A 231,431-nucleotide genomic window follows, 5' to 3' on the forward strand; every position below is an offset into this window, starting at 1 on the left:
GCCCAGTGAGGTCACCTGAACAAGGCTGTGCTCCTGTACTGCCCAGGACTGTCACAGACCCTTCCAGAACACACAGACTCACTCGAGTACAATTTGAACAGCACGACATGGCAAGAGGAGCCCAAAACAAAAACTGAAACTACAGAAACAGAAAACCCAAGCAATCCCCATGAGGGTCTCAACACAGAACAAGAAACTCCTGCCTGCTGTCAGGTACTGCTTCCTGCCTCTTCCTCAGATGATCCATGAAAGAAAGGGAGGCAGAATGAAATGGTCTCCACAGATGGACAGCTCACCAGTGAAGGTGTCCTGGCACTTCATTACCTCTGTGTGGGATGCCAGTATGAGATTTCTTTCCTATCAATCACGTGGCTTTCCTTAGCTGAACTAGGTTGTATTTGTCTGTGGAACCAACTATGTCCTGTCAGGTCCAAAGTTTCAAAAAAAGTGTTCTAGTCATCTGTGCCAAAATACTTCCAAGGAAAATAGCCAAAAAGGGTGGAAAATGGCAGTCACTACTGTCTGTTTGTTAGGGATTTTGTCTTACGTGGGCCTTCACAGCCCAGGAACTCCTGTAACACACTGTGCAGTGAAGAACACCTGGAGAACAGACAGGGGCACCCAGGGACTGTGGGGAGGGGAGCAGGGGGATCCCAGTGCTCATGGCATGGGAAAGAGACAACTGCAGGGAAAGAGCCTCCCTGCTCTGCAAACATCCAGTTCTCTTGGTTTGTACAGACTGTCTCAGTGTCAGGAATTTACTCTGGCAAGAGAGGAGGCAGAAGATAAAGGGTCACTTTATCCCTCACTAACTCCATCACATGGCTGGAAATTACAGAATCTTGGGACTGAATGTGGGTTGTGGATTGGAACAGGGCAAAATTAAGGACTCATGGCTAAAAGATAAGGCACCACATACACCAGGACAGTCTCTCTGTGTGTTCACCATCCAGGATATGAGATAATTCCAACCCTCTTGGAATGCACTCAGAGTAAAGTCACACCATCAGATGCCTCACACATACAATTTTAAACAAATGCACAAACAGATGAAATCTGACTGTAACAAGCTACATATATTCAGATATCACATAAATATCAGCTGTTATTTTCTTATAAATGCAATTGCCAACACGTAATAAATAAAAGAACAAACCAACACTCTACCCTGCCAGGCAAGAAAGAGCCAAGGCAAGAACTCATCAGTTTTATCCTGCTGCCACTGATGAGCTTCACTCAAAATTTGCCAGGCATAAGCTTCAGGTTTAAAGTAACAGTGACTGCAAGATGGAATTTAAAGCAAAGCCAAGAACCTCTCATCCCTGCAAAGTAACTGCACTGAGTTTGAAGCACTCACATAGGGCAGAGCTTGGGTGTTATTTTAAACAGATTTTTAGTTTTCAGTCTAGAAATAAAAGATAAAGTTGGGTGTTTGCTTTTGTTTCAGTTTTGGCTACATCTGTTTTTCAGCTTTCCTGCTCTCAGGGCTAAATGTACACAACAAAATATTCTCCTGGTTTCCTCGATAAGGAAAAATATAGAATCATTCAAAGCATCATTTCTTACAGTAAAGTACCTCCTTGAAAACCCAGACCCTGCCTCCAAAAAGTAGCTGCAAATGGGAGCAATCCCTAGGATGAAATTCCAAATATTGAACTAACTTGGCTGCTAAGTTGGAGGATTGTTAAAAGATGGAGCTATCCTGTGATTTTCCCTTCTGCAAAACAGAAAGAAGGGCTGGGTCAGGGGGAAGTCTATAAAAACCACTTGTTGAGTTGTTGGTTTGTTGTTTTTTGGGGGTTTTTTAATTAGAGTTCTTAAGCTATTAGTGGCTGATCACTTGAAGGAAGTATGCAGCTGTCTTGATTAATGATTGAATTTTAAATATTTATGATGGATGAAGTGTGTCTCTGGAAATGATTGGGGTGCTGCTGTTTGTCGTGTGCTTCTCACCAGGACTCTACTGAAAATGAGATAATATCACAATTGGGTTTAATTCCAGCATAAAATATTGTAAGAAATTTTACAGACAGAAATACTCCCTGTGTGTGTGTGTGTGTGTAATCTAAGTAGTTAAAAGCTGATTCAAGACTATTTTCAGCATATTTTGAAATTAGCTTTTTTCCTTAAAAACAATGTTTTGATGACTTGGTATTTAATGCACTCTCCAATCCCAACTTTTCAAAAGCCTTTCAGCATTCAGTAGGACTTTGCATCACCTGTGTTCCACCTGAGCTGTTTCAGGCAAGGATAAACCAAAACTGGGTGTTATCAGTGGCCACTCTGGTACCTGCAGAGAAATGATGGCAAGATTGGCTCTGATTAAATTGCCAAAGCTGGGTTTTCCTACCCAGACTGATACCACAGGGATGGACCTTGCTAGAAGGCACAGCTTGGGGATCTGGGATTTTCAGTCTTCTTTTCTCAGCAAGAATAGGGGAGGGGAAGATCCCAAGCAGACCAACTCCACACTCTTCCTCTCTATTTCCTTTTCCCCCCCAGGCAGTTCAGGAGCAGAGAGGAAAATATCCTGCTCATCTCCTCTCCTTCTGAGCTGCCACAAGGAAAAACACCCACTCCAATTCTTTAATCTTCCACGCAGCATTCGGGAGAAGTTCACACTGCCCCAGTGTGGGGGGTTTTAGAATGGTTGGGAGCTTTGAGAAGATCCATCACCTGGCAGATGTGGGCATGGGAAGAGGGCACAGCTTCCCTGGGGACTGTCCTGGACAGTGAGACAGACCCTGGTACTTAAGGCAGTTCCCAGCTCGGTTCGTGCCTCCTGCTGGCAGAGGCACAGTGCCAGGCTGGCTCTGAACAGCCCCAAATGATAAAACCCAAACAAAAGAAAACCCCAGACCTGAATGATACTGTTGTATCCACAGTTTTGAGATGTCTGATTGGATTGATGCATAGTGGAAAGGAAAAAAAAATACCAAAAACTGGCCTATGTACAGATACAATTCATAAAGGATGTGAAACACCCACACCTCCTATTTTTATTGTACTTTGGGAAAAATCCTACAAATGCCTAAGAATTTCACAGAAAATGCTATATATAGTCCATACACATTTTCCTCTAATGTAACATGAGGAATATTTTTTTTTGATCAAAAATATGAGCCCAGGATTTTTCACCATCCTTTGTGCATTGTTAAATACTTCTGAAGTAATCTAAAGAACTGACCTGTAGCTTTCTGCAGCAACATTTTCACACCAAATGAGCACACTTTGTTTCAGTCTCTTCAGACAAATCTCTAGTTGTATTGGTAGGCAAGGATATTTCAGATTATGGTATCCTGTATTATTGATCCAGTGCAAACCTTTTGTGAGTGGCATTGAAATTCTAAAATGGTTCAACCACATCTTTTTTATTGTAGACATCTTCACCAGGCCTGAAATTGTTTATCATATACTTCAGCCTGAGGTAAAATTAAAATCCACGTTGGTAATGCAGGGCTGGACACCCCAAAGAACAAGATGCCACTGCAGCCAGAATATTTCTCTATGCACAGTGACAACTACCAAAATCCTTCAGATATTCACCATCTCCTGATGCTTACTTCTTGAAAAATCTCAATAACTACTTCCTGTACTTGGCAATATTCAGGAATTATTTTCTGCTACCATAAGAAATATGTTTAGGATGAAAATATTCTCCCATTGGCACCTTTCTGTGTGGTATTAAGACTAGGAATGTATTTATATTTAGGTTTCACCCACGAGAAAAGGATTGTTGTATAATTCAGTACTACACTTAGAGAGGAAAAAACCTCTAGGCCACAATATGTAGTTAATATTCAGAATTAAGTCAGTTTATTATGCATCAACTGGTAGGTCAAACTCAGCTTTGTGTGCTGTAATTTATAATACAGCTTTATGCCCAAAGCAATATGGAAGCCCTGAAGCAACACTGTGAATTATTACAACTGAATCTGAACACTACCTTCAAAAATATATAGGATTTCTTCTATTTCTCCTGCATACAGGCTATAAACATGATGTCAGACAGCTCTGTGCAGCAAGGACATCTCAATAAAAGAGCAGTTGCATGACCAGTGTCAGCATTTGCCACTCTGCTTCCTGCAGCCTTAGTAAGTGCTGGTCCAGCTGCTTCAGCTGATTTCACTAATTCAGTAAAAATTATATGAGGAGCTTTAGAACTCGCTAAGAACCAACAGATATTTCCCTCCTAATGACACAGCAAATAAAATGACACAGCAATTTGGTAACATAACAGTTCTGCCCAAGCTCAGACTCTTTATATTTAGTGATCTACAAGGAAATATGTTTCTGGAAATGCTCAGGAGCCAGAGCTGAACTACCCTTCTCCTGCTTCCACACCTGACTCCTTCCTGCTCCGAGGTGCACAGACATCCCACTGCAGAGGGGCAGAGCTGGGCTGCCCTGGCACTGCCATCTCTGAGGAGGGTTTGCTTCTCAGTGGTTGGAATTATCCTACACATGGCAAAGGAGAAGACTGGCAATGGACATCATGGAACCAGTCAAACCAGTTACAGCCTCCTGAAACGCTGGAGAAATGAGCTCCTTCCCTCACATTTATCCAGACAGTCATCCAGAGGCAGGATAAGAGAACTCTAAAACACGTGGTGCCTTTGACACCTCTGAAAACCAGGCATGTTTTTGTCTCTATCATTTTAAAAGTGAGCTTAAGATCTGGCATCTTTAGGCCAAATGTGCATCAGGAGTATTGCTCTGAAGGGTGTTTTCAGCCAAGGTGAGTGGCCTGAGTGGGGATGGAACGAAGTTTCCATGTCAAAAACATGTTCCAGGTTTTTTCCTTCCTCGCTGTGAGCTCTGCCCACAACAGGTGCATTAGCAGGAAGTTTGCCAGCTCAGGCTTGGTAGTCCCTTTTTGTACATTCCCACTGATGCTCTTCAAGTAACATGTCACCCTGTGAAGAAATATATTTTAAAAATAACCAAACTCTACAATCAAGCCCCATCAACATGGGCTAATTAATTCTTGAGCATTTTGATGTTGCTTCTCGCCACTGCACAGCATCTCTCTCTGAACTCACAAAGAGCCTTATTTATACATTCCTTGGAGCAGTTCTTCACTGCTGCATCCCTATGACTCCATTAGAATGGATTTATACATCCTCCTGACTTACACCTCTTTGAGAGATCAGAACTAGTCCCAGGAGGTTTACGCCTCACCTAAATTAGTTCCCAATGTGAAAGAATCTGCAAATAAACTAATTAGAGATTAATTGGCTAATACATATAGATAAGTTAATTAGAGATTAATTAGTGTTTATATAGTATGGTCCTTAGAAGATGTAAATTGCTCTTAAAGTACCAAGTAATACACGTCAGTTCTATGGCTGCTGGCAGCTCTTAGCTGGTGTCGTATCTTCCACTCACACATCTCCACACGATTCCTTCTGTAGAGTTTGTCCTTATGAATTTGACCTGCTCATCTGCAAAAGAATTAGCTGGAGAAAACAACAAAACCCATCAAACCAAATCACGGGGCACTGTTGAAATGCATCCACCTCCTGAGAAGAAAAGGAAATGTCCCCTTCTGGTGTGCAGAAAGAAAACCTGGGAGCTCATGTCATGTGGTTTCACAAATCCCCAGGTGACCCTGGAGCAAACAAGGTCTCTCCAGAATTTGGAAGAGTTCGTACTTGTTCATGAATTCTTCTCCTTTAACCCATCAGTCTTCCTGAGATACAGGGAGGATTTACATGAGCAAGAATGTGCCAGTACAACCTCACAACACGAACCACCTTCCTATTCTGCTTACCTATAACTTCCCACCTGGTTTCAACTGCTACAGATTTTATTCTCCTGGATCAATCCAACTTCATCCAAGAGCTGCTGTATTTTGTCAAACACTGTATTCTATGGGCTATGGAAAATTTCTTATGTTGTTAATATACTTCTATTTATGAAATGTATTGTGAACTTTCTTTTATCAAAGTTTTCCATCCCAAGCATATATATTCCTAGATACTGTTGCCAATTCTGAAATTGTTACTAAGATGTACTTTGACAAATGAGGGGCTATAAATGAGCCTTAAGTCAGCCCTAGAGAGAGCAAAGTTTGAACTGCAAGCTTTCCATGCTATAGTTTTCAGGTCCTGTACGTGAATCTGACTCTACACCTGGTACTTGTCTTACATGTATCATTACAGGCTGAACACAAAGGTAGTGAAAATTAGCCAAGTAATGCAAAACTCCCAACACAAGTGACATTTAGGACAAGTGTTCAGTTTTACAGATCACTCTGCTGATGTGCACACTGGAAGAGCCTTGGTGACAGAGCAAAGCCATAAGTTTCAAGTCAGTAAAGCCAAGCAGACTCCAGACACACAAACCCTACAGAAACATTCACCAAAGCTGATACTTGAGGGCCACAAAGGATAGAATCAGAAACAATCTGTTAAGAAAAAGGGAAAAAAACTGGTGGTGAATTTGTGCCCTGAGAAGGAAAACTTTAACATCTTGTCTCTAATTGGTACTGGCAGAGTCAGTAACCCAAAAACGAACAAGTCTTCAAAGTGAATATTTGAGAAGGCCAATTATTGCAGGACTAAACATCAGCCAGGAAAGCCTCTTCTTGCACAAGAATCCACCCAGCACCAGGTAAATGAGATGTCTATGAAATCCCCTGCTGTTTCCAGCTACATGCACACACCCCTCATGGCAGCAAAGTCATCAGAAAACACCTTTCACATAACTCACCTAAATGGAGCTGCTCAGTCCTGCTCCTGGACCTTCTCCTGGCTGTAAGGGAGAGCTCCTGCCACAGATGCTGCTTGTAAGCACCTCTGGGAAGGATGAATTGGACCAATAATTCTCTTCAGGTAGTTTCAGCTCAACAGATTTAAATAGAGTTTTACTCTCCTGGCACATGATGGCCCTTGTTATGGTACTGCCCACAAGACTCCCTGAACAACTACAGCAATGATGCATTTTTCTTTTTTCTGAAGGTTTGACTGCACAAGCCAAACAATTTTATTAGCAGGCAAATTCACTAACTGGGAAGAGGTTTTTCAATGCGATATACAATGCTCTCAATTTATTTTTTTCTTTGGTCTATATAAGAAGAATTCTACCTTATATTGCCCTACTGGGACAGATAACAGGAACTTGCAAGCAAAACCTTCATAGGCCTAGGTTTGCTAGAAAAATCTATATTCATCTAACAGAGTTCAAGACAGCACAATAAACCTGGTCAGCTAAACAAGTTTGTTGAATCCTCAAGTACGTACTAAACAAAAATAAGAGAATTGAGAAGAGTCCAGTGTTATTTTGGATACCAAGGGTTAACAACCCCCCCCAGTTTAGTCCATACAGGATTTCAAAACCAGAAAGGAACACAAATGAACTCCAGGAGAGCAAGACCACCCCAATACCACTTACACACATACTGAGCAACAGCATTTCCCAGCAGTTTAAGACCAAGCCTCAGTTGTTCTCTGCTGACATGCAGAATATATCATTCATACAAGTTTTCAATTAGTTTAAATGTACTTCCAACAATATATTTTTTTGAACCTACAAGCACCTGATCTGCTTCATCATGAAACTGCTCCAGTAGAGAATTGGCTGTAGGGTTGAAACTTCATTTCATTTCAAATTCCTTGCCATGTAATTTGTAAGCTTTATACCTCTTCTGCTGTAGTTTCTACCACCTTTAACAAGGAGTTGACACAAATTTCAGAGCGTCAGCAGTTGTTCAACTATCTACAAAGCCTCAACTCATCTTGCCATTCGCCCATAAGTCTTTTTCTTCTTTTCCCACCACCTGTGCTCCTGTCCCTCCATCATCATCATGGCCGGGCTTCGTGAACGAAGATTTGGGAAGGGCTCTACCCACGTTTGTTACAAGCGCGCTGGTGGCTAAAAAGGCCAATACGAGACAGGCATGTCCAGTTGCAAAAGGCACAGCAGAAAGACTCCTTAGGTGGTAAATTCTGCAAGGCTTGATTCTTTCTGCGTTGTCTTTTCTCCTCAAGAGTGATCCTGCGTGCCTTCTCAAAAGCATCAGCAGCGTTATAGATGGTGTGTCTCCAGGCCTCCCGATTGGAGGCCAGAGTAGACCAGTTATGGTGATCAATATGCCCGAGGCTGAGATGTTGTTTCAGGGAGTCCTTGTATCTTCTCTCTGGGTCTCCTCTCTTGCGGCAGCCGGTGGCAAGTTCACCATAAAGCAGGATCTTAGGGAGGGGGTGGTTGGTCCTTCATCCTGGAGACGTGCCCTGCCCAGCACAGCTGTGTTCTCAGCAACATGGTCTCAATACTTGTGATTGCTGCCTGTTCAAGAACAGATGTGTTGGTCACATAATCTGACCAGAGGATGTTTAGGATTGTACGGAGGCAGCGTTGATGGAAGCGTTCTAGGAGACGCAGGTGGTGGCGATAAATGACCCATGATTCAGATCCGTATAAGAGAGCAGACAGCACAATGGCTCTGTAAACACTGATCTTTGTGCTTTTCTTCAGGTGTTTATTTCACCAAACTCTTGTATGGAGTTTTCCAAAAGCTCTGTATGCCTTTGCTAACTGTTTATCTCTCCTGTCCCCCCACTCTGCTGACAAAGGATGTTGGCAGCAAGGGGCTGCCTCACTATGGAGCCCAATTAGCATCAAACACAGGGAACAACAAATCACACTCAGCACTGGTTCTGGAGCTGGGCTTGGCCTTCAGCCCCATAACCAAGTCATCTGTGAGGTCAGGACAATCTGCATTTGCCTACAAGCACGAGAGAGAGCCGTGTGCTGAAGCAGGGTCAGGGTGCTGGGAGGTGTGCAGGAGGTGTGTTGGGTGGGAACAGAGTTGCCTGCAGTAGGTACTGCTGGGCTGTACCATCACTGCTGGAGTGCAATCAGATGGGGTCTAACTTTGGGCAGAAAGGGGTAGATTCTCACAGCCAAAAACTCACTGCCTGGGCACTGAGACTGAACAATTTTGCAAAGGGAAGCAACAACTAAAAGGCTGAATGCAAAGTTTCCAGAGTGCACACTTTAAAAAGCCTGATTTGCTCCCAGCCTGCCTTCCCACCCTTCCCCCTTTCTCCTCCCAAACAGAAAGCCCTGCAGACACACACAGTAAAGAGTCTGTGCTGTTTCTAGCCAAGGTCAGTAAAAACCTTTTCTGTATTTTTGCCTTTAAAGAATAATTTTAAAAAGCCATTATTACCCTTACTTGGCTGGTCTTTCTCAACACGAAGCCATGATTGTGAATCACCTTCCTGCTCGTAGATGCAACTCTGGCAGCTGAGGCAAACAATCCGCCTGATGGAAGAATGTATTTCCCTGGCAGGGCTGTGGATGGTGCATGGGCATTACTGGTACCTTGGCACATGAGAGAATTATTCCTGGACCATTCGGATTTTTTCATTATTTCATTTAATTGTAAAAGTCTTCAAATCATGTTCCCATCTGGACTGTTCCAGGTTTTTCCAGGACACTGGTAAATGTTTTCCTTTCCCCTCAGTGAGTAGAGCCATCTTTTCCAGTGTAGCCTTTTCCCTGCAAGCGGGCATGACTTCCACACCCAGAGATTGGAGCATGAAGGAGCAAATGTGCAAAGCTAGTGCAGGATGAGTAAAAGCTCTTAAGTGTATGTTGCTCATTAATTAGTCAACACAGTCTCCAGCTGCCTCTCTCATTCAAAGCTCTTTTCCTTTGCTTTTCCTTTTTTTCCTCCCCACTCCCACCCCCAGGAAAACCAGTTTCATACATGCAGTTGCTTTATAGAGATTTCTGCTGTGTCTCTGATATCACCTACATCCAATGCTCCATATAAAACCAGGGAGCACATGCTGACTCCTTTTCCTTGGAATCATTTATAATTTTTTTACTTTTTTTTCCCCCCTCCCCACTGTTAAATTTACTGGTATTGCACAGGGATGTACTTTAATATGGACAAAACCTCATAAATCCCATAACATTTATATGTGCAAGGAGCAGTGTGCTACACACATGAGCAGAAAACAGAATCAAGGCACTTTATATAATAAAAAGATGTTATCCACCCAGAAACATGGGGAGACAGTATTGTTATTTGTTTTACAAGAGAGCTCAGGGCTGATGATCAGCTTTAGGAGCTCTACACACTATGCTAAAATATTAATAGTTTGACCCCCAAAACTCACCACAGGTGCTCATGTATAGATAAAGTGTATAAATGTGCAAAGTGAGTTTTTCCAGAGCCAAGAAAATAATTGTGATGCAGCCCAGAAAAGGAACTTGTCCCTCTGGAGTAGAGTCTAGGGCTGTGACTTCCTCACCTGTAACTCTTCAGCAGGGCTCTGTACCAATTAATAACATTTCTCACAAGGAAGCAAGACCCAAAATATTGCCATTTCTCTGAGCATAAAGGCTTGTGTTCTGACATGAATGCCCCTGGATGTATAAATATATACTGCACAGGAAAACTTCTCCTCCCTTTAAATAAAAGCTGAGGTTATTTTAAAGGTAGGTGAAGGCTGAAATGTTTCTGGATTACTCAATTTACCTTGCCCCTCAGTTTAAACAACATATTAGGCAGAAGATAATTTGGAAGTTCATGTAGAACATTTTGCTGGGGTGTCAAATGCTAACACATGAGGGAAGTTTAATTGCTCTGCTTTTAAACCTAGCTCTGATAAAGGCCTAGCCAGCCTGTGAGTGTCCCATTCAGAAATGCTTTTGGATTGTTTATGTCTTCTTTCACCAAATTTCTATGAAGGACAATCTTGAGCCATCTGGTGCCTATTTAATTTTTAACCACCTCTCACTTGGAATATTTCTTTCTTTATACTTATTTTGTCTTAACAAATTGGCCATAAGCTAAACTGCACCATCTGTGACTTCCAGTAAATACAACTGTTGCTAATGAAATTACCCAGCTTCATCATTTTGATTTAAATGCATTGCCTGCTTTTTCTATGACCTTTCATTGCTTGCCATCAAATCACAGCTTTCACACATTTAGATACACACTCATGTAGGTCAGGCTTCAGGAATAAATCTTATCTGTGAATCTCAAGAAGCCTGGCCAAGCTTGCTCAGCAGGCTGGCATGAGCTACCACAGCCAGGGCCATGCTAAGAAATCATTATGGCATTTGTGACCATCCAGCTCAGGGGCTGAACTCAGTGTGTCTCATGCTCCAGGGCAGATCCCCTGCCATGTGACCAATTGGTCACTGTTTCTTCTTCTCTTGCCTCCCATTTGTTTGACTGACTGAATTAATGATTCTGGATGCACTAGCCCAGTCTTTTGGCTACCCTGTCTCTTACTCAATCACAGGACAAAACCGACCAGATTGAACTGGAGGAGGAGACTGGGACCTCATCTTAGAGGAAAATAGCAGGAAATGGAGGGAATCATGGAAGATTAGTGGTGGAGGATAGGGGTATATCATCACACAAATTATTTATACAGCATTTGATGTCTCAAAGTAACCTGGTGTGATTAATTTGAGCCGAGGGGATTCCATTCCCTCACCCTCACTGGTAGGAGCCAGGCATGCCAGAATGCACCTCAATTTACAGCAGAAGGAGAAGATACAGGTGAAATGTCTTTAGCCAGGATGTGATTTACTCCAGCAGGGATTCATCCAGTCAGACACAGACTATTTCAGTGGCCATTTACACAGCTCTTGCAAGAGTTTTCATTTGGAGCACAGCCTGTCCGATACCAGCAGAGCCTCAGAGATGTGGCCCTGGTGAGCTGGCAAAAGAAGGAGCTCTTTCACAGCTACAAGCTCCTATTTCAGAGGTCCCTTAGATGCTCTTCTAAGGCTTTGGTTCAATAGGGATACCCAAGTACCATCCTGAAATGGCTGTCCTGATGAGACTGGGCTAAAGGCAGACTTTCCAACCCTACATCCAGAGACACACACAGTGTTATGGTATCAGTTACTGAAAACACCAGCAGTCAAGTGTAAGAACAGATCTGAGCTCAGCACACACCTCCTGTACCCTTCCCCGACCTTCTCCTTATAAAACCAGTAACGTGTATCATAAAAATAATTTTTCATTATTTTACAGTGTGGCAAGACCATGAAGAGGTGAAACAAGAACGCTGGAAGGATTAAGGAATGAGCAGCCAGGTTCCCAGGTCACAGGAACTATTGGCTTGCTGCCAAGCCACATATCTGCACTGGTTTGTGATGCCTCTGCCATGGGTGAGGCATAACCTCATAACCCTGGTGCAATCTGCATTCTAAAATGAACCCTTATTTCCAGCTACTGTGGTCAAGAATAAAGTGAATCAACTTAATACTTAAAAACAAAATATGAAACTGAGTAGCTTAGACTCACTTCCTTTAAGCAAGAGGAAAAGCCAACAGAAACTTGCAGAGCTAAAACCAGAGTTCATGTTGAATCATTTCTCAGAAATCCAACCACTAGTCAGCATTAAAACACAATGGCCCAAGGAGAAGCTCCTCTGTACATTTATGCTGCCCACAGCAGAGGCTGGTCAGGATCATGACAGGAGGCCAAGGCAGGCATGGGAACAGTTTTGGATATGGAAACCCCTTTCCTCAAACCATTCCCCGCAGCCTTTCTAAAGGGACACACCTTTGTTTGACTCCCACCCCAGGCCTGCTCAGCAGGTCCTTCTGGCTGGAGCACCCACTGAGGGGTCACAGCCCAGCCCTGAGCCAGCAAGGACAGGGCTACAGCACACCAGGGGGGCTGGAGGGCTGAGGAGCTGCTACGTGGGTTGTGTTTATACAGAGAGGCGTGTTTGGTTCAGATGGAAAAGGCAAACAGAATAAAAGCAGGTGGCAATTGCACTTTTATTATAGATTTCTAACATTTTGTTAGAAAAAGACAGGGCTTTTGCAGATATGCCTTATCCTTCCTTCCTGTCAAGGAAGGGAAATCACCCTTGCAAACACACTTACTCGTTTTATTTAAACTTCTAAGAAGCCTGGTAGTGTCAGCCAGTCTTTGCTACTCCTATTTCCTATTTTCAGCACAAAATACATTGTTCTATTGCTCCCAAAACAGCTGTCAGTGCAAACTACAGGTGAACACACTTTATTTGCTTACTCCACTAGCACAATCCCAAAAGATGCTCATAAAAAATTAGAAAGCTTAATAATTCATTAAACAAAAAGCACTTTTTGCTGTAGATTCGATGCAGTACTTTAAGGAGACCAGTGAAGGAAAAGCATTCATACTTTATGTTGGGAATGAGGTATTTTATATTGGGGTTGGGCAAGATGGTCTCCAGAGCTCCCTTCCAACCCCAACAATTCTGTGATTTTGGCAGTGCAATAATTTTCATGAAGTCTGGCAACACGAAAGCTTCTGTAGCATCAAGCTGATATGCAGAAACAAGTCTGTAAAAGGAAACAGTAAAAGAACAGAAAAGAAAATCTGTAAGAGAACAGCATTGTTCTTTGGGGAAGACTTCCAGAAGCTGGCAGATACTTTAGTGTACATCCCAGAGAAACTGTTAAAATCTCCAAAATACAAGATGCTATATGGCTACCAGTAGATAAGATGACTTCCTATGTATTTAAAGTAAGAACTGAGCTTAAAAAAAAAAAAAGTGTAGACTCCAGCCAAAACTCAACGTAAATTAAATAGGCTCAGCTTTAATGAGAGATAAGGTATTAAAAAAAAAAAAGGAGCCAAATCCTTATTGCAAACACTAAGAGAGATAGTTCCTCAAGTTGTCTTCTGCAACCCCCTTCTGCATGTGGGTGCAATATTCAAGAGATAATCACAAAAAGCCAAGCCAGGATTATAAACCAAGACTTTATAGAGGGAAATGGTACATTGGGAAGAAATACAGCAACAGGAATTTACTGCCACAACTGCCTTGCAATGAACAGACACAAAGACATCAGAAACCCTTAACAGTTTGGGTTACACATGTTCTAATCTCTATCAGCATGTCAACAACTGATAACAGCAAACCAGGATGTGATTCGATATCCTTTGTTTGATGGGACTGGGTTTCCTGCAGCAGATAAGGTTCTGAGAACCCCTTCCCACAGTGCAGGCACAGCTAAACCTGCCTGATACAACCACCCTGCAGGCAGGTGTGTTCTACAACATCCTCGTGTTCTAAGGCTGCAACATTTGAACTCTGCCAGCTCCTGGGTATTATGGATTTCTTCAGAACTGTAAATTATTTTTTTTATTAGAAAAAAATACTAATCTCTTCCAATAATTCCCTAAGAGATCCAAAGCTGCCTTGTCCTGCAGCCACAAGAGTGATATGCATCCAGCTGAACAACAAAGTACTGTGTAATCAATTGTATTTTATCTGCACGTTGGAGTATCAAACTGTTTATCACCATGCCCCAAGGAAAGAAAAAAAAAAAAAGCTCTCCAAAAAGTACCTCGAGTAATTAGAATGATGCAAGAAGAATCAGAAGCTCAAATATCCCAAGAGCAATTATGAACAGCTATTTTTATGGCAAAAGTTATTTTATGAAAATCATTATGCAACTGTTATCACAGTTTATCAACCTCTGATGTTCTGTGTGCCTTTGTATGTTCAGACAAGGGAGCTGCATCCAGAGGAATAATACAGGAGAGGAAATGTTCTGTGTGTTTTGTAACACACAGCTCTCTGCTGCCAACAGTATCAGTTCCAGTCCATCAGGATATCAGGGCCAGCACAGCTTCCCAGAGCAGCATTAACTCCTTCTACAGCTGCAGTCAAGAGAGAGCTACAAACGTGTTTTATTCCAAGTGGAAGGCAAAGCTGGATCTTGGTGGAATTCAGATCCGGGAAATTTCTGTATAATAACTTAAAATGAGGAAGTGGTTTAAGAGGAAAGTGTAGGGGAGGATTAAGCAACGTCTTGTTATTTGAGGAATTCTTTGAAAAATCCTAAAGGCAGTTGCCCCATGGTCTCTCATACAGAGGTTTCTGGGGAAGGCAAGTTTATCTCTGAGTTTAGTAGCACACACAAGACCAAATACTGCTTTGGCTTTACTAAGATGACAGTTTTTAAACAGTTTTTGGATTTCATCCCATCCTTTTCCATGACCTCCACCCTATGATTGTAACATGTACAGACAGGATAACTAATTACCCCCAGAAACAAATTTGTTCAAGGCAACACAGACTGCAGGTCTAAGTTTCAGAAGTATATTTGCTAGTACCTTTCCTCTTTAACTTTCACTTCTGTTATAAGTTCTAAATTGGAACTGGAAGTCTTCCTAAATGGTACAACAGTGCCAGAGCACTCTGACAAGGATGCACTTCTCAATTCAGAAGAAAAATCTTTCTCTCAAAAAACTCAGAACATGCATTATTCTATTAACATCAATTATTTTTAATAGTTCACAACACTAATTTTACAAGTTTGGTGTCCTGGTTTTATTAGTCTTCTTCTAATTCCCATTTATATTCATCAGCATTTCAAGCTTCCATTACTTCAGATGTAAAAGTTTTCCTTCTTAACTCTTACCTCAACCTTATGCCAATGTACTGATACAGTATAGATGCAATACAAGAGAGATTTAAATTCCCACTGCAAAGTTAAACCACGTAAACAAATCCATTTTGATCCAAACACTAACTCAGAATTTGCCTATTTCCTCTTTCAAGGAAGAGCTGCACTTTGAAAAAACAAAGTTGGCTCAGTGTTTGTCAGGGTCTGTACAATTCTAGTCCATGTGCCTACACTAGGAGTGTGTTGAAACCAGGAGTTGTAGACACCTGGGCTACAATGCACCTTTGTGCATCATCTTTGACTTGGCAATTTACCATGTTTATCAAAAATAAGCAAATTTGTTCCTTCTTCCACGTGCATATATGCAATTAATCACCCTATTCACTGTATGTCTTCCAGAAATTCTGAAGGATAGATACTGTGTGAATTCCAGATCTTCTGCTCAGAACCCAAAGGCAAATTCAGCTTTTCTTCCCCAGTTTTCTCTGCAAAAAGTGAGTTTTTTTCCTCAAGAGAAATTAATAAACAAACTGCATTTATATCACAAATTTGCATAAACCCCCTCAGTTTTACAACTCTCTTACACTCCTGGTAAACATTTCTGCTTTCAAAGAGAAGATCATCTGTGGGTAGGATACACTTGTAGCCAGTTAGATTTTAGCTAAAGGTGGCTGATCCACACAATTCCTCAGGAGCAGCTTCTCCCTCTTTTAAAGCTACTATCTTATAGATCTTCAACTTGCCATGCAATATTCCTATTTTGGGAATACGTATTTTTACTTGTGATAGAGAATTAGACCTAGTAAAACACTGTCTCTACTTTGAAAATAAAAGCCACAGAACCTAATCAGAAGTGTGTCTGGTGATGCGTTTTCAAAGCATCATTTACTCATTATTTTGTATGGAATGTGTGCGGGGAGACAGTTTGATGTTGAAGTGGGACTTGACTCAGCTTTCAGAAAAATAGGCTTACAGCACTTCATCAAGTCTTTTTAGGGATTAGTTTGTTTCAAATATATCCTTATTTGCATTTCAAGTTACCTAAAAGGAACTGCTATCAGCGTTTCAAAGTGGATGAAGGCAGACACTTGGTTGTGAATCAAGGCATTTGATTGAGGGAGAAAAATATCCATGTAATCAAAGAAAGACACAGAGTCACAACAACAACAGAAATCTGCTGTGCTACAAGTTACTCGGTTATGCCATGGCAGGATTCTTCTTCCCTGCTGAAGGGGGGGATAACAGGGATGTCTCCATGGGACTGAAACCTAAAAAACCAGACTGAAAGGTTCAGATCCACTGTGCAACTTCAGCAGGTTCTCTTTGCCTGTGTGCATTATCTCAAGTCCCTGAATTATGTCCCAGGAGCTCTGTCACATTGAAAGGAGAGCAGGAGGAAGAAAGCTGGTGCCTCTAGTGTCCCCTTGCCCCATCTTCCCTTCTGACAGGATCTGGAAAGCTTGAGGAGAAAAATATCATATGCAACATAATAAACTTCATGTCATGTTTTGAACTCTGGGTTTTGCTGCTGGCTCTGTCCCCAGGAATCCGGGATTCAGTGCAAATTACTCAAGGCAGAAACTCTCTGGTTTCTGGTTTTTTTCATTTTATGGAGGTTTGATTTGCAGAATCTGAGCACTGCTAATCACTACAAGAGTTGTCCCTGCAGATAGAAAAAATGCAAGATGGGTGAGGTTCTGGAAATGTCATCATGCAGTAAAGTATGCACCAGACTTCCATCTGCCCCAGCTGTCCATTCCAAAAGTGAAAGGAATGCCTCTACCTTGTCTAAAAGTGGCATTCCCAAAAGAAATTCTTAAATGTGAATGAGGAATTTGCTCATGGAAATCATTATTTCCATATTCAGCATGGTGTGGGTACTGCACAGTAAACAGGACATGAGCCTGTGCAAGAAGGATAAAATGAAACACTGGAAAACTGCTCATTTGTTGAGTTCTGAGAATCCTGCACAGAGAATGAAATGAGGTCCTGCAGAAAAGGTATGTAATTACAGAATTAAAAATCACCTTCTAAGTGCCTTTTCCCATAAGGAGGCCAAACTGAGGTTGGATGGGAACATCTTAATTTTGACATGTTCTAATTTGAATATTTGCCTTTGCAGTATCAGAGACAAAATGAACTCCACTGGTTTAAAAGAAGTGCTTTGCACAGCTAAAAACCTGCAGGATGTGGTTAACACCCAGAGCCTGGTGCCAATCAATGGATGGGCTGAGTCCCCCAAAACAGAGCAAGCAGATTAAATTCACCCCCTGAGCACTCACAGAGCGACCATCTCAGAAGTGGATGGACTCTTTCTATCTATTCATCATCGCTGCAAAAAAAAGTTTAGTTTCAAAAGAATTTATCTAGAAAAAGGGAAGTGGATCTGGCAAGAGTTTGACATTGCTTAAGGCATGCACAGGTGGATGAAACTGCAGGCCAGGTCAAAGGAAAGAAGAGATTTATGTTGTGTGCAAAGAAAAGGGCAGAAGAAAAATAGCCGCTCGGGCTGGGCTGCACTGAAGTGAATGAAACAGCTGTTCATACAGGGAAGGGATGGTCAGGTAAGACAGGTTGGAAATAATAATCATAGGGCCATCTGCTGCCCTGGGACTTTGCACCCTCAAGGTATGAAACAAATTTTGTCTTCTAGGAGCTCAAGCAGTGTAGCTGTTACAAGCCTGTCAAGTAAACAGTGCCTGAACAGGGCATTAAAGTTCTCGGAGTTTCAGGCAAAAGTTGCTAAACTAGTTTAACTTGCAATGGTGAGTCAAGAGTAAACGGTGTCCTTTTAACCAGATTTTCTACTTTAACCAAACACTCTGTGGACACAGAGGAAATACAATGCATGAGGTGCCACTACCCTTTCCAGATTATATGGAAGAATTAACAGCCTTTTTTTTTGTCACTTCCTGAGAAAGATCCATTCTCATCTTGATGCTACCTTTGCATTTTTACCAGGACTTTTATTGACAAATGGATTTGACCAAGACCTTGAGATAGCTGGTGCAGGTATTTCCTTGACCTCTACCACTTTGTTTCAGACTTCAGAATGCAGTACAGAAATTATGCTATGAGATAAAAACATTTTGAATTAATTATTGCTTCCATCCAAATCATACAATATTTGCCACTGCCTTGAGAAGAATGGGAATGTATCCTTCCACCTCCAGAGGTCTGTGTAGCTGTGTAAGCTGTTTTTGACACCATTATTCATGATCACTTCACTGGTCAGCCTGTATTCACTGCAGGGAAAGCACAGCAGACACTTCAGACCTGCAGTGATGCCTTGGATGGTTTACAACTGGCCAACTGGTCTTCTGCAATAAAGCCTGTCCCAGGTTGGAGGCAACAGAGCTCTGAGCCCCCTCTCTTGCTTAACTAGTACAACAAAGCATCAGGAGGCTGGGTAACAGCTGACAGTCCAAGGGCTTCAGCTCTGGTTTTAAAAGTCCTGGTTTTACCTCTTTCTCATACTCTAATCAACTGGAAAGGTTAAGAGCATAGAGATTCATGGAATTCTTTAGGTTGGAAAAGCACTCTAAGATCATCGAGTTCAACCTTTAACCCAGCACTGCCAAGCCCACCACTAAACCATGTCCCAAGTCCCACATCTACACGTCTTTTAGATCCCTCCAGGGATGGGGACTCCTCCACTTCCCTGGGCAGCCTCTTCCAATGTTCAACAACCCTTTCCCTGAAGAAATTCTTCCTAACATCCAGTTTAAACCTCCTCTGGTGCAAATTGAGGCCATTTCCTCTCATTCTGTCTCCTGTTACTTGGGAGAAGAGACCAACCCCCAACTCATTGCAACCTTCTGTCAGGGAGTTGCAGAGCCAGAAGGTCCCCCCTGAGCCTCCTTTTCCCCAGGCTGAGCCCCCCCAGCTCCCTCAGCTGCTCCTCATCAAACCCGTGCTCCAGATCCTTCCCCAGCTCCGTTCCCTTCCCTGGACCTGCTCCAGCCCCTCAATGTCCTTCCTGAACTGAGGGGCCCAGAACTGCCCCAGCACTGGAGGTGCAGCCCCAGCAGTGCCAGCACAGGGACAGTCACTGCCCTTGTCCTGCTGCCACAGCAGCGCTGGCACAGCCCAGGTACCTTTGGCCTCCTTTGGCACACCCAGCTCGTGTCCAGCCACTGTCACCAGCACCTCCAGGGCCTTTTCCAGCTTTCCAGCCCTTCTGCCCCAGCCTGGAGCTGCAGGGTGTTGCTGTGACCCAAGGGCAGGACCTGGCACTTGGCCTTGTTGAACCTCATACAACTGCCCTCAGCCCATGGATCCAGCCTGTCCAGATCCCTCTGCAGAACCTTCCTGCCTTCCAACAGACCCTCAGTGTCAGCTGTGAACTTACTGAGGGTGCCCTCGATCCCCTCCTCCTGATCACTGATAAAGATATGAAACAGATACTAAACCCCAAAATATCTGGCATCAGACTGAAATGGCAATTAGAAGAGAAAGGCCAAGAGGTACCTTGGTATTAATTTGAAGAGAGACAACAACTGCACTGGCAGGGAAATGGCCCTCTTGGATACCACTATTTTAAAATCTGGATATCGTGCTATTTTTTGGCTGCTCCTGGAGAGCAGCTGTTGAAGCCAGGCTGGCTTTTTTGTCTAATCTCCCTGGAAAGGAGCAGATATTTTGATGCTGTTACTACTGTTATTAAAATGAGCCTGCCCCTGTATTCCTCAAAGAGGGCTGGAGGAGTATTTTACCATGAACACAACTGATCATAGCAGTGCAGGCACCAAATATCTTTGCATTGGCTCAATGGAAACCAGATTTGTGAGCCTGAAGGACACACTGCAAGAGGCACAGCCATTCTCCAGCTTCCCTGGAAAGGAGCCTTTGGCTGGGACACTGTAAGGGAACAGACTCCAGGACAGGGGGTTTTAAAAGAAATGTGGGCAGAGATGACCTTGCATTTGGATCCCCTTCTGTTTGCAGCCATCATTCAGAAATGGCACTTGTAAAATTATGTGGCATTGTGGCACATTAAGTGCAGCTGAAAAGGAAAGATCACTTATTTAATTTAGTTTATTTATTTAAGTTGACCTGCTGGGATGGGGAGAAATGAAAGAAGGAAATGGGAATGACCTTGCATTAGTGAAGATCACACTCTACTGGAAAAACAGCCAGGGACTCTGCTCTAAGGAAACCTGCAGCTGCTGAGTCCTGCCAATACTAATGACTGTCATTATGCCCATTTGTGAAAAGAAGCCAAATTTTAGATAAATAGAAGTAGTTGGGACAGAGAGATTCATGATGAAACCATAATATGCCAAAGTTAAGACCAAATGTCCCCTCAGTATGTCACTCAGCAGGCAGTGCTGAGGCACTGTGGGACACAGCCCAGACCCTGGGACTGGGGCAGCTCCCAGCTGACCCCACACACCAAACCCCACAGCACAGCCCAGGCCAGGGAACCACTGCTGGCTCGGGGCTTTTCTGGGGAGGGGGAGCTGGATTTTGGGTTGGCTTCTTTTAGTCAACATCACTGGCCAATATCTCCTAAGTGACCTTTCCCCAGATTAGCTCTGGCTACTCAGCTGACAGAGTTAAAATATCCTAAATCAGAAATAACTATGGTAAGGACACACTAGTCAGGCCTTATAGGAACTGGGAGACCCATCTCAGCATTACTAGGAAAATTCACTGTTTGGGATAGTCACACACAACTGTAGTTTATCATAAACCCAAAACACAGTGTATATTAATGTTTTAGCATTAACATGGCAAAGCCCTTGGACAGCAGGTTCCTTGAGTAACATCAAATTTTGGACAGTCTTCAAGCTAGAGGCTAAGCCCAAGGCAAAAACATTTGCTGTGGGCATCATTTAATACAGATTTTCAGCTTTTCTTAAAAACAGAGTATAGCAGATGTTTAATTTATTGCATCTGAAAATTTGGAATATATGTGGGAAAGAACTGCAAAGTAATAAATACAAAATAGTGACTGAAGTTACCAGGAGTATTTTTCCCCAAGATTCTCAATCATGAAGCATAAATCTTGGGTAAGCTTCTTCCCTTTTCCATGCAATTTAATCTACTGCCATCATACAGTAGAGAAAAGGCCTCTGGACAATCTACAAGAAACAACCGCTGAGATAAGAAATTAAAAGTTTTAAAACTCCTCACATATCCTGCACAATTCCACTTGTTAACAATATTTCTGGAGGCAAACCAGTGATAACTCTTGCTTACAAAGTTGGATACTTGCAAGTTAAAAATCTGAAGCCACATAAATTAATTTTTTCCCCATTTTACTCCATTTTTGCACTACTGGTCCCTCACAGTAAAGAATGACATTTAAGATATTAATCCAGTTTGAAACCAGGCCAGATCAAGGTTTTTAAGAACTGTAATTGCTGGGATTATAAAAATAATTGGTAAAATGAGGATTGAAGCTTCCTCAATTTTGATCTCTGATCATATTCACTTTTAAAATATAAATACAGGTTTATACAGAGAATTGTTGGTTTAACAAACACCCCAGAACTCCAAGTAATAGATTGCTAGATGGCAACAATATTAATGTATTACAGGGATTTTTTAATGTCAGAGATCTTTTCATAATAAAACATCCTACAGGTACTTTGCCTGTGAAGAGATTCTTTTAAGAATCACAGTAGCTGAGGGAACTCGCAGGGTCCATGTGACCAACAAACACAGGACCACATACACATAAACATTTCACCTACAGCACAAAGATGCATTTTAACTTACTGCTGAGCTTTTACAGCAGAAATTCTTAGTGCCACTTCTACACCAGAAATTTTTTATTTAAATTAACCAAGTAAGAATTTTTATTTAAATTGTCATAAAAGAAATAAATAGCAATATTGAGGGGCGATTCAGCCCAGCCCTCAATTCCTGAATTTTTTCATGTATTTTATATATACATATAATTGAAAACCAAATTCTGTACTAGGGACCTTCCCTGAAAGCAGGGATATTTTAGGACTTTTAAAAAATTACCTGATTGTTTAATTTTTGTACCTGTTGATAGAGCACACAGAGCTTACTGGATTGGATCCCTTTGCTCAGATATAATGTGCATCACATATGTTATTTCTAGACAAGACCAGAACAGAGAAATGCCTGACAACATTGCAAATTTGTCTTGCTCACCAGAAACACAAAAGGAGACTGTGCATTTGGCATTTCTCTCTCCTGTTAGGGGACAGAAAGAAGGAAAAGCCCCATGACACAGCCCAGATCCATGCAGAGCAGCCTCCCCCTCGTGCTCTGTGTCCCTGCTTCTCTGGGAAAAGGGAACGTTCTGTAAAGCTCCCTGGAGTACAAAAGCAAGGACGAGTCTGTTCCTGTCACTGCCCCCTCCATCACCAAGTCTGCTCCCTTCCCATGCCTGCAGAGACACAGAACTGAGTTTAGGCTCCAAGGATTAGCTTGTGGAATGAGCACTAAGACACCAGGAAAACTAATTTTTTTCAGCCTGTCTTGATTTTTCACTCCATTCCTATCAGCAGTGACTGAGAGCACGTGCACATAAGCAGACAAGAGGCTAAACCACTGCGTGGCTGCTTAAATCTCACCTTGGTGCTGCCTGGGACGTGTGATGGGACCAGTAGACAGTAAGACCACGAGCAGATTACCAGCTCTGTGCCACAGCAACGGATTTGCTCTCCCATTTTTAACACCCATCTTTATAAGGTTGTGCTCATGACTGTCCTCTCCAACAAGGTTTGCACCACCTAATTTACAGGGTATTGCCTGTGAAACAAGTCAATCCCCTCAATATCTTTTGGGAGGGATGGTTATTCCTCGTTCTTGACTGTGACTGTCTCTAGTCATCATGACAAATTCCCCTTCCCTGCGGGATAATAACTCCCCTGTGGGGGAGATAAGGTGGAGTGACTGAAACAGGAGCTCTGCCTCAGGTTCCTGTGTCAGCTCTGGTAACAAAATCAATTCTCATTCAATCAAGCAGCACTTCCCAACATCTCCCTTGGAAAACAGATTGTGTCAGTTTGTTTGCTTCCCCACCAACATCTAAACCACAGGCACCACCAGGACAGCTGGAAACAGCCCTTGTCAGCCTAACAGATACTTAGCATCTGACATACTGCAGTAGAACCCTATTAATAAAACAGCTTTTAAACAGAGCCAGTGAAGCCTGTTTACACTGTATCTGCAGGAGCATTTTTCGCTGTGCACGTTGACAAGCAGAAGAGGAGCAGAGGACAACTGATGGCAGTGACTGCTGCAGCCATCTGAGCTGGGCTTGCTGCTGAACACAAACAAAATCTTCAGACTTGCTTTCTCAGTGCAAAGCCAAAGGTGAATTATGGCACAGATGTGACCACGCTGCAAGTCAGCAAGGCTGGAAGTCGTTGGGATCACACCCCTGCACACCACCTTCACTACCTGCCTCAATTCTGCAGAACACAAACAGCTCCTCAAGCAGCTGCAGTGTGAGCTAAGGAATAAATTAGCACCACTACAAGTTATACTGTTTCCAAGTTATTCACCTCTATTGTCTTATCAGTCTCATTTATATTTCAAGCCTGTATATTGTTTTCATCAGAAATCAGATTGTCTCTTGCCAATTCCCATGTCAGAGCATGCAAACCACTCCTATAAATCATCTATGGACAGTTTCCCACAACAAATGGTGTGTTGGACAGGCAGCTGGGTGTGCTACAACCACAGCTGATTAGTCTTCATCCTACTCCCATCTTATGCTCCTCCAGCCCTGAAGCAGTGACATTTTCTCTTGGCTTACCATACAGACCATTAGGAGACACTCAGCTTTGGTGCTCCTCAGCTTTGGCTTATGGTGAGTCTGAACCTATTGGAACTGTCAGCACCACTGAATATGATATTTATGGCTTTATACTTCAGGCTTATGAAAAAAATATCAATTTAAGTCAAGTTCTGCCTATCTTATTATTTACATTAATGCATATTCATCTCAACTTGTACAGGAATGCATCAATTTACAGGGGCAAAATTTGTATTTCTTCGCCACAAAAGGTAGAGCATATTGCAAGCTTTCACACTGCAAAATGCAGGAATTTTTTGTGTATGTAGAATCATCATGGTTTGGATACCCTGGTGTGTCTGTATCTACTATGAGATTTTCAGTTCATGGAGTAGATCCTTGAATTTCCAGACATTTTTTAGCTCTGCTCTCCAGCTCCTTGCTTTAATTAATTTTGGGGTTCTTGCAGTCGGCTGCCACCAGGAGAAAACAAGAGGCAATCTGGTATTCCTCTGATATATGTCACCACTTATAAAGAATACACACAGTTCCTGTATCCCTAATCATGGCTGATTAGGAAAACAACTCATCACACACCAGACAGTGCCTGTGTTCACAAACCAAAACGTTTTAACTTGCCTTGCCCGGGACACGCTTCCAGACAGCACCTTCCCAATCCTCCTGACCTGAGGGGTTCCAGCTGGCTGCTTCCCCCTGCCCCAGGCTGCCCATGTGGTTGTGCCAACACAGTGTCTGCAGGGCCAGGCTGGGAGGTGGGCAAGGAGACTGAACCAGGTTAATGAGGATTTTTATAATATTTCTTTGCTCTGTTCACAAGCAGAGGTGCAGGGACAGTGGTGCTGCCACACCAGGACAAATGTGGGGAAACATTCAGCAGCAGCAGGGCCATCACTTACTGAAGCCATCATAGAATTCACACAATCACAGAATCAATCAGGTTGGAAAAGAGCTCGGAGATCATCGAGTTCAACCTGTGACCCAACACCACCTTGTCACTGGACCAGGACACTGATGCCACATCCAGGCTCTTCTCAAACACCTCCAGGGATGGTGACTCCACACCTCCCTGGGCAGCCCATTCCAATGGCTGATCACTCTCTCTGTGAAGAACTTCCTAATGTCCAACCTAAACCTCCCCTGGCACAGCTCAAGACTGTGCACTCATGTCCTGGGAGAAGAGACCAACCCCACCTGGCTCCCCCCTCCTGTCAGGGAGTTGTAGAGAGTGAGGAGGTCTCCCCTGAGCCTCCTCTTCTTCAAGCTGAACAGCCCCAGCTCCCTCAGCCTCTCCTCATAGGACTTGTGCTCCAGTCCCTTCACCAGCCTTGTTGTTCTTCTCTGGACCTGCTCCAGCCCCTCCATGTCCTTCCTGAGCTGAGGGCCCAGAGCTGGACACAGCACTCCAGGGGTGGCCTCACCAGCACTGAGTACAGGGCAAGAATCACTGCCCTGGACCTGCTGCCACACTGTTCCTGAGCCAGGTCAGGATCCATTGGCTTTTTTGGCCACCTGGGCACCCCTGGCTCATGCCCAGCTGCTGTTAATCAGCACCCTCAGGTCCCTTTCTCTCCAGCCACTCTGTCCCCAGCCCAGGGGGCTGCCTGGAGTTGTTGTGGCCAAAGTGCAGGACTCGGCACTTGGCGCCATTAAACTGCATCCCCTTGGAATCAGCCCATGGATCCAGCCTGTTCAGATCCCTCTGCAGGGCCCTCCTGCCTTCCAGCAGATCAACACTACTCCAAACTTGGTGTCTTCTGCAAATCTGCTAATTTGCTAATTGACTCCCCCGGCCCTGGGCATGGCAGGGCCTGGCACGTTTGTAACTGCACTGTCTGCTGGCAATCCAAACTGCAGGGCAAGGTAGCTGGGGGGGCTTCAGTACATCACTGCCCCTGACCACCAGCAAAGCAGCAAGTGGATATTGGGAATGCTGGGAATGAAGCCATGTCCAAAGTGGACAGTAGGAAGTAGAGAAGAGGCAAAAATTGGGAATAGAAAGCAGAAAAATTGTGCAGCAAAAGCAGCAGGAGCCTGTAAGGACCAAGGAAAGATGATTCTTTATAATTAAATAAGGTACAATGTACATGCTGACCCAACTCATATTGAACCACTACTGCTGGAATTCTGGGATTCAGGTTCAGGAAGGCCTCAGCTATAACAGAGCAATCAGACTCCAGTTCAGACATTAGGCCTGACTTAGGTTCTTCCTCTCTGCTGTGAGGACAACACTCAAACACAGCTTCGGATCTCCAACTTGGATCAGCTCAATTGCTGGGGGACAGTATGGTGGAAAACAGAAGTTTACCTTTAGTTCAACAACCTTCAAGGGCTTCAGCAGCACTGGGAGATGTTCAGGCTCAGTCAGCCATGGAGCAGATGGCTGCACATCCCCTCAGAATCCATGAGGTCCCTCTGAACCTGCACTGAAGTTCCAGCACTGCTTTGCACTCCAGCCCAAGCCCAACACCACCTTCCACATCAAGCCATAACCACACTGGGGGGAGCCCCAGCATGTCACGGACGTGGCACCTGGAATGTCTCCCATACCAGTTGTTTGGAGGTGAGAGATCAAGGAAAATTCTGACCACGCTTTTTTCCAGCTGCAACAGAGCAGAAAATTCAAAATTCTTTGTGAAACACAGAAAGCATCAGCTAATATTGAAACCTTTTGTGAAATTTAAGTAATGCATTTGCTTTACTGTGACAGTGCCACTGCTCTGATGTGCTCGGTGTGCATGCAGGACTTGCTGTCTGCACAGAAAGATATGAGGGTTTTAGGGTTTTTTGGTCAGTTTATCTTGATCACGAGAAACAGGGCAATTATTCACAAAGAAAAGTGCTTTTAAAGTTCACCTCCATTTTGAGTAATGAAATCTCCAAAAAAAGCGCAGTGTCCCTTTTATACAAAATTCACTGTAACATCCTTTGGAATAAGAAAAGCCATTATGGGTTTTCAAAAGCTCCTATTCCTATGAGCCCAGTCAGTGTGTGGTCCTGTTCTCACAGATTTGATAGAAAATTAACCAAGATCAAATTGCTACACTCTGCTAATTGGGCTTCATGAAAATTCAACAAAACCAAAACAAACAAATCAGATCTTAATTCCTTAATCCCTGGAAAAGGCACCTTATTGCTGGCTTCTGTCCCGAGGCTAATGCAGGATCCAGCCTGGAAAACCCTTTCTCCAAACTTTCTCCACAGAACATTGTCTCTCTCAGACACTTGCACTCTTGCTGCTTTATCTGGAGAAGATGGCTCAGATAAAGTCTCCAGAATAGGCAAGTTAATGTGTTTTTTTCCTAGAGAATTTTGCTATAAATTCAGGAACAGAGAAAGGAAATAAGGAGAAAAAAAGGTAGCACTCAACAAACCCCAATCTCCTCAACTCAGATAAATTTTATAAGAAGCTTAGTTGTGTTCCTCAGCTGGAAAGCTCCTGGGCAACCCTCTCTCCAACATTACTACAGGACAAAGCACTGCAGGAATTATTTATTGGGTTTATAAGCAGTAAGAAAATAGTCCTCCGAGTCAAAAAGAGGGATATTTAAATATTTTCTATGGTGTATTTACCAAGAAAATAAATGCAGGAGGGCCAACCTAAGTGTAAGCAGAGACCACCAATAATACAGCATTCCTAAAGAGTTTCCAGGAATTAATTCACATGAATTAAGATGGGATTCTTTACTGTACCTCCACTTAAAACCACGGCAGAGGACAGTGTCACTGACAGGTAGGATTGAGAAAATTAGTTCTGGAAAGGAAGCAGGAGAAGTCTCCTTCAACCCAACATTTATTTCACCAGAATATGGGCAATATTTACATATATATATATATATATATATATATATATATATATATGCATTAAATGCCCTTACTTGAACTCTTGCTCACAGAACTTCTTACAAGAAAAAGGTCAATGTAAGTTCTGCATCACCTTTTTCCAGAACATCCACTAGCAGAGTTCCTGGAGTGGCAGATAAACAGGAGAAGAATGGAAGAACAGCAGCTAAAATGGGCCACTGCAAAGCACCGAAAGGTATAGCTTCAATTTTTCATTGCAGTCTGGAAATAATATTTTCCAGGGAAAGAACCAGCTGTATGTTAAACAGAATTGTTATCTATCTCTTACTCCTTCAGGGGAGGCAGTTGGTGGGGGGTTTGAGGGTGTGGGGTTGTGTGTGGGTAGTTTGCTTTTTTTCTTTCTGAAAAAAGTTAACCAAACAAAAACCAAACCAAAATAAAACAAACAAAAAAACCCCAACAAAAAACTCCCCAAAACTGCCATATTATATTGGTAAAGATTATCTTGATGGCATCATTAGGCAGGAAAAGGGGGGAAAAAAGGAAGAAGAAATTGAAAATTACAAGGCCAAACCAAGGTATAATTAAGAAAGACATATAAATTAAGGGTTTAAGAAACAAGTAGTGAACATTCTTTTCAGATAAGAAATGGAAGCTTGCAAGTATTGGCACAGAGCTCTTATTTAGTTCTATAGACTCAAAAACCTTAGAGAAGGTTTCTAACTTGAGAGAGAGAGAAACATAAAGACTTAAAAACCTTAGAGAACACCTGATCTCTTGATGCAAATCTACCTATGTGTTTGTTCATCTGCAGAGCTGCTTTCCCAAATACACAGAATTTACATTCTAACAAACATATTTTCTCATCAGAATCACTATGACAAAATAACTACTCAGTAGTTGCCTCTCTAAGGCACTTAAATTTTAAATAAATATGACCAGAAGGAAAGACAACTTCGTGCTTTCTCAGTGTTTCTGGATTTCCTTAAATGAGCCACTGCCAAGACATTGTGGTCTAGCACAGAATATAAGTAGGAATTTATGTGTAGGAATTTAATACCAAACCAAGGAAAACTTGTTTTTTAAGGAATTTTATCATCAGGTTTCATTAACAGTATCAGCCCCCTCATAAGCTTGTTTTGAGCAACAAAGTTTGAATTTCTTGGGAGGCAGTTACAGTTTGGTATCACAACTTCTTTCTTAGCCCTGCCAATGCTGACACTTCCTGCTGAACAGGAACACCACTGAAAAACACCTTTCTAGGTGGTCAATAGGAAAAACAAACACTGTGTGCAAAACAAAGAGAAGCCAGGACTGATTGATCAGACTTCCCTGCACATAATGCTCTGTTTGGACAAACAATGGCAACTGGCAGGTCCCATCCATCACTTACATTATATTCAGAGTAAATCTTAAATCACTGTCTCTTTGGAAAGAAAGAAAATGGAGATAGATAAGGAGCTGTCCAAAGCAGAAGGGTCTGTAATTGAGGGTCTCCCATGAAAACTTTGGAACTGAAGTCAAGCAGTGGCAAGGGAAGCCATGGAGCTTCTGAACATCATGTTGGCTCAGTAATGAGCACATCTCTGTGAATCTCTGCACAAGAGAAGTGCTCCACGTTTCATTGTGAACCACAAATAAGTCTTGGGAAATCTATGCACAATCAGAGCAACAGCCAAATTTCTTACAGCATCTGTGAAATAAATGCCTTTTGAAGTGCATTTCAGCAGGTTGGACCAGATGAGAGGTATTATAAATGCTGCTCACTGGAGCACTGAAATAGTGAGGATGGAAATAAGTAAAACACACACACAGCTCAGTTTTACTTTTTAAAGTTTAAGGCCTTCTTTTTCACTTTGTGGAAAATCTTTGGAGGAATTTACTTATCATTATAGAGCTATGATCTTAACTAACTCAATGTAGACTTCAAAATGCACAAAATAAAGAGTTCTGATTTTAAATAAAACCTGAAAACATTCACTGCTTTTCTTTACAAGGCTTCTTGGGAAAATTCTCCAGATGAGCATCATATCTTTTGCAAAAAGGAACAGCAAGCCATCCCCACTTCCTCTGGAGATTAGAACTCTGGTTTAATTTCCAGACTGCTACAGAAATACCTCACAAAGAAGAAAACAAAGCTGAAGCAGTCTGCTGTCCCTACAGATGGCCAACTCAAATGCTCAAACACCCCCCCAGGAGAAATACAGCTCCAACCTCTCCAGAATACTGGTGCCTTGAGGAGGATTCAGCATTGTCTCCTGTTCTCCATTCCACAGGATCATGAGAAGACTGATACACTCAGAAGACAATTTTTTTTCCTAAAGCTTAATAGGAAAATGTGAGAGGAGCAGGTTGAATCTAAAATCCAGCTCAGATTCACAGCTATGAGAAAAATCTAATTTCCTGCTCCAGTAACACCTTTTGCACTTTTTCCTCCAGCACCCATTAGGGCAAACTTGCAAAGTTTTGGAGGCTTCAAGATACAACCAGAGAAAGAAAAGTTCCATCAGCCTATGGTTACCTGGACTGGGGAGACTGGTGCTGTAATCACTGGGTTACTGTTCTTTGCTGAGGGAAGAACAGGGAGAAAAGTCTCTTGCTTTGATTGCACTTTTTAACTGAACCGCAGCAATTCTTCTTCAAATCCATATGTATCAACATATTTATGCTTTTAATTCATCTGCTTTCCCTTCCATTAGTAAAATATTCCATTTATGAAAATTGAACCCTACCACTCTTTCCTAAACTTTTTTTGCATAATGGTATTTGGAAGGCTAACAAACCAGTGTGGGTAAGTTTTGAGCTGCTTCAGAGAGCTTTGGCTCATTGCATTGATTCATTCAACTTTGCAAGAGATTCTTAAGTTTTAAACATTTTTTTCATTAGGATTGAAAAAACACATTTCAAAAAGCTACAATTCCAAGGTTTGTGTGCTGCTGTAATAGGGAACTGGATCTCATCAAGCAATGAGTAAGAGGCTTGAGTAGCAAAGGATCAGATTGTCTTTAAACATATTTATTATTAAAAAAATTAAGTCAAGTTTGACATAATCCAGCTACTCTTAAGATTTCAGTGAATCCATATGTCTCGATTAAAATGTTGATCAGCAATTATTATTGTATTTTACAGTGTCCCACAAAAACTCTTCAAGCAATTGTGACAGAAGTGAGGGGCAAGGTGCACAAACACACATTTGGGATGTTTAGTTTACAAGGCTCAGCCAAAATGGATGTGTGTAAAGGGATTAATATTTCCTGCTGTTTATAAAACATCAAAGGACCAACAAACATCTGTCAGACTTTGTTACTGACACACTTGCACTGTCAATGCAATAACCTGAACAGAGATTTAACTTAACAGTATTTACATTAATTACATTTGATTACTTGACAATTTTAAGCATCAACCACCAGTCAGTTAGAAAAGCACTGCAATCCTGTTTGCCAGATGGGAAACCAGAGTGTTTAAGGGTGAGGCTTTAAAAAGCACACAAAAACTCTGCTGCAAGACACCCTCAAAGCTGGACAGTGTCAGCAACTGCACAACCCCAAACCAGAGTTGTGCTCCCCAGCTCTTCCTTTCTCCATGAAAACCAAATGCCCCAGTGGAGCAGCTGTGGAAGGCAGTATTTTGGGCAGTGGCTGCAGTACTGCTGATCAGGTGGCTGAGATCCCTCCAGATGACCATCACTGCCAGATGTTCTGCTGCAGCAGTCTGTACTCTCACAGCATTCCCATGTTCCAAGCTCACAGTCCTTTATGCTCCACAATACCCTATTCTTGTCAGCACTTCTTTGGAGGTCTCAGCTCCCTCACCTCCTATGGCATTTAGCTTGTACAGGCTGATAGGATTGTCAGGGACATAAAACCCTCCTAATTTCCTGTTCTAACACCATCTCCATATTCTAACACAGACCATTCAAAGCAGTGCCCACCAGCACACGGCACCTTCATCACTCACACAAATCTTTCAGCATTTACAAGTTTCAACATAGAATTTCCCCTTAACCCACCCTTACAACATTTACTGTAACTTTATGGAACAAATGCAAGACTAGATTGTGCTTCCCCCCCAATCCTGTTTTAGTCCAGAGTAAGTGCTAAAAATGGGGTTTTGCAATTGTCTTAATTACAAAAGGTTTTCCCCAAGCCCTTATCATCTCTAACAGAATAGGCCTGGTGGAACAGTTGAATAATATATTATCACTTATGCTGTGATCTCCACCTGGAAGCTTAAAGAGAAACATGTTTTCTCAAGAAAAGCTGGTATTAGACACATTCAGCTGTGTTGCAAGGGCAGTGCTGTTCCTCTGCCCTGTATTGCTTTGTATCTCCTGAACTGAAGCTATTTCAGGTTCCACTGAAAATGCACAATAAATCTCTTGACTGAAGTGCTGGAAATTCAGGTGGCCCCAGTTCAGCTCCACGCTGTGCCCTCACACCATTTCCTTTGTATATTTATAAACTTGAAACCTTCAGAGGTCTTTCTTCCCAGAAGTCCTCAGAAAGCATTATAATCTCTTGGCCGGTGGAGAGCTGCCCTGATCCCAAATGTGCAGGCACGCTCACACCTTTGATGGACTTCATCCTGCAAAGCTTTTGTATCACTTTACCTTCACTAGGTAACTGGTGACTGGGCCCTAAATCATGCCCTATTTACTGCACACTGGTATCTCTTTGACCAATGTCACTGCAAGGATTTGGAGCTTTACCTGCCCACTTGTTGCTCCTCTGGCACAGGCCTTTGAAAACATCCCCCACTTGTGGATGTGTTGGGGGTTAGTCCATGGCCTGCTTGCCAACGGCCTCTCTGCTAGAATTTCACACTCCCTGCTTTGCTTCCTGCTCTGCTTTTGGGGCATTTTATTGACTCCACTCTGCCCCGCCAGCATTATCCATCTGCCTCAGGAGCAGGACCCAGACAGCACACGGAAAAGAAGAGGCAATGAATCCATCTGAACAGTAACCCCTCATATCAGACAGCACTGGAACACTTCAAAACCAGACTATTTCAGCTTCCAGGTGAAATATTTTTTTAGTCCCTTTCCTAGTATTCAATTCTTCAGCGACAGCAAAAAAGGAAGTGCTGTGGAAAGCTGTCCTTTTCCAATGAAATCTCAGTTCAAATGAAACTCCCCCTCTTTAGCACCAAACTGGGGGTAAAAAATCTCTGCTAATGTTTCAGCATGTCTAACTTTTGGAATGAAACTGAGCCAACCTAAGAGCTTACCATCATCCAAAGGGAACATTAACTCCCCTTCTTTCCCTTTCCTTCCCCTCTCTGGGTCCTCAGCTCACTGTTAATCTGGCAGGAAATTACTCCACCATAGGAAATGTGAATTAAGCCTTTACTAAACTAATCCAATCTGGCCAATTATGTTGACTGTGTTAGGTGTTGGTATTGCAGGACTTGATATATAGGCAGGGGATAATATTTAAAGTGTACCTTTCCCAACCATTCCATTCCATTGTTTGTCTGAACTCAAAGTCATTGAGACAATGGGTGGTGCTTTAGTTTCTCCCCAGCATTAAATCAATGCCACTCATCTGAATTTACAAGCAGCCTGGATTTGAACAACCAACATCCATGTTCCCCCCAGAAGTGTTCCACAGCTGTCCTCTGCTTTAGCAGGCTGTGTCAGGCACACTGTGACCACCAGGGGTAGACACTGGACACATATTCCAGGCAGTGACACAGGAATTCTGGTGCAATTTGTGCCAAGGGGAGGAACAGAAGGCTGCCTTCTATTCTGCTGAACCAAGACAGAGAGAAACAATCATTTGGTGCAGAGATTCTTTGATTGCTTTGAATGCTGAAAACAGAGGCAGGTTGTTGATGTGTTGTTGACTTCCCAGTATTGCAGTAACCAAAATCCTAAAGTACATGGGTAACTGAGTAGTCTCCCCAAAATATGCAGCAGAATAGAGAAATTGTGTACACCTTGGGCTGAAGAACAGAAATAACCTGTAAAAACTCCAATTTCTCCTCCTGATGTACATAAGGATGGCACGTCAGGAGAGTCAGCCCAAAACAGGAGCTGCTTAAGGTAGGTCTTGTTTTGATGCTACAAATCACTTGGTGGCAGTCCCACCCCGAATTCCAACTGCTCAGTTCCACCACTGACACCTCTCACTGGTGTTAAGCCACAAAATTCCTGATCTCATTCAGAGTTTGGTTCGATGGACAGTTGGATTTAGCCAACTGTCAGTAGCCCTGTGAGTACTTGCATATATTGTTATATTTGTTTTCCCAGACATGCATAGGGTTCTGAAATAGATAAGCTGCAACAGCATATCTGCCCTATTTACAGGTACAATTCACATTTAAAATTGTAAAGGTGCAAATAGAAAGGAAACAACTATTAGAGGCAGAACATGTAAGACATCTACAGAGCAAACTTGAAGAATTCACCCAAGTACTTCTGTTTATGACAAAAAATCATGTTATCTAAGTCTAAGAGAAAGTTTTAAAGAAAATCCTATGAGTTAAATATAAATGTGTATGACAGATTAGGCTTTTAAACTTTGTGAGTACAGATCACAGAGAGCAAATACTGGAGTAGAACATGATTCTCAAGTCTCTTGGCCTATTCAGGTGTCTCCATTCCACTCCCCATTCTCCATTCTTCCTTTGTTCTAAGCTCCTAAATCATTCAAATGTCTCTAGATCAGTCAGGCAGGTACCACAGAAATTACTGGAAGGAAAAGAGAGGCCATCCAGAATTTGTTACTCAGATAATCTAGAGTGTGTCAGTGCTACCAAAGACAGCTCTGTTTGCCCTTCATGCCAGTGGAAGCCTTGAATGTTTTAAAACATTTAATTCCCCTACAATGAAAATTGTCTTTTCTCCTATACCACCTCCCAGGAAGATTTTGTCTCATTAATGCTTTTGACAGTAAAAATATGTGGTCAAATTATTAAATATTTCGGTAGCCTTGCTTCCTGTTTTAGGTACTTCTTTCCATAAGCTGGGAAGGGAATCTTTAGAAAGCAGAAGCAATAGCAGAATGAACACCTGAGGAAAAGCCAAACACACAGAAAGATTTTACTCTAAAACATCACTCACTAAAGAAATCTGAACACATGGAAATTCACACCAAGTCCTCCAACACTCTGTACAAGTAAGAACTAACATGTGAATGATCATCACAGGGTGTTTTTTCAGCACTTCTAAAATGTCAGGCTTGGATCTACAGTTTGCCAAGCCTCTGATTTCCAGCTCTCTGCTCTGCCCTGACCATGCGAAGGAGATGATTTTAAACGGAGTATCCAGGCAGGAGGAGGGTGGGCAGGGAAGACAACAGCAGTAAAATACAAAGATTCATTCCCCCACCTTGTGGGTAACCACTGAAACAACAATTTACAGGAGCATCTCTTCATTTGCAACATACACACATATTCATCTATCAAATGTCACACACATTTCTGCTGCACTACAGTGGGTCAAACCTAAAAAAACCTTTCCAATTAACTCAGAGATGATTCAAGTAATATGCTCTGGTTTATTTTTTTAATTCCACAACAATTTAGAGAATATCTGCTCTTTTGGTGTTTGTCAGTAATCAGTTACTCAAGGCTGGTGTGCTCTGGTAAAGTGTGAAGAAGGTCTTAACAGTGTAATAAAATAAAAAAGTTAGCTGTTAAACTGTTAAAAGTTTCTCATCATCTTAAACTTGCATTTTCTCTTGGTTTTTGATTATATACCTTTGTGCTGCTTTTACTGGTAATTAATTAACCTGCAACAATTCTATGGCATTAGCTGCAGAAACCTTTCTGGATTCCTCACAGTTGAATGTCACAGGTCTGGAAAAATCAAGGCTACATTTCTTTCCAGCAGGGAAAAGGAAAGCACAGCCAGAGCTGAGGATGACAAACGGCAGAGGAGGCTTTATAAGCACAACACAGTCCTCATGCATCAACCAAGCCAAGGGCAGATTCAGGGCCACATTTATCAGGACCTGCAGAGCTCAGTGATTTACCTATAAAGCTTTGATTACATGGGAGAGGAAAGCAAGTCTTACCTGCTGGGGCCATGTCTGGAGTCCCTGGGAGCTCACTGCATTACAGGATACAAGCAGTTTCCACATTTGTCAAGTCTTTGCTTTGGACAAGTGTTTTCCAGACTGAACATCTCTGCTGTGCTCATCTCTGAGCAGCAGCAGAGTCCAGGAGCAGTGTGGGCACACACAGAACAGGAACTGGAGGGGGGGCATTTTCCCAACACAGAGCATTCCCAGGGTTCCAGCTGCTGTCTCCAGGAAAGTGCCTGGGAAAGGCTCTGCCTCGCTGACTGAAATCCAAACAAAAATTTCTCTCCCTTGTTAAAATCCAACACGATTACTGTGTTCAAGTACTGCAAGTTGCCTTCAGAACCAGATGAGATATTTTCCCAGTTACTGATGTAAAGGGAATTTGTAGCAGGATACCAACTTAGCTTTTTACTCAGTTTTTTCTACCTCCTTTTTTGACCATTTTATAGATTTGTCACCATCTTGCTTTCACCTTCCTTCACTCCCAACCCACCATGGGAATATTAGAGGGTTCCTCCCCTCTCCCTTGCCTCCCCTGGCCCCAATGCAATCTGAAGATTAGATCAGAACAGATAATGAACAATCTCACTCCATAATAAATAACAAAGAATATAAAATATTTTCAAATATTTTTTGCTTGTTGACCTACAGGAAGGGTGAGGATACAATGAACTGAATCAAGTTTTAAATTCACACTTTCAACAGGTCAACTTTTTCCTTTCTAGAATTATTTCTCCTTTCATACTTCAGCTCTTGTCCCCCACACAGTTGAGGTGACTGGACTAAGCTTCCACCACAGCTGCTGACAAACATCTTGAAAAATTCCAAACAGGAACAAATGGCAGCACAGAGATAATAAATGCTGAAGTCTGGAGATCTGTGTATTTGCATCACTGTTACTTGGTGATTATGCAAATGAGATCCATAATCCAAGAGAGGGAATTGCATTAGGATCATTAGTTTACTAAAGAATATTCATTCACCTGGATTTTATTTTAAAATTTTATTTTAGAGCTAGATGTCTAATCAACTTCCCTCCCCTTCAACCTGGCACCACGTGTTTAAGTGGGAACTGCCCTCTCCCTCCAAAGCCTACCTTTGTCCAGGAAACTTTATTAAAGAGATTAAAGCTTTGATTTTTCCAATAGAACTTGAAGTTGTGTATGTTGATTCTCAAATCCCTCCACTTGTTGCTTATACTAAAACTCCTCTTGAAGTGGTCAGTCCACTGGCATCTATTCCAAATTAAGTCTTCACACTCAGGTTTCACTACATGTGACTTTATAAGCTGTTGAAAGAATTATTTTGTCAAACAGATACTGGTTTCAAAAGGTTTCACAAGTCAGTTTACACTTTTAAAATTCAATCCTTTTTATTTTATTTTTAAATACTCTGAGTGACCCGAGACACCCTTATATAAATAATCCTTATTGTCAACCCAAACCCAAAATTAGGATACACCTACTGTAATCACTGTGTTACTCCACTAAAACAAAGCTTATTTACTGCCAGCAATTAAATAAGAACACTGGTACCTTGATTGTTAAGCTGAATTACCTAATTGATCTCCTCCTTCAACTTCACAATTAAGCCCCTCTAAAACTATTTATTCTCTTACTACTAAAACACTCCCTATTCTGTGCCCACAATAAACCAAACAATCTTCCACACTCTGCAAATTGTGAGAAAATGGCTCAATGTGATGGTGAAAGGTGTGAAGTTGTTTTGATGCACAGACTTTTAAGTTGTCACAGGAAACACAGAATCTCATATTTCGGGTGTTCTCCTTTGGTTTTGGGGAGAGAGGGAGGCATTTGAGATTCCTCATTATGACAGAATCCCAGAAAAGCTGGGCTTGGAAGAGCTCTCCTGACACTGCACAGGTTCATGTTGCCTCAGGCTGCCAACATCTCCAAGGATGGATATTCCACAGTCTGAGGGGGTCTCAGGGTGTTGTGGAGGGGTGGTGACTGGTGATGGTACTTGTTTCCTTAACATTTCACTTCAGTAGTTTTAAGTGGGTAGCTGTTTGTAATTCTGTAGAAAATGACTGGTGGTAGTCAACAAACACAGGGCCATTTTAAGAGGAAAAAAGTCTAAATAAAATCCAATGATAATTCCCATTGAAGAGATCCTAAAAATCCCCTTAAACAGTTCACAGAGAAATGGACCAAGCTCATGTAAGGAATTAGTAAAGAAGTCGACTGCATTTTCAAAATACAACATTTCAGCATGTCAAGATTTATTTTTCTCCAGATTGGGCAGAAATCCAATGAAAATTATCAAAATAAAAAGCTCCTTAAAAAAAAGCCCACAGTAGAGTGGAATTGATAGCACCATCCTATGAAGAACCATATCCATTAACTATTTCCAAAGTTCTCATGTCATTGTCTTTATTTCAAAGCATTAAATGGTTCTAAAAACATAAGCAAAAGCATACTAACATGTTTTTCAATGAACAGTTTGATTTGATTACAATTTTTCTGCTAGTGTCCTTTTAAATGGTTACTGGGGATAGATCTACACTGAGGAAGGGCAGAACGTTCTTCACCCATGGAGCAAGGACTGGGAATGTTTCAGAAAGGAGGTTAAAATTTTCAGCTCAAGCAAGAGCCTGAGAAAACAGTCCCAAGGACTAAACATTCCTCCATGCCTTGTAAAAAGAAATGCTTCTCAAGAGCTGGAGAACCCTGTGATGATCCAGAAAGCAAGGGAGCAACTGAAGCAAAGAAAGGACCCAGCCTGACCTACATGCTTGGAGTTTAATCTAATTAACACTAATTTTACTGTGTTGATGTTCAGTAAAACAAGGCTTTTGAGACAGCAAAAACTTCTGGGAGCTCATGGTAAGGCAGGAAGATCTCAACAGTTTGGCCAACTTGGTGCGCTCAGTAATACCGAAAAACTCCAGAGCTTCATGGAAGCACAAAATCTCAAAGGTGTGGAAAAACACTTTGTTGCCAGACAGAAAAAAAAAGGAAAGAAAGAAAGAAAGAAGAAAAAAAAGGGTAAAATCTTTGAAAAAGCTCTTAACTTTGCATCATAGCACCTAGTTGAAATTCACCACTCAAGACTGACTGAAAATGTACTCTTATCCTCTTACCCCTACAGATCAGCTACACAGGATTTGATTCTGCAGTTGTTCTTATGCTGGACATCTAGCTAAGGAGTAGACAAGAGACCCTCCCTGTCCCTTAACTCCCTCAGCCAGCACTTCCAGAAAATATACCAGCTTAAGGAAAAGAATGGACAAGGAACAGGGAAAAAAGTTGCCCAAGTCAGAGAGCAAAGGCTCGGTAGAGTCACAAGTGCTTGCAGCTGGAGAGGAGGCAGCTGGGCCAAAAGCTGCTTCAAAACCAGAAGCAAAGGCAGAAAGACACGTGGTAAAATGGAATGGGACACTTGAGGAAAGCACTGGAAACCTACTGTCCCAAACATCCATCTTCATTTAAGCAAGAAATGGGATTGCCCTCTCATGTCCTCGTGAGTGCTTGATTCACATGGGAAAGGAGGTCAGTCCTCACTTCAGCTGGGGCTCACCCACCAGTTCAAGCTCAGGTAGCAACCCACACTGTAAAGAGTGAATTTCAAAATAAAACTACTGCTTCTTCAGACTGCTTTAAGTAGGAAGTGACTTCTTCATACCTAATCACAGAAAAGAAAATATCTACTGGTTACAATTCAAGTCAGAAAGTTGACCAAAAAAACTGAATTGAGCAGAAGACTGGAGTCAGAAACGTGTCTTCAGAACTGTTTTAAGCTCCAATTCTCCACCTAAAAATAGGCACGTGGTACTGTCTAGACATGCACAGACTAAAGTGAAATCTATTTTCAAGTGTGAGTTAAGAGGCAGCACACATCCAAGTGTCCCTGAGATGCCAGAAGACAAGATGCAAGAAATGCTGAGCTGTACAAAGCTCTCCTGCAGCACACTGGGACTCCAGCTATTATTTCATGGTGTCAGTGACATGTGGCAAACCAACAGCATTTAACACACTTGAGAAGCAACAACACTTCAAACTAGAGCACAAATACTTGCATATAAAAATTTATTGTCTTTCTTTTATACATGGGCTTAAAATACATACAACCCAGACAGGTAATTTATTTAATGTTTGAGCAGAGCTTTGTAGAAAACAGGTGATAGCACAGAATTAAAGGCTGTACCACATTTTTTCTCATGTAGCAAACTGGATTAATAGCCATGTGCATACAACAGCAATAAAATCATGTCTGCAGTGCTCCCTAAAACTTCTGTGTTTGGCAGCTGAAAAATGCCTTCAGCTTTCTAATTTTGGTGAGCTCACAGGTACAGGTTAAAAGTGCATTTATAGAATCCACCAGCCCTTAAGTATAAAGAGAGTTTGAAAATCCAGGCCTGGTTCTCCTGTTTACTCCACTTACTGAATAGATCTATGCAAAAATATTGTCATTTTTATTCATCAAGTTCATATATATATATAGCTATTATCTAGCACAAAATGAAATTAAAAAAAACAGAAATTATTCTTCCCAAGTGAAGAAAGGGTAAATTTTCATGAGTAAGTATTCACAAGGACACTGATTATCTTATTCAAGAGACTGACAGCAGGAGTTCTTAGTTCACTGATCACTGAACTCAAAACCTGCCTGACTCTGTTACTTCTGTTTGTGCCTCGTGTTAAGAGTGGAACTTGTCCCAGTGAAGCTCCTGGGATTATTCAGACCACTAAGAACCAGACATGTACTTGGTGTTTAAATATTGTGCTGAACTGAATGCTAACAGTCCTCAGGAAGAGAAACTGCAACAAAAATGTTGTGTCAGAAGTGGGTTTTAACTTAATGAGATCCTTTCTTCCAGTGGGGTGACCACACATCGGAATAGGGAAGTTAATTACTTTGATTTGAGCTTTGACATCCAATGGTAAACTCAGTGTGCTGCTCCTCCTGGAGAAGTCTGTAAGCTACAGTGATACAACCAAAGCCATGTACATGCACATGACAGGTGAAGAATATTTCCATTTTTAAAGTGCATATTTTCATTTACAGTGTGACAACATTCCCAAGTAAGCATTTCCAGACAACAAGAGCCTATTTCGTTCATATATACTCATTCTTATGTTCTCCCAATGCAGCATTTTCTAATACTAAACAGACAGGGATGAAATTATAGTGGGTATATTGTGCACACTTCTTTCTTAATTTAAGGAGAATGCTGCCTAAAATAGAAGGATTTTTTAATTAGTTTCAGTCATTAACAGAAGTACTTCATTTTGCAAAACACTAGAACCTCAAGCACTACAGCCTGTCTGTAAACCATAAACTTATAGTGCAAATAAGATAACCACTTTATTGCAGAATCCATTTCCCTGACATAAAAAAAGGGCAGAAAATAAAACTTCAGAGTGGAAAAACATTTTATCAAAAATCGTACATTTTGTACTTAAATGCACATTTTAGAATAAGGAAATCCACTGTTTCCCACAGAAACTGAAGTGTTAATGGTTGTTAACTCTGAAAGAAGACCTCAGGCATTTTATCTTTATTTTTTGCCCAGTGCTTCCATGTTGCTTCTAATCAATTTTAGGGAGACAACTGCACCCCAAAGGTCAGACCCTACAAATCCTACCATTATCAAGACACTTGTGGTTTCTTCAACTGCAACGATGCTCTTTTCACCAGCTTCTGCTGATTTCTTGTTGCCTGGGCTTCCTGAATGGCACCACAAATCCACTGTAAAACAACGAGAAACAGAAAATTAAAGCCCAATCTGCAGTTTTCTTCCATAAGATGCTACTAAAACAGTTAATTCAAGAAGCATTAAAATCTGCAAACACACAGGTTAGTTTAAGTTAGTTAAAAAGAAATAAATTAAGAAAAAGCTTCAGCGATATTGTCAATCCACTCTGGATTTTCTAGTAACATTAATGATGTTATTCACAATTAGGTAAACCCTGCTCAGGCAGCACCCCAAGACAAGTGATCTCCTTTCAAACAGGTACACAATTGACATTTCCAATAATTATCTGCTCTGGAGGCTTTCAAAGGCAGGTCATTAAAACAGCAGGCAGGAGCCCCTTGTCCAGTGAGCCCACTGGGAACTCCAGCCTGTCCCAGTAACACCCACACTGTGAACCAGCAGTCAACATTTTAACAGCCATTCCACCTCAGGAATATCCTCTAACACACACCTAAGGATGCATTCCTTCTGTCTTGGCTGAATTTTCAGTATTATGGGATCAAAGGGCTTTAATAAATATACTGGTCAATCACTGCAACCTACTGGACCCATTAATTGGCACAGGTCAGCTTTTGACATGCTCTGTTCCTCTTGCTACACATTATTTTTAGCAAAAGTTTGAATGCCATAAGAATAAGGCCTTTTGAGAAAAATATAATATCAGATCAAATGAATCAATGTTTTTTGGTTCTAAAATGGATAGAAAACTACTGAGAGCCTCCAACTATTACATTTAGTCTGAGGCAAAGAGCTCCAGAAGAGGACTCTGTTCAGGCCAAACAAGCATGAGGTTTGCATTATCTGTAAAGCTCAGAGAACACAACAATTAAAAGAAGTTATAAATGACAGGAGGCACTTTTGATAATATTTACAATGAAAAACACTTTCAATCTGGATAGTTAGTTGAAATTCAGAAAGGATGAATTAAAATAGAACCTAACAATAGTTCTATAATTAGAAACAACAAAGCAGTGCAACTAAACCAGCCATTTTTATTGAATTCCCAAATACAAACAGTTAGTTAAAAAACCCACATCTCAACTGCCTAACATTAAACACAATGTGCATTATGCATAAAATGTGTATACACAATATTAACATATCTCTAGTCTGAGAAAATTAATGTCAGTGTAACATGTAAATGCCAAGGGGGGGGAACTCAAACCAAACTACGCCCTGGGGTAGTTCAGATGGTCACTCTGATTTCAACTGAGTAATTCCAGAATTTACCAAAACCTGAAGTGTTTGAAAGGCTTGTGAGGGCTTTTTTTTAATCCATAATTTCAACAGAAGTAAAACTCATTTACACAACAAGGAATATTCAAGAATAAGTTAAGCTGGATGGACAAACAACACGCATCATTTCAAACAGTTATGGGTTCCTGATAACTCCTGGAGGCTGGGAAAAGATTCAGAGCACTGAAAAAGGACAAACATACACCCCTTGTCTGTTCTTTGGGGGAGACAGAACAAGAAGCTGCAGAGATGTTTAACATGATGTTAAAGACATTTATTTCATGTGCATATCAAGGACAGCGCTCTCCAGAGAAGGGACAGTTATTTCTGAAGCAAACTCTTCCTATCAATGGCATCAATGTTAAAAAAGGAGATGCAAGATCAAGGGTACTACTGATAAACTCAAGAAACAGAAATCCACAGAGGGACAATGGGTAGTGCTGCACTTGAGAACACAAAAATCCATTTTCAATGCACAGATACCATCATAAACATGAGAAAAGGAATGTGCAGTTAGAAAATAACACCAAAAAAGGTAATCAAAGACAAGGAAGTGTCCTTCTAGTGTGGCTCACGTGTTTTGTACAGTGTTCCAGCTCTGGCCAGGCCACTGAGACACAGACAAGCTAAAAGGATTTCAATTACTTAGCTCCATGTGTGATTTGGAAAACAGGCCGTAAGAAAAAGCTGAAGGAACTTTTTCAGACAAGACACAGTAAAGAAATAATATAGAGTCTTCCAGTAGATAAATTACCTCAAAATTACAGCAATTTTTTTCCTTCCCAGTCTAACCCCTCCTTTTAGAAGGCTTGATCAATTCAACAGCAGCGATCTGGCCCTGATTCTGATCCCAGCTGCTGACTTGCCCTTACTGGAGCTACAATTTCAGTTGTACTTCCAAGATACTGTGGATCCAACTGATCTCACTTCTGGTATCAAGGAGAATTCCTCTCCCATTACCTGATAAAATACCACAGTAGGACACAAGGTTTCCAAGGTAAATTTTTCTCTTGTTGAAGCACCCTGGAGTTCATATAAACTGATAGATCAGCTTGAATGAGTTACCTACGAGATCCAACACCCCCAGAACAAGAGCTCATGAACAGATCAGCCTCCCCAGCACCAACAGGAACAAACAGTTAGAGATAAAGGGGAGAAAAACCAGGTGTGGGGAGGGAGGAATCTAATTAAGCCTTTTCATACAAGGTCCATTTACTGGCTTAACCCAGTGACCTTGGAATAATGAGGACACAGCAGAACTGAGAGGTATGTTGAATCTTAGAGACAACAGGGAATCTAATACAACCTAGTACTTCAGATATTGGAAATATTTTCCTTTAATGAGCTTTAACATAAAAAACCTAAGACTGTGCAACTTCACTCTTAAATTATTACTGCATAATAATTGCATAATTGCACTATTTGGCCTATCTTGCCTCATCATTCTCCTGGTTTAACTCCTTTTTTCAACATGAAACTATGAGAAATGGTTCTATAAGGGGTCTCTGAACATTGCCATCTTTTTACATGCTGAGTTCAACAGCTGTTAACAACATCATAAGGAAAGAAGAAGAATGGGGGGGGAAAAAAAAGAATATACCCTTGCTGTCGTTTCGTCCTGAAGCTGAACTGTCTTTACACATTCATGACCTGTACTGTCCTTTCTGTGGAACATCCTTTGATCCTGCTGCAGAGGGGAACAAAAAAGTGCTTCAGATGACTCACAAAACAAGAATGCAGAATCTGATACTTAAATGGCTTGAATGTCAACTTCAGGTTAGATTTAAACGTGGTCTCTGTCCAACCCAATTTGTACTTTCAAGTAATTTTACATAAATCCTGTCATATAGTCCCTTAGAAGTTAGAACCATAAATAAGTTAAGAGCATGTTTGGATGTCTAACTAGTGTTAAATAGAAGGAAGTTTAAGTGCTTTTCTTACCAAAACAGTTAATTTTAAAATATTTCCTGCATAGGAAGGGCAGCGTGTGAATTCTTCAAATAAGTGATCCCACTCTATTGTTAAATGGCCCAGGATTTCCACTTCTTTCACATAAATCACTCTCCTGTTCAGAAAAACAAAAAAGTTAATACTCAATTTGTCCCTGGGACTAGAACTTCGCTGGAAAAGCAAAATAAAACATTTGTTTAAGAAGGCATTGTCTATGACAATTAAAAGTGGACCTCACAGTGGACCTGTATTTCCTTAATACATTCTCAGACAATCACTTTGTCTTTAGAACTTGATGATTCTTGTGGGGCCCTTCCAGCTCAGCATATTCTGTGATTCTGTGATATATCTGGAGGTGCAAATAACTAAATCACCCAACTCTCCTTCACTGACACTGCTGCAGCAGGAATTTTGAGGTGTCCTTGTAAAACACACATGGTCTTACTAGGGATGAGCCTATCTCATACATCCAGGGAAGGTGGAAATTGGTGACATATGAGATGTCGAGGTCAGAATCCTTTTCCATCATCCAAATGTATTTAGGAAGTTTTGAGTCCCCAAACTGTGCAGCCAAGACTGGCGACAGCCTGAATTTTAAAAATTGTCTGATGAGTGAAATATTGATTTTCATGCTGCTACAAAAGCTTAAAAGTTCATTTAGAATATCCTGTAATTAACAAGATTGTAAATATGTGCATTATCAAACTGTTGGCTTGACTGTTAACACTTACCACAAGGTAATTTGAAAAATTAAAAGCAAAGAGAAAAAAAAGAACATTTCCGTCCCAGTACGATGAAAGGATCACTGATCTCAGAGTAAACTGTTTTCCCAAATTAGTATCCAGCATTGACATCATAATTAAATTACATTTTCCATAAAGGAAACAGAATAAAATATTTTTAAAATCAAGAAAGAAGTAGATAAGGAAGGTACATATGCAGAGAACAGCAATCAATTTAGACTCAGCCAGATGTCTAATCCCCAAGCTGAACTCATGCCAAGCCCTTAGAAAGCCTTCAAAACTTAATACCTGTTGGTAACAATCAGATTTGCTCTTCTGCCCCTTGGAATTGCACAGTGGTATCGATACATCTCTTTTTCCAGCTTTTTGATGTGCAATTTCTGAAACAGAAACAATTTTGGGGTTGTACAAAGAAAATTCAAAGTGGTGCCTTCAATTCCAAAGCCTTTCAAAAAGCTACCTCACTGCAGCAGTAGTTTAAAGGCAGGCTCAGGGTGAGTCACTGAGAGGTCTGATCTGTTCCCCTCCCAGGTGGAACACTGACACTGCAGGGTCAGACTATTTCTTCAGCTTTAATTTCCTTTCTGTGCTAATAATTGTTTAGCAATGTTCATTCTGCTGCACCCCACACTGCAGACTTGATTCCAGAGGGAAAATCCTGCAACAGTACCTTTAAAAGGAGGCAGCACATGACCCAGATTCTTAGAAAGAAACTATCAAGATGCAAACTCTCCATGCACCTCAAGCTCAGGTTCTGAAGCACTGGACAGATGTGCCTATTCCACATCCAAAGTGTGAGGGTAGACAGAAATGCAGATTAAATTACTCATCATGTTTTGCTTAGGCAACTACAACTCAAGTGACAAACTGACTATAGAAAAAGGTTTGAAATAAAGTACTGAAGTACCCCTAGGATTTTTTTTGGCAGTTACTAAACTTTTTTTTTGTATTTCATCTTCTGTTCATGCAGTTTAACTGAAGTTTCTGAGCACATGTTTACATTCCATCAACACAGACCAGCACTGAACAGTCTCACAGTCATCCCTCCATCAGACTCACAATAATACTGGATTAAAGGCAACAAGATTCACACAGAGACACATGAATGTATTTGTGGGAAAGGAATATACATCAAAACATCACGTAGAGAAAGACAAAAGTCTGAAATTAATAATGATAAAACCCAGCCTCAAAGTGAGTATGAGAAGAAATCTGTGCCAACTACTGGTTCTCCTCAAGTGCAAAAAATCCTGACAAAACACACATTCCACTTGTAAATAATGTTTAATTAGTAAAAATTAGCAAGGTAGTTACATAGGTATAATACAATGCATGTTAGCTTTGTACCCTCCAAGTCAATACAACCACCTGTTTTATCATACAATATATTTTCATGAGAAATGTGAAGTTTCTTTGTAGGAAGATGAGGGCACACAAGGAAGAAAGCCTGGATGCAGAATGCTTGCACTTCAGATCAACATCTAGCAAGTGCCTGCAACTGGATGCCCCAAAATGGGTTTGATATTCTTCACAGCAAGGTAAGATGACTTTCAGTTCATTTTACAGCTGTTACTGTGGAATTCAGCCTCTGTATAACAGTAACATCCTCAAGTTGTTTCTGACAAACTAGGAAGAACAAACTGAAGAGGAAGGACTAAAAATTGAGTACGTTTTTAGCTATTTCTTGTAAACATAAATTTCCTTCTGTATTTCCACAGTTGGACCCATAAAACTGATAAGATGACAACAGGAGTTCCACTTGACTCCACATTTATCTAAGGTCAACCATACAGGCTAAGAACTCTACGTAGTTTAAGTAACCAAAATTGAAAGATCAGCTTACATAAGATTCAATTAAAAGAGGGTTCAACATTTCTTTATATCTGCATTTTATTTTCATATATTTACAAGTTCAACAAATGTCTTAAAGTATCATCATGTATCACAAACGATCCAAAAATCCTTTAAGACCAAAAGTGAATGAATATTCAAGACTGAGATCAACAGCACAGCTTTTTGCTGGACTAGCTCTCTAGTGATATGAAATTTTGAAATACATTTTAATACAGCATTTTTCAGCAATCAAAACCATAGGGTTGACACCTTCTATAAAAAAATATCCCTTTCTGACCATCTTAAAAATTTCTGAAACTGTACAATGTACATGAAAGGGACAAAAATATGCCAGCAAGACTCCTTATCTCAAAGTGGCTTCAAAACATTAGAACAAAGATGGCAGGACATTACTAAAACGAAAATATGAACTCCCATTTTACACCTGAACCACAGTTGTTTCAAAAACAAGCGAAAAATTTAAGAAATAGAAAACCCACCAGCATATGAAGACTGGAACTCAAAGGCTGCAATCTATATTCTAAACCCTTTTGTTGAACATGAAGAAATTAGACATGCCACATATTTAAACAGATTTATTCATAAGCATGTTTCTCTATTCAGGCTCAAAGCTTTGGAGAGAAAGCCTGTTTCTCATCACTTCAGAACCAATCCCGGTAGTATTTTTAGATTTTCCATGCAATATGTTACTAAAGGAAGAGTTCCCTCTGGGGGCTGTGCCTGCAAGATGCAGTATTTCCCAGAGCTATTCCCAATCCACCTGATAGATGCCAGCACAGTGGTGGGGCCATTATGGAAAAAGGGGGCTGCACTTGATGGAAATCACTCCAGGATCTGCACACTCTTAAAATTCAGACATCTTTCTCAAAAGCTGTTCTTTTTATGAGCACACCAGAGCACTTTGAAGAAGTTAAGTCATTCTTATTTTCCATGGCAGTGAAAGAACCAGTGCAGATTTCCCCAGCAGAACAGGGAGGCAACCAGAAATAGAATCTGCAGCTCCCTGCATAGGCTGTGCTCGCTCTCTGCCACACAACAGCCTCACCACCCTGCCTCAATTATTCATGAGGTGTTCTACATTCTTTATAAAGCTTTAACTGGGAAATGAAACTAAGTCCTGCCACAGGCAGTGAATAATGGATGAGTGCACCGTGTCAGCCCTGCAGAGCTGGGGAGCGCAGCCTCCTCCCGCAGCACGGCAAAGCCCACCAGGACAAAGGCCCTGTCACCCCTTCCAGCACATCCCCTCAGCTGCAAACACTCCTCACACAGGGATTAAAGCTCAGGAGAACTGGAGAACAGTTCTAGAGCTGCCCTGTTTGTCCTGTGAGTTCTGCAGCTCTGCTGTGCATCCATGTTTAACCAAACACAGCGTCCTGCCCGGTCCCTCTGCACGAGCCCGCAGGGTGTCCAGTGTGACCTGCCAGGTCCTGCATGGGCTGAGCACATCCCTCCACAGCCCACATCCATCAGATCAGCACTCCCGGGAAAAGGAGCTGTGGAAACAACTTTACCAATCTACTCCATCTGGATCCTGTCCTCATTCTGCACCTTAAAACCCACTTACCAGTGGAAAAAAGTAACTTGTCTTTTAAGAAGCTCCTCCCAAGACGAGCTCTAATGCCTACCAGTGTCTGTATTTCACACACAACTATTTAAATTACACATTTTTTTCATCCAAGCACTGGATTGAGGCATCCACTGCTTCAGGTAACCTTGCAAAGTTTCAGCCTTGGAAGCACATGTTTATTTTAAAGGGACATATGCGTTAGATGTAGTTAAAATAGATGAGAGGGTGGGGATTCTGGTTAAACTACTTGTTACATGGGATCAAAACTGCATCCAAAAATAAACAGCACTTGTACCTATTGTGATTAAACTCGTAAATGCACATAAAACTGACTCTCTGACCCATTTTTCTGTTAAATACCCTATTTCCTATGAAGACACTGTCCCCTCTTGCTTCTAATTTACATTAGAAAAAAAAACCTTCCCAACACTCACCTCTAGTATAATAACCAATTAAAATAATTTAATAATTTAAATAATTAAAATAATTGATTAAAAAAACTCCCTGTATTCAACTAAGTGACTTCCTGAAAGAAACAAACTATATCTAGTGAACTATACAGAGTTAGTTTCCTGGTTAGTATACAATTCCAATCTGCACCATTTAGATCTAAGAAAAATATAAATACCAGATGTGCAAGAACTGCATAATATCCAGTTTTCAGTGTTCATTGTGCCACCTTTTCCTTTTTTTCTAGATGTAAAAAATATAGTGAAAAAAATAAAAAAAACTCAAGAAGACAAAATGTGACCTGCTCAGTATATTACAACTTAATCACACTTAATCAGTTTAAAAAGAAAAAAAAAAAATCACTAAATGCTTTTTTAAACAATTTTGAATTGACCACTAAATACTAAAAAAGGCATTGGCGGCAGAGATGTTTCTGTTCAACATTTTTTCCCATCTGACAGGCAAAAAATTTGCTCTGACAACTTGTTAAGCTTGGCTTGCTCATTTCTAAGATGCTGTATTAGTAACAAAATTTATGGCACCACTTAATTTAGAAATAGATATACAGATATATATTTATTTTTTAAAATATATCTATGCGTTTGTGTGCGTTAAAGTTCATGTTAACAGCTGAAATTATGAAATTATTGAATAATAGTGAATAGCAAATCCCCAAAAGATTCCATGAATGAAATCCAGAGTCCACTAAGCTGCTGCATGTTTTAATTGAGAAATGTTCATAAAGAAGTAGCAATAATAATTTGAAGGCCTAGTGGGTGATAGGATGTAAAGCTGACAGGCCCACAGCATAGCACAGAAACCACAGGTACAAGTTTTCTCAGCATTTAAATGCAAACAGTATTTCTAGATCATGGAATCAGAAGCACTTTCACAGAAGTCAATTCCATTCGACGTCACTATTTTACATTTTGCACAAAATGTTGCTTTCTGCCTCATTCCACAGCCCTGGCTCTACCAGAATGCTAATAAATAAATAAATGAACTCAGGATCTAACCTACCATAGTTTTTTTCCCAAGTGCCTTCTGTTGTTGCCATTCATAAGGAGCTAAGCATCCTTAGAAAAACAAATATACGGGAAACAAACTCTCCCCGTTTCTCCCATCTTCTTCACTCATCTAATCTTACTAAAGATGGTCATTCAAGTTTGTTTTCTTAGCCTGGACAATATGAAACACTGTTTTATTCAACTGCTACACAGAAAAGATATGGATGAAGGGGAGAGGACATGTTAAATGCAATCATGCCCTTAATCTAAATATTTAAGGCAGATAAAAGACCATGACAGAAATAGAGAAGAAACATGTAAAATGTTTACTCCATTAGTCCAGTTCTTGCTGCGTGTGCCAGGAGAGAAGGAGAAAGAAAAGAAACATTAGAAATACAGCAGGAAATAAAGATTAAAAGACCACCTAGAAGCAAGAAGCAAATATGCAAGTTTTGGTCTTCATATGTTAATGTGGACAGTTATTTTACTCTTTTAGCAACAAAATAAGCATTTTAAGGTAAGTTTTAAGAGCATGAAGCCTGAAATACAAATTAACCAGATTCTGACTATCCAGGACTGGAAAACTAATGTTATTCCTGCTCCATATGTCAGCCCCATCCATCTGAGGGAGCAGGCTAAGAGTCCACACAATGCCTGTAGCTATGACAGATTGCTATTATGAACAGCATAAGGAAAAACCAAAAAAAGTGGTATTTTGAGAATTCATGCAGTTTTTTCAACTGCTGATACGACCAAACCATTCAAGCTCTATTAATCTTTTTTAAAAGTTGCTTAGTTTGTAAACCAACCTCAGCTCTGTTATTATGCCAAAAATTAGAACTGAGTATCAGAACGGTTTTGTTTCCAGATATTCAAATCTTAATCCTAATAATTCTTCATCCCACTACCCCCTTCCAGAGCATGAGATAAGTGATTGCAGACCATAAAACAGCAATGCTGCAGTTTCCTTTCTGCATTCAGCTTACTCCAAGCACTGGGCTTTCTCTGCTGTCCAGGTTTGCCTTATGGAACAGGTCGGGGCAAATTTTTCCTACAGTTAATGACTGCCACACATCCCTGGCAGCTTGTTTACAACTTCTCTTTATGGAACCTTGAGGGTTAGAGAGTTTTAGCTGTATTTACAAAGCAAGCCATACCTCAAATAAATCATAGCCCTCAGCTTCCACCCTGTTGTAGGGCCGGATGATGCCGTCCTCCCGGATGAGCCGTGGGGGACGGAGGTTGGACACTTCTTCAGTGGGTTCTGCCACCCTGCCATGGACAGTGCAACAGTATTCTGGTCAACTGAACACAGTTCTGAGTTTCCCCAATGTATCACTTGCCACATATCCCACTGACACTTCCTGGGCACCCTCCAGATGCAAAGACACACAGCTAATAATAAATCAAAAGTAGCATCAGCCAATTAAAGAGCTACAGAACAATTTGGAGAAGTTTACTCCCAACTGCAGATAATTTACTGAGGGTTCTCAAGTATATTAAACACACTACCTAAAGGCGCCCTCAAAACACAAGAAGTTCCTGCTGACCAAATTTCTAACTGGGAATTTTTACTCTGAAAATTTCAATGGTCTAATATTTTACAGTAAGTTTAAATGACATTTAGGTGTTTGCACTCAATAATACACAAAAGTAAAATTTACACAACATCTTTAAATTACTTTCCCATCAGGGGAGGGAGTAAAAGGAGAAAAGTGATTAGTTATTGTCTACCTGAACTACAACACTGAAGCAGCAATTTCCAGATCATTATAAAAGACATTCATTATGGGCTACAAGACATTTCTCAACCTCACAAATCTTCCTGCATATTGTACTTAACACAAGTAATTGTCTGGCACTACTGGACCAGTTTACCCCCCGGTACCCAACATAAGGGGAGTTTAACCCTGCCCCTTGCCCCTGTACCTCTGGATGCCCTGGAAGGTGCTGCTGGCCATGTCCACGATGCCTCCAGTCGGCCGGGCCACCACTCCCACCAGCCCCTTCCCAATCCCTTTGAAGAATCCAGCTGCTCCTTCTTTTTTAGCCCCTTTAAAAGAAAGGTAATAAAAAACCAAAATAGTTTTAGTGACCTTGAAGACATGAAGCACAGAATTAAGCCATTGCTGCTCCAGGCTGCACTAAGGAGTGGTTTGTATTTAAACAGCCCACAGCCACTGACTCCATACAATCCACCCGGACAAAAAGTTGTCCATGGAAAGTCACACATTGCTCCCTGGTCTGTTCAGACACATCACTGTTCACTAAACACCTCCCCAGGCTCCAAAGGCAGCAGAACTGAGATGTTCACAAGATTCTCCCTCTCACACTTTCAGCCTGGACTGTAGGCCCATAGATCAGTTCTTACAGGCTGACAGTAAAAAATATCCTGAGGATAGTCAGATGCACAAATATAATGGAAGATAACTACTTCTATATGAAAATTACATGTCTCTGGTGATACATAACTATGGAAGAGCCAAAAGAGGGTTTAGAAAACATGTGTGTTCATCCACCAATGAGACAAGGACTACACACCAAAGTATCACCCAAAAGCTGTAAAATACAACACTGACTCCCAACACTGAAATCTCTGTGACTTAGAGATTAGTAAGAGGCATTTTATCTTGGATAATTTTCATTATCTATCATACTGATAAATTAACAGGAATAAATACTGATTTCAGTCATAAAACCAAATTTCCTTTTTAAGATTTTTCCAACCTTTGGAGTCCCAAAAAATTTTAATTTATTTTATTATTTTTAGTATCTTTATTCTGGCTTTAAACAATAAATTGGGTACTACAGCACCCCTAACAAAATACATCATGAGCACAAACCATTCCTTAACTCATACAAAGGTTGAAAAGGTGGTAAGCCAATAATAAAGATATTTGAGGAAATCATCGTATAATTAGAAATATAAATCTTGCTATGCCTTAGCATCACCACACTTAGATTGATATTTCTTAAAATTACAAAATAAATTGTAAAGGACTGCAGTGCAGTGCAGCCCTAGTGCTTACCTTCCACTGGTTTAGTGATTATGCCTGTCACACCTCCAACAACACCCTAAAACAAAGAAGATAATGAAGTTCCCACTTAGGAACTGGAATGCTGTAAGTCCAACTGGCCAACCAGTTGTCTCACATCCTTCACTTTAAAACTTTATAAAGTAAAGTTCAGGATCAGAAATGCTGTCTGGTTGGGGTTTTGGTTTTGTTTCTCTCTTCGACTTTATATTTTTAAGAAAATTATAACTGAGGGAAAGTAGAGAGGGGGAAAATCTGAACCAGTTGAAGAAACATTTATGCTGGCAGGACTAATAAATCTGTTGTATGGTAATCAGCAGTCTTGCAACAATTAAGTAATTATTTCCCTTTCACTACTAAGAGGAAGCTGCCAGAATTCCCAGTCATGAGTAAGTGATACCAATTAGGGCAAGGTAAATTAACAGCAAATAACTCTCCACAAGACTGGAAAGGTCAAGTCGTTGAAAGACACTAAGGCAGATGAATGAAAATGCCCTGAGGTAACTTCCAATATCTTAGAAACAGTATCAGAATCAACTCCACAATGTTTACTATTTAATAACTACTTAGAGATAAGTCCACTGTTTTTATTTGGAATGGAGTGTGATGGAAATTATTAGAAGACTTAATCTGCAGTCATGAAATACAGACCTCTCAGTCATTGTTTATGTGAGGTTTTTCTCACAGAGAGAAATAGAGGTGATCTTTCAGCAACCAAAAAAGGCTCCCAATTTTAGATAACCAAAAAATAGTGGTTGCACAGCTTCTCTTTCAGAAAAAAAATATCTCCAACCTAATGTAGTACTTTTATACGTATTCTACTTGCTTCGTGCTCCCATTCCTTAAAGTCAAGAAAATGTAGCAGTTTTGTACGACCTCAGCATAGAGAAAGCCATTTCCACCACAGTTCACAGCCACCTGACCGGAATGACAGAATTGACTGCAAGGTCAGGTGAGGGCCCAGTTACTTTAATTACCTCACCCACTGGCTGAACATGAGTAACTGTTTATTTATACAACTCACAGGAGCAATCAGTGTCACTCCTACATTTTTCCTTTCCCAGACCCTAACATCAGTTCCCCTGACCAGAAACATGAGCTCAAACACTACCCTGAGGCTGCTCTAAACCACTGCCTGTTTGCCTCTCCTGTTCAGCTCCTGAGCTGACAAAGAAGGCATCAGACCTGCTTGCATGTAGTTTTCCAGCTTGGGTTACAGGCTGGCACATCACACACTCTCCAAGCTCATACCCGTAACAAGCCTTTTCCTCCCTTGGCCAGGCTCTCCCCAAAGTCCTTCGGCTGCCGACCCATTTCCTCTCTCCTTTTCTGCTGGAATTCTTCATCCAGAGTAATGGCAGCCAGGCCTTTTCCAACAGTGCCAGTGATCCTGGACACCACCCCTGCTGCACCACCTGAGGGAACAGGGCAGACAGAAAGAGTTCTTGTACAGCTTAACAGCAGACAACACAGGAGAAGTTCCCAGCAAATCCCCTTCATAGTCAGTTTAGATATGATGAATTCACATGAAATCCCACAGGTTGTTCATGAGAAGACTCCAGCATCTGCTCTGAAGTCCATACACACAGAAAAAGGGAACTCTTACATCACTTCACTACATGTTATACAGCATATTGAATGAAATAATATTTTCTCCAATTACTGTAAGACACAGCTGAATAAAAACCTAAGGTAATTGTAACAGTAGCTGGTCTTAATAACACTTCTCAGGCTCCTCCAGACATTTTAGGTCCATTAGAATTCTGTTTCTTATTCATCCACAGCATGTTGCTAACTCAGTTACATATTCAGTGTTTCTCAGTTTGGTTGCTCAGTCTACAAAGCAGACATTTAGACGGTCTCAGGTAAATTAGATGTGAATGATCCACATCACAAATACTGACAATGGTGTGACAAGCTTAAATACTCATCAGGGAAATACCATGGAGGTATTTATCAAAGCAGTAACATACCCACTGTGTGGCCAAGGAGACTCTTAACACCAATCACAAAGCCTTCAGCAAATTCTTCAGGGCCTTGAACAGCACCCTAAAAATGAAGTTTATTAGAAATAGCAAAAACTATGCCTTGATTCATCTGCTTCAAGAATAACTAGCCACTCCTTTACACTGATGCAAGTAAGGTCACATGATTATGTTATTTCTTTAAAATTAACATTAAAAAATTACTTTCATACCTGTTCAGGGTGTGGATTACAGTGACAACAAAACTACAACCCTACCAGTATATTCTATTAGCCTACTATAAATATACAGTTAAAGAATCAGGGAGTCATACCTGGAATGGCTCATAAAAGAAAGCTTCCACTCCCTCAGACAAGCCTCTGATTAAGCCAAATGGATTTCCAAGAACATCTAATCCAAGCACAAGGACATACATCTGTTTCAGGAACTAAATAACGAGGGGAAGAAAAAAGGCAAAACCCAAAAGCAGTGTTATGAGCTGTTGTTACACACAGTTCATGGCAGAACCCAAAGGTGGTACATTTTTTAATTTACCACCCAAGGAAGGTGTTGGAATACTCAAGTGTCCCTACTAGAATGAAGATAGGCTTAGGCAAATGATATATTATATGTATAGACAACTAATATTACTGAACTATTACATTTACTTTTACTATTACTATTACAACTATTACTGAAGAAAGATAAAAAGAACAGAAGGAATAATTTAAAAAATTTTAAAACACATTTAAGGACACTTCTGTGATCACATTTTCATAATTGTGTCACCAGATCCCTACTCCAGTACCATGAAACAAACAATTAGTAGCTTTCAGAGGTATTCACCTTTTCTTTCCTATTTTCTACATTCTCTAAAGCACATACTCAAAATTTTACAAAAGGCTTGACTAAATCAACTTACTTGTTCACTGTAATGTCTAACAACTCTCTTCATCAGCTGATCTCTCTTGTAGAACTGGTATTTAATTTCAAAGAAAGCGAGTCTGAAAGACAAGTAATCACATATTGGTTATAGATACCCTTCCTCCTTCAATTCCTTCAGATAATCCTGAAGCCCAATTCTCTTAAAAAGGACCCCAAACCCATTATCCCTCCATTCCTCCTTTCCCTTAAGGCTGTAAAAACTTACACCTGAGTCAGTCAGCAAAGTTTACCGTGGATCCAATCATTAAGTGTAGAGTAGCTTTAGTCAAAGTATTAAAAAAAATCCACCAATTTTATTATCTTACTTGAAAACAACATCATCCACATCTGTCAGAGTGGCTCCAATGCTTTTCAACAGCAAATTCAGGGAATGGATGGCTATCATGTCTTCCCCCTTATCTGATGCTTCTCCTCCAGAGGCCAGAGACAAACTCAAATGCAACTGTCAAGACAAAATTAGTAAAACAAAACAAATCAAGACCAAAACAAAAACCCCAAACCACAGCAGACAGATTGTGTGTGCATATGCAAAAAAATTAGCAGTGAAAGAGTGGTAAATGTATTTTGACTCTCTGACGAAATGTGCAATTTCAACAAACATGCTTGTGCTCACACTGGTATTAATTTGATAATATAGGTACCTATTTATATTTAACATAGGTATGTAGTCATGTTCGCATGCAGAGGAGTGTCCAATTGCCCTAGAAGTTTCATTTTACACAGTAAACCTCTGTGTAAACAATGAGTTAAAATTTAAATTGATTTACTTTACTAGCTTGTGTGTATTTTTCCAACTAGTCACTCTTTGGAGGAAATAAGAACTTTGATTTGTCTTTGACACTATAAAATAGAAAATTTTTTTAGTGTTTGTGAAACAAAAAAATTCACACACTTTTCTTAAGAGTGGAAAGGGCAACAGAAAACTATTTTTCTCTTTCCTTTTTCATCACCATAACCAATATTGTCCCTTCTAGTCACTCACGAGAGGGCACAGCAGTTCATCTGTATAATTTGACTGTTTCTACATTCCCAGTTTTCACAGTCTTCCCACTATCCAGTGGTTTCAAATATCAAGATAAGTCTCCTGAAGTTTGGTGAAAAAAAAACAGGAGAGGAAAAAGAAGTCCCTTCCTGTACTTAACAAGCAGCTTGTCTGACATTTCAAATAAAGATGCAAAAGAAACTTAAAAGTCCTTACTGTTTCTTCAACAGCTTTAGCCAGATTGGGCAGAGGATAATGTTTAAATATCACAAATGTCTTGTTGCTCCCAATGCTCTCCCTGGCTTCACCATTCTCTTCTAAGTTTATAAGCACAATCATATGAGAAAAAAAGTCCAAGAATCTAAGAGCACCCTAACAGACACCTAGTGAAATAACTAAAAACCTGAAGTAAGGGTTTATGTGAGAAAAGGAAAGGAAGTAAATTTTTTCCCTCTAAATTCTTATTCAATCTGATAGGCTGAGAGGAGAATTCTGCTAATTCAGCATAATGTCTAATTACTGATGATCTTTCTTATCTTCCTTCAAAAAATCCCACTGCTTCAAGAGAGACATGAAGACAAGCCCATGGAAGTGTATTTTATAACAATTTCTGATACATTACTTGGATACCTTCAGGCCAACATTTTATCTGGCTTTCATCATTATTACATTGACTCTCACTTTGTGATGATTAAGGGTCTGTTTGTACTCATGGGTGACAAAGCAAGTTTTCCAAAAAAGTATTATATTCCAGAGAACAAAACCCCCACCAGGGATGTATTTACTATAAGGAATTAAGAGATGACCAATATCAGGTGTTGTATTAACCAAAAATCTCTCTAGTGCATACCTTAATTGGAGAAATATGGAAATGTTCAAAGAAGCTGAGCATTGACAGGTCTGTCAGGGAAGACTCCATCAGCTCAGTGTTAAGTGCATCCACATCTTGCTGAATTAATTTAGACTGGTTTTGTCATTTAAAAATGAAAAGGAAAAAAAAAGGAAGTTAATCTCATCAGCATATACATAATATAATTAATCATATATCTAAATGTACGTCATATATATAAAGAGTAGAAATAACAATCATAGTCAAATACAGTTAATTACTTAAATATAACTGTATTAATTTATTTCTTGTATCCAGGGTAAACAAAAAAACCCCAAAACCAACAACACAAAAAAACCCCACACCACAAAAACAAAAAAACCCCTCCCCACATACACAACAATTCAACAATTTCCAGGTCGTCTTTTCATTTTATACTATACTGATATTCACTTAAATTTCTCAGTCATTTAAGGTATCACTTCCATAGGTTCTTTGTGGTATTTTTTATTTCCTCACAAAATTACAATTTTTATACAGAACATCTGAAAATATAATTCCTAAGAAAAAGAAACTTGTAAGAAAGACTCTTCTATGTCCAGCAGAACAAAAGGGGACCTGAGGGTCCACCTATGTAAGATTTTAGAGCTGTGAAAAATCTATTCCTTCTACTCTCTAAAGACAAGACACTGTAGACTAAGACAAATACAAGCCCACTCTGTAAAACCTGCCCTTATTTCTCATACACCCTTAACACTCTGTAGCCACAACTAAAACCTTTATGTCACCCATTAATGAAACATTGAAAGAGCAGAAAACAGCTACACATACCCAGGTATCAGTTACTCAAACTTGTCATTCAGTAATGGTCACAGCCAAGGTTTAACAGAAATACCAATACTAATTGAAAACCATTTTATTATGTCCCTTAATTCACATTTGTGAAATGCAATATTCACCTATTTAAATGGAAATTTTCAGGAAATTGCAACACTAAAACCATGAAGGCCTTGTTCCAGCAAAAATCAATTTTTCTCATACATTACCCTTTGTCTTTCAGCTTCTGGGTCTGTAGATGGAGTGAAAAGTTCACTAAGTGCTCCTAAAAATCCCTGATCAATTTTCAGAGCCATTTCCTGGATAAGAACCATGAAGTACCTAAAACAGGAAAACCAAACGTGTACTTGGAGAAGGTGAACTGAAATATCACCTGCTTGCCCTACAGAACTGAAGCTTTGCAAGATTCACAATCTACAGTATCAATTGTCAATGTACACTCAGAAATGCTTATTGACCACACAAACCTACATTACTGTAGGTTATTCAACCATAATACTTTCAAAATTTACCCAAAACCCATCACCAAATACTTTCTACATTCCCACATTACAGTTCCAGGCCCTTCAAGGATAACATAACCTGAACAACACATTTCTTCCTCTTATCCAAGTGCCTCTCTTCAAGTCACATTATTGAATATTTATTTTATTAAAATTCACCACTCTCAAATATTACACCCACACTAGTTGGGTAGAGATATTTGCATTAGAAACCATCAGTACAGTGTTTTTTGTCTCATTTTTAGTGCAAAAACTCCAGCCATAGACATATTCACTAAAGAACATTTTACACTGTTCTGGGCCACATTAAGTCATTTGTTGTTAGAACACCAAACACCCACAAACAGGCAGACACACAACTCTGGTACTGTAGTACCAGATGGACATAATTCTGATTACTAAAGAATTTGCATAACAGCCCCATCATGTGGTCAGCCCCTATTTTCTAAAAACAAGTTCCTTTTAGAACAACATTTTTTCACAGGAGACATTTAAAAATTCAACCAAAAGTCAAGAGTTGTTTGGATAGGAGAACATAAACTGCAGAGCAAAGGTCAATTCTAAAATATATTTAAAATATATTAAATCCCTAAAATTGTGTTACACCACACTGTTAAACTCACTTGAATTGCAGCACTTTGCTGTATTCGTTGAATCTAGTGATGACGCTGATGTCAATGAAGGGTTTTGGTTCTAAACAGAAAAAAAAAAGCTAAGGATATGCCAAAAATAAATTGCCAAGATACTACTTGGCTGAATAAATCTGATATGGCCATATATCAAATTTATAATAAATCTGATAAGGCTTTCCCTTACCTGAATCCAAAGCAATTGACTTGGGAGGGAGTACGGGGTGGAACACAACAGGAAACATGGATCCTGGTAATTGATTATCAACCTAAAACATCATGGCATCATTACAGGAATATTTTAGTGACATGATAAACACAATTCCCATTTCAGAAGGCTTGAGAAACTTGAGACTGTGTTGAAGAAGAATGTCATCCTTATTTGGGGGGAAAGAGGGCAGAGAGAAAGGATTGCTCTGATTTTATTGTGAAATGGTACCCATTAGTTATAAAAGGTCAGATGGTGGGAAGTGTTGTACAAGGGATGCTTCCAGAGGGTCACACCCATGGAGACTCCCAGGGGCCACACTGAGGGCACACACTGACTGGAACAGCAAAAACTGCCTTCAGCCAAAAGTAAAACCAAACTCCTGCTCTGGGCACCACAGGCACCAGCTTTGGGGATAGTGCTGCACAGAGATGGATAAAATCAAAGCCCTCATGTGCCTGCTGTCAGAGACTGAAATGGTTAATGATTTATGCATTCTAGGATTGCCAAGGGACTTTTGCAAGCTTCTGCAGGACTTTTGCATTATACCTCTGATGGCCCATGAAAGCCCATCCCCCCCTCTGCCAATCTTGAAAGGTGGGAAAAAAACCCTTTTGCCAGAGCCCTCATGGGAACTCAGCACAGACCCAGGAGCTGTTGGAGGCTCGTGGCATGGCCTGGGACACTGACCATGGATATAGTAACTCAGAACTTCTTGGAGTGTGGGGGCTTCCCTCCTTCCCCCCCAATGGATCAAGGCCACCACTTCAACTGACAGACATGGAAGCTGCAACTCCCAAGTTCCATCTCTGGACCCCGTGGGTGGTGACTACAGACATCTTTCCACTCTCAGCTTTGCTTTCCCTTCCTCTCCCTTACCCTTATCCTGTCTTTCCTTTCTCTCCCTTATGCATTTTCCCCCCAGGGGTTATCCCTATGACAGATGATATAGATGACAACAGCCAAAATGCTAACATACCTGTTACAACAAAATTGTTAAAATGAACCCTACCTATATGTGTTTTCAGACACGATTATTCAGTGTCGTTTCACTCTAATCCACCCCAAGGGAATTATTGATAAGAACCTGGGTTACCCCCCCCTTTTTTTCCTGGGGTGGGTCACAACACCTGCTCAGTGCACAGACAGGAGGGAGGGCGGTACCTGCAGCCAGTAGAGCTGAGCCCGTAAGCTCCTCTGGTGAGGGGACTGTTTGAATTCCACCTGAATTCCCGACAGGAAGTTCCGGCGGATGCTGCACCTGACTGGGAGACGCATTTCCATGGGAAACTTACTGAAGTTCACCTGGAAATGTAAGAAAGCAGAGCTAATGTAGACAGAGATAATCAAATGTTCTGTTCCTGTAAACAGGCCAGCAAATAAAACCTGTGGGTTTCCTTATTTCCTGCTCTGATCACATGGCTACTGGATTACTCCATACATTCTCTGCATGGAAAGTAACAAAAATCACAAGTCAGTCTGATAAAGATACGAAATTGTAGCTTTAGTTGCCCCAAACAGAAACCTCTGTGCCATCTTAGTAACTATTTCTTCATGAGTTCTATATTACACTGGATAATTATAGATATTTACACACAGTTCACTACTTTCCCAGCTGATGCTTTTAACCTGATCCTGAAATACGAAGAAAGAAAAAGCTTTCCTTTATTTGGAGACAAATATAATGATACCATGTACTATAAATGCACCACTGCCATGTGCAAAACCTCAGTGTTCACACAGCTGAGGGGATATGCATGTTTTGCAAATGAAAGGATGATATAGAAAACAAGCCTGATTATGGTACTATAAAATGCCTGTGTTGAACTTGGCCTTTTAAATACATTAAGTTTATGCATGGAACACAGGTATGGACAATTAATGTCTGAGAAAGCTCAGGTAAGTCAATTAATTTCCAGAGTCTGAACACTACAGGCTCCTTTACCACCTCAAGCAATGGAAACTGCAGCTTACTAAGATAAAACTAAGGTTTCTACAAAGAATTTAAGGAACCTCAATGTGAATATAAGGTTCATAACTAACATGCACATACCACACAAAACCAAAATTCTTGGAGACTTTTACTTCATAATACAAGTCTGGATAATGCCTCAATATTGCCTCAGTATCACCACAGTAGAAAAACATTGTACTGTGTAAAATGTGTAACTATTCAATTAAAAAGATTGCTTTCTGTTTCTCCTAAAACAGCATCTATCCTTACTTAGCAAAGCAGAAATCTGTTTTAGCTGTTGCACATGTTCTGCAAACACTTAAACTCCAAACATACCTCAGTGTTGCTGTCCAGTTTATGCCAACCAGGACCTTGGAAAGCTGTTTTTGAGAGATATTTCTGATAGGCTTGTTCCAACAGGTTTATTTGCTTTTGATTAAATGGTTTCCACTTGTGCCTTGGTTTCCTTTCCCAAACAACACCAGAACTGCAAGACAAATAACAAGGTTAACAATTTGAGGCTTTATACCTTTCTTGTGCATGCAAACGATGTAAAATATATTATTCTAATTTCTCAGGATCAAAAAAATTATTTCTCTAATATAAGTTAAATCCTATTGGCTCTAATTTCACAACAGTGGTAAAGGCAAAAAACTTATCTTTAATTAAAAAGGTTCCACCTAATTAAATTGGAAATATGTCCCTTTCAACCCTAGTACTAAAATTATAACAAGCTGTCAAATTTTGATTTTTCAAAGGAGTATTTAGACTTCCCCGTGCAGTACCTAGTTATTCCTATGTAAGAGATTTCTTTTTTATTTTCATTGTTAACTAGAGAAAGTCCAAGGCCATGGATTGACAGGTTTATTTCTTGGTCAGGTTGCTCCAGCTCCTCTGCTTGTCGTGCTTTAGAAACCAAAGCAACATCATCTGTGAAGAGCAGCACCCGCTGACGCCCATCCAGGAAAGACACCCAGTGGATCTGAGTGTTGGCATTGAAAGGGAACTGCCCACAGTCATCCTGCATGGGGGGAAAAAGGTATATTAATGAGTAAATCCATGCTGCTGCTGTATGTTATAAGCAAGTTTACAGACACACACAAAGCAGAACTCAGTGTTCTCCTTGTTTGTTCGCTTTATGGCCTCATGATGATTCGGTTGCATCTTGAATCCAGACACTGAAAACGAGTTGGAGGTTGGGATATTCCAATTTGGAATTTAAGTGTTACTTTTCACAACAAAAATTGCTAAAAATTAATTGCAAAAATCTTCTGGCTATCCACCCTGAAAATTCAGGGCACTTTGGCTTTAAATATTTGCTATTCTTGATTTCCTTGTGAGTTATCATGAACATCAGTGGCATGAAGTTAATAAAGATGAATCAGTAATTATACAAAGAATTGCTAGAGCTAACAATAAAAGCTATCAACTAATACACAATGCCATCCCATTAGTATGTAATAAAGGAAAAGAGGGGCTTTTTCCTCTTTTGTAAACTAAACATTCCAGCAATATTTGTGGTTTAGAATAATATTGGAAATCATTAGGAAACAAAGGCCTTCACAGCAATGCAAAAGGTAATGGGAAAGAAGGCAATAAATTATAAACCACAAAACAGCAAAACCATACAACTATTAGGATCTCTGCACTTCAAATGCAGATATTCCTTATTTTTTAATTTGTGAGGCAAAATTAAGATAATCGAAGCCCTTTTCTCAAAAGTCCCAAATAATCATAAATGTAAACATAATTATACAGTGAGGAAATCAGTTTCAAAGTAAAAAAACATTTTAAATGTAAAAAATTTGACCCAAAAAAGTGTTTATACAGTAAAGCTGACTGGAGTTGGTTAACTGAGTTCACAGTTGAGTGAAATTAAACCCAGCAAAACTGAAACACAAACTTACTTTCCTGTCCCTCCTTTTAGCTACTAATCCTTTTTAATTTTCCTAACTATGCCCAGTCAACAGAAAAACCACCTCTGAAGAATTCAGTTTAGTGTAAGGTGCAAGCAGGCAGCTCTTTAGAGACACACACACAGGACTTTATTTGGCCCACATTCCAGTTAAGTGAGAAAAACCTTCCTCCATGAATGTTTGCTTCCCATTCTCCAACAAAACACTTGCTCTGTCTTATCCCAGATTTACCTCTGCTTCCAGTTCCACTGTCCCTGTTTCTCTCAGTCATTTTCCACCTTGGTCATTATTATTATTTTGCCCCCACTTCACACGTTTTCCTGTTTTAGTTCTGCCTGAGTTACAAACATGGAAACAGCTCTTAGTGAGCAATTCAGAATTCTCTGCTCCATACAAGCATTTCCCACAGGAAGTGAGAGTCACAACAGTGGGGGTTTTCTCCATCTTTAGGGAGATACTTAAGGCAAATGCAGCACTGCGGGAAAACTGGTGAATTACTCATCCTCTCTACTCTTTAGATACTTCCACAGCTCCTACACTTGATGTTCCTTCTTCCATATTCACAAAAACCAGAGCAAATGCAAGCTGCACTTTGTGTCTGATCCTCTGAATATATTAATCTAAACATCCAAAATCTTGCTGCTTGACAGGAGGCTCAAAGGTCTTTTACAGGACAAGACAGACATGAAGTTACTGAGGAAGCTTTCTCCCAGACAGTTTCAACCTTGTAACAGTCCTAGCTTGGTTCAGCATTTACTTCTCCCCTTCTGAAGTTTACCTTAAGTAGGTCGTGTTCACCAAAATTTTGGCAGTAGCCCCAAGTCAATTTTCTTGGTTTGGTTGGATCTGTCCAGGCAAACAGGCACACCTGCCTTGGTTTCAACTCCATTTCCTCTTGTAATCCACTGCAGGGTAAAAGCAAAGCAGCAAAATAACAGCATTCACTGGTTAGGAGCAGTGGTGGAAGGGGAGCAAGCAAATCTTGCTAAATCCTCCACCCCTCCAGCCTCCTGGGGTGAGGTGGGAAGGACCCAGGCCATCCACTCCAAACAAGGCCAGCTGGAGGTTCACCAGCTCTTGGTGAACCAGGATTTATACTCCCACTTTATTCTCTCCACTTTCTCAAACTATGAGGAAGACAAAATACTTCATAAAAAGAATATGAGAAAGAAAAGGTGTTTTCATCTGTTTTTCAAGGTCCTATAATGGTAAAAGAGAACTCCTTTCTTCCCAAAGGGTCCCCCCTGGTTAAACCATCAGTGGTGAACAGTGTCTGTCACCTACCTCTGTCTGTATCTGAGGGAGTCCCACGGGGTGTGGTTCACAATCAGGGCTGGGGCAGCTCCCTCATGGTAATCAGAGAAGCTTATGAGAGTAGAGTGCTCAGAAACATTCACATCCACCAGTAAGCCCCCATTCTGCAGAAGGAGTTAGACAAAGTCTAGTATTTGTTCCATACATAAATTCAATTTAGAACAGACTAAACTGCTATTTTTAGATCAGTCTTTCGCTGGCCTCTTACAAATGAAATAAGGAAATGTCCCCTGCATTACCTAGTAACAGCAAGCTCAAACACACTGATTGCTGACTTTAGGCAGGTATCAGCAGCATCCACAAACCCCTTGTTGATTTAATTGAAAAAATATATTAAAATTAAAGATTTCTATTAATTACTTCATTTGGCCAAGTTCAGTAAAAAGTAAAGGTGATAATTCCCTTCACTTTCTGTTACAAAACTTAGTCACATTTAAAACTGCAGGTTCCTGCATACTCCTTAAAAATGTGAAGGTCTAGACAAACTTTAGTGTAAGTTTGTAAAGTACAACAAATATAGCAAAAGAACGTTAACAAAATGAGCAGAAAAGTTCTGTTCGTTAAATCTCTAAACATTTCACCCTGAGTCTTTCTCCTAATGGCTTCCCAGTATATATGCAAGATATTTCTGAAGCAGGTACAGCACCATTTTTCTCATTTGCTTATACAAAGGAGGTACTTCATGCTTTCCCTTTGGGATTGTCTCTTCAGACACCTTTCTCAAAATGCTCCTCTAGCAAGATAAATTGATTTTTCTGCTACATTATAAGGCCTGGAGAAGAGGTGGGAGGGGACACATCCACCTTTGAAAAAGGTGCTTCAGGAGACTTGGAGAGGTGGATTATCCTCACAACCACTTGTATTTCAGTTAGTTATGATGAGCAATACATCCAAAGCCCTGTCTGAACATGCTACATTTATATACACATTCCCTAATGCTAGGCTAGGGGGAGTTCTGAAATCAGTAAGATTCAGCTGTTTGACTCATAAATTAGTTTGCCCACGAACTGTGTGTGTCCAACATGCAGTGGATTATCAAGAAAACAAAAAATACAATCCATTTTAGGATAACTATTTAAACAAACCGAAGGCACCCAAGACATTACCCCTGCAAAACCCCAGATGTCAGAGGTGCAATCTGAGCATTTTACCATTCTACCATTTGAACTTAATGGCAATAGAGCTGTTCATCTTCTTAGAGGGTTAACTCAAGTAAATCACCCTGACTACACAGCTATGAAAACAACAACACTGCAAACTTGATTCACAACCTTTTTTCTGCCTCAGAACTGAAGGGCAGTGTATACACAGTTTGATCTGGATGATCTTGGTGAGTCAAGCTACCAGAGGGCTACAATGGAGTTTAAGAACAGAGCACACAAAGGCAGTCTCACCAATTCTTCCAGTCTCAGCAGAGTCCCATTATCCTGGGCATTAAACAGGAATGGTTTGGATGGGCTGTCATAGCCAACTACTCTGACACAAAGTTCACCAGATGAGTTTTCAGGCCAGAATGGAAGACACTGTGAAACAAGAAATACCTGTGACTTTAACAGTTCTTGTATACTCAGTACAGTGAGCCAGCAGGAAAACAAACAGGCTGGTGACTATTTCACATGCCTTAGTTCTTACCCAAGTATCTCCTGATGAACATCTCAGCTACATTTACTAAGTTACCCAAACTGAAGGACTTCATTAATGTACCAACACATGCAACCTGTGCTGCTCAAGTTCCCCTGAGCTGTGAGGTACCCATGTCATCCATCACAAGTGACAGCTCCCATGAGAGAACTGCTCCTTCCTCAAGTGACACCTAGAGACCAGGTGTTTGTCTACAACAACATCCAAAGGGAAAAACACGAAACATTACCTCTGAAGCTGAGATATAATTCCATTTATTAGTTGGAAGAGAGCCATTAGGACCAATTTCTCCAACTTCAAGTTCCAAAGAAGATTTGTTTGCTATGGTGTAGAATGGAGTAAAGGTAACTATCCTGGTCAGGTTAAAACTGCTCATTTTGATGCTGACTCCAACCTGTCAAACAAGGACAATTTGAGCAAACAATCAACAGCAAGCTTAGAAGAAAAGTCAGGATGGAAAAAAAGGAAGAGCCAACACTATAATTACAAAACCTGGCACACAACACTCCTGCTCTGAACACCTGAAATAAAAGAACCAAATGACACGGAGTAAAGTCAGCAAATTATGCAACGCAATTAACACAATAGTCAAGGTACATTTTAGCTGTAGCATTTTGTAGCTGTAGCATTTGTGGAGAAAACCCAACAGGAATCCTCTAGAGTAAAGAAAGACAACCTAAAATGACCATTATCATCAGAAAACAGCTAAAGAACATATGGAAACACAACTCCCCACATCTTTATTCTGCTTACTTGTGGAAATGTAGTCTTGGATAAGGACTGCAGATCTAAACACTTGCAGTTATGAATTATGCTGTGAACTCTTCTCTCCATTATGCACATTCACCATTGTGTTTTCAAACAGCCCAGAACTGCATATTTGTTATATAAACCACAATTATGAATTCAACTGAAACTTCTGTTGGTGAAACTACTTGTTGACAGGTGCAGACCTGAACAGCTGGGGCATAAATGTTATTACCCTAAGTGTTAAATATTTCCATGCTTTAAAAGCAGTGGAAGAAGTGAAACAAAGGCCTTAATGAGGGAAAGAAGTCAAGGCAAAAGAACCCCAAGAGAGCTTCCTAAAACACAGAAAGATATCTTACCAGGTAGTCCATGTTATTGGCTGAACACCTCACGCATCCATAGCTTCCTACAGTATCAAGGGAAAAGCTGCTGGACCAAGTGCTGGTTGAAATACAGAGCTGGATCTGCAGGCAAAAAACAACATCATGCAAAGTAATTCAATAAATTCACTGTAATCCTACAGCTCGTGCATTATGGAGTGCAATCGTATCACACAGAGCAGTATAAGGACAACACATCAGTGCTTTCAAAACCTTCTGTAAATTTAGATAACCTTAGACAGTAGTATCACTATTCATATTCTGATTAGTCTGTGCCTGAGTTCTGGAGAAGATGTTACAGTACAAGGTAGGAAAATAGAGGAGCACTCATTGTCTGCTCCTGGCAGCACACACATACATGGCAAAAAGCCTACATTTTGGGGTGCTTCACGAACTTGAAGAGGTGGGAGGAATAAACACTGTTTCTTCAACCAGTTTTTCAACTACTGTTGGGTAAGAAGAGTTATTTAAAAGGAATGAAGGGCCACTTCTGAAAAAATCTTCTACTGCAGTACTCTTCACTTGACCATGCAAACATCACACCAAAACAAAAAAAATCAAAACTAAAGAAATATGTTAAACACAAAACAGCATATTTACAGTGTGCATTTTAAATGTCAAAGTACCAAAGAAAGCAACCGCCAGATGAGTGTTTAGACTTAAAAACTACATAAAAATATTCTTTATGTGAAATATCTGTGTGTTTTCCCCCTCAGAGCAGGACTTTCAAATCAGCATACCTTATTTTTACTAAAAATGTTTTTCTTTTTAAATGAGAACAAAACAATGTCTCTGTAGTCTGCTGGGTGCTTCACATGAGTGTCTTCAGCTCGGTACTGGAGCACACGGGAAGTCTTGTTGATGATCCAGTAGGGACTGAACACGGACAGGACCAGGCGGCTCCCGACCCTCCTGGTGTGGATGTGCACATCCACTGTCATGGATGCTGCAGAGTGGGAGGTGAAGCACACGGGGAAAAACTCAGGCATCCCATCGTGGATTTTAAGATGCCCATTCCAGTCTTTGCCTTGATATTTTAACAGCACGAGTTCCATTATTTCTCCATTAATTCTCGAATGGAAAACATCTGCGGCGCTCCCTTCAGTTAATTCCCGGGCTTCTGCTGTTCCCTGGAGCAAAAGCAGAAGAGGCAAATTAAGATTTTATTATATAAAATTAAGGCATTCAAAACCCAGCATTTTATTGTCTTGCAGGATGCACATTTCAGGTATCTCAGTACAACGTGTCCTAATCTCCCATCACTTTTATTTGGGACTGATCCTCTGAATAATGTGAGATCCATTGCACTTTTCTTGCAGGACAGTAATAAATTCTTAATTAATTCTTAGTTCTGGATTTCAGGAAGGCAAACTAGTTCCAAAGTATTCCCTGCCTCCACTCACTCCCTTCTCTCCCCCTCCTTCCTCCATGATTTCCAAAGGATTTTGGCAATGAGTTCTTACCCCAGTGCTTACACTCCTGGGTGTAACACTGAGCAGGACAGTGCTGCAGAGGTACAGCCAGGGCTTTTCCCACTGAGGATCACCCAAGGCAGAAAGCCAGCAGTTCTGCCACACTATTTAGCAGCACACCTTTGCTCAGGCAGTAGCATCCCACAACAACAGCTTTCCTATTTTTTCCTAATAAACAGTGTATTTTACTGTATGGAATAATGGCCAGGTTTCATTAGTCCAGGATGTGAAGACAACAAGCAGACCCATCTAGAGGTACAGTGACTTCAGAGAGAGATTTGAATTACTACTTTCTGGCTCCTCAACCAAGGCAATGGCACTCTGTCCTACGTGCTGTGACTCCAAGTACTGAAGGACAGTGAAGGTAAGAAAAGTGGGAATAGTGCCATTAGGATGTTGCACAGAAGTGGAAAAAAGATCTAAATGAATGCCACAGCCAGTTCTGCAAACAGGACACACCAGAACAAACAAGGGTGGTGGTTCTAAATCCTCAACTCTGTTGTATTTACTAATATCACTCAGATTTCATGAAGAAATATTAGATACTGAAAATATTGCATGGAGAGGGAAATGGTCTGTGCAGCGTCCTGCAAAAATTCTTCCAGTTTGTGCAAGGATGACCCCACAATAATCATCAGTAAAGAATCAGTGTCAGAATGGAGAGAAGCTGCATTTTCTATGTGAAGAAAAGCTCTAGAAATTGTAGATCCTTTGTCTTATGCCTCTTCTTGTGAAGCAAAAGACATCTTGCAAAACACAAACAGTATCTCAGAAGAACGTAAAAGAAAAAGACCAATCCAGTACAGGATTCATATTTAAGGAGCAAGGCAGAGTTGGCCAGGTACATCCAAAATCAAAAAAAGGAATCCCTAGAAGTCCCAGAATCAATCCATGATCTGCCTCATTCATTTACAATATAAAACACAAACCCCAACATTCATTATCTTACACACTACATTCATCTGCACTTCTAAGTAAATACAGTCTTACTTAAAATTGAGCAAAGGATTTACAAATAAACCCTAAAATAACTTACCTCCAGTAAATATCTCAAGGAGTATGGCAGAAGATTCCTCACAGTGAGTGTGGGGTACAGGTGGATAATGTAGGCTGGATCCCACTCCTCTTCATAGGGTGAAATAAAACTGAGTTCATCAGGTACAGCTGTTGAGCTGATGATCAGGGGCAGGAAATTGGTCTCCATGGCTGGGCACTGTAACAAGCACTTCACTTCAGTGCTCCTGTGCAGCTCCTCCCTCCAGGCAATGTAAGTGGTGGACTCTCTGAACTGCCCCTCGAACACCCCCGTGGGCCGGACATACAGCTGACACCTGCAGGAAGAGGGACACAACAGATTTGTACTGACAGACAACTTCACCCACTTTAAAGTCATTGCTAACACTCTACAGCACACTCACTACCTAATCAAACAGTCACTGCATCAATCAGGTTGGAAAAGAGCTCTGAGATCATCAAGTCCAACCTTTGACCCAACAAACCTTGTCACTCAGATCATGGCACTCAGTGCCACATCCAGGCTCTTCTCAAACACCTCCAGGGACAGCGACTCCATCACCTCCCTGGGCAGCTCATTCCAATGTTTAATAACTCTCTCTGAAGAACTTCTTCCTGATGTCCAAGTTAAATCACCCCTGGTGCAGTTAAGACCGCGCCCTCTTGTCCTACTGCTGGTTCCTGGGAGTGGAGCCCGACCCCACCCGGCTCCCCCCTCCTGTCAGGGGGTTGCAGAGAGTGAGAAGGTCCCCCCTGAGCCTCCTGCTCTCCAGGTTCAACAACCCCAGCTCCCTCAGCTGCTCCTCACAGCACTTGTGAATAGGTTTTGGATTTTTATCCCGGTCAGGAAGACTTCCAAGTGCAAATTCAAGCCCCCCCAGCAATGCTGTATTTGTGCATCAGACTCACAGAGATCAGCCCTTCAGAACAAGGAAAGTTTACCTGTATGAATGCAAAGGAACATGGAATTCTTCCTCAGGCCTGGATGTGCCAATTGCCTCCAGCACCCTGGAGCCTTTAGCCAGATTATAGATCATAAATGGGATGGAGAAATGGTTCTTGATCTGGAATCAAAATGCAGAATTTTCATTGCATTTCTGTGGTACAAATTTCTAAAGGAAAAAGGATGAATAACAAGAAGGAAAAACAGCAATAGCAGATTTAACCAAACTCTCTAGAAAACAGACTTTATGTGCCTTAAAACAAAATACAGTTCTGAAGGAGACAATACACAAGCATATGAGAAAACTCTTCATTTTAAGCCCCATGAAATGAAAAACATGCTTAAAATACCAAATTGCATAAAAAGTATCCTTAGTGTTGAGGATATTAGAAAGCCAAAAGGAAAAAGAAAAAAACGGATTTTCCATTTATCAGGAACACACACATATACAGAATACAGATCAAAATTCATGTAACAAATAGAGCAAACTACTTAATAATTGGCCTTTAAGTAACTTCTTGGAAAAGTTACAAAAAAAAAATCTCAAAAAAAAAGCTACTCAAAAAGATCTCAAAAAAGGCATTAAGTAAGAAAGGCCAAGTCACTCACTGAAGAGCAGTGCCTGAGCTTTGGGCTGGTTTTTACCTGCAGAGGGGACCGTACAGTGATGACCTTGTTCCCCTCTGTGGCATCAATCTGGACAATGATGGAGTCTGAGTGCCCAGCGAGGTTCCTGACGTTGTACAGGCGTCGGCCTGGCTTGGCTATGGGAATGCTCAGTGCTTCTTTATATCCCTGCAGTTCTGATCCACAAAAACATACAAAAATCTCAGTTAGGCAAAACAAATCACACTACCATTTCCTATTTGAACAGCTCCCAACAGTTCAACAGAACCCAACAGTTCAACAGCAACAGCCAGGATCAAATACTCTCTGGCAAAAGCACCTGAAATGGTACTTGAGTACCACTGAAGGAAAGCTTTAAGGTCCAAAGACTCCTCAAGACTGTAACTTTAGATCATGACTTATACATAGCCCAGGAAATACCCCAAGCAGTAAACAAAGGTACTCGTTGGGTGAGTTAATGAACTGCAACACAGAACATGGTCTTTGTATCAAGGCCAAGTACCTTCAGATGGGATGGGATGGAAAGGAAAACACTCAGGAGATTATGGATTAGTAGCTGTTGTATCCCATTCTCTTTGGAGTGTTTTCTGGCAAAGCTAAAAACCAGAAGCATAACTGCTCTTGAGTAGCTGGGTAACTACAGGAAGCCAAATAGTAGCAAGGGTAGGAGAAATGAAGATCCTGTTGAACAGGAGCTGGAATGCACAGGCCTGTGTCACAGGGTCTAACATGGTCTATCCATGACTCCACTAGAATGTCGTCCATTTCTCCAAAAGGGGAAGAAAAATTATTGTGCTTTTTACTCTCTGAAAAACTGAAGAAAAGGAATTTTACAAGTTTTTCAGAAGTCCAGTAGCTGTTTCGTGGGGTTTCTTAATTGGCATCAGTATTCAAAAGTGGTTCCAACACCATGTACTCCACATGCATTTCCATCACACTGATTGAACCCTGTTGATCCCACAAACAGAGCCCCTCAGCACAATACCTAAATTCAAGGAAAAGACAGAGCTCTCCTGGCGGTACAACGCAGACAACCTCCCTCGCTGGGGAGCTTCAAAGGCAGAGTATTCCAGTTCCATGCTCTGCCCAATTTCTATAGCATTCAGGTTTTCTTTTCCAGTGGAACCAACTATCCGAAAATTGGAGCTGGGAAGCACTTTGAGAGAAACACCCAGGGCATTTTTCACTATGAAAGGGGCTGTCTCCTTAAAGGAATAGTCAAACGTGGATGCAGTTGCCTCTGAAAATGCCTGGAATTAACAACAAATAAAATATGTCACACACAAATAAATATAACATATCCAGAAAGGCAATTCCCAGCAACTATCATTTTAAAGAGGGGCAAAATTATATATAGCAAGACCTATGCTTTGTAGAGTACTATTCCAGGGAAGTGAAGGTTACTTCCAGAGAATTTAATTTTATTCTGTGATTTGCAGTACATGTTGATGCTACAATAAGCACTCCTGCTTCTTACAGGGCATTTTTCCAGTTCTTGGGTTGTAAGAGAAACATAAGATCTGGGACAGAGAAATCACAAGGACATGGAACATGTACATACTTCATATTCAATCACAACTTATGCTTATAAACATTTGTTTGGTTCCACAGAAGCCATGGGAACTGACTGCCAAGAGAGACTTACAGTATTAGCAAGTACTTACAGAACTGCTGCAAAACTGGTTTTAATTTAGAATTAAAAAATAAATAGGCATAAGTCACATTTTGTAAAAATAGTTTAATTTAGTAACCAAAATTTCTTCACCTCTCTAAAAAAAAAAAAGGAGGGAAAAGCAGTCTAGATCATTCATAAGCACACCTACTATCACAAGAAAAATAGGGGGAAAAAGTATTTTTAACACACTGGACAATCTATTCCTCCAGTTTCAAGGTCAATCCTAAAATGCACACTTTTCTTAGTATTCAATAAAGGAGAAAAACTGGAAAGGAAGGTAAATTTCTCTTTAAATATTTGAGAAAGAGCATTGTAGCAAATAGTTGTGTTTATTGGAGCATTTCATTTTCATTTGACCTGCATGTATGACCCTTCCTTAAGTCCTGCATGAGCACATTTGTTGCTCCAACACAGAAGTTGCTTCTTTGAAAAGCTTAGCACCACCTTTTGCCAACCCTAAAGGACTAATCCCAGTAAAACTCCTCAGCCCTTCTAGGTAACATCTGTCAGAGCTGCAGAACAGCCACTGACTTGTGACTGGCAGCCAATAAAGTTCTTTAAAAAAGAAAAATCAGAACTTCCTACAGAACCAGATAATTCAGTTAGAACTACCTTGGCCAGGTTACTGAAAACAGCCAGACAACACTTGGATATTGTGATGTTCATTGTATCCTTGGAGGAGATGTTAATGGCAGTTTGTGGCTCAGGAAGCACAATGAAATCATCCCCAGGCATCAGACTTCTCTCTTGGACGGGGTTAGTCTTCATCTGAAAGAGAAATTTCATCAGGCCTTTATGAACACAGAAGTTACTTTTTCCTGTGTTAAAATAGGAAAAAACTTGACCTACACTTGATGATTTCACCAAAAAAAGTACAACTTGTAAACCTCAGATGCCTTAAACAAATATGGATATTTTATAGCAACACAGAAGGCAAGTTATTTTCTTTTAGTCCATGTACTGGACAATTAACATTATTCAGAAAAACTTTAAGATGTCTAAAGATTGATTTTTTTTTTCCAAGTGAAACTGCACATCTCCCTCAAATCAACAACATTCAGAAGGTCAACGTTCTACCACATAAAACTTTAAAGAAATTTAAAAATAGCTGCCTATTCAAACCATTTCACATAGTTCCAAGTAGTTTACATACCTCCAGTTTTAAATTCCATTGCTTCTTTCCTCCTTCAATTCGTTCAATAAGTGGCTCCCACACTGCATAGGTTTCATTGTAATAATGAATCTAAAGACATAACCAAAATTAAATAAAGGACCAGTTTCCTTCCAATAGAAATTATTATGTAAAATATTAATAAGAAAACAATCAATTTTGGAGGTTCTAGCATTAACTTTTAATGGCTTAAAAATTAATACACAGAAATGTAATATATCATAAATTTTTCATCAGTAAGATCATTTTTGAAGAGTTCATTTTCTGGCTTGCTTTGAGAGCAACCACACATCCTGGTAACACTGTATCTTTTTAACACCTTCAATTAACATCATCAAGTCTCCATCCTCTCCTACCCTGTTCAAGAGAACGACTTTGAGACCAGAAACTTCAATGTCACAAGTGCTTCATTGCACTGCGAAATAACAGTTAGTCTGAGTAAAGCAATCTCAGTCTGGTCCACTGGAACCACTCCTCTAACTCAGAGCAAACATCTGGATTTTAATGCCCTTCAGTCACTTCAAATCTGAATAGAAGTTGTGGACTCAACAGTTCTGGATGTTCCCTGGTGGAACCATGGGGACTTCCCCCAGAGGGATGTTTTTACAGGTGCATCTTCCAAACCCTCCCATGATTGCACAGCTGGCAATGAAAGAAGGCTCCTTGTACCTCGTGCTTCATTCAGAGGGACCTGAACAGGGTGGAGAGTTGGGCTGATTCCAACGGGATGAGGTTCAACCAGGCCAAGGGCCGGGTCCTGCACTTTGGCCACAACAACCCCCTGCAGCACTACAGGCTGGGACAGAGGGGCTGGAGAGCAGCCAGGCAGGAAGGGAGCTGGGAGTGTGGATTGACAGGAAGCTGAACAGGAGCCAGAGTGTGCCCAGGTGGCCAAGAAGGCCAATGGATCCTGGCCTGGCTCAGGAACAGTGTGGCCAACAGGTCCAGGGCAGTGATTCTTGCCCTGTACTCAGTGCTGGTGAGGCCACCCCTGGAGTGCTGTGTCCAGCTCTGGGCCCTCAGCTCAGGAAGGACATGGAGGTCCTGGAGCAGGTCCAGAGGAGAGCAACGAGGCTGGGGAAGGGACTGGAGCACAAGTGCTGTGAGGAGAGGCTGAGGGAGCTGGAGCTGTTCAGCCTGGAGAAGAGGAGGCTCAGGGGAGACCTCCTCACTCTCTGCAACTCCCTGACAGGAGGGGGGAGCCAGGGGGGGGTTGGTCTCTTCTCCCAGGCAACTCTTAGCAAGACAAGAGGGCTCAGTCTTAAGCTGTGCCAGGGGAGATTTAGATTGGATATTAAAAAGAATTTCTCTCCAGAGAGGGTAATCAGGCATTGGAATGGGCTGCCCAGGGAAGTGGTGGATTCTCCATCTCTGGAGGTTTTTAAGAAGAGACTGGATGTGGCATCAGTGCCATGGGCTGGGAACCACTGTGGGGTTGGATCAAGGGTTGGATTTAATGATCTCGGAGGTCCCTTCCAACCCAGCTGATTCTATGATTCCATGATTCTGTTCTTGGATATATATTTGGTAGACTGACCAACTAGAACTCAGGTGGAGCTGACCTGTTGCACAAGCAGCTGCACACATGGTTGTATGGAATTTTACCATGCTGCTTCCATAAATGGAGATTGTACCATCCTGGAATGGGATCTCCCTTTGAGAACAGAGCGTAATTTCTATCTTAACATTGAGCACAGTGCTACAGCAACAAAAAAAGGTGGGCAGTAATATGAATATTCAAGTAAGCCAAGCTCAATGTTCATATAGCAAAACTTGAACATGAAAAATAGTAGAGAAACAGAGAGGGCCAGATTATTCCACATAGCCACTGCCATTAAAATCTACTGTTAATTGCAAACTTCCTGTAAAAACCACATTATGCTTAGTCACACTTGCCCAACTGCTAAAGAACTCCTAAGAGCATTACAATTTAAACCTATTACTAATTTAGCACAGACAAAGTGTATTAAAAAGCTACTTGAACATCAGGAAACATGCAGAAGTGTTTCAAACTGCTAACAACCAGATCCCACGTACCTCCAGCGACGTGTCAGCAGTGACCTCCATCAGCGAGGACCAGTTTTTAAGGACACCTGAAAATGCAGATTCCACCAACAATAAAGGGACAGTCCGATGGCCCAGACCACACTCCAAGGTCATCTGAACTGATTTCACCACAATGTCAAACTTCTCCTGTTTCAGAACTTGTTCACGGTCTTCATAAGTTTCTGTTGCTTCTGTGGCTACATCAACCCCGAGGAACCAAGCATTGCACTCATCTATGGGCTTCACTTGCCACAGATTCTCAGAAACTTCAGCTGCTCCTCTGGCATCCTCCTCTGTTGCCTTGGGTTTTATGGCAGCCATAATGGTAATGACAGTATTCAAAATGATGGGTGAGATCTTGAAAAAAGAAAAAAAAATCTTCTATTAAAATACAAAATCTATTATAAATGGAAATAGCAAATATTACAGGTGCTCGTAAGAGATGCAATTTAAATTCCAAGAACAGAATCCATTCATGGACCTCCTCTTGTTTTCTTCTCCTACAAAAGGTCCCAGTTCCTCCCTCACAATCCCACAGGACTAAGAACAGTATTCTCAGATTGGAATTTCACTTTTGCCAATATGTGGTACTCCCATACCAGCAGCCACCACGCTGAAAAGCATTCCTTTGTTTTTGAGATCCCTGAGGTGTCCACAGAAGCCTGTTGGCAGAGTTCTGTACCCCACCACTCCAACTGGCAGCACAGTACAACTGTCAAAGGAATTCTGCCTCAGGAACAAGGGACTTACAGTTTAAGGCTTTTCATATCACACATGCCTATTTGTGAACTTTTTACAGGAGAATCAGCAACTTACATCCAGAAGTACCTTCACCAGAGACACAATTATTAGTTTACCTGTTAAGAACAAGGTATTTCACATTCTGGAAATCATGTTAACAGTCTTATATCATCCATGTACTTGGGGGTGTGTGCCTTCTTGTAAGACTAACCGAAGACAAAAATAGTGGTGGTGGCAGCAGGGGGAAGGGTTATTTCATAACTTGGGAAGAAAGTGGTAGGAGGAATCCTAGAATCTGAAGTATTTAAATGAGTCCTTTTTGGTGAAGGGACTGTCAGCACAAGGAACACATAATGACTTTTTCCAACATGGAGCAGCTCTAAAAATGTTTATTTCTAGAATTAAACTAACGGGGAAAATGCAAATTTTAACCACCAAAAACAGTTTGAGAAACACAGCTGTTCTTCAAAAGACAATTTAATAATCTTACCTTAATAGTAAGTTCTTCTATTGTTACTGCCACAGTCTGTAATCCTGAGGCATGCATCATATTTTCCATGACCAAGGAACATGGTCGTAACACCTGAGTGAAAAACATCATTTGATTATTAAGGTGGCTCCTGGAATCTAAACATTTCAAAAGGTCTTGTATTTTTTTCATTCCACAGGCCCAGGGCATGCTGACCCCATAAAGTAATGACATGTTTCAGAGCAACGGCATTTTTTCATACACCACCACACATTCCAGCACCCCAATTTGTACAACAGCAATTTTGCACTGGAAGATTAAAAGTCACTGAAATAAAAGCTTTTGACATAATGCTTAAAAATGCTTAAAAACAGACAAAACCCAACACACAGACTGACAGTACAGTCAAAAAAACAGTGGTTTTCTTACAGTAGTAACATTCTTGTCTTGTTTTTCTTTGAGAAAGGCACAGGCCAACACTTTGAAGCCATTCACTTGAGCAGTCATCCTCTGTGCATCCCTTCCAGATGTCAGAGAAAAGTCACATTGGAAAGAAACTTTTAAGGCAGGAGCATCAGCATTGGTCAAATTAGCAACAAATACAACTTCTGGGTCCAGAATCACAGCTTTTACTGTCATATTTGGCCGTACAGGTATTTCTGTGAAAATAAATTTAAAAAAAACAAACCTTGGATATAAAAGGTTTGAAAGCATTGCCATGTACATAATACTGAAACCATGCGTGAAAATTGCTACCCAATTATAGAGGTACAAATTTAACAAATAATGTCTCCATTTTTACAGGAATACACTGCTGAAACTGAGTATCACAGTGTTCAGAAATCAGCAGCAAACTGGTCAGAACTTCAGCTTTGAATAAACTGCTCAGTGCTGCAGAAGGACAGGATTAACTCTGTACACTGTAGTCAGCCTAAGCCCTGGCTCTACAAAGCCAAACTGGAAATAGTTATTTTAGGCTCAACACCTAAAGTGACTCACTTCTTTAGAGTGAACACTTACAAATCAAAGCCAAATTATCAATACAGAATTTCTTGCCTGAATGTTTGGTCTCCAGAAGGAGAGAATCATATTATATTCTCTCAGTTAAAAGCAGGACACTTTACCCTAGTGATGGATCAATCCCTTTGGTTCTCAGTGTTGTGGGAGCCTCCTGCACGCCAAACTAATCACAGGGGTTACTCCTGCCTAACACTTGCTGGAAATATCAGAATATCAGAGCTATGCCATGGAACAGGAGCCAGTTTGGGCCTCAGGGCACTACAGGAAAAGCAAAGGAAGTTGGACATGGTGGGTTGCAGCCAGCAACACATTTGGGTAGTCCTGAACATTCCTTGCAAGTGCTGTTTTCCTGGAGTGAGTATCATCCCTCCTCCATCACAGGACTTGGGCACATCTCCAACAAAGGGAAGAGGAGAGCAAGTGAACTGCTGACATCACCAGGGCAGTTCATCAAACCTCAGGGTCACTCCTGGTGCTCTGCCAAGGTCCCCAAAAGAAAGGGAGGGCTGTTGGGAACCAGCCAGACAACACACCCCACAGGTGAGGTCTCACCACAGCTCAGACAAGCCCAGCAACCACTTCAAACCAACAAAATACTCTTAGAAGTGGTCTTTCTTGCCCTTATGTCATCATGCTTTACCTCCAGTCCTCAACCAGAAAAAAGAAATCAATCTACTGTGTCAGTGGCCAATACCCACATTTTGAAGAACAAATTTATTTCTCAAGTCTGATCCCAAGACAGCGTCTTGAAAACTTTTGGAGGAATTGTTTTCAGTGTGAAGTCTTGCAAAGGAGGGGAATGGGGGTGGAGGTGGAAATTGGTTTTACAGACCTGTTTCTGGCTTGGATTTCCCAGAAGCAACTTGCTTTAATTGGAACTGTGCAGATCTTTCAGCTGAGGATGCTGGCATCGAGTTAATGAAAAAATCTGCTACTGTCAACAAAAACTCCATACTGGCACATATGTACAGCTTGTCAAGGACTGCAACAACATCAGTTCCATTTTTATCCTGCTTATACCTTATATCTATCATAGAACTGTCATGTGTGTCATCTTTCTTGTCTATCATTCTGGAAAACAAGTTTAAATAAGAAACATTTCAAACATGGATCTAGAAAAACAAGGATGCATAAGCAGTGCCATTTTTCCCTCCCCATGGTGTTTATAAATACAAGCAATCAGTGTTTCTTCCAGAAATCAGAGGGTATAGACTTTTCTAACAGAGCAGTAATTTCAATTTCAAATTAGTGCACTACACTTTTGGAAGTGGCACATAAGAATCACAGTGGAGTTCCAGTGCACAGAACTCTGGCTGAGGCTGGGTACTCTCAACTCAGCTCTTCTACACCATTTACTGGAATCTGCAAGACTCCAATACGTTTTTTTGTTTGGGAAATCAACATATAAAAGTAGAAACTTGCTTAACATGACTGAAATTACATCATTCATTGTTCAAGCACACAGCATGACAGGCCACAACTGGCAGCACTGCTGAGTTTTGTCAATCCCACATGAAGCGAGGCACAGAAGAAGGGAACAGTCCCCCTCCTGAGCTGGAGTCTTTCCATTTCTGGTGCATTCAAACTTACCTCGCAGTCACATTCTGAATTCCTTCTCGGAGATCATCCAAGGTACAGGCCTTGAGTTCAACTTTAATGTCCATGGAGCCATCTGAGAACATGTCCCCAGAGGATGCCATGAGGTGCAGGCGCAGTTCCCCGAGGCGCAGTTTGTCACTGTGCACAGGGAGCAGAGAGCTCTGCCCAGGGGGAGAGGGGAGGGCAGTTAGCACACAACAGAGCAATGAGCACGTTTCCCTTGCTGCATTTTGAGCCATCAATGAAGGATCTGATTAGCCTGGTGCTATCATCAGCCCTCCAACCATACAAATTAGTCCCAGAAACTCACTGAGGAAACAGAAAAAGCTCACTGGGCTGCAGTGAAGTTGTTTCTTCAGCACAGTGCTGGCAGTTGTTCAGAATGTATGACTGCAGGATAACCCATTTGAACTCTAAATGCCCTCCCAGAGGACCCCTCCACTCTTATCACACTAACTCATTTACAACACCTCAGCAATAAGTGGAAACTATGAGGAGAGGTTGAGGGAGCTGAGATTGTTCAGCCTGGAGAAGAGGAGGCTCAGGGGAGACCTCCTCACTCTCACAACTCCCTGACAGGAGGGGGGAGCCAGGTGGGGGTTGGTCTCTTCTCCCAGGCAACTCTCAGCAAGACAAGAGGGCTCGGTCTTAAGCTGTGCCAGGGGAGGTTTAGGTTGGATATTAGAAAGAATTTCTTTCCAGAGAGGGTGATCAGCCATTGGAATGGGCTGCCCAGGGAAGTGGTGGATTCTCTGTCCCTGGAGGTTTTTAAGAAGAGACTGGATGTGGCATCAGTGCCATGGGCTGGGAACCACAGCGGGGTTGGATCAAGGGTTGGACTTGATGATGATCTCAGAGGTCCCTTCCAACCCAGCTGATTCTATGATTCTATGAAACCATACGAAGGCAAAATTAGAATAAAATCCCATTCCAGTGTCTTTCTTCCCTGTGATGCTCATTACACAAGAGCTGCTTTAAAATGATACACAACTAACATTCACTGTATACAAAGACATACAAAGCAAGCACCTTCACACCTGCACAAAGTGTATTAAGTCATGAAAACAAGGGCACATTTCACGTCTTTCTCTTCTGTTTTCAGCACAGAAAATATATCCAGGATTGCTCACAGCTGGGGATATGCAAGAGGAAAATATGGGGCACATACACCTTGGATCTGCTTACTAACTATACAGGCACCATGCACAGCACCAGCACCATCTGAGCTAACAACTCCTGCTCTTCGGATTGTGATTTTTACTTTGGATAACTGGAATCAAAGCTTGAATGACCAAATCAAATGCTGGGTGGGTTTGGCTGGTTGGTTTAGTAATACTTTTCAGTGTGATTTTTGGAAATGCACATACATTCTCCAACTTAAGGACATTCTCTGCCCAAGAAACCTCGAAGCTCCACAAGGAAAGCATTACAAAGCCGACACAGCTGATGCAACTTTGGTTTGCTGTCCTGAGTTCTGCCCATGTGAGATGCCCACCCCACCTGTATGGTAAAAGCTTGGTCACAAACCTGATTCTTATCACTGTTGTAGAGAATTACGGAAAGGGACTCAAAATTGAAGTCAAATTTAAGTGCTGTATAACATTCCACAGAAGACTGAGCTGTACAAACACTCTTTTGTTCAGAAGCAAGAAGAGGACCTGGTAGCGAAAAGAAGACATTTTCACATTTCTTTAGAACACTGAGTTTGGGGTATTTTTGCTGTTGGTTTGGGGGTTCTTTTGTTGGTTGGTTTGGTGTTTGGTTTTGTTTAACATCAGAAAGTCACAAGAAGAGGAAAAGCTCTAAATCCTGAAGACTACTCAAAGCAATTCACACTTTTAATTCCTCAATATCACTTTGTTCTATTCAGGACATGCTAAAATTACCTAGCATAGAGTGGTTTAAGAACCTTTAAAAAGGCTAAAAGTGCCCTTGGTTTTCTGCAGTTCTGCATTCACTTTAATGAAGAATACACAAAGTATCAAGTCTGCTTGAGGGGTTTGCACTACTCTTCCTTCCTGTTTCTTTCCATAGTATAGCAACTCAACTATTAGACAGCAATCTTTTGACGTTGAGAATGTTAAGTTTGGGGCAAAAATGGGTTTTGGCAAAGTGTTAGCAATATTTTATCCAGAGATATGCACTGTTCACACTAACACACTGTCTGAACACTCATATTATCCTCAGTTGTTATAACTGTGCATTAACATTCTGGGGTAGATGATTTGGCATTTTTCTTTTTTAACCACCTGCACCTTAGAAGAGCCATTGACATGGACTGAAGGACACCATCCTGTAGAAGAAGAATCACAAAAAACACGCTACAGAAACTTCTGACCATCAAGATCTCACACTCCATGTATGTGCACACATCCCTATTTATAAGTGTTCATGTACACAGTACATATGCAAGTGAAAAGAATTCATATGCACACATTTAAGTGATAAATGTGATGTTTGGATTTACAAATAGTCCTCTGCCTGAACATCCTCAGCCTTGGAGTTAAACATACCAGATTCATGTGGAACTTTCCCTTTTTTAGGTATCTGTGTGAACTCAACATTCTCTTGCACAGCAGTTGGTTGGGAAGAAGCTCCCCCAAGGTTTTCAAGTAAAATTTTCATGATAACAGTCAGATCATCTTCACTGAGTGCAATCTGTAAAGGGATAAACCAAAAACTTCAGTTTGGGTGACAGAAATAATTTGCCTATTTTTCCTATAGTATATTACTTGTTATGAACAGGAGTTACAAGAAATAACACTCCATATGATAACCCCTTTCCAGTCTTGTAAAGGATCTTTGCCTGCTAAAAATGTGAGTCATTGATGAACATATGCACTTCTAACAATTCAGTAATCCCAAAACAGGACCAGATAACATTAAAACCAAGGCTTGCATTGTCTACACTAAAGCCTTCAAAGAGTTAATGAATGTGAATCCAATAATAAAATTACAGAATTGTGAAAAAACCAAGTACCAATAAGTGACAAAATGCAGCCACTTAGGCCATAATACAGTGTTAGAAGTATTTTTTCTACATTTGGTTATTTTTGTTTGTACTCCTTTAAATCTCTTAAATCTCCGTGCTTCACCAGTGCTATATTTGGCCATAGCACAGATACAGGAATGACACAGGGCTCAGGAACAACTATAAGGTGCCTCAGTTTGCTTTTACTTGTTTAAATCCATATGGGTAATGTAGGAAAAGAAAAAGTAAAGCCCTCCCTCTGCAAAGATGTCACCCACACTTTTAAATTGTTGTGCATTAGAGATACTCTTTTCATTTCTATAAATCTAAGAAACACTCAAATAACCTGAATGTTACAGGTGAAATTTGAAGTCTTAAATCTAGTTTTTAAAAGCTAACTCAACAGGCAATCTCAATGATTTTACTGACTACTGAGTCAAAGGATAGCTCCAACAGCAAAATAAAACTAGGTTTTATTCCATTTGCACACAACTACATCAAAACTATTCATTATACAATATCAAAGCTCCAACAGATCTATAAACTGGACAATAAAGCTGGAAGTCTTTCAACATTCCTAAAAGACACAAACTGAAATGAGTTTACATGCTCCTTGACTAAGCTGGGTACTATTCTGAGAAGATGTAACTTTTGATGTGGCTCTGATGTGACATGGTATTACCTGCATTGGTTTCAGGTCTCCTTTGATACCAATTGTTGGGCATTTATGATACCATGTTGCTGCTAAATTTCTCTGGACCAGCAAAGTCAAACTCACAGGACACAAAATTTCAGAGTCTGGTTGAGAATCTGTGGATATGACACACCTAACAAAAGACAGGCAAATCAGCAGAGGAAAAATATTCAGCAGTTGCAGAATCTCAAATAATATCATAGCAATCTAGCAGAATATGGGTATAATTATTAATTATTAATTTAAAAATAAGTATGTATGCTGACATGTGCTTACACCCAGGGATGCACTTCAGATGAACTCAGTTACTGTCCTATCATTCCGTTCTCTCCAAGAAGTTTCAGAGATTGTGTCCCTCTAAAAACACTCCTAAACTTGGCTTGGGGAGGTTTTTGGTTGGTTTTAATATGTTTTCATTGCCTATCATCTTTAAATAATAGAAAAATGCTGCATATGGAACACGATCACGTTTTCTTTAGGAACACTTTTCAACTCAGAGAAAAACTCCACATATACCTCGATAGTTTCAAATGGGTCAGCTGCACATCCATGCTGTCAATGACTGGAGGAAGAGGAGACTCATCTGAAGACACCAGCTTGAATTCATTCTGAACTCTGATTAAGCCAAGATCAGCCACCAAAGCGTTATATGAGGCTGGGGATTCAGGAATAACTATAACTGGAGCTTTCAGGTTGACATCCATGGAGAGGCGGAAGCTCTTCCTGGCAAAGTCCTTCATGCTGGAAGCTGCCATTTCTGCTGCCTGGGCAGTGACTGCAGTCAGGGCTTCCTGGGCTGTTTGGAAGTTGTTGAGGAAGTTCTATGGAGAGGAAGTGGAAAAAAGTAAGAGTTCCATGAAAACAAGCCTCTCAAAAAAAGGCAAAATGTAAAATTAGGAAGAATAGTCCAGCTGTGGTATAAATATGAAACTCCCCATTTAACCACGCAGGTTTCAAAAGACAAAAAGATTCAAATCATGCACAAGCTAAGACATTGCTTGATTATTTATTTTTTAAGATACTATTAAAGTTATCAACTCCATTATTTGTTTTGTCATCCTTCTCCTTATTTGTCACTCTTCTAAAAAGCACTTCTAAAAAACACTTCTTCAGCAAAATACCTCTATGTGCCTGTACACCAGCTCACCACAAGGGAGAGGTCAAAAAGAGCTGGTTACAGTTCATTTTATTAAAAACTTCTAAAGTCAAGAAGAGAATTTGAACTAATGTCTTACCAAGAGAGACATGAAGAACTTGTGGAGGTAAATTATCTGGATGCAGCCCACTTTCAGAGACATTTTGCCATCCACCCTTGACATGTCAGTGTAGGCTTCCCCTGCCGTGGCGTCTGGGTAAAGGGACACGTGAAACCTGAACACTTCATCTCCCATGATGGACACAGCCTGCAAGGTCAAGTCCACACAGTTAATATTTCCAGGCAGTCATCTGAAACAAGAAATATTTCCCCAAGACAACTGCAACTTCTCAGCACTACTTGGACACAGACAATGCCAGGCAAAAAGGAAACAGAATCACCGATTTTACTGGATGCCTCTTCTCACTTGCTTATCCATAGCCCATTTTATATTTAACCCATGCCACTCAGAATTAAACATATCAGTGCAAACGTGATTAAAAAGAGCTAAATATTAAATGGAAGAATATTTTGCTTCCCTGAGATAAAGGAAATTAACCAATAAAATTTTGCTTAATATTTGGTACGTTACATCATACTTAGGATTCCATTACACAGCAAATAAACTACAGTGCTGTCATAAAATCACTGAAAGAACTGAGTCTTTTTGTTTGTTTACAATCTGCACAACACATCACCTTTTTATGGACTGTTTTTGGATCAACATTTGTAATTACAATGTCCTCAAGCCTGGAGAACACTTTAATCTTTTTAGGCTTCATTGCTACAGATGCATCCATTCCTGATTTGAGACAAAAGAAAGAAACAATAAATGCACTTCAACAAATTTCCAAATAAACACTTCTGCTAAAAAAAATCCCATTAATTATTACTGAATATAAAGAATAATAATAGCTCAGAATCCAGCCTTCTACTGTGTAACAACAGCCTGGGACAGAAGTCAGGACATTAGTACATGTGACAAATTTGCCAACACAAATTGACCCTAAGACTGAAGTAAAAATTCCCAACACTATTTAGGATTTTGCTATTAAAAAATGCAAGTTTGTGCTATTTATTACATAGTGCCTTCATTTCTTTTAATTTTACTCCACTATTTAAAAAAATCACCTTCTTTTTCCGAGTCAAACATTGCCTTTCCTTGCAGGTTCTTTCATACAATAAAATATATCCTAACACACATTACAAAGACATATGCAGTGCACACAGGCCTTTCAGAAGTGAATGGAGGGAAACCACATATTTCATGTAATATTTACATAAACTTCAGCTACTATTTAAATCAAAACCCCTCACCTTGTATTCTGATGTCTGCAATCCTACAGGTCTGATCACACACTGTGATACCAAATGCATTGAGCTTTGCAGTGAGTTTTAATTCACAGATATCATCGTGGGCTGCATCACCACACACTGGACAGGAAACACAAGAGGCACACAAGAACTTCATTATAAGTCCACTGTTTAAAACAAATATTACATTATCTGTTTGTACACAGATGAACTATTCAAAAAGCTACCTGCAGCTGTTCTCAAAAAGTTAAGATAATCGTTAGTCAGGATATAACACAGTTTTCTTCTGGCACATGAACAGCCACCAATACAGGCAAAAAGCCATCAAGATGCCATCTTTTCTCCCCACTAATACCTAGTTTTCACACAACAGGATGCTGAATGCAGTGTACACTGCAGTATTTGAAACCCCATCTCCCAGGAGAAATGTGCCTTTCTGTATCAAGGAGCAAGGCCAGTTTAGGCACATTGGCTGGAAAAGGTTGGCTGCTACACTTTGTGTTTCTGCAGAAACCACTGTGAACTCAATCCCAACAGTTTTAGGATTAGAAAACCTTGAATTTCACAAACAACACTACAAACACAAGAATCAACTACACAGGACCTGACAAAACATTAAGGAGCTTCCATGCCAACACTCCTACTATTTCAAGGTTACAAACACCAGGATCAAAACAAACACACCACCCTTCAGTTCAGAACTTCTCTTTGCTTCCCCAGAAGAAAGTTTATTTTCAGCAATGAAAGCACCCTTTGGAGCCTTCAGATTGGAAAGACACTGAATCTCTGGCAAGGCTGCACACTGCAACTGTCCTTGATTCAAATTTAATAATAAAAATCAGACCACCACCTAGGAAAAGTTACAGTGAGTAAGGAGAATTTGTAAAATTAAGCAACAGTAAAAATATCTGGTTTTTTTTTTAAATAAGATTATTTTCTCCCCACTTATGGTTGTTCCTGCTTTGTTCTTCCACCACACAGACTGCAATGCTGCCACCTGAAATGTATCCTTTGAGAGTGAAGGTGAGATGCTGCCAAACAACACAAGTACAACCTTTCTAATACCACATTACCTGGTCTCAGAGCACTTCCTTTTTCCTCTTCTTTTGTTTGAGGCTTGTGGTCTGATGATTTCTCAGCACTGGGAAGACCACCTGATGGAACACTGAAGGTGAGAAAACTCAAGATGGAAAGCAAAGCCTCTGTGTGCAGTACTATATCCAAAGATGAAAAGATGACCTAAAATGAGGACAAGGAGACAAAGTAATATTCTTTTTAGTCGCAGTTTATTGCATAACAACTCAGTTACTGCCACAGAGTTGAGAAAAAAAGTGTCTTGCTCAATATGACAAGTTTCTGACCCTTCCATCTCCTTCAATTTACCACCAAAAAAGCCCCACAACAGCTGAGGGAGCTATGGAAGGGAACTATAAAAACAGCCACAGAGGAGCTGAGCCAATCTAAAAACTGATGCTTCAGGTGGTTCTGTTTTTCCAGTAGTTCTTAGTTCTGCTGCATTTCAGTGTGGGCTGCTGAGCACTTTGGTTGACAACTTCAGAACCATGTGTGAAGATATTTTAGTAGATATGATACAACAACAGCAAAACCAAACAAAAAACCAAACCCAAAACCAAACAAAAAAACCCACAAAAACAAAACAAACAAACAAAAAAAACCCACAACCAAAACCCACCCCCCTCAAGATTCAAGATTTGCAATCAGAACAGAAAGTACATGAGCAGTAACTACTCTTACTAGTATTACTTAGTAAAACCTGGTATCAGGTACCCAACTCTCCCCAGCTCAAAGCAGCCCTTGGTAAATGCTGGTTTTACAGCTTCTTGTTTAAAAAAATTAATACACTAAATACTTCTGAAAAAAAAAAAACTTTTTTCCACCTGGAATTCCCTTTGAAGTAGTTAAATATAAATCAGTAGGTTTTAATGATGAGAGTCAGGGCTTTGGTTTTCAGCTGTTACCATCTGAGAAGCTTAAAAAAAAAATGAAACCCAGCCAGCACTTACATTGATGTTTTGCTTGGTGCTTTTGTAAGTTGTAACAAAGTCTGGCCCATCAGGATCAGCCTAAAGGGAAAGAAAAAAAAAGGACACAGTCAGTCTCTACTGAGTTAACCAATAATTAATAATAAATTAAATAAAAGAATGAAATTAAATGCTAAGTTGGAAAACAGGTATTTGGGAGAAAGTCTGGTTAAGTTTTAGATACAAATCCTACAAAGTAAGTATGGAAGCCTTATTTTACTCCCCATGTAATTTTAGTGAAAATGTATTGAAACCTTAATGTATTCCATTTTCAGAAGATGTTCATCTGTCTCACTTGAAGAATTAATAATGCAAAGAGGATCTCCTTTTGAGTCTGCAAATAAAGAAATAAAAATGTAAAATATCTCCACTCACAAGCTTTACTCCACCTATGGAATATCTCCATGCTAATTCTCAATTATATACTAATTATATACTATTCTTGCTGAAAGAGTGAAGGTAAACAGCTGTTTTCACTGGGAAGCTGCACATTAGCATTACCTTGTGAAATGCTATATTCCCTTTATTTTAAATTAAACTAGTAATAATTAACTTATCTTGGTCCTGAAAAAAGATTCAAAATTGGAAAGTTCTTTGCATTCCTGTAATTAGTTTTGCACTCCTATCTTCAGGTTTTTACATTCAAAACCTTACTTTTCTACTTTGAATACATGGCTATTTCAGTTATTACTTCACTATCACTTTTAATCATTATCTGACCAATCAAGGTCACTCTGCATTTCCAGTGCTGCCAGAACTGGTCACAAAGCACAGATTCAGCAGCTCAAACCCCACTGAACAGTCACAACACTTGTTAGGAATGACCACTGCAACTCAAAGTAGGCAACTCCCTCAAACTAACTCTGACAACAGCAGTAAAACTTAGTGTCAGGTAAAATACATTCATTCCATCCAAATGACACTGAACAGCCCCAGTAAGTGAATTTGCCCTTTTTTCCCCCTGTAATTATTGATTTGGAGGATGTTATTCTCTTGCTATAAAAGCTGATTGCACACACTCTACTGACTGTGCACCAGTTTTCTGGCAGACTTACCCTTTATTTCAGTGCATCTCATGACTATTTTTTTCAGATATGCTGCTGCAGTCAACTCATGATTTCTGACTTTGGTTTCAGTTCCAAGCTGTAGCACAGTCAGAATATGTAATGGGTATCTCTCCTTCTGAACCTGCTTCATCAAGGTTATTACAACCTGCACCATGGAAAGGGGAGTAAGGTCAGGGTTTCAGTGAGGCTGTCCAGACATGGCAGGCAGTTACACGCAGGCAGTACCTCCTCAGCTAAACTTCAACAGTAACATTAATCTAGATATTTTGCATTTTTACAGAGAGACCCTACAAGCCCAGTTTGCTAAAGACTTCCCCTGGTCCCACCTCTGTTCCTCTTGTTTTCTTTTTGTTGTTAAGTTAAACTGTTAAAATGGACTTTACAGCCCACTACTTCCAAGAACCAGACTTGAGTACTGGGTTCAGGAACAGTAATTTGTACAGATGGGCACATACCTCTTTGATTTCAAAATTAAGCAGCACATTGATTACATCTTCATTCAGTGGCTCTTTTCTCTTTTCAGACAGCATTCCTTCTGGACCACTCTTACCCTGTACCAAAACTGATCTCTCCATTTCTTTGGTTTTACCTGAAACATTCAATAATCTGGTTAACTTTTGAAATTGCCAGGGTTTGTTTAGCTCAAGAAACACATCCAACTCTTTCATCCATTCAGAGAGCTTACATTCACCTAAGATAAGCTGGCAACATGTCCCCAAGCAGAGCCTTGAACTTCAGAGCACGAAAAGGAAACAGAAACATGTTCTGGCAACAAGACAACTCTGCCATCTCAATACCTTGCTAGTTCCTTGACAACTCAGCCAACACAACTACCACATTTTGTCTGTAATGTTTCCAGTTTTTTGAAGTATCCAAGTATGAGCATTGTCCTTGGAGAATTAAAAAGAAGAGTTTCTCACTTACACACCTCTCAGATCTAAACTCGTTTTCCAGGTACTAAATGCTTTTCCTTACTCCTGACAGCTAACACACTTAGTATTCATGACAAACAAACTTCAGCTCTGACCTTCCTTTTGCAGGACTGATTTTGCATCAGTTTGTTTTTCTTCTGCTTCACCAAGGTTTTCTGTCAACACTCTGAGAAAGACATTCAAATCCTCTTGACTTAACACAACCTGAAAAGTTGCAGATCACAGTTCTCAGGAAAAAGACATTGCTCCTTAAACTTATCACCTGCTAACAAAGCAGAGCAATGCTTCCTGACAAGAAGAGTGCCTTTTTTACAAGTATTTTGTCAGCAGAATCATCCCTTGAATAACATAAATAAATTCTTTCAATCACTTATTGTTACAGTATTAGGAGATTAAAGGTTCTGACTTCCACAGCTGTATCCATACACATTGCAGCCCTTAACATATCTATGTTTTTAATACTTTCCTGTCAATGACATGCTACTTAATATTTCAATTCCAGTTTCACCCAAGATGTACCAATTATTGTCCTTCCCAGCACATAAAATGCCACAGAAAACAACTATCTTGAGTCTTTCAGGGGTGATGGGAAGGTATAAAGCTGCAGATACTAAGGCAAATACTTGCATTAATTTAAATTTAGTTGGTCCTGTCTCATGGCAAGGAATAAACAAGACTCCTTCACATCCCTTTCTGTTTTCCCTTTTAGTCCTCTCTCTTTTTCTCTCAGGTTATTAAATGCACACAGCAGTTTGGCTGTTCTATAGGATGCTTTCAAGCCTCTACATTTATATAGGTGGGGTCAAATCCTGTTACATCACTGAAACTCACTTCACATCTACTAAAAATTTGAAACTTATTGCCCCCTTGAGTCCAGAAATAACACAAGGATTAGTCCCACATTAAGTATTTCACCACCTTTTCACAAGACTTACATTCATTGTGTCCAGATACCCCGTGATCTCCAGCACAGGCAGTTGGTGAAACCAAGCTGCAGAGAGATTTCTTTTCACTGACAGGCTTAAATTAATAGGGTGAAGTATCTGAATATCTGGATGTGACAAATCTGTCTCCACAGTGGTCCTTGAAACACAGGGGGGAAAGGAAAACAAAACACACAGCTGGGAAGTTAGAAGTTCAGTCATATGTTGAATTTACAAAGTCAAATCTCAGTCTCAGATGCAATAAATAGTTTCCCGAGCAGAGCAGTTCTTTATTTTGTTATTGAATTGCCCTTAAGGTAAGAGCATTTTAACACTGATTATTTGACACTATCATCAACCACAGTTTCTAAGCAAGTAAATTAATATCCTATAAAATATTACTATTAGCAATTAGTGAGGGCATTATTTAGTGAAGTGCACTGTACCTGGACAGCTTCAGCTTTGTCAGCTGCACATCCATTTTGTCAATGACTGGAGGCAAGGAACTGCCTTCTGGAGCCACCAGGCTGAACTGGTTCTGCACCCTGATCAAGCCCAGGTCTATCACGATGGCCTTGGGGGACACTGAGGACTGGGGGATGACAATAACTGGTGCTTTCAGGTGAATGTCCATGGCCAGGCGAAAACTCCTCTGAGCCAGGTCCTTCACACTGGTGGCAGCCTTTTCTGCAGCCTGGGCTGTGGCAGCACTCAGAGCCTCCTTGGCTGTCTGGAAGTTGTTCAAGAAGGTCTAGAAAAAGCAGTTGAAGAGAAAGTAGAAATGTCTGTAAGCAGTTTTTTACTCTAGGTTACTTTCTTATACCACCAACCATGCTGCCTACCGTGTGGAATTTTCCTTGGGGAAAGTCAACTTGGTGCCTTCTGTCATGGCCTCTAATGGAGAATCAAAATAGTACTAACCAGTGCAACTCACTTATTTTAAACTCATCTTTACTGTTTCTTCCTTCCTAAGCTACAGGATTTCTTAGCTCGTTAGCTTTTAGGGATGCTTCATTTTTAAAGGCCCTCTTGCCCTCAGTGAATACTAATTCCTACTAAAGACAGTACTGAAGGAGGGAAAGCTCACTGGTGCTGTACTGAAAAAGCCAACATTAGGGTTCTTCAATGTGCAAACACTTAAACTGATGATTTTGCAGGTGTCATCACATCTAACCCTGCAGAAAGATTTGCCTCTAATGTTACCTGAGACACCTTTGCAATGAACTCAGGATTTTGCCAGGGTGGCGAGGGCAGCAAACACAAAACCCCCACACTCCCTTAACAGCACCAAGCTTTCCTCTATTTCCAGAGCTGAGGCTGGGAAGGGACCCACTTGCAATGCATTTGTTTTTTTGAAACTGAAACCAGTGACAGCTCACCGAGCAAAGACTGTTAACAGTACACATGGAAAATTAAGCCCATCCCTTCTCTTTCAAAAACTGAAGCTGCCACTTGTACTGAGGACACAAACATTGGAGACCAATCTGAGAACACTGCAGAGACAAAGGAAAAGAAGACTTACCAGAAGAGCCATGAGGAATTTGTGAAGGAACACTATCTGAATACAGCCCACTCTGAGAGATACAGAACCATCCACTTTTGACATGTCAGTGTAGGCTTCTCCCTCAGTGGCATGTGGATTTAATGTCAGATTGAAGCTGAAAACTTCATCTCCTACTATAGACACGGCCTAGGAAGAGAGAAACAGCACCTACCAGCCATCAGCAGCTTCTAAACAGGTCCTTAACACACAGAACTAAACAAATCATCAGCCCATCAGATGTGCAAGTTAGATTACTACTTCTTGAAATCCTTTAAACATCCATTCTTGTAATATGAAGATTATTCTTTACTACGTATCTTATTTGAAAAGACCTATTAATAACAAACCAAATACTTTAGAAAGAGTGGAATATGTATTACATTTCACTTTTATGCACATAAAACTAACCAAGAATCAAGTAAAACTTAAAATCTTGTAGTTGAGTACTTTTTTATGAAGGGTCCTTGAATCAACATCTGTGACAACTATGTCTTTAAGTCTGGCAAAGAATACAGTGTGACTTGGCTGAAGGCAAAGAGATGAGTCAAGACCTGTAAAGTATAAAAATAGAAACAGTAGTGTTGCATAGCAAAAGTGACACTTATTTTCAGGGTGGGGACACGTGACACCAGCAGAGGAAGTGAGAAAAGCTACTAAGCTCTGAAAATGTGACCATCCTACAGCTTTGACCAAACCAAAACAGAAACATTTCTAACACAGATACTGTCTCAATATCAGCCATCTCTAAAAATAACTGAGCTACTACTCATAGAAATACATTCACACAATAATCCATTTCTTAGTAACCAAGCTACTGAGTGATTTTATTGAGATTTTCTATCAGAATAAATGTTACTATATTGTATTTGAATACAATATATTTGCATTAAAAAATCTTGTGTGAATATTTCCTATGATTTAGAGATGGGCACAAGCAAAAGACTTGATGAACTGCACTCCATAATCTTGTATATCACACATTCTTAAATATCCATAACAAGAGAGAGTTTGGGCAGCTGTTAGGATGGCAGCTACAGCCAAACTTAGAAGTCAGCTCCCCCTCCCCACTCCTGTCCCCCACCAGGAATTATTGATAGTCCTTCTCAGGGTAAAAAGGAATCAAAAAAACAAAATCAAAACACGAAACCCAAACAAATCCCAGGGGTTAAAACGCAAAGAAAACATTTTTTAGCGTTTGTTATCCTAAATAATTCAGGTATACCAGAAAAATATCCAAAGCTTAGTACAATGTGAAAAGCCACCCATAATCTAACTCCTTCAAAGCACAAACCTAATTATCTGAATAATAATGTATCACATTTTTCTAGCTTATGATGGACAAGACTGACTTTGAAAACAAGACTACAAATCATGTTTGTAAAGATAACAATAAAAAAAAGGCAGATGCTGCCAATTTACACCTTAATTATCTTTAAGTCCAATTATTAACAGTTGCTTTGAAACTAAACTATCAGAACAGTTGCTACTAACAAAAAAATTTCACACCTTGTATCTTGATCTCTGCAATGTTCTTTTTCTCATCACAAATATTTAAACAGAAGGCATCCAGCTTGGCAAAGACCTTGAAGTCAAACACATCCTTATCCTTGGAAGGTCTAGCCACTAGAAATGAGAGAAAGTAGGATTTTCAAGGTACTTATAAGTCATATTTTCACTTGAACTCCTGAGAGTATTTGAGGGTTGTTTTGGTCTAGGGGCTTTTTGGCATTCATATGACTTAGTTTGGTTTCTTTCAGTATCTTGACTAAGTTTGCAACATCCCATCTTAGAGCAACAAGTCTTCCTCTGGAGGCATCTCTACTGCTAAAACACATCAGCATTTACTTATCACTCTGTGTCTGATATTACTCCCATCTAGCAATGGCTCCCTATTGGAACAATTTTACCTTTTCTAAATCAAGGGTAATTGCTGGGTTAAGAGGAAATAAACTGCACAGCATCCTGATTTGTAACATTAAGCCTCAATAGGCTCACTGCAGTGTTGGGATTTCTTCAGGTTATCTAACAGTTCCTGTTGCAGGATCCTTGAGTGGGAAGTTTACTCAAACTTCAAGCTTAGAAGAAATATCAAAACTTGGCAGCCTATTTCAGGCAGGCAGCACCCAGGTTTTGGGAGAGCAAGGATAAAGGCTGGGGAGAGTAAGGTGGATTCACTCAGAAGTGACAAAAACTATCTCTGGGGAAAGACCAGAAGCCATCAGACCTCACTGATGTGGTTATGCACCTTCACTAACCATAAGTGGCAGAGTATTAAACCAAGAGCTCAAATCTTTATGTGCTTTGTTAAACTGTGCACAGCAGCAGCTTGTTTTGTAGATTCGAACCCAGGCCATTTAAACTTACAAGTAACTCTGAACATTCTCCACTACACACCTCGTTTCCAGCTCACTTGATGCTCAAGTTTTGCCCTTAATATTAAAGGCAGTGCAGCTGCTCTCATCTGAGCCTGCGTAGAAATAAATTCTTTTTTTTTCTGTTTCAGTACTACAGGAACAGCATGATTTTCATTAGCTTAGCAAAGAACTTGGCTAGTTGTTTGAAAGTATATTTAATTGCCTGTATCAATAGCATAGCATAATCATTCAAGTACTGCTTATCTCCTTTATTTTACCAAGAACACTAAGATTATGTTGTTGTTTGAATCCTCTAAGCTGACAAAAATCTCATTTACCCAAATTCAAGTCCATTTGTGAAAAGGCTATGAAAAACATGAATAAAAATCTCACCTGAAAATGCTATTTATGATCCTAGAAATTCTTTCAGTTATTGGTTTTTTGGAATCAGCCCTCCAGCCTAGTGAGCCACAGACACATGAGCTTTCATCTTCATCTCACACTACAAAGCTAATCATGTTTCTCTGGATTTGACTGTCTTGCCAGCATGCAACACTTTTAGAACCATCATTTGGACAATCCCACTGTACCTTTTTTCAGTCTAGTGTCATCCTCTTGCTTTGCTTTCAGAGGTGTGTCTCCCCTGCTCTCGCTGCCCGAGGGACTGACAGCTGTCAGAAAACTGAGAGCAGACAGAAGGGCCTCTGTGTGCAACAGGAGGTTCAAGGATGAAAAGGTTACCTGTTGAAAACAGGAGACTCCAGATGACAAAACAACAACTTACAAGCGTAAGAGTTGGGCAGAGGTGCAAAAGCACCCAGTGCAACACAACAATCTCCTAGAAACAGCAAAGCTGCACATGTTACCAGCAACCTAAAGCAACAAGCTTTCTGTAAAGCAGAGAGGTGGGAAGCTTAGAAAATAAGAAAACCTAGCAAGAAGCCAGCAGCTGTCCCTGCTGAGCTATCAGCTCCTCAGTGCAAAAGCAGAGGAATATGACACTGGTGTGGTCAAACAGGAGCACTGGACTGCTCCTGCAGGAACAGCCCCACTGCAATGGGCAGTGGCAGGGCTGACAGGCACTGGGTACACAGACACTCCTCAACAAATCCACTGAGGCAGTCCAAAAGGTGAACAAGTGCCTGCTGTGCAGTTTAATAAAAGTTATCCACTTGGATGGGCTTGAAATTGGAAATAGAGCCCAAATGCAATTATTCCAGACATAGAAAGCCCATGGAAGAGTTGCAAGGTGACAGCAACACCTGCCAATGCATACAAAATTGAGTTCTCTTAACATCAGCACTGCCCCAGAGCATGAAAACAGGCAGCTCAGAGCACTGCAGTGGCAGAACTGTCATCCTCTGCTGTGGCTTCAGGAACTTCTTTTTGGCAAAAAGATTCCAGTATTGACTAAACTTCACAGATGAAATCTACGGATACTCTAAAACCATTAGGTGATAAGTGAAATATTTTAGTCTTCACACCAAAATATGGCAGGCAAAATAATGCCAAGTTACAAAGAGGGGGAAGCACCTATCACAGAAAACACAGTCCTTTGTACTTTATTTTCAGAATTCCTCAAGACACTCTTTGTCCTTAGACTGAAATCTCTGACTCAAAAGTACTATAGAAGAATTTGAGAAGTTAGGTACTTATTTTCTAAAAACATTTCCCTATATTGCAATAATTCTTAAGAGATCAAAGTCTCATCCTAGAGTCTACAACAAGTGCTGGAGAGGGACATGCAGGATTTGTGAGAAGTTCCCCAGCCATATTTCAGAGCGAAGAATTAGAACACAGTACCCTCTGCCCTCACCCCTGGATGGAAAATCACTCATAAATGGATTTAGACTTATTGAATTTAGCCAACAGAGTGGTGATTATGTGGCAGATTATAATATATACAGATTATCTGCCAAGAAGGGGAAAGACTTCTTGTCTCCACTAGTTTCCCATTCTGGGCATGTGAACTTCATGATCTCTGATGCAAGAGAAGATGCTTTCTCTTCTCTTCTTTGAATTTACCCACATGATCTAGCTACAAGTGTTCCATCACAGTTCAACAGACCAACAGACTGCTCTTCAGTGGTACAAAAGCTTTCAAGTACATTTGAACTCTAAATCTCCTGCTGCAAGGCTGGGAAGGGCAGGAAAACAGGAAAGTCAAAAAACTTATTCATTCCATTCTAAACAAGCAAACCAAAAGAAAATAAGCAATAAAATCTGCAAACACTCACTTGAATCATCTGTTCAGTGTTGTCAAAAGCTGTCTGAAACTGTGGCCCGTTTCTGTCAGCCTGAAAACGATGATTTGCATGAAGGTTAATATTAATTCCAACCAGGTACTGGTTGGTTCCTTCTTCAGAAGGTACAAAACAATCCAACTACCTCTGAATAGTAGGTTTAAGACTATATATAGACTACGTATTAAGAATATGTAGAGGTGATTTAAAAATAATTTTAAAAAGCTGTATGTATACCTTGATATATTCCACCTTCAGAAGGTCCAAGCCAGGTTTATCTGAGGAACTAATGAGATGAATAGGTGTTTTTTTACCTGGAACACACCACAGGAAATAAACAACAATTAGGGTCATTTCTGCTCTTTCAGAGAACCAAAGAATTTGTGCCTTGGAGGTAACAATTAACCCTCAATACTGTTTGTTAAAATACACTGCACCACCAAATATGAATCACTGGTTTCTCTTTGTTAAGTGCAAACTGGTGAATCTGTACCCCTTCTCTACCCAAAGACTGAGCTCTAAGCTATTTATTTACCCAGTAAGCATTTGGTGAGAGTGCAGAGCTTATCAGCTGTACCATGGGACAAACACTGCCAATGGACAGCTGAATATTGAATACTGGAACCCAAAAACTAGACCAACATTTGCATTTCAGTGAGCACAACAGACAGAAGAGCCACAGCTTCACATAACTGATATATATAAACACACACACACACACACACTTCTCTTCCATTCCTTATTACCTCCTATTTCATAGTAATCCAAGCTTATTTTCTTTAAATAAGACACAGCTGCTAAATTATAGGTTCTGACAGTAGCTTCTGTCCCCAGATGCATTACATCAAACACAAGCACTGTTTCCTCGGTTTTCTTTTGCTTGGTGAGTTCTACTAAAACCTGGATGAGCCAGAAATACACAGTTACACCATCTTCTCACATGTAGTATTCTCACCATTTAAACCAACAATGAAAAGAAATGCAAAACTAATGCTTTTCCTGCTTTGTTGTTATTTTTATTACAGACTTGAGAGTATAAAAAGAGAACGAGAAGTGATTGTGTAATAGTGACAGCTATAAACATAGAAGATATTTTGGGATTTGTTCTTTCCATGTGACCTGCTTCAGTCTGACTTTTGTTCTTCCAGTGCAGATTTCCCACCCCCCCACCCCCTAATTATGACTTGGTACTATTTTTTTCTACCAAAAATACTCCAACTCTTCTCTTTTTTCTTTTTTTAAATACATAATTCATCTGTGTGTATGTATTATGTTTTATTTATATGCATCACATATATATAAGAAATAACTCATATACATACCACATATAAATTGCCCACACATAGAAATATTATGTATATACTTGTATATTTTCTGTTTGGTGGTTATGTGCTTGCATCCACTAATCTGGACAACACTGGTAAATGAATACTGGATTTTTTAAAAAAATATTCTTTATGTAGAAGGTGAAAATAGAATTCCAGACATACCTCTTTAATTTCAAACTTCAGCTGAAGGTCTGTCAGTTCCTCCTGAGCAGGCTCCTCACTTCTTATTTCTTCTCCTTTAATTAGTGATTTATCAGTTGGTTCAGAGCTTTCCTCAAAATCAAAATACTCTTCTTCAGAGTCTACAGAAGTGAAATGACTTCCTCAGTGAACTTTTTCCAGAAACAGGATTTTTCCCATTCCAACAGGATTTTTAACTGCATGAGCAGTTTAAATCTACCCTGACAAAATATAGTGTAGATCCGTACTGCTCTCCTACCCACTGGGTGAAGGGTGAACAAAATTAAAGCCCTTCAAAACAAAAATGAAGGACAGCACTGGGGTCCAGATGCATCATCAGACATTCAGGAACACACATAAGGAAAATCAGTTATAAAGGAAGCTCCAGGAAAAAACTGTGCAAGGTTCCACTACAGGAAAGTTCTCCCCTAGAACAGTCGTGGAAATGAATGCTCAAATCCACTGTGTCAATACAGTAATTTCCCATTTGTTATTCTAGTTCTGCCTTTTCAGAAAAAGGAGAGTTTTGCTAATGCAACACAGTCAGAAGAACCAAATACAGCTGGAATTCATAGTTCACTTTCACTTGAAGAGGTTGCTTATGCATAATAATTATTAATTATTAAACATGAAGTGCCTTTGTTTTCTAGAAAAAACAAGTTTATTATTCTGAGGTAACATCAGCATCTTAAATCTTTTTATGCCGTTGAAGTTAGATATGACCAATCATACTCATCTCTACTGTTCTATGTTTTAGCACCAATAACATGAAAATATGAGCTATTCTACCTGTACAAAGGCACATCTGAGCTCCTTACCTGACACCATCTCTGCCAACAACTGGGGTGTCCTAAGTAACCCTTTACTGACAACAGGAATTGTGGGAATAGCTGGTACCTGGAAGGAGGGAAAAGAGAAAAATCCAACACATGATTTTCAGGTTTGTATAACTTGGTATCTCCACATTTTCCACTGATGGTGCATGTCCCACCTTGGCTCCCTCATATTCTTTGGAAAGGTCAGTTTTGCCAGTCCTTGAAACCAGCAGGACAATGCCAAAGGCTGCACAAGCCTGGTCTGAGTGAGCCCAGCATGTTCTGGTGGTGAGTCACAGTGAAGACACTTTGCTTAGCAATGTCTTTTTATTTTATTATTTTTTTTTCAGTTTTCCTTGTTGTAGTCAGCTTACCTTTGTGCTTGGAGCTGACACAGATGACTTCTGAGGCAAGGGAATGCTGTCAATCAGATCAAAAATTGCCTTGATCTTCTGGTCAGACAGTCTGACATGCACCAAAGGAAGGCCTCCCGACACTTTAAACCTTTTTTTAAAAAACAAAGGGATCAAACTCCAAGACAAAATGCACATGCCAATTCTTGAATTAAATCTTGCCAATGTGGATACTCAGATATAAAGATCACATCACTGTGAAACCTGTGATTCTGCACTAAAACAGGTCTGGAACTTAGTTTAAGCAGTAATTAGCAACCAGCAAAGGATCCAGGGAGCTAACTGGCCAAAACAGGGTTTGTAAACAGTAGTGAGCTATTCTTTAGTTAATACCTTCAAATTATAAAGTGTAACTGAACCTTTAGGGAAACCAGAGTTTTCTTTTCTGTAAGTACACAATAATTAAAAACAAATCTTCTCAACATTAATACATTACTTTGGCATCCTGGTATCTCTTTCCACCATGGATTTTGCCAGCTGTACATGAATATCCATAGGCTGCAAAATGTGCAACGTTGATGGATGTTTAAAACGAGCCTTCTTCCAGTCTTCACCTGCAAAGGGTCAGTAAATTCACATGAAAAACCATCACCTGCTAATTGCTTTAATCAGGGTATCATTAACTTAATCAAATGGCATCACTAGGATGGTAAAAAAAAACCCCACTCACCAACCAGAGAAACCTAAAACCATTTAGGTCGAGTATTTTAAAAGCTTTTAGTCTACTTTGTTAACACTATTGCCTTAGCAGCCTTAAAAGCCCAATTCCACACTAAAAGATATATCTAATTATTGAACCCCCAAAAAAGATGGACAGATAGACAAATTGACAGACAAAATACAAAACAGTAACCTAGCATTCTGTTGATTCCACAAACTCCAGGCATTTTGAGCTGTATTTTTTCCTGCACATGATGGAAAACATAATAGTTCTGTGCATTTACATTCACTGATGGCACCAAAGGAAGGAGGTGATGCACAAGTCCAAACAAAAAAGAGCAGCTGTTTGAAGAGAAACCAACCAAATTTTCACACCTATTATAATCTATCTTTTCATTACCTACTTGTTTTGCTTTGCCTTTTTTCTCTAAAAACATATTTATTACAGGTTGGAAGCCTTCAGCAAGCTTTTGAATAAACAACAAACTGCGTTGTTTTGTTACCTGTTCTTCCAAAAAGAAGCTGCACATTTTTTATTTCCACATCAAACTTGTCATAAGCTTTGTCCATAATCTCCTCCAGAGACGAAAAGCTGGAAGTTTCACTGCTGCCTTGATTTATGCTGTTCAGCTAAACACAAAGAACAAGATAAAATTAAGTCTAAATCTTACTGACATGTGCTGTTCATTCTAGTAAAGATGAAAAATATGATTCATAGGAGTTGATTGACATTTGGACCCTTACACAGAAAAAATCATTTCCCACTTCACTTATTCTTGATAAGTAATTTTTTTTTGTTACTTCTATCAATTCACTTAATTAAACTTGTGCAAAAGGAATTTTTTTAATCAGTTTACCATTTTACTGGTGGAATACAAGTAAAATAAATAATCAGTCAGCTAAATCAAGTTAAATTATTGCAATCTTTCAATTTTATAGAAACAAGGGAATCAACATTCAAACTCCAAGAGAAAAATGAAATTCTCTTTTATTAATAAAAGGCTACCATTTTACAAAACAAAGGAAACAAAAGTTCATGTGTTTTGCTGAAGAAATGAAAGATATGAAACGATGAGCATGTTTAAAACATGAACATGCTTCCTGGGGAGGATTAACTAATGCAAGTCAAAGACAACAACTCTGAACACTGATCAAATTGCTGACCCAAATGTACTTGGTAAAAAATATATCAAGTTAAAAACACATTCACACAGATTATCATCTCTGCCTTCTGAAAGCAAGACAGTTTCAGGTGACAGCTATGTTAAAAGAAAAGAATATTTGCTTCCTCTGAGCCTATAGGAGAGGTCATTTCCATACCTGAAATGTACCAAAGTCCAAAATGAGCAAATCTGAATTTTCCTGGTAGAAACCCGTCTGGGGAACCACAAGGTAGGAAGGTTTCAGGTTAATCTTCAAGTCAAGGACTTTTCGCATTTCAATGATATGAACTAACCCTGAAATCAAAAGGAAATTCAAATGCTCTTCCCAGGTGAAACAATTGTGCCAGTCAACATATCAAAAGGTGTTATTCATGTGAAAGATAAAGCATCTGGAGTCCAGACTGACTTCCCTAGCATTTACTGATTTCTCACCAAACTCAGTGCTCCTTCCCACAAAACATCCACTGATTCTCCAAGAAACCAACTCAAGGAAAAATCCCAATCGTACTATTTGGCCAGTGATCAAAGCATAACCAAAGTGTTTAGGTAATCACATCAAAACTTTTTAACACCTTCAAAGGTTCACCTTAGGTGAGATTTGTTATTATCTTACCTGTAGCAGTTCTTTCTTTGATTTCTTCCAGCTTCATTAACGTGGCTGTCGTTAATCTTTCAAGGTCCATTCCCTTACTTGTCTGGAAGAATTCTACCATTGCATTTATTGTTCTCTTTGGGAAAAAAAAAAAAAGGACAAGAATCAGCAATATATATAGAGGTCACTCAAGTAAAACCTCAAAAATAGAGCAAAGAGAGTATTGGCAGAGAAAGAGGAATCAGAAATAACTCAGGGCTTTGGTTACTACTCACTGCATCATATTTGACTTCCACAGGCTGGGATTCAATGGAAAGGCTCTGGTCAGCTGGACTGTCCTCTGGGTTAGTGTTAAACTCGATCTTAAGCAGAGAAGACTTGCTGTCCCCTATGGAGGCCACAAGAGATGGCACAATGTTGTCCTGTCTCAGGCCTGTAACATACCAGTTTTCAAGCTTTGCTTCAACCCTAAAGAAGATGAATAGTAAAAAATACTTAATTGGAATACTAAATACATCTAGGAAAGACCAGCAAGATGAGAAAGCCTTTAATAAAGCTCAGCATGACTAACATGTGACAGGTTTACAAAATTACATTATTAAATGGGAAAAATAAGAAGGCAAGGTGTTCACAGCAACACAGGTGTGTTACGTCCTCCTAATCTTTTGTTACCTGCAAAGTGGATTAAATAGAACTTTCAGGTCATGTTTATTAAGAAAATCAGTTGCAAGAGAAGAGAAAGGCAGAATATTTATGTTACATAAATAAAAAGAGCAGGAACGTTGTAGGAATGTTAACTCTGATGCATTGACATAAATATCAGTCACAGACTTGTTTTGGTGCCAATGGTTATTCTGTACTGACAGTTGCCCTGACAATAGGGTTAAGTGTCTGCAGGAAAAGCCTTTGAAGGAAGTCACTGAACACCACCAAGCTACATGACCTTCATTCATCCTCACAAGCACCTATTAGATACCAAACTGATTTTCAGGTCCTGGGTCTCCACCCTTGAAACCCTGACTTTGGGAGGCAACACAGTTTGGGCATAATCAGTGCCACGAGCCTGCCTCTGTTGAGATAACTTAATTATATTTTTCTCTGAAACCTAACATTAATAGGAGTATCTGTTCTCCTGTTTTACTCGTGCCAACTCAATTATATAGCATGCATTTATGTAAAAGAATTTCAAAGCTCTTCTTGGTTTTCTTCAGCATTCAGGCTGCACCTTTAATATTCACCACAATGGCTTTTAGCAAAAATGTTTCAAGAGTCAGCAGCTGAGCTGGTGATTTATGCATAAAGTCACAAGTGAAGGAACTGCAAATGAAACCATAAAAAGCGCCCAGACTCATTTTGCAGACACTGAAAATCTTATCCATTGACTGTCCAATAATTCATTTACTGACTGTCCAATAATTTGTGTTCAGTATTTCAGGTGTGCCCTCTCTTAAAACAGGAAGCTCTCAGGTTCTTACCTGAACACACAGACACAGTTTTTGATTTCTTTGGTAGTAAGCAACACATGCTTGGCTGGAGTGTGTTGGCCACAGCATTTCACACTGCTTAGCTGTCACTTCCCAAAAGTCATATTCAGCACTCTGACACTTAGATTCAAGAAAGAGCTTGCTATTGTTTATGATAACTAACAAACAGTCTTCCCTCTATTCCATGTTATTCACCAAATGATGATTTACAGACTGCCCAGAAAATTAAAAATCAATATACGACATAATGCACTAACCAAGAAAAAGAATTAAGCAGCTGGGGAGGGGGGTGGGGGCAGAGATGTTTCTACAAAAATAAAATACCAATCCAATTACTTGATGGCCTGTGCTCCTGGGCGCTGGGATATTTTGGTGCTCAGATCAATTATCTGCACTTTAAGAGTTTCTGCCACATTCTTGTCTTCTTTGATTGTAAGAGAAGTGCTTAACAGCTTCAGTGTCACAACATGGGCAACATACTGGTGAGAAGAACAGAGAGAATTAAAATTAGTCATCTCAATGAGAATAATTTTTCAGAACTCCTCAATTCAACAAATCACTGCAATGTGTTTTTTAAGTTATTCCAGGCACCTAAGGTTAGAAACATATTTCTATGTAGGATTCAAAGCACAATCCTGACTTGATTCAACTCTTATCAATCATTTCCTTAACATAAAACAGGGTAGTTCAACAAATGCAGAGCAAATCCAATCTGTGTCTCTTCAGGCTTGAGGAAGATGTTTTTAAACTGTGAAGCAAGCACAGCTAAACTGAGAACAAGCTACATAACCAAAATCATTATACTCCCATTAAATAACTACTTTTTAGAAGACATGGCATGTATGCCTTTGCTGTTCTTGCTGCTGAATGTCATGTCTTGATCTTGCCAAGAAAGGGTTTTGACTTCCCAATGTATGTACCATTTTAGGACTCTGTCAATCAGCAACTTAAGAAGAATCAAATAATATTTCCTATCTGAATTTGAAGCCTGCATTTTTCTTCAGGGTACTGAGGGAGATGAAAGCAGCTTTACACTTAATTTGTTGGGTGGTTTGTTTGTTTAACCCATCCCCATAACAAGTTGCTCACCTGCTTTGGTAAGGAAAGGTTGTGGGAGCTGTCACTGTATCCAATAGCAGTGAAAAGCTTGGCTTTCTCCTCTGGGGTCATTAGTTCATCAATAGCTAAAACCAAAAACCCACACAATTTGCACTTTATAAATAACAATAAGCACTTTTCCTCACATTAGCTGTACTTAAGTGCTGCTGATACATTTCATGGATTCTTCATATTGCACTAAGTGCAGATTGTAAAATAATTCACACAGCAGTGTCCATATACAGTGTTACATATGTAGCACAGAAATCAATATAGTTCTTAATCACGAGTTCCCATAATTCTCAATTATGAAAACGGCTTTGAGGAGTTTTATTAGAACAAATCTCTGATCCAGACAGCATATCACCAGAAAAAGAGTATTCCAATTGCTGCTAATTATCTCTATAGCTCTAAGTGCCATACTCTTCTCCTCAGCAAGATTCTGAGGCCAAAAGCATTGGCCATTTCAGAGGTTGCCTTATTTGCCAGCTCAATATTCAGTGAGTAATGCTGTAAAATAATCAATACTGCACTGTTTATGCCACACTCCCTCCTTCTGTATAGTAGGAAGCAAAACATAATATAACTTTCTTCTTAATGTATATAAAAACTGGGAGTCTCTCTAAACATTAGTGCATTAAATCTACACCTACTTTCAGGAACAGGGGATTCTTCATCTTCTTTTTTCCTAGATTCTCTTCTACCCCAGAAACCACCAAACCATCCTCCACTTTTCTTTTCTACTTCAGTGCTTTTCTTCTTCAGTAATTTTTGTCCTGATCTTATTGTCTGCAAACCAGAAATTAAAACACATTGGACAAAATAGGGAGTTAACAGTATTACTATTGATTGAAGCAGCCCCACAAGAAATAAAGAGCACTTTGACCCCTTAGACAGGGGCAAAAAGAGGATCAGAGTGGGAGGCAGGTTTATGTGTGTGTGTATGTGCATGGACAATAACAAGCATGTGTTACTTTAAACTTCGGTCAGCTTCTTCTCCAAATTTCACTGCCATTTAGACTACAAAAGGCAGAAGCTACATGAAAAGACAGCATTTAAGAGGATACAAAAAGCAATTACATTGCTTAAATCTGGTAGTAACAAACCTGAGGCCTGATCCTGTACCATTTAAAATTTTTGAAATTTTAAATTTTTTCAGTTCTAAATTTTTAAAATTTAAAGTATTTCAAATTTTTAATTTGAGCTCAAGTTTTTACTTCACATTTCAGAAACGAAATTCTGACCACAAACATCTCAAAAATAAGAACCATCATTATTATTTTTTCATCATAATTTTACACATATTCCAGATGTGTAGCCAAACACTGAGGCTACACTGGCATGAACAGTAAATCCACAATGCAATTACAGAGGTTAATTTTCATGTTGGGGGGATAACTACCAGTAGCATGTTCTCACAACAGGACTACTCCGAGCTGCTACATGGTTTTGATTTTACCTGCAGATACAACACTTTTCACACTGTTATATCATGAATCTCCTTGTTAAGAGTCACAAATGACTTCAAAAATAAAATGCAGTTAGAGACTTCATATACCTCCTAACAACTGTCTCTGAGTTACCTTCTAATTAGACTGGCTGTCCTCTAAAAACAGAATATCTAAAGGAGTAAGCAGGAAGGGAATAATGCAGAGCTAGTCTTGAATTCCCAAAAGTCAAAGGAATCATTAAATCAGGATCCTTCCACAACTGCCTGAACGGTACAACGTGGGGAACAGGAACTGTGCACACACTGGTAGGTTTTTGGAACTGGTTTCCAGGTTGACCACTTCCCTTCCCACCTACCTATCCTATCACACACATCAGCACAATTATTTTAAGATGACAAAACCATCCTATTTGAAGTGTTACAATATGTCTCAAACAAAAATTATCTCTTACCTCAACTTGTGCTTGTTGCCTTGCTAAGATTATATTGAAGACATCGAGCTGTCTTTCTAGGTCCTGCAAAAATGGATGATGAGATCATTTGCCTCTAAAACACATTTAGGAAAGGCTCTTCACCACAAATTCTCTAAGAGCTCCTTCATATTTACACTCCAGTTTCTTCCTAGATCTGCTCATTTCTTTCTAGGGTATATCCCCCCCCTCAACGTTCACTACAAGATGAAATCTGATGTTACACAGTCCAATTTCTTTTTATCAGATTACTCTTGCACTTTATTAAATGCATCCAAGCTTCTTAATCCTCCACCAAAGAGGTTTTATTTTAAATGGCACTTTACTAGTATTTTAATTTTCTTTGCACAGCAGCTTACACTGAACTTCAGATTAAAATGGTATTTCCACAGACCTCTTGTACCCCTGTAAAACCATCACCCTGGATTACTGAATTTTCAAGAATTATTTCACAATGGGACCAAAACATGCTTTCTCCAAAGAGAAAAAACTCATACCTGAATTTGTCTCTGAGTTTCTTCTGACAGTTTACTCTGTGTCAGCTTGTTCTTGTACGTGTTTTTGTAACTCTTCAGAAGCTGCCTGTGTTGTTTGATGTTACTCCACGACCACATCCGAGTGTGTCTTCTGATGTGAACTTCAAGAACACTGTCACCTGCGTACTTCCACCTACAATAATCCCAAATTTGTGAACAACTTCCCATTCCATTTCTGCATTACAACTTACAAGAGGTAGTTTATTAATATGCAAACTTCGTTTACCACTTGTGATTTGAGTAACTTGGCTTATAAAAATTTTAATGGTTTCAACACCACTTTGATAAATAGACTGAGGGCTTACATTTAATGCCTGAAGAACTACAAATCTTCATTCTTTATTGATTTCTGCAGGTTTGCACACTAGGGGTGTAACAGTTTTAAATACACTTAACTTTGATAATCAGCATCAGTTAACACTTAGAAAAAAGTCAAGAAAATGCATATCAGTTCAAAACTTTAAAAAATCACAGTTGACAGACATGTTTCCCTTGTACTATACATTCGCTAATTTTTTTTCTTTAGTCTTTCTAAAATTACATTCCAGCCTCTAAGAACATTGGCATGTTGTTCAGATTTTGGGGACTTCAGCTTAGCAAGTGAGACTTTCATCACTTGGATCTCAGGGCTAAGCAAAGCTCTGTGAAAGTTAAAATGCTATATGCAATCTAGTTTTAAACCTGATTTTAACCCCAGAGGAGAATGAAGAGGCTGGAGGGGGCTCCAAAGAAGGCAGGACCGTTGCCATCTTACCATTGCCCAGCGTGTTTATGGAGAGGGACACTGGGCCTGAACCTCCTGTACGGGGCGTTGCGAACCATGTAGTCGATGGACTCCAGCAGGTCGATCATGCTCAGGTACTGCACAGGAGGAAACAGGGCTCTCAGCAGGGGTTCAGGTTTGGTTTAACACTGCCTAAACAACTACCATGGTCTTCAGCATTCCTCAAACTCCACAGAAATGCAGTTTCATTAGTATGTAAAAGTGGGAAAACTATACCCGCTGCTCTCCAAGGACACCCCTGTACAAACTTCTGGTGTCTCAGGCTTCTCAAGCCAACCACATTCACTTGGCAATGCACAGTTCCCCTCATTTTAGAACTGCCTTTGCATTAGTTAACTTTAGTGCTACTGTCTCAATATACACTTTGACATGAGTAAGAGCTAAAAAGCTCTCTGGCCAACTGAGTGTAAATTCTCTCTGAATAAATAACAACACTGACACTGCTGGGGAGACACCTAAATTAGTTCCTTGGTCCTTCAGCAGGTTGTGTTGCCAAAGCCAGCACACTCCACTCATTCCCAGCCTTGCTTGTATTTTGCCATCTCTGCAGTTATAACATTGGCTTGTGGTTTGATAAGATAAGGGCTCCCCATGATTCCATTCTCTGTGTGAAAGGAATCCTATTGCAAGGGCTGAATGCGGATCAGGTGGTCCCCAGAGGGTCCCCAGAGAAAGAAGAGTGTCAGGATTTAGCACCAGGAAATTGTTACACAGAGGGAAAATGACTCCAAGACATTTCCCACAGGTACTGCTAAACAGCTCAGACATTCTACTTGCATTTAAGCAGAAAATTCCCTAAGAAGAATGTTTTCCAGGGAAAAACCCCGACAGTTCATCACAAACTGCAGTGGGGATAACAAACACCAAACCAGCTTACCTGTGGCTTAGTGAATTCAATGACAATTCTCTGTACTTCCACATTACAATCAATCTTGGGAGTTTTCAGTTCTACTTCTGCATATGGGTTGATATACAGTCTTGCAGAGGCTGACACTGGTCTAAAAACTTAAAGATTAAAAAATATTGAGATGGATTTCATATTTAAAAAATGGGAAGCAACAGATCAACCACTTTGTACTGATAATGTGTGTTCTAAAGACCCACAGAATTAGGACGCAATTCTTACCAACAATGAGGATAACCCAGAATTATCAACAAGCACACAGGTACCATCAGGTGAGGGGCTGTTGCACACCAACATGCTCAGGACAGTTATATTCACCCATCCCCAGCTTACTTACTGTACTGGTAATCTTCTGGCTGGTTACCACCACATGGAATTCCTCTTTTCAGCTGATCCTGCAAAGGAATATGACACTGTCTAGCAATTGCTCAGGAGCTCTCTTAAGCTTTGAGTACACAGGTATTTTACAAGGGCCTCCTCCCCCTAAATGGGAAATCTAATACAGCACAAGCACTTCAGAGTGAAGGGTTTAAATATACCAGGTTAAAAGAGAATTTTAAGTCTCTTGTACGAAGTGGAACGTTAGCACAGTTTTTATTCGACTTCTAAATCTTCAATAAATGTGTGTTAATTTAGAAACACAGTTCATGTGTGCACTCAAACATGTAACATAAAAAATCAAGCATTAGTTCTTAAACCCTTTGTAAGTAGCAGGAGCATCTATTCACATTCTACCCTTCCTCATGCTTAACACATAAGGAGGCCACTTGAGCCTATTCTGCAAGTGTGAGAGGAATCAAAAAACAGAAAGAAGTCAGGAACATAACTGAACAGCCAAGAAGCCTGACAAACATCATGCTAAAACTAAGACTTAATTCAAAATGAGGTCTGCCTGATGCTGTGATTTTTAGGCAATTCTTGAGAATGCTTTATTCATGCCCAAATATGTTTCAGAATTGCAATGGCACAACCAGCCCAAGCAGGAAGCCTGCTTTTAGGGAGACAAACATACTAGCTATTACATGAAGGCAGATGCAGTGCTTGTTCCCCTTCATATTTTAGGAAAACCATGAATATTAAGAGTTGTTTTGACCAGGAAAATATTTACTAACTGCAAATTTCTTCAATGTAATTCTTTTCCCAGTTCTTTATTTAAAAGCTGCTTTGTATTTTATAAAAGGTACATTTTCTCATTAAAAGTATTTATATTTCAACCTATTTCCCACATGCTGATCTATATTAACACAAGTTGAACTTCTATGAGATTAAGGATAAAGAGCTAATCTCACCACCAGCCATATACTCATGTTATTTAAATCTGAAGGCTGTTGTACAAAAGTAACAGACTGCTACAGATTACACAGCTTATTCTTACTACAACATGGACCAATTAGCTACTATGATAAATCCGATTTGCTGATGATGCTGATAAAATTAAGACCAAAGCAGCCTGTTTGGATGGAAGACCTTGCTCTGCAGGAAACAAGCTGCACTAAAGATTACATATAAAATGCATTCAGGCATTTAACACAACATTACTAAAAAGGACATATTATTTGCTATCTGCTCAGTTCCTGAGTTGTTGTAAAATTCTGAAGCAGAAAGGACTGAAGTGTGAGAGAAACAAGGAGAAAACATCCACAGACAGGTAGCTGAAGTAACTTGGCTATTATTAAACAACTGGCTGTTTCTTATTAAACAACTGGATAGTTTTAAGCACTCCACAGTTTTTATTCAACCTTCCATGTCAGAACCAAGCTCACCAGGTTAAGTGCAGATTTTGCTAAGGGTAAAATGAAACAAAAATAAAGATATCTGTAAAAGATGAGCACAAAAGAAAAAAGTAAACAGATAGTACTGTACAAGGACACAAAGAACACCTTTATAAACATAACGGGTCAAAAACTTATCATTTCTAAATAGGGGTTGATAACAAATGAGGTTCACAAACAATTATTAGCTGTGGATTGACATATGACCCTGAGTACAGCTGACCAAAGAGTGAGGAGTGGGGTAGAAATCAGTTTTGAATACCACAAGAGCACCAGATTGACAGTTGTGTTGCAGGATCTTACCAGGATCTGTTCCCGGGAGCCATGGTAGTACATTGTGCTGTGGACGTTCCAATAGGCACTGAGGCTGTCCAGGCACAGCAGCTGCACAGGAGAGAGAGTGCAACACGTTGCAACTCTGTATTCAACTGCCCCAGGAACTCGGCTTTGCATTTGTGCAAACAGAAAACAAAGGAAAGCAGACTAGACAGCAAAGCCACCATTAGCAGCGAGATGCATTTAACCCTACAATCCTATTTTGAAATGAAAACTGAATTGCTGAAAAGCAAGTTCCTAAAGCACAAGTTCATGCACATCTGTTAAACATGGCTCTGGATTACAGGGGAGCGGGTGCACAAAACTGATACTTGGCCTAATAAAGAAACCAGGACTATTAAACCCTTCTTGTATCGTTCCTGTAATTCCTTAGGTCTCTGCACACTCCTTTCAGCACAGGCTGGGGGGATGGTTGGAGGGGTTGGGCAGGGAGAACACAGACTGCTCAGCTGCCAGAATCCCAATTACCTTAGGAGTACAAACTGGGGTGGGAAATGGCAATTTGGCAACCTATTGAAATCAGAGTTTCCATGCAGACTTGCTGTGTAATACATCTAATGAGGGGATCAGCATTCACATTTAAGGGAAACTATTGGAGTTTAAAGTTATGCCTTACATAAAGCCAGTTATTTGTGCTCTACTTCTGTTTAAATACACAATAAAATAAAGATAAACAGGAGAATTCACAAAGCAAACTACTTTTCCAACTTTTTTTAGAACCCCAGATGACTACTCTATAGATAGGTGATTTCTTCACTTGTGTAGGAAAAAAACCAAAATACATTACCTTGTATATTATTTTTGCAGCCTCATTCAGAATAGAAGGTTTCCAGTTCTCATTTGTTGTCTAAAAGTTCAAAGTGAGAGACGTAATTTTGTGCATCTTAGTTACACATTTGTGGGTTTATCCTACACTTTCAAGCAAAAAATGCATCGTTTGGGTGCTACATGATCACAAATGCCAGTTTCTCTAGACTGCATACACACAAGTCAAAATAATATAAAAATTTCAGTATATTCTGATATTCAGCTCCTTATCCTACCCATAAAAATCAGTAACAACTAAGGCAAACAGAGGTTAGCTGAAATTTTCTCTCCCCGTTTCTCACAAGGCCTGGCAAAACACCACGTGTTCTTCATCATCACGATGTGATGTTTGCCCTAATTTATTAGACCTGGAAACAACCTGCCCTATGAAAGGAAGATATTAAAGATCACTGGGGTCATTAGAACATATTCAGCTTTAAAGATCACTGGGGTCACCAGAACAAATCACAGGTCTGGGAAAGCGTGATGTCCCTCCATCCTCTTCCCTCTGCTTGCTCAGACTGCAGGTACTATTTGCATGAATAAAAGACTGTCTTGGCTTCCAGCTGTTTGCATCCTGTCACTGCATCTGCTTAATATGTTACTTCTCCTTTCTGCTGCTCCAAAGACAAGCGAATTGAGAACACAAGAACGGGCATTCACACAATTACCAGCAAACTGAGCTCGCCCAACGTCATCCCCAGGGAAATCGGACACTGCGGGTCTGTGATCTGTGAAAACAGAACAACAACAGAGATTTAATTCTCTTGCTGCAAACAGTTGGGTCATTTAAAGTTGACTGAAATCCTGAGCTGTTATGAGAACCTTCCTTTGCTTAGTTATTCTGGCTGAAACATTCTTGGAATGCCCTAAGACAGGCCTAAACCAATATGGCTGCAGTGTAAAGACTTAGGCCTTCAGTTCAACTGAAAATTTCCTTTTGGCTTTTAACATCTTCATATAGGAAAGAACTAAGAACTACAGGGCACCACATCTCAGTCAGCTATATCATTTTATGACAGCCAGTCCTCCAACCTTTTTAAATTTAATGCCTCTGAAAACAGTCCCCAAAAAGGTTTGAGAAGCACTATTATCCAATGCTATTCTTTACATTCAATTATCTCATCACAAACTGCTCTATCATTTTCCTAAAGGAAGCTGGAATCAGACTGCAATAATACCTGTTTGGTTCATATCACATGTCACTTAAGTGTTGCCTTCAGGCTCATCCACAAACCCTCCATTTTCTGCCATTCTGGACTCTACTCAGGGCACTGAAAAACTCTACATCAACTGCACACACTGAGATCTGAGAACAGCCACCATCCACTTTTGGTGAGCAAGACAGCACTGGACAAGGGGAAAGGGACAATATCTGTTTCACAGATCCATATTTCTGGCATTTAGTCATGTCTGGGGTGCTTTATTTGAAGAGGTGCAGAAGAAACCAACTTTTTCAAGGTGACAGAGAACAGTTTCTCTCGGTGGAATAGACAATCTGGGGGATGAAGGGAATATGTTCCAGTTACTCACATCATCTTCATATTTAACGTGAATGCCCGTGATTTTGACTTGGACATTTTTTATAACTTGAGTTGCAAGCTTTTCTAAGAAAGTATCCTTCTTCTCCTCCTTTGGTTTGTCTAGAAATAGAATTTTTAAAAAGCAGCATTCAGTGTAGTAATTGCATCTTGAATTTGACCACACCAACAACTACACCAATATAAATATAATGTTTCCTCTAATATACCAGTTAAGTTTTCACTTAGTTAGATTACATATTTGCTTTTTTTTCCTTTTCTGCACATCCATATTCTGAAGATGTGTTGTCAGCTGCCTGTGTCCAACACAACCACAAGAAAATAGAATTTAGGTTTCAGTCAAAACAGTTTAGCTTACAGCAAGTTGTGGATTAATATATTTCTCCCCATTCCTTCCAAGGTAAAAGGTTTTCTAAGTCCCTCAGTGATTAACTGGGGGTTTCAACAAGCAAATAGATAAGACAATATAATTTAGCACAAAATACCCTTGAATAACCAGATGAGGATGAGACTTGCAACAATAAGAGACAAGTCCCTTAAAGCCTTTCATACAACACTGTCAGAGAAAATTAAAGAGCTGGGACATCATAAATGAAAACCAACAGTTACTCTGAAATATTCCATTTCTTCTACACTGGACTTACACTGTGAGCATTTAAGTGAGGTCCATATCAGACTTGGCACACAGGGATACTGAAATTTCTGCTGCACAAGGCAGGGCAGCAGGAATTGCACACCCACACCAGCCCAGCATCCAACCAGGGACAAATGTACATGTGCCAAAACAAGGAGGAATATTTAGAATCCCTCATTATTTCATTATAGGGACATGACTCTAAATTGTTCTCTCAGGCTGAGTGCCTGAACACTTCCCCTGTAGCATGGCTGCATGAGCAGCTTGTTCTCCAGCTGTCCTGACAGGCTACACTGTACAGTGCCCTCCTTCCAAAGTGCCTGCTCCAGGGAATGCCACTAATGAGTCTGCCAAGCTTGTACATTTTTGTTGGAAATGCTACAGATGGCTCAAGCTGAAGAAATAGTCAAGGCTATCCAAGCACCTTTTTTAACATGCAATGCACTCTGCACACCACAGGAATCTGACTTTGGACATCTTGCTATAATGAGGGGATAACTTCTTTTAAAGTTTTAAGAGAGGCTCAAGAAATCCATTTAAAAACAAAAAGACTTCACTATTGAATGTGATATAACACAATTTGAGTGTTTGATTTCAACTGAAAAAAATTAGTCAGGAACTCAGAAGAAACCAAAACATTGTATCACTTTTACATGCAACTCACATTTCCTCCTGTTAATTATTTTTTCACAACTCCCACTCTCTATTAGCAGATATCAAAACAATACTAATTAAAAAAAAAAAAAAAGCTAGAACTTCCCAAGAAGAGAGAATCAAGGACTCTCTTCAGCCTCACTGGATCCAGAGAATGGATAAACAGTAAAAAAAGAGCTCTCTCCAATTTACATCCTCTCTTTCAAACAGCAGGAAAAAAGGTATCACTGCATGAATAGCCAAGACTATGCAAAACTAATACAAACAGAAAGCAAGAAGAAGGAAGTCTGAAAGTCAAAAGTCATAACTGTTACCCACCTTTTGAGTGGTCATGACCTTTAAAGGGTCTCTTAAAATGCTTTTTGTACTTTTTACGCTTACGTCCTTTGCCAGTGCAAGCAATTTTTTGGGAGAAGGATAAAATTCAAGTTAGTAAAGCAGAAATGTAAGAAAGCATAAGAAAACATGGAAGAAAAGTTTAGCTTGTCTTAAAGCATAAAGCCTTAGCAAGGTCTCATTAAAAGCTTTAAGAAATTGAGATCTGTTAAGGAAGTAGCTACTTCTTACAGCGTAAGATATAAATCTACAAGAAGCTTCTACCATAAAGGGCATAACTTCCAAGCTGAGATATTTGAAATATATGTGGAAACCCAAAGAGAACTTTTCAATATGATTCTCACGCTAATCAACACTATGGTGTGAAAGCAACCTGAAAGAACAACTCCAGTAACTGCAAAACAGGCAGAGAGAAATGATGACTAAAAGCTTTATATGACATTAAATTCCCTTGTTTGCATACAAATGATGACCCACACTATCATAACTTTCAATAATTAAATAATGCTCGTGCTTTTGCCCAGTTCTAAGGCAAACCAGTTTGGTGAGTTGACTGTTTCTTCCCCCTGTCTGGGGGAAAGGCACTGGGCAGCAGTGCTGCCTGTGCTTATCTTCAGGAGGCTGCAGCCCCAGAAGGGTGGATCCCACTGAAGAGAAGGAAGCAAGTGTAACCGTACCTACTGTGGGAACAACTCCTGCCATTTGCAGGCCTGTTCAAACAAAAGAGGAGAAATTGCCTGCTAAGATTCCCCCTGTCTTGCAGGTAAGGTGATCCAACTACAAATAATAAAAAGTAAAAACTATGGCAAATAGAAATGTTTTCTTTTGGATGGTTCCTTTTAACATTACAAGTAATACCCTATAAATGGTATTTTAAGAGGACAGCTTCCTTCACTTACTATGAATTTGTAGGTCTCAGGCTTTCACTGCCATGTATGATAAAACTAAGGCAACATGATTGTCCTCTTGATCACCCACACCATTACTATAGGCAAACCAAATGTGTGTTTTTAAGCTCATTCTAAACCTGTGCTAAGAGAAAAACCCAGGAAGTAATTTTGGCTAAGTGTAAATTCCTGAAAATTTTGTTAGAGAAATTAAAAATACAGCAGGTACAACACAACCACAGTTCCTCTGAATTTCAGTGGAAGCTGTTTCCTTGAGAGTAATCCAAATAAACAGAACCAGGGGAGAGCATGGCAATGCCTTCAACCTGCTGTGGTTCAGTTTGTCTCTCCATGGTTTCAAGACAGCCTGAACTTCCTTTATCTTAAGCCCAGACACATTAAGTCAGGGTAATTACTCTCTACTTTACAAACAGCTAAAGATAGTCTTGTAAAACTACAGCAGAATATTGTCAGCATTCTTGAGCTCCATCAGCTGACTGATGGAAATCTCTTTAAGTGGTTTTTTAAGCATCTTGAACAGCTACTCTATTACAAGAGGACCAGTCATTGCAAGACTCCACTTGAATCCACATTCATTAAAACCTTACTTCTAGATCCACCAGTATGTGGATGTTTACAAACAAGTATTATGTTCTCACTGCTACATTTGGTTGCTTTGGAGGGGGGTGCAAAAGGTAACTAACCATGCATACCCACCAGGCTTGGTGTCCTTGTAAACCAGACTCTCCAACCCATACAGGGAATCTTGGGAGTGAGTGCCTTGGTCCACATGGCAGCAAATAACAAAAAGGGCATTTGGTTTAAAAGGATGTTAAATTCACAAAACCTTTCTGACACATTAGTATTTCCATTACAGCATGTGACAGCCAAAGCCACTTCAGAACATCTGCTTTCCAAGATTACCCACACAGGAAAACCATGCAACTCTCATTTTTTCTTATAACCAGCAAAAGACAAGACCTGCGAGCTTTGGTCTCCATATGAGGTTTGATACAGACAGGGATTGTTTCTTAAAAAAGAAAACAGTTTCATCAGATTGTGTCAGCAGTTTCCACTTCCCCATCACACCGTGCTGCCCCCACAGTGACATGACCATTTTGCTCAATATCTGAACAGCATGTCAAAAGAAAATACCCCCAGAACTATTTATACTGAGAGACTCTTAAATCCAAGTACTGAATCAAGATTCTAAACACGTTACTATAAATTGAGTACTAAGCAGAAAAGAAAATACAGCTGAGAATTCATGAACCCTGACAACTTTCTATTCCATATATTTCCTAGATTTTCAGCAGTATTGTGTGGTCTTAAAAGCCTACAGAGAGCTGAGTTCTTAGAATTTTATGGTTCAGTATGGTACAGCAGGTTTCTGTATCCAGCAAAGGCAAAGGACCTGCTCAAGCAAGATCTCCACAAGTCCTCCTGAGTACAATATTCCAGCACAATACCAGAACACAAACGGCTATCACTGAAATAGGATCACACAATAACAGAACATCTCCAGCTGGAGTTCAAAATAATCCAATTTAAATGTTCCTCCAGCTTTTCCTTCTCAAGATTGAAAGTTTAAAACTGCAAAACATGACTAAACCTAATTCTTGTTCTTTATATAAGGAGTTGGGCTACTGAGGCACCATTTTCTGTACAGTGATTTTTTTTCAAAAGCCTAACAAACCCACAGGTGCACAAACTCATTTGATTATATGAAGTTCCAGAAATGGAATTATCTCAAGCAGTGCCCATTAGATTAAATTCATCTTGGTATATTATCCCTTCATCCCATTGATTCTGGTGCCAAGAACTCTGGCTGAAGCACTGCTGCTTTACAAGTGCTACAGAACTGAGGTTAAACCTCCACCAACATTCCTTTGCCCCAGAATGGCTGCAAAATTCTTTCACCGGAGTTGTCTCAGCTTTCATACCATTTCTGGCATAATAAAGACAAGAAATAAGGCAAAGCTGCTTTCTTCACTGCAAACAGATTGTCAGATTGCTGTCTGAAGGAACTGCAAATGTACCTCTCAAACTAGCAAAGCAGGAAAAAGGCAGTAGGCTCTCCTAGAACTGGAAAATTAAACAAGCAAAGAGATTACACCCAAGTGTTTTTCCAAGTGTTTGAAGCATCATCTCACTTTCAGTAACTTTTCCAAGACCTGCACTATTACAGCTATCCTAGAAATGCATCTTCAGAACCATTATACCAGCCAACAAACAGGTCTCACTTCAGACGAAAACTTCAGTGAGAACTTCCTCCTCCAACATATGTCACTACCTGTCACTGGTTCTGAGCTTGGTTTCTGCCCAAACAAGCCTAATTTATATCATAATTTTATTAAAGGTATTTGTTACAACAATATAAGCAAACAACAGCAAAACAAACAAAACCCACCGCCATAAGTCAGGGTAATTAGACTTAAATATCAATTATTTTAACCTATAATCAAACCTCTAACATTTTTTATGACCTAGAGCTAAATTTTAAGTTTCCTATGTTGATGCTCAATTGTTTCCTTGTCTCCTGAATTATTTCCTGCTCAAGAGTCTCAATTCCCAAACCAGTCCAAACCCAGTACATCATAAAAGGACAGCAGAAACTCAAATGAAAGCGCTACTGCAGTAAAACTTTACAAGCCTGACCATTCCCCCTACAGATTCCTTTCAGCAAAGAACAACCTACCCCATGCCCCTCTAAAACACACAGTTAAACATCTGTTATTGAAGATCTAAACCAAGATAACAACATTAGCCTCATGCAATGCAATTTCTATTGCTGGTCCTGTTCCCTTAGAGCTTTAACGGGGGGAAAAAAAAAGAAGGAAAAGGATAAAAAAGACATACTACATTATCAAATTCCCATTTCCCATAGAATCTGACTGGATAAATAAATATTAAACAAACAAATAACACTTCCTTAAAGCTTTAGAGGAAACAGGCTTTTCAAAGCACTGTAGTAAGATTAGCTAGACACTTGAAAAAACAACATTTATGAAGTCAATCACAAATCAGGACTTTTCTTTCATAGCACAGCTTAAGTCCTCAAATTCCACTGGAGATTTGCATCATTAACTCAGTACCTTTTTCTGCTGCTTTCTGCAAGGCTTCTTCAATTCGTGCCAGTTCCTTTTGTTTATTATCCTGTAAGTATTTTTCTTCCTTCTCTGCATCATATTTGACACCTGTAAGTCAAGTTGGGACAGCTTTAACCCTAATTCTCAAGTCATATAAATGCATTATCAAGCAGCACACACCATATACAACATCATATTGCAAAACACGTTGTTTGAGACAAAGTCTGTTCCAGGTTTTGTTGCTGAATGCTGCTTCCAGCCTCTAAAATTGTTATTTTTGACACAGCAAGACACAACAGGATCATACCAACAATTCAGCATTACTTCACAGGAGAATTTATCTGTGGAAATTAAACCCCTAAGTGTGGTCTGTGGCAATATAGCACAGGTTTGTAAGTTTTACTACACATATATTTGACATTGTATAAACTTGCAAGTTTGCTCTGATTTCAGAGAAAACTAGTCAAGTTCTCTGACCCTCTTCCCTCTCCCTAAAAACAATACTAATGGAATTACTACTTGCAACTCTTGCCAGTTAGAAGCAGATAAACTATATCATGCAACAGCCAAAGCTCTAAACCATGCCAGAAAACTGGATTCAGGATAAACACATTTTAGAGGAAACTTGGCTGTTGAATTGAACTTGGAATGGATACAACCAAGGATCTCCATAAAAGCAACAGGTGTTGTTTTCCCCCACTCTTGTCTACTAACTTGTCAACATTTGTCTAGAAACTTCCCTGAGGGAACTGAATGTAGAAGTGGCAGCTCACATGAGCTACTTGCTGTTTTATACCCATTTACGTGGTAGCCTGAGAGATTTTTCTTTCCCATTAACTGTTGTAGAAGAGTTCACATACTTGCTCCAGGAACTATCAGAAGATACAAGCCTTCTAGAGTTGCAACAACTGCCTCTCCATAGAGATTCTTCCAAGGAATCTTCAGAGTAAGTTTATCTAAACAAAGCAGATAAAATCACATCAAAACAAAAATCTACTGTGCTTAGTCCAAACAAGCCCTTAGGAACTGAAGAGGATTAGTCCTATATCCTGATGTCCTGAATATCTTGGAAAGCAAAACACGTGGGCCTGAACATTTCATAAAGCCCTTGAAGTGATAAAACACATGCAGAGGAAACATAAGCCATAGTTTTGAGCAAAAAGTTGCAGTTTGAGTCAGAATACTTCATATCAAAACCTGAGATCATGACTGGAGTTCAATTCACTGGGATGAACATGATTTTCCCAGGGAAGTAGAAGAAGAAATGCAACATATATACACCTCCAACAATTGTTTCATGTGAAAAAGCAATGCTGACCACCAGGGAAAGGAAATTTTTAAAAAAACATCTAACTAAGAGTTCCTAAACCTTTGGCATATCTGTCAGCTTTGGGAATCTTACTTAAATTCCTCATAGTCCTAATCACCCCTTTAAAGAGTCATGTCTATACTAAACAGCTCCCTTGATCATTCCTGAATCCAGGAAGAACCTCTCAGACATGTTTTTCATACCAACCTGTAAAGTTACACAAACAGGGTTTGCCAGATAACATCCATGGCAGTCACACTGAATTTCTGTGCTACTTTCAGGGGTGAGCACAACTACACTTCAGAAAGCTTCATCAACAAAATTCAGGGGCAGGACTAACCTTAAAGCCTGCATTAAAATTTCCATTTCAATACTTGCATTGGAACTAAAACTTACCTATCTGACCAACTTTTATTCTAAAAGGTACATCCAGTTCACTCTGTAAATAAAAAAAATAAAGTATTAAACAGATCCATGCATTTTAAAGATAAGCTTGTGCCTACATAGAGAAATGAAAAGCTACTTCTTTTCTGGTGGAAACTCTTAAGAGGAAAACAAAAATAATCCAGACAGCAGCAGACATGCAAATTAGGGGGAAAAAAGAAAAAGTTGGATCATATCACATTCCTTTAATCCCTTCTTTTTCAAGAAGGTGTAGGCTACTTCTCTAAAAATGGTGTAAAATACTGACCTTCCTTTAGTTACTTTTGCATAGAAATCTAACACACTGCAAATGTAAAGCCACCGGAAACATCTCTTGTTTTAAGTTCCTGCATTTGTCTTGGCACACTCTCAGCTCTGGTCAGACACACCAGTGACTTTGCATTTTTCTAACTCAGAACTGCTGGAATCTTAATCAATCCCCAGAAGAAGGAATGGGTGTACAAAATAAGCAACACTTCCTTTTTTTATCTACCATCTTATGAAGATATTTGTAGCGAGAGTTTTTTAAAGTACAACAAAGTTATCAGGAATGGATGAAATGGGCAAGTAAAAGTGAAACTTCAGAACAGTGAAGGGAAACCAATGACCAGGTCATACAAAGATCCAATGTGTTTTCAATGCACAGGAGAGTAACAGTTCTCTTTAGTGAAGCTTGAAGCACAATAAATATTGGAGTGAGATTCTCTCAGCAACGCAGGTGTTCATTAGCTCAATTAAAGAACATGAAAATCAGCCAAGTCATTTGTTTTTCCAGACAACATGGGTACTTAATGCAAGCTACTTCTTGTTTTTCAACCATAGCTTCTGTTTTTCTCTGTTCTAGTAACATGAAAAAAATTAGAAGCAGTGAACCAAGAACTTACTTCCAATAACCAGTAAAAAAGGACACTGTGTATGCTTTTGTGATGCTACAGCAAGCAATATTTTATCCTACAACTTAGTCTTCAGACCCATAACAACAATTTTAAAGTTATTACTTACTAATGCATTCTCCTTGATCTGTAAATTGTCAAGTGCCACATTACCTGTTTAGAAAAAATAAAGATAAAAACAGAACATGGGACTTAAAGCATTATGTAAGTTGGAACAAGGAACACAACTACGACCTTCCCAAGTATACATAAATAAAATCCGAAAAGCTTATCACAGCTACAGAATAGCACAATAAATGTGTAATTTGTAACAGTCATTAAACACTGATAATAGACAAATTTTCAGGTGGAAGAGATGACAAAAATATGACCAACTTAGATGTCTGCGTGTTTCCACTCTATTAAATACACCCACAATAATAGAGAGTTGTCCTTATTATTCACATAGTTGTGAATGATGGCTACAGTTCTATCAATGTAGGGTAGACTTGGAAAATTGTATCTTGTTTTTCATGATTTCACATAACAGAAAAAGCATGAATCACAGAGCCACAAAAACACATGCCTGTTTACACAAACACATTAACTTTTTTTGACATAGGCAACATAATTGGATTTCCATAGGAAACACAGGCACAGAATTATACCCGTGGAGAGCACATGTAATATACCTCTTAGTGCTTTAATGCTAGATTCCTTAGAGCTATAATCCATTTTAAATATAGGTATTAATATTGCACAAATGTTAAAACACTTGCAATACATGGTAAGAGCATAAACAAGGTCACGAGAAAAGTCTCATCCCTTCCGCACGGGAGGCATCTAAGCCAAGCCAGCTCCTCTAGGCAGCACTTGGGCTGGTTTTTACATGGCTACAGAGTAGCGAGTTGAAATGTTTGATACAGTCTCTGGAACAGCCGCTCCCCGTCCCTGCGCTGTCCCGGCTGCCCCACACGCGGTATTTACCCCACAGACGAGCGGGTGGGACGCGGCCCCCGAGCGCCCCACGGGCTGCACCGACACCCCGGGCGCGGAGCGGAGCGCCCACAGCCCCGGCAGCACACTCGTGCTTCAGCCAGCACGGCGGGAAAGAGAAAACGGCGGGGTCATCGCTGTGCACGGTTTCCTCCCTCGGAGCTCCGGGGCCGAGCGCCCCACAGCCCGACCGAGGCGGGGGGCAGAGTCCGCGGGCTCACAGCGACCGCCGGCCCGCCAGGGAAACGGGGCGTCTGCGGGCACAGACCGCCCGCCCCTCACGGGGAACACAGACCGACTGACCCTCACGGGGAACACACACCGACTGACCCTCTGGGAGGGCCACGGACCCACCGCCCCTCACGGGGGAACACACACCGCCCGCCCCTCAAGGGGGAACACGAACCCACCGCCCCTCTGGGAGGGCCACGGACCCACCGCCCCTCACGGGGGAACACGCACCGACCGCCCCTCACGTAGGGACCACGGACCCACTGCCCCTCATGGGGGAACACGGACCGAGCGCCACTCTGGGAAGGCCACGGACCCACCGCCCCTCACAGAGGGGCACGGACCCACACACCGCCCGTCCCTCACCGCGGCCCGCGGCCCCGCACCTCGCCCTCTCCTCACAGGGGGCCGCAAACCTACCGCCCGCCCCTTGGATCGGACGGCGGCCCCGCGGCCCGCGAACCCCTCACGGGGGCACCGCGGCCAGCGAGACGCGCTCCCCGCCCCCGGCGACAGCGGCGGGAAGGGGCTCCTTACCGCCCCATATGCCCAGCTTGAGCTGGGACTTGTTCAGGTTCTCCACATAGTCGCCCAGGAAGCGGTTCAGCAAATCCGCCACCACCGACTCCAGCACCATGGCGGAGGCGGCCCCTCAGCCGGCGGGAGGTGAGCGGAGCGCGGGGAGGGGGCGGTGAGCGCGGCGTGACCCAGCGCGGCGCGCCCCCGGCAGTCAGGTGACGGGGCGGGGCGCGGCCCAGCGCCTGCCGGGCTGGCGGGGCGGGGGAGCGGGAACGCTGGCGGTGCCGGTGCCGGTGCCGGGTACGGACGGAGCCGCGGCCCCGGGCTGGGCTGTGGCAGCGGGGCGGGCAGAGCCGCCCCCGGGCCGCGGCGGGTCCGGGCGGCGGCGAGAGGCGCCCCCTCGCGGCGCGGGGCCGGCGCCGCCACAGCCGCGGAGAACCGGCCGCGTGAGGGAGGAGCGGCCGCGGCTCCGTCCTGGCCCTGCCCCTGCCCCCGGCACGGTCCTGTCCCCGTTCCCGGCCCCTCACCCGCGGGCACTGTCCTGTCCCCGGCTCCTCAGCAGCCCTGGGCTGTACCCTCAGCCCCCCAGGCACCGCCTGTGCGGGGCCGATGCCGCCCCAGGTTGAACCCTCTGTTCCCCTGGGATTGACGGGACTTGTGACTACGGCTCCTACATAAAAAAAAAAAAAAAAAAAAAAAACTATTTCTTGTTTTAAAACTATTAATTAAGCTATTAAAACTGCTAATCTAGCAGTTCAGGTGACACGGAAACTCACAGAGGAAGGGAACGCAAGTGAGAAAAAATCACAAACCCCAAATTTTTTGAGAGTTAATAGCACTGCAGACAAAACAGGTAAGAGCTACTCTGTGTCATGAACCTGCAGGTCAACCCTGGAACAAGGTTTTAAATCTCAGGGAACTAATCTCAAACTGGTTCTGTAAAGTCATTCTGAACTCCTGGGCACAGCAGTTTGTAGCTCAAAATGGCACATTCTATCTAAAAATGTGTTCCAGAGAAAGGAAATCAATATTAACAATAGGACTCAACCTCAAAGGTATAAAAAAATATATCAAGACCACATGACTATGATCAGGGTGAGACATATACTGCTTTAAACAGTGCACAGATGTACTGTGGAGCTTGGTGCAAGAGGATGTTACGGAACCACAAATTCTTGAGGGAAAAAGAGTAAGTAAGCTGACAAAGGACAAGTCCATCAGCGACTGTTCCTCTGGTTCTATTACAGCCTGTATGTCAGGCTTGCAAGCTCCCTCTTGCTGCAGTTGAGGTCAATTCACAGAGCTTTGCTAGGATCTCCTTTGACTTTAGTGTGGACATACACAGGAAATCACCTCACCCAAATAATGATGTGTCAAATGCATTTGTGGCTTGTTACACTGTATGTGATAAACCATAGAGTCCAGTCCAAGCAGCACAAGAGGATTTATCACCTTTTCTCACACTGTAAGAGATAAATGGCACACCTGGACCCCATTACTATACATATATACATGCCTACCTTTCTTGCAAGCAGTTTTTAACACCAAAGATTCAATGGATAAGTCAGACCCTTATGCCACAAAGGCCAAAGTTCAGGCCTGCAGCAGCTGTTAAACACAATGGTCTGGGTCAGATTTGACTGGGGAAGGTGACAGTGCTGGAGAAGCAGCACAGAAATGCTTGGGAGGTTCATCAGTGGAAGGTCTCTCCTTGTGCTCTTCCATAAGCAGACCCAGTAATTGTCATGATGGATCAGTGCACACTGGAAGCCTTTTTCTCCCATGTATTCTGGCAGTTCTTGCACAAGGACTGTTAAATACCTTATTAATAGTTGCAGTATTGCCCCAACATATCTGAGCATAAAAGTTCTTCACCAATTAATTGATTTCTGCATATTCTAGTATTTGAAGTAGAGAGTTTTAATAAAATATTACAGGATTCTCATTTTGTGTCTATTTAGCTTCAGATAAGCTAATTGCTCTTTAGGTAAACTATAGAAACCGCATAAATTACATTTTGTATTCAATTTATTTGTTCACTTGTTTTGTGCAGTGTTGGCTGTTCAAAGCTATTCCTGTCCTAAGGAAGTGACACGTCAGGAAATTGTGAATAGAGCTCCTGCTGCTATTCTGTTAGGTAATAGATTTTCATTTGTGATTTTTTTAAAGTGAAGTGTTAAAAGACTTTATCTTCTGTATATGCAAAGCCCAGCTGAATCACTAAAGTTTGAGCAAAAGTACTGGCTGACCAGTGGCAGTTCATGTTCTTAATGCATGTAAGTTTAAGAACAATCATGCAAATCAATGGTATTACATTTTCTCTGTAACAATTATACAATACAGCCAGGATGATATATCCATTTTCTACTTCACTTTTCATAATGGTCATAATTTCTGCACAGCTAAAAAACCAAAGGAGAGTTAATCACAACTATAAAGGGTGTTGAAAACCACAAGAAAATAGCTTGTGTGTGGTTAAATAATATCCTGATTGACTAAAGTGTTTAGCTGAAGAACTTAGAGAACTTTGTGAATTTTTAAAATTGTCTTAAAATTTGAGGAAATGGCCTCAAGTTGTGCCAGGGGAGGGTTAGGTTGGATATTAGGAAAAATTTCCTCACCAAAGGGTTATCAGCATTGGAAGAGGCTGCCCAGGGCAGTGGTGGAGTCCCCATCCCTGGAGGCACTCAGAAGACCTGTAGATGTGGCTCTTGGGGACATGGTTTAGTGGTGGCCTGGGCAGGGTGAAAGGCTGGACTCCATGATATTAAAGGTCCTTTCCAACTGAAATGATTCTATGCTTTCCTAGCAAACACAGGGAATCAAAAATTGCTCCTGAAGTAATGGGATTTGACCTGGAAAAGAACCCCAGCTAGCCACATTTGTGTCAGATACCCTGTTTCAGTAAATCCTACACAGATTTCAGAAAACAAAAGGAAAGTGGAATGGAATTAAGAGTGGAAAACCTGTGAACATGGCAGCTTTCATATATATTGCTTGAAAATAAAGATACATATTTTTGTACCTCTGTTACCAGATAATCCTTTGTTAGTCTGCCTGAGCCTTCCTTGCTCCTTAAAAATGACATTAATGCTCTGTCTGTTGGCAGATACCATTCCTTGTGTGTTCTCAATGAAAAAGGTAAACAGTCCAAAACAGGGGGGGGGAAGGGAAACCACCCCAAAAAACCCTCATACACAGTTACATGACGTAGGAGTTCTGTATCCAGGAGAACAGACACAGGACAAACAGAAATATTGATATTTGCTTACGTTTCATTGAATACACAGATAAGGTTCATCCTCCCTAGGGAAAAACCCCTGCATTCTACTCATTTTTCCTAAATACCAGCATTGAATAGACATGACTGGTTTGATAAATTTGAATAGAATCCTTAGTTTTACTCAGCTGAAAGTCATCAAAAACTTGTTCTGGTTGATGCATGGAGGCTCCTTGTATGCTATTGTAGCACTTGGTTAAATAAGAGGATTTGATGATTCCATCACTGGATACTAATTTACTAAATAGAAATCACAGATACAACTCTATAACACTGTGTGTTTGCTATTTATGTGGCAAGATTTGATCACACCTCTTAGGGGAAACCTCTACCAAAAATTGAAACCTAAAAAAAGACAGGAAATCTGCCCTGGAAGTATCAGTTAAAGCTTCAGTTGTATGAACAGAATTACAGACTGCAACAGCAAATACTTGTTTAGTGTTGCCTGTTACACCATCTTGCATAAATAAATCACAGTCACAGCAGCTCTAATGCCAGTCTGGGGGGGGGGACATGGACTGGTGGCTCAATAGCCAAGCTTTCTTCTCCTGTTTGACTGCTTTATTGTTATAAACTCTCCAGCCATCTGAGTGTTGGCAAGTGAACAGATGGCAAGTTTTACCCACTGTGCCTCCCTAAGCAGAAGGGGGGAAATCAGCCAGGTAATGTTGCATCAACTCTCATCACAAAGTCTACAGAGGGGACAGGACTTTGGGATGAGTTCCATCAGACAACTTCTGAAAACCTCCAAAATCTGGTTGTGCCACAGCCTCTCTGAGCAGCCAGTTCCTTATTGACTCTGATTATGGGGGGTGTTTTATTACCTCCAGCTATTGAGGATTTCCCTTCCTGCAATTTTTGATTGCAACAATCTTGGAGGTAACTATATATTTAGGGCACATATTTTTGGGCCTGACAAATGGAAGAGATCAGTATACAAGATTTTGCCTTTTCTAAAGCAAAGTTTAGTATTTGCAGAAATAATAGTATTTGATATGGGGTTTAATCTTATTTACCTTTTGATTTAAAAATTTTATAGTAACTTCATTTTTCACTGTTTTTAAGCTTGTTTCTAAGTAATTCATAGGAGATTTCAGTGCTGAATGCACTTGTAGAAAATAAGCAAAAGGAGTTTAAACAATTATGTCAAATACTCAAACTCCCACATTACATTACTAGAAGAATAGTTAAAATAACTGCTATTACTTAGAAAACTGCTAAGTAACAATAAGATAATTCTCAGAAAGTTTTGCAACACAATTATCTTAGCAGTAAAACCAACAGATTAAGATATATTAAGATGTCTGACACACACAAAAGATGCCAACACACAGCAATCTGCTTTCCCTTTTCCCTGCTGACAGCTGGAGTCTCAGCTCCCAGTGGAGAAGAAGTGACATCTGCAAAAAGCTCTGACACTCTTTCACTGTGTGTCCTCTCTCTGATTTAACAATAAAACATAAAAGACTTGCCATGCACAAATATGTAGGAACTAAGTGACATGCAAATGGAAGCCTGTCTTCTTCATCAAAATAACCTCAATCATCTGCAGAAACCCCAGTTTTGTTTCTCAGGGTAATTTTAAGCCAGATATGTTGTCTAAATCCTGACACATTGATTACATTTTTCCCCTATAAAAGTGCCACATCTGTTTCTAAATAAATAAATAAATGTGCAACCTTTCCCATTATCCTCCAACCTTGCATAAAATTATCCTCTCTGGATACTATGAACAATTTTTCAGAGAAAGCTACATTAAAAAAAAAACCCACACGAATTCCCACTGACTGTTCTTTGTTAAAAGCCTGGACCCAAAGCTTTTTATAGCTTTCATGTGATTAGAACAAACAAGGACATCACAGTGTAGATACCACATGGTAAGAAATAATGCTGTATCCATGGATGAGGATAACTCCACAGACAATTGGACTATGCCAGGTGGGTTTCAAGGGAGTACTGCACCTTATCTACACCTAAGAGATTTATTAATTAGAATCTGCATTTCTGCATGAAATCTCTATGCCATGAGGCTTAGTGTTTCTTATCAGTATTGATCACATCCATCTCATACCAACTGAGATTTGGAATATAAATTACATTGCTGTATTTTATCCTCTGTAAAAGAATCTTCAAAAAACATCTCAGTTCTATCATAAGTAGAATCTAAGTTGATTTGTCCTGAAGGCTTTATTTGACAGTATTTCTGAGAATCACAGCTTTCTGATTCAGTGATGTGCTGCGAAGATGAAAGAGCCACTAACTATGTAAGAAAATTGGTTGAAATAAAAATGTGCTTATTTTAATGAATATGTTGCCTTTAATTGGGGGAGGAAGCAATTACAGTCTAGTCTGGAGCAAACAGATTTTAAATTACAAGTGTGATTTCATTCACTGGATAAGAACTTGAACTTAGTAATTGTGAAAGCATTCATAAACATCTATTAATCCAAAGCCAAGCCATTTCACTTCCTAAAAATTTCAGTTCTTTGCACTTGGACATTGGAACAGTCCTCCAGCGAAACCCACTGAGACATAAATGATAGAACTGTTAGAGATACGTTTTCTGAGGGGCTTTTCTGGAAAAGTGATGACTGATATTGAAGAAATGAGATGCTGAAAGGTAGCACAATCACTTATTTATTGCCAGCCACAGTTTGATTTGGAAATAGTTAAGAACAGCAGGAGGTTGCACAGTTACTGTTTACTAACAGATGGAGTGAATTCCCAGATGTGGAGGTCAGTCTGTAGCACAGTAAGGAAAAATTCCAAATGTCCTACTTACTGTGAGTTAAAAAAAAAGAGTTTCTTTTTTCTCATGGCAATCCCTCATACTCCAGACCTCACTGAACTACACAGTGCTGCTTGTAGTTAAAATAATAATGAAAAAATTGATATGCAAATTGAAATGCAAAATGTCACAGGAAAAACTCTGAAAAAAAAGATCTCTGAGGTGGGCTAACTGCTTCAAAGATAAATGTTAGACAGCAGGTATTATTCCAAAGAGCTGTTGTCTTCAGGTGTCTCCTCTAGGCCATACTTCTCTCTCATGGCAATGTATGTACATTACAGAACAAAACCACCACCAGGTGGGACTCTTTGGTCTCCTCTGTAAGTTTAAAATTATAAACTCTGTTACAAAGTTAATGTGTGTTAAAAATTACTCCCGGCACTTCATGAGAAACAGTATTCTTTTCAGCAATTTTTTGGCTCAAACCTCTTGGTGCTTATCAAAAAGCATAAGAGGAAAAAAACTCCAACCATTAATTAGAATTGTGAGAAGGGGAGAAACCAAGCACAATGTATAAACTTTTATACTTTCCCATTATCCAAATAAACAAACAAAGCCGAAAAAGCCCATTTCTTATATGGTCCTGAATTGTCAGTGGCAGCTGAGCTTTGCAGCATTTGCAACACTTCACAAAACGGCTTTTAGGACACATAAAATGTAGTATAATGTCTGGAGAGCTGATGAGAAATTAGCCTTTCCTATAAAGTAGGACTGTTTATATCTGGATGGCATGAACCTGATAGCCATGGTCACAGCATTGTCAGAGGCAGAAGTACAATAGGGAAACACCTAAAATAATGTTCAAGGGATCTCAATTTGTCATAAACTGTATCACAGTCTGAAATGATTGCCTTGTGCAGCTCTGCTCCTTCCACTGGAAACCCCACATTTACTTTCTGTGCGTATTTCATCACATGTAATGTATGAAAACGTCAAATTTTGGAAATTCTGACTTTTTCTTACTTTGTTGCACAGTATGAATTACACTTATCACACAGAAATTTATGTGCAGTGTGTAGTTAACATGAATCACAGGCATCTGGGGCAAAGTGCTTGCTATTAACTTAAACTAAAAAAGAGTAGTCCCACCATGAGGCTCTACTGTTTCACTCTACTGTGACCATTGGCATAGATATATCAATAATGATATATCAATATTTATAAATCAATATTGTTTTATAAAGTCAGAAGCAGACTCCAGAAGAACTACAAGTAGACACTATGTAAAAAAAATTGTTATTGGCAATAGAAACAAATTGAATTATTTACATTTTGAACTTCATTCTAAAAAGCTTTTCAAAAATCAACATGACAACAGAGAATAAGTGATTGCTACGGTTCTTTGTTAGCAATAATCCAATTAAGCCTCACAAAAAAGCCTTAGAGATGAATGCAATACTGAACTGCTCTTCCTTCCACACCCACCATTGTAATTAGATTTGTAACAGTTCGTTTCCCTTTGTCCCAGGCTGCAAGGACCCACCTTTCCCTGAGGGAGAGTTTTTCTCCTTGCAGACAGGAGTGCGCTGACATCACGCCTCTACAGTCCTAGAGAGGTGAGAAGGCTGCTGGATTTGCTAAAGGAAGGTTTTTCCTACAGGAATGGAGTAGGAAAAGAGCAACGATTCCTAAGTAGTGAACATTATAGTCACCCTAAGGGAAGAGCTGGTATTAAACAGAGCAACAGCAAAAAGTCAGAGGGGATAATACAGCTCATAGTCAGACTGCTGGGTGGTTAAAGAGGTTACTGGAGGATTTTGCTTTTCCATACACAGTTCAATTCAGCAAAGCTATTTGTAAGACAATATATTGATTGATTCCCTTTTTATAACGATGCAAAGAACTTCTTTAATCCTATTATTTTATTATGTTCACTAATCAAATAGAAATTGAAGCCGAGGTACTTGTTTGTTAGAAGTTCCCAAAAAATTTCAAAAATGTAGTCTGTTATGACTTGTTCCTGAAAATAATCTGAGCCTAGCCATTATGACAGGCTTAAAAAAAGACTGTTTAATTGAAAGCCTGTCTGTTCTTGAAGGCAGAGGGGATTTGTAGAGATATCCAGAAGACTGCATTTGATTTTTTCAGTGTATAAAGGGGCACAATTTCACCTAAATGTCTTCAAAAATCTGCAAGCAGAAGCCAACACCAAAAAATGAAAAAAACAACCCAAAGTGTTAGTTGCACAAGTTACACAACACGATAAATTCTCAGGTCATTCTGCATGAAAAGGGGAGGGATATGACCTGATATCCCATATTTCTACGTGTTGATCTGGTTCTAAAGGGCAAGAAAGGACAGGCCAGCAAGAGGGAAGGGGTGGGGTAGGGAAAAAAAGAAAAAAGAAGAGAGAGATTTCCATGCAAGGAAAAGGAAGGTTTCCCTGTCAGTTGTTCCTGGTGGTTAAACCTTTGACAGTAAAAGCAAGACAGAGTTAGAAGCCTGCAGAAAATGCCAACCTAAATCTAGATTGTAGCAACTTATTACATCAGCCATTTCAACAAGTTGGGACACAGGTGCAACACAGGAGGAATCCTAAAATAAATTATAATGCTATTAGTACCAATAGTGTATTTGACAGGTTTATTTTTGTGTTTCTTCTATTATGGCAAATTCATTTTAATGCAAAAAAACATTTTAATGCAAATATGTTCTTTTGTTCTTAACCCTTAGCACTGAAGCTGACCCAGGGTTCCTCTTGCACTCTGGTCAAGTTCTTCAAGAGATACAAAATGCACAGTTCAAGCTGAACTTGTGCAGCCTGTGTGTGTCCCCAGAGGGTCACTGTTCTCCAGACCCTCCAAGGCCATACTCAAGAGCAGGTAAGCTGCTACTTTTGGAGACACATCTTTCCACACACCTCAGCGAGAGTGCCAAGACAGCCTGAGGGTTCCTGTAACCTCTCATTACAGAAGAATATTTTTATATTCCCACTTAATTGTTGAAACTATTCACATGAGGACAAACTTTCGAGTACTGTTTTTCAAGTTTATCTAATTCCAGAGCTAATCATATTTCAATTGAAGGTAAGTACATTTGCCATTCCAACTTTATTGTTTTCTGTGTTTAATCTGGGTGTTCATTATACCAGGATTCTCACACAAGAAGTATGTACAGAGCTGGGTGTGAGTGGCAAGTTATCAGGTATTCCACAAGCAAGGCACTTGAAGGTTAAGTCACAACATATATTTCAATATTGTACTTGAACTCAAGTACTCCGTATCTGTCCTTAAATTCTGCATTTTTCAGTTCTTCTGATAAGGGATACTGAGCAGCTCAAGCCTGATTTTAAGAGCAAAATCTACCTCAACTTTCACTCTTATATTTGGCCTTCCCCTTTTCTCTAAAACTTGGTATTCCTTGGCTTTTTCTAACGCTCAGATACTTAAGTTGTAGCCAAGAATTGCACCCCTTTTCCCCACAGGCAGTGCAACAGTCCTGCACTGCCACCACGCAGAGAGGAGATTCATGAGAATGTTTATACTGCTTAAGTGAAACCCTGACTTCATTCCCCTTGGAAACCTTAACAGTGATAGTTCATAACGTTGTTGTACATGTCGAGTTTGACACTCAGATTGTGCTAAACCTCTGGTTTTTCAGAGCTGTAATACAACTGTGAAGGATCAGAAAGCTGTGCTACAGTGTCCTGGTCACCTTTCCAGCAGAGGGACTCCTTGTTTGTCACATCTCTCCTGTGCCACTTCCTTTTCCTTGTCCTTCGTTATGGTATGAGGAAAATGCTTTCCATCAAAACAGAGAGAAGAATCGAGTTCTTTGGCAATGTCCAATTCAGGTTGATTTTTGACAGTTCTAGCTGTATTCTAGGCTTCCCAACCTCTTAGGTAAAAAGGGAATTGTCCCCACAGCCTCTTCCATGCTGCTTGGGAAGCAGGAAGGGCAACCTGGCCTAGACTGTATGTTAACTACTTGTAGAAAATATTGGGAAACACAAACCCTTTATTTGCAGCATCTTCCACAACCCTAAACACCAGCATTCAGTATTAAAGTTATTCACAGATTTAGCCTGATTCCAGAAGCTTGCCTTTCCCGGGAAACATCACCCTCTGAACAGTCAGCATACGTGACTTGGGAGTGCTGAAGCTTCTGGATACCAACTGCATTTTAAGTTGCTGTACATATTGTAAGCTATCCCTTATCAGGAGGAAGCCATTTAATAATACCTAATAAAAATAACAGCGTAGCAACTACCTTTTACATGTCATTGGGTTTTTTAGGTGAAAGGTTGTACTTGACAGATGAGAAAGAAATTAAGAGCCTCTGCTTACCATGCTTCTCATCTGCATTTTTGACAGCAGTGAGCCACATGTGCTTTTTGTCTGCTGTTACTGTAACAGAGGCACTCTGTTAAGTAACAGACGTGTCCATGAATCAGGCACTCACATGCTGTGCTGCAGGAGTCTGTGCAAATCAGATTATCTGAACGACAAATCTCTTGGTTTATGCATTTTAAGAATTCAAAGTAGCAATCCTGAAGTACAGACACACATCAAATGTGTTACCTTACACATTACACCAAATCCTAGTCACATAACTGGCTTCCCTGCGTGGGCACAGGGATCCATCTGAATTCCACTGCCAGTTCAGAAACCTCTCATTTCAAAACTTTCTTTATTTTAATCTCAGTTTTAAAATCCTTTAAAATACCAAACTAAATGTTTTTGATCCAGCCGAGACCTCTAAACAGCAATCTCCAGCACATCCTGGAGCCTGCCTGTCCATGCTGCCCTTATTCAACTTACTCACCTTTATATAATCCTAAATTCTGCCCTGGTTAGATACCCAGTTGTTTGGTGCCAACATTAAACACTTCTCCTGCAGACAAGCTGTGTCATTTCAATTTTTATTTTATTCCTCTAAACTGCACAGGATAAGATCTACATGGAAATAAAATTAGACACTCGTTTCAAAAGCATATTCCCCATTAACTGAGAAGCAATTAGTAAGAGTGGAGCAGCCAGTCCTCACTTTAAACATCAAGGACTGCCAAACATGGAAGGTATCTCCTGATCCTCTGGAAGAAGTTGGAGTCAGCTTGGAGATGCAGAGTGATTTCTGCCCTGTGGGGCCTGGGAATCTCAGTTAGTTGCTGTGGGAAAATTCCATGGAGTAAAACTGGGAGCTTGAGATTTTTAGATACAAAATACGGAGCCAGTGAGCTGAATGTAGCTTTGCTGAGCTGAATTTTGATGGCACCCTGCTTCTGAAACTTGTCACCAGCCCACCTCCAGTCTCTAGCAGAGTTTAGAAAGATCCTTCCACTATTCTAAACTTCATATGAACACTCTGCATACACTTCTGACACTCAAATGGTCAAATTTGAAAGTGATGCTACTTCTCTTGAGACCAAGAAAAATCTTTGAAGTCAGTGGAATAATACTGATTTCCATGACACAGTGATTTGGCCCATAAGCACATCAAATGTTATCGACTTTGACAACATACAGTTTTGAGAAAAGCCATTTTAAATCATAACACTCTCCGAGGCAGAGCCATCCAGAAGTAAACAAAGCTGTTCCTTGACACTCAAGCATTCAGGGTAGCAGGCACTGAAGTATCCTGCCACCTAAATCCTTGAACTCTGGCTGGCATTCGTCAACATGGGCATGGTCTGACAGAATGAACATCACCCAATTTCCCATCTCATTACAACAAGACAATCTGCAGGATCAGATGCACTTCTTGCCCAATGCCCTCAGTCAGCTGCTTTTACCACTGAGGTAAAAGTTATGCAGGAAGGAAAACACTGAGCAGATGGGTGTGTTTACACAGCAGTTAAACTGTGTGTGCAGAAGCACCACTTACAATATTTCTGGGAAGCAGTGTAGTCAGGAAAGGATAAAAGCATATTAGAATTAATAATGGCGTCAGGCAGGTCAATCATATATGAGTTTTTCAGGCTGTGATTGGAATTTTTTTTCCCAATTTTTGTCTTCCATAGCCAATGCCAAGAAGCTGTATAAAAATTTTTCCACTTACAAAGTATTTTGAAAAGCTGTAGTTTTTACTGAATATGTGAAAAACACTAAGAATATGTAACCGTAGAATGTTAGACTGAGATTTAAATAGATCAAATTTCAAAATACAACCCAGTTACATAAGTAAAGACAAGAGATGGCGACTTAGAAAGACACATTTACAAAATTTCAGATTTTCTGTTTATGAAAGAAAATGAGTGTTCAGATTATTCAGAAACTGGAAAACATCAGTGAACACAGAAGAATTATCTTGAAAAATACATTTGGCAAGTAAGTTATTATATGCTCTCAGATGAACTAAAAAAAAAAAAAAAAAAGAACTTTTCCAGTTCCCTAACCTCAAATAGATACATGGGTCCTTTCTGAGATTTTTGCAGCATAGAGACCAGCTCTGAACAGGACTTAAGTTTTAAGATTTCCCACTTGAGGAGGACTGGGTCACAAAGGTTGTGCACAATTAAGTTGACTGTCAGCCAGTGCACAAGATCAGACACTCCTGGTTTGTAGGGACAGTCCACAATTAGCTGAAAAGCAAACCTCAACTCACAATCCTGCTCTTTAAATGGAGACGGAAAAGGAGTGATCTGAAGTTGGCCATATTGACCTACAGTCCTAAGGCTGGTCCACAGATGAACATTGCTGCAAACCCTTGGCAAACTTTGTGCTCATGTAGAGGAAAGGAATAACTAAGGAGGGGAAACAATAGCTCTGCAAATGCTCTGAAATTTTCAGGAAGCAGGAAATGGCAAAGGGCCTGTTTAGATCTTTGTGGTTCCTTAAGAAGGGCTGAAGAGGCTTTATCCTCCCTTCCAGGCAATCTCCCGTGTTCAGGGAACCCTGGCACTGGCAATCCCAGGGGGCTGAAGTCCTGTTCCAGAGAGGCCTTTACCAGAAGGAAACAACCCCTCTACCAACCACCTGATGCAAAATTAACAAATAGCAATCCTTCTGTGCTGGGCACACACATGGATTACACACTGCAGAACTTTATGACTTCATAAACTAGTGAACTAAGTCAATATAGTTGGTAACACACCATCTAATCTCAACTGTCATTCTGGTTTGATTATAATGTTGTTCGTTTAAAGTTTACAGCAGTTGAGCCCATGTGATGTGCCTCTGTGATGCTAATATTTACCTTTGTCATTTAAAATAATAAAATATGAAAAAGCACACAGAACTAGATTGTGCCTTCATATTTAACAGCCCTTTGCAAGTCTCTCATATAATACAAGTTAGGACTTCTGAAAACAAAGGCCATCATGAGAATGGGTCACCCCTTGTCAAGAAAGATGAATTAAAATGTATCCACTAACATGATCAGAGGACAGGTGAGCATATTTTACAGGAGAACAATAGAAGAGCTTGGCTAGCAAACTGAAGGATGATAGGATACAACTTAGTTCTTACAGCTCCTTTTTTGGGGAAGTTAATTCCAAAACCAGAGCTTATACTCGTATCCATTTTTGTAATTTAGATGTGATTATTTTGGAGGATATTAGTTCATCTTAAAAGAAACCAAACCACAAGACTTAGCAATTTTTATAACATAAAACTAGAGTTTGAAATATTTGGCATAGACTCTTCTTACATACTCATCAATCCTTAACAAGTTTGTGATATCCTGTGGTTGCCTTTCCTACACTGTGAGCTCAGATTTGCCCCTAAATTGCAGTCCTTAACCATGAAAACTTCCTGTTCTCTGCTCCATGAGGAATGCTGGATGTGCACTTTCCTGGAAGATACCTATAAATAACACCTTTTCTAATGCAAACAGAAACCCTCCAGTACCGGGGTGAGGGTTTTTTAGGTCCTGATAAATAGGGCTCTCTCAATATTAGACAACTGAGAGAGTTAATTCTTCTCTTCACTAATGATGCTCCAAAGTGGTTCCTGTGCAGTCTTACCCAATCCAAGCTCTGGGTTCTTGGCTGGACAAAATAAGGAAGATCAAAGTTCCAGACAGAGGCAAGAGTGTTGAGATGGGGAACATCACTTCCTGCAAAGGCATAAATCCCTAAGTTAAAAACAGGGAATCAAGGATGGCAACTCAGCAGCTCCGAGGGTGAGCCTGTACCAGGGAATGGAGGAGGCACTTGGTCATCCCCCTGTTCCTGTCAGGGCCCTGCCAGCTCTCCTTGGCCTGCTCTCAGCTGTGTGCAGAAGGCAACAAACACCTGCTCTGTCCCTCGAGGGTGTGGATGCCCTGCTTGCCCTACAAATTACTGATATTGACCTCAAAGTTACAAATTACTGACATCCAGCTCCAGTGACAAGAAGTGTCCAGCAACCTAATAACCAGCTTTATGAGTGTGCATTCAGTTGCCAAAAATGACAGAGAAGAATGAGGGCACCTCCAGCATTCCAAACCTCCCAGCATGGCTGGGCTGCCTGACAAGAAGTGTCTCCCTGAAAGATGGTTCATACTCCACATCCAAGCAAGGGAAAACCCTGTTGGTGCTTTGTTCCATGCAGACAGATTGCCTCCAGATGGGAAAAGCAAGATCTCTTCACTTGTAGCAAATGTTGAGGGGTAAAAAAAGAAACAAAACAAAACCTACAAAACCAAAACAAACCACAAAGCAAACATCTGATCACCGTTCCCATCTACATCTATCTGAGTATCAAGCTTTGGGGCCTCCCAATTCATCAGGGCCACTGCCAGGAAGACCCCCCGCATCCTCAGAGCTGGCAGCACAGCCCAGGAATCCCACTGATGCTCAAAAGCCACAAGGTCAGACTGAGAGCTGCTGCTTTTGAAGCATTTCACAACTTTTCAAAGAGGAGAATTCTGATTTTCTTTCTTTGTCTGTGAAGCTCCTTAATTTGCCTGTGTGACTGTGGAAAGTTCGTTGCATTTATCCACAAGCCAAAAGGAAGTAGGGATTAATCTTGAATGTCAGACAGAGTCTGAATCCCCACCTAAACCAACACAAACTAACTGCTCTATAATCTCTCAGTAAATTAGTTTTGCCTTTTTGTGGCAGGAGGAAATGCCAGTAAGCTTAGAAACAGGAAGCCAAAAATAAGGCAACAACACAAATATATCATTTAACGTAGTAGGGAGTAAGATTAAAGAAATACTGGCAGCCATAAGGAGATCATTTTTCCTTCACTTTCTTCCACAATTTGGATTTGAGAAATTCTTAATTAATGAATGTTATCTGCAGACATTCATAGCTAACCAACAGTGTTCATCAGGTTTTCTCTGACTCTAAGTGACTACCTGGATTGCCTCCCACTATCCCCTGCACAACCATTTCCCTCTCCCAAAATCCTTCAGAAATAACTAGGGAAACTTCTGCTCCAGGAAAGTTCTGGATGCTTCCTGCAATAGTAGCAATCATGGTATGGTTAATGTTATTCCTTTGAAATTGCTTTTTTCAAAACATATCTTTCAGAAAAAACACAATAAAAAGATAAATTCTGTTCACCTGGGATATTTTATCCTCAAAACCAATAAACAGGTTTCGCTGCTTGAGAAACTGCTGCTATTGTTTGTTTTCTTACCTTGACCAGTGCAGCTACAGACCCTCCCAAATCTCCAGTGCTTTACCTCTTCTCCTTTACTCTCTTCCCTCTTTTGTCTCCTCAGAGCCCAGCTCTCTGGGCTGTTTTCCTGCTGACACCTTCGCCAGCTGGGCTGCTCCCCCCCAGCCACCCCTGCAGAGGCTGCCATGTCCTGCCAGCTCCCCGAGGTGACCCCCCCCTCCTCCAGGCCTTCACTCCTCCCTCTGATCCCTCCATTGAGCTCTAGCAGGAGGATCAATGAAAGCACAAAAAGCACCAGGTCTGTGCTGGGGCCAGAGTAGCCTCGATGGGCAAAGTCTGACTCCACTTGCATGCCTGGGCTAATCAGCCTTAATTGCTCTTTAGGGTTCATGCACACACAGCTTGATCAGAAACAAGACAAATTATTAATTTACTCCCTAAAATACAGTCTGAGGTTAACATTCAGGCTGGGAAACATGAGACCAAACACCTGTAATTTGACAAAGTTACAGATGACTGAAATCCAGCTCCAGTGACAAGAAGTGTCAAGCAACCTAAATAACCAGCTTTATGAGCTCCAACTGTAATCAGCTTCCTACTGTTTGTGGTACCTGTGCATTACCTGTACTTCTCCAGAGCCATTTTTCAAGAAAAGTTATAAAAATGATCTGTTTTCGTAGGTTATTTTTACCCAGCTCTTCAGAGCATTATAGTTTCACTTGGTGAAAGGATGTTAAATTAGCTTCACAAATATTTAATCAAGCTGCAGCACAACTTTCCTCCTCTCTTTCTGGACAGAGCTAATAGCTGTGCCTCCTGGTTGCTGTAGTTACACCTTACTGGAAAAGCATCCAGGCTCTTCTCCCTTTGGCTTTAAGACTTCCTTCCCAGAGCCCTGGGTCAACTAAAATGCTAACTAGAGCTGTTCAGAGAGTAAATCTCCTCTAGCCAGGCTATTTCACTGCCTTTGGGAAAGGTGGATTTGGGTTTTGATGGGTTCGAGGTGAAGTGTTTGCATTAGGTTTTTGGGGAATTTGGGTGGGGGTTTTTTGGAGTTGGTGTTTTTTTGGGGTGTTTTGGTTACGGTGTGTTTGTTTTTTACAGAACACTATCTGAGAGTGCTGAAATAATAACTCTGCAAAGTCCATGTTTATTGTAGTATATTCACTGAAATGAAAGGTCACAGAGTTTATGTAGTGAGACATAGAGCTATCCCTTTTATTCCTGTGGTGTAAATTTTGTTAAATAAAACCCCATAAATTCTGCTAATAAAAAACAAATCAGAAGAGATTTAAGCCCTGCATGTTGTTCCTCAAAGAGGCTTTCCTGTAAATACTGTGGGTTTTTTTAATTCCAGCAATAACCACTCAAAGAACAATCATTAGTTATGTTTCAGGTTGTACATATCAAGTTTCTCCTCTTGTTCAGGCTTGATTAATTGTTAAATTAGTGTGACAGAGAATGAGCTCCCTCCTCCAAGAGTGGTATTTCAGCCTGGGGGCAGCGTTTCGCTGCCGTGCAGTGCCAGCCCTGTGAGCCTGAAGATGTGCCAGGCTTGGAAATAAAAGGAACCTTGTTCTGCTTCAACCTCAGCCTTGTCCAGCATCGTGCAGTGACACTTGGAGGTCTTCCAAGAATGTGTGTCACAGGCCCTGCTAGAGCAAATATGGAAAACAGTTTAACAACTACACAGCTCTGGGCTGTAAGAAATCCAGTCCCATGCAGGCACGTTCAGAAAGTTATCACTGAATAGTGAAAGGACATTTGAAAACATCTCTTTCTAAAGATACAGGTGAAATGTATGTTGTGGTCATTTTTGTCCACTAGTAAATTAAAGTGAAGAATATAACAGAAGAAGTCTTAAAGATGAAATTGGCTCTAGGAGACCACCAAGGAAGGAGGGAAATGTCAGCAGTATCCAAGAGACACAACACACTTGTTAAGCTGTTTTAGTTACCCTACTTCACTAAGCCTGCCTGACTACAGCTGTTCCTCCATGTCACTCCAGAAGCTACAGGCAACAACTCCTAAATGGATCACAGGGGGCTGGGGACCCTCTTTGCTGAATTGCAGCCATGAGAGTCCAACTTCATGGCCAACACATCACCTGCTGTACATATGTACCTGGAAATGACTGAGATAGGCAACTAAAATACTGATGGCTTAATACAGGAAAAAGTGATAAAATAGGTACAAAAACCTCTTCCATATCAGAAATAGCACAGAACTCCCCAGGCTGCAAAACACATCAGGTGATAGAACAGACTTTTAAAATCGTGGGTGACACAAAGACAGTTAATAGGGAAAAACTGCTCAGGCTTTCTTCCAATGCAAGACCTGCAGACTATTAAATGACAATATTAGCAAGTTCAAAGGAAGGGGAGACACTTCTTTTCTCATAATGCACAGCTCAAGAATGAAACACTTTGCTACAGGAATGAATGTTTACATCAATTCCAAAAACTCTGCAACAAATTCTTGGAAGAGAAACCTGTCAGGCCCTATTAAACACAGAGACACGGGCTGCAGAGCAGAAAGCCCCAAAGCAGCCTCAGCTCTGCAGTCTGAGCTGTGCCACCTGAGCTGCTCCCACACTGCTCCTTTGCCAGCCACTATTGCAATATCCTGCCTCAAGACAGCACTGCACTGGAGGAGCTTTGGGTTTCCCCAGCTCTGTGGCCATCCCTGTTTTCCTGCAGGACCATAAAGCTGCCAGCAGCACCTGTGGGCCATACAGGGGCAGTGCTGGGAGCAGAGCACAGCCCCACAGTGCACTGGGGTTCCCTGCACTGCAGAGCTTGTGGTTTGAGTCCACCACGTCTATGGAGACAGAGAGACAAGTTTCTCCCTGCTGCTGCTTATTTGCAGTAATTTGCTCAAACGTGGACTTTCCCCATTGAAACATAAAAGCATGAATATGCAAATAGTAAATCCCTGTCAAAAAGTAATTTAGCAAGAGCCAGGTCCCTTATCTGTGCTCCTCAGTCCCATTGTGACTTATCGCAGTTGACATTTCAGCAGGGCTGTAGTGGCAGATCCCAATTTGAACATTCATGAGGGGAAGATGCAACAGCCCAGCTTTGATGTCAATAGAGTGTCAGTCTCTGTCGACTGAACTTAATTGCAGGAACTGCATTAATAGTCAACATAAGCCATCTGTTTAAACATGTGTGTTTTGAAAAGGACTGCCATGTACAATAAACATGCTCAACTGTAATGACTCACATATCTGTTTATGTGAAAGGAGGATTCGGCAATTTCCCTCACAAAAACACTACATTACAGGTTAAAAGCAGTTTTATATCAAGTTAATTTGTTTTCATGGCAGGTTGACTGATCTCACAGCTTTGATGCAGCCTGGCAAGTTTGTTCACCACAGAGCTGATGAACCACACTGGCCAACCTTCCCTCAGGAACCTGTTTGGGAACTCAAAGCTGCACCAAGGAACAGCAGCAGCTCAGGGAATTGAGGGGCTGACAGCACATAGGTGCAGTTGCAAAGTGTCCTTCAAAACATTTGTCCAAGGTGCACATGGAGACCAGATACTGAGTCCCAGGTAAGAGGCCACAGGTAATTCCAAAACAAACCAAGGGATCCTGGGGGTACCGGCAGTCTGGATTAGGGTAATACCTGTAACCACCATGGGCTCATGCATGGGGTAAACATTCATCTTGGTTATACATTCTTCTGATCTTCAACCCCTGATCTTGCACAAGGGAGAGCTTGTTACCCTCTCCTGTGCAGGCCAAAGCCGCTTCTAGTGGCTGGCACACACCTGAGCAGCCATGTACCAACGAGGGGAAAGTCAGAAGTGTGTAACCTCCTGTGTTATCCGTCAGACTGAGGCAAAAAACAGGCTTTCCTTCCTTTGTTCTTCCTTAAAAGTAACAGCTAATATGCACTTACAAGAGAGAAACAACCTGCCATCAGCTATCACTGGTGGTGCCATTTCTGAGTAAGCTTTGTTACATTAATCACTGCAATGCACTGGTGCCTGGACTTACTCAGCAGCAGCATAAATTATGGATCTGCTTTCATCCACACTGAGCAGGGATGCAGAGTCTGGCCCTGTGCTTCCCTCTCACGTGTACAGGGGAGAATCCTGTTGCATTTATCAGCCATTAATATGCAAAACATTTATTAGTGCCTGTAGAGAGAGGCTCAGGAACTGGAGGGGTAGTGGAGAAAGAGGGGAGGGGGAGGAAAAAACCTCATATGGTTAAGGCACATCGTGAATCAGCAGCTCCAGCACCTTTCCTCTCCTGGACAGTGAGCCTGACATCGCCATGGCCTTGTCTTTTGGTTTTTCCTTCCCCCTAGAACCATTTTAAACTCATGGGAAATATGAGGAGGTCTCTTTTATACCCTAAACTTTTCTATTGCACAAACTGCTTGTTCCTGTGAGATGTGATGCTTCATTAAATTAGGAGGTTAATAATTGTATTTTAAGACACACTTTAATATCAGCAGTTTCCTCATTAAATGTTTTCTGCTTCATATACCTGAGCTAGTGCTGCTCAGTCAGTGGGTTTTGTTAATGTTTGTGTTTCTGTGACATTGAAGTGGAGGTGCTGTAGAAGAAAACTGTAGAACTAAAGTTCTGTGTGATGTGCTGGAGCATTCCTTTCCTTTGACATCCTATCACCTCTCCTCCTTTTGTAGTTTACAGACATTCTGACAGCACAGGCCTGTGTTAGTTTAACCACAAATATACAGCTAACAAGATAGATAGATAGATATATAGAGAGATGACATATGACAAGCACCTACCACTACTCAGTGTATAAGAGCACCACTAACAAGCCAAATGTTGCCAGCTCTTCCCAAATCAGAGAATTATTACCACATTTTCAACATCAGTCAGTGTGAGACGTGGGTGACAATTCAGTAGCTTCGCAGAGCCCAAAACTTTCCTGTCATTAAGTATTAATTAAACTGGAGTTGATCCCCAGTTTTCCTTATGATGTATTCACTAGAAAATGATCTTTTTCTTGTGAGCTGTTTTATAAAATTCTCACTATTTTACTTGGAGATATTTCATGTTTTGTTTCAGGGTCCAACCCTCCCTTCAATAATACACCCAGATTTCTGTTGTTGCTGTTATTATACCCACATTTTTGAGGGGACAACTATGGCACATGCTTGCTACTTTCACTTTTTCTTATTCCTGATAATCTGTACAAGATGAGAGATGAAAATGGGATCATTTTCAGGTTACTCACCTGGATTTATCCACTTAAATCTAGATACAGAGATGTCAGCTTGAGGTGACTGTGGTGATGGCTCTAGGCCTGGTGTATTCCAGACCATGGTAGTAAGAATTTTCTCTTCTGTTGTATCCTGGGCAAAAGCTCCTTCTCAGACTTCATTGTATCACGTGTGAAATAATATATGTTTATCTAGTGAATTGCTTTGTAAGGAGGGTTCAGGGTCACTCTTCAGAAAAACATTAAACAACTCCTGTCTTCACTTCTAAACTGCTGTCAGTCAGGGCTGTGCATCTGGAATTACCTTAAGAAAGAAACTGAACTGAGAAAGTGCTGAAGAAAATAAACCAAACAGCCAAAAACGACTTTTCTGTTCTTGCATCTGACAGACAAGAACCTGATTACAGAACTCTCAAATGAAACATAAAACATACTGACCTATTTAACAGGCTCCAGCTATAGAAGAGCTCAAAATTAAGACAAGACTTTTTTCTAAGTTGTTTCTTAAGGCCTTAGTGCAAATTAAATTCAATAACAAGAACCATAAACAGCACCATGGTTACAAGGAGAACTCTTCATTCTCTGCTATAATGGAATAAAAAAATAAGGAAGAGAGATGAAAAAAATGGGATTTACACCCCTCAGCCTTTCAAAGGACAGTCAGTTTTGGCTGCTTTATATTAAAAAAAATCCAACTCCTCATTCCATTCTTTTTATACATCAGCATTTTTATATTCTTTCTTGCTTTGGAACTGGTTATATTCTATTCAGACAGCACTGGTTTCTAAATGCAGATGAGACATGGCTTAATTATTTTTTATATATCCCATGTTAACTATGGTATGTTTTTATCACATGCTGCAAATCTTTTCATCCTTTGACTCGACAGCCTTTAGTTCTGCAGCCTGTGCAGTCAAAACTCTTGTTAGTGCAAGTGTAATGAGCAGAGAAAGGGATCCTGCCTGAATCCCATGTTGAGCACTGGTAAGTTATCAAAAGGCAGCCCTTCAGCCCTGCCAAATTATGTTCATCAGCAGACTTCAAACAGGAGCTGCCAGCCTTGGAGCTGCTGGGGTTCAGAGGATCCAGCAGGAACAATCCACCTCTTTTATCTGTACAACTAAAACACAAAAGAAGCTGTACCATCAAAGATGAGTGCTCAGGCTCTGGATCTGGGATTAGTTCACAGCTCAGAGCTCCTGAAGGCAGAGCCCAGGTAGACACATGCCTATGGCAGGAGCAGCTCCCTGCTCGGGCAGCAAGTGGCTCAGGAGGGGAAAAACCCAAACCAAAAGGAAACCCAAAGCACCAGACATTGGGTGCTGTGGCCTCCCAGGGAGGGCTGGAGAGCCCAGGGAGGGCAGCTTCAGCACCAAAGGCTCTTGTATGTCAGCCAGTCCTCAGATTTTATTCAGGGTCTGCATGTAACAGCTCCCAATCCCAGAGGTAACACACCATGGAAAACAGTCCCCTGGAGCAGCCTCCATGCCCTGCTCAGTTCTGTGCAGGTCAGTGCTCTGGGCTGCCCAAAGCTCTGCTCCTCAGCACGTTGGCTCTTGGTTACAAGTGACATGAGTTCTAAACAGGAGAACTGTCAGAAACTACTCCTACAAATGTGTTCCCTACTCAGCTTCAGTAGTTTGAATAAGAAAACCTACTCAGTTCAGGTGCCAGAGGAATTGCTACTCACCTCCACCAGTTCAGTTGTCAAACCCATGAAACCACCCCAAGCCCAGCTGCAGATACTCTGCACACCAGTTATCACTCAGTTAGTTTTCAGACACTGTTTTAAGCTTAGACACAAAAGCCCCAAATATTCCAATCCTTCTAGGAATGTATCTTTATGATCAGGGCCTTAGTTTCCTAAGAGATAAGCAAGAGTATTTGAGTATCTAGTAATAAATATACTACACTGTTCCTTTCTGGGGGCTCAGGGTGGTGCTGGTTTAAGACCTTTCTCACAATATTGCAGTTTTTCTTACCAGTAAATATGTTGGGCTTTTCAGGTTTTAAGTCTTGCTTAGTTTTCCAACACTTGCATTTTGTACTGATGACATTTACAGCTCACATGGGCATTACAAGTTTTTAATGTGGCAGTCATTACATTCTTCTGAGATTCCCTTTCCATGAAGGATCAGACTACAGATATTTGTGGTACTTCTAAAAAAAAGCCAAAATTGGTGAGATATCTTATCCTATATACATTTCTGGTATTACCAAAACATACGAGCAAAGCACAGAAAAATCATCTCCTGTGTTTGGAAGGTGAAAGTGAATAAAAGGAAAAGGGAAGTGTGATCTGAGAAAGCAAAGATGGGGGAAATTCTACCTTTTGAAGATACTGGAAGTCGAGCTGACCATGGTCCTGAGCAGCTGGAGCTGCCCCTGCTTTGGGAAGAGGTCAGACAAGGTGATCTCTGGGTCCCTGCCAGCACCAACTATTTATTCAGTGACCCTGAAGTGGACAAAGGTCACGGGCCAATGCCATAACTAGGACTGTTTTTCTTTAGGAAAAAGTAGTTCTTATCAAGAAAAAGTGAAATGAGTGGTACCCAGTCTTCAAAGAGTGTTTCTTTACAACACAAGCGCTGAGTGGAAACATAAATAAGTGGAGGAGATTAGCTCCATACTGGTAGTCCTAGTTCTGCATTTTGGTTTTCTACTTTATCAGTTTTTCTTCCAGTAACTTCCCTGGGAGTATGCTGCATTTTGACCTTTTAGAAGGTCCCACAGATTAGATCTCCCTTTGTTTCAGTTCATATTTTTGCAATTCTTGAGTATTCTGCTCCTGTGGGTCTCTCCACATTAAAACCTCATCTTCTCCTTTGCCCATCTAGTAAATTCCAAGAGTGACAAGTCATTCCTGTCAGCTGGACATGTCAGTTGTCCCATAACTTCCACCCAGTCCCATTCCTGAAGCAACATTAACTCATTCATTCCTAGCAGGATACCTTCACAGCAGATGGCTAAAGAAAGCCACGTGCACTTTTAGAACAAGACAGAAACATTCCAGCTGCTTCCCGCACCTCCTGGTCTACATTTACTGGATGTGTCTGTTCCCTTCCAATAGATGCGTTTAGGACAAGTCTTAGGAAACTCATATTGAATCAGATTTGTGCTTAAGCTTTATGCAGACTTGGACAATGCCCAACTCTCCCAGTGGGCTAAGAACAACTCTGTTTCATGAACTTTTCCATACAAACAATGGTTTTGTTTCAGATTCCTCTGGATTGGGTACATACCCCAGCAAAGCATCCTACTGCAAAGACAGCTGGGTTAATAAGCAACAAAGCTGTAGAATAGTTTTGTAACTTTTCTGAACAGAAGTCAGACGTTTTATCTTAAAAATAAAAATACAAAATGATTTCTCAGGTGCACAGCATCCTCTGTCAGGGGGACAGAGTTAAGTGGGGTTACAGAACCCCCCTTGGCAATACCTGCACTCCCAGCCCAGCCATCCTCCATCCCTGGTGGACGCACAAGGCAGGCAAACACCACTCAGTGCTTGACACAACTTTTCCCATCCATGAGAAATCACCTGGGGAGGTTTGGCTCTCCTCCTTCCCCCATAGCCCAGCTGATCCAAGGCTGCACAGCTGAGTCACTGGCTTGGAGCAGCTTTGACAGCAGCTGATTAGGGGTGTGAAAGTCAGAATTTACCACAGTCGCTTTTCCACCATTTGTGATGTTGCTTTTGCCAACACCCAGCATGAGCTCTTTGCCTTGAACGAGCTTCACTGGGTGATCCCCCCTTCTCCTCCCCTTCAGCTCCACGGCTCAGGGTCAGCTCTGGGAGCAGGTCCTGCTGAGCCTGATAACACCAGAGCTCTGTCCTGCTGTTCCAGGGCAGGCAGGAGCAGTGCTGGGGCCTCAGCCCAGCTGCAGTTCTGGCCCCCAGCACTGCAAGAGCAGCTGTGCCCAGTGCCCAACTCCTGCACAGTCTAAAGGTTGGGATCTCAGCAGGAGCCAATTCTGACAGGTGGGCACTGGGGTGCCAGAGGGCATCAAGCAACACATCTTACAACCAGGGTGTCTTCTAGAGTCACAATTACCTAAATTAAATAATCTGGTGAAACCACAGAAACCTCAAAGACAAACTTCGGTTGGCTCTGGCATTTCAAGACATCTGTTACTGTTGTGATATCTACTGGTATGGTAAGTTCAGGTTTACTGCTCACTGGAAACAGCCAATGGTTAGCATAGGAATATTTGACAAAAAAACCCACCCCACCAAAAACAGGACAAAGATTGGAGTTAAGTGGTTTCACCTTCTGGAACTGTGCACTTTCGTAAAGGGATGATAGAAATAGTCCTGGATATTCATGCAATGCTGATCTAAGCTATGTCATCTCATCCTTTGCCTCTGCACATGAGCAAATGAGCACCTTTAATACAGGCCTCTTCTCTGAGAGCTTTTCCCAGTGTCTTTCTCATCCGTGATGTCCAGACAGGGAAGAGCTCTTCCCTACAGGCAGCTGAGGAACATGGTGAGACACAGCCACAGGAAACCCACAGCATGGAGGGATGCAAGCCTTGGAAAATTAAACCTGTGTGACCTCCTGTAATTCACAGCAACAGTTTAAACAGGCTGTAACTTGCTTCTGTGTGTGTCCTTCACCACAGCAAGTCATGAACACCCAGAACTTTGGCTGGTCCTCCCACTAAAAACAAGCAACCCTAAGGCTTTGTTCAGACACCTTCTTTCACCTTGTGCTACTTCAAATGCTTCCTGCATGAAGCCACTGGAGAGGCTGAGCAATGCAAGTAGAAAAATCATTAAGATTGAACAGAACAGAGCAAGCTAGAAAAACGTGTTCAGTGCTTTGCTGTCTGGTACATGCAATGCTTGACAAGGTCAGGGTCTCACTGTACCACTCAGGGTAGCTAATTTTGCATCATTAGAACATTGGTAGCCAGAAATAGAAAAGTAACAGCAGAAGGAATAACGAAATCAGAAGACAGAGCTGTGGGGTCACCTTTGGCTGTTAATTCTCTTTGCTCCTGTTTGTTGGACCCATCCTCTCCTCTCTGTGCTCAGTTCCCAGTACCTCCCCCCAGATGCCATATACCACCAGGAACTTGGGCTGTAGCCATTTCTGTTCCTGACAGGAACAAAGAACTACTGGAAGCTCTTTTCCTCTCATAAGGACCCCTCAAATGCAAAGAACCAGCAGCACAAAACACAACGGGCTATTACCCAGAGAAGAGTGCGCCCCTCTCCCCACCCTGCAGGCAGCATGAACACTGTGCCCAGCCCAGGCTGGGCCTGCTCTGGGGCATCTGCACCTCTGTTTTACATCCATCACCTTGATGCAAAGTAGTTTCCTTCACAGACACTTTGCAACAATAAACTTTGTTTTATCTCTGCTGTGAGGACAGATTGTTCAGCATCATTTTATCTTTTCTTCTAAGAGTACTAATAATGATATTAGAGTACATTTCAGTCAGCAGCATTAGGTCTATACTGAAATGCCACTTCATTTCAATACGCAGATCAATCTCCCTGCATTGTTCTGTTGGGGCACACAGTAATTGAGAGCAGATAGCCCTGATTACACCATTCCTTTGGGGAGTGTAGGGCCACTGTTTGTTTTAATCAAACATCCTGCTGCCAAAAGCTATCAATAGATGTGACTCATTTCCTCTCCTACCCTGGCCAGAGATCGTGGCCCCAGAGTTCAGCCACCTCTGCAAAGCTCTGGATCCCTAAGGTGGACACAGGACAAGTGCCCATCCCTGAAGCTGCTGGAGAGACAGAGATGGCCCGGCGAGCACAGGCTCTGTGGCACGGCCTCCCCGGGGTCCTGCAAGAGGTCCTTCTACACAATCCAATTTACACAGACCTCTCCAGGACAACTTCCCCAGCTTGGCAACCCACAGACAGGCTTTTTGCAGATTTATACATTCATCTAAATGTTCTTTCCTCAGTTCTCCGAGGAAACTCAGAGTTGCCCACAGCAATCACTGGCTAGACTGAAAAAATAAAAGCATTTTTGCCCATGAGGCCCGCTCATATATTCACAGTCTTTCACCACAGTCACCATGACTGACTGAAAAGCCAAGCCCCAAGAACAGAAGTTCCCTTCCCGAAAAGCCCCTTCAGAGCAAGCATGTGCTGTGTCCAGCAGTGCCTCTCCAGAGCCAGCCTGAGAAATGGGAGCAGCTCAGAAAAAGTGGTGCAATCAATAGAATTCGATACTGCAGACATTATGCTGCCTAATCCCCAGTCTACAGGTCTGTCCTGTCAGGCTTTTTAGGTCACAGCTATTTGCTTCCTGTGGTATTATTTCTGAACTTCTCCTGAAAAGCAGCACAATTACAGGAATTGCATCTTCCCCTCCCTTACCTCAGTGTATCGCAACACAAATTGTACTGGAGACAACCTGAGGGGATTTCTGGAAAGAAAAACACAACACTTGCTTTGCAGTAACATTTCTTTTCCAGAATGGAAGAGGCATGGTCAAAATAGCTGGGTTTGAAAAGGCCAGCACAAGTAGTACTTCCAGAGCAGCTGAAAAAAATAATATTTGCTTAGCAAAACATGAGTCTGGGATCTTGGCACAAAGACCTTCTTTTCCTCAAACAACTGTCTGGGTTTTTTTTAAATTTAAATTAAATGTGATCTTCCAACCTTTGAGCACCACCGAACACAGCTGATCACTACCCCAAAACAGGAGTTTTGCTTGAGAGTCATTTATGCTCCCACATTTTCCTGGTATTTTAGAAGTTGGGAAACTTCTGCAGATGATATTTCTTAACTCTGAGGAGCTGTTTGCTAATGCCATGGGGTGGATTTTCTTCTTGCTGTTGACTCTAATCTGAAAGCATCGAGGCATCATGAGTTTTTCCAGGCTGGAGTATCCAGTTGCTGTTGTGTTTGCTTATGCAGGTGTTTTACGTAATTGCCCCAGCGAGGCTGACGCTCATGGGAGCAGCTGCAGCACAGGCAGCACTGCAGGAGTTCCCCACTCACAGCTCAGCTCACCTCTCAGAGCTCAGCAAAACAAGCCCTGAAACAGCCAAGCAAATGGAAGTGTTCAAACTGCATTATTGCTTTGCACTCTTAATGAGAACAACACCTGATAAGCAACAACCCAAAGCTCAAATGGGATCAAATAACCCAACGTGTAAAAAGACACACTAAAGTGGGGTGGGACCCCACCAAAACTGTTTTTCTTCTAGTGGTACAAACAGACCTAGTCCTGAGTCAATGTACTAAACAGGTACTTCATTCAAAGTTCTTACGTGAAAGAAGAAAATTATCAAAAAACCCTGAATTTAAATTATTCACCAGAGAAACATAGCCAAAGTCTATCAGTCCTTCCCAGGCTTAAACTCTGCCTTTGAATTGGGTCTGCAAGTCTTCTCCTGCTTTGCTTTCTGTCACCCTCTAACTTGCACGCCTGTCATCAAACCTCTCAGAAATAAGTCATTGCTTAAAGAGCCTTAAAACCAGCTCAGTTTCCTTTCAACCAACCTAAGATATAGCCTTCACCTCTTTAAGCACCTGATAGATAAGCCCAGCTGGAAACTTACTTTCTTCAAGGACTTACCTCCTCCCCTGCCTGCTGCAGGATGAGGCTTCAGAAGCACATTTCTCTGGTGGCAGTGACTCCAGCACGGCCACTGGTCTGCAGAAGAGAAGGCTCAGGGGAGATCTCGTTGACATGTATGAATATCTGCAGGGAGGGAGTGAAGAGGATGGAGCCAGGCTCTGCTCTGCAGTGTCCAGTGACAGGACAAGAGGCATCGAGAACAAATTAATTCCATTTACAACATCCAGAGGCCCCTTCCCAGCTGAACCTTCTCTCCCCCTGTGCCCCCGCAGTGTGGCACTGGCATGGCCCATAGCACAGGGTAGAGAGACACCCACCACGCTGTGACTGTTTGTGATCCTCTGATGCATGTCACTGTTCCCTTCTGGATCATCTCAGCCCCCCTCTCCACATGGATATATCTGTGAAGAGACACTAAACCCCAAAAACTAAAAATGTGCTGGTGGATGAGTGACAAGCCTGAAGAGGGAGCCTCTGCCTTCCTTTGGCAGACCCCATGCAATGACCAACTGAATTGGCTTAATTTTTTTCAGCATTACTGATTCTCCCTTGAAGTCACATTTTTTAGTTTCACTTCCCCCACTTCCTGTAGTTTATCCCTTACAGTTGGTTTGCCTGGATTCAGGAATACAAGCCCCAGTGGAGCATCTCCATCTGCTCAGTGTGCCAGTACCAGGATTCTGTTTTTAGAAGCACCTCACGTGAGCTGGATCAAGGATTAGCAGTGGCATTTCTGAGCACTCATAGTCACAGTTAACACTCTTTGGGCTTTTTCTGCTGTCAGAGTGAAAATATCCTTCCTGAAGTTCTTTGGTCTGAAGCAGAATCAAGTGATCCATTGGGCAAGGAATACCAGAATCTCCCCCTGAACAGTCCCATGATGGCAGGCAGTTAGACTCTTACCAGAGTAGGCCAGGGGGAGATTCTGCTAGAATCCTTGGGAAAGAGCTCTCAAGCTGTATGTTTGGGCACAAGCAAGGCTCTGTTTCTACAGCCTCCCAGGGAACACAAAAGAAAGCCTTTCTTTTCTGTGCCTGTGTGGATTGCTCCTCCATTAAGGCTTATCTACCTCCACATAATGAACCTGCAACTTAATCGAGGGAGGCAGCAACAGGCCTGGGTTTTCAAGACAGAGTTTCTGTCTCCTCTCATTTTTTCTACTGGTTTATCTGTTTTACCCTGCCCTCAGTCCACCTCAAGAGGGGAAAAAAAAAGATTTAAATAAAAAAAAAAAAAAAAGAGGAAAAAGAAAAGAAAAGTGGTCTCTCCTTTGTGCTTCTCCTGGTGCTGTGCCAATTGTGTGACAATGACTTGAGCAAGGTAGGCATCAAGTCATCAGCTGCAGCAGGACTTCAGTGCAGAGATCCCAGTGTCCTTTGCCCTTGCCTACTGATATCTTATCTGCTCCAGCTTCAGAAAGGATTCAATAGCTGAATTGCCGAGGGTTATGGCTCTAGGGTACATTCCTGACCAAAATTACCTGGCAACTTCATTCTGAGGGCTGGGAAATCAACCATGGAAAGCCAAAGTAAATGAAGATGTCAAGTGTGCTGCAGCAGTCACCTGGCAGGAGCCTGTTCAGTGTTCATAGTGTAGGTCTGTATAAAGAAAGAGCCCTGACTGCAGTGGCTTCCAACTGCTGCTCAGAAGCTGAGCTTGTTATCCTCAACACAAACTTACACAGGCTTTGGGAATCCAAATCCTCCACCAAATCCAAATCCAAAATCTCCACCTGCTGTAGAAGAGCTGATTCCCAAACTCTCTCTCCCACTCTCCCCCCCCCACAAATACAGGGCTCATTACAACATTAGTTTGTGTAAATGTGAGTGCTGACAGAAGGTCCATTGAACAGATGTTGTGTGCACACACTTCATACCTGCTTAGGGACCAGGATGGGTGAAAAACACTTCCACAGCCGGAAAGCCATAAACTAGAACAGCCTTGACTTGCTAACTGCCTAATCCTTGATCCTAAAGGCCTTGCCCTCCTGTCCTACTCTCCAGGCAAGTCTGCTCCACAGCCACCTTTCAATGCCAAATACCTGACAGAGTTTGAAGTGTTAAGCAGCAAAACAAGGCACAAGAGCATGATGGTAACACCAAGCAAGGCAGTGCTTTTTACTTAGAAAAAAAACCAACATAAACTCAATCCAAATCTTTATTTAGTAGAAAAGTTTCAGAAGACAATTTCTGTTCGAGTATTTGAAGCCTTACACTGACAACATACTCATCAAAGACAGCTGCCGTTCTCCCAAGGTATAGTCCCGTCTCATACTGCACCCTTTATTCGTGGCTTTCATCCTCACAGAGAGGCTGTGCAGCTCTTCCTCTGCAATGCCATCAAAAAAGAAGTCCTCGTTGAAGATGGGATTTCTGCTCCTCTTTATAACAGTGCTTCTCTGCTTCTGTGTTTTCCCTGGCACCAGGGAGAAGGAGATGCAGCAGTTGATGTGTTTGGGCTCCACGCTGTCCTCGTACAGGCCCTCGGCGCTGATGAGGCGGATGCGCAGCCGCTCGTTCTCGGAGCAGTACTCGGCCGACAGCCTCAGCAGCCCCCCCTTGTCCATCACCACCGCGCTCTCTCCCACCAGCCTCTCCCGACTGCGGGGCAGGTCCAGAGGGAATAGGGGAGAGCAGGACGTGCTGAAGCTCCGTGTGCCAAGCAGCCCCTCCGAGGCCCTCCTGATGGCGCTGGGGCTGTTATCGGTGGAGCTGCTCTCCTCCGTAGAGAGGGAATTGTTCCTGGCCACGCTGGATTTGCTCTTGGCTTTCAGTGCTCGGCAGAGCAACCCCTCCTGACTCTGTGCTTTGGTCAGGGAGCAGGGTCTGGGAGGGGACCTGCTCAGGAGAGGAGAGCTGAAAGGAGAGGATTCGCTGGAGGAGGCAGTGTCACTGTCACAGGCGCCCTGCCTGTGCAGAGAGAGCTGCTTGGGAGGCAGCCTCACAGAGGAGAAGCTGATGGCAATGGGATTAGACACACTGCCCTTGCCACTGAAGGTGTTGGCTCTGGAGCGAGGCAGCACCAGGCTGGGCAGGGCACCGCGGGGGTCACCGTGGAAGATGGACTCCTTCCTCCTGGTGTGGGGGCTCTCCAGCAAAGTGCAGAAGCCATAGGAAGTGGGGGCTCTGGGAAAGTGGGGCAGGGAAAGCGCTGCTTGGGACTGGGGGTCCGAGTTGGTGCTTTCTTCCTCCAGGGCTGTCATCTCCTCTTCAACACTTTCCACCTGGATGAGGTGTGGCAAAGAGCTGGGGCTATAGGCAGAAGTAAGAGCTGCATCCACTGAACTGTGATTCTGGTGGGAGCCAGTGCCCTTAACGGAGCCAGAGCCGGTCAGCCTGGGCGGAATGCAGAATTCAGGGATTTTGTCGGGAGTGAGCACGTTTGGAAAAGCAGCAGCCCCCAGTCGGGGTTTTTCTGGCAGGTTTTGGCCATGTGGCAGTCCCAGGAAGGAAGAGCTAGGGAGATTTCCACTTTCATGTGACGCTCTGATCTTTTCCAAGAACCACATTGCTGTAGCTGAGCAGGAGGTCCTCAAAGGGGAAAAGCCCGACGGACAAATCCACCTGCGGACACACAGAGGCAAAAAAGTACATGAACATTCTTCTTGGACAGACTGCAGGGCACGGACAGCCGAGCAAGGCACCGAGGGCGCCATTCAAGGCGGGACTGGCACAAGCCTATTCAACCCACGGGTTCCAAACGGCCCCTACCCAGCGCACCCCTTCTAGCCAAGTCAAACAACACAAGGACAGAACGAAACCGCTAAAGAGAGAAAACAGCATCGAGTCTCTACCGGGGCAAACGTCCCTCTCTGGCAATGCCCCCCGCGCTTCTCCCCGAGCAGAGCACGTACCTCGTGCAGTGCGAGCCCCCGCTCCGTGCAGCAGCCCCCACTCGCTGCTCGCCGGGCTCGGGCACCTCCGGCAGCCGCCAGCACCTCCCGGCCGCCCGCCCGGACCGGCCCTTTTCTACAGGCACCGGGCACCTCCCACCCGGCGGAGGGAGGGAGGGACGGGGAACGGAGGGGGCTGCCCGAGGGAGGGCAGCAAAGAAGGGGCTGCCGGGCCGGCGGGCGCGCCTGCCGCTCTCACGCGGAGAGGAGGAGAAGGAGGAGGAGGGAAAGCACCGCTGCTGCCCCGCTGGACACCGTGTGGGCGCCGGGGTCGTGCCCAGGGCAGGGGGGAGGGACTCACACAAGGGCCTGTCCCGGGAAAGCGCCTTTAGGGCCGCCCCACGCCCCCGGGAGCCGCCTGCGGGAGGGGAAGGGGCTGCCCGGGCAGCACATCACCCCCGCGGCCTGCCCCGGCTCCCTCTCTGATTAATGGCGATTTACAGAGGCGTCCCGAGATCAACTAACAAACCCGGGACAAAAGCAGCGTTGTTTGGTGTTTCTGTTCTTCTGGAGCTCCTGGCGGCTCTCCAGCGCTGGAGCGGTAGGAAGCGCGGATTGCGGTTTTCAAGCTCCTTTGTAAAGAACTTCGCTGCCCTTCTGCATCTGATTGTGTGTCGCCCCTCTCCTCATTACCCACAAAGAACACGAGACAACGGAGCCTTGACCCCGTGTCCTTATGAGCGATACTGGGCCACGGCAAAACCAGCGATGCAGATGCAGTGAGGGGAAAAACACGGCAGAAAATGCTTTGGCGTGTCACAAACACAGACTTGTGTGACACTGAACAGGCGCCGCACTGAGCCAGGTGGGATCCAGCAACTTTCTCAGCACAGTTCTGCAATGCAGCAGCGCCTGGACGGACCTCTGCAAACTCTATAATTATCCTGCGAGCTGCAAATAGCAACCTGAACTGCAAAGCCAGGAAGGCCTGACTGACTGGTTGGCCGAACGTTCAGCTGAAGGTTGTAACACAGGGATAACAGACAAATAATATTCTGCTTTCCTTTTGCCGGCAAAGAGCTAAAGTTCATGTTTACTGAGTGCTCAAAATAGACGAGATGTGCTCAGAGAAAACAGATCCGGGGGGTTACAGGGGCAGGGAACATTTTGAACCTGCTGAAAGGTTTAGCTGGGAACACACATGTTCTGGGTTTGAGCTCTGCCTCTCTCCTGCTTGTTTTACACCAGTTAAGCTTCACTTGTACAATAATCCTCTAGTGATTAAAATCAGAGGAAATTCTTTCTACCATGATTTGTAAAAGGGTTCAGGACACCCCAGAGGTCCCAGTAATGCTGCAGTTGCTGGTGCTCTTGTAGTTTACTTAAATGGACTTGCTTGATGTGAGCATGGTTCAAATAATCTCTAATTCTAATTTAGAGGCTTCTGGAAAGGGTTTATGCTTTCTCCAGCTAATGAGACTTTTCAGCAGCATAGTAAGAGGAGTTATTGGAGACCCTAGGATGCTCTCCTTTGGGAAGCACCATAGAGCTGTTATCCATTCAGACCAGGCAATACAGCACTATACATCCTGCATTACACACCATGCAGCTTCCAAAGAGAAAGTGAGCTTGTTCCAATATACACACCTCTGCTTTGAATACCAAAGAAAAATTTGACTCTAAACACGGAGAAAATGTAAGGAAATTGAGCTTTTTAGTGGGAACTTCATTGCCTCCAATAACAGATGACAGAAGTAGTTCAGATTCAGCAATCATGGCAACTAGCCTCAGGTATGCTGAGTCCCCAGCTGGCATCGGGCAGTGGTGCAATAAAACAGCCACCCTGTCAGAGGTACTTGATTTCTGTTTAGTCTCTTTGGGCTTCCAAGGAAAAGAGCGAGGGCTCTTCCAGCGGGTGATCAGTCTCCTGCTCACAGTTGCCTGTCTCCCTCCAGTGCCTGCAGAGTGAGCAGGTGCCTTACACGGGGTGGTGAATCCTGCCCTACCTAAGCCGGCACTTCCCAGCCCTTTAAGTGCCGGGAGTGCAGCAACACTTAAGCACTTGATACATCCCCCCTGGAAATAGGCACTCAGATCTGCGAGTGTAGCTTCCTGTGTTCAAAGCTGTTTCTCTTTCCTTGATTAGCTTCAGAGCATAATTAAAATGTGCTGCCAACAAGGCTTCCTGTTGCTATAAAAAATGTGTCTGCAATAATCCACTTTTAAACCGGAAAGGATATAATTTGTGGCAAGGCTTTATTACCACCCTAGTACCTAATAACTGGTGAAAGCCTGGGATCTTGCCAGGGGCTGGAAAACCTGGGACTGAATGGAATCTCCTCCCAGAGCAACACAGAACAAAGTCAGGAGTTTTCCTTGGCATGTTACACTGATATTATTTCTCTCCTGCCTTCACTGGGCACAGTGGCCCCACTCAGGAAAGGTCCAAAACCTGTTTGAAACTTGCTGGTTCGAGGGCCTGGAAGTGCCAGGAGAACCCTTCCAATGGTTTGTAGAGGGTAGAGAGACAGGAGGGCTTTAGGAGCTGGCAGCCTTTTGGTGATGAGCACTAGGGGAGGTGAAACCCTCCCTATCCAGCCAAGATGAATGGAGAGATAAAGAAAAACTTCCTGCCCTGCTGTGAAAGGGGGAGGCATCAAAGATAGGCATGGATGAGGCAGCACAGAAGAGTTTAAAGCAACAGCCATGGCTCAGTGCATTATATTACCTAAAATATGCAACATTTCCACAGGCCTCTGTGAGAAAAAATAACCCAGTTCAGTTTTATTTTCCTAAAGAAAGCAGCAGTAATTCAGCTGTGGCTTCTTGAAAGAAAACCTCAATCAATTGAGAGGCACTGACTATTTTCATTCCAGATTGATATCACTGCAAATGTACAGCACATTGATGCCTTCCTGTCACTGTGACAAATGTCAGATCTCTCTTAGCAGTCTGCTCTCCACTTCTGGCCTGAATCAAGTCATTCTACATTTCTTGTTTAGTAATAAAAATGGTAACAGCGGTTCAGCAAAACTCATCTGACAACCCAATCTTTCTTCTCTTATTTAGTACATTATAGTAGCTTATATTTTACCCCACCAGCAAAGGCAGGTTTCTGCACAGCTTTGCAAGTGTCCCTGCTGCTTTAAATGAACAAATGAAAGAAAAAGTGCCCAAGAGCTGCTTGGCAGAAGGGCACAGGAGCTGCGGGGCCCTTCAGGCACTTGGGCACTTCAGGCAGAGTATCTCAAGTACCTCGTGTCACAGTAATGTGAACTGTACAAATCTAAAGGTATGAAGTAAAGAATTCATTCCTGCCAGCACATTACATGGTCCTGTGGTGAGAAGCTGAGAATTGCTGTGCAAACCCCAAGAAAGGTTTGCTGTCCCTACATCCACTGCTGCTGAAGTCAGCAAAATAATCTCCTGGACTGAAGTCTGGGTCTATACCTGAATCTAACCACATCTGGCTTTAAATACCTTTCCGTGTTTGATGGAAATACACCCAGTTCCAGGCAGTATCTACTTCATGTCTACTCAAATCTGAAAACCTTTGCTATCTTGTCTGCATAATGTTAAATTTCTTTTCCCTGATGCTTTCATGTAACAGGGTAGAAAAGAATGGAACTGGAAAAATATTTTAAAGGCTATCAGGATCATGAAGCACATCACAGAACAGATAATTAATTATCCACATTTCCTATGACTGGGGCAAAACAAGCTCCACTGCTCAGTTCAGGCAATTTCCTGAAAAAGCAAGGTTCTGCACATGGATAACCAGGATAAAAACTCAACAGCAGAGGGAATTTCCTGGCACCATCAGAGGGTTTAGCACACGGCCTGGGCAGTTTAGGAAAGCTGGTGAAAGGATCCTAAAGAGGGTTGGAACTGGCTTGAGAAAGGAAGAGAGAAGAAAGGGAGATTATTTAATTGAAAAAAAATATGAGGGGCAGCAAGACTCTGCTTGTTCTGCTTGCTTCTGAAAAAAGGGAGATGTTGAGCTGCCTTGCACAGCTCCAGCTCGGAAGGCACGTGGGACTCAGGGCTTGGCAAACTGCTGCCCCACCAGGGACTTACAGGGGTGGTTACACTTCAAAGAGGAAAAGGACTGAGATGCTCAAAAGGACACTGCTGGTGGCCCTGGATGTGCAAGGCCACTGCTCTGAAGGGTGACAGGAAAGTGTCTGATCTTCCTCCACTGACCTAATATTATCCTGCAGTTCAGGGATGTCTGAGCAGGAAGGTAATTTGACAGTTTTGTTGCTGGACATCTCCTCGCTCTGACAGGCCAGCCATGAGATCACAGCCAGGTTATGCAGGTGCAGACACAAAGAATGGAAATTGCATTTCCTCTGAACAAAGATTTACATTCCATAGAATGCTCTGCAAGTGCCTTTATTTCCATTCTTGAAGCCCTGGCAGTGGCAGAGTGTGCAGGCTGGGTGGGAGCAAACCTTGCAGCCAGACAGAAAGAACTTCCCTGCTTGCTGTCTTCATTGGACACACAAGGCTAAACCTGTCCAGTTACAAATACCAACACTGAAAGTTTCCTGTCCAGCTGTGCTTTACCACACTCCTCTGGTCATGCAGAAACTTGGAAAAGGTGATTTTGATCTCCAGAAGGACAGCAGGGTTGATCTATGCGCTGCAAACACTTACTGGCAGGTTTTATTAACCAAGCAGTTCTTAGTACCCTTCCTCTTGCCCAGACACACCCGCCAGAGTCCTTCCCCAAAGAGCACAGAGCCAGAGCAACCTCAAATCCAGCAGAGAGGCAGGATATCTCTGTAATGCTCCCAAAACACGTGTCCCCAGGAGTTCCTGGCTGGCTGCAGCCCCTCCTGCAGGTACAGTTTGTGAGAAGCTCAAAGCACCAGGTGACGTGGCTGTGTGGAAGCACCAACCTGCTGGTACAAACAAGGCTCCCCAGGGTGAGCCAGGCAGAAGCCAAGGACATCTCCAAGAGGGTGATTCACCTTGTCCAAACATGCTGCATCTTGATGGGGAGTGTTTAGCACTTGGGAAACAGGTGTGTTGGCACCACCACTGCCCTGCACTTCCCATGCCCTGAGCTACAAAGCCGAGGTGTCCCTGCAGGAGTTCCCGAGTTCAGCTCTAATGACAACTGCAGGGGCCTGCAGGGCACCCTCTGCTCCTGTGTTGGGCTGGGAGAGCCCAGGAGCACGGCTCAGCTCCAAGGGGTCGTGCCTGGAGGCTCCTGGGTGCTCCTCCCTTGGCCCAGCTCCATTCCCAGGCAGGGGGAGGTAGGTGGGGAATTCTGCTGCAGGAGCTGCCAGGTAGGAAGATCCCGATGCTGCACGTGGAAGGGTGTGTGAAGCACAAAGAACAGCAGCCTCCCTGACTTTCTCCTCTGCAGGTAATATACACTGAATCTCTAGTTGTTTATATCAGCTTTCACCAAGATTTTCTTTGACTTAAAATTTGACTGGGAAATATTCCTCCTTAGCAGCAAGTTAAGACCACAAGCCAGTCCAGGCAGCTTCACCTGGTCCTTGCAAATTAAATATTAAAAAAGAAAACTCACGGATAACTGAATAATATCCTCTTGAGTAATAAAATGGAGTGGAACATTTCTTCTACCTGAAGGTGGCACAGGCACACTGATGGGTTTGTTGGTCTCAATATCTTGATGGGCAGGACATGCAGTCAGGGGAGTTCCATCTTTCAGTGGAATCATTAACCACTAGCACCTAATTAAGAAACAGATGTTGCTTTTGATGCACTGAAGTTCAACTTTTGAAGCAAAGCTCAAAGCTGGACTCTTCATCTTTAGGCTGTCCTCAGCATTTCTGTGTACAGGCAGACAGTTCTTTTTCTAAAATTCCAGCATTTCAGCAGCTAGATTGTAGCTTTTTGTCCACTAAGATGTTGTGTTTCTGCAGGAGTATTTTCTGGAATGAGAAAGTGTTCCACTTTTACTTTCCATTTAAAAAGCAGGGCCTTCTATGGCCCTGACCCTGCAAAGCCTCGTGCAGGTGATCTATCATTACCTCCCTGATCTCAGAGCTCCTAATGCCCAAATAATATTTGCAGAACTAAAGTCATTTGAACTGTCAGTGGGGGGAGAAAAAAAATCCATCAGTGAAACTGATGCCAGTAGAGAGAACCTGATTCCAGGAATCAGTGTAAAGAGTCCTGCAGACCTTGGGGAACTTTGGGAAAAGGCTCAGGATTTTGTGGAGATGCTGGTTTGGGTCTTTAGGAGCAGAAAGAATGAAAATAGGCAGTGACAGTTTTGTTTTTGTGAGGAAATGAATTGTCTGAAATTTCATTTAAAGGAAAATTAGAAGTCACAGGATACTGTAATTATATCCTGGGGTAAAGAAGTAGCTCTGGAGGATTTTGTGGATCACACACTCTGCCCCCCACCGTTACATATCTGTCATTAATGGTTTACAACCAGAAATGTATAGAAAATTAAATAGGTTAAAAGTACTTGGAGAACAACCCTGGCTCTCAGCAGCAAGCAGGAAGAGGGTGAGAAAGGCAAGGATTTTCTTTGACAAAATTCCTTCCAAGTCAGGAATCCATAGGCATGAGGAAACCAACAGTTTAACTACTGCTCCCAAACACAGAGTTTCAACATATGGCCAGATATTACTATATAAAGGAAGATAATCTGAAGTTATTGCTGTCACACACATATTCCCATTGGAAAAGTAGAGACAGGCTCATGTGACCATAACAGATTCTCTGGCACTTTGTAAAAGTTGTTTCATGGTGAGGAGCTTTGCTTCATTGGGAGGACAAAATTAAGCCCTTTATTGTTTCTCTATCTCATCCTGTCATTCCCTGAGGGGAGCCTGGAGTTTGCATCCAGCCCCAGCCTCCCTCCCTCACCCCCCAGGGCCAGCAGGCTCCTGCTGGAGCCACAATGTGGAACACATGGCACTTGTGTTCTGGGAGTTCTGGGAACCTCCTCCGCCCCAAACACTTCAGGGAAAACAGGCTGCAGTTTACTTGCAGCACATATTTCACTGGAGGCTTCACACTACCCAAAATCGGGGCAGAACCAAATACTTCAGCTGGTGACACACTCTTTTGCTACCCAAGCATGTGAAGTAAAAGATGTTTTTCTCTGTTTTCTAGCATTTATAAGTATCTTTTGCCACTTAATTTGCCCCAGTTAAAATAACAAATACAATAAAAGCTCTGGGAAATGCTGCTTCTGGCACCAGCCTTACAAGGAGCTGCATGGACAGGTGACTGAGAAGAAAGAAGGGACATGAGGGGATACCTTTTCCAGGCCATTCCAGCCCAGCTCTTCCTTCATGACCAGCAGCTCCATCCTCAGGGCTGAGTGTGAAACCAGGCAGGTGATCCAGCAGGGTCTGTGATTCCCTCCCACCTGAATAAAGGATAAAAGAGACTTCCTGGGCAGCAGTCTTGTGTCCCTCACGTCAATTGATATGCAGATGATCAGTGGAGGGCAGGGCACAGCCCCTCCCCAGTGTCTCTGAGGCAAAACACACCTGAAAGCTGCTGTGGGACAGAAAATCCCCTCTCTGGCCTCCATCTCTTGTCTGTGCCCAGAGCAGTGTCTGCCTCATCAGCACTCTCAGGCAGTAGGGCCAGCATCAGAAAGCCATCAGCTTGCTCCTGCTGCTTTTAATTAAGCAGAACTCATCAGCAAACTGAAGGCCAGCAAATGGCCCAGGCACTAATAAGCACAGTCCTCTGGCTTTGATTATTCCTGATATTGAGCTACAAAGCAGCAGCACCCTCATTCCCTGGGCTCTTTGCTCTTAATTATTATTTACTGTGAGCAGCACAAGTTGGGAAGAACAACTGATCTTAACTAATTAAAATATTATGCTTAGCACTTTAGTGCTCAGCAACTTTCCTGGAGCAATGAGGAGTGTGATTCATAGACCCACAAATCACTTAGATGGGAAAAGACCTTGAAGAGCAGTGAGTCCAGGAGCAGCTGAAGTGGGAATAAGGCCAGAGGAGCTTCAGCCTCCAAATATTTAACCCATCTCATCCATTCAAAGATCAGCTGTTTTGGGCAGACAAAGTCATCAACAATTGCCCAACTTTACCTGTCAACAATTTGCTCTCCTGTAAGAATATAATTCAGATCTTCTCTGCTTGTTGTTAAGTCAAAGCTCCTTAGAAGTCATGGGGACCCTGGCCTTGAGTCAGTTTTCTAAAGGAAAAATAAATTATAGGTTTGCAGATTTTTTTTCTTTGTTTTTTAAGTATTGCCCTGGTATCAGAGCCACACGAGCTTGTTGGGACTATGCAGAAGTATTTCCCTCGCTGAAAGGAGTGTCAAACAAGGGGGAAAAGCACTCTTGGGCTTGTGCTGTTATATGGAATGCTTTAATTTTAAATATTTTTGCCAAATGTCTTCAGTGGGCTGCCCAGTGAAACTCTGGAACAGCATTTCATAAATCAGTTTAAGTTCACAGCAATTCCTGTCCTCCAGGCAAAAATCCAATATGGTTTATCTGTACAGTAAGAGAGCGTGAAAAGAAAGAACTATTAGAGGATTGCTGTCAGTCAATGACTCACAGTAAAATGGAAGATTGATTTGATCACAGAAAATGTGAAGAAGTTATACCTTTGGAGGGGGGTGTCAGTGAAAACTCAGCATTAAAATACAGGGCTTTAGGGAAGTTCCTTTATGAGGGAATTGCTGGTATGTTCTTGTTGATTTGTTTTGTGTTTCTTTTACATCAACCTCTCACTTAAAATCTACAATATCAAGAGCAGCAGTAAATTCCTTCTTCAGAGTTCCCAAAGCAGATTTAATTTCTTTTTCATTTTTTTCTCAGTTTTTTTCCATACTGACCCTTTTATTGAACACAATTCCCATGGCACCCTTTTATTCTTCCATCTATACTGGTGCTAGCCACAATATAAATCCACTTATCACAATCCTTCTCGCTCTCTTTTCTATGCAACTGAAACACCATCAAATGTTGGCCAAAGAAAACTCATTTAGCAGTCTTGGAACATTGCATCTCATAATATCCTATTAAAACATTTAGTAGATAGCATTGAGTCACTCCAATTTTTTTAACCTTTTGTCCTCCTGTAGATTACACAACTTCAGAATCTAATTTTTCTCCTCTCCTAGAACTCAAGCACCCATAAGGTTTCTGCCATCTCCAAATTCTGCTTGTCTTAACATATCAATCCATTTTCTGAACCACTCTTGCAGATGTTTGAAGCAGAAACCAAGTGAAGATCAGGCTTTGGCTGTGTGTGAGTGACCCAGAGACCCCTCTCCCTTTACCAGCAACACAGAGAGAACCTCCAGTTCCAAGAGCAGCCCAGCCATTTATACAGGGCAAGGCTGAGCTTACACCAGTTTGGGGTGAGGTACATGGGTTTCCTCAGCCTCTGAGATGATCCCACTGCAAACCTTCTCCTGCTGCACCAGGAAAGGAGGTTGTGTTTCAGCTCTGCTTCTCCCAGAGCACAGCTTTGCTGGATCCCACTCACTGCTGTGATCCCTCCAGGCTAAATTCATTCACAGCACTCCAGGCTCATCTGTCCTTGCACATGCATTTTCCTGAACCTCACACAATTCTGTCTTTTCTTCCCTTCCTCCCACCCTTCAATGCCCTCCAGCAGGCAGTTCTCACACCTCTCTGCAGACACATCATGATCTTTTCTTCTCCTCTTGCTGACAATAGTCCTATCCTTCCCTGTGACAGAGACCTCACTGGTGCTTTTATAAAAGCAGGAATATTCCTTGGATCTGGAGGAAACAGATATCCCAGTACATGTCTTTTTCAGAACTGTTTATGGTGATCCCACGATGGACTTTACACCTAAACCCCTTCCCACAATGGCTCACGTTTTGGGGCAGAGGGTTTTGTTCTTGCTCCTACTCAGACCAAGACCATACATTTTGCACCTCTGAATTTCTTCTGGTTTGTTTTACTTCAGACTTACATGAGAACAATTCTTTTTCTCTTGTCTTTCAAACTTTCTCTGCCCTCACCCAAATCCTCTCTCACAGTGTGGTCAAAGCAAAGGTTTTCTTTACGTTAGAAGGGAGAGGCAGAACATTTATTTTGGACATTAACAGAAACCCCAATAAATAATATTTTCTGGAGTGAGGCTGGAGAAAGCTCCATGGAAACAGTCCATGCACACACTTGGAATGAGCTGCCATCAGGACTCGGCAAGTTAAGAGGGGTGTTCACATATCTGGGATGTTCACATACCTGATCCTTCCAAGGGCAGCTGTGAGCAGAGCCAAGGAGATGCATCTGGAGATGCAGAGAGAGCCCATGAAAGGAGGCCCAACTGCTTTGCAGGACTCTCTGAGCCCAGAGCTGCAGCTCACCTGACAAAATCCATGAGGTTCACTGACACTGAGCCATGGACCAGACATGCCATCACCTCCCCACTATTCTTGGCATCCACAGCCAGTTTCTCCAGACAGTGACCAGTCAATAGGAAAGCATTTTAAAACCAAAAAGATATCATAATTCACTACTCCTATTTACAGTCACTACTCTCCTCTATAAAAATACTAATTTCCTGGGCCAAAACTATTTCTCTTGCTTTCCCATTCTGTTTGCCCCCCTTCTCTGCCTCAGTCATGATCTCACTCCTCACTATTTGGTGGCTGGCTCTTGAATTGTTGGACTGCAATTAGACACACATACACGGTACCACCTGCTACATGCTTTTCAGGGGTTTTGGGGCTCTGAAACAGCTGTTGGTTTCAATTTTTGCAAATTCAGAGTGAAGGAGAAGAGGGGTTTTTTTGCCAGATGTTTTTAATTCTTCTGCAGGATATTAGAGCATGTAACAAACTCAGAAGAAAATTTAAGAGCATAGGTAATCATAATATTTTACTTAAATTTTGCCAGAGAAACAATAAACACGTAATGAGTTTATTACAGAGTCCCAAAAATGATAGAGGCCCATGACCATATCTATTTGTCTCTAGGAGTTTTTTTGAACCTCCTTCTGATTTTAACAATATGCACAAAGCAAGCCAAACAACTGCAAGTTTTACAAACCAAAAATAGGATAAGAAACGATAAAGCAACCAACGCATCAAAAATCTGCCAAAAGGTAAGATGATAAAATCTCATTGCTCTGTCTTGAATACCTCACTTAAAAGTGAGGGAGACAAAGATACACAATGCATAATTTACATCTTTTTTCAACTCACTGACTCCAAGTCACTCCTTGATAAATCAAGGATAGGGAATAATTTTCTCAAAAGCTATGAGATATTCCAGCTTAATTTTAACATCTTTTATCAAGTCAGATATAGAAAAGCAGATAAAAAAATCACAGCTTCCTTCTTTTGGATGTTGTGACAAACCCAGTTCTGAGTTACTCTGATGGAAATGAATCCTGCTGTTGCAAAAGCAGAGCTGGCCACGCTCACTGAAGTGATGGAGAGACGTTTCCCAAAACACAGGTTTGCTTGAGGTGTATGAACTGGGCTCCAGCAGCAGAATCTGCTCTGTGCCCCAGCACAAAACACTCCACAAAAACCTGAGGGCTGTTCACTGTGGACATGGTTCCACCTGGTAAGCACGAACAAAAAGCATTTTATTTCATGGCTTTTGTTTGGGTTTATTTTGGGCTGCTTTTCCCCTCAAACATTCTACGTGAAGAAAAACCCCAGAAGTGGTGATCAGCAAAGCTCCCCTGTTGGAAGGGCTGTACTTTAGCATTGGGCAGGAGGATACTCACCATTCCCTCACTGAACTGCTTGGCAGAAGCAGTGTCTGAGCACACAAGAAACATCTGCAAAACCTGTCTGAGGGCCAGCAAGGGATTTTGAGCTGTGGGACTGGTAGACACACTTGCCCTGTGGCCAAGTTTTCCTGAAGCAGCATAAATTTCCTTGCAGAGGAATAAAGCTGTAACACTCCCTCCACAGTCACTAATGCACAGCAAATCTAATGTCATGCTCTCCCTTTCCTTCGCCCCCTCCTTGTCTCATGTGTTTGCTGTCCCAAACTGGAACCAGTTGGGAGCTGTTTTCCCAGCTCTCCCTGCTGGTGCACATCTCCAGTGTCATCCAAAGGGAGAACAATTTGTGTTGGGCTGGACTGTGCCTGTACTGCAGGACTGGGCCCTTCCCTGCAGTGGCACAGCCTGGCTGGCACAGGGGGAGGTTTTGACACCCAGGGACTCTGATGGGGGTTTCTGCTCTGCCTCAGTAAGATCTGAGTGATGGAGCTCAGGGAAAAGTGCTTATGGTTGTTTGAAAAGGGCAAACACAAAGGATCAAAGTGTGTGGTGATGGAGCTGCAAATGTATTTATGCACTCAGTGAGGTGAACAGACACTCAAGAGGGTCTCTTGAAAGGAGATTTTAAGCAGCACCTGAATTCTGTGGCTTGCACTCATAGCTCAGGAGCTTTTCCAGCCTGCACTGCCTCAGTCTATCCCCACAGGGAGTTACCTGCCTTCCTGCAATGAGCCCTCAGCAGCTGAGCTCTCACTGAAGTCTCCAGCAGGACGCACTGATTTCAGGACACCATTCCCTTGGCTCCATCCAGTCAAACAACCAACTATCTCCAACCCCTTCCCAGCTTCCAGTCAGGGACTCACCTCACCCACCCTCCTCCACCCCAGTACTGGAATGGGAACATCAGGACTTACTGAAAGGACACCACAATGTCCCTCACAAGCTTGGGTCAATGCCAGCCACTGATCAGGGAGTGCAGAGAGCCACAAAATCCTCAGCCCCGAGGCCTCCAGCCCCTTGCTGTCTGAGCAGCACAGCCTTTGAGACTCCACAATCCAGTTGGGTGTCCACACCCACGGGCTCTGGGAACTGGGAATTGAAAGGCACTGTCCCTGTCAGAGCCTTGTGCTTGACCACTGAGATGACAAGTGTTACAGGGTTAGTTTTTAACTTACACTGCAGTAAGAAAACAAGTTACTAACATGGAACACCACACAGCTAAAATTAAACTCCAGGGTGAAATTACCAATTATTTTATTGATCAAGATGAAACAATTTATGTTTGTCACTTCGGTTTCCATTTCCATAATTGTGGTGCAGTACAGGATTGGCAACTTGGAATCCAGTTTCCTCACTAAGGCTAGTCCTTCACATATTTAGAGTATCTTCATTTTATTCAAGCACTTACAAAATCACTGTTTCATTTTCATTTGGTCCCCATTTCCTGCTTTTCACTGGAAGAAGCGTTTTTCCCCATCTGGGTTGAGCTTGAAATCTGACTTACAGTTTATCAACACTGTATTTTTGCTTTCTCAGATAACTGAAAAGCAAGTCTCCTTGGAGGCCTGATGTGCACCCTGGGTCTGTAGGATGGGGAATGAAGCAATGCACCATTTAAGATGCTGTATGGAGGACACACCACCCATCTTACAACCAGGAAAGTGAGAGTGACCCCAGCCATGAGGCAGCTGTGCCCTGGATTGACCCCTTGCTGTCATTCTTAATTTTCTGACACTCATTAAAATACCCAGTTAAGACCTGGCATCTGCCCCTCCTGTCTGAGGGTGGCATTATCTCAGCCCTTGGTAATTGTTTTCCCTGGATCCAGCAGTGGTCAGGCAAGGCCCTAGTTGTTCTTATTAGCTCACAACAGGTTGCAGGCTCAGCCTGGGAGAGCTTTCAGCTGGCCAGAGAGAAATCTGCCTTACCCAAGTGTAAAGCATGAAAAGAGAGGAAAACAGGGGTGAACATCAAGTGTCAGACGATTTCACATTGTAAGTCTTAACACAGAAAGGCTGCTCACAGCTAACATGCCCAATTGCTTGGAGAGACTGGCTTCTGGAAGGAAAGCCACACCAGATTACTTACTCCTGGGGTTGTAAACTGGTAAAGCAAATACAAACCTCTATTTTCTGGCTTTTGGCAAATCCTACAAGGCCTACAAGTATCTGCCTGACAGAAAAGAGATATAACCATTGCAAACATGCAACAGATGCTGCTCAGCCATGTCCAGCTCACAGGGTGTCAGTGATGTCCCTTTTACCCCCTCCCAGGCAGAGGGACAGATGTCCCTCTTGCTGTGTGTTAGGGCACAAATACCTGTGGTTGCCAGGGTGGCACAGATGACTCCACTGAGGAGCTACAGCACTGCCCTGCACAGCCTTCCCCTCTTCTTCCCTCCCTGTTCACCTCCCCGGGTCTGTGTAACACAAGTGCACAAGGCTACAGGAACTCAGCAAACAGAGTGGAAGGCAACTAGAGTGTCATAATATTCACAGAGTGGATTCTAGGTTCCTAAACCTGTAAATGAAGTGCAGGTACAAATGCTTTCCTCTCGTCTGTTATTCCTGGGCTGCAGTAGGCAAAGATGAAAAAGTTCAGTTCAGGCAGGTAACAAGTAGAGAAATTTCTCACATTTTTAATAAATCACTAACTTCATAAAGACACTTGGGAAAAATATCTGTTTTTTCCTTTCTCCTTCCTCCCTACCCCCAAACATGCATGATACACAAGAAACTACAATCATGTTTGCCAAGGAAAGCTTGAGCTATCTGCAAAGCTTGCATGCCAACTTCTGAGGGCAAAGGCTGGCACTGCCAGTGAAAGCACACTCAAGAGCCTGTCTTGTTGCTTCAGGAGAGACACTTCTTCCTCCCCAGGTGGTTAAGAAATATTCATGCTCATAAAATTGAAATGGTTTAAAATAACACTAAGTAGAACTCAAGTAGAACTGCTGGGGCAAATTCGTGTTAAGATACGATGGAATTAAACACTTAAGGTCTACAAAACACTTCTGGGCAAGCTGTGTTTCTAATTTGTGCAGTATCTCTTAGTTCAGCACTGTTACATATTATTGAAGGAATGCCAAAATCATCCCTAAGGCAGGATGGTTACAATTAGTAGTGCTGTCTAGTACTGCTTGCTGTAATACTACAGTGTCTAACGCCATGAATTATCCTGGCAGCCTCAGCAGCAGGGAAGGGAATAGCCCTGCTCGTTGTGTCACCAGAGTTGCAGTTCCCAGCTCTCTACAACCTGCCTGATAAAACAGGACAATTAATCCTTGATGGATCTGTTGCTGCAGCACCGTGCCAGCCATTTCTAAGATTCCCTAAATACTTGCACAGAGAGTTGATGTCTGGCAGGGTTCAGATACTATCACAGCTCACGGCCTTAACTCAGCAACACCTCGAGTGCCTGCTCAGCCAAGAACAGGGCTCTGCCTCCTCACTCCATGGTGTTCCTGGGAGCACAGCAGTGATCCAGTGCTCATAGACAGACTGTGGGAATGCCCAATCCCACTGCTCAGACTCCAACAGGAATCGTGCCATCAGCTCCCAGAGGTGCAGGATGGATCAGCAAAGGACAGATTTGTCACAGAGGGGCACAGGACCTGAGCTATTGCAAAATTGCAACAAGGGTCTCCTGGCCTTTTTAGGTAGTGGGTTGCTTCAGAAAGCTGATCCTTGCCCAAAGTGTTTTTCCCCCAAGAAAAAGGATGTCACTGTAGACCTTGCTGGTTTTACCTTTTCCTTATTGCCACAGTCACTGCTCTCAACTCTGCTGCTGTTCTGAGACGTTCAATCCTGCTGCCAGCTGAACCTGGGCATAGGAAAAGAGCCTGTGGCACACAGGGCTTTGCCAGAGTGGCACAGAGAGGCAAAGCAAAGAAATCCTGACAAACAGCAAAGGGATCTAAAGGTGCCAACAGTTATTTGCTCTGTCAGAAATACATTTAACAAAGTGAATTCTTTTTGAGCATTGTAACACAGATCAATTGACTCCACATCTAATTGTGTGGATGAGCTATCCCAGACAGTGCTGTACATGGTGACACTTAAGTGCCATTCCTCAAAGTGCAATAGTGAGGGACAATTCATTTTTGCCCCTGATGTGGCAACATTGCTGCTAAATCCATCCATGTTTGTCTCTCAGAGGGGGCTGCACCTAACATGGTGTAAATAAACCTCTGTTGTGTTCATCCAGCTATCTGGAAGGAGCTGCAGTCTGGACTCCTACATGGAAATCCAGTTTAGTGGCCACAAAAGAATTCTGGGCAAGGGAAGATTATTCCACCCCATAAAGCCCAGAGGACAGAAGTGATTGAATGTGTGCCATGGAGAAGCTTACTCATTGGACTCAGCAACAATTGGAGACATTGTTACAGTTCCTTCTGGAGAGAATTGCCAAAAAGTAAAAGCAACACTTATTAACGACTGATTATTCACAGACTGTCCCTCACTTCCTCCACCAGTTCAGAACAGGCTGTAGGTCCCTCCACAAAGGCTCCCAGCAGCACCGGAGCATTCCCCCAACTCTGACACCTGGGACAACTCCCCTGTATTTCTCCCTCTTGCCATCCCTGTCTGCAGACCCTGTAAGAGTCCACACACATCCTGCTGCTCTGCTGGAGCAGCTGATCCTCCTCCATGGTTCTGCTGATCTTCAGGCTGCATTTCACGTGGGTCTGAGCTCTTTATCCATAAACACCCCTGGATGTGCCACCATTCATCAGCAGTTTTACCTGATGGTTGTTTTTTCAAAGCAGTATCTGTTTGATTTGTCAAGTGGCCAATGAGCAGTTGAACATGTTCTGTTTGGAGGGCACAGTTCATGCAAACCAACCTTCAGAGCTGGCTCCAGGCTTCTGAGCAGCAGCAGCAAACTGAGCTGTGCTGCCCTGAGGATGAAGTGCCTGGTTACACCCAGAGCTGCCTTTTTCTGCCACAGGAAAGGGAACAGGATCCAGCAAAGGCTCACATGACCCATTTTTCCTGAAGTAGTTGCTGTTTCATGCATTCTTATCCCCTCTCCTGGCAGCAGGAGCTGCCAGTCTGGTTTTCAGGGCTCTGCCAGGGCCTATTCTTCCATCCCTATCACTGCCTCCTTTGCCTGTGCCTGGATCTGCCTCTGCCAAGCACCAAGAGCTCACCATCATTCAAAAGGAAAGGAAAATCCCACCCTCAACTCTGCCCATGCTTTCTACCTGTGCATATACTTTCACCTCCCTAGAAACCATTCATACATCAATAATCTTGCCTGCAAGGTCGCAATAGAGAATTATGTGCACCTTTCTATGCAGTGTGTGCCAGTTTCCACCTTGTCTGGATTTTAACTCTGAGTAAAATCTGCAGCATTATGGGAAAAGAAAAAACCCAAACCCAAACACCTCTGTCCAAATTGCCAAGGTCACTACTACTAATTGCTTCTCTCTGGTAAATAAATGAGGTGGGCATGTACATATCCACACATGTGCACACACACCTACTGCATACAGAAGGCAAAGAACTTTTCTGCTTTATTTGAGTGATCAAATTGTCGCAAGGGTACTTAAAGTACAAATTCTAAAGCCAGATATGCACAATGCAGGGTGTAGAATGGCGTGGAAGGCCTAAGTATGCACCAATTTCCCATTAGGATACTGCCCCAGTGAAGTCTCAGCTCATGATTCATGAATAAAAAAAGGTTTACTACACTTTAAAAACCGCACAACACATTCCCTGAGCACAAAGCTGGAGTCATAGAAGAGAAATTGTGCTGCTCGCTTGCTTTGTGATACTTTTTGCTTATCAACTGACCACAGAATGTGTCATAGATCATGTTCATACACAATATATTCCAGTAAGTAAAGCATCAGGGATTTATCCATAAAAAAGTTGCAGATCTCTCATTCCCCTTTCCTGCAAGATGAGCAGGGAGAGCACATAACACAATGAAGACTAACCCAGCCTGGAAGGAATGCAAGTCTGTGCTGAAACAGAGAATTTCGCTCTTGAGGTGATGAATACAATCAAAGAAGAGCAAACCATCTTGCATAATTCATTGCATCTGTGGGAAGAAATCCATGGGCCTGTTTTCCAGAGTTGGGACAAGCTGTCTCAGGTCCAGCCTTGCAAAGCACTGGGTCAGCTCTGGGAAGGAAGGGGTGGCTTGGCAGAATTAGTAAAGTTGGTTAGGGAGTAAGGGAAAATTGCCAAATACACAAGTCCTCATTACAATTCACAGATTTAAAGACTCTTCTGTTATAAGATCTTTAAGATGGAAAAGATTGGAGAACATTTCACCCTGTTCCAGTGTGTCCTGTACATTCTTTGCCCCAGGGCACCCACCTCATCTGCATTACCCAGGCTGCAGGGAAGTCCTGGGAATGGCCCCTTCCAGGGATTCACCTCCCCAGAAGGGGGTTGGTGGCAGCACAGGGCTGGGAGTGTGGTTTTCCAGAGAAACACAAGGCACTGCTTGGAGCAGAGTGGGAGAAGGAGCAATACCAGCCATCCTTGGTTTGCCACCACCCAGCAGGAGATGGGGCAACCCAACATAAATGAGGCCAAAATGTCCCCAGAAAATTACGAAGGTGACTCACAGCTGAGCATAAAATTAATAGAGTCACGTTCTGCTTCTGTTCCCTCCAGACCTCAGGCAGGCCAGAAGTACAGCTCTCATTAGTAACTGCTGGTATAATTTAAGAAAGGCTGTTAAATCATTATTGACTTCAACAAGAGACCACAACAGTGAAGAGATTCATCAATGAAGTCACAGAAAAGGCAGCTTACTTTTGAAGCAGATAGGGATTCACAGGAAACAAAAGTGATGCACTGATCTATTTTTTTATAAAAATATAAATTATACAGAATATTATGTTAATCATGTGCTGTCCGTGATTTCATATGAAGAGGATGAATTTTTCATTTTACTGAGGGGAAAATCTAATTTGGTATTCCCAGGGCTAAGAAGCTGATTATATATGAGTTTGATAATCATGAACAGAAATGATTAATTACTTGGCTGAGACTGTTATTCTTACAAACCTGGTTTGATATGCACAAACAAGATGTGCTCTGATTAGAGCAGAAAGCAGAAATAGCAGCACTAGCACAAATGTCTTTAAAATGCCTCTGCAAACAGGAATGCCACAAGACCTAGACATCAGTGACATCCAGGCCACCCTGACATGCACAGAACACACAGGTAGAAGCTGCTGGCTCAGCACTCACAGACAAGGACTCCACTTGCACATTTACCCTTAAGATACATTATGCAGAAGTTATAAATTATGTATAATTATAGGCTCCCACTTAATGGCAGGAGTGGCTCTTTTCTTCCCACACAGACCTTGTAAAAGCTGATCTACTTCATTGGGTTTTTATAATGTTGCATTCTTCCCCCCTTTGGATGGCATTGGATAAACTGACTGAAGACTTTATTGCAGAAGACAGGCTATAAAGAACCTCCTGCCCTCTGCACAGGAATTCCTTTTGGACCCCAACTTACTGTCTAGTTCTATGCACACTTGTGGTTTATGGAGCAAAATTCCACCAACATATTGCAATTCTTTCAGAGCTCTTGGACTATTCAAAGCATTGCCACCAGCCATGAGGAAGAAGTTCCCTTATCTTCCATCCCCACTTTTTTCTCCTCAGAGCCTAGGTGAGTATTTGTCAGCAATGCAGTAAAATACTGTTAAGCAAGAGCATGAGCTTAACACACAGTAACCTGTGTTTGTATGTACAAATGCTGCTTAACAAAAAGGAAAAGAAGGAATTCTTCTACTCCTCCTGTTTGAGCAGGCCTGAGGATTTGGTTCACATGCTAAAAAAAACCAAAACATAAAACAACCAAAAAAAACCAAACAAAAAACCAAAAAGCAACAAGATATCTCACATGAATCCAAACACCTAGACAGATATTCAACCAGATTCCCAGGTATGTGAGAAGTTAGTTTAAACTAAGACCAGCAATCTGGTATAGCAAGAGTAAGGACTCAGCAGCACTTCCCTCTGGCTGTGCAGAAAGGCAGCCCCCCGCTTTGCAGAGCACCCAAACCCCTGCCCACAGCTCGGTGCTGAGTTCCACCTGGGCACAGCACCCACTGCAGTTGTTGAGGTCAAGGCTACAAGGACAGGGAAGCAACAGGAACACCTCAGGAAGAACTGGACTGAGGAATCCCTGCGGCAGCTCCCCGTCAGCTGAGGTGATGGATCTCTTCCTGCCCTCTGGCCCCCCACACGCCTCAGCTCAGGAGTGACCGTCCCAAACACAGCTCATTTTCCTGTGACTTCATTCCCTGGCTCCCCAGCACAGATCAATAGCTGCAGCAGTGCTGGCTGCCTGAGGAACCTGGGGCCGTGCCATGCAAATCCCTGGGTGGCCATAAAGGGAGCCCAGCACGGGAAGCAGAGGAAGGAACAGAGCTCATCTAACAGCTCAGCCCCACAAAGCCGGGGCGGTGCTGAAGTAGCACTAAAGTAGCCACAGGGCCCCGGAGCGGAGCCTCGGGGGGGTTTTTTCCTTGAGTGAAAAGTTTGCAAATAAAAATTGATTTGGAAGAGTTTCACTGCCTGTACACACGGAGTCCACCCTGTGGGCCCAGATGTGAGCATTTCATTAAACACACAGTAGAGGAGGCTCCCAATAAAGAATAGTTCCACTGATGCCAATTTTTCTTTGGCAAGCCTCCAGCAGGAAATAATCCTGTGTCAACTATAGCTCTGTCCTCTGGTACCACACAGGCTCAGATAATGCATCTGTTGGATCCATTTAAATATGTCCAAGTCTGTGTTTCATTGTTTTCAAGCATCAAAGACTGTTTCTGTTATAAAGCACAACAAATAATCGATAATTCTGAACAATAAAACCACATGATAAAAATGAGGTGCAGCTCTTGCCAGCCATTGAAGGAGATGGTAAAAGATAAAGGAACCAGTTACATACCTTACAGTGCATGTCATCTAAATTATTTGTTTACAGACAAGGTGCTAACAACATCTCACTTTAATGGCAAAGATTTTTCTCTAACACCGAATCACAGTAGTTAAAGAAACACAGTAAAAAATTACTCTTTATTCCAGCAACAAAGTTAATGTACTGTAACATCTGGGGAGCCAGGGAAACAGTAATGTATTTCCTAAAATACCTGGCACTGCTCCAGTGCTTTATCAGCATCCTGAAAACACAGGCAAATGAAAAAACACCATTATTGCTGCATGATATGAGTTTCAGACAAAGCAAAAAGTTCGACATAATTCCATACAAGTCACATCCAATTTGGATCACTCCATATAATGGCCAAGCAGTTTAGAAGGCTAAAATCTATTTTCAAAACTGTAATACAATATTTGCATGTGCAATTTGTGCAGCAAACTGTGCTCTGTCTCTGGATAATTGACCAGAAAAAATAAGATGGGCAAACTTTTAAAAATAAACAGGAATTTAGTAGGTGTTTTTAAAAACAACATGGAAAAGCATCTCTATTTATACTCAGGAATATCTGGAACTCAGAGGTTCTGTATTACTTACTGTTCACAGTGAGAATTATCACTTGGATGCATGCAGGGTTTTGGACAACTGTCCTCATGTTTATTTTCTGATCCTTCTTGCAGCAGTTCTGGAAGTGCTCATCAGACTGGAACATAGTTCAGCTGCAAACATAAATGTTAATATGTTTATCAGAAGCCATTTGATTTTTAATCAAAAGGCAACTTGAGTTGCCTTCTGAGGGGCAGCACCACAGAAAACAGTGTTTGGGAGCCAGAATTTTTCTGATGATACAAATGCCACACTTGAGAGCAGCAGACTGATTGGCTGGGGATCAATTTATGACCCTGCCACTCTGGTACTATGTGGGATACATTTGTGAGGGATGTACTTAGTCTCCTGACCTCCCACATTGCCAAATCTGTGTCCCATTAACTTGGCTGGGACTGACATTTTCTGTGGGAACCAGATCTGAATTACAATCCTATCCCTCATTCTCTTTGAGCTCTTGAAACTGCTGTTCCCTTGAAGTTTAGGTACCAAAACATCCCCTTTGTTTTCTGCAGTCTTGGTCTTGAGTATTCCTCAGCAATGCTGTTAACCCTGTAAACTCTTTTTCTCATTCAGAAATGGCTGACTGGTTTCCTGCAGATGTAACAACTACTAGAAGAGAGAAATTCAATTTCTCTTTCATATTGTATTTTGTAACCACAGGGCTAAAAAAGAATTTGATAAGATCAGCTGATCCTGCATTGAGAGACAGTGCATTGTCTTTTCATCATAACTAGAATTAGCAGAGCTAGGAAAAATTGGTTAAGTCATGACAAGATTGCTACAGCTTCGTGCATGACCTAGAACACTGTAAGCCTGCCCATATGAGATGAGACAGATATGAACCCTCCAGTTACCCCATGTCTTTGTTAAGGGCAGCCAGCCAAAGAGAATTTTTTTGTAATAAAATAATTCCTGAAAGAGTAAGATTCAGCAATGCTGTAATGTCTCTTAATAATAACCTACTCCCTTACAGAAGTCAGTCTTAAGCAGGACCAGGGAAAAGTTCACTGGAAGGTCCAATTGCTCCAAGAATGAAAAAGCCAATGTAAGTTCAGAGCATGGTTGTGGTAGCACAGTGATGCTGGGGGGTTTGTGTAGTGCACTGGTATGGAATGGATAAGGAAGGTGGATGAAGCCTAAAAGGAAAACAGGGGTAGTGTTTACACCAGGCAAACAGTAAAATTGGTACCCAGAACTCCACTTTCCTCTCACATGCTCAAGACCTTCACTGAATACATCGAGCACAAGATGTGGCACAGGGTGTTTTCCACCCACTGGTGGGTACCTGGGAACTACAAGTGGGGGTGAGTAATGGGGAAGAAAATCAGAACCATCCCCCCTTCCTCTATGCCTTGTCCACCTGTAGCACAAGGGCCTTTTGCTGCCTCTCAGCCCAGTGAGGTCTTGAGATACTGTCCAAGGAAGGGAGGGAGGGAGTGGTGGTGACTCTGGTAAAGTCAAATGACAGCAATATAACTCAAGGTAGCAGAGATAATTCAGTCTTCATGAAGCCCATGGACTGCCCACAACCCCAGGCTCCATGGTACCAAAAAGCTACCCTTTGTGCAGATCCAAGTTAACAATCCAAACTCTACAGTTTGAAATACCTGTGAGTACTAAAGGAGAGACTTAAGAATCCACATGATTGGGACAAACTGAAGGTATGTCCCAGCATTGTTAAACTCAGTTGGTAAAGAGAAGTTCAAAGAGAAAAGGAAAAGCCTGTGTACAAATACAAACCAGAAGTTAATCAGCTCAGTATCAGAACAGCAGAAGTGATCTAGAGAGCTAACAGGATTCACAAATTAAAGCTAAAATGAGAGGGCTCTACTAGATTTTGAAAAGCATGAAGTTATAATGATGCAGAGGAGAACATAAGAACCCCAAAGAAATTATCAATCTTTTCAGGAACACCTAAATAGGTGTTAGTCAAGCAGAGGAAAGAAAAATTCTCCAACTATAAAGTTATAATTGCCATAAATACAAAGTCAGAATTACAATCCACTTGTTTGTTTTGACCAAAGAGAGCAGAACAGTAAGAGCCTGTCTGAATTAATACCACAAGCCTGGACTGGCTCCTCAAAGACACCTCCTAGTAGGGCTGGTAGAACACCAGAACCAGCTACACAAAGATGCAGCAGTACCTCTTGGCCTGGACATTTTAACAGAGCAAAGAAAACCAGGAGCCACCCTACAGTACCCAGTGAGAGTAACAAGACAGGCTCAGTCAAGAGCCCAAAGCTCTAGAGAGGTTTGCATCAATAAAGCAGATCCAAGATGCAGCCAGGAAGCCAATCCACAGGTCAGGATGACATCTAGTGAAGGGTCAGACACAGTCTAGTGGTGTCTACAGCAGGCCCATGCACAAAGCAGGTTCAAAGCCAGAACAGGAATTTGGGCTACAAACTGTAGTGTTACTCGCAGAGCCCAGAGCAACAGTCCCCTAGTCCAGCTCACACAGGGGCTAAAGGCCCAGGCTGAGTTTATATGGAGCTCCTGGGCCACGTGGGCAGAGGGTGTGGGTGGAGGCCCCCAGTGAGGGTGGTCAGGGCCATAAAGGGCTGTTAGAGCACTCAGAACCATCACAGCCTGCTAATGCTGAAGTAATAATGACAGTGCTGAGTTTTGCTTAATGTTATTCATCAAGGGTAACTTTGACTCATTCCAAATGTCATTTTATAAATACGTGTCTTAAACACAACTTTCGAAACTTCCTAATTTAATTATTAGCACAGTCCTGTCACACTCACAGAATCTAGTTTATGTGCTTGGGTATGACTTGTGCTGCATTTTAATGTGCCTGTTCTGAGACACTGATTTCAAATGTATTTGAAAGGACTGATGAGAGAACTGTTTATAACATACTTCACTGAAGGCCCCCACACACACACTTGGCTAAGCTCTAGTTCACCCAAAGCATCAGCAAATATGCCAGTGTTGCTCTCATCCACAGGATATTTTAAGTACCAGAATGCTACAATACAAGGATTAACAGAGGGCTATGAACAAGTATGACATCATTTATGGATAGTTTGTGTGGATGCTTCATGACAGTTTTTGGAGATTAACATCTGCCTCCTGAGCTGGGGGGGGAAAAAAACATCCCCAACATCACTGGCAAACCACTAGAGAACATCCCTGATCCCCCTACAACTCTGGGGTTTAGTAATTAGAAGATGTAAAGATAAAGTGTTAGAATAGATGGGATGGAAGGAAGTCAGGTGTCCAATTGAATGTCTCAATTTTAAAATGTTCCCTGAATACAAATAAAGCTTAGAAATGTGGTGGGTTTTTTTTAAAGTTATTCTCCACTCAATCAGAGTGAATCATAAACATTACCTGTCACAGCTGGTAACTGCAACTGGAGTCTGATTTACTCTCAGGAGATTATTATGCCACACAGATACTAATATCTCAAACTCCAAACTGCTAAAATCAGTCTAATTATACTCCAGGAAACCAGTGGAAGACTGAATAGAAAATAAAGACCAAAGCTTCTTTGGAAATGCTAAAGAAGCGTTGGGTCTTATGAATACATTGATGTAAATGCTTTCAGATTCAGCTATAATGTTACTATAATTTTTTTCCCAAGGGAAGTGCACCTATCTGCAAATTTGTATAAGCTGAAATACTGTAAAGGAACCAGGAAGTTATACTTCTGTTCTCTGTATCCACTCTACTGAAGCAAAAATATGGATATTTCTCATTACTGAAATAACAAAAGCTGGATCCTCACATGACAGATTGACAGAATACCTTTTTAATTCTTGTGATAGTTTTATCATGGATTCTTACTGTGGATTGCAGGGAAGTGCTCAGACCACCCTGCAGGGGAAAGAAGAGCTGGTTTGTGCCCCAAAGCAAGTCACTGGCTGGGTGCAAAGGGACACAGTCAGTGTGTCCAGACACACAGTTGTGTTGGGAGTAGCATGACATAAAAATGGTACAGGGGATCCTGGTCTTGCCATTGCATCCATACTGGAGTAAAATTTGGTTCTGTTTGATTTGGGAGGTATTTCTGGGGGCATTTTGCTAAATCTCTTTGCAGAGATGTCAAAGTAGCTGCTTGCAGCACAGAGGTTTAACCAGCCTTCCTGTGAACTGAGAGGAAAGAGGAGAACAGAGGAATGACAAGGACAGGAGAGACTGGAATTGTGGCCTTGCACTTTTCTGTGTGAGAGAACACACAGGCTGGGAAAAAGTTTAAAAGGGAAGGCAGGAAAAGCTAAGGCAATCAAGGATAGCCATGGAGTAGAGGAAGATTCTTTTGAAGCAATATTGCAGCCAGAAAATAGGATAATACTGCACAAAGAAAAGAATGAAATTTATGGATATTTTTAGGAAGGAAGTTAAAGTTGAATGCCAAATAGGGAAAACCACACTGTTGGAGGATTATCATCATGGTAGTAAAAGGCCAGGGAAAAAACCCCAAACAATCCCCAAACTGCTCTTTATGCAAAGTGTTATGGCTGTTCATAGGTAACCTGTATGTGCAAAACTACCTCTAAAGCACAAGAAATACTTCAGTTATCTCTTCTTTTTATAGGAGTCAGGATAGTATCTCTTTAGTAACAATATGATAACAGTAACTCATTTGTAAAACTGGTATATTGGCAAGTGTTGGCAAGTTACAAAGCAAACCCTGTATAGTGTCTGTTTTAATTAAAAGACACTTGTTCCTTTGCTAAAGCTGACGCAGCTTTGAGTAACTATTACTATAATGATGTTAACATCGTGATGCTTTGAACGCTGTAAGGTGGGTGTACAAGGTAACCTAGTTAGTTTTTGTAACTACAGACTTAGGGTTAACTTGTTGCAGCAAAATTACTCTGGAAAGCAAAACCAGCTGTAGACTGAGGCAGATCTTTAATCTGGTTACAAGTAAAAATGTATACTAATGGCTGTACTTCAACTAAATCAGATTAAATTACTTTAATTGCATGATTTTTAGCTGCTGCACTTTTACAGATAGAGGCCTCAGTATGCATGACACTAATTCATGTAAGGGATTTCTGTAGGCGTAACTGTTTCTCGTGCTGGTATCAATATATTGGTATGGAAACCACTTACACAATCTCACAGTGGTAGAACAGTTCAGAGAGGTGTAAGGAAAGCCCTGAGTCTCCTTTGCTTTGCAGCCCATTTGTTGCTGGTGTTGTGTCCTGGCTGTGTCAGGAACAGTGTGGCAGCAGGAGCAGGGAGGGGATTCTTCCCCTGTGGTGGGCACTGGTGAGGCCACACCTCAGTGCTGTGTCCAGCTCTGGGCCCCTCAGTTTAGGAAGGACCTTGAGGGGCTGGAGCAGGTCCAGAGAAGGGAACAGAGCAGGGAAGGGTCTGGAGCACGGGTCTGATGAGGAGCAGCTCAGGGAGCTGGGGAGGCTCAGCCTGGAGGAGGCTCATGTGTGACCTTATTGCTCTCTACGACTCCCTGAAAGGAGGGTGCAGCCAGGTGGGGATCTCTTTTCCAAGGCAACCAGCGATAGGATGAGAGGAAATGGCTTCAACTTATGCTAGGGAAAGTTTAAGTCGAACATCAGGAAGAATTTCTTCACAGAAAGAGTGAGTAGACATTGGGAAGGGCTTTCCAGAGAGGTGGTGGAGTCACCGACCCTGGAGGTGCTTAATGAAGCCCTGGTCTGGGTGACAAGGTGGTGTTTGGTCACAGGTTGGACTCGATGATCCCAGAGGTCTTTTCCGACCTGACTGATCCCATTACTTGTACACGCTTCGTACGGCACAACCCGCGGGCGCTGCGGTGCTGTGCCCGTGTGTGTTTGTCACCCTGTGCCCGGGGGGCAGGGCGCGGGGGGCTCAGCGCTGCCCGAGGGGCCGGGCGGGCTCATCCTCCTCCTCGCGGGACTGCTCCGACCTTCCTCCTCCTCCTCCTCCTCCCCCTCCCCGAGGAGCCGCCGTCTCTCCCGCGGTGCCCGCGGTGCCGGGCGGGCGGAGCGGGAGCGGCGCTGCCTCCCCGCCCCGGTGCGGGTGGCGGCCGGCGGAGGTGCCTGTCCCTCACGCACAGGTACCCGCTGAGGCGGGCTCTGTCCCCCCGCCGGGGCCGGGGCTCTGTCTGTCTGTCCCCCCGCCGGGGCCGGGCTCCGTCCCGCGGTCCCTCAGCGCCGGGCGGGCGGGCGGAGGGCGCGAGCGGCCCGCAGTGATGACGCGCTTCCTGCCCTCCCCGCGGGGGTCTGCGCCGAGCCCGCTCCGCGGCGGCTGCGGGAGCGGCGGGGCCGCGGCGGCGACGGGCGAGCGGGGCGACGGAGGGGAGGAGGCGGGAGAGCGGCGGGGCTCGGGCGCCCCGCGGTGCCGCAGTAACGCCGTGCCCGGTAGGAGCCCGCGGGGACCCTCGCCCTGCCCCGCCGGTGCACAGCGCACGGAGCGTGCGGTCCCTGCCCGGCACCGGGAGGGGGAACACTCGGCGCGGGCTGAGCGGCGGCTGCTGCGGGGCTCGGGGGATGCGGGCGCCGCTCGGTGCTGCGGGGCTCGGGGGATGCGGGCACCTCTGGAAGGGTGCGGGCAGCGCTCGGAGCCGTGGGGCTCCGGGGCTCGGGGTGCGGGCAGAGCTCGAAGGGTTCGGGCAGCGCTCGGTGCTGCGGGGCTCGGGGCTCAGGCACCGCTCGGAGGGTGCGGGCAGCGCTCGGGGTGCGGGCACAGCGCGCCTCCGGGAGCTCCAGCCCCGCTGCCCCCGCGCAGCCTCGCCCGGCGCAGCGCTGCCCGACCAACAAGTTGCCGGTCCCAGGGAGCGCAGCCCGGCCCGGGGCTGTGCGGGAGCCGTGCGGGGAGCGGCCCCGGCTCACCGACCCTTCGGCAGGAGCGGGGCCGGGTTGGGATGCGAGGGATCCCGCGGTACCCCGGCGTTTCCCCAGTGCCGTGCAGGGCTGGGATGGATGGAGGGAGGTGCTGGGGTGGCCGCTCCCTTCGCGTGGCCGGGCCGGGGTGGGTTTGCCGGGGCTGTTCGCTGTCGGGCTCTGCTGGCGACCGCGATGCATAAAAAACCCTTTTCGCAATACGCTGTGAAGCGACGACCTCCCAAGGACGATCGCGACGCGTCTGCATACGCGTGGATCCCTATCCATCTCCCTGTGTCCACATCTCCCCACCGGACCGGGAGCGGGTCGTGGGGCGGTCCCACGGGGTCACCCCGGAGGGAGGGAGGAAGGGCAGGACGCGGCCCCTGCGCAGCAAACACGGGGGTGGGTGGGCTCCGAGCTGCTCCGGAGCCTGCACCGGTCCGGGGCCCGCCGGGGCTCCGTGCCCAGGACTGAGCAAAGCACAGCCTGCCCCAGTGCTTGCAGAGGGTCTGTCCGTGCCGTGCCCTGACCCCTCTTTCCTCCCCGCAGCTGTCTGGGGTGCAGGACAGCCTTGCTTTGGGGTGTCTGTGGGGCCCCGGTGCGGTGCCACTGCGTGGGAACACCTGGTGGGAACGGGGGCCTCTGCTGGCTTTGTGCTCACCTTGTGTGGCGCTTTTGTTCTGCTGACCTGCCATTTCAGGTTTTTTTTAGGCTTTACTTCTTGTGTGTTAAAATGCTGCTGCGATGCCTGGTCAGAAAGATTGTGGGAATGTTCATTGATTGAAAAAAACTCTCTTGTTGGATTAAACAGTTGACCACTTCCCTCCAAATCTTTTTAAAGTTTGTTTTGCAGACCTGTATTTTAGAGCCAAGTTTGAGCCATATTAAATTTCAAACCAGAAAAGCCACTCCTGAGTTTGGAAGTACGTTACTTAAAGGCACTGGGGAGTTCTGCATCGTCAGAAGAGCCCAGTAGCTATGGAACGATGTCCTTATGATTTAAAAACAAAGAATGCATTTCTGAGGTTGCTCTTGCTTATGTAAAACATCACTTATTTATACGTGTGTTGCAAGTATGAGTGCAAGCTGCCAGTGTTAGTTATAAATACCTTACAAATTGTGGTATGTGGAAAGCTTTCATATCTGTTTGAGGTAATGGGCAGCCATTCTTCCAACAGAACAGCTGTTAGCAAAGTTTGCTGTGAGTTAAGTTGGATGAACTAGCTTTTCTGCTTTAATTTTCAAAACATGACATTTTCAAAGGAGAATGAAGGTTACAAAACAGCTGAGGCATGGGGGTACCTCTTGCCTCTTGGAAGTACGTTTCATTTGAGCTTCATAATGCTTCACCTGACTCACTGGTCACTGCAGAACTAAAGGGTTAACTGGAGTTCTGGCTTATCTATTGATAACAAAATTACTGAGCTTAAGTAAGATAAGAATAGTTCTTGTTTCTGGTTGCCAGTCTAAGTGTCTGGGTTGACTACTGCAAACTCAGGCAATATTCAAGTTCTGAATCTCAGCACAAAACTAGATGAGGACTACAGCAATTTCATATAGGATACCCATTAATTTCGCCATTCAGATTACAGCACTTTATCCTGAATAATTGTCCTGGGTGTTCTTCGAGTAACATCTGTTGCATGATATCATGTAGTGGAATGTAGTACAGCCTAATTTAAGTTGATTTGAAACGTTGCCATTGCACTGTAGTAGTGCCTGAGAGGGCGAGAGGGTTTGTGGTGTGCGTGTGTGATGAATAGATTGGTTACGAGTAGATGATGTTGAGAAAGATGAACTTGCATTTGAACTGCAAAGGATTAAGTAATTTTACTCCGAGCTTGGTTTGTTGTACAGTTTTGCTCAGACTCCTTTCATCATTTGCCAGCTAATCTAATCACTGAATTCTACTTACATTAGGAAATGCATCTATGGTTATAAATATAACTGAATAGTACAAAACACCACTACAGTAGATTCAAGTCTTATTTTGGAGTGGGAGGAGCAGGCTTGAAAGAGCTGTCTGGCTGTGGCATAGCCTGAGCTGCACAGTCTTCATGATGATTTAGGATTTCTGCTGTGAAAACCTTCTCTTATTTGGTATTGTTTCTACAAAGATTTGACTCCACATAGCAGGGGTGTTCTGAGGCATTAATGTTTGGGTTGTGTCACTCTATATGCTTACCTATATAATGTATATCTATTAAATTTGTGCAAATTCAAAGTCTAGGTGGTTTGCAAAAGTGACAGTGCCTAATTAGTCCCCACATGTAGACAGTAGTACAAACATCCACCTGCATTCCTTTTTGTGGCACTGCAGTGTCAGATAACTGGGATATTAGTGTTTTATGTTCCTGAAATGTGAGCTGAAGCATCCCTCCAAATGATAATTTTAGCATTTTTAGTTCTGAAAACACCATTTGAGGTAATTCTCAGCTCCCAGTCCTATCTGACCCTCAGAGATAGTTGATAAACTGCCAAATGTGTGGACATCTTGATTGGTTTTTTTTTAATATGCAGAGTTTCTTGCTAAGAAGCCTTTCTCAGATGCTGCCTTTGCACCAGGCCATAATTAGGAAAGAAGTGTGAATGTGTTTACAGACCACTGTATCCAGCTTTCAGAAATTCTTTTCTTTTCCCAGCCTTTGAATCTTTAAGAGGTTTGGCAAGTCTGCTTATGCATGTTTCTGCAGACAATAGAATGCTGATGCAAATTGAGAACAGCAAGCAGAATGGTTGGGTGTTGTTGCAAATGGGGGGAGGATGTCTTAATAAGGGATTATTGCATTTCATTTGTTTGCATTTGGATTGTAGTGTGAGTTTGGGACAAATGTTACTGGGATGGAGCTGAAAATTGCAGTTTCAGATTGTCCTGTCTGTTGGTACCTGAAGGAGAATGCAGATTTTTACCTCTGGGCTTCTGCGTTTGACCACATATGGTTCTAAGAATATAAATTAAATTGAACTGAAGAATTTTTGGGGACAAGGGAGGTACAAATGATAAAGCAGAGGTTTTTTTTTCTGAGCAGTTTGGCTTCCAAGTTCCAGAGGCTATATTAAGCAGAATAATCTAGGCTTTTGCAACTCCGTGGATGAGATTATGATTATGGACATCATGTCGTGCCTTAAGCTCTTGTGTGCTTTATTTTTATTGTGATTAAACAATCCATTCCTTTTTCAAGCAGAATGCCTTGAAAATAGCCCAAGCTCCTTAGATGTGTTAGGCTGACCCCCAGACTGCTGTGGAACCCTGTGTCTGATCAGAGTTTGGAGAATCAGGGCCTTTTGTCTCTGGGCGCAGGGAAGTCGTGCCTTTGGAGTGAGACTGATGGTCTTGGGGATGAGAAGGGGTGAGGAGCCTGTGGGTAGTTCTGACACCAGACTTGTAAGTGTGCACAATGAATTTTCAAGGTTTCTGTCCCTGCTAATGCTGCTGAAAACCCATTTCACAGCAGAGAACCATTTCCCTGGCTGTGCTGTGTGCACACATGCTTATCTTGGAGTTGAGTTTGAATTAGCCTGCATACTTGAGGCAATTGTGATAACATTTTGATATTTTCCACTTCCAGTTGTGAGCTGGGATTTCATCCCCAGAGATCCACCCCCTCGATTCTCAAAGCTCCGGCGCCTTTTTACTCTCAAGCGTCTCCAAAAGGCTGGAAAATGCACTGACTGACTCCACAAGGTGAGGGTGACTACACAACAGTAAGTCTTGTCTTAAAATATCTTTACAGTATTGCAGTGCTGACTGACTTGTAGTCCCTTGACTTGGCAGCAACCAGTTGAATTTCTGCCAAGCTGGGTCGGGCTGGCACTCGAAGCTGCCTTCCTTTCATTCTCAGTAGGTAGCTCATCTTTCTGTGTTTGGGCAGCAGGGAGAAAGTGTGAGCTGAAGTGAATTGGAAATGAACCTTGTGTCTTTCTGGCAACTTTGGTAAGGCTGAGATTTCTTATTTCCGTGAAAAAGTGAAATATAACCCAGGAATAAGCAGGAGGCTCTCAGTCTTCTAAATCACAGCAAATAACAATTGAGGTGATAAAGAATCAATGGTACTACATGGACTGATGACTTTTTTGAGTTGAATAACAATTTACATTTGTCAACTGTGGTAGAGATTTGTTGCTCTAGTGTATCAAAGTGTTTAGTGCTTTGCTGAAGTATTTGGTGTGGTGTGAGAACCTCTTTAACAGGGGTATTGTCTCCAGCTTAGAAAGGTCTTCAGAGTTTTGTAATGCCTTTCTTATTACATATTTTGTTTATTTTCTTATAATGAGCTCTCTCTACCTTTCTTGGGAGTTGGTATCTATAATGTGGCAAATAACCCTTTGTCTCAGCTACCTCAAGTCCAGCTTGTACTATAGTTTGGTTATAGTGGTGCTATGTACTAGTAGGAAAGTACTGATTTTTCTGGAATGTGAGATTTAAAGTTTGTGTTTAGATGCCATAAATATAAGCATAAAACAGTTCCAAAACTTGCTGGCTTGAATTTGTGCATCTGGAAACATTAATTGTTCTTCAAGTAATTTATGGCAAGTACCTTTTACCTTTGTTCAATTTAAATGTGCCAAGTGCTGTGTAGGAAACTGTGAGGTGGGACTTGGCAGAAAAAATGGAAGCAGAAAAGGCAGGTCAGTAGTGTCTGACAGAAGTGATGGTGCCTGTTGAAGACCTTTGGTAACCTAGAGGGAGGGATTGTGCCAGGAATGTGATGGTGACTGAGGGACATAATCCTTAGACACGATAAAAATGTTTAGATACCAGGACAGAATCAAAATTTAGCAATGAGCCTATAAATGAAATCAGGAAGCCCAAACTGAATTCCTGTAGCTTGCAAGTTCTGTAACTCCTGTTCTTGTTTTTTGTAATTCTTGTGGTTCTCTCCCATTTTTGACTGAAAGATTTTCTTAGATGAATTTTTGTTGTGGTATAAGGAAACATCTGTTGACAAGGGATTGTCTGAAGTCTCTGGGGAAAGGATCAAGTGGGAGCCACTACTGCACAGCTGGAATCAGGGGCAAGCAGGAGGAACCAGTGGCACATCTCCTGGGTCAGGGTATCACTAAAGGCCCTGTTACAGGGAGGAACAGGTAAATGTCCAGCTTCAGTTTAAAAAAGCAAAGGCTGTGGGAGCTGAGGTCAGTCTCTTGTGATGTTTAAAGTACTCCTTGGAAATGTTTTGTGCAACAGCTGAGGATGTACAGACCCCAAGCAAGAACCCAAGATCCTGTAGTGTGTACCAAACCTGAAAAAATACTTGGTTTTTTAACTTAGAGAAAATTCTGTGGCTGCGTTTGCAGTTGTGAGTAAGGTCTGGATCAGCCTGGTTGGTGCTGGATTAGCCTGTTCTCTGCACTCTGAGAGGTGTTACTGAATGTACAAAAGACTGAAACCTCTGAAGAAGGGGCAGTTAACTTTGCCTGGTGAGGTTGGACAGACCAGACTGGATTAAACACTGAACAAATCCAGATGTGGAGCCAAGGGGGGTTCCAGTGGATCTGACGAGTCTTGTCTGAGACCTCTGTGTGTGGAGGATGTGGATGTGTAAGGGGTCAGTTCAAAGGGTTCACAGGTGCTGTATGAGTGAGGGAAATTTGGTTCTCTCTGTCCTTGGAGAGCCAAGAGAGCAAAGGCCAGGCTGAAAAAGCCAAACCTTTCCTGGAGCAGGAAGACAGACTGTTAGTGGTGCTACCTGCATCCATGGTGTGGGCAGTTGGAGGACCTAAGACATTTAAAACTTTTTCCCTCTCCTTTTGTACCCTGCCTGTTGTTTTGCTCAGAATGGCCACCAGAACAGGCAGATCCTTACCTCTTACAGGGAGCTGCTCAGCCACTGCTGTTCCTGGAAGAAAACAGTCCAGTCTTGAAAAACCCCCTTGTAGCGGTCGCAGCAAACACCAACACAAACCCTTCCAGTACCATGGGAAATAATAACTGGAAACTTGATGAGCTTGAGGAAGAGACCAGTTATGGTCAGTAGGTGACCACCTAGTTGCAAGTACATTTAGAAAGCCCAAGTATGCAAATTTCTTGGTAGTATTTTTGAGAGGGGAAGGAGAGAGTGTCACTTTTGCTGTCCTAACAACTGCTTTGCTGCTGCCTGGTTTGCAGCAAGGCTCATCCATCCCAACAGCTGATGGAAGCCTGAGCTCTAGTGCAAATATTTAATGGTTGAAATTGCTCTATGAGAAGATTTAAGAAAGTGTTACTTGTTCTCAGGTGACTTCTCTTTGAAAAGTGCTCTTAAAGTTCTAGTTCTTTACTTCTTGCATACTTCCTGAAAGCAAAGGCTTTCAGCAGCCTGTTTGTATTAATAGCTGTGGTGGTCCAGGTGCCAACCAGATTTTAATCCATTCTGCCTAACAAAACAAGAAATAGTAAATAAGAAACAATGGGATTTAAGTTTCACAAGGCACTTGCTTTTCTGTAAGGAATCCCACAAGACAAAGCATTCAAATATTGGGAGGGGCCTGGGCAGAGAATGTGTTCTGAAAGTTTTCATGTCAGAACTTCAGCTGACTTTATAAGAACGCTCCCAAGGGAATGGCAGGGTTTTGGTGGCAAAGAGAGGAGGCAGAAAAATACCTTGATTGTGGTACAAGTGTGTGGTTAAGGTAAACTGCTTATGCAGCAGTTGCTGGAGGTTGTTTAATGCAGATAAAGGGAGTGTGCCATGAGTTAGAAGGGTAGAGGTGCCCTGGGGATCCAAGCAGGCCCCTGTAAGGCCAGGCTGTGAGAGTGGCTGGGTAATGACTGTGAATATCTGTGCAGGAACAGTGTGTTCCTGCCTAATGCCATTATCATTCCTTTTCAAACATGAATTGCAGTTTGAAGCGTTACAAATGCCATCTGCCTATGAGGGCAAAAAAAAAACCCCTGTTATTTTTTGTTGAAAACTAAAACCAAAACACTGTGTTCCATGTGGATCTTCACACAATCAGCCATTGCATTAATTTCTCTGGAATAGTGTTGCCAGCCTGCCAGATTTTCATTTAAGGCAGTGATTTCTGAAGATTTTTCTTATCTCACACCCTTATCAGTAAAAGCTTTGTGAGCACACACTCCCAAACTATGTATATTATTTATAAATTATAGACATATACTACTGCACTAATATAGGACATACACAAAAAATAGAAATTAAGAAAGGACTTTAGAAAATTTGTTTTATTTTTTAACAGAACCCTTTTTCTCTCTCATTAAGGAATCGTTCAGTGAGAGCTCTGTGATTGAATTTGCCTCGGTATTTTTTTTAAATGTTGGTTTATCACTTGGATACAACCACTGAGGAGCTGGTTCTAAGTTCAGTTTATTTCAATGCTTTGTTTTAATGGCCACAGATCCAAGGGAGAGAAGTGCATTGTTGGTTGTGCTTACTAAATCATGAGACTAATTTTCCACTCTCATGCACTAACTATGAAAAGGCTTTTCTTGGAATTCATCTAATAAATTTCCATCTTCCCTGATGTCAATCAGTTGTTCTTGCAGGCTAAAGGGAAGATGTTCCTTTCTTCTCTTCTCCTGAAACTCTTCTTTTGGAAGATTTTTTTAAAAAAGAATATTTTAAAGGTTGGGAAATTATGTACAGCTTTCAGAGGTTTTTATAGGTGAGGTTTAATTTTCACCAACAAAATCACCCAGCAGTGGAAACATTCCCAAGTATCCGTTTTCAAAACAGTCTCTGTAGAGTGAGTTTCTTTTGAAAAACAATTACTTTTGTGCTTCACTGTTAAAACATCAGCTTCACCTTGTGTATTTATTTGAAAATATCTGGTAGACAGTGTACTACTGACAGCCAGCTGTCATCACAGAAAAGATGAGCAAATTTTGAGCAGTTGTGTTAGTGGAAAAAACACATAATGGGTTAAATCTGATGACTCTTTTAAGCACTTTGCCACAAGGTAACTAGCAAAACTCAGTGTGGGAATATGAATTTCGTGGTCACTCCCCATCTCGTTACAAGGTATTTTAAAGGTGCTACTATTTAAAGATCTTATTTTTATAACATTATGTAATCAATGACATTCTGCAGCACTTTGGACTCCAGTGTTGCTGTATTAGTTTGCCTGTGAATGATACAGTGGAAGAATTTCATGTGGTGATGGAGGGGCTGCTTTAAGTGGAATAGAAAAATAAAAGGATTTCAGTGTGGAGTTTCCAGATAGAATCACAGGAGTGTACACTTGCAGAGTTTCCCCATAAAACATTGTTTCTATCAAAGAAGTAATTTACCGTGGAGAATATGTGGAGTCTACTCAGATACATCTTTCCTGTAGCTATTCAGAGGAGTTCCCAGTCCATCACTGAAACAATGCAGCATTTACTGGAAGCTGAGACTTGTTAGAAACATCTGTGCATCCAGCCAGCAGCACAGCAAACCTCCCACGGTCCAGAAGCTGTTCTAATACTCATTTCTTCAAATCTTCAGCTGTTTTCTATGAGTCTTCCAGCAGGATTTGCTGACAAAGGAATGGCATATTGTTTTCCATGTGTTATTTCAGCCATGTTTTACTGCAGCAGGAAGCCCAAACGCTTCTCTGATGGTTCATGCCTTTTGTGTCTTTTGCTATAAAGTAAGGAACCTTAAAAGAGGCTTTTATTTGCCATGGCTTAAAAACAGTGGTGAAGAAATTGTAGAGATTTTTCCTCACCTTCTGGGTCCCTAATTTTTAAATGTCTTGCTAATCATGATGGCTTCATGTTATCATTATCTAATATGTCAAGGGACAGTGTGCACTTAGGGGGAGGCTCATCATTAATGGTGACAGATATAAATCCATATTTCAAATAGTCATCTTCATAATTTCACTTTATTTTTTCTTTGACCGACTTTTTGTCAGATCTGATTAGATTGTTGATTTTACCTCATAATGTGTGTGACAGGGAGCTTGTACTGGGAATAGGAAGTGAGTTGTTGCACACGGATTTTGAAGCAAAAGCAAGATCTGTCATGGCATCCGTGTATCTCCCATAATAACACTTCAGAGTCTGTAGAATCAGAGGTGATTTTTAGCAGGATTGCAATTGTAGAGAGCCCTAAACCATTGGTGCATTTCCCTGGTTAAAATTCCTTGTCTTCCCTTGCCTCATGTTATTGTACTTTAAAATAAGATATTTATTACATGTGTTGTGACAGCATGCAAATTTTTAGAGGCTTGTCTTTGTGCAGTGTGGCCTTGGGTCCTGCCAATTAAACTTTTAGAAAGAAGCATTCCTAAATAATTGGAGTTTTGTTTGGGTTTTGGTTTGGTTTGGGTTTTTTTTCCATCTGGAGCTTGTAAGAAGGGACAGCAATTCTTGCACTTTGTTTAGCAGCCAACACAGTGTAGTTCTCATCCTGCCTCTGGCTACAGCAGATAAATTCCATGTACCTGCTAAACATCTGCTATCAGGCACCAGTTCTGCCTTGGTACCCACCCAAAAAGAGTATCTGTGCATGTACAGCTCACCTCTCTGTGGCTGCCCTGTGAGTTGGAAGGACTGAAGCACAATTTAAGCCCCTGAAGAAGATGCAAAAGCAAGGTGGGATTGCAGATAATGGTCTTCGGGGTAAAAAGGATAAAGCCAGGAGTTGGTTTTTGAAATTTGTTTGCCAGGCACTTAAAACCAAAGGAGGAAACGTAGAATGAAGACAGAAAATAATAGAATAAAAGGAAAAATGAGAAAAGCATTAAAAAAACCCCACAAACAAACCATAGTTCCAACTTTGTAAAGGCTGAAGATTTCCAGTAGTGTGTATTGACTGCTTGTTTTTTTCTGGATTATATACATGTCACATTTCTTGTTTAATGTTTACCTTTCATTATTTAAACCAAAACTGCGTTACTGCCTGTGAAATAGTCTTTGTATTACTATGACCAGATACAGAAAGCAGCCATCTCATCTCGGACCAGCACTTGTGTCCTATATCTTAAATAGATTTTTTTTTCCTTCTGAATTGGAGTTGTCTTGTAAGAACTCTCAAATTTATCTTTCTTTTATTTGGAATATTTTTCTTATGCATTCTGTGGGATGTAACTCTCCCGTGACAGGTGACAAGTGAATCAGGATGCTGGAGACTTGTGCAAGTGAGATTTACCTTCCTTTTTGGGCCTCTAGTGTTTAGTAGAAGTCAGTTTTCTTTCTTCCTGGCCAGTCTACAGATGCTTGAAATACTTGTGCTTGTTGGGAGTTGAGATCTGAGCAACTCATACTTAAGATATCTCCAAGTAGCTTAGAATTAGAAAAGCTTTCTTCTGACAACATACAGGGGATATTCAACTAAGCAATAGGAAAATGCTTCTTTATGAGTGATAAGCTAATGAAAGCCTAGTATTTGTATAATCAGGCTTGCCTGAGGTTATGAGTGTCTGTTAGTAGGTAGTGGAATGCAGGCTTTGGACAGGGTTGGTTGGCAATGATATTTTGATCAGTGTGAGTGTATTGGTGACCATTTGATAGTGAAACAGCTGCACATGGGGCAGAGGAGCTGCAGCAAGAAGGACAGACCCAGAGGTCTGGGCTTCTCTCTGGCAGTTTTTATTCCATGCAGGGGACTGCTTGCATGGAACCAGCTCCTTCTTCACAAAGCACCTGCTGCAAAAAGAGCCCAAACTGAAGTATTTGCAGGAAAGAAATGAAGATGATAAATCTCAGTGAAGAAGCTCAGGTGGATCTGGGTTATTTTGGGCATACTCTGGTTCCATAGTGGGTGTCCTGGGAACAGTGCAATCAAACTCAAGTGCTGGTGCAAGTCTAGAAATGCAAGGGGTTGTTAGCAAGGAAGCTGTTCAGCACAAGAGCTCCAGAGACATGTGGAAGACAGAAACCCTGACTAACAGTTAACTGAAGAGGGGATTTGAAGAACTTGTGCAGTTCCAGCATCCCTTTGTTTCTGTTGAAGGCTTGTTTGCTTATTCAAGAAACAAAGTAGGGATCAAAGACACCATCAACAAGCACTGATCTCAGACTAAAGTGTGGTGTGGGAGTGCATGGATGGCTCCAGACTGCAGTTTGTGTGGCTGGGTGTGTTGAGGTTGTGGCATATTTGGACATACCTCTGGAAAAGGCTTTTTTTGCACACAGAAGGGAAAAGCTGCCCATCCCTCTTGCAGTGGGATACATGAACCAGGATGGTCCTTCTAAAACTCCCCATCAAGATCCTTTGCATAAACCCTCAGGAGGCTTTGGAGTATAATACCTGCTTTGTCAAAGGATACTTCTCTGTCATGCAAAGCTTTAAATGACCTGTCCAATATACAGTGGCTTCTGTCTCACTCAAAGGGGATAAAGACTGAGTGTGCTAAAGGTTCTCTAACCTAAGTGTTACCCTGCAAATGAGTGGTACAGTGCTGTGTCTTCTCAGTGGAATGAGTAAGCAACTGAAGCCCTTGAAACAAGTATTTATGTTAGAAGAGTTTGGTTTTGGTTTTTGGTTGGTTGGTTGGTTGGTTTTTGTTTTGTTTGTTTGGTTGGTTTTTTGGGTTTTTTTGTTGTTGTTTTTTTTAACTGGAAGAAATAAGCTGATGTGTTAAACAGTTCTGAGATTTTATGGAAAAGTTTGCAGGGTGCTGCAGCTTAATTTGAGTTTGTTTGTACTGGTAGCTGGTGGTTTCCAAATGGCTTGTTTGGGGGCAAGTCTTGCAATATTGTTTCCTGTAACTGAGGAAAGGAGCATAATGGATAGGCAAAAGACAGTGCTGCTTACCAGGCAGTGGAGAAAATGAGCTTCCCAGTAGCTCAGCTTTGAAATCCTTGAATCAGAAAAAAACCCTTGTTTCCCCACATGCTATCCTTTTCCCAGGCAGATTGTGTTGTCCTGCTTTAGTGTCTGCTCTTTAAAGGTTCCAAATACACAGGAACTGAGGTTAGTCCTACATAAAACAAACTGGAGGCAGGAAGAGATTTGCTCACTTCAGCTCTGTGTGAGGTGTGTGTTGCTGTTGAAACCCTCGCAGTGAATCCCGCGGTTACATTTTGTGAGCTGTTGTTTCAGGTTCCTGCCCCACTGAGATACCTGTGTAACTGCTTTGGCTGCACTTAGTGGGTTTTTTTAAGGTGCTATTAACAAATCCGTGAGCTGGAAATGCAAAATAGAGAGATTGTTCAGGTCTCCATGGTGACTGTGGGGTCCTGAAAACGAAGGAAAATATATTTGACTTCCTGGGGCCCTTGGTTACCTCCAGGCTCTATGGTTTAAGCTCACAACTCAAGAAAGTGTTTCTTCAGGCAGTGTAGAAAACTGCAAACAATATATAAAACCTGGTTTGGTAATTATAAGAGAGAGACACTACGGTAGTGTTCAAGTAAAGAAGGGTTTTCTGCTGTTTTTTGAGGAGGTTTGTAGAGATTAATTACACTTATAAAATTACTTCAAAAGCATTTTATAAATAGTACTTTGGGCTGCCTCCAGAAAGTGTCAAAAGAATAACCTCACTGCCTGACAGTTGCTGCACTTGCAGACAATGTGAGTTATTAATGAGATGGTGAAATTGTGCTTTCTGTTGCATATACTTGGTATCTTCTGCTGAACACAGATCTTCAGTTAGTTATACACAGAGTCACTGGAGCACTACTGAAATCTGTGGGCATGAGAGTAACGGTTCTGGGGGAATGTGTGTGTAAAATAAGCACATATATGATGTGTCCAATCTGCCTAAATGGGTCCCAATACAGCCTGTGGCCTTGGCAGATGATTGCTTACTCTAATTCAACTCTCACATCAAAATAAATCCACTTATTTAGTGCTGACCGTCAGAAAGAATAAATACACATTTGTTTTGAAGAATGGACATAATCTGACTTCAAGGTGGTTTGTTTGACTTTGTAAGGATACATAAAGGATTCAGGAGTACATGGTGTTGATTTTGAATGCTTTAACATGGTTTCTGTAAGTCAGAGACAAGGACCAGTCTTTTGCTGATGAAGTGTCAGACACTGAATTGGAATCTGAACTATTTTTGTAGCATTCTCTGACATGGAGTGATGATGTAACACACCCAGTATCAGTGAATTGTTGGCATCCACTGTTCATTTCTGCATTCTCCCCTGGAGAAAAGTGGGTTTGATGGTTCAAGGCCGAGTTCTCCCATCCCCTGGTGCTTCATCCTCACACAGCACGAGGCCCATCTGTGGGCTCTGGTGTTTTGGGGGTCAGAGCTGGGTGGCCTCGTGGGCAGGGCTGATGTGATTCCTCAGCCACAAACAGTGCAGTGTTCAGGGAGAGCCTGAGGGAACGATTTTATCCTTGCACTGCATCTGTGGGGTTGGCTGAGCCATCAGGGCTTTAGGATTTCACCCTTCTCAGCAGCACTGCAGGCCTGGAATTGCTCTGTCAAAGGTGAAGGCACAGACCTGCATGGGCAGGGGAATGTTACTGTGTGTGTGTCACAGCAAATCGAGTGCCTGAGCCCAGATGTTGGGTTTGGAGTTGAAAATTTAATTGTAAACACAGACTTTGAAGGCATATTTTGACCTACAGCTCGAGTTGGAAGCTTTATTAAGCCTTGCATCCCTCCATCCCTTCTTTCTCATCCCATTCTCCTGCAATCTTTCATATCCTCACTGAGCATGATGGCAATAATAAATCTGAGTTGCTGTATTCTGATGCTACTTGAGAAACTTGGACAGCAGATTTTGCACACCAGTGTTAATAGTGGGAAAAGTCTTTTCCTAATCTGCAAATGTATGTATTTTTTCAGGAAACCTAATATATTCCAATTTCTACATTGTTTAAAAAGCTGTCAGCTGCCAGACATGGCCCATTGGAGGTCTGGCTGGTTGATAGATGCTGCTTGTGCATAGTCAACCAAGGATGTGCCCAACCTTATTGTTGTAGAGGTTTTGTTTCCTGTACAGCTGATAATCAGAATCCAGTGGTGTTTATAGTATCACTGAACAGAAATTAATCAAAATAATGATTAAAATGTAGCCACTTTTTTTCCTAAAATTATTATTTAGCATGATAAAAGTAGACAAACAGTGTAGGTGAACAATTTATTGTATTTAATACTGTATTTTAGAACAGGAACATTATGCATGTTCTTCATAAACTGGCTGTCCAAGGTACTGGCATAATAATGTGAAGATCCTTGTTTCAGTGTATGAATTTACAGTGACAAATTTAGTTATTTTTGATAATGAAAGAACACATTTTTCCTCGATGAGTGAGATGGCATCTCTAACAATAAATATTAAAAATCAAACCCCATGTTTCTGAACTAGGTTACATACCTGATGATACTTTGTCTTGGGAGAGTCAGCAATTCAGGAAAGGTTAGAAATGTTCCATTTTGCCTGTGAATATATTTCTATTTTTGTACTCAAAGTGTTGTGACTGACCCCATCAGTTATGCCCTGTTACTGTTTATCCCAAAATTCACAAAGAAGCCGCTTCAATTTTGGTTGTTGTATTTGTTCTTAAATTTGTGCCGTTTTCCCCCCAAACTTCTGCTGTGGGAAGAACTCCTGAAATCCTTGGTAGCTGCATGTTGGAGTCCAGCCTGTGACAATAAAGGGGTCACTCCTTGGAAGGTGAATACCTTCACAGCAATCCCTCGTTGTTCTGTGCATTGCTAGAATTAGTGTCCCGTGTTTCTATTTTGTAAGAGCCAATCCTATTTTATTACAGTTAAGACTTTGGAAAAGCATGTCTCTCTAATGAGGTTTGGGTTTCAATACTTTGGATGAATACCATGAAAATTTCCTGTGCCCGGGTACCACTTGCCCTCTGTAAGAAGCAGTTGTGTGTTTGAAGGGTTGTCAGATCACAGGACAGACACTTGCTTTTCTTTGGTGCCTCCTTAGGCTCTTCAGAGGGAACACCTTTTCCAGTTGCCTGGTGCTGACACTAAAGACAGCCCTTGTTTTTAAATGTGGGATGTGTTTGGCAGCAAATATCTCATTCCAAGTCTCTGTAAGAAATGCTCATCACCAAGTTATTCCAGCGTCACCAAGTGCATCATCCACATGGAGCAATTAATAATACTGTTTTCTTCTCAGGTTGTATATTCTGTGGGAAGGGTTTTACTCAGGGGTTGAGGTTTATTGAACCTTGCATAAATGCTGCTGTCACACCATCACATTAAGGGGAGGGATTTAGGGGTTTCAGACTGGTGAGGGGCGTGACCTTGCCATGGATGTAACCCCTGGAGTGTGGTGGGCACAGAGGAAGGGTGGGGAAGCTGGAGATGCTGATGGTGGGTGAATGGCTGTGAATTGACATCTTTTTCTCAAATGCAGTTTTTGAAAGACTTGGGGCATGTTAACTCCTCCCAAGAGGAGTCAGTTCAACTAGTAAATCTTCATGGTCCCTCAATCTGAGCTCCACTTTTTGTGCTATGTTTTAAAGGCAATCTCATGAGCAGTATAATTTCAGGTATATTTTGCTTTTGTTTCATTTGAAAGCAAGTTGTATTGATTTGTTGTTGGTAACAGTTTGTGATAAGCTCTTACCGGAGGGAGTGAGACTTTTTGTGCCAACTTTCAAGAACAGAGTTCTGCTCAGTGCTCTGTGTGAAGGACTGTGGTAAACGAGGTTCCAAAGACTGCTTCCTGCTCCAGGTGATCAAAGACAGTGCAGAACTCTGCTGATTGTTGTGGTTGGGAAGAATTCCTGACCAGTCTGCCGTGTGCAGAACCATCTACAAGCCAGCTTCCTGATGTGATTGACTGCAGTGCTGACCACCCAGCAATTTTTCCACCAAATAGGAGCATAAATGGACTGTAGTACAATATCCATCTGCTTGATGGAGATGGGGCAGAAAAACAGTTGGGCAGTGTATTGACGGAAGACTTAGTGGACTTCCAGTGTTCCTCTCCTCAGCCTTCAAAATGAAAAGCATTCTTATGGTCATTATTTTAAATTTAAATCAGTTAGACAATGTTAGGATGGATTCTGCCTGACGGTGAGACAAGAGTCTCAATCAGCTGTGTGCTTTGGTATGTTTGTTGTGGGGAAGCAAATAACAGTGTACTTCATGTTGCACACTCTTTTTGGGTTAAGCTAGAAGATGGAGATTCCATTTGAAAGAACTTGTTTCCAAAGGCTGAAGTCTTCTTCATGGAGCACACTTGCAGACAAAACAGATTTTCAGATGAGCCCAACCGATGCAAAATCTATTCTTTCCCTCAGCTGAGAGCTGTGGAAAAGCTAATATTAGTTTTCCTTGTTTACTGCTCATTTCACTGCCAGATACTTCCAAGTTTGCTGTGTTTGGCATTAAAATAAGTTACACACAGAACACTAGATGTTGACTTTGATTATTTTGTGTTGTAGAAATGGTCAAAGCGTGTCTTGCTGGCTGATGAAGCTTTCCAATGCCTTCCTTAGAGCGTTGTGTTTGGAATACTTGTACCTTTCATTTTTTTTCCCCATCCCTGCACAAAAAGTTGCTTTAAGAGTCATGTGTTGAATTGGAAATGACCTTACTTGCCTTCAGTTATAAATAGCAGTGCAAAGGAAGGGGATTCCCCTGCTGCCAGGCCCCATTCATGGCTGGCTATTTTGGTTGAAGCCATGTCTTACAGTGCACTTTGACTTGCTGCAACAAATACAGTCACGCGCCAAAAACTGTGCACTTGAGCTTAGGAGCAGGGAAAGTTGCTGGGATAGAAATTTTTTTTTTTTTGCCTTTTTTTAAATTTTATTTTATTTTTTTTTAAATTAGTGGAATTAGAGATGCCAGAACATGTACTGAAGCAGTGCCCATGTGCTATTTTGTGTGCCTCATGCATCGTGTTGGGCTCTGTTGAATCATGAGAAGCTGCTAATGGTGAAACACTACTGAAATGGGAAGAAAATAAAACTTGTGTGCATATGATGGCTTGAAAGGACAACACAATTTCTTTGTTCATAAGGTTTTCTCTTTTAGGGCTGTGGTTCTTGTACTGTAGCTATTATGGAAGCACAGCACTTGAAATACATGGTAAAGTAACTTAGTAATGTTTTGGGGTGTGTTCTTTCTTGAGGACAGCATTTCAAAACTTCTTAAAAAACCTTTTATATGAAGTGTTAGTAAAAATATACCCTAATTTAATATTAGGAGTGCTAACTGTTCTCAGCCATTTAATTACCTATATTGTGAGCTCACTAGCTGATCAGTTGTCTGATTAAAAATACATCTTTGGTCAAATGCAGGTTTATACTGGTGTCCATTTTGCAGATCCACCTGTAGGTCAGACTGGTTTTATCTCCAGCTTTGCAGTGCAGGGAGTGCTGGTGTGTTGGGAGGAAGCCCTTGATCATTTAAAATGCCATCATATGATTGATCCTTGATCTTGAAAGTAGTGCCACTGGGACAGTGTGATTGCTAATTCAGTGGTTTCTCATGGATTGGATGAAAAACCAGCTCCTTCAACAGAGTGTAAAAATATCTGTTATGTGAATGGAAGAGCAGAATTAGTGATACACCATTATTTTGTACATCACTGTAACTTAGTTTTGAAGGGAAAAGGAAGCTAAGCTTGGCTTCTGACTTAATTAAAGCACTGATAAAATTGATTTGACATTGGTAGTAGATTTATGTCATTTCCCAAATCAAGACAACAAAACTGGGGGAGAAGGTCAAATTAGTTTGAAAAACATGAGTTGGGCACAGACTCATGTCAATCCTTTCCATGTCAGACAAACTCAACCCACATTTGCCTGGTTCAGCCTCTCTGTGATTGACACAAGTAGGTTATGAGTGGTGGTTGTAGTTTCAGTTGTTGAGATTCAGAGACAGTTGTGGTTTTTTCAATGCTCAGCTCTCGAGACAAGGAGAATTTGGCATTAATTTATGTCATAAAATTTAGAGGTATTAACCACCATCAGCTATTTTTTTATTTATTTTTATTATTGAAGAAAACAGAAATGGATCAGACTATTTGTATAAATATCAGTCTGGGAAGACGTGAAATGTAATTAACTCAGCTGCATGTAAATGAAATCAGTTTTGTGCTCTCCATCTGTATGTACTTCAGTGAGACTGATCTAAGGATTTTTGAGGGACTGGCTTATCGACATTCAGTACCTTGGCAATGTTTTCTTGCTCTGAATATGTAACCATTTGAAAGCTGGGTCTGAGCAATAGGACTGTAAGGATTTGGACATCAACCCAAATGTCACAGAAAAGAACTTGAATAATCTTTCAGCACAGTTCACAGCTAATATTTAAGTGCAGAAAGACTACAAGTCCTTGCTGTTCCCTGATCTGTGGTGAGCACTTACGTACGCAGAAGGCATCTCTAAATATTCATTGTGGAGTTCTGTAGCATAATGCTGCATTCTGTATCTGAAAAATACAGAGATCATGGAATACAGAGATCATTTAGGGAACAGCTGGTCTTGGAAATAATCCCCAAGAGTGCAGTGAGTTCACCCAGTGCTCCAGCAGTGCTGGCTGTGGTGTGTTCTCCAGAGTTCTCATCCTCTGGATTGCTGAAGTGTTACACTTGTACTGCTGAGGCCTCAGAATTCAACATTTGATGTCCTGAGGTCCTGTTTCACTGATGTCTCTGACAGGCCAGCACTGTGTAACTGGGCTGTAGAAATGTAGTAAGGTTCTGTCTGGTGATTCCAGTAAGGACTTTAGGTAAGACAGTTACCTAAGAATAGATTACAGTACAGATTTGGATTGCATCCCCAATCATTTCTGGCACGCCTTCAGTCTTCTTCAATAAAATTATCATTGCCCTTATCTGTAGACCCTTGACATGAAATGACTTAAACATGCCTGTACATGTTTATGAAGTACCTCCTTCTACTGAGCCCTAAAGGCTGTTTCAGTGGTTTTTTTTAATTGAAGGAAAAAAAATCTAATATCGTACATTACTTTGATAAGTTTTGTACGTTACCCTGAGAAGGTGTAGAATAGCAAACACTGATACCCTTCTGCATTGGAGGGCAGGAAGGCAGGTGCTCATGCCCTGAATTTCTGATGTCTCTTGAAAATGTTGTATTTTTAATGCAGTGTTACTGCACAGATGAGCAGCAGTGCTCCAGTGAACGGCAATGAGGGCTGCTGTAGTTTCAAGAACAACAAATGACTTCATTTCCTGGATATATGTATTTTTTGTGGGAAGCTAACCACTTGTAAACTAATCCTTGGAACCTCTAAGAGCATAATGGAGTGGCATGTTCATTACTGAGGTAGGGAGAAATGAAACCAGTCAGAAGTAAATGGTACACTGTATTTGTGTATATACATCGTGTGTTTGCATCACTGGGTAACACCATCAGCAGCTTCTAAGTTCTGTTTAAACATTGTAATTAGTTTTGTGAGCATGTTGAACATTCCACAGGCAAGTATTAAAATAGGAGAAGTTATTTGTTAGACTCGTGTAATGTGAATTTTAGTGATTTGAAGGGGAGAGGAGGCTCACGAAGAAGCACTTTAGTTGTAGATGGTGCATTTCTTCCCAGATTAACATTTTAGCACCAATGTTCTAACATTCATGTAGACTGAAAATCTTTGTTTTGGATTGCAATATTCACTCCTTTACTGGCTCTACTGTAATTTTTTTTGCTTAGTTTGCTATGAGATGTTTTAGCCCAAATATGCCAATGTTGAATGGATGAGTTGCATGAGAATAAAATGTGGGATTTTTAGGAGTATGTAAAACATGGTACTAAAGGTACTCTGTTGGGATTTGGCCAAAATACTGTGATTTTTGACAGCCTCAGACTGTGCCCTTCAGGTTCATAGATGTCAGTTTGGACAAATGACTTTGGCATTTAAAGAGAAACTGGATTCACAAACAACTAGATGCTTAAAGAGCCACTGGTTTGCCATAGTATTTTATCACAGATATCTTAAATTAAGATACCTTGTCTAACCAATTTAACCAACAAGTGCTGGGTGATAGAAATAGTAATGCTGCAAATCTGTTTCCTTTTCCTCCAGCATGAGCTCTCATGGGAGCACTGATCAAACCCTGGAGTTTGCTGTAGCTCCTGTGTGTTTGGAGAGCAGTTGCTGCTGTCAGGTCAGTGCAGCTCAGCTCTGCAATTTGAGCTGCCCTGGTTTGTTCTGAACCTCCCTGTGCAGCAGGGCTGGCTTTGCTGCCACACCTCCAGTTGTTGGGGTTTTTCTGTCCTTCCCCTTGGTGTGTCTGTCGTTCTCAGGAGCAGTGTCACAACATGCTGTTGCTTTCGCTACCCCTTTGCTTGGGTAAAAGGTTTGAAGTGTTTTTCTCCTCCCAGCTCCCCCCAAACACTCCTCTGATGTGACTTGACATCTCATCTTGCTGCTGCCAGACTGTCCTGTTGACCTGTTCAGTGTTCTAAGATCCCAGGTTGGCAGGAAGGAAACAGTAGGTACAATATGGGGGAATATTTTACTGTCATTTCAAGTTCTCCACACCTCACAGACAGATGGTGCTGCTCAGTGTGGTGGTGTGTGTGCTTTAAGAAGCCTTGCAAAACAAGTGGCAGCATTTATTTTGTAGCACTTAGCCTTAGTGTTAGCACTTACTGTAGCACTTAATGTTTAGTAATCAAAGTTTAGGCCCTGCTGCCTTAAAACTGCATTGTTCACCTGCATCCCTTAACATATTAAATGTAAAAAGGAGGAGAAAATATTGTTAATAAAATGTATGTATCTTTTTTTTATAGTCTTAGGGAAGATATTGTACTGCATAACCTATAAAGTTATATCAACAGGAAGAGGGAGAATGTAAAGCAGACAAAGTCACTAACTGTGATCAGATTTAACTTGGCAGTCTGGAGTTTGCTGCTGGGTGCTTTGCTCTCTGACAGGACACCATGTATCTGTGGTGTTCCCCTCGTGTCAGTGTTCTTGGCATGTGAATTATTCCCATGAGTTATTTTGTTAGTACTGGTACATGACAAATGCACAGAGGGATTTGGGTTGTAGTATATTTTGTTGCTTAGTTTGGAAACAAACAAGTTGTCCAAGCAGAATTCTTTCTAAATGCCCGGGGAGTGTCCTGTTGGGTGGCATTTCTGCCCAGATGCCTGAGCTGGCTGCAGGAGCTGCAGTGCTGGAGCTGGGCAGCTGATTTCCTCACTGATTTCATGCTCAAAGTTCTGTTCCCTTTGTTCTTTGCTGGTTCCCCTCTGGCCACCTCTGGAGCTGGAGCTTTGGCAGGCAGTGAAAAGATTTAGGCACACGCGAAGTGTGTCATCCCCAGCGTGTGTTTTCTGAATGTATTGTTTCATCTCTCTTATTTCAGACCACTGAGGTTCCTGATCAGAGCAGCTCCTGGGGACTAGTTGGGTGCCTTTAGTGCTTTGTGTTGTGTTGTTGTTGCAAGTAATGGATAAGACTGGGAATATCATATTTGAACAACTACCCTGGAGGAAATGGTGTTATCTGCAGAGGAATGGAAAGAAGAGAGTGGTTGCTGAAATAAATGTTCTGGCAAGAGCACTGAAAAAAGAAGTGTTTGTTTTGAGCAATTCCTTAGGTGCTCCTTCCTGGGAGTGCCACTCCACAGCATTGCAAACCCCTGTCTTGCTGCAGTGAGGTTGTAGAGAAACACTTGAACAGCAAAAACTGGTTTTGTTGCAAGGATTTCATGCTGTCACAATTGAGAAATGGGAAATGCTAGAATTTTTTTTTATCATCACCTCAGTTTACTATGACTGGAGGCAGAAGCATGAAAGCACTTCAGTCAAAATGTGGTTCAAATGTGATGGGAAACTGCACACCCCCTTTGGAGAGAACCTCTTGGTGTCTTCATCAGCTGTCCTGCTCTGAAAACCAGGGTTTCTTCATCATGGACAAGTGTTTTGACTTTATTTTTTTTCTTTAGCTTATCTTTTTCCTTTTTTTAATGCAGATTGGCATGGTACCTTAGCTTCCCCAATATTTTGTTTGAGGCTGTTTTCAGGCACAAGAATTTAAGTGCAAATAAAATTCATTTTCTTCTCCCACTGACATTCCTGTCTCCACTGGCATGGCTTTCTTCTGCCAGCACAGTTCATTCTTAATATCAGTTACATTTAATTGTTTGAGTACTAACTTGAGGTTGATACTGACTTGATGTTGAAGTGCAGACACTCAGACTTATCTGGAATTTTCACCCTTAAGGATTGTTTCAGCTGCTCACTGCCCTGCAGATCCTTATGGCTCAGGCTGGGGGCTGTTACTGTGTGTATATACATCAGTGATCACAGCTATTCCCAGGGAGGTTGGGCTCTTCTGTTACACACTGGAAAACTGGGAAAACACTAGGAAAAAAAAATAATATTTTTTTGCTTGCTCTCTTTGTTTTCTTGCCTTCCCTCGCTGTGTATATTTGTTGATTAACTCTTACAAGCCCCTGGTTTGATTTGCTTTTTTTTTTTAAATAGGCTGTAACAAGTCTTAATTATATGCTAATTTTGTGTTGTATTGTGGGTTTGGTTTTTTTGTTGGTTTGTTTTGGGGTTGGGGGTTTTTTTTGTTTGTTGGTTTGGGTTTTTGGATTTTTTTTTTTTTTGGTGGGGATGTTTTTTGGGTTGTTGGTTTTGGGGTTTGGGTTTTTTTTTCCTTTTGTTTTGTTTTCTTTTTTAAGGAAAAGGAAACTGCTTTTAGGGAGGAGGAAAAAATAATAAAATGGCCTCTCCTGCAGAGGAGGAATGTTCACTCTGCCAGACCCAAAGTCAGCCAACCTCCACTGTGATGTCAGTCCAACAATAAAGCTGCTGCTCAGGCAGAGCTTCCCCAGTCACTTTTGGGCTTTTTGGCTTGCAAAGGGTGATCATGAGCAGCATTAAAGTTGCAGTTGAAACATTCTTTTCACAGGTAGGGCTGGTGCTTTCAGCCCCCAGTGCTGCCCAAGTGTCCTTGACTTGTGTTCACGTGGAGCTCCAGGAATGTCCCCGGGGTGGTGTCCTTCAGCTCCTTCCAACCCTCCCTCCAGCCCTGGGCTCTGGGGCTGTGTTTGGCTGACAGGAGGGGGGATGACTGGCTGTTGTGGCTACAAAATGTGCAACTTTTGGTTTAGTATTTTTATGACTGTCCTAATGAAGGCTGTTAAAAGTGGCTCGTGATTCAAAAACTATTCTAAAGCTTCTTTTTTTTCTGAGGCAAATCGAAGCTTGGTGAGAGCTTCAGGGTTGCTGTAATAACTTGCACTCTGAGATGCAGAGCTGGCTTAGGCAGCATGATAAAGGTAACTTCAGTATTATGAGTTTTGGAAACTTGTGTCAATTCATATTTCAGGAAATGTAAAGCTTGTAAGAAATTGCTCAAACTGGGTGTTCCTTTGCCTTTTCTGGCAGTAGGGAAAGACCCCTCAGAATAGAGTCTTGAATTATTTCTCCTGATGTTAAAGCCAAGGCATTGGTTCTTGGTTTAGTATTTAAAAAAAAAGCACAGTTAAATCAGGTATTAAATGGTAAGCATTTTAATTAAACTGTGTGCACACTGGTTCACACTCTCTGAACCTCTTAGTAAGTAGGAGGGCCTGGCACTTCTTTTGCTTCTGTCCACATTTTAGCAGAATTCTTCATCCTATTCCTGTTGCTCTGTTATTCCAGAGTTGTCTACCTCTCTGCTTTTTTCCCCTTAGATTTCTGTGTAGTGTTCTCAAAGAAAAACAATCCAGTTTATATGACTTTGGAAATTATATTGGTAATCAGGACATGTCTTTCAGTCAACTCTGTTATCTGGAGAATTTTCTGATTTTTCTTACATCTCTGAGATCTGGCTTCTGGAGAAAACCCGTTTCCTGAGAAGTAGGAAAGAGTTGTGAGAGAGCTTCAGTTTAAATATTCTTTTCTACTAAAGATTTTTTTCTTGTGTGTGCTTCCCATACTTCAAATAAATAGATGAGCATTCCTGGCTGGTTCATTTTAGAATGTGTCAGAAGCTGTTATCTTGGTACACACCAATGGATGAGAAGTTAGTTGTCTTTTGAAAATGTATAAAGAAATACTGAGCTCAAAACACCTGCTTTGACAAATTAAATAAATGAACAAGATGCATTTTATAGATAAGGAGAGACAGAAGGAAAGCTTAAACATTTTAATGGTAATGAAATAATGGAATCCAAAGGTATAAGGAGCCAACAAGTAATGCTGGAATTGTAGTACCGGGTTATTACACATAGTATATAGTGAAAATATTGGGTTTATATCATCACTGCTTATATTATCATGGCAACAAAGCTCTTTTCCTGGAACCTGAGGTGTATAAGAACTAGAAATGCAGCCAACAGAAGGAAATGTAGAACAGCTCCCAGTGTTCAGAAGGTCGTTGAGTGTGATATCTGAAATAGTTGAAAGGAGTTACATGAATCTGTGATTTGTAGGGTCCTTCCGTCGAGGGCCCTTTAGAGAAAGATCTTATTTAGATAAGAGATGGGAACAGAGTTGAAGTTGTTCTTTCTTGGCTTGGAGTGTTCACCATTATATTAAAAAGCTTCTGCCTGAAATGACGTGAGGTAAAGAATGAATTAGAGGAGTTTAATGCTCAGGCCCTCTGAGATTTCCAAACCATGGCAGTGCCCCATGCATGCTCCCTTGGAGCCTTGCAGAGCAAACCTTTCCATGTGTCCCAGAGCCCTGTGGCAGGAGCTGTTGTGCCCCTCTCCCAGCTGGGCTTTGGTTGCTGTCCAGGGCCTGGGTTCTGTGCCTGCTGGAGTGTGTGAGCAGCCAGCTGAGGAGGGCACAGCTCTGCAAACTCCCTCTGCAGCTCAGGATTTTTTCCATATTTCAGCAACTGTTCCTTTGGTGGGTGGGAACTTCACAAGCAGCTGCTGTGAGCAGATCCTTAAAAGGTCTTGGGAAACTCTGAGGAAACACTAAACCTAGAACAGACCCTGCATTGCAGCCATGGGTGTTGTTGGTCATCAAAACATGCATTCCCTGCCTGGGTTAACAAACAAGTATAGGCTTTTATAAGGTTCTTGCAAGAAAGCTCAGTGTAAATTGAGGAAGAGATGGCTTTTGTTTACTTGGGATCATAGTTTTATTTTGCAGTTGGGCATTTAAAAATGCTACCACCTCAAAAATCCAGCGTGCAGTTTAATAAGCAATTATGCAAAACAAAGAAAGCCTCCTGTTAAGCAGTTATGTGTGCAGGTGTTGTGTGATGAGTTTTCTGTTTGAATAATTTTGTCTCTCACTAAGTGATTCGATGTCTCTCATTTTGAACTGGATTATTAAATACCAGACTGAATTTTAATTGCTTATGTGGACTTCAGAGGAGCTGGTTCCAGAAGGTGCTCTCATCACTGGGATGTACATTGGCATCCTGTTTGTCTTTCTCCTGTGATACTGTTACTATTCCCTGTTGCCTGAATATCTGAAACAAAATTCCTTCCCCCCCCTTCTTTTGCTTGGGAACTTGAGGTGACAAGAAGAGTAAAAGAAATGTTGGTTTACTAGGGAAAGGTAAATAGATAATACAGTGATGATGACATGACTCTCTTGGACTTTGGGACCAGAAGATTTGGGGAAGAATAAGCAACAAAGCCTGTTGGGTTACAGCTTGGGGAGGAGGAAATGATCACTACAGTAAACTGGAAAATATCCTCCAGTATAGGACACAGGGAAGAGCTTGCTGACTATAAATGCTGTTTCATGGGCAGCCTGTTGCCTTCAGTAGCTGAGTTCTTGATCTTAATGCATTTGCATGTGCATTATCTTGGAAGTGCAGTGAGTGCCAAGGTGTGGAGGGCCTGGCACACTGCTCTGCACGGGTGCTGCAGCCCGAGTGCCCACGGGAGCCTTGCTGGCATTCCACAGGTGTGCCACTCCTCTTGACCTTCCCTGCATTCCTGGAGTCCTGGTGGCAATGTCAAACCAGAAAACTGGCTGCCGAGTGCTCAGCAGTGATGTGTTAAAGCCCTGGCATATGGTGGCCCATGTAGAGTAAAAATTAAGGAGGTGTAAGTCTCTGAGTTGAAGAAAAATGCTGCTGAGCAGCAGATGAACACTCATCCAGCAGTGTAACTTTAGCTGGTGTTGCCTGGATGCATTGAGAGCTTGTTGCAGCCAGGAAGCTTAGAAGTGCTTGCTTTTCTTAAGCTCACATTGCTTAAGATTGATTTTCTTGATTTTTCTTCAAAGGTGAGTGAGTTGTTGCTTTTGGCTTCTGCAAATCTGTGACTGTGTGATCAGTGCCCAGACAGGGCACTATGAGAAGCAGCTGAAAGCTCCATCTCCTGCCCAGCCCTGCTTATCTCTTGCTCTGCCTGTGGCAGTTCCAGCTCCCTGGGTTTACCCAGCACTGTGACTTCCCTGTGGCCACAACATTTCCTTGCTCCATGTGCCAGACACTCTCTCTTCCTGCCTTTATTGCGTGGCTGTTCACACACATCCAGCTATGGGACAGGATGAAGGCACCTTGGAGTTCCAGCAGGGGATCAGACTGAGTTAAATTATCTGTGCATTCCATAGGGAATGGGAGCACAGCCTAGGGTACTCTCTTGAGCATTTAGGGTTTTTTTTTTCTGTGAAGTAAAGTGCTTCCAATCACGCTGCTTTTGCTTTAAGCTTGGTCAAATATTTAGAGTTCATATGAGTGGTGTCAGCAAGGTAACATGCTCTCTTAAGAGGTGGCCAGCAAAGTAAATAGAAAAAAAAACTCCCAAAGCTGTATTAGTGCTGTGGAAAACCAATATATACAATTTCTGACAAGGGAGTTTTGCATTGATTGTGTAAAAACTGTGTAGTCAAATTTCACTGACATTTTTGCACTTCTCCCAATGCCTCTACTGCTTGAGCTTTGATGCTACACTTTCAAAATGACTAATGTGGTGATGTGCAGTGTATGAAGATAAAAGTGTGAAGGTCTGTTGGACTGAAGGTGCATGGCTGTCAGTGGTTGAGCTGAATGAGGAAAAAGAGGAAGAAATAAGTGTCTGCAGCCTTTCTTCCTTATTAGAAGTACTGAGGGATCTAAGCCAGTCTTCAGATGGAAAACCTATTGGGATTTACATTTATTCAGTTTACATTCAGTGAGAGGTGCTCCCCTTAGTTTTTAACTGTTCACTTTGACTCTTGCACACCATTTGGGGATCTTACTCAGAGTCTCTCTTCCTCCAGGGAATGTGGTTAAAAGAAAGGTGTCTGCAAACTTGTCAGTACAGATTTGTCACTGTCAGGCTCCATCTGAATCTTGATCTCATTACTGTGAGCTTCTGTTTATTTTAGCAGGAGTTCAGCCACGTTTCCAGTTATGAAGAGGGAAAAAAAACCACCTGCATTTTCCTTGCTGTTGTTGCTCTAATGTAAAATCTTAACTGCTGCAGTTACTTGGATTGTCTTCGAACAAGAATTTTGTTTGAGGTGAATTAAGTGGAAGGAGAGATGCTGAGGTGTTTCAGTTTTGATTGGATGCTTTCACTCTGTTAATGCTGCAGGTGCCTGTGCAACCTCTTCCTCTACAGAGCCCTGCAACTGTTGTGGTCCTGGCTGTTGCCTTCAGTGTCCCCTATTGCATCCATATGCAGCACACTCAGCTTGTTCATCCTTTCTGTGCTCTCAGCTTTCTCTTTTTTTGCAGCCTCAGTGTCCTGGCTTGGCTTTTTGCCTGATTGCTGCAGAAGGCTTCTGAGGGAACAACTTCAGAAAGGTCAAGTTTCCTTAGTGTGACAACTGACATTTTTTGTTACTTTCAGTGATTTTTTTTTTCTCTTTTCCATTTTCAAATATTGTAAACTCTTCTCTGTGCCCGGTGTGATTTTTCTGTCATTGGATTTGGTAATAATTAAAGGTGTCCTGCATGTGGTTTAGATCAGTTCTTCTCTGGGGACCTAAACATGGTTATGATTTGCTTAACACTGCTAACATTCATTTAGCTACAGGTGAGAGGCTGTGTTCCTTCCCATTACATCCAGGGGAAGTTGGTTCAGCTGGAAGTCTGAGCTCTGAGCATGGCTCAGCAAATGGGTGACTTGAATATTAGAGAGCTGGGCAGGTAAAGCTGTTGCTCTGGGGGGGGATTCACTTGCAGAAGTTGTTTTTGAGAGCCACAAATGGTGGTTTCCTGGTTGTTCAGCCTCCTGTGGTAGCTCTGCTGTTCCCAAGCTTCTTATCATCAAATGTGAAAGCCACAGACAGTTTTTTCATGAGCGCTGTATGGAAGGAGGAATTGCTGCCAAATTCTTTGTGGTATCTTTCCCTTTCAGCCTGCTGTTTTCTACCCTTTGGCCTCCAGGTTGCACATTCATTCCTAGTCCTTTTAAATGCTGTATATTTGGTTTGGAAAGGGCACTGCTGTGCCTCTCCATGTCCAGGGAATGGAGGCAGCTGAACCAATCTGAAACTACCGAGGTCTGTGTAAGGCTGGCAAAGATTTCATAGCCTGGGCACACAAAAGAAATACTCAGTTCTGATCCTCTTCCTTTTGTGGTTTGTGTGGGTTGTTGCCCTTTCAAGGGTGAAGGGCTTGGAAACCACAGGGCTTAGCTGTGACCTGGGAGTCACTGAGAGTGTGGTGTCCCTGTTTCTGTCTCAGCCTGGTGTGCAAAGGCTCTTCACTAACAGGGACAGCAATTAATTTCTTCTCATCTTAAACTGAGGAATTAGTGCAGGCACCTTTGAGAGCTGAAAAGTGTGACAAACAAGATGTCCAAGTCCTCCCATGTGATGACTGAATTTTATATCTCTATAAAGCTTAACCTAGTCCACGTGAACTTTCCATTAGGACTTGCATGTTTACTCTTAACAGGTCTTTGAACACATGCATTGCCTTTTAGACTTAAACAGTGTAACCTGAGATGGGAGCTGTAGTGCAGCAGCTAAATATATCCTCACAGCATAGCACACAGGCCCAGCATTCAGAAATGAGTTTTTGAAAATAAGGAGGACTTTGATATTTTTTTATAACCACACCACGTAAACAGTTATTTTTCACGTGGTAGTGTAATTTAATTTTAATTTATTCATGTGCTCTCCAGAGATACTGTTAGGGGCATAGGAGTTGGTATAATGAAGTTAATGTGGAGCAAATCAATTTAGGCTAAATGGTGATGTTTAATTTGTGGAGAATATGGATTTGCTTAAGGAACAGGGTATCAGAGTTGAAGTTGTAGGCTACCATAAGATGGAAAAAAATCTATTCCATTTGATGGCAAAAATGGTTGAAATTGCTCTGAAGTTTCCACAGTGTTAATTGAATGTTAATGGAGAAATGCATGGTCAGTGAGGATTTCTGTACAATTATTGCATGGAATGTTACATGCTGATTAAGCAGTTCAGTTTTGTCCAGTCATAAGAAATGTGGAATGGGGTAGAAGTAATGGCATAAGAAAACCTAAGTGGCTGCAATTGAATTTCATGCATTTTATAGTACCTAAGTGCTGAAATGAGAGACACTGGTGTTTGGCCTCTGCTCTTGGTTGAATTTTAACTATTAATGTTCTACTATTTGGAAGTTCTATTTGAACTGGTGGTGTGTTCCAGAAGTCAGAAAATTACCTGACTTAGCTGGATTTTGCTTGATTTTTAAACCACAGCACTTTTCATGTAGGATTCTCCTGACTCTGAGCGTGTTACAGGCAGTGAGAGATCCACAGCTGGAAAACAAGAAGCAGTTTTGCAAACTGCATTTTGCAGGTGGGGCTGGATGAGTGTGTCCAGAGCATAAATAGCCATTTAGCTGGTTGGACAGCAAAGCTTTACACTTGACTGGATTTTTCTGCTCTGCAGATGCACTTGGATATGTTGGTTGAAAACTAATGTTCCAAGAGTGGACTTGGATGTGAAGCTTTTCCAGATGGTTCTGGCCAAGTTACAGATGTCTATAAGACATACTGGGCTGACTTAAGAAATGGTGTCATCTCTGTGGGGCAGCAAATAGGAAGGGAATAGGATGCCAACTTCTTCTTATGGCATGTGTAAGTTTGGTTTTGATTTTTCCATTCAATAAGAAAATAAAGCTGTTTGTAGTCGAGGTCATTTGTCAGGTAGGCTGGAAATGATGCAGATAAACAGTTGAATGTTGTGAAGAACATTTTAAAAGTTAGGTTTCACTGACTGGGGACAACTAGAAGTGGTAAACAGGTGTCAGATTTGGAAACCTCACCGTATGGAGAGCTGATGTAAAGCCATGTTGGTTGACTCTTTTGCTTCCTGGTTGTTCCTGTGGTTTGAAAGTACTGTGATTTCTCTTGGAGAATGCTAGGGAAGAATCAGCAAGGTTTGGTTCATTCCCTGTAAGCTCCTGCGCTTTCCAAGAGTTTTTGCCTTTCCAGAAACTCTGTGCCTGTGACTGAGGTGGTATTTCATGGCCTAGATTTTAGTGGTTTTCTGCCTTTTCATGGTTTAACAACTGTGTCAGTGCTGTCCTGGTTTGGATCCTGGTTTACCTTTCCTTCCACTTGGCTGGGCTGTCATTTAGGCAGTAAGGAAACATGCCTGAAGTGCTCTCTTGGATAGTAGTGCTAAAAAATGTGCATATTCACCTTTCTCCTGTTCGTTTTGGAAATTCCATTTTTATAGACTTGGCTTAGGCTGGTTCAAGCAAGGCAGCAGAAATCCCTGTAACAAACCTACCCTGGGCACACAGGACTGAAAGAGTGGCAAGGTCAAGCACTGAGTGCCAGAGTATATATGAAGGAATCTGTGCAGTTGTTGGAAAGGTTTCAAAATGGGATGTGATGCTGAGAATAATTAGCAGTCCTAAAATATTGAACGTTTTCAGCAGTGACTTGTTTGCTTATCAATGATGATGGTCAACAAAAATAGGAAATAACTGCAAAGTATGACCTAAAATCATTGTGTTCCTTAGGCAGAGGGAAATTCTGGCCTGTTCCCTGTCCAGAATGACCCTCTGGGTCAGAAAACCCTGGGTTTTTTTTCCCCCCATGTCTACAAGAAAACATTGTTTGACCAGAAACATTTGCGTGGTGCATCCAGACTTAAGCTGATAAGTGAAGGGCACTGTGTATACTGGTTGAAAATACCCTGTTTTTTCAGAGGTACTTTTGTAAGAAAAATAACTTTCACCACAGTTTGATTTAAGAAAAAGGAACACCCTCTCTCAAACTAAGAGCAAAAAAAAGTTCTTAATTGAAAAACTATTTGCAAGGATTAAGTCAGTCTTTATTCCAATCTAACATCATAAATTCCTTAGAAATAAATTTGAGGGAGCTATCAGGATGCCTGGTTATTTAGTAGAAGAAATCAAATCTCCAGTTACCTTTAGCAGGTATCAAGTCAGTAATTATCTTGGATTTGCTACTTCTGTTTTTAAAATTTGATTACTTGTTGGTAACATTCTGACTTAAGTATTGTCTAAAATCTTAATTTTAGTTACAGAAATCATAGAATAACGACTGTTTTGAATATAATTCACAGTTGCAGCTTGTGCGGGAAGGCAAATTCCACGGGAGACTGAGTTCTGTGGTCCACTGACCTTCTCTGCAAACCGTCTCGTTATTGGAGGTTTCTCGTCGTGTGATGAATATTCAGTTTGGAGCAGGGACCTTTTGAAAATTTAGATTTCAGAGTTCCTAACCACAGAAACGTGGATTTTTGTTCTCTGGGCTGAATTCAGGTGCTGTTGGCAGTGTCACCCCACCGCAGTGCCCTGGGACAAGGTCACAGCTGGAATGTGACCGTGTGGCCGGAACGTGCTCTGGTTGTTGACAATGTCTCCTCATTCTCAAGCTCATGTTGCTGTGCACAAAGCCCTGGTGGAATAAAGCCCTGGAATTACAGTGCAGGTTTGTTCAGGAGAGCTGGATTAAAGCAGGACTCTCATAACCATAGAGGAAGCCGTGGAGGTGGAACAGTAACCTCAGGATTTCTGTGCTGGTGTCACTCGCTGTGAGTGCTCAGCCTTTTCCTGCACTGGGTGGAATTGCTGTCCCTCACAGGGCAGTTTGGGGCCTTGGCATCTCTGCTGGAATTGTCACTTTTAAAGGCTTCCCAGCTGTGGTGCTCAGGGGGGTGACTGCATTCAGGGAACAGGGAAAATGGACCACGGGGCAGAAACCACGGCTCGGTTTTGGGACCAGTGGCAAAGCTGGCAGTGCTTGTAAATCCCTGTGGAGAATGGGAGGCTCCTTGGAAAGTGTCTTGAAACTTGGTTGTTTCAAAGGAGTGCCTGGTGGGCGGGATTGGAAAGCTGTTGTGGAGCAGTTGCTGCTGGAAATGGAAGTTAAGGGGGAAAAAAAAACTCCTTTGCAACTTGAAGAGGAAAACTTCAGGGAAACTGGGCTTCGAGTACAGAGCACAGAAGTCTCTGGGAGAATGATAAGATGTGGGCAATATTGATAGCTGTTGTTGTCATTACCATCATCATCATTGTCTCGACTGTGTCTTCATGAGTTACAGGAAGAAACTCAGATCAACTGAAGGTGCCTCTGAATCTTCAGCCTCTCCACTTCAAACCTGCTGCATTTTCAGTCCATTTACTGCTGTTTAAAGCAAAACTATTTTCATTACTGAAATGTTAACTAACTTTACTTGTTGCCTTAAGACACTCCTGCCATTAATTACTAACAAGCACAGCTCACTACTTGCACAGTGCCTCTTGACCTTGTGGAAAGCTCCTGTGTTTTTGTGAGGGTGTATTTGGGTCTCTTGTAGTGAAAACCTCCCAAATTGCCAAGGTCCTGTTTTGTTTTTTTTTTTACACTGACCTTCTTTGCAACTCCCTCCATCTCTGAAACTCCTAAGAATATGTCTTTTATTGTCTCAGAATTGTAATTTTTGGGCAGGTGAGCAGGACTGAACTTTCTTCCCTGGAGCCTGATTTGTGTGAGGGTTTTGTGCAGCAAGTGATCTGTCAGTTCAACTGAACCACAGCTGTCAGGGTTGGTTCCTCAGATATATTTCCCTGCAGATATAATTATTATTGTTATGCATTTTATGTTGTCTTGATTTTGTTGCAAATTGCATCCTATTTGTTTTACAAGTCCACTTGGTAGCAGTTGTACAGCAACCTTAAACACACTTCTTTGTGCAGAGGAATTTCCTTTCAGCTCTTTTGTTTAATGTGCCAGTTACTTATCAGATGACTTCTTTTGTTTTCCTGTTTGCTGAATGTCCTCCCTGCTGCCTGTGTTACAAACAGGTTAGGATTGTAAAGATTATACACATTATACACATTACACCTGTATGTCTGCTGAAAGTCACTGAAGAAGGAAATGAAACCTTCACTTCTGGCTTCTCATCATCTTTTTTTTTAACTGCTTTCCCTGTGACTAGAATTTCAGTATCATCATTTAATTGAAGTAATTCAGTCACTTCAGGTATGTGTGTCCTTTGGACAGAGGACATAAAAGCTCAGACAGAGACTGTCCATCACGAGACTTTTTTACTTCCCCAACTATCTGGTTGCTATGAAAAAAAAAATCTTTTCTGCCACTTGGATTTCTTGAGCCTTCATTTCTGGGTCCATGTCCTCAGGGACTTTTGCAATGAGAGAATAGTCTCCATCTGCACAGATTATTGTGCACTGGCAAAGATAGGAGGAGGTAGAACACAGTGCCAGAAGAGATGAGCCTTTCTCAATTGCTGTGGGGAAATTCTGGGCAGTTTTGGAGATTTCTTCAGGTTTAAGATACTGTATCCTTGGTTATTTTTCCCTGGAGAGACACCTCCCCCTCCAGCAATTCAGAAATGTTTCAGAAGAATTGGATATTCTGGAAGTGATTATTTTACATGGCTAAATCTTTGTTCCTCAGCCTGTTGTCTGTGTTTCTGGGAGCTACACTAATGCCATACTGCATTTAATCTTCTGTTTAATCCTAGAGTTGTAATTCTAAACACAAGACTTGACTGTCATCTTCACACCCCCAGACTGATGTGTCCCCTGTTGCTTTCTCACCAGGAAATGTTTCCCCTCCCAGATATTTGCCAGTTGCAATTCAGGGCACCCTGCCAAGTGGTGAATATGTGAACCAGAAGTGAGGTTCCTCCCTCATGCTGCTCCCCATGCCAGTCCAGAAGGAGGGTTTGGCATGGATGTTCTTGGCCAGAATTGCTTCCCAAAGCTTGCTGTCCATCTGTCCCTCCAGCTGAGTGCTGTCCAAGGAGCCAACAACACACAGTTGTGGGAGCCTTGAGTGTTAATCATTCATGAGAGCAGCTGGAGTGAAAGTCAATCCAGAGAACAGCTCTGAGTTGGGCTGCTCTGAATTTCCAGACGAGTCAGGAGCGTTGCTGCTCATGTGTAGTGTGACACAAGTGGAACCTGTCACTTCAAAACATAACGAGGAGCACTTGGAAGTGGTTGTGGTAAAAATCCATGTAATACCTAAAACACAGATTTAGAAACAAGGCAGTGAAGATGTGAGTTGAATTCAGACAGTGTCACTTGGCCTGTTGACCTGCTGAATGCTCCCTCCCCAAATACAGCTGTGTTCTATCACCCTGCTCACTTCCCCTGGTCACCCAGAATGGCTCGGGCACGACACTGTGCCAGTCATTTTCTGCATGTTGGTTCACACATTCCTGGGATCTGGGACCCAAACCAGCGTTCTCAAGCAGGTGTTTTAATTGTTGCATTCCACAGTCAGTTGTATTCTTGGTAGACTCTTGTATTTTAATTTTGAGTTCTGTGCCTTCTGAGAGCCAAAGCTGTCTGGGCAAAAGTCTCAGACCTTTTGTGTCTCTGCCAAGTGTCTGTTCTCTAGTCCCTGGGTCCAGGCTGGGCTGGTGCAGTGCAGACCTTCAGATCTGAGTGTTCCACAGCAGCTTCACTGCTCATTAACCTGAGCAGACCTGGGTGAGCTACTGCTCCTCTCGTGGGACATAATTCACATATCTGGGACAGTGAGGTCACTTGTCACCTCTGTGCTAACTTGAGCCAGTAAAGCCAGAAGTACAGAATTGACATAGGTCATGATTATCAAATTGTGCTTTTAGTGCAAATTCTGAATGTGGTGCTTTGGATTTTTGGCAGAGAGTGGGGAAAAAGGTTATGGAGTGTTACATGCAGTAACTCAGGGTCCCAGATACGTTGCATGTGTTTCAAGAAGCCTGCTCTAAGATTTGGTTTGTGTTCATCTGCCTTGATAAATGTATTTTTCTGCCTGAAAGTTGAATTTGGGCTCTGTATACTTGAAGAATTAATACACAGGAAACATGTTTATTCTGAAGTGAGACTTTGGGATGAAAACCAGAGAGGTTTTAGCAGAGCTGTTAAGACAACTCAGCTGAGTTACAACAGTAATTTCTCCTTTCAAAATCTGGAAGCAATAAACACTTGAGATGTGCTTTCTGAATGCAGTGGAATCAATCCCTTGGGCAGACACTGTAAGAAAAAAATCTGGAATTAACTTTAGGTATCATGTGATCTGCAGGCTGGAGCTGAGAATGCAATGTTTTACCTCTTCCTTTTAAAGGCTTCATTCCCTGCACGCTGGTGTCACAGTGACCTGTTTGAAAAGACCAGATAGGAAAATTGCTTAATTTACTTGGTTTTTTTGGCTTCAACTCCAGGACAGTGAATGGAAAATCAGTGAAAATATATCTTTCTTGGGTCTCAGTTACTGAAAGAGTTAGAAGTCAGTCCATTTTTTCCCTACAAACAGTTTGACTTGTTGCTGACATGCTGACAGTGTGGAGGGGTTGTGTTTGGGGAGTGTGTTTCAGTGTTGTTGTTGGGGGTTTTTTGTTTGGGTTTTTGTTTGGTTTTTTGGGGGAGGTTGTTTGGCTTTGGGTTTTTTTGTTTGGATTGTTGTTTTTTTTTAAACCGTGAAACCCTCCAGCGGTAGAGTGGTAACAACTTCAACTGCACTTCTCCATCTGCAGCAGCACCGTGGCAGCTCTGCAGTCACCTTCAACACCTGAAACCAGCTCTGAGTGACTGGGATTGTTGAGCACTTCAAGCTTTTTGCAGTATTAAAGCAGCTCAGTTGACAGCACTTTCTCTCTATCAAAGTGCCTCGGGGGGGACCTGATTTAAGTTTCTTCACAGAAAGGTTCTGGAAGTCAGGGCTGGTGTGTGAAGGAGACTTACAGGAGTGAACTTCAAGGTGAACCCTGGCGAGGCAGGAGATTGGAAACCAAAATACCTCCAGTGTGGAGAGTGAATGGAAAGGACATTTTTTGGGGTTAAACCACTTGGAGGTCTGATTTGGTTCAAGACCATTTCAGTGCAGAAGTGTGATGGAGTTTTGCCTTCTCCTTAGCCTATCAAATAAATATATAATATTTATATAAAAAAACTTTGATCTAAGATCACCACATATCTAGAAGTAGTGGATGCCTCTTGAAAAGGGTTATTTCGTGCTCTGGGCTGTCTCAGCCCAGAAACATGTGCTGGGAAAGCTTGATCTGTCAAGAGAAGACATCTCTCATCTCTCTTGCATTTACTGGGAGGGGGGAACGAGAAGGACATTGAGCTTCTCGTATTTCTGATTTCCATTCAGAGTACTAACAGCATGTATTTCTCAGGTCTGTGTTTTTCAGCACTGCCTCTCCTTCTTCTCCCTTTTAAATAGCCATTCCAGGCAGTGTTCTCCCCCAGGACACAATAAGTGCTGTTCAACCTGTCTGCGAACACTGCAAAGCATCATTTCTGTTCTTTGGGGGACTTGAGGGAAAGCAATTAAAATGACAGGAAGTGCTTGGGACTGAAAGATTTATGTCTGTGGGAAGATCTTATGAAATTCAAAGCGTATTTTAATGAGAAAGAATTGATTTGGCAGCTGCATAGTTAAAGATGGGCTGTTTCTTTCCGAAATGTTAAATTAACGTCCTCCCAGACAGATCAGGCAGAAGGAGAACTGCTTTGTGCAGATCTGGTAGAGTGGATAGCAGTGATGTGTACACTCTGGAGATATACTAAATTCTCAGTCACTGAGGATCTCTAATAAGTAGCAGTGATTAAAGCTGCCTTTTAAATTCCCCCTCCCACAGTTGCATCGAAAGACATTTACCTCCTACAAGAAAACAAACAGGAGGCAGACACTCAGCTCCTTAATCCATTTAATGTGTCTTCACTCACTCACAGAAATGGCTGTCATTTGGAGAGGGAAGTGTATTGAAAGTAATTTAAAAATCATGGTTTGTTAAGGTTGAAATGCTGTGTATGAGGCTCGATACCAAATCTCTGTGCTGGGAACGTGAGCTTCAGGCTTACAAGAAAATCACCAAGTAGTGCCTTGGCCTTGCCTGCCCCAGGAATGATTCACTAGATGTTCTCCACATTTTCTGGTGTTCTGAAGTTGTCTTTTCCTTACTGCTGGTGGGATCTTTTCAAGTTGGGCTGTGCTTGGATGTAACAGATTTCCTCCTGTTGGGATCTTGCAGCCTCGCCTGTGCTGAGCACACTGAGGGTGCTGTCCTGAGGGGATGGAATGTGGGAACACCTTGAACTCATCAGGAGCTCAGCAGGGAGGCCATGTGTGTTGGCATGTCTGAAGTGACAATAACACACCTGCACACCTGTGTGTGTATGGAGTTGGCCCAGAATCACTTCCCTCCACGTCTCAGTGTAGCTGCATTTTCTTTGGTGACCAGCTTTGGTTCTGAGGAGCTCTGGGGCTGGTGCTGTTTGTTTGGAGATTCCCTGGAATGCACAAGGCCTGCTCCATCAAGGGTTTGTTGGCATGATAACAGAAAGGACTTTTAAGTTTGTTTTGGGGAATTCTGGTTTCAGTTCTAAATACTTTCTCACTCCACACATCAGAAATTTATATGCTAACATGAACTTTGGATATTTAGTATATTTGTGATTCAGCGTGTTTCTCACTGGCAGGGTAGTTAAAGTGTTGCCTAAGTTAAGTGTTTAATAACTTTCCTTATCAGAAGATAAGGAGGTTTTACAAACCACTGCTCTTTAAAAAGAATCTCTTCGGTCTAGTGAAGCAGTGAGGGTAATAGAAAAGTGGAAAATCCAAGTTTTATGTCTCTTGAAGCTGGGTTTCCAACACTGTGTATCTGGAGTCTCTGAACCATTACTATACCAACCCTTTGGATGCAAATAGGAGCAGCCCAGCTTTCGAGGAATGTGTGTGGAAAGTTGGCAAACTTCCTGTGAGTCATGCCGGGGAAGTAAATTGTGTGCTTTGTCTGCTGCAGTGTGAAGGGGCTGGAGGTCTGTTGGGAACAGATTTAGCTGGCAAACTTTATTTTAACTATAAACAGCTTGAGAATTACCCCATTAGAGTGGCAGGTGTCCTGTCCTGGTAACACACTCTGAAGAAACTGGACCAACAGCAAAGCCTTGTGCTGTTTTGTTGTGGTTTTTTTTTTTCCTTTTCTTTTATTCTCTCTCTTTCACCTGTCCATTAAAAGATTACTTTTATTATTTTATTGCCTGTTCAGCTCATGCAGCAACCCTGGATGTGAAATCTCAGCTCCCAACACCCACACTGCTGATGACTTTATCAGCAGGTCTTTAGCCGGGATTGGATGAGGAATTGCATGTCAGCATTGGAAGTGGAAGTGTTTACATTGCAGACAGCCTCATAATTTGATTGGAGCCTTGTGGGATCTCTTTCAAGTGGCATACTTAAATTAGAATTGGCATTGCAATAAGTTTTTTGTTTCAGGTAGCTTAACTGTTAGTACTTGTAATCAGGTGCCTTTGTTACCCTTCCTGCAAGGATTTTAATGTAAGACCTGGATCTGGTTATAGTTTTATTTTATATGGGGTTAAAATCTACCAAGTAGATAGTCAAGCTATTTAAAATGTTCTTGTTAATGTATTTTATTACATGGAAATGGTAGCCATTGTAATAGGCAGTCATTTTAATTGCTAAGACTTTGGGTTTTTTCTAAAATGCCTCATGCTGTAAATTCCTTTTTGGTCTAACTATAAGCCTAGCCTATTTGTTTTTTTTTTCTTTGAAAATGAAGGTTAGATATACTTTCCTGAAGAGTGAAGCTTGACTGGGGATTGGGAGCAGGGCCAGTGGTCTGTCATGGATTGATATGCCTTTTTGGAGTAGTAGTTGAAGGGAAAGGTGAATCCACTCCAGAAGATGCTTATTGAGGAGAAATGTTTGAGGCCTCAGTGATTCATGACTTAAAAACAAAGGGCAAGTTCTCATATTACTGTTTTTATGGTAGTTGCTTATGACAGCTGAATTCACACTTTCTTACAAATATGATGCAAAATGTACTGGTTTTATTTATATTTGTCATAGGAGGGCAGAGGCTCAATAGTTGCCACTGAACCAGGGAATCTTTGCAATAGATTGCTGAATAACTGATTCTGTAATGTGTGTCAGTGTAAATGGGTGAGAAATCTGATTAATTTTGGCCAGGGTGCAAGGTCATATCTGTATATTCTGAGTGTACAGGATCACAGCATCCTCAGAAAATAGGCCCTGTGCTGGGGAATTTGTGATGCTGTGGAGTTGTGTTCACTGCAACTGTCCTAAGGTTGTTCCCACGAAAAACAGTTTATTGTCTTGTTTACATTGGTTAAACTGCTTGCAGATTGTCTGCTTGGAAATAAGGGATAACGTTAATGTGGATTCCAAATTCTGAAAGGTCAGAAGTGTGAATGGTACCCCGGGGAGGAAAGTGCCATGTCCTTCTTTTTAGGGACCTATTGTTTCACATCTTTACCTGCCCTTTTTCAATTACTGTCTGTTGTATTCCATGATTGTATCTGATGTATTTAGCTCTGTTTTTAAAGGACTTAATCTCTGCTCAAATCCAGAGCCAGAGATTTTGTAATAAATGAAGCCCTAAATTTACTTTCTCTCATCAGAGGAAAGACTTTGCAATTTGGTACCAAGAACACAAACTGTTCTGGGCAAACATGTTTTAAAGAACTTACCAAGTGTGACTGAATGTGAATATTTGCTGGAGCTTTTTCTGTAGTAGTATCAGTAATAACAATAATAGTAATAAAATTGAAGCAAGTTACTATTTAACCTTCTTTGCCCACCTTGAAAGGAGTACAATTTACATTAAACAACATTCTGTCTTTCTACTAGACAAGAAAATTGGAACCTTTTGTTTTAAACTTCCTAAGAGGAAGCTGGAGTTCAGAGTAAAGTTTGAGTAATAACTGCTCCTTTATGGAAAACTATCGACTGCTCTTGGAGAGCCCCAAACAGGAGGCAAGGAGTGTTTGCCTGGCAAAAAGTTCATGTTCAGGGAAACAGATGAATACTATTCACAGAAAGTTGGCTCAGCAGCACAATGTAAGAGATGAGATGTACATAATTGTGAAATTTTAGCAGAGTGTAGTTGCCTTTAAATGATCACAACGGGCACTTTATTCCTGCTCTACACAAACATGAAGCCTGGAGAAGAACTTAATGCCAGACTTTGCTCTCATGTTGCAGAATTTACTTGTGCCTTTTCAGAGCTCCCCAAAACCATTATCCCAGATGTGCAGGTGATTGTGAGGATTGGCAAATAGAAGCTGCAAAGCAGTAGTTCAGATCTGATGAGAGTGAGCAGCAGTGGATCCCTGGATGCTGGAAGCTGAGTCTTGGCAGCCCAGTGCAGGGATGAGCTCCCACCATCTGTGAGGCACAAAGGAGGTCTGGCCTGAACACCACTGTGATAAACCTCCCAGTTTTGTTCCAACTGTGAGGGAAGAATTGCATTTGAGAGCATAGTTTCACCTGAGGGATAGTCAAATTTGGCTAAATGCTGAATAACTCGTGCCAGGAGCTGAATTCTGCTCATTTATGAAGTAGTCTTGAGGAAAGAGACAGGTAAGGAGGAAGCAGGATTTGACAGAAGTCACACGGCACAGGACATCTAAATTAGTACCTGAAATGGCCATTCAATACCTTTATTATGTGCAGGTGTCATGGTTTGAGACCCCCAAAAATCCAATTTCCAAGTCTAAGCCCCCCTCCCACAACTCACCCCAGTGTGAGAGGGGTTTTCCAGACACAACACAAGACTCAGTATGGGGGGAAGGGAATTATATTACAATTATTACACAAATAAATATTATAACACATTATATACACAATTCTAACTCGCTCTCCTATGGTAAAGCAGTATTTACAATGGATCAAATCTCTTTTCTGTCCAATAAGAGTCCAGAAGGGAAGAAAGAAAGATCCTTTCCACGTTCAGGGCAGCAGTGTCTCTCTTCTTCAATGCAGCAGTCGTAGCTGGAATTGTAGCTGGATCTCTCTCTCCATTACAGCAGGGAACATAAAGTTTTGAAGCATGGAACTACATCACGGAACTAAATTTCCTGATGTCTTGGGTGGGGGAAGGAACAATCTCCCTGTTTATAGCTTTAAAATATCAAGCAGTTGGCAGATTCATTTAGCAGGAATTGGTACAGCAATGTGGTGATGGATGCCAACAGGATTAAAACCTAGGAATCCATGCTCTGTAATGGACTATATATTTGAGTTTGGTTCTGGTTTTGACAGCAATGCTTGGGAAACAGCAACAAAAACAAACCACACAATCCAAAAAGCATAAACAAACAAACAAAACCACCCCACAAAACACAGCATGGGCAGAACACATGATAAACCCAAAGGAAATACGTGGAGAGGAACATCTTCCACATTCAGGAAACGTAGTATGAGAGGATGCTGGAATTTATCCTTGTGGTGTCAGTGAGCCTGTAATCCAAATGCTACTGAATTAAGCTGTGTTAACAATCACCAAGTATTTTGAGAATGCAGAATACCTAGGAAATCTTTCTAAAGGGCGAATTTACCTCTAATTCATAGTGTAGGAATTCTGCAGTGGAATTGCTTTTCTTTATTCAGTTTATTCAGTTTTCTTGTTCTATCAATAACATCTCTAAAGTTTGAACCCAAAGCATTTCATAGAAATGTAGCTGCAGCTTAGGAGAGAAGAGAAGGGGGGGAGTCAGGGGCTTATGCTAAGAAATACCCCAAATATTCAGAAAGCCCTGTGGAATTGTGTGTGAGCTGCCAGAACCAGGTGCTTTCTGCACTCACTGCTCCCCCTGCCATAGGTTTAGGAGTGGCACTAAACAATCCCAGGCTCCCAGCAGCCCATTTGCTGACTGGGATTTTTGGGCAGCCTGCTTCCAGCTCTGACCACATTCCAGGAAGTGAGGACAATAGATTAAACAAACAGTGATTAATAGTTTTTTTAGGCTCTCTTTATCTCCCTATTGATAAGTTTAAAAAAAAAATATGGCTGCTTCAGCAGTAATGAACCCACTTGAAAAATGAATGTTGTTTCCACAGTGCCGTTTGTTCAAGCTGGTCTTAAGATGTATCACAGTACAGCAACTTCTGTTTTCCTCAGACTCCACAAGGGTATATTCCTTTTTCTATGGTTAGATATTCTGATAACTTAAAATCTACTATTTAAAAATAAAATTTTAATTTTTAAACATGGTATTCTACTCATTGAGTTACTCTGGTAGGATATGCAAATGGCTTGTTTTGTTTCTTCCCTTGGTGTAAAATGTTGAGAGCAGTTCCTTCACCTCCTTCCTTCCCAGTATGATTAACACTGAAATGAGTAGATAGACCCTCCTGATAAACTACAGGAAAATGAATTTCTAGTTCCCCATATTTGGTTTACAACTTGGAAACAAAAACTGGGAGTTCTTTTTGTGTTTGTTTGGGTTTTTTTAAGCAACAGTTCTGTTCTTAGAACTGCTTTTGAAAAGAGAAATTTCAAAGCAGTTTCCCGGCTGTTTAAATCACCACAGTGGTAAATTTTACAGCATGTATTGAGTTGGAAAGTTTATTTGGGTGCCTTTGTGAGGTGTGACTGGAAAGGAGCTGTAATGGGATGGTCACTTCACTCTCTGCTCCATCATCTGGCTTTGTTGTCTCGTGGATGTGCTGGGTCCTTCAGGCATTCAGGTTTGGACACAAGCCCATGGGACCCTTAATTGCTGATGGTTTGAGTAGAGGAGGAGATGCTTCCAGGCAGTGCTTGGTGCTCACAGAACTTGGGAACTTGAAAGGGCTTCTGATGCCTTCGTCAACAAAGGACTGAAAATGAAGAAAAGTATCAGGCACCAGTGACTGAAACACTTCACAACTACATTTGAAACAAATTTTAGAAGTGTAAGATATGTGCAAGTGTGGAAAAGTAGACTGCATTTACTCTGAGCTGCAGTAAATGTATTAACCTGCACTTCATGGTTGTGTTGGCATAGAGCTGATGTTACTAAAAAGTCTACTGAAAGGGAAAAAAAATCACTTATCTAACCAACCAAGACAAGAAAAACATCCTATGATGAATTTGTTCTATGAGAAATGTTTTTTCCAGCTTTGGTTGGTGATTATTTGCAAGGATTCTTTTGTTGCTGTAGGTTTTGCTCAGCTGAAAGGCATTCCCTGCTGGGTAGCTGTATGCATGTGCAGCTTTATTCTTTCTGAGTTGGTCTTTCTAAATTGATCCATAAAGTAGTTTGAAATTTGGAGAGCTGTTGTGGTAAGAGAGTGCTCTGAGAGATCTAAAAGTGGGATCAGAACCTTCCATAACTGCAGTCTGGAACGTAAGCCTTGGTGAGCAGCAAGATCTAGGCCAGACATAAGGCTGGACCTGGAAAAGTGTTTTGAGGTTCTTAGAGGGAAGGTGGTGTGTGATTCTGTGGGGTCTGGAATTGCTAAATTGCAGTTTATGTTGGTGTGCAAACTGCTCCCATCCTCCTGATTATTAAGCCAGTATGCTGTATTAGCTTTTGTTTAGAGTGAGAACTAACAAATGATTGTAAAAATCCTGAGGGGGGGGGAAATGACATCAAAGTCTTGCAAAACAAAGCCTGAAAACATCCAAAGAAGAAAACCCATCTCCTCAAAACAGCCAAAGCCTTGAAACAGGGTTTGTTTTATTTTAAACACAAAACAGGACTCCAGTTCTGTTTTTACTTTTTCTGCACTCACACTTTCAGAAGGGGGTTCACTGTGAGGGGGAATTGGACAGAAAGGCTTGTGCTGTGGTGCTTTAGACTGTTATTCCACACAGTAAACCATGGAAAAGCAGAGTTAATGCAGAATAGATGCTTTGAGAGGTCAGTGTGATTGTTAATTCATGTTAACACCCAGCCTTGTGCTGTGTTTTTGTCATTGACCAGGCAGTTTCAAAGTACTTACCTGTAAAAACTCAGAGTTCGTTTATTATGAGCTTTTTTCTGTGTGTAATTTGGAAGCCTGGGTTGAATTTTGTTTTCTTGAACACAAAGCTGTTCATTTTGGCAGTGCACATTCTGACTCCCAAAGAGAAAAGGAGACTTACAACTTCCTGAGTTGCTTCCTTTCCAATGTGTTGACAGCGAAGGTACTTGAAAATAGAAATGAGTGGACTGGGAATAAGAAAGTAACTTGTTTGTATCTTGTGTTACAGACCGGGTTACTGGAAGCCTCCCACGTGGTCAAATAGTACTTTCAGACAACCTTATTTTCTATTAAATGAAGTTTAATTTTGAGGTAAGGTCCTGTTTAATTTTCTTTGTTATGCCTATAATGACATAAAACCCACTACAGTAATTTAAAAACATTTATCTGCTGCTTGTATACATATATATATGTTAGTGTAAAACTTTCTGTAGAGAATATGTGAAATATATACAGCTGTGGCTGTGTTTATGAGGCGAGAAATCAAGCTGAAAAATAAATGTGATTTATGAATATTGAGGCACCAAGTAAATATTGCAATTAACAGGCTGGAGATTAACGTGACCATCACAGACAGGGACTGTTTTTAAACAGTTTCCAGGGAGACTGGGGAATATGATCATGTAATAAATGAGTTCTCTGAGCCTTAGGAAAAAGGGCTGTGCCTTTCACTGGTATGAGAACAAATAGCTGAGAAGATGACTTAACTGTTTCATCTTAGCACATGTAAGAGGTGGCAAAAAGAACAAGGGAAAATCATTACCAGGATAATTTCACAGCTACATTACCATTTCCATAGTGTACTGCTCTCAGAATGTCACAAAGCAGTAAAACTGGCTCTGGGCAAAATGTTGATAAATCTGTCTCCATATTCTTAATCTGTTGGAGTTGCTTTGACCTTGTACACAATTACTGTTCTAAATGTGTCTCTGGCTTTGACTGCTCATCTGGAAACGGTGCTTGAAATACTAAAAGGTCGCTAATGGAATTTTGTCCTGCTATTCTCCATGTTTGAAAAATGTCTTTAGTGAACTTTCAAAGCAGCCTATAATTAAAGCAGCATGTCAGTTTGTATCAGATATGTCTCAGGACAAGGTTAAGTGAAGGTGTTTTAGGTACAGATTGAAACAGGCTTTGCTAAGAGCAATAACAGAATATCTGAATTCTGCCTGAACCGTTTGAAGTCTGCCAAGCTGACTTAGAGCTTTTGGGGAAGATGTGCCCTTTCTGAGCACGTTGGATGTAGGAGGAGGGACCTTAGATTAGCACACAGTTGGCAGTGTGCTAGGCTAAAGATAATCTAATTGCCCTGTAATGTTTGCACACACTGTTACACCCTGACACAAGTTCAGTGGGATTTTGGGGTTTCTTGTTTCTGTCTCTGTGGAAGGAGCAGCAGCTGTTTTGGGGCTCCATCCTGTTCTCTTCAGAGATTTAGGTTTTCCTCAGGCTTAAAGCTGTTCAGAAATTTTTATAAGGATTACACAAACTTCTGATTTCCATCCTTCCATATCCAGTAGCTGTGAGCTTTTTCCCCTGGGGGCATGGAGTGCTCTTAAAGCTGGAGCAGAAGGAATGCTGTGGTGCTTACTTGGTACATTCACTCTGATGTACCTGAGCTTTCCCTTGTGTCTCATGACTGTGTTGTCCTGTTCTGTGGCTATGACAGAGATGTTGATTTGATGGGTGCAAGGTGTTCTTGCTCAACCTTTCTGTTCTCACTGGTGTTGGTGATTCTGGTGGTACCTGAGCCCTCTGCAGTCCTTTGCTGTAGGTCTTGTTCCCTCCCTCAGCTACTCCTTTTTTTTCCTCTTTAACCTTCAGTATGTTTTACTCAAAGTTCTTTTGACTAACTCTGTTTGTTTCTTCTGTTGAAAAAAGTGTTCTTATTTAATAAAAAATAATTTACTTACCAAAAGCACAGAGCCTGATGTCCAAAAAAACTTGTTTACAGCCGGCACTCACCCTTTGAGATGGCGGGAAATGTTTAAGTATTGAGGCCCTGTTGTTCCTTCCCTTCCTCCTCTGCTCAGTTGCTGGCCTCAAGAAATGAAGGAGCACTGAGCTCATTCAGCCTTGGTGCAATACCACCTGCCAGAGAACTGGGATTTTAGGGATTGTAAACTGATTGGTAACCGGGGATGGAGGTTGGAAGAGCAGGAGAAGGTTTCTCTGGGAGCTGCTGAAATGCTTTGGGAGGAGATTGTTCATCTGCTGGTTTTTGATGATCCGATTGAAAATCTGGAATTCTGAAAATTGAAAATTCTTCTTTTGAAAATCTGAGTTTGGGTCGATGATCTGCTGTTTTCCTCTTTGGGGTGTTTTATGGATGCATCACTTGAGTAGTAGGCTGTGTGAAACTGCTGCATCTACTTCTCCAGCATTTGCTAGGCTATGATGGCACTTCTATGTGACCACCTTCCTAATGAGAGATGTGTGTTGAATTAGTAGTGCTGTCTTGCAATTTTTTTAATTATTTTTAATATTTTTCTGTAAGCTCTTATACCTCCATGACATGAAAATTGATAAAGGATGATGATTTATACAGAAATTGTGTTAATCTCCCGTTGATATAAAATTGTGATTGCTTGTGAGCAAAAATTGTCTGGATAATACTGCAGTACATGAGATAGAGACCAGAGTGTTTAAGAGTGTCCTGGTTAGAACGGCTGGGACCAATTAATCCCTGGATGGGTGTAACCCAAAACTGTGTATTCTATAGCCTCCAT

General features: G+C 41.8%; 3 protein-coding genes and 1 long non-coding RNA gene across 10 annotated transcripts in view; 2 read left to right on the forward strand and 2 right to left on the reverse strand.

Moving 5' to 3' along the window:
- Positions 1-36,968: 36,968 nt before the first annotated feature.
- VPS13C (vacuolar protein sorting 13 homolog C) lies at positions 36,969-124,824 on the reverse strand. Of its 5 annotated transcripts, XM_027704428.1 has the most exons (86): positions 124,683-124,824; positions 123,049-123,092; positions 122,020-122,062; positions 121,175-121,270; positions 120,321-120,422; positions 117,943-118,005; positions 116,321-116,386; positions 114,707-114,816; positions 113,845-113,904; positions 113,154-113,213; positions 112,334-112,414; positions 110,596-110,653; positions 110,232-110,359; positions 109,325-109,431; positions 108,532-108,703; positions 108,017-108,079; positions 106,768-106,903; positions 106,106-106,200; positions 105,353-105,495; positions 103,808-104,000; positions 103,554-103,668; positions 103,098-103,234; positions 102,281-102,407; positions 101,554-101,671; positions 101,079-101,208; positions 100,708-100,786; positions 99,872-100,011; positions 99,128-99,281; positions 98,619-98,695; positions 98,376-98,435; positions 96,729-96,879; positions 95,291-95,407; positions 94,232-94,335; positions 93,764-93,931; positions 92,688-92,992; positions 92,254-92,401; positions 91,414-91,522; positions 90,842-90,975; positions 90,375-90,531; positions 89,574-89,653; positions 89,302-89,361; positions 88,351-88,516; positions 87,281-87,397; positions 86,662-86,765; positions 86,064-86,231; positions 85,345-85,649; positions 84,817-84,961; positions 83,677-83,821; positions 82,691-82,821; positions 81,155-81,324; positions 80,397-80,635; positions 78,974-79,203; positions 78,566-78,658; positions 77,326-77,691; positions 75,271-75,360; positions 74,730-74,885; positions 73,428-73,692; positions 72,461-72,618; positions 71,815-71,936; positions 70,895-71,189; positions 69,127-69,516; positions 68,366-68,470; positions 67,486-67,650; positions 67,010-67,138; positions 65,586-65,719; positions 65,080-65,206; positions 63,171-63,406; positions 62,722-62,872; positions 61,596-61,736; positions 60,411-60,492; positions 60,218-60,287; positions 59,301-59,412; positions 58,276-58,389; positions 56,749-56,885; positions 56,421-56,502; positions 55,833-55,946; positions 55,508-55,583; positions 54,786-54,949; positions 53,529-53,574; positions 52,429-52,552; positions 51,657-51,771; positions 45,907-45,998; positions 44,867-44,990; positions 44,526-44,612; positions 41,579-41,682; positions 36,969-37,258 (listed from the first exon to the last, which is right to left on the reverse strand). In XM_027704428.1, exons 1-85 carry the CDS (start codon positions 124,780-124,782, stop codon positions 41,584-41,586), a joined length of 11,271 nt encoding a protein of 3,756 aa, XP_027560229.1. In that variant the 5' UTR covers positions 124,783-124,824; the 3' UTR covers positions 36,969-37,258; positions 41,579-41,583. The 5 variants fall into 5 exon arrangements, with proteins under 5 accessions (XP_027560229.1, XP_027560227.1, XP_027560230.1 ...); XM_027704426.1 differs by lacking the exon at positions 36,969-37,258 and having other exon boundaries at positions 40,003-41,682; XM_027704429.1 differs by lacking the exons at positions 36,969-37,258; positions 117,943-118,005 and having other exon boundaries at positions 40,003-41,682.
- On the forward strand, positions 124,714-148,177 carry LOC113977899. 2 transcript variants are annotated; one of them, XR_003537437.1, is made up of 4 exons: positions 124,714-124,811; positions 126,718-126,801; positions 133,406-133,554; positions 143,549-148,177. It is a non-coding gene; the product is annotated as an uncharacterized LOC113977899 (long non-coding RNA). The 2 variants fall into 2 exon arrangements; XR_003537438.1 differs by lacking the exon at positions 124,714-124,811 and adding an exon at positions 125,407-125,517.
- Positions 148,178-155,123: 6,946 nt separating this feature from the next.
- On the reverse strand, positions 155,124-156,915 carry LOC113977888 (C2 calcium-dependent domain-containing protein 4C-like). Its single transcript, XM_027704410.1, has 2 exons — positions 156,838-156,915; positions 155,124-156,547 (listed from the first exon to the last, which is right to left on the reverse strand). The coding sequence occupies exon 2, from the start codon at positions 156,490-156,492 to the stop codon at positions 155,194-155,196; it is 1,299 nt and encodes a 432-aa protein (XP_027560211.1). The 5' UTR covers positions 156,493-156,547; positions 156,838-156,915; the 3' UTR covers positions 155,124-155,193.
- A 27,388-nt stretch (positions 156,916-184,303) lies between these two features.
- TLN2 (talin 2) overlaps positions 184,304-231,431 on the forward strand; it is a 159,212-nt gene continuing 112,084 nt past the window's right edge. Inside the window, exons 1-3 of one of the 2 annotated variants that reach the window (XM_027704353.1) lie at positions 184,304-184,370; positions 188,405-188,520; positions 228,932-229,014. The gene's annotated coding sequence lies outside the window, so the exon portion shown is untranslated. The remainder of the gene's footprint in view (positions 184,371-188,404; positions 188,521-228,931; positions 229,015-231,431) is intronic. The other variant, XM_027704354.1, reaches the window with a different exon arrangement.

The sequence above is a fragment of the Neopelma chrysocephalum genome, unplaced genomic scaffold (genome assembly GCF_003984885.1).
Source record: "Neopelma chrysocephalum unplaced genomic scaffold, ASM398488v2 Primary Assembly neopelma1_274, whole genome shotgun sequence".
In the NCBI taxonomy this organism is placed as follows: domain Eukaryota; kingdom Metazoa; phylum Chordata; class Aves; order Passeriformes; family Pipridae; genus Neopelma; species Neopelma chrysocephalum.

Coding starts and splice junctions, on each gene's coding strand:
- LOC113977888 (XM_027704410.1), bottom strand. CDS start 156,492: ATGTGGTTCTTGGAAAAGATCAGAGCGTCACATGAAAGTGGAAATCTC.
- VPS13C (XM_027704428.1), bottom strand. CDS start 124,782: ATGGTGCTGGAGTCGGTGGTGGCGGATTTGCTGAACCGCTTCCTGGGC. Junction 100,787..101,078: donor TGTCAGCTCCAAGCACAAAG/GTAAGCTGACTA, acceptor CCCTCCTTCCAG/GTACCAGCTATTCCCACAAT. Junction 92,402..92,687: donor ACAAAGCTGAAGCTGTCCAG/GTACAGTGCACT, acceptor CTGTGTTTCAAG/GACCACTGTGGAGACAGATT.